The 266680-nt window shown below is 39.9% G+C and overlaps 5 protein-coding genes across 9 annotated transcripts; 2 read left to right on the forward strand and 3 right to left on the reverse strand.

Annotated features, from left to right (window-relative positions):
* The first annotated feature begins 48096 nt into the window (after positions 1 to 48096).
* grik4 (glutamate receptor, ionotropic, kainate 4) lies at positions 48097 to 172164 on the forward strand. The gene is made up of 19 exons (XM_026313269.1): positions 48097 to 48195; positions 77478 to 77642; positions 80451 to 80548; positions 98065 to 98230; positions 104438 to 104616; positions 107675 to 107728; positions 126994 to 127155; positions 130457 to 130609; positions 132110 to 132214; positions 147877 to 147984; positions 154811 to 155014; positions 157999 to 158112; positions 165671 to 165780; positions 167191 to 167364; positions 167850 to 168015; positions 168715 to 168940; positions 169807 to 169935; positions 170062 to 170180; positions 171775 to 172164. The coding sequence occupies exons 1-19, from the start codon at positions 48114 to 48116 to the stop codon at positions 172162 to 172164; spliced, it is 2904 nt and encodes a 967-aa protein (XP_026169054.1). The 5' UTR covers positions 48097 to 48113.
* A 7332-nt stretch (positions 172165 to 179496) lies between these two features.
* Positions 179497 to 184247, reverse strand: drc12 (dynein regulatory complex subunit 12 homolog). Its single transcript, XM_026313281.2, has 6 exons — positions 183354 to 184247; positions 183165 to 183233; positions 181981 to 182100; positions 181651 to 181743; positions 181418 to 181548; positions 179497 to 179858 (listed from the first exon to the last, which is right to left on the reverse strand). Exons 1-6 carry the CDS (start codon positions 183403 to 183405, stop codon positions 179730 to 179732), a joined length of 594 nt encoding a protein of 197 aa, XP_026169066.1. The 5' UTR covers positions 183406 to 184247; the 3' UTR covers positions 179497 to 179729.
* Positions 184248 to 184596: 349 nt separating this feature from the next.
* Positions 184597 to 218720, forward strand: cbl (Cbl proto-oncogene, E3 ubiquitin protein ligase). The gene is made up of 16 exons (XM_026313257.1): positions 184597 to 184743; positions 189025 to 189272; positions 203008 to 203154; positions 204247 to 204403; positions 206449 to 206570; positions 208269 to 208406; positions 209133 to 209220; positions 210046 to 210177; positions 210362 to 210580; positions 211559 to 211690; positions 211852 to 212271; positions 212866 to 212954; positions 213166 to 213372; positions 213487 to 213575; positions 214005 to 214247; positions 215440 to 218720. The coding sequence occupies exons 1-16, from the start codon at positions 184597 to 184599 to the stop codon at positions 215733 to 215735; spliced, it is 2874 nt and encodes a 957-aa protein (XP_026169042.1). The 3' UTR covers positions 215736 to 218720.
* A 6045-nt stretch (positions 218721 to 224765) lies between these two features.
* Positions 224766 to 227546, reverse strand: LOC113125250 (cell surface glycoprotein MUC18-like). The gene is made up of 7 exons (XM_026298594.1): positions 227232 to 227546; positions 226901 to 227025; positions 226539 to 226680; positions 226155 to 226229; positions 225447 to 225479; positions 225171 to 225261; positions 224766 to 224847 (listed from the first exon to the last, which is right to left on the reverse strand). The coding sequence occupies exons 1-7, from the start codon at positions 227266 to 227268 to the stop codon at positions 224781 to 224783; spliced, it is 570 nt and encodes a 189-aa protein (XP_026154379.1). The 5' UTR covers positions 227269 to 227546; the 3' UTR covers positions 224766 to 224780.
* An 8847-nt stretch (positions 227547 to 236393) lies between these two features.
* oafa (OAF homolog a (Drosophila)) lies at positions 236394 to 253862 on the reverse strand. 5 transcript variants are annotated; one of them, XR_003297245.2, is made up of 7 exons: positions 253226 to 253862; positions 243185 to 243319; positions 242908 to 243088; positions 240564 to 242127; positions 239092 to 239286; positions 238136 to 238430; positions 236394 to 237502 (listed from the first exon to the last, which is right to left on the reverse strand). XR_003297245.2 is itself a non-coding variant. In XM_026332171.2 (4 exons), the coding sequence occupies exons 1-4, from the start codon at positions 253454 to 253456 to the stop codon at positions 241853 to 241855; spliced, it is 822 nt and encodes a 273-aa protein (XP_026187956.1). In that variant the 5' UTR covers positions 253457 to 253862; the 3' UTR covers positions 240236 to 241852. The 5 variants fall into 5 exon arrangements, 1 of the variants encoding a protein (XP_026187956.1); XR_003297244.2 differs by having other exon boundaries at positions 238136 to 239230; XR_003297243.2 differs by having other exon boundaries at positions 238136 to 239233.
* Positions 253863 to 266680: the final 12818 nt, after the last annotated feature.

Genomic DNA, 266680 nt, shown 5'->3' on the forward strand with positions numbered 1-266680 from the left:
AACCTTTCCTTGGACATTTAAAGAATGGGTGGGTGGAAAGCATGTCCTATCACCTCAGCTTTAAGTGACAAAATCAATTTAAGTATTGTGCTGCCTTTGTAGAAGTTCAAATTCTTCATGTCATCATTCACAGCTTGCCTCTGCACATACTTATTACTGTGGTAACCTGATGTTACTCTCTGAGCTCAGATGTCTAAAATGGATTAAAAGAACTCTGTGAAAATGCAAGGAACAAATTTTAGATGTTCCAATAAAGATGTGTCACAAACTGCCAATAATGGTGTGTTTCTGCCGTAACATTTTTACGCTGATCAATCAATAACTAAGGTTAATTATGCTGTAAAGGATGATTGCTGAATGTCTCAATTGTTTACTGTTTGGCCAAAACCTTCTGGCTGTGATTGCTTCCAAGGAGCCTTAGAGACCCATTAATCAGGATGTGGTTGATTGCTGCTCAGGTCAGCAGTGATGTGACGGTGAAGCTCCTGGTGAATGCAGCAGCCATTTAATAGCTTGCAGTGGACACGCCATGAAGACGGCAGATTACCAGAGCAACAGCACTAGTTGTGCACAATTCTGGATTACTTATCAAAATGCAGTCAATGTGTTCAGACTGTGACATTTGTGATCTCGTTGTGTTTCAGTGCATCCATCCATTTCTAAACTGATTATTCTGGAACCCATCTTGCTTTTGTATCGGGTTTATGATCAAGAGAGGCCATTAAACAATGAAACAAAAATGTAGATTTACTTTTTTTTTTTGGTGTATCAATTTTATCAATGTATAATCAATTAGATTGATTATAGGAATGAGCCTGATTATTGTCAATAACATCGCCCATAAGACCCTTTCAGGAGCTGAAAGATGAGCACAACACAAGCAGGAAAGTCAATTGATATTAGGGGATTGTGGTTAGTGATTGAGAGAAGTGGTAGCTTTAGGGTGCAACTAGACCAAACATAGCAAGCAAGGCAAAGCTGCTGACTGCCTGTCATTTTCTGTTTCAAGTGAATCGCCTGTGTGGGATTGAACAGGCAGCCTGAAGGGTAAAGTTCTTGTGAGTGACCTGTGACAAAGTGTATTTAATGTATATAATTGAAACCCCCTGCTGTGGCTGCTGACCTGTCCATAGGTGGGACACAGGTGTAGTACATACAGTGGTGTGAAAACGTGTTGGCCCTCTTCCTGATTTCTTATTTTTTTTGCATGTTTATCACACTTTGTTTCACATTATCAAACAAATTTAAATATTAGTCAAAGATAACACAAGTAAACACATCATGCAGTTTTTAAAGGAAGGTTTTTATTGTTAAGGGAAAACAAAATCCAGAACTACATGGCCCTGTGTGAAAAAGTGTTTGCCCCCCCCCCGTTAAAACATAACTGTGGTTTATCACACCTGAGCTCAATTCCTCTAGCCCCACCCAGGCCTGATCACTGCCACACCTGTTCGCAATCAATAAATCACTTAAATAGGACCTGCCTGACAAAGTGAAGTGGACCAAAAGATCCTCGAAAGCTAGACATCATGACGAGATCCAAAGAAATTCAAAAACAAATGAGAAAGAAAGTAATTGAGCTCTATCAGTCTGGAAAAGGCTATAAAGCCATTTCTAAAGCTTTGGGACTGCAGCGAACCACAGTGAGAGTCATTATCTACAAATGGCAAAAACATGGAGCAGTGGAGAACCTTCCCAGGAGTGGCTGGATGACCAAAATTACCCCAAGAGCGCAGTGACGACTCATCCAAGAGGGTCACAAAAGAACCCACAACAACATCCAAAGAACTGCAGGCCTCACTTGCCTCAGTTAAGGTCACTGTTCATGACTCCACCATAAGAATGAGAATGGTCTGCATAGCGGAGTTCCAAGACGAAAACCGCTGCTGAGCAAAAAGAACATAAAGGCTCGTCTCAGTTTTACCTGAAAACATCTTGATGATCCCGAAGACTTTTGGGAAAATACTCTGTGGACTGACGAGACAAAAGTTGAACTTTTTGGAAGGTGTGTGTCCCATTACATCTGGTGTAAAAGTAACACTGCATTTCAGAAAAAGAATATCATATCAACAGTAAAATATGGTGGTGGTAGTGTGATGGTCTGGGGATGTTTTGCTGCTTCAGGACCTGGAAGACTTGCTGTGATAAATGGAACCATGAATTCTGCTGTCTACCAAAATATCCTGAAGGAGAATGTCCAGCCATCGGTTTGTGAAGCGAACTTGGGTTCTGCAGCAGGACAATGATCCAAAACACACCAGCAATTCCACCTCTGAATGGCTGAAGAAAAACAAAATGAAGACTTTGGAGTGGCCTAGTCAAAGTCCTGACCTGAATCCGATTGAGATGCTGTGGCATGACCTCAAAAAGGCGGTTCATGCTCGAAAACCCTCCAGTGTGGCTGAATTACAACAATTCTGCAAAGATGAGTGGGCCAAAATTCCTCCACAGCGCTGTAACAGACTCATTGCAAGTTATTGCAAATGCTTGATTGCAGTTGTTGCTGCTAAGGGTGGCCCAACCAGTTATTAGGTTTAGGGACCAAACACTTTTTCACACAGGTTGTTTGTTAATAATAAAAACCTTCATTTACCTTCAAACTGCATGATGTGTTTATTTGTGTTATGTTTGACTAATATTTAAATTTGTTTGATGATCTGAAACATTAAAGTGTGACAAACATTTAAAAAAAATAAGAAATCAGGAAGGGGGCCAACACCTTTTCACACCACTGTATCTGTCTTACCTGGTGCTTTGCAGTACTTTTAGGCTTAACTAGTGGTGTGAAGTGAAGCTGTATGGAGCTGCCTTTTAGATTTTAAAGTGATCAGATAGAGAGAAGCAGGGAAGTAGCGTTATACGAATGGATGAGAGCCAAGGGGTGCAACTGAGAGGAAGTAATGAATAAAGGTGCAGAGGAGAGTGAATGAAGTCAGCTTCCTGACTGAACTTTCTTCCATTTACTAGGTGTTATCAACAACGCCATACACATCTGTTACTGATGAGCAAAATGCCCCTGTCTTGGCAATTTATTAAGTAGATTGCTTCATGGTAATAAAATGGCTGTTGCATAGCTTTACAAACAATTTATACAGTGTATGCATTCATACATAGATAAACAACAAGGAAAGCCCTTAGATGTTTTCACGTCAAAAGCTATATGACTCGTTTTCATTAACAATGTACAGCATACCTCGTTTACATGGTCAAAAAAGTTTGACTGACCTAGATTGTTTGTCTATTGTCTGCCCCATTAGCGGCTGAGTGTACAGGCTCTCACTTAGCATGCTGATCCAGCTCTGGAGTGGATCCTTGGGGAGAGAGGAAGCAATACTGTGAGGCTAAGACTTAACTCTGGGATTTAATGCTTCACCTTCTCTCTTCCACTCTTTACTGATACTTCGTGCAGTACTGTATATGTTTTGAAATATTCTGCTTAAGGTGTTTATGCACTGACATCTTTATCAAAAAATATGTGCTAATGTATGAGCCACAATCTTCTTTCTGCATATCCAAATGAGATCAGTGGTGAACTAATCCTCCGAATGTGCCTTATCTTTTCAGGTTTCTACAGTATCTCATATTTGATAACAGTTTTACTTGCTGTGACTTTTTAAAAAGTAATTCTTTGACCTAGGTAGTGTGACATTTGTTTTGGGAATGTCAAAATCCAAATTCAAAGATCACCAGTCATACTGAAGCTTAACATGCACACTAGGTTAAAAACACAATTCAATTCAATTTAATTAAATTCAACTCAATGTATTTGTATAGTGCCAAATCACAATACAAATCATCTCAAGGCACTCTACAAAAAAAACAACAAAAAAAACCCAACAAATGCCAAACACTTGGTGATAGTGGGGAGAAAAAACCTCCAGCAGAACCAACTCTGCATTATACAGAATGTCTAATAAGGGTTTATCCATCCTTAGAACTGCAGTTTCCTCTCAATTTAGAATTATTCAGTATTGAGATAATAGATATAATGTATCTTTTAACCATGCTAGTGACATAGCTCAGTAGATGGTTACATCTGTCTGACCGATGGTTGGACTGTTGGTCATTTGGTTGGTTGGTCCATCCACCACTGATTCTGACTGAAGTGTCTCTATCAGTATAGTATCTTCCTTCATACCATGAGATTTTGTACAAACATTCATGACTTTGGGCTTCTGACCTTTCATCTAGTGTAATGATGAGGTTGGTATTTGTGATTTTAAATGAAAATTTGCAATAATTATTGGGTGGATTATCATTTGCTACAGACATTCCTTCAGGATCATTTTGGCGGTCACCTCTTTACAACTGTCTACTGCCATCATCTATTCAAAAAACAAGTAAGCAGTACTTTGTTGAAGTACAGTAAACGAGAAGCTGTAAAACCTGTTTGAATTCCTCAAGGTTTGCTAGCAATCCATATCCATGAAGCACCCATCAGCAGTATCATCTGCAGTATCATCGTTTTTACGGTGAAACCCTGTTGTTTCATAAAGTATGTTTAAAGGATCTCAGAAATAGCACAAGGTTGCATTTCACAAGCAAAACCCAAGGTATATCAAGACCAAAATTAAACCATATTAAAACCAAGTGGTGCATAGTGTGAATGGCATGAAGGTGACAAGTTGTGTTAAGTGTAGGAATAACACTTAATTAACTAATCCATGCCTGTGGTTTTTCAATTAAAAACCACAGAGGATTTTGTTTTTCTCCGTGACCCCACTGTAGGTTTGTTACTAAATATTTGCAAAACAAATATTATTTTCATCCATTTCAGCTGTGTGTTGTGTTTAGTGCCAATTGCTGATTGTTAGCATTTTCCTGATGTCCATGCTGCATTCCTGTGTGCTGTATTGAATGACCACAGCCTTACAGAGCAGCTAGCACAGTGGATGAAATAATTGATTTTCTGCATAGTATTTCTAAATATTCTGCTGCTTATCCAGGAATGAAGTGCACTAAATTTCTATGGCTTCCATCAGCTGCATGTTTTAAACATAACAGAGGACTGTAGCCATCACTTCTCAAATTAAATGAGTCAGAGATGCTGTGACAGTGACACAGGCAGTGATAGGCAGATTAGCATTGGAGCCCATTTGATGTTTTTCTGTTCAGATTTTACTGTTTTCTGAAGCAAGACAAGTCATCTCTCAAAAGTAGTTTTTCATCCCCTTCAGTGTGTTTCCTGCCAAACAACACCGACACAATGTCCTTGAGAGCCAAAGTTTCTCAGGTGAACAAAGGCAAGTGAGATCTCTCTGATACATTAGCCTTTATATCCGCTCTTCACTCTCTTTCTGAGTCTTGTTGCCTTTCTCTCTCTCTGACACTTTGGCTCTCTTTTTTTGTTTGGTTCTCCTACACAAACACATAGACTCTGCTTTCAAATTCCACTGCTATTTTTAGACAATATGTGTTCCCAAAAGGTTTCTCCAGTATGCTAAACAGTGTTTAGAGGTTTCAGTCACTTTGAAGATAATACAGAAAGCTAATTATAAACTATGTCTTTAGCTCCAATTTGTTGAATTTGTTTACTGAAGCCAAGGTCGTCTACATAGTCATCAATAAGATAACTGTAAATTTTCAGTCTACCTTCGGTGACAGGCAGTGGCTGACAAATAATCTGGCATTTCAGGCATTTTTTTGGCCGACAAGGGCAAACGTGCCGCAAGAGAGAAAACACAGGCTAGAGAGAAAACACACGCTAGAGTGAAAACACACACGAGAGAGAAAACACACGCAAGAGTGAAAACACACACCAGGAGAAAAAACACACGAAAGAGAGAAAACACACGAAACTTAGCCAAACTTTGTTCATAGAATCCCTCAGTTCAGTGTCCCCCTACAGGCCTAGCGCACTTCCGTTGCAGCGTTTCTCTCTTGTGTGTGTGCTTTCTCTCTTGCATATGTTTTCATTGTTGCAGCGTTTCTCTCTTGCATGTGTTTTCACTCTTGCGTGTGTTTTCTCTCTTGCATGTGTTTTGGCCGTTGCGGCGCGTTTGCCCTTGTTGGCCACGTAATTTTCCCAGTGGGCCGACAGTTTAATTTATTGTTTTTAATATAAAAATTGTTTTAGAACCACATAAAGCAAGAACAGCTGCCCATTGCTTCATTTTCTGTACTTTGAGTCAGTCAAGAGTACACTGGTCCACTTACACTGTTATATTTGTCCATAGCATTTATTACTCCAGCTTAGGAGGCATCTGACCGATTGGTGTGGGCTGTAGGGGACAAAAAAATGCCAGGGCCAATTTTTTTGTTCCACTCCAGTCCTGGTAACATGAGGTTATAAAGTGCCTTTTAGCACTATCTGCACTGTACTTTGTTTACAGTATTAAGCTGACAGAATGGATTAAGACCATAACATCTGACGCAGTGTTTCTTTAGTGTTGAGTATCTAAACATTACGAAATTGGCACTCTAACCACCACAATACATTGGCACAAAGACTTACCATTAATTCAGAGCATTAAGAGGATTTCTAATCCTTTATTGAGTATCTCCATTTATTTATACTTCATTTATTTTTTTAGTATCGTACTTTTACAACATGTGATAAGAATGTTGTCTAAACTACAGTTTTTCATAATAAAACACCAGAAATGCATGTTTATCTTACAACCTCACCACTAAATTAACATGCATAAGAATATATTAAGATACCTGCATTAATCTGGCTCTGTTTACTGTATAATCATGACAAAATGTGATTGCACTAACAGTTACACTGCAAAATGGCTTTTTCCAATTTTAGAGATACCTATAATATTAGTGATCTTTTTTGCCTAAATATAGTATCTTCCTTCATATATCAAACGAAATGAGGGCTCTGATCGTTAGCTACAACATCATGTTCCTCTGACCTTAGACGTCAAGAGAAAATGTTTGTACAACCTTGGTCTTTTTTCATTATTTTGTTTTTGGCAGTCATTTCTATTGGTTATGATAAAATGTCACCCATCAAATATTATTGCAGAGATCTGAGAATGTGGTGACACTAGACACAGCCACACGCTGAGCCAGACAACCAGACAGGTTTTAAACAGATTTCCTGTTCAACCTAATTATCACAATGGCTTAGCTGTAAATAGAAAAGTGTGACTAATCAGATTCAGCAATTACATTATAAAATTACATGCATGCATTACTACATCAACGACTTAAACTTTAAGACAGCAGCTAGATGTGCAAAGTAAATTGTTGCTTGGTCTTCTATAATTATATAATCTCATATGATCATATAAAGTGGTTAAAATATGGACTGCTTTCAGCTGCCTGCTTCTGGGCATCTTTCCCTAATGATGTGTGTAGTGAGACTGCAATGGAAATGTTACTTGTCTATACAAATAAACCGGAAGTTTAAATCATATGAAAAAAAACAAACTATAATAGTAAATAGACTTCACCAAATGTCATCGTGCTAAATCTGTAATAAAAGTGGTAGAGTGCCATATCTCAATAAAATCACCTCTGGCAGAGCTGGTCTCACGCCAACAGATACCCTCTGCCTGCACCAATTCATATGTCATGTGCTATTTAGCTCTAAATTTATTTGTGCTGTATATATTCATTCCCACATCCCTTTTGTGTATTTTTTGTTTGTTTGTTTGTTTAAAATTAAACCCTGTGCAACTTTTGTTGACTCAGAACTGATGAGATTTTCAAGAAAACCTCATCAAACTGCATGATGAGTTTTGCTTAGTGGGATAAATCCGAGCATCTAAAGGTTGGCATCCATAGTTAACATGGTACCATGATCAGTGTTCAGCTTCAGATCTGATGACATTGATTTGACCTGTACAATCTAAAGCCAATTTAAAAATTGATTTACTTTCTCTTCCTTTATATGTGAGTCAGCGTTTGTCATGCATTTCAGCCAGGTTATCTCTCCTCTGAGAGCGTGTCACGCTGCCACTGACCTTCAGACATGTAGAACTGTATGAAAGATTGGACAGCAGCATTGCCATTAATAGGAGAAAAGACATGTCCAAAAAAAAAAGAGGCCTTTACACTGGAGTGTTGAAACGTGGAGTGGGACAGCAAGAGGACACGATGAGAGACAAAAGGACAAAAAAGGGAGAACGGACACTTTTCTTTGTGCCAGCTAGACTCCACTCTTGCTCTCACAGAGCGGTAGTGTATTTGCTGTGCCAGACAAACTGGCATCTCTTTTTCCCTCTGTCTGTGTGTAATTGCACCCTTGCCTCTTTTTCGCCGAGGCTGAATTTATCCTGGCTGCAAGTCTCACCAATGCAGCACTATCCGTGAGCCTCACCTGGTTCCCTGGCATGACTCGTTCAGTGCCAGTCCACAGTGGGTGAACTACCTGAGTTCCTACACACGTAGAAATGAATGTTTACACACACACACACACACACACACACACACACACACACACACACACACACACACACACACACACACACACAGGTACTTCCTTTGGTACAGTAGGTGGGAGCTACATTAATTGTAAGTGCTGCTTAATGCCATCTTTGGCTCACATATGAATATGTGAATATGGAGGGGCATTCAGGACTATTATTGAGTTGCTGTTCTGTGCAGGATGTTAGGACTGTAGATTGGTCTGATGCTGACTGAGTAACGATGTGGTTCAGTTGCAAAGCAGTTCCCTGAGATTTACATAGGGTGGGATCAATGGCTGGAGGTGCAGATGGTATGAGCGTGTTGGGGCGAGGCTGTAGTGAGAAGATGTGTTGGGTCCCTGCACTGTGTTTGTTTACTTGGCTGTTCTGTTGAATAATTGAGGGAAATGATGGAGTGCTGGTTGACAGTCAGTCATGCCTCAGTTAGCACTTTGGGATCCCAGCAGCCTCTGCATTACAGTAGTGCATTGACAGGTGATGCACATGTTTTAAATTATCTTATTTAAATCTTGACTTTATGTAAAAGACTTTATTTAAACTGACCTAGTGTTTAGTTTTTGGCCATACTAGCAGCATGGCTGAATGTCTATATGTTGTTCAGTCCATCACTTTCCTGACTTAAATTTCTCAGGAACTATTAGGTGGATCGTCATGAGACAATCATGGGTCCCTTTATTGATCATCTTCTATAGCACCACCAGCAGATCAAAATTTACACTTATCCAGCAAAATGCTGCGACATCCACTCAATGTATTGCTGAGTCCCAGTGATTTTGACTTATAGTCTACCACTGCCCCCCAAGGTTGTGCCTAAGTACAGCCTCAGCGATTTACTACCATGCTTAAATTCTGGGCTCAACTCATAATACAAATCCTTACTTATTAATTATTTAATTAATTTAAACCGCCTCTTTTCCACTGTCAGTTGGTATTGGCTCCAGCCCTCCCACAATACACTACAGGATAAGTGGTATAGATAATGGATGGATGGTTTATTTAACAGGTTACCAAGAGGCTTTTTCCATGTGCAGTTCTTGGAAAGATGTTATAATGATTATCCTAAAGTATCTTCCAATAAGAATAAATGATTAGCATTGCAAACTTAGTGACATAATTTATAAGCATGCAAAGCAATAACAAAAAAAGAAATATGAATATAGTACAGGTACATACATGACACTATTCCACTATATTGTACAGCAATGTACAGCACAATTTAATATATATACACAAGGACATAATACAAAATGACAATGTAACAAAATGGGCAATATTTATGTTAAAATAGACATTAAAACACAACATTGTGATCCATTATTAGAAACTAATCAAAACACAAAGTAGGAACATAAAAGTATATTGATAATATAAAATACGTACATCACTTTTGGAAGATGCTGTATTTGCTTGTTTGTTGGCTTCTGTGAGTTATTTGTTAGCAAGACCAACTACTGTTGTCTAGCTTATAAAATGTATTTCATCAGTCTGAATGCTCTTGGGTAGAAACCAGCTTGGATTATGCCATTATTGTAGTCATTTCCCACATTTCTTTACCTTTTGGATTTATACTTCAGCTGCCTTTCTGACAGAACTACTTTAAAGCTCCAATGCATCTAATTTATATAGTTATTGGTGTGGCATTCATACATTTTCCATTCAAGTCTCTATCAGTATCCCAAACTGATTTCCATGCCACCCAGCATAACCTGTGCTACAGACAAAGCACTAGCAGCAAGACCAAGGCGGTTTAGAGAAAATTAGTGTTCCATTATTTATGCTTCCCTCACTAACTTTATGATGCCGTTAGGTGGTCATGCTGTTGTCCCCTGTCTCCTTTTATTAGCTGTGGTGCACTGCTGCATTTTAATGGATATGTCAAAGCATGAAGTTTCCTATTGGCAATGTAGCAAAAGTGTGTTTCTTATGCTGAGTGAAACAAAAGGATAGGTAGTGCACACTATAAGATGAGAGCACAGCTTTAATGAGTTGGTTTGTCCGCCTGTCAGAGTCCAACACTGAATGAGTGTTATTTTACCAGTCAAGCATTTTTTTTTTTTACTGGTATTGGTCTGAAAGCCATAGTGACTTGAAATTTAGTAGCACTGACTCTACTGTACTGTGTCTATAGTGATTTTACCATAGTGGCATTCTTTTATTCAATTTCAATACCCGATTTCCCCAAAAAAACGTTTTTCTTTTCATGGGTTTTCTGATTGCTTTGTGAAGTATTGATGTTTCTTCTCCCATATTATTTTGTAGTTTTAAACATATTTTCTGAATGAATACCCTTTTCTAACCAGCCAGAGGGTGTAGGTTACATCTGATAATAGTTTGGTTCAAGTGTGATTGCTGTTACTTTAATGGCCTTTCTGCTTTGCATGCCCGTTTGCTGTTCTGAGTTCTTGTCTGCAGGATCTCGACGTGCTGGCAGGCCAATCAGTGCAATGGGACACATCAAGGCCAAGTGCACCCCATGTATCAGGCCAAAGTAGCAGCTAGTCCACTGAGACCTCCTCTCCACTCTTTTCCAGATTTCAGTTTTATTTTTTAATGCAACACAAATGCAGCATATTTGAAACTTATCTTCTCTCTATACTATGTTAATATCTATACCCGTCAATGTATAATTTCTAGTATGTTAGTGTCAAATAGTACTTACCTTTTTAGGCTTTTCATTGTGTCGCATCAATTTTTTGTTTAGCTGGATGTTGTGAGACTGTATACATGCTGTGCACACACATCATCATTGTGTGGAGTCATAGTTAATGCAGATGTTTAATGTTAAAGCAGTGCAACTTTGAGTTATTTCTGTTTATGTGTCATTGTGTAAATTTTTAAAAAATCTCCATATATTTGTTTTAACAGCACAAACCTAAATATTAAAGGTGTAAATTAGAGATGTTAGCTTACTCACATTTGATGGCAGAATCTTCAACAGCTGCTTGAAAATAAGTAGTGACATTTATAATAACCCCTCATGGCAGCATCTCAGTGGTTCCTCTGCTCTTACCATACATATGCTGCAGCGACTCTGGACTGGAAATTCAGTTTCCTTTCTAATCCATCCTCTGTGTCACGTGGCATGACTGAATAAGCAACCATTTGAGTAGAAAGGCAGCACCATGTTGTTATACACAGCTTACAAGTCAGTGCTTGATATTTATGTGGGATTATATTGATATCATGCCCTGAACACTTCAGCTTATTTTGCTAATATGTTTCAGTGAACGTGTGAAAGAGTGTCAACCTTTGCAGCAGCAGTGACTTTACTCATCTCAGCTCCAATTCAAACATCAATATTGAATGTGTCTTAATCCTTGCTGTTTTGAGCATGCCTATGCGGGTGGATCTCATATTAATAATGTCTGTGGTTCGGAGCGGGTACTGAGCATTAGTCATTAAAAATAGATCAGCATCCAAAAGGTAAAAAAAGAAATACCTCTGTGCAACCAGTGTATTTTTACCTTATGCGAGGTAATAATGGTGCAGATGATGAGAAGGCCAGAATGGGTAAGAATGCTCTCCGGATGTCTAAATGCCACACTTGGGCAGTGTTGACTCAGGCAAAATGCCATGGCTCTCTGCTGACACTGTGAATGTAGTCTGTTTTTTCACAATCCCTGTTTTTTTATTGTACTACTACAAAAGGTCAAGGAGAGAGTAAAATATAGAAGGACAATCTAAAGTGTCATGAGACTGCCCTAGTAGGTTCATATTGGTGTTTTAATGAAATATCACACCTGCAAGCTATTTTAATGCTCTGTATGTTCATATGATGATGTTTTTGCCTCTTTTTTATTTACGATTTTTCAAGCATGGTCTATTGTGAAATATCCTGTACAACTTTCTCTAGGCCGCACCACCCCTGTCATTCACTTCTAGATAATGTCAGGACAGGGATTGTTTACTGCTTTCAGCTAACTTTCTCTTCCTCAACCAAATCCCACTTTGAAAGCAGTCATTGTTTGTCTTGCACTGGTATTGTATTCCTTTAGATGAAATAGAAAATGGAGCAAACAAATAGCTCTACATGCAGAGGAGTACATGTGCAAACACTCCCACATAATGTGGTAACATGGTGTTTGAAGTAGGACTTCAATTGGACACCCCAGAACAGCGTGCAACTCGGTATCCCACACACAGCACAATCCCTGCTCCCTCAGATCAGCTCTCAACCGTTCTCCCATGTGGCCAAAGCTTGGAAGGAATGCAGAACATTTCTGTATCCAAGTAGAGAGGGGCAAGGCTAACGTTTGGTTGTCACAACATAATGATTTCAGAGAGCAAAATGTGTTTAGTCCCTTGCTATTTGTAAATCCTTGGCATTTCCTTGGAATTTTAACACTACATTCTTAGTTTTTTCCTTGTATTGACTCCTTATTTCTATATACTATAAACCGTAGCTATGTTGAGTTATAGTTTGAAAAAAATAATTTTCCACTCACAATTCATCAACTCAGACTGAAACTTAATGGACTACAAATATGTAGTTTTTAAAGCCAACAGAAATACAAAAACCTCACAGTGACGTTTGTTTTCTGAACTATAATATCTCAAGATGAAAGGACGGGAACTAGGAAATTGATGAAATTGGCTTCAGTTTGATAAACTGAGAGGATTTGTAGGTCTTCAAAGGCTCTTTTCTTCTCAGCTGAAGAGAATGTCTGGGTGTTCAGTTAATATCAGACATATTTTAGATGGGAGGTGTTGTGGAGGAATGACGGGGCAGACATATAAACAACAGGAAGGTAAAAAGACATTTTGGAAGGGCCAGGTGCTGAAACTAAATTAAAGAAAACATACACAGTGCAGAAATGACATATTTGTACATTTCCTAGCAGACCCAGAGGAAATAGCCTAAGATGCCTTTAATAATAACCCATAGACTACCAGAAAAGATCTGGATCAAGCTGATCATTTCCTTGACATGTCAGAGGGTAGGCTGTCAGCCCATGGCCACAGCTCTATTAGTGCTCCCTGAGAAAGGGGTGACAGGAAGTCTACTAATATGACTTCAACTACTGACCATATAACCCATATTTTTTTTAATTAACTTGTCTGACAAAAGAGCTAACGGAACACGCTCATTTTCAGTGTCAAGACTATTTTTTGAAAGCTTTTTGCTAAGAGGCTACTTAGTGAGGTATTTTTTTACTTAGACTAATACTATTCAAAATGGATTTTTTACAAATCACTTTGTCCTCAGTCGTTAACGTGTGTGACCCAGTATTGTTACCAGTCTGTGACCAAACACAGCTGGCAGGATGACGTGCGGATGGTGTTCTGCACTTGGTTTGTGTGTGGTGGTTGTGGCTGAAGTTGAAAGGTGTGGGGTTTAGGGCTCTTGCAGAATTACAGCTGAATATACAAAACAGGACTGGGAAGACAAAACAGTGGATATGAGATATTTACAAAACAATAATGAGTGTACTGGTGGTATTACATGTGATTTGTGTGTTGTGTGGGTGTGTTCAGTTCAGTGCATGGCAGGGTAGTGAGTTATAAGTAGGCGTGGGGGATGGGGGAATAAAAAAGAAAAAAATTGGCAAAGAATCTGTATCTGCAGTTGGAGTGAAAATGAGATCAGGTCATTATTAGAGCCTGTATATTATACATCATTACAGAGTCATATAGAGATGTCATAATGATAGAGGTACAAGAATGTGTGTTTGTGCATGTCCCAGTGTGTGTCCCAGTGAGACAGACAGAAATAGAGTAGCAGGGAGTGATGCAGGTCATTGAAATGTAGACAAGCATTCAGCCAGATGCTGCAGAAATCAATCCCAGTGTAACAGATGGCAAGATCACTAGGAGGATGATTCTCTCACCTCTTTGTGGTGTGCTGCCCCATGGGATATTCTAGATGCCTGTCTTTTATAATGAGAGCCTATAGTATACACACACACATAATTTTGCAGATGCTTTCACACCTAGAAATGAGAGCTTTGTTTTGATGTGGAGGTTTTGGGCGAATACTCCAGTATTCAGTAAGAAGTTTGGCCTTAAGGGGGTAAACCACCACAAAAGAAGAATGAAATCAAGGTCCAAAATCAAACAGTACTGTGGTGTACCACAGTTCCTTCAACCTTTCTTTAGAGGGATTTCCTTGAAAAGATGCTGAAGCTTCCACTGTCACATTTTATGGATAGAGTTATAGTGAAATGGTGAGGTGTTGCTTTTCTTATGATCTTGATTAGATCACATTTGTCTTCATGCCACAAAGTTATACAAAGTTATTGTGACTGTGGTGAAGGCTTTGCCATCACCAGTCCCATCAATGGTTGACGTGTGCTATGAATGTGCTGGATCCTGGTGTAAAGAAGCTTTGGTTCAGAAAATGCCACAGCTGCATTTTTTTCAGTTGGATGAAAAGAATATTAACAGGGCAGCCTTTTCTCAGCAGCTCACTGATTTTCATATTGAGACAATTTGTAACCGAGCCATGATTGGGTCTGGTTTCCCCCCTCTGTGCAAAACTTGGCCATTTCTCTTTATAACACAGACAGCTGCACAGATGTATTCTCAGAAACTCACAACTCTGTTTTTCTATCACTATCTCTCTTGCACACACACTTTCTGAACATTTAGAGGCTGTTTCTGAAGCTGAGTGACAGCCAGGGCTGTTGGACAAGCCAGTTGGCCTAGACATTGAGGTCTCATTACCCAAGCTTTATCCCTTTTTGGGTACAAATTTGATTTTGTCAAAATAACTAACAAATGAAATACACACAGTGGATCCTGTTGCCAAAGATTTAGTTATGAATGAGCTTGCCTACTCATAATGATGAATTGGATTTTAATTACCAAAAGTTGGTATTTTTGATGACATACAGTATAGCACATGGAGCCCCAGCCCACACTCTCCGATGGAAATTTATTTTACTGCAGATGCTACAGCACAAATACTGTGGTCTGTGTGAACCCATATTTTCCTCCTATACTTGGTCTTTACAATGTGCCAAAATATCCAAAGTCCCAAAGAAATTATAATACCCTATATCCACCAATAGCATCACACTTGAAAAAATGACTTTTGTTCTTTGGAAGAAAGAAAGTCTCTTGCAGGAAACAGTTATGTCAAGTTACTCCTCATTTCTTATGCGGCTTAGTATCTAGTAAAGGGGCTGCAGCTGCTGTGAATTCCCCTGTTTCTTCCTACGATACAACATGATTGTATCTCTTAAGGAAGAGTTGCTGGTTGACAGTGCAAGCTCACCCCTGGAGACATGAACAGTATACACACACACATACACAGCGACACAAACCCTACAAAGACACAGAGTAACGGTAATGGTAACAGTATAGACTTTTTCCACATGGCTACCTCTCAGTGCAGATAGGGGACACAGATTAAATTAGTAGCTTAACTTTTTCTCAATTAAAATGTAGAGCACAGCAAGCTTCAACCTTCTGTCTCCTTTTGTGGCACCGTTGTGCTTTAGTATGTTATCTGTCTTTCACCCTACTTAGTTTTATCGACTACATGGACATACTGGAGGACCAGCACACTCCGACCGTTCATATGCCATACACTTTTCCACCAGCCTGTTTTTTAGCATCTGTGCCAATCAGGATTTCATTTCATCAAATGAGTTTTCAGTCCTGACTGACAAACTTCACCAAAGATTGCCTTTAACATTGTTCCACTGTGATGAAGTCATTAGATGCGATATATATTTGTTGTGTGTTGCCACTCACTGTGTGCTGTAGGCTGCAGAATAAAATCCGAAGGTTATCCAGCCATGGTGTGATCGCTCATTACAAAGTGACCGCTCGTGCTTGCCCGCAGCCTTGGAAAAATAACCCATGCCCGTAACTGCGGTTGATCTCGTGGGGACTGTCATGCCAAAAAACCTGGAGGAGACTTGTACTTCACACCAGAAAAAATGATCCACTGACTCAATGCGCAGTCATTTTAACCAACCCCTGGAGTCTACAGCCAACCACCTAAAAGATATCCTGAATCTGCTCAGATATTTAATGTCAGGGAACCTTTGGTCTGCTGTGAAACTGATTTAGTATCTAACATAAAAAAAACATTTAATTCCTTGGTGGCTTAATATGCAAGCAAGGTAGGAATAGTTGCATATTCTGAATTGAGGGTGAGCACTGTGAGGAGGTGTGGAAGCGAGGCTGAAAGAAGTAGAGACAGAAAGCTGCAGTGTGTAGGTGGCACCCACACAGCTTGGCTTGGCTTAGCGGGTCCTGTATCAGAAGGCTAGGGCCTGTTTGTCTGAAATCTCTAAGGAAGGGACAGATCAAAGGCAGGGTGAGGGGCCAGCAGACAGCTTACATACTTAGTGATGCAGCAGCACTCATGTACAATTATACTGTATGTGCAAACACAAGGAAACACAGAACACACTTGCTCCCTTGTTTGCTATTGATTGTGTTCTATGTCTCTCCCCTCTTCCTTCAGTTTCAGAGTCCCCACAATAAAGGCTACGCTGGCAAAGTATTTAGCAGTGGAAAAGTCAACTACAGCCTGCAGCCAAATGTTATGCACAATAAGCAACAAGACAGTGTAGAGGCTTTTATAACAAAGGCAAGTCTGTATAGAGAATATAGCATGGTTGAATGGCCACATTATGAGCTTAGATTTTTCTTAAAAAAAGATGACTACTGGGCTTACACTTACTTGTGACCAGCTATCAATGATTGAAGACACCAGTGCATGTTTATTTCTCCTACCTGTTATTCAGCACTGCTCCTTAAGTTTAAAGAAACATGCTCCTACTTCTGTTTCCATTTAACAAACCTGACAAGTGCGCTGTGCAATCTGCTTACTGAAACTTTGCTCTCGGTCATTCTCCGACAAGTACTAGATGGATTGGTGTGAAACTTAGTTCTGACATTCATGGTCCCCAGTGGATAAAGTCAAGTGACACTGGTGATTCCCTGACCTTTCATCCAGCTCCATCATCAGGTCACAATTTCAATATTCCCAATACTTTCTTTTATGTACTAACCATTGCACCCTCATGGAGCTGTCAGAGTTGCTGTAGACACTTAGAGCTGATTAAGGCTTTTGGGGAAACCATTGTATGCATAACATGTTATGTCACACTGTAACACATCTTCCACATCTTATTGTGTCATCTGCAGGATCACCCTTTGTTTCCATGTATGCATAAATGTTGACTGCTTGATTTGTTTATGGTATTATCAAAACAGTTTTTTGTCTCTATGGCTTTTTGTCTGTATTTTCATAAGCACTGCACTCTCGGTGTTGTACTTTGATGGCTGGGGTCAAGGACTATGCTATTGAGTCTGAGCAATGACTCAAAGAGACTCATTGTGCAATTTGAATGGGCTTTTATCTCAGGAGGATTTATTTTTATCACATGCACATACTATATTATCATTTAGTGTTTGTTTGTGCATAAGAGACTGGGGCATGTATTCATCTCTAATCATATTGCTGTATGAATGGCAGTTAACATGATGTTTCTATTTGTTTGTGTGTGCACGTGTCCACCCACCTACCTGTGTCACATGTAATGAGGCAGCATGCCTCCTCCGTGACCCTCCCTGCCTTGTCATCTCTTTCAAACCCTAACAAACACAAGGCTGACAGATGGTGGCAAAACATGTCAGGTCTTATGATTAATATTTTTCCTCTCCATCTTTCTCACTCTGTCCATCTTGTCACTAATCAGTCTCTGTCTTGTGTCTGGCTGGTGTATGTGTACACATCTGTGTTCATGTGTAGGGCGTGTGCGGGTTTGAGTCCTGTCATTTAAGTACTCTAAAATGTCCATCAGTCAAATACAATATGATTTTCTGGACACAGGATGAAAAGCAAATTGACCCAGAGAGAATGTGAGAAGGAATGTGTGTGCCTTTAGGAAAAAAGGGCACAGGGACCCATCACTCAAACCTCCTTCAGGGTCACATTCAGCACAGGATACACTGACATTTAAATGTATTAAAGGAAAACAACCATTCCTTACAGTCGATATTGTAATAGGTTTTTTTTACTGTACTAAAGGCAGAATGGCATAGATAGTGTTGCTGCTTTTGTACTGATAGGAGTGATTTTTTAATATGAATGAGTTTTTGTTACACTAGCATTAGCTGAGTTTAACTTTAAAAGCTTTTTTTGCAAGTGTAATGGTTACAGGTATGAGGTTCTAGCCTGGGCAGTTTGTAGTCTCATACTCTTTGTAACAACAATCGATGATGTTAATTACATTTTATAAGCTTGTATGCCTTTTAGTTTTGTTTTATTTGGTATCTTGCCATTTGTTTTGAAGGTGATTTTTGTATTAATCTCTTTCTTTTGGATATTTTATTCAAAACTCTTAAGCAGCTTTCAGAGCTTATAATGTAAAAAAAAAAGTGCCATTGCTTACACAGGCTTGATTAAAAACGTTTTCAAGATTTTTTTTTCAAATTTTCATTAACTTATTTGTTATGTAAATACTTTACCTTCACATTGTGGTCACACAATATAAGCCATGAGCAGTTGCCTAGCAACTGCTTTTGCTTTCCAACGTTGTCCCTGAGAAAATAGTGTAACCTCCAATTACTTTAATACTCACACTTTTACCACTGTAACAGCCCCTCTGTCATATGGTGGAGGATATAGCTAAGATAGATGTGGCCTTTTATTACTCTGAAAAAGAAATGAGGGGGCTTTAGAGTAGGCTGGCATTATATGCACAGTACAAATCTAGAAGCACAAGAAAAATCAATTATTTGTGCTGCAGTGCCACAAAAAGCATTTCTGATGCTCAGACATCATGTTTTGTCTGTTTTTAGACAAGGCAATCTACAGTCTGAATGCCATCTTGATATTTTCCAGCAGGTTTGTCTGTTGCTGTATATGCATATACTTTCACTCAATGATGCTAGTCACTTTCAATCAAATGCTCAGAGCAGCAGCCTGGTATCTTCTAAGCTGCAGGAGAATGGGAAGTTCACATATAAATATAAAAATATATATACATTTAAAATTCACACCTACTTTACACAGTTTGGACACTACTTAGTAAGAGTGGTAAACTGTTTTCTGCCTATTGTAAATAATGGAAGGTTTTTTTTTTTGGAAATCATAAATAAAAATGCTGTTTTTACTTCTAGTATCATTTTATCCTTAAATGAAATTTATTAATACTTAAAAAAGCGATGCAGTACCAGACGTGCAATACCAGGATCCACTGATGTAAGTCAAGAGGCTTAAATGAACCAAAATCCAGTCTAAGCTTTCATGTTCGCTTCTCCTTTTATAGTTGTTGGGGTTATCTTAACTCTTGTCTGGTTGACTGTTCAAATCCTGCTAGGGGCAGGGAAGGTTTCTGCAGGTTAAGTACACAAATGGTCCCTAACCTCCATTATGAACTGTTGAAATCTCCTTGCACACTGCACTCAAACCTAAACTGAAGCACTGAGAAATGTCCCTGTTATGATTGTGTTAAGAAGCTTATAAAGCCAATCAGTGCTGCACAATAACCTGCCTGCCCGGTAAACAGTAACATTCAAGTTGAGTCAAATATACATACATCAAACTCATCATACTCAAAATCTATTATAAAACTTAAAATCACAAATTTGCCATGGGGGAATTCTGCAGAGCACACATCAACCTTTGTCCTTAGACCCTTAATGCCCACAAAAAGGTCTGCAAGAAACCTCTGGAATAGTCACACAGAGGGGCTCCCTTTTCCAGGATGGACAGACATAAAGAGGAAAAATATTAAGTTTACAATATAGACCATACAGGGAAGAGAAGAGGTGCAGGAAAGCACTGTGTTAAGGTTTAGGCAAGATTGTGAAAAAAACTGTAAGAAAAAATATTGAACCATCACATCAGCTCAGTGTGGGGGCCATTGTTTTTTTTTTTTTGTTTTGTTTGTTTGTTTTTTCATGCTGTGTTTTCTCATTTATCAGCTTGTGTTCGACGGTCTCATGTTTACAAGCTGTGGTCAAGATCAGCTTCCAGACTGGCACATGGCCACTGACCAGTGTTATCCTAACGGCTTGGAAAATTCAGTTATTTGTGGGCTGTCGATATGAGAAACTCCAGACTGTAGGTGGACAGCAGTGCTCAGACAAGTCAGTGAATCTTCTTTACATTTATGGCGTCTGAAACAAAAGGGCTGAGAACATGAAATACATATTTCCCAGATATACTGCGTAACCCCTGACTGAAATGCTGTCGCTGGTTCATAAAGTGGTCGTGGGTCACAGGTCAGCTCAGTCGTGTTATTAATAATGTAGCATTTCAAATTAAATAACACACACAATTCATGCTGTCCTGTCTTGGCTAATGGAAATTATATATGCTGTATTTTGCAGTGGGGCATGATAGAGGTGAAACTATTCATTATTTTCATTCAGAACTACATGCCAGAAGTACTGTTGCTGAAGTGATTGGTTGTCAGGTCTAGCAGGATTAGTTACCAAAAATTTTTACAGCTGTACCATCTCCTAAGAGTTCAAAACATGCACCGAATTCCTTTAGTTTTAAGATTTACCTGAAGTCTGGGTGAGCTCATCTCACCTTCAGCAATCATTCCACTTATCTCAGACAGCGCAGTTTCATACACAGCCCACTCCAGACCTCTTTTTGTATTGCCAATGTGCCTCTTCTTAATGTTAGGTTACCAGACACATGTAGACCAAACCACATTTCTTCATGGTTGATGATGATGTTTCATTGTCCATCACTGTTCTTCACAAAACCAGTCACAGGATTCTCTGCAGCCCGCCAGCTGTCTTGTGTCTGTATCCCCAGTAGCTCATGTTAGTGAAGACCAGTTCTTTTGAAGCAAAGTGTCAGAAAACATTAAAAAATGTAGATCAGAATTTCACAGCCTAAGGTGACATTAACAAATTACTGAAATATTTCATTTACAGGGATAAAGGCTGCAAATCTGACAGTCAATTGATGAATATGTCAACTTTATGAATTTTTTTGTCAGATGTAATAGTAAACGCATTACCTGCAGGTTTTCAGGCTATTGGTCAGACAAAACATGCAATTTATTGATGTCACTGGGCTTAATGATATTGTGGTGGGCATCGTTCACTATTTCCTGATTAAAGGTTAAAGATTGTGAAGGTAGACAATTGAAGAAATCCTGGCCTTAGGTCCTGGCTTCACTCCAAAGCCAGTCCTCCAGAACATGTGAACTGCCTGAGCATTCTTTTTTTTTTTTTTAACCATGAGAGACTGAAACCTCTGTCCTGCAGAAATATGGCCACCATGGTGTCACTTTTTAGCTTTTTAGCTCTCTCAGCTGCCACTATTGTTGAAAAACCACAACCTATATTGATTCTGCTGTGGGTACTTTCTTTGCCACAGCTTGCTAGCTGTAGCTATAGAAACAGAGCAGTTCTGCCTGCATTGCCTTGTGGGAGACTTTTGGCTTGCACACTGAGTGCGAGAGCACAAGTATGAAGTAATTTGACAGAAAGGGTGGTCCTCCAATGGTTGTGTTCGGGTTAAGTAAAATGTTTAGTCAGGCTGCTGCCACAGATGAAATGTTTTTTCTTTATGTTTTCAATGCATTTAATTAATTCATTGCCATTGGAACGAAACAAAAAACGCGTATGAAGGCAATTCCTAATCTGACCTTTAACTGAAACAGAAAATAATTGTCTGATTAGTCCATAATCAAAATAGTTGCTAACTGCAGGCCAGTTTTTGGATTACTTCTATTTATTCATCAAAGAAATTAGATGAATTGCTGTATGTGCAGTCAAAGAAAGTGACTACAGGAATTTTCCAAGCAATTGTCTAATTCTCTGTGAAAACATACAGAGGCAGCATCTGTTAGACTGTTTTCAGTCAGTTGCAAAAGTGCTCTATAGCCCATAGGAGGCTATTGGTCAGTGAGGATGTGTCATTGTAGATTGTCGAGGATGTTGTAGCCTCCTCTCTGGGCTGTTCTTCTGTTAGGCCATGCAGTGTGTCTTACTTGACACTGTTATGCTGAACAAGAGGAGAGGGAGGGATTTGGGGGAATAAAAAGAGATATGGGGCGAGGTCAAGGGTGAGGACGGAGGTGCATGAAAGGGACAAAAGGAGAAAGCCCAGAAGTAAGACATGGAGGAGTAGAAATAAAAGAGGACGGGCAGCATGGTTTGATACTTCCCCGGTGTCTGGTGGAACTAAGCATCTACCAATGCCTCAGCTTCCCTGACAGTTATTGGGTGATGAAACTCTGGTTGCAGTAAATGAAATTTAATCAGAAAAAATTTCCACAGACGATCTGTGAAATTTCATAAGTCTTGCACATGGAAAAGCATGCATGTTGTGTGCGTGTGTGTGTGTGTGTGTGTGTGTGTGTGAGAGAGCATTTGCTTTTGTCTTTGCATGCACATGAATGCACATATGGAAAACTGATACAATCTTAGGTTCCAGTCACTGATAATATGCAAAGTAACTGTGGCTTTGCAGCTTCAGTGTTAAGCCATCACGGCTGAAACCATTTACAAGCCACTATTATGTGTGTTTAACCATTTTTTCAAATCTTATTGGATAATTAGAATTTCATTTTATAGCTGTACCTTTGACAGGCTTTAATTTCACACTCTTGTCACCTGCAGGGAAGGTTTATTTATTTATCTATTTTTGCGTGAGAGGTTTTGGACAGTTGACAGATTGTTGATAAAATGTTAAAATGTTCTGGAAAATGTTGAATTGGGATTTGACATCGTTGGAGAGTGGTGTTACTTAGCATTCAAGTAATATATCTGCAGTATTCAGTGATACAGCTTGCTGTTTAGGTAACAGTCTTAGATTATTGGTTGTGTTGAATAGCACAGTGTCAACAGGCCCAACGCGTGCATTTTCATTTATTTCCCTGGTTCAAAAGTCAAGAGCAGGACCAATTTATATTTGTGTTATAAATGTACGAAATCAAGCATTTCCAGTTATTTGTTGCTTAAATGGTTCTTCACAAATACCTTGTTCACATTTTGTAGTACTAACAGGTGGATATTATACCTCCCTATGATAGATTTAATGTTGGCAGGTACAGCATGTCTGCATTTGTCTGATTTATATCTCTGTGTAATTAAATGTAATCACTTCACATATATTTAGAGAAACTCATTACCATTAGAAAACCATGAGTTCTTTGAAAGTACTGTCTCTCTAGGGGTTCATGTGCTCAACAAATGGATATACCTGCACTCTGGAGTTTCTGTATCGAGTTCAGATGACTTAAATAATAATAATAATAATAATAATACATTTTATTTCATGGCGCCTTTCAAAGTCTCAAGGTCACCTTACAGATAGAAAAGGAAGCATACAGCATGATATACATAGAGTGCATTAAAACAACAGTAACAAGAATACATAAACGGCGGGAGAGAATGTAAAGGCAAAAGGGTGGATTATCTAGGAAGTGGGCGAAGTACAGTAAAAGTAAATTGAAATACAGAAACCCAGATGACAGAACAACAAATATGAAACAGTATGAGACAATATGAAATAGGCAGAGGGTGGTAGGACATCATGGGCTGCTTTGAGAAGTTAAGAGAGTTAGGTGGAAAACGCTATACGGAACAGATATGTTTTGAGTGATGATTTAAAAGTTGATAGGTCCGGAGACGACCGGATGCGATGAGGGAGAATGTTCCAAAGGCGGGGCGCAGTGTGGCTGAAGGATCTAGCGCCCATGGTGGCCAGGCACGCTGTAGGGGTGCAGAGGAGAGTGGAACTGGAGGAGCGGAGAGGACGAGGCGGAGAATAGATATGAAGTAGTTCAGTGATGTATGGTGGGGCAATAGAGTGGAGGGCTTTGTAGGTGAGAAGGAGGATTTTATAGTTTATACGGAAGGACACAGGGAGCCAGTGAAGTTGTTTAAGGACAGGGGTGATATGATGTGAGGATGGAGTTCTGGTGATGATTCGGGCAGCAGAGTTCTGGACAAGTTGAAGTTTGCGAAGTGATTTGAGAGGTAGACCAGTGAGGAGTGAGTTACAGTAATCCAAACGAGAGGTGACAAAGGCGTTAATGAGTATTGCCGTGCTATCGGTGGTGAGTGAGGAACGGATGCGGTTTATGTTACGGAGATGGGAGTAGGCCGACCGGGTAGTGGTATTGATATGCTGAGTGAAGGAGAGAGTACCGTCTAGGATGACACCCAGGCTTTTAACTTGGGGGGAGGGGAGGACAGTATTGTTGTCAATTTGAATGGAGAAGGTGCTGGTTTTAGAAAGGGTGGATCTGGTGCCCACGAGGAGAATTTCAGTTTTGTCAGGGTTGAGTTTCAAAAAGTTATGGGTGAACCAGGATTTGATATTATGTAAGCAGGTAAGGAGGGAGGGAGGGGGGAGGGTAGAAGATGGAGCAGCAGAGAGGTAGAGCTGGGTGTCGTCTGCATAACAGTGGAAATTGATGTTATGTTGCCTAAGGATATTTCCGAGAGGAAGGAGATAAATAATAAAGAGGAGGGGCCCCAGGACAGAGCCCTGAGGCACGCCACAACTGACAGTAGAGGGCTGGGAGTGGAAGTTCTGGAGATGGACGGACTGGGTGCGGTCAGATAGGTAGGAGGTGAACCATGAGAGGACCGAGCCGGCTATGCCGATGGAAGCAAGGCGATGGAGGAGAATATTGTGTGAGATGGTGTCAAAAGCTGCAGTTAGGTCAAGGAGGATGAGGATGGAGACAAGGCCAGAGTCTGCGGCTACTAGGAGGTCGTTGGTGATTTTGACCAGGGCAGTTTCAGTGCTGTGAAGTTGGCGGAAACCAGATTGAAAGTGTTCGTATAGGCTATTGGCGGAAAGGTGGGTATGGACCTGGTGGTGAACAACTTTTTCCAGGATTTTGGAGAGGAACGGGAGATTGGAGATAGGGCGGAAGTTGTTTAGGTCGGCAGGATCGAGACCAGGTTTTTTTAGAATTGGTGAGATGATGGCTGTCTTGAGTGATGGGGGTACGATGCCAGAACTGAGGGAAGTGTGAATAATGTGGGTAAGATGAGGAAGGAGAGAGGGGAGACAGAGCTTGACGAGGTTGGTTGGTAGGGGGTCAAGTTTGCAGGTTGAGGGTTTGGATTTGAGGATCAGGGAAGAGATAACCGTGGTGGGTGGAATGATAAAACTCGAAAGCAGGGAGGATACTGGTAGAGAGGGAAGGGTACAGTGGAGGCAGTTCGCAGTGTCACAGATGGGGGGAAATTGCTGGTGTATATTTTCGATTTTTGATGAGAAGAAATCCAGGAAGTTATTGCACAAGGTGGTGGAGAGTGAAGGGAAGAGAGGAGTATCGGGAGGGCCCAATAAATTTTTGACAGTGGAGAAGAGGGAACGCGTGGAGCCAGAGGCGGATACAATAAGCGAGGCATAGAAGTCAGATTTTGTTTGAGTAATGGTTTGCTTGTACTTCAGTATGTGGTTTAGGTATAAGTCCTTGTGGGTGGATGAACCGGTTTTTTTGAAGAGACGTTCAAGGCGACGGGCTTGGGTTTTGAGGAGGCGGAGTTCGGGTGTGTACCATGGAGCAGAGTGCGTAAAGGATACAGATCTAGTTTTGAGTGGGGCGAAGGTTTATTGTGCAACATATAGTGATTTATTAGCATAAATGGAATAAAGTATTCAAAAAAATATGTTGTCATTAGAATCTACTCATGTTTTGTTTTAAAGGTGATGGCCACCGTGTGTTGCTGTTGGATCTTTCACATTTTACACATTGCACCTTTAACTCTCCTTAAACATATCAACCTTGATGTCAATCAATCAGAATACTGTATAATCCTCAAGTTTGTGGTACAAACCCAGAAATACTTTTGATATATGATTGTTTTTTTGTCTTTTGATGAAAATGTATATTAGTTTTAGTAAATTTTTTGTCATTTGATTTAGTTTTATTCACCCAAAACTGAACCAATTTTTGTCTTGTATGTTTGATTATTGTATCTTCTAAGCATTTCAGGCTAGGACATGAAATATGCAAAATACCCTGAAAGAAGCTAAATCTTTAATTCATTAGTTAGGGGAGAATCTAGAGGAAGATTTAGATCGCTGACAGCCAGCATTAATCCTCAAACTCGCTAGGTCCTTTAAATAGCCACAATAAAGAGATCCACCTAAAAGTAACGTTACACAGCAATTTTTGTCATAGTTTTTTCCATAGGCAAAATTAACACTACTCAAAGGAATCTATCTTCAAAAAGGTGGTGTTTACTAATTTCAATGGAGAACTGTTCAGAAGATCAGGAACACTGTGGTCACAAGGACACACACATCAACTTGGCTTTCTTGGATTTGATATCCATGCTTCCCCTGTGGGCACTGGGAGGCCAAACTTACCACAATTTACTGCTGTGCTTAGGGGTTGAAGAGAATATGACCTGGCGTGTTAATGAAAACCATAGCATGGTTTGGGTGAATATGGTGTTACTCAGAAAAAGATAAATGCACAGGGCGAGAACTGCTGTAGAGCCAACTGCCTTATCGTCATTTTTTTTAATAAAGGGCCAGGATTGGTTAGGAAGTGTTTGTACTTTCCATGTTAATGGTCTTGTTTGCCTCAAATGCATGAGTAGTGTAACACTGTGGTGCATGTAGATGTTTCTCTTGCATCTATAAACAAGTGCTCCAGGCGTAGCAGTGCACATTTGTTTGAATCCTTCTGATTCTGACAGCAATGTGCTGTTTTTTTTTTTGGAGATTTACACTTACTACACGACATTACTGACAAGTTATACAAAATGTGATGTTTCACAAGCCCAACTTATGAAGAGTCACTAGTCAAACACATGTCAGGCCAGAGCAACTGATCTGTCTCTAGGCTGGCAACTGTACACTTGGATATTTATCTTTCAGTTTATATTCTAATAGACTTTAAACCTGCATGTAGACCTGAGCGGACGCCATACTGAGCCACTTACAGCAGATGGTTACTTCTATTTCCTCTCCCCAGTGTCAGTGTGTCAGATTGCCTGAGATGTAATAGCAAGTAACACAGTATTCACAGCTCCCATCACAATAAAATACCAGACTGCATCAGTGTCTTATTTTTAATAGGTGAGTAAATATCAGGTTTCTCTAGATAACATCAAAAACATTGTTCTTTGACTCACGCTAGGAAATCCAGAGGCTGTTTTTGGTTTTACACCCATTATTTTTCATTATAACTCAGAGCACCCAGACACCAAACGTGCTCGGTCGTTGCTCCCCCTTGTGTGGCTTTTGTGGATGCCATGGCACACTGGGGGCTTGGTTTACTAAGGATTTCCAGGCTTTCAAAGGGCTTACAGACACGTGAGAACAAAATGACTGTTTCAGATGTTACAGTTTGGCCCAATAATTTCACCCATTTATCAACATGGTCATCAGCAGCAATGATATGACACACAGCTCAGACAGGCAATTATGGTTCCTAAAACACTTTGACCTGATTTCCTCAAAAATAGCACTTCAACCTGCAACTTAGTCAACTCTGAACACAGACATGATGTATGTATTTTAGATTTGGTGTGACTTACATGTTCAGGTTTATTCAGTGCAAATAAATATCCAGAGAAAATGTATAACTTCAGAACTTCCCTGGGAATCATCACATTTTTAAGTTTCCTTTAGTATTAATCTGGTGATAGTTGCCTGTTATGTCACTGGTTACACGGCCAACAGGAGCTGCTAATTGTTAGTTCTTAATTGATAATGTCAGCTTGTTCAATCAGCTTTGCCAAATAGACTGTTAAAACATGGTGCTAACATCACATTTTGACTCTGTGGGTAATTTGAAAATTCTCCGTTCATGCAACAGTAACAAATACCCAATGTACTCACATGAGCTACCATCACTCCACTTGCCAATTTTTCACACTTCACTTTTTAAAAGCACCTTCACAGATTAACTTGTAATGGGTCACCTGTCACCTGAGCTAGACTGTGTAGTTTAGCTCACTTAGATGTGAGGATGTGACAATGATGAGTGTACAGCAGAGAAAGAGCTGGAAGAGAGCCGAGGAGGTGCCCATCACAGATTTTGTCTTTTGACAGGATCTGGGCAGGCCTTTTTGTGTGTGTGTGTGTGTGTGTGTGTGTGTGTGTGTGTGTGTGTGTGTGTGTGTGTGTGTGTGCGTGTGTGTGTGTGTGTGTGTGTGTGTGTGTGCGTGTGTGATATGGCAACATCTTCCTGTGGTCACCAAGACGTCATCTCATCCCTTTAGGCCATGTTAGAACCTCTCCCCCCTCTGACCCTCATCCTCTCCTTCTCCTGTATTTCCCTCAACATCTTCTCCACCTTTATCTTTGCCTCTCTTCTCCTTTCTTTGATCCATGTCTTCCTACCTCTTTCCTTCCTGTTCTGTCTTGCCACCCACACACACAGCTTTGGGCTGATCACCCTGATCTTTTCACGAGTCTCATTTACTCACACACTCCACAGTTTTCTCACCTCTCAATCACCTCTTTGCTCAGCTCTCTTTCTTTTCCTCTTTGAAACTTTTCAACTTGCCTGAACCCTGCTCAGCTCCACAGTATTTCCCCATGCTTACGCCCTAACACCCTCAGTGCTGATTTAAGATGCCTCTGCCCTGCAGTTACCTACCCAACAGCAACTGCACTTTATACGAAAAAGATTTGAACTTTCTTTTTCAAGCATGTTTTTTTCAAGCATAGTCCAGGCTTGTAAACATGAAGATCAACTGTGTCAGACATAGCACTAAAAGACATATTGGTTCCAGGGCAGTGCTTCCCATTTAATGCATATTTGTCCTCTGACAGGACTGTTTTCAGACATACGTACATAATACCAATTTTCAGGACAATTTTTTTTTTTACTTTTTTCCATAACTTATGTGTTTGTATGTATACACATGGGTTGAGTTGTTAAGTTGTGTCTATATTTGTTTTTACATGAATCCAGACAAATTCATTTTAAATTTGACTCCTTTTGATACCACTGGAGTTTTTCCAATTCATGGAACAGGCAGTGGATTCAAATGTGAAGGCAGCAAAAACACAGCTTGAGGGCACAGACCTGGAAAAACGCTGCTGTTAATTAGATTAAAGCACTTTTTGGTGTCACTGACTATAAAGGAAACACTTACTTTATATTACTTGACTAGGACTAAGCACTGAAATATTATTGATGGAGGGGCTGACAAAGACCAAAAGACCTCCAAAACAGTTCCAGTAAGTAAAAATAAGCCAGGAGCTGGATCAAGGTCTTATTTATGTCGTATATAATACAAAACAGATGTATGTGAGACAAGAATAATTTTTTTCAGAGACAGTGGTAATCTCATAAAAACAATGTTGTTATATTCCAAGGTCAAGGCATAAGACATTGAACAGTCATAAAACATGAACTGACAGTGGTTTCTGATTATTTTTATCTGCAGTCCTTCAGTATACCTTTGTGGCAAGACGCTTCTTATGTGTTTTAGTCTCTCAAACAGGACTGTATATCTTTTAAAATGTGTTAAACAGCAGCAACCTTAAAATTGTCTTTCGCTTTTGCTTTTTTTTTTCTTTTTTGGCACTGCACCAACACAGCATCATGGACTACACCACACAAAGAGCAGTAATTAAGCAGAGTAATCCTGTTGTAGTGACAATAAACTATAGCAACCATATATCACATATTCTCATGAAATGAATCACTGTGAAAATTATTGCACTATTGCTAGAGGCTTTGTAGAGGAGCAGTACACTGTAGCTACATAAAGATTACACAGTCCAGAATCTGTGGTTGATGTAAACTATGTAAATATTTAGAGAGGCAGACTTCATTAATCAAAAAAAAAAAATCTTTTTGATGACGAAAATAAACATGTTTCAGTTATCTAGTTAGAAATTCTCAAAAAGCAGTTCTCCTCCTTCACCCTCATTGAAAAATCCACAATTTCCAGGTATTTCCCCTCTTTTGTGTCTTTATCTCATCGTCACATTTTTGCTCTCTTTACAGATTTAGTCTTCCTGACACACTATGGCAGCATGCCTAAAAGTTGATACTGTGAGTAGTAATTTTGTTTTGGAAGGCACTCTGTTTTCATGTGAATGTCACCTGGCTTTAGTCGCAACTGCTAAACTGCCCCAAAAGGTGTATACCGGGGATTGAAGAAGTGGTAAAACAAGCAGCATTGGTTTCTTGTTCAAATACTTTACGTGCGTTTATGTTTCCTGAGAAACAACCTCTTGCTTTATTGCACAAAAATGTTCAGGGTGCAGGCCAGGGAATACAAAGACTGTAACTCCTGACAATTGCATGTTTCATTTTGTACCAGCAGTGAAAGTTGGTTTCTTTTAATCACAAAAAGCGTGACTCTCTAACCTTAGGCAAATATTTTAGTTGCTGTAGCATAACAGTACCTCAGTGGTATTTTCAGTAAAAAAAGTTTAATAACTGAAGGAAACTAGAAGTTTAACTGTTTTGGGCATATTGTTCGTTGAGATGCTAACATGATTGCGTGCTTGTTTTTGTATATTGAGCTATGTGCACATTACTATGTCCTTTTGTTTAATGGGTTTTCTACCTTAAGGCCATATTTGTTTAGACCTGTTACTATATAGAGCGATCTTTTAGCTGAGCAGCTCTTTCTATCAAACTCAGGCTGTTTTTAATATTCGAGTCATGTCTTACTGAGGTCTCAGCCCACTTTGAAAGGCACATAGAATAAGAGGATTTTCAGATTAATTTAAAGTAGAAACATTCACATCCACATTTTCTTGTTGACGTAAGCGATTACTCAAATTATTTTCTCAAAATCTCATGGTTAATTCAGTCCTCATTCAGGAAATGCATCCATCAGTTGAATTTAAGTGCTGTTTATGAGTACTGCAAGATGTTTATTTCATTATTAGAAACTACATTTGGAAATGCTCTTTTTCTGAAGTCTTTCGGTGATGCCATTTTTACCTTTTCTTGTCATCAGATCATGATGGCATGGCTGGTTTAGGAAGTTGGTATTCTGGCAGGCTGTGAAAATAATTAGTAGCCAGACCAGCCATTTATTTTCCACTTCACTCAATCATTTTGGGAGAGTGTCATGTGGATATTTAAAGAAATTTAAACGTGCTGATTAGACCTTATTGTTGTGCACACAACCTAGTGCTTATTGCCTGTCGTTGTAGAAATAGAGCACTTTTGTTTGAATGTAAAACAGCACCCTTAACCACTTGACCTCCCTTTGTATCTGAATCAAAAAGCTGGTGTGTTGGTTTGTACTGGGTTCCTGAATAATTTCAGAGTTGGTTGGGTTTAGGACATACACTAAGCTGCTGCTGAAGCACTGTTTGATGCTCACCCCCATTATCCACCACCCTGAAGGTACAAGCCATTTCTCTCACCGGCTGTGCTCTGCCACAGAAGCAGGTTAAATCTGTGATTGTTTTCCAGCCAGGCTTCAATGATGGATGACTAGCATGGTCGCTTAATATGATGCTTGCACCTATATACCATAGAAACCTCCAAGAACTCTGTGAATACCTTGTACTTACAGCTCAGGCCAGTTTCCATCTTCCATTAAGCTTGGTATTGGGTGGGCTCAGTTTATTGTTGGCCATTAAATTGACTGATATTGCAGGAGACATGTATGGTATATAGTCACAAAACATGTCTATGTCTGGAATCTGTCAGATAATGGCTCTTAAGGAACATTCAGCCAAACTGGCTGCATGAGCCTCTGTTGCTATCTCATATTCCTTTTTGGTGTTGTCCTTTCAGCCAACACGCACATCATTGTGCATTTCATCAGCTCCTCAGATCAAATCCAAATTGATTAATTGGGCTAAGTAAGGCATCATATGAGGGATTTTAAGTAAATAAGAATGCCGTGTTTTTCAACACTGCAGAAACCACAACTTAAAACATGAATTCACAGTAGGCAATACATTAGTGTACCAGTACATTATGTTACAGTGAAAGAAAAATCAGGCATTCTGCCACCGACTTATGTCGTTACAGTTTCGGCTGCAGCTAGAGAGTAATTATTTGTGGCTCCAAGTGCCAAGCAAACAGCCTGTAGGTAATTACAAATGATACTTGACCCACATCGACATCATGGTTTAAACCTGTTGAATTATTTAAAGGACAACCACAACTAGATTCACAACATTCTTGATCCCATAAGCTAACTGAATGTAGCAATGACCAACATCCTTCATTGTTTTCATGGAAGAGTTAGTAAATGGGATTCATGCATCTCTGTACATCATTTCAAGGTTGGTTGACTCTGTTGCGTATTACAAACATTAAACATCAACACTGAACGAGAGGAAATGTTGCTGAAGTTTATGTGGCTGTAATGATAATAGTATTTTATGGTGCTCTCCATCACATGCACTGTTCAGCAATATATACATGTTTGATGAGAGCTGGATTATTTTGTTCATAATGATAGGATAGATAAAAATATTGTGAGTCTTTAGGTCATTTTGTAATGCATAAGAATATCTGAGAGTCTATCAATGACCAACAGAAGCCCCACGTGTACTATAAATGAGCAGTGGTTTAGCCAGCCAGTGGCCTGTCAGCTGTCTGATATTTATGGGTGTAATTTTGATGTGCTATGGGAAAGTGACAGGGTACGAGTAGTGTGTCCTTTATGGCTGTGGCTTTACTCTGCAAAAGAAACAACCAAAGAGCCCATAGAAATGCCTGTAATTGTGGCATTAGAAGGAGGTCTGGGTTGCAGCTTATTAGGAGAAGATTATAGAAGGTCTGGGTCCTATCAGGATAGACACAGGTGAGACAGACACACAGACAGACAGACATACAGAAAGAGACAGACAATGAGAGATTGCTTAGGTGCACTGGGGTTGAACCCATATTTACACACAAACATACCAATGCACAGAAATGCAGGGGAAACATATGTGTCTGTTCTGTATGTGTGTGCTCTGATTGTATTTATGGTCAGTTGTGATGCTATTTAGTTAATGGACCTTCTATTTATCCAACAGTAGCTGTGTCCTGATTCATGCTGATAATGGCTGACTTTGTATGTGTGTTCACAGTGGAAATCTAAATTAAGTATAGTCACAACAGTCAGCGCTTGTTTTGCAGCATTAATGGACACTATTGTCTCATAGTATATGTAAGCAATGAAAACGCTGTTTGCAGATCTAAATCGTGTTTGGTCAAATATATAACTTTCTTAAACTCCACTATAGGTCTATGAAACATAATTAAGACATTGCTATTTGATTTTTAATTTCAGACATCACTACATCTAATGAAACTTGGTTTTTGAGGCTCATTAGTATAATAACTTCATGTACAGTAGATACTGTGATTGACTAGTGCTGGTGCCACTTACTCTTTTAATATATAGTGCCATTATTTAGAAATCACACTTGAGTGCATGCAAACCTAATTCATGCTCTGATTTTTAGATTGTGAAAAACATTGATTTAATCAGTTGTAATTACACACTTCAGGTGCTGTTCATTGTTTAAATTTCATAGATAGATAGATACTTTATTCATCCCCAATGGGGGAAATTCAGATTGTCCTGCAGCTCTTGTATGAACTTTTACATAGAAATTTCACTATAAAATATAAAATTTGAAATATAATTAACAGATAACATATAACATAAATAGCATAAATAACATATCAACATCAATTACTATTAAACAGTCTAATGGCTGTGGGGACAAAGGATCTCCTCATCCTCTCAGTTCTGCAGCGCAGTGAGATGAGCATCCTAATCAGTTTAGTCAGTATATTGTAGAGGGGGTGTTTATTATTGGCATTTTATATATGTATATATATATGTATATATATATATATATATATATATATATATATATATTACATTTTACTTTATATATATATACTTTTCTGTATTTAATCAAAATTCATGCAAGATCATACAATTCTTCTTTATCTTTAATGTTCATTTTTTAATAGAAACAAAAGAGCCTTTCAGAAGTTACTCTCTGTATCAGTACCTTTCATTATGCCTCGCTCCTGTCACTTCACTTTCTGCTGGGAAAGGGGACTAATATTAATATAGCCTCTTTTTAAATCTTTATTATTCTAGGGTGTGTTAATGAGCACGACTTACTCCCTCACTTATTTTGACCACAGAGTGTGTCCTTGAGCAAGGCATTTAACTTCATCTGTGGTACAAATGGGCCCCGTGATGGACTGGTGACCTGTCCAGGGTGTACCCCTGTCTTTCACCCAAAGAGAGCTGGGATGGGCTCCAGCAGATCCCCATGACCCAGGTTGAGGAATAAGCAGGTATAGATGATGGATGGATGTGGTACAAATGATGGTGCTGATTTGAAATATCATTTTCTTAAGGGCTAACTGAAACATGACTTGCTGAATGGCCACTGAGACTTGCGACGTCTGTAAAGCTACAGGTTGACTTGCTTTCCAAAGATGATTATGCTTGTGTGTGCTTATAATTTCTATGAGGAACACTGAACAAACTGCCTGTGTACCATTTATATCCTGAAGAAGGTCATCAGCCTAATGAGTGAAATGTACAACAATTAGAATGAGTAATGGATTACGAGAAGTCAAAATAGTCAAAACTGCCCATCATTTCACTTACTCGATCTTCTTATTTATTTATTTTACTTATCTTATTTACTTTAAAACAACAATGAATTCACCAGTCATCACAAGGCAAAGTATCCTGCATGTTTCTGTACACTACTGTTGTGTGCTACATCTGTGAATGCAAACTAATCACATACATAAAACACATATGTAACACCCATTACTTTGCATTTTGATCCTTACAGCTGTTTAACCACAGTGACAAGCTGTTACGATTTGGAGGGACATTGACTTTGAAATCAAGTTTGTTTCCCTCCAGTGCGTTTTGCCAACTGGGAGCTGTAGCTACTTGAGTCTGCCAAGGAACTGATTTTCAGGCTACACTGCCTGCCTGCTGACTTGTGCTGACTTCTCTTTCTGGTGCCCTTGCCTTACAGTATGATGGAGAGTGGTATATTCCCCTGGAGCATTCTGTAGATCTGAGTCATTTAGTATATTAGTATGAAGGGCATCATGCACACCAACAGACAATACACTCACAGGTTAAGGTCAAACACACACCAGTTCGGCCTGTGTACTCACCATATAAGCAATGGCTCTACCCACAAAGTCTCTTTGTGGGTAGAGCATTGTGAAAGTAGGAGCCACTTGAGAAGAGACAGATCAAATGAGCATTTGTTCCACATCTATTCATCTTTGATTCAGCCCTGCCCTTTTCCTCTCATTCACTATTTTCATTTCTCCTCTTCCGCTTCATGAAATAACACTGATTTCTGCCTCTTCACAGGCCACTTGTGAGGTTACCCTGCCTCAGTAATTTCACCGGGCACCTCCAGAAAATGCAAAACAGTGCAAACACTGCCCCAATCAGGCACAATTGTAGGTGTGATCGCAAGAATTCATTATAGCTGCTCTCTTAGTGTCTTCAAAGGCTTAAATGCATACTAATGATGCAGTTAAATCTGCATAGACTATAGAAGTGATATAAGTCATCGTCACTGTGTTATTTAAAGATCGATTCTGTCATTTGACCAATCTCACTTTCTTTTCGAGCGTTAGTAATACTGTTGATACTGTACCTAGTGTTGAAGTTAATGAAGACTTTGTAAAAACATACAGTACCTTTGTCAGAAATGTTTAGATTAAAGTATAAAGAAGGTGTCTAGCCTCTTTGACTTTATACTCAGTGGTTACAAAAAATAATCTGAGGTGTTATTTGTCAAAGTGACAACACAAAATTCATTACAAGCTGCTACTGTATGTGGAGAAATATGGACAGTATAGCATTTCTTGTATGCTTTGCATGGAAATGCAACTAAAAAGTCTGTGAACAATAAACATAAAAGTGCATTGATCTGTATCAACACGATCTAATTTAAATGTGTGTTCAAAAGTATGTGATATTTTCTCATCTCTTTCCTTAAGGCAGGCATGCCTTGTATAGACTTTAAATCATAGTGAATGGTACAGTAGGCAGCATTAACATTAGGATTTTAGCTTTTAGCCAGACTTTTTGACAGCATCCCTACTATACTGAATCTGTTTTGTACAGAATATTCCTGTTTTTTGTGCTGATAGAAGTAGAATGTTTGTGGATGCTGGTGAGTCTTTCGTCTTACATTTCCCCATGTTGTCATAGCTATCGATTAGCAATTTGTTACCTGCCCAAGTCATTCCCATCAGTTTTTTGGTGTGACTGCAATAAACTACTGTAGCAAGGGAAAGAGGGAGGAAACTCTTGATATCCTACTCCTGATCTTTGTCATATTTTGTCTCATCTCATTTTGTCTCCTGTCCTCTTGTAAATTTGTCATCTTACTGCATTACATGGAACATTTTTACAGAACGGATGGACAGGGCTGATGTGTTAATCATATAGTATGTTGCACGTACAGACACCATATACTTATAACTGAATAACACATGAGCTGAGCATGATAGCAATGAACTCAAAGAAAATGATGGCAAAGCTGAGTTTGCAGTAATTGGTCTGCACACAGTGGTAATGTTTAAATAGCCTGAAGCCAATGCTCATTTTGACACTTTATTTATTTATGAGAGGAGGATACTGTACTTTTTAGTCTGCACTTAACAGAAACGTGTCAGATAATCATTTAATTATAACGTTAAATTTCCATCCTTTTGGGGGTGATTTCACTTTATTCTTCTGTTATCATAAAGTTAACAGCTTTTTGCTACCACCTACCTTAACTTCCAAATTAGTCAGTAAAAAAAAAGTTTACTATCTGCTGTCAAAATGTTATTTATTGTTAGAAAGTTAGAAATTGTTTATTGTTATTTTATTGGATTGGGCTCATGTTAGATTGTCCTTGAACATGAGTTTCCTTGCTCCTTAATCTTTAAAGGGTAGTTGCATCAGTTTTGGTTATATTCTCAGCTTATCTATCTTTCATTGCAAGTTTGCTCCTCTATGTCACTGACTACGTGCTGCTTAGTTTTCCTTTTCAGGCTGATCTCGTTATTTTGTTACACACAGTTCTTTCTGCTTTTACTTTGTGTAATGACACACATGCTGAGGTTTAAACTTGGGTGAAAATAAGTTTAATGCCAGCTACTCTTTAACTTGTAATTGCTGCAGTAGTGCAACAATCATAATGTTTTGTTGAGGTATTGTGGCATTCAACGCTGTCGATGGAAGTTGTAGACAAGTTAATAATTGTACATTTGAATGTGTGTATGTCAATTACACATTAAAAGCCTGCCATGGTTTTGATCTGTTGAACAAAAGTCAGGGACTCCTCCTGTTTTCCTCCCACAGTTTAAAAGCATGGAAATGAGGTGATGATGGAGCTTATAAATTGTGGTAGCAGTGAATATGGCTGTGTTTGTGTTAATACTGTATTAGACTCTGTCAACCCTGCTTTAAACAGATGCATACTATGCTAGACTCCACTTCTTTCATGATGTTGAGTAGCTAGTGTGGAAAATGAATTAATCATGTTTATGGATTGGTCAGTCAGTTGCTTTGCTACTGTATTAGCATCTTTCTCTCCCTTGGTAAATTGAAAGTGCTGATGTGACTGCAGGAGGTTTGCAAGCCAGACCTGCAAAGATAGCAAGAATAGTGACAGGCAGAACAATGGGTCTCTGTGATTCAGATGGACACCCTGGGGACACTTGCACACTTATTATTGTACAACCCCCGGATATGGTATGCTTTCTTCTGGATGTATTTGTAGCTAAAGTGTCTGTTTCAGTAACATTAGCAGCATAGCATGGTTAGAATTTGAGTTTTTTTTTTTTTTTATTTCCCAGTAACCCTTGACTTTTTTGTAACATTGGCATTTTCAGTCATCAGTAACCAAAATGTTCTGTTTGATTGTGTAATTTATTTGTTAGCAAAGTAACATTAACTTTTGACTTGTCTCAACCAGGCATTCATGGATCACATCGTTGCTTAGTAGAGTACCTTTAAAACTGTGGAGAAAAAAAATCACACATTTCAAGTCACTAAATATTGCTAAATATGCAACTTCTGAAAAGTCTACAAATGCACTCGACTCTGAAGCAGCAGATTTGATGTAGCGTCTTAGACTGGTGTACAGAAAGCCTGGTTTTCTTAGACTTGTTTCTCCTAAATATCATGATTCTATTTTATGAGCTGCTGCAACAACAGACTAGTTTCCATCAAGCTTGTACTGCCCCTGACAGGGAGACTGCTGAGATTTGGTGTTAATGAAAAGCATCATGCTGGCTATGACAGGCCAGTCCGTTCCAAAGTAGAAACTCTTACGCACTTTCAGACAAGCGAACAGTGAAGCTGTAAGTGATACTTTCCATATACAAATACCTCTACCTTCTCCTTTGTTGAGTTCATTGTTTTTGTTCTCAACATTTCAAACAGGCACACAATTGCTTTGAACTCACTGCAAACATTCACCCAATGGAATATACATACCACTTGCATATTAATTTTTTGCAGCCTGTGACAGTCTCTCAAACCTCCTTGAACATCGGTCTCACATCACTTATTTCCATCTACAAGTTGCTTTTGTGCCTGGGCTGAGACTCCCAATGCAGCACAACATGAATATATGCAAATATCGGGGTCTCTTTATGCATCTAACTTGCCTTTGGCTCAAACTGTCAGTTTTAATGGGCCATTTGCAATTGAATTACACATGTTTGATGTATGATTGACAGTTTTGATATTTGGGCTGTGTAAACTGTTGCTCTGACAGGCACAGCAAACAGCTGTCAGATCATATTGTTCTGTCAGTCACTGATCTTCCTCATCTTGCCCCATTGACACAGCGCAGACAACTTCACAATCTTAATTGTCAAACCAAGTTGAGACCTTTTATTGTACTGTCTGGCTGGAGTTCTTCTTAGATGTGGAGTGCTTGATTTTGGGGTTTGTTGAGTGGGCTAAACAGGAGTTTGGGATAGGTTAACTACTACTGTATGCACCAACACAGAGTTAAAAAAAAAAACAACATATGGACATGTGTGCAAATAACCCTTTTATAATAACACTGTAGTTTGCAAGCTGAATAATGTCAGTCATTCAGCTAACTAACTTTAATATTTTACTTGCTGCCCTTTGTTGTTATACTGGATAACAAAAGAAGCAGAGATTATTGATTCTGTTGTTATATCAGATTGATCAGGTTTGCAATTTCAGTCCTTTTTTCCCGCCTGAATTCTGCCAGTAGTTTCCCAGAATTTAGTTTCTATAAATGTTTGAGAAGAGAATTGGCATTAATACTAGAGTGGTATCATGGGATGCACAACAAATTGGTACTGTTGCTGGACAGTCAACATGATTAATATCTGAGGTCAGCACTGGTGCCAGCTACTCACTCAGTAAGCCATTACCCCCAATCAGTATGTGTGAGGTGAAGGTCACAGTAGAAATGGCTGTATTTTTAGTGCTCTACACATCCTTTCCCTTTGGTTCCTTTCCCTCTGTTACTTTACTCCAGCCGCAGTATTTGCAGTGCATTCAGAAAGTATATAGAGCCCCTTCACTTTTTTCAGTTTTGATATATTGCAGCCTGATACTACAATTGTTTAAATTAATTTTCTTTCTCATCAATCTACACTCAGTACCACACAATGACAAAGTGAAAACAGAATTTTAGGAATGTTTGTAAATGTATGAAAAGGAAAAACTGAGCAATCATGGGAGAAGGGCCCTAGTAAGAGAGGTGACCAAGAACCTGATGGTCTCTCTGACTGAGAGGAGGTGGGACAAAGTTGCAGAAGGACAACCATCACTGCAGCCCTCCACTGATCTGGGCTTTATGGCAGAGTGGATAGACAGAAGCCTTTCCTCAGTGCAAAACACATGAAAGCTGCTTGGAGTTTGCAAAAAATCACCTGAAGGACTCTCAGACTGAAGAACAAGATTCTGTGCTCTGATGAAACCAAGATTGAACTGCTTGGCCTCAATTCTAAACATTATGTCTGGAAAAAACGAGGCACCTCTCATCAGCTGCTCGATACCATCTCAACAGTGAAGCACGGTGGTGTCAGCATCAAGCTGTGGGGGTGTTTTTCAGCAGCAGGGACTGGGAGACTGGTCAGGGTTTAGGCAAAGCTGAATGGAGCAAAGTGCAAAAATATCCTCAATGAAAACCTTCTAACATGACAACGACCCTAAGAACACAGCCAAGACAACACAGGAGTGGATAAGGAACAACTCTGTGAATGTTCTAAAGTGGCCCAGCCAGAGCCCTGATTTGAACCCTGTAGAACATCTCTGTGGAGACCTGAAAATGTCTGTCCACTGACAGTCCCCATCCAGCCTGACTGAGCTTGAAAGGATTTGCAAAGAAGAATGGCAGAAAATCCTCCAATCCAGGTGTGCAAAGCTTGTTGCATCATACTGGAGAAGACCTGAGGCTGTAGTTACTGCCAAAAGTGCTTCAACTATGTACTGAGTAAAGGATCTGACTACTGGGATATTTCAGTTTTTTTTTTCTTTTTAAGAAATTTACAAACATTCCTAAAATTCTCTTTTCACTTTGTCATGTGTGTCATCATTATGAAAACCATGTGCTTTCTAACAATGAGTTTGTAAGGTTTTAATGTGTGTGTTTTTTCTGTCTAGACATGCAAATATATACTGTACAGGAACACTTCTGATACAAATCCTTTGACACACGACACAGAGGGAAGCAGGTTAAGATTGAGGAGAATTGTTCTATTGCTTCAGTGTCTGTGTTCCTTTATATGCTGCGTAAATACAAAGGCCTATTTGTCAAGTATGACACTGATACTTAACAGCAGGGCTGTCGGTGTCACCCTGTGGTGTTTGTAAAAATGGGATTTTAAAAAAAATGATTCTGGAGGTCTGTGTGTATTCATGCACACAAAAGTTTCTCCATTTTTTTTTTTTTTTTTTTTTTTTTTTATTGGACAGCCATGGATTGGCTGGCTGAGAAAACCTGTTAACAATTTGTCAAAAGGAAGAATTACCATGCCATTCTTAAATACAGTTTAAATGTGTTGTTTTTTTCCAAATGGAAAACCATCTTTATCAGTCCCTTCAACATTTTCCTTTTCTTTCAGCTGAGAGAATTTATTCAAATAGGCCAATTCCCACTTCATTCCCACATAATTATTGCCATCTCCAACCTATTTATGAGTTTTGTGCATATTGTTACTGTTATTTATTTATGATGCTAGCTCCACTGAAACATTCATTTTGAACACACCTTTTGTCCGTCAGTACGACTAATTACATGTTGTCATTATTGCGAGTTCTTTAAGGATGTATAATCATTTATTTCTGGCTACCAGGACAAAGAAAAAAGAGAAAAAGAAGCAACGGCTTATGTGTTGGCAAACATTTTCTGATTTTTCAGTAAATACTGTCGTGGTTCTTTACCAGATTTGCAGAACACAGCTTCATTGATTTTTTTTTTTTTTTTCGGTTTCCATTCCTTCAGCTCTTAACGCCCTCCATCGTATTTGTCAAAGTCCAATAAAATCTTTAATGGGTTGACTTGCTTTCCTTCCTTTGAATAAAGAAATTACAGTATGCAGTCTTTATTATACTGTATAGTAAATCTGAAACCTTTTTTACTTCTTCAGAACAGCTTTGATTACACTGCAGTCCCTTTTTCACAGATTTTATCTCTCCGTCTCATCCTTTGTCGGCTTTTCTGTGACCAAAGAAACAAAAGGAGAGTTACAATAGCAGGTGTTTTATTTCACAATCCTCACCCTATTCAGTATTCAGGGAAGGCTTATACTGAAAGTGCAATGTGTACAAGTCTATACTGCATGATTACCTGTCTATCTACGTTTTCATCCCAACCCACAGTAAAATGAATCTGTGCTATTGTTCTCTTCGTTCCTCTTCAATCCAGTCTAAAGTTGTAGATTGTGACACTCAGGAAGAAGCATCACAGCTTTATATTGTCACAAAGCTTCTGTCCCATGTGTTAGTGTTGTAAGGACTAAACTTTCAAAATACTGCTTCAATTTCTACTTCACATTTAACAATTATCTTTAAGTTTGTGGAAGGACAGTGTGGAAAACAAAGCTTGACTTCAGGGGACATAAAATGGTTAAATAAATCAGTATACAGGATGTAAGGACTTCAAACTTTAAGGAGTAGTTTAAATAAGAAGATTGCTAATAAGAAATTCTGAAGAATACCAGTAGAAAGATCTGAAAACTCACAAAAGTTTTGTTTCTATACACTCATGGTAAATAGAACTTGAAGGTGAGCATTTTAAAGAAAAAATGAATTAAAAAAATAAATCTTACACACTCCTCGAGGCGGTAGTCTGCTGGTTGCAGCTGGTATATGTGCTATGGCAACACAGGTTTGAAATTTACAGAAGTGAAACATAAGCCTGGGGAGACTAAGGAACTAAATAATTTAATCATCTTTTTCTGAATGCCCTCACCTTTCACCCATTGCACCACTTATGTTTTTTTCCTTGTCATTCTTTCAGTTTTTACAAATTTGTCTCACAAAGTTGTTTTAAAGGGGCAATATGCAATTTAGGCCATACTGGTACAGTTTTGGAAAAATGTGTTATTCAAAGTATACTGTTGTTTGTGTTCCATATCAAAAGCTGAACCCAAATTAATCTTAGAGATTCAGGAGTGTTGAAGTACAAGGGAAATTAACTCCTTTTTCATCTTACCCCTGTATTGATTGTGTTTAAATTCGTGTTCAACTCTTAACATGAACAAGCTGACTTTAGAGCCGTTAATGTTACAAACTGCATTGACTACCAGCCTAAAGCCTGCCAAGAATTAAGGTGATTTAACCCGTGAAGGCTCCTGTTACATATCTGCTGTTGTCAGGTTGACATTGATTTGCCATATTTACTTTCAACGTTATCGAATAAGCTTTGTGTGCGTGCGTGTGTGTGTGTGTGTGTGTGTGTGTGTGTGTGTGTGTGTGTGTGTGCGTGTGTGTGTGTGCGTGTGTGTGTGTGTGTGTGGTTGTTTCACTTGCCATTGCATGAAAGCTAATATTGTCATATTTCTATCTCGGAGATCTGCGTCAAACACGATGCAGTTCTGTGTGTTGGCAGTCGGGCTAGAAATCATTCAAGAAATCTGTCTGCTCAAGCTCCCATGATGCTGCACTACAACATGTACTCTGGGTTATTATTTGATACTTCTATAACAAACATTTTACACTGTTTAAAACATGCTGCTGTAGGGTCAAGCTAATTGAAAAAATAAAGTGCAATAATCCCCCTGTGTGCATAACAATATAAGCTGCAGGGAATTTTCAGTACTTGGTTAATTTCAGGCTTCTCATATGATGCTATTTTTTCTGTTTTTAAGTTTTTCTCATCTTCTGTGAAGACTTTTGACAGCTGTTATTTGGATAGTTTTCCTCGGTGACGTCTGCAAAATAATCTTGATGTGTTGACAGTCCTATCCAACTGTTCCCCAGGGCTCTCCTGAGCAATAACACAGTAAGGTAGTCTGATCTATCTTATTGCCCATCACACCCAGTGAGCCACTGAATATTGCCTAAATACCAACAAAATTAACTGTAGGCAGATGAGAATGAAGTAAACCTGATGTCGACACTGATTTCACATTGCAGAGGTTTATTTCCTCCTACCAACATGCAATATTAATGCAGAAATAATTTCCATTGGAAGAAAAAAAATTGTCAGATGTTTTGTATGCGAGACTGTTTTGTTAGTGCTTTATTTTATTCCTTTGTTAAAGAAATGCTATAATAACCCATGCAGTAGCAGCCTGTGTGAGTCTGTTCAGGGTGGAAGGAGGGTTACAGACAACAACACACACCCACAGAGGTGCATAGCATAGTAATCATAGACTCAAACTGTTGCCAAAGGCTTATATGGTTTCACACTTTCTTGGGTGTTGCTGAAAAGGGTTGAGTGCACTTCTTCAAGTCCCAATCTAAATTAAATTGGTAGTTAAGAACCAAAAGGCATCATGGTGATGATGAGATGTTACAGTAAAAATGAACCACTTTTCATACACAGCTAGACTGCAAAGCAGACATCATCCAGACCTATCCATCACATGGTGTACTCCTGTAGCTATAGATCTATTCTCTGATAAAGCGTTTTGTCTCTGTATTACATGGATTGTATCTTCAGTGAACTTGACTGACATGGAACATATTTTGCCCTGATAGACAAGGGTTTCAAGAGGCACAGAGAGGTGCACGGTCACGCTGTTCATCAAAACATAAAAGGTTTTCTGCTGAGGATATCAACATCTGTTTTACTGATGTGCTGCTGAGATTCGCCTCAGTGTTATACTACACAGAGTTCAAGTCAGCAAAAGCACTGACTAAAATGTGAGAGGACTTATGAAATTAAATGAAACAAAAGCGAACAGTTCCCCACGGAATTCTTTCTACAGCCCATAACAAGCTGATTTCTTTCACTATGTTCACTGGCTTGTAATAAACTCTCCCCAACACTGCACTGACCTGCCACTAGTTTTCATAAGGCTTTCACAGGTTCTTGTTGATTTTTTTTTTTTTTTTTGTCCAGCTGGCCAGCTGAGGCTCTCCAGGAAAACACTCCCCCAAATACAGAAACCACATACCACCTCAAAAGACAAATGTGCCAAATTTTTCTGAAATAAACAAACAGGTGCATGCATTAAACAGAGGACTTCCTCCTGTGGCTAACACTGTGGCTACATCTGCACCTCTGCTGGCATTGTTACTGTACAAAAATAGAAGCCCTTCACTCTGTCTGTTCAGTCTGCCTGTGCTAATCTTGTTGTTTGCCATCTTCACAGGTGTACTGTCTGACATTTGGATGCTTTGTCCTCCACGTACCTCACAGACTATGCTGGCTCTCTGTAATCGGTAGAATGATTCTAAAGTGGCTCTTAGTTTGTTCTGTCTAAAGTAAAGTATACTTACTTAGTAGCACACGCTCACACTAGTTGCACTGACCTTGTTGCTGACCCATCTCAGCTTCTTTAAAGAAGTGTAGAGGCTCTGTAACACGATTAACAAACAAAAACAATGACAACACCGTGCTTTGGATTAACTTAACGTGACAACCTACTCCGTTGGTGTATTAAATAATGAGGCCTAACCTTGAGGAAAAGAAAACAGGTATTGCTTTTTCAAAATCACTTCAAGAATTTGTGATGAGCTAAAATAGAGCTAAAACTGCTGTACACCGCTGCACACTCAGCATCGGGTTGTGAAATGAATGTTGGTGTCACGTGGTTTATTTGATTTGAGTGCAGTCAGTGCATGAAGACAGCCAGTCTGAACAGCCCATAATGTGATACAGTAAAATGAACTAATAAACACACAGATGTGTTACATCTATGAGAATGAACTGTTACTGCACACAGAAAGAAGCTAAAAAAAGCTAATGTTACTAATAAAGTGACATGAAGTTTCATATTTTACCTATTGTAACAGATTTTTTTTTTTTTTTTGGCCACCTCGGGGCAGTGCAAATCAGGTTGTGAACATACCTGTTTCCTTTTAGCCTTCTTTTTGATCTCTCCTGAGACAAATATCTGCTAAATGTTCCAGCATGTTCACCTGTTAATCTCTACCTATGTCTGTCTGCTGGTGCTGAGTGAGTAGTGTAGAAAACAGCTGCCTACTATAGCTGAAAATTACGCTATAAAAGTAGTGAGAGTGAATCAAAACAGGAAAGTTGTGGTCATCCGAAAAATGAGTTGGAACTTACTATAAAGCTCTGTAAAGTTCATGGTATTTGCATATTTGGATGGTAATTCTCTGCACTTTTATTACTTTGAGTGATTACTTTGATAATAAACCCTGATAAACCTTAAATTTTCTTGGTTGCTGCATAAAAGTGAATATGTTATAGATACACTATTAATTAAGGTGAGTTGCTGACACTGCTGTTGATCTGCTCTAAGGGGGCAGCACGTCTCTGTGTCATGCTAATATTTGACCACAGTTTGGTGGATAATGTATGCAAAGCCACAATATATAGAGTGTGTCTTTTTATTCATTTTCTGTGGTTCTTAATCAGACTTATTTTAGTGGTGGAAAAATTAGGGAATATGTGTGTTAGAGGTTTTGAGGTGTAGGTGATAGTAAAAAATCAGTGATGTCTTAGCTCCATTTCCTTGTTTTCAGTAAAGCATGAAATGAAGGAAGTGTGGGCTCAGGTTTGCTGCAGTTGAAGCAATTATCCTGAACATGGACTAAATCAGTCAAAAGACATTTCAATCCAATCACTGTGTTTGAAGAAGCTTGTTCCTACAAATTAAACACTCTTCATATTTCACACCTGGTGTATGTGTTTAGGTTGTCCTATCACTGTACACCTGCTGAGCACTAATAATATGTGCTAACTAAAAATAATAGCTCTGCAGTTCCTCTGAATCCTTGAGGGGACTGGTGTCATCTCTTTGCTCTAGTAAGCTGAATGCTTTTTACTTTTAAACCTGAACCAAATATTTGTATCCGTCATGGTTGGAATTGGGGATCCATTAGGACTGATTTTCCACACTGAAATCTTTGATAAACACAGACCCAGCTTCTCCTGCACTTAAATTACTCCACTGACATAAACATAATATACCCCACTTCAAATGCCCCAGCGTACCTTGGTATACTCGCTGCTGCAGCTTTCTTTCAGCTCTTTTTGTTTCCCTCTCTTCTATTAATGTTTAAAAACCTTGTGCTTGTATGATGCACATAAACAGAACGAATCAGTGAGAAAAAGTAATGAACTGACAAACAGGACACACTAGCATTTTACTATACATTCTCTTCACCTACTCTTTTAAGCCTTGGATGTCTTTTAAAAGTGACATTTTATTTACCCCTTTTTGCTTAGAAGAGCATGAAGTACAAAGCAGCACGTTTCTTGGTACGTTTCTTACATTTAAAAACAGAGCTCATCGTGCTTACTAGCACAAATGCTATTAAGTGTATGTACAGTCTGTTGGTCATCCAGCTGTACAGTACTGCAGAAAAAAAGAGAAAAAGGTGTTCTCTGCACTCTGCATGTGTGAATGACAGCCTGCTGTCACGTTGATTCACTCAGATGGAAACAATGAAACAACTGAAATGGTGTGGAATAACAACAGCCAAACAATGACCTATTGACACTGCTGAATAACCCACATCAGTAAATCAGAAGCTGATGCTGCCAAACAGAGAAGTACTCGAGGGAGGGGGGACAGAGGGCAAAGAGGACGCCATGTTTCAGACTATGAATACAGTAAATAGAGCCAATGATATTAGTAATAATTTAAGAGAGACATTAAAGCTCAAAAGCTTGTGGAAAGCACACTCATGAAAGGATTTTATTTTCCTAACTTGATATATGCATTAGGTCAATGAAGCCATAAAGGTTGGAGAAGAAGCTTGCCATTAAAACTCCTGTACTAACAGTGTGCATCTGGGGAGAGGAAGTGAAAGAGCAATGTTCAGAAATAACGACTTCTGAGGTGTTGTTAAGATAAGAGAAAGCTCTGTACGCACAATTTCAACGCAAGAATTTAAGAAAAAAGTCAAATAAATGCTCTTAAGTTTTTGTTTTTTTTTTTCACAAAAAAATGCAGGAGGAAAAGTTGTCAAAACTCCCAGGGGGACTCAAATTCACTTAGCAACAAGTGCACACTCACATTAAGAGGTTCCCAGCATGCAACCAGGGCGATAGACAGCAAAAAAGAGGGAGGCAGGGAGCACTGCAGGTCTGCAGGTTTATCAGTATGCTGCACAGCTTTGGCTTATGTGTGTTCTCCTTGATGTTGGTTGATGCATAAATGGTGTGCTCTCCTTCGTATATTTTTCAGGTGGCTGTGACAGGGGCACCCCCGGGGCAGGACCCATGAGGAGTCATAGAAGATGCTCACAGCCTGGGCGCTTCTGCTCTTCTTAGCCATGTGGGTGAGAAGCACCTCTGGTGGCCCGCTCTCCTTCAGAATAGGTAAGTTGTAAGAGCAAATCACAAATCCGCATAGCAACATTGGAAAAACTTTTGTTTACACTTGCATAAAAGGATTTTCTTTTTCATATTTAATTGAAATAAGTAAATCCAAATTCATGCTCCTTCTCTTGCATGAAGTTAACTATTGAGTTTGAGCTTAAATGAATTTACTGTTGGAATAAATGTCAGCTCAAATTGTTAGTTCAGTCTAACTTATCTTTCGCCCTTATGGCAAAAATGGATCATGATGAGAAACACCCATGTTCCCCCAGTCACACATAGCTTGAGGTATCAACACGCTAAAAAGTCATGTGTGGCTTTGACGCAGTCCTAATTGGCTCTGAAATTACAAAAAACATGCTCTACAAAGAGTTGCAGAACAAAATCCATGGAGTATCTGTGTACAAAAGTTCAGTTTGTACCAAAATACACCCAGCCAGTTTTTTTTTTTTTTTGAATAATTAAGCTGGATGGTGAAGTTTTATATATTTTTTTTTTATTGTGTTTTCATTCATGCACAATGATTCAACTGTGACAGAAAATGATGCTGTAATTAGCCGCGAACATCCTGGTGTCTTACAGACCCACTGAACTTTAATCAATATATATATATATATATATATATATATATATATATATATATATATATATATATATATATATATATTTAAAAAAAATTACAAGTTTTAAATGGAAGACTGTGACTTGGATGTGTTCATTCAGCTGATAAGTGAAGTACTGTGTAAATCAGTTTTCCATTAATTATCTCTGTTTGTTTCATTCTCATTTAATTAAAGTTCCTCCCTTTGTTTTACCCAGACTGTACACCTATTAGAGCACTTATTATTTCTCAAAAAGTTTAATAGGGATTAATAGATTGTACTAGCAGTGCCATCAGTTTAATTAGTGTGTTTGTTAAAAAATCTCTTTAATACTTAATTATAACCACGACCTTAATCTAACACCACTGCGTGACCTCATCCTTTTTAAACCCTTAATATTACCCTAAACCCAGAAAACATTTTACCAACACATTACAGGACCATCAATTGTAACTAAGCGTTACCAGTGGACTTATTTACCTTTTACAGCTACAGTAGTGTAGTAGTAGTAGCTCCAGTAGTGTAATGTCTGACGAAATCGGTGGCTTTGTTATGGCAACAGCTTGAACATTTTATGACGGCCCAGACACGAGGTTGAGCAGAATCCATTATATTCTGTTTCTGGAAAATAGTGGCAGATTGGTGGACCAAGGCATCTGAGAGGGCATGGTTCAGATGTCCCATAACCTGCCAGAGTCTGTTGATAACCAATGGGAGTTGTTCCTTCTTATTATTCTCCCACAGTCAGCAGGTCTCTGACACCCTGTCACAAGCTCCCCATCTGCCAAAAGTCTGACTGACTGTCTCTTTATTTATGTATAGACCTCTTGTCTTAGGCGGGGAACCATCTGTGTGTGTGTGAGTGTGTGTGTGTGTATATATGTAGACTGTATATAGAAACAGATAGGAAGTAGAGGTAAAGATAGAGACTGAGAAGGAGATTCTACAGCTCAGAGACTGTGCTCTCATCGTGGTGGCTGGCCTTAAATTTACAGCACGGTTGTCAACTTTCAGGAACAGCTGAGAGTGAGATTTGCTGCCAGGGGAAAAGGGTGGAAGTTAATAACACAGAAGCTGTAAACAAATCATGCAGTTATTGTAAAGCTATTAAAACATCAAGCAAAGCCAAATGGTGCATTAAAATGTGAAAGTTCCTTGAGATAATGTAAATTTATTTGTAGAAAGTGGATGTTAAAACTATTAAAAAACAAATATTTTAGCTTTGTGAAAAGTGCTGTAGTCTCTTGCTGGCATTATGGATTCATTTCTTAACATGATAAAACTACATTGCTTTGCATATTTTCTGGAAAATGAATTTCAGTAATGATGAAAAAATAGTTTAGGTTAACTGAGGAAAAAGTCCCAGTTTTACTGGCTCATAAAACCATAATGAAACTTTAACACATCCTCCTTCTGATCTTTACCTCCTCCCTGTTTCTCCTTTTCTTTCTGCGAAACATCCCAATATTTTTTATCTTGATAAAACACAGTCAGTTCAAACTTTCATCTTTAAACACTATCAATATTTTTGAAACAAGGCATTTTTTGTATCATTCACTAGGTTGTCTCTGTCTCTCGGCTACACAGGACAGCTGCAGTTTGCAGAATTTCTTTGGTGGTTTGGCATATGATGCCCCAGATCAGCCTTCATATTTGGAAAACAACATGGTTTCCTATATAAAACACAACCATGAACAAATCATTCTTTCTTTGTGAATATTGTTGGATAAATGACAGCAGCCATGTCTCTCTGCATTCTCTACCTATTCAACGTGAATGGACCTAAGCACCTCTGCAGTGACGGTGGTTTATGTTTATTTCAGTCATGTTGCATTGTTGATGGGTAATTAGGCGATAGGCTTGTTTTTCCTTTTCCTCTAATGTCATCTCATCTGTGCAGAGCACCAGTCTCTTTGAGTGCACTGTCAATATGTGTTTATGTGTGCACGACCTCTGTGCGTGCATTTTTATGCATGAGGCAATGTAAGTATGAGCACAGGCACAGACAGACACAGACATTTCAAAGCACTAAGGCACACAAACAAACACATACCCCCAAACAACACCACAAACTCCCTGCCATTTGCGCTCCAGGAGATGGTATTTAACATGGCTGTCCCTCGAGTCCAGCCTGGCTGGCATAATGTCACTGTCTGGCCTTCTCTGAATGTATCAGGGCCGAAAACAAGCTCCTGCCCCTGCCACATTCCCCGCCAAGACCAGCCAGCAGCAAGCCCAGTGTAGGTGAACTAAGGAACTTCTCTGTCTCTCTGCGGTGTAGTTGGAAAAGCCAAGCAATGAAATGGACTTTCATAAGAAATTAGTTTGGTTAGATAATAGCATGTACAGATCCAAATAAAACGTGATTTTTATGGCCTTTTTTCACAACAGTATGTATCAATTTACAAAATACTATCATCATTATCAGCAGCAAACATAATATGCTGCATGCATTTACAGGAAAATCCCCATTCACAACCAAATGGTGTACATGTTGTTGTGTGTGATATTCCCACATTATTTAAGTGAAAGAGTCTGCTATTATGCATCCAATAATCCACTGTTTATCCTAAACACACACATACCCACACATACACATATATACACACACACACAAACACAATCCTTACTGCAAGCTGATTTTTGTTAATACATGGAGTGAACATTTTGAAAATATTCAGAACCACATGCTCCTTCATAAGACCTAAACATACCATCACAGCAAACTTTGGCTTTCACTGGAAGAGCCAGTGCATTTTTTGCATTTTAGTGTTGTTACGTTTCATTTCCTCCTCATTATTATCAATTGCTATTTCTTAAAAGAGTCCAAATAAGTGATTCCTAATATACTGTTCTGATCAGTGTTGCTTTTGAGAGACAGGTAGAAGATGTGCCCACTCTTTATTGAAAAACAGACATGTCTCCTATTGGGTTCTTTTATCTCTCTGAAGCCCACAGAATGTGTCTTGGCATTAGGCTTCACCATAGGGAAGGCCTTCCCCTGTGAGACCAACACTAAATTTAGCTGTTGGCAATCACTGGGTGTCGGCTCAGTCGAGTGCTCTGAAATTCCCTCCACAGATATCCTTTCATTCACCTTAAATGTGCTGACTGTGATACTGCAAGAGAGCAGGCTTTGGATTTAATTTTTTAGATCATGTGTGGTCCCTCTTTAACCAGAGTGGGGATTAATACTGATTGTTATGGAAATCTGTTGTAAGCTGTGCGCCGCATTTCCAGCATTTTTTCGTGTTCATAATGGATTTGAGAAGCCAAATTCTTCTATGGTCGTGTTTTGTATTTCATTACAATGCCCTTAAATAGACAAATCAAATGTGGTTTAATTGATTTGTGTTGCTTCCACATGAATGGCAAATGTTTCTGCTGTTTCACAGTAGCTCTGGAAAAACCATCTTAATAATGCAAATGACTTTACATTAGTTTTCATAGAGTGATAACATGCTCAAAGGCCCTGCTTCAATGAAGTACAGTGTTATGCATGCCTCATTGATATCAGAGACAGCTGTAGCTTATATAGTACACATGTACTATTCATATATAATGTCTATTTTAACTGCATCCACCATTGAGTTTATCAACATATAGTTTGCTGTATTATCACTAATCTAGCTTCAGTGTATTCACTGTCAATATACAACTGCTTATTTGGAGTGAGTTTTGGAATGAATATATTAAAAAAACTGATATTTTGGTGCCACTGACATTATTATTATTAGGTCTTCAGGGATAACTCAAAAGTCAGGCTGTCTCTGTTTGTTGGTTTCATTTATTTATTTTATTATTCTCGTGAAGGCCTCAGTGGCTAGAAAAATGTATGCATGAGTTGAACTTCCTCCAGCTCTCAGTGATCCTGAACAGTGAGGTGTAATCCATCCAGCACGTTGAGCACAATTCAGTTAAGAAAAACTGAATGGGGGATTTCTGGTTCAACTTCCCCCACTGCCAAGGTGCATGAGCAAGGGAAAAATCGGTCTTAAGAAGTAAAACAGGGCCATTCAGTTTCTTGTGTTGCCATCTTGAATTGTTAAATCTGTTTTGACGAAATGATATGATAATGTGACAGTGTGATGCTCTGGTAGACACATGGCCGTAGCGACCTGCAGCATCCTTGCTACATTTTTGTCTTTGTGTGATATCACACATATTGTTTGCCTCTATCATGTGGTCTTCTGTTTGTCTGCATGGAATAGAAATGTACTGTGCAATGCTGGCAATTGAATCTTTTTAAGTATAGATGAAAACCCATGATTTTTGAGTGATTTTTGAATTCTTTTTTGTCACTATTATCTAGCAGTACACTGCAGAGTGGAACAAATGGGAAAAACAGGCTCAACAGTTGTCAAAAAAACACAGAAGCTGGATAATGGCTTCTTTACCAGCAGGGAACACAATTATACAGGAAGACAGTCTTGATTAAACATGTAATAATATATTTTTTTAGGATGTTTTTAGATGTAAAAATAACAATCAAGTAATATTTTAGTGTGAGACACAAATGGGTACACTGGTTTCAATATAAGAACATAGTGTATTATTTCTGGTAAAATGGTTTATTAATACTTATTTATTCATTAGTATTTTCTATAACCAGATAATATGAAGTAGTTTTTACATTTGTTTTTAAATGTAATCTTTTTCAAAAGGTGCTGAAATCATTCTATTATAACTACATGCCATATGAAACCTGCTGCTGTACTCACAAACACACACAGAGTTACAGCCTGAGGCTTATTAAAAACACATTTTCAGATTTCTTTACATGACTCTAAAAAGACTTGCAGAGCCCCTACTAAGGGAGCAGCAGCCAGTCTAACTCCACAGGAAGAAGTCAGACAAATCTTTCCTTGCCTGTCTGCTCTCTTTTCCGCACCCAACAGGAGAACACGATAGAAGATTTGCACTGGGCTAAATTCAATTGGCTCCACTTTCTCAGCTGCACAAGCTGAGCCTGCACCATCTACAGAACACCCAGCCCCCCATGACCGGCATCACTGGAACTAGTAAACTGGGTGGCATGCAGAAGTAAGGAAGGCAAACCATACCAAGCATGTTGTTTTGCATGTTTTGCATGGTTGCCCCAAATTCCCCAAGTAGATGGAAAAAAAAAAAAAACTCCAGCAGATCCCTGTGACCCTAAATAGCAATAAGCGGGCATAGCTAATGGATGGATGGATGGATGAATATATCTGTTCAATGATTAAGATGATTACTCTTACTGTTAAGTGTGGGTGATGAGTCAGAGAGGAACAGGCGCAGGACCCAAATGCAGGATGAAGAAAAGGCTTTATTCTCTCCTGGGATTACCCGCAGCTCAGACACAAACACAAGATTCCCTGTCCGAGAACAAAATGCCACTCAGGCGAGGACAGGCAGGCAAAAACACATAAATAAACACCACGCATAATGTCACCAGTGTCACTAGTCTCACAGTCACATATCATACTAACAATGTAAGATGGCCCAGACACAAGGTCATCATACTAACAATGCTCCCACAACACACAAAAGAAACAGGGACGTATTTGTAGGGAGCAAACCAAAGGTAAATTGAACACAGGTGAAACTAATCAGGTAAATTAACGAAAAGCTACTGAGGAACACAAGAGGGAGAAAAGAGGAACTGGAAACAAAATAAAAGTCCTCAGCAGGAAGTCCAAAAAGAGAGTCATGACACTTACATCTGCTTCATTAATATATAAAATCAGTTTTCTGTGTTGTCTCCATCTCTTACTCTACATTTCAGCCTGTTTTCTTGATCATTTTGACATTTCCAACATCAGTTCAATCATATATTGTGGACATACACCGTGTGCTGCAGAATCATTCGATATGAACAATTTTCTGGGAACATTGTGTTGTTGTGTGTACACTTGTGTTGTTCATGTGCGCACACATGTACTGTACTGTGTTTCTGGGCCCTGAGGCCATGTAGGGTGGATTAGTGAAATTGAAGCCCACAGGTAGAGTCTAATAGCATAATTAACCCTGCTGAGCTAATACCCACAAGTCAGCAGCACCATACTGTCAATTCCCTTGGTTCAGTCGCATCTCCACTCAGTGACTTATTAAGGCTTGCTGCCAGAACCATGGCTGAGTCATTGTGCCCTTGCCTCCAGTCAGGTTCATTCTGCCCTCATACATACTGACTCCAGTTGGCATCTATGAACTCATTTAACTCACTGTTACTGGAGGAGCAGAGAAGATAACAATTTGGGAGAGAAGGAGGGTAAATAACTGCGAGGGAAGTATTCTGCATTGATTTAAAATATCCTCAGAGTTGTAGTCTTAGTTTCTCTGTAATGAAACTTTAGTATGTTTTTTAGGAACAGAGGCTAAAGAAAAAAACAATGTCCAGCTGAGGAGCATTGTGAGAAGACTTCATGATTAATCTAATTGATTTTAATTACTCAACCATGTGCAGTGCCATTAAGTTAATGACCCGCAGACATATGTACTCACAGACCTGAAGCCACAGGGCACATCTGAGCTAAACCCCTTTTTAGGTGGCCACCTGTTACAAGAGCCACTCAGATGCCAGCAAAGGTAATAAGGACGTATCAAACAGAAAGGCGAGTTTAATTACAGAACAGTGTGTGTGTGCCTGGAGGCAGCAGTGTTCTTTGTTAAAGAATATGTTTCCTTAAAAGTCAGTCACCTAATTCAAAGTATGTGTTCATGAATTAAGGAGAACTGAGCCTGTGTACATGCAGAGTTACATCTAAACCTCAGGCACTGACTGAAAGAGAGGGTGCATGATTAATCTCTAAGGTTTTAATTACCAGGGCAGGTGCTGGGACCAATCGTTTAGTTAATGGCAGCAATGGCAGATAGGAGTGATGTTACGCAATTATGCACACTACTTTGCTCCTGAGCTTGCCATATAAATTATTCAGTAAATCTGAAAAAGGCATGGCACACAGGCATGTAGATTGTGTGTGGACTCGGTTTCAATCACACACACACACTCACACACACACACACACACACACAACACACCTTCCTGAATTTATGGATCATCACTGGGATCCACAAGGACAGATTCAAATTAATGTTTGCTCATTGGCTTTTGTGAGTATGCAAATAGTCTATGCATTGAGAAAATGCTTCCGCCATTGTAAGCCACACAAAAACATGGAGGCATTGGTTCTTAAATTATTAACTAACCAATTATAGCTGTAGGGTGATGTTGCCACATGCTCACTCAGGGAAGGCATGAACTTTTGTTCATATAAAATATTGTGCGAACATGAACTTTATTACTATATGCACTATGGTTCCATGGTATTATAGGATGAAGGTCATAAGCAGGTCACTCTACTGCAGAACCATGAATGAGGTGAAGTAAGGTGAATGCTCATGTAGCGATATCATGTAGCCTGCTTTTTTTCTGATGAAAAATGTTTTTCCAGGATCAGTTTTCTGTGATATGATTTTTTGAAACAGCTGAAAAAATATTTCATTTCATGAACCTGAAGCCAGGCAGCATGGTGGCTGAGTGGTTAGCACTAAACCCCCTTGCCTCACAGCAAGAAGGTCATGGGTTCTTGGTGACTCTAAAAGTGTGAGTGTGTGCTTGTTTGTCTCTGTGTGTCTCTATGTGGCCCTGTGATGGACTGGTGACCTGTCCAGGGTGTACCCCTGCCTTTCACCCAAAGAGAGCGGGGGTAGGCTCCAGCAGATCCCTGTGACCCTGGTTATGGAATAAGCAGGTATCGAAAATCGAAAGTCTACTGCATAGCTGACTTTAATTTACTGTAGCTATAATCTCATAGCTACAGTAAATCTCATACTTTTTCCCACCTTTTAATAGATTCGTAGGCAATAAACAGGGGAGAAAAATAATTACATCAACTTAGAAAATGGATCGCCAAAACTTTGGTTGCTTTCCGTACCGTAATGAATCATCCATGAAACATCATGTTTATCTACAGCTGAATTCACGATGGTGAATGGTTGGAGTAATGTCATATAGAAAGTACATTGATCCTTATTGCACCCTTAAACACCCTCATCATATGTTACGATAATTACTACTTCATCACTTCATCATTGTGACACACTTTTAAGTGTGGACCAGTAAGGACCAGTTTATTATAATGTCAGTGTTACAAGCACAGTAGCTGTGTCATGTGATAAATACGTGCACAATATAACAGCATTATAAGACATAGTGTTTGTGAAGGTTACGATATAACAAACAGTGTTTTACATTTTATTTTTATAGTTATACATAGTTTTAGGCAAAAACAGTAATATCCATTTTAACAGGCATCACAAAACATTATATAAAGACTAAATTTAACCTCATCGACCTGAACCAAATCTTGCATGGTGCTCCTTACACTGGACAAAATCTTTATGTCAGCCTATAAAGCAAAACTAGCACATAATATTTTCCCTGCATCTTCTACAGGAAGAGGGAAATTTATCCTCTTTGTTTTTATTCATCCCATATTTGCACAATGCTGCATCTCCAAGACAAGGACATCAGTTTCCTCTTAGCAGTAGCTGTTTTTGTGCAGTGGGTCTTGACTCCTCATCCATTACAGTCGGTGCATTGTGGAGAGAGCCCTGCTTTTAAAGGGAATTAGAGGAGATGATTTGATTAGCCCTGATTGATGCCAACCAAACACTTAGTGTAATTTATCCCCCTTGTTCTAATCCATTTTACACCTGCAGCACGTGCGGACCACTGCCATGCTAACGCCTATGGTCTCAAAATGACTAAATATGTATTACCACAACTGTTCAAGCTCCATGAACTTAAGCTAATGCTTGTGCATATCCCTTGATTCACATGGCTATAAATACTGAAAATGCTTTCCTCCTGTGGAGAGCTATTACCTCCTAGCAGCTAGCAGTGAAACAGCTTTTGTTCACTGGGTTTTGATTAGAGCAAAACAACACACCATCAATGCCAGGTATACATGCATGCATATACTGGCCGATGCATATACAGTACATTAGGTATCAACAGGCATTTCCTGTCCCTCCCTCTGGCTCTTTCTATTTGGATATTTCTAACTGTGCTATAACTTCTAACTTTCTCAATGTCCTCTCATTTACTTTATCTGCGTGTTGCACTGTTAAGCTCTCAGTGCTGTGATGGCTAGAGCAGTGCTGGCTGTTAGAATATTTTCTGTTTAGATTTATTGGTAATCATTCCTGTGTTTTAACTGGGACTCACTGTTTGCAATGTGTCTTGAGTTTACACTATTGGAAAGCCTGTGAAGTTTTCTGGTAATATGAAATTGCAGGAGCTACAGCAACTGAACCAAAAGTCATTTTAAAATGCCCACATTACATTTACCATAAATTTCCTGGCCAGTGTTTCCTGGCCACCCAGGACATAATAAACAACCAGGTTTAAAATATTTTTGTTTTACTGTACTTTTACATCTTTTTAATGACAGCCATTAAATATGGAGTGACTATCGTAACATTAAGCTTCATTTAGATTGCACCTTTCACAACATAATTACAAAGTGCTTCACAACAGACACAAACTAATAATTCAGCACCATGTTGAAATGAAATACTGCAGTTGTTCTGTATAAGGAATACGAGGAATAAGATACTAGAATGGGACTAAAACCGAAACATTGAGCAAAGATTTCTAAGAGACTTGCTTGAAGAAATACATTTTAAGATGTGATTTAAAAGATGTTATTAATTGCGGATCCTGGGGAAGGAGTTTCAGAGCTTGTCGGCCTGGTCATCTTTAGTCTTGAGCCAGAAAATAGGAATGCTAAACCTACTGAAACTTGAAATTTGTTTTAAAAACATGGCACATCACTGTCTGAGGAGACTGAGATAGAAGATTTTAAATGTACATGCTTCCTATGGTTAGCCATGAGTTAAGGTTATTTCCTAGTGATAAGATCGACCTGTTATATGATACGAGATCATGTTTGGCAGCAGTTACTTTTGTTTGACAAAGTCAGTCTTGGTGTAAACTATCACGGTTATAAAAACATCACAGAGCCAGAAAAGTTCAAACTTCCTTGTATCTCCAGGCCAGTTAAAGATGAACAAGAGGTCATGGGTGAATATAAATCTTTCATGTTTGCTTATCACCCTTCACACTGGTAAGGGGCAAGACAAAAGAGTGAACTTTCCCTGTCCAATTCATTTCATATAAGATACCTCACTCACTCACTCTCACACACACACACACACACACACACACACACACACACACACACACACTCTGGCAGCCTATCATCCACATTGTCCGGGAAGTTTAAGAGAGGAGCAAGTCTGTAGAGGGTGTGGGTCTGTAGAGAAGCATGTATGGGCCAGTAGTTCAAACTAATGGCAGTGCTGCTGAAGCTAATGGGCGTGGGCTTGGATCATCTTAGACAGTTTGAATGGGATTTGCTTGATTACTTCAGAAAAACACTGGTAATAACTGAGATTACAAGACCAATGAGATATAGCCCAGTGCTAAAACCAGGCAGTTTCATTGACCTATCATAGTGTTGTTTATTCCTCTCTGGTTTTCTCTCTCTCCCTTTAGCCTCTGAGGCTTTGAAAAGGTTCAGCAGGGAATTGTATTCTTACTCTATGAAGTTTAAATGTTTACCATTTTTATACAGCATTTTTAAAAATGTTGTCCTTTTTTTCTCCCAATTTGGATTAGACAGTTCATCTTACACTGTAATGCTTGTCACTATACAGCTGTAAAGGGTAGAGACAGTTAAGGGTCTACTCCAGCACAATAGATTCTCCAGCTTCTGCTTTTCACCTGACAAGAGTTTTACAGAGGTTTGCTTTATCCCCTTGGGTCCAAGTCCCATCCATACTTCTGACCAATTAGTAGAAATCAGTAGTGCAACAACAAGGACATAATCCCTCTCTGGGTCTTGGAAAGATGGGAGAATGTTGTAATCCCCAGGCCACGTGGGTGTCCTGCATACTGTAGACCATTTGGGCCAATGTCCGGTATTTGTTGGTAGTGCTGTCACAAACATGCCATGATTTAAAGATGACCAGAAAATAACATGTGGTGAGTTTGCAAGCTGATTTGGTTCCTGTGCCACAGTGTCAAATGTCTTTCTTATCCCATCCATCCATTTTATACCTGCATGAATGAGCAAATTATCCACACACACACATGCACATATGGAAACCCCTTTCCCAAAGCAGATATACACTCCTCCATTGAAACTCCATTCTGCCAGTCCTACGCCATTATGCCACATCTTTGATCATGGCTCACAGTGAAGAGTTTGGCGAGTCCTCAGAGCCTCCCTCCCCAGCTGTTGCCAGGCCCTCTGCCATTACAATCGGTTGGCACAGCCATCAGCAGCTGCAACCCTTGCCTTTAGCACCACCTCTGGCTACACAGATGCCCGATTCTGTGTGTGTGTGCGTGTGTGCGTGTGTATGTGTGTGTGTGTGTGTTTGTGCACACTTCTGGACCGACCTGTGACTGTGTGTTAACACATATGAGTGCACTCACCTACACACATGCCCTCATCTATCTTCTTTGTGTGCACATCTGTGGCATTGCCTGCTGTTGCATTTGAAATTCACTGCCATGTGTTAATGGTTAATTTACCAGGTCCTTCTCCAGAAGACGAGGGACGGCTGCTTGCCTAATGGCTAACTAACCCTAGGAGGGACTTGTAGTTGGCTTGTTCCCAGCTCCATACCAGATATGTGCCTGGTTGCGAGGACACAAGCAACAGCAGAGTTTACCAGATATGCTGTGGCCGTCTCGAGTCTGTTTAGTGTTTACATTTTACATTTACATGAAAAAGGTCAACCTGAAACCAGACTAACTGAATAATAATGAAAGAAGTAATACTTTAAAACACAGAGGCTGAAATAAGAGCTGAAGCTTAAAGGAAAGGAAAGACGGAGATATGGATAATGAAAAGGAAGTAATAAAAAGGAGTAGGCTGGTTTTATGTAAAACAGACTTCATAAAATATAGCAAACAAAAATGTGAGTGGATATGTAAATGGTTTGAAAGCAGTCAGAGAAAAAAAAAAGAAAAATAACTAGAACTAGAAAGCAAGGAATACATGATGCAAAATACACTATGTTGACATTGTCTTGTGAAAGGTACGGTGGCTAAAGTACAAACAAAAAAAAAAAAAAAACAGATAAAGAGATTACAATGCAAACAGTCAGATGGTGACCACAGAACGCCATATTCAAACTGTGTGATTGTGTTTCCAGTATCAGTACTTTCATTTTTGATATATTCCACTGACAAACAGAAGTGCTTTCGTAGGCTTAGTCTTCCAAAACGCTAAAAACTATTTAGTGAGTCACATCTGTCTTAATTACATCTGATTATTTAGGCTCAGAGCAATAACTTAATCCTAATGCAACATCAAACCACACGTTGCTACCAAAGAATATGTGGTGGAAAACTTCACTGACAGTAAATCAAGTTAACATGATAGTGTAATTACATAAAAATTAAGTCAGAAAGAAAATCTTTTGTAGAATGATGTTAATTGTAATATTTTACGCTTTAGGCTGATGATTTTTATCATAAAACTATCTTTTTGCTGTGTCCAAGATTTTAAATGGGCTGTTGCATAAAACTTTTAGTCATTGTAAGTGTAACAAGAATAGAAGTGGAAGTAGGCAGCTATAGAATCAGATGGATTAACAAGTACAGGTAGTAAGAAATTAAAAAAAAAAAAAAAATCATTGCAGGACATCAAGGGCCCTGTTGATAAGATAAGCACCAGCACAATTAAGCACACAGGCGACTAGGTCTCTAGGGCAGTGCGGCGGTCTATTAACTGTGTACAGACAGGAAGGCTATTTTCACTGTGCAGCCAGCTGTATTATTAACTCGCTCTGCACTAAATCAATTGACAGGTCTCCAGGTTTCGCGTACGCGCGCGCGCGTGTGTGTGTGTGTGTGTGTGTGTGTGTGTGTGTGTGTGTGTTCGTGTGTGTGTGTGTGTTCGTGTGTGTGTGTGTGTGTGTGTTCGTGTGTGTGTGTGTGTTCGTGTTTGCGTGGCGTTTCTCCTTTCCTCCTTTGCCTCTCCAGTCTCCATCAGCAGCTCCCGGGCTGTTTGGGGTCAGTGATGATTGTACCTCTTGTATTCTCCTGTCTCTTTACCTGAGATTACAAAGACTGTAGTCCTGTAGGGAAGTGCCGTGGATTACTATCCACTTTGGCTCACCTGTGTCCCGCCTTGTGTTGTCCCTGGATGCCTCAACTTATCAGCTGCATACACGCTCCAGTAGAGACTCCCCTGTGGATATTCCATCCACTAGTCCTCTTTCAACTCCAGTGACAAGGCATATTGTCCTTTTTGTTTCTTCCTCAATGGTACATTTAGATACATACAGACACTCACAAACCTAAGTGTTCATCATACAGTGTTTACCCTGGCAATCCCTCGGGATCCACCAGTTACATTGTTAGCCCTCCTGCTTTGTTCACATGGGAAACCTCTGTAGTTGGTGCCTGCATGGTAACATTCCACATCTATTCAGCATTCAGGCCTCGTTTATGGATCAGCATGCCTGTATGTGTGAATAGTCTAGAGGTACTGTGGTGGCATTAGTTGGCCTCCAGGGCCCCAACCAGCCTTCTGGGTCCCACGTGTTGTTCAGGTGCAGGAATAATGAGGCAGAAGTGGCCCTCAGTAGAAACACCAGACAGGAGAAACATTGTCTAGGGTACAGTGGCTGCAGAAGCAGAGGGCATGAGTTCCCTAGAGGCACAGCCGTGGCTGTGAGAGGATGATGACGACACACATTTGCAGGCACAGAGTCCACGGTTGTTCTCTCTGGAGCTTTATTAGGCTCGGCTATGGGAACCTTGGATGCCCTCAGATACATTTTGCCTCTGTTCAAACCCCAACAAATGAATTGCCTTGCTTTTCCTCCCTCTGGAAATCTGTCCACACCTTTTCTCGGTTCATCTCTATGCTCCTTTCCTTTTTCTTATCTTTGTAGTCTTTTCCAAAGTGCTTTAATTCTGTTGGGAGCAGAGTTATGCTGAAGCCTAGTTTGAATCTCTCACACCATCCTGGTCAGTGCGGGCGCAAAGCCAGTGGTAGGCCTGAATAAGCTTAGCCATAGTTAGATTGACCACAGATCAACCAATAAATAAACAAGGACATTTTGTTTTGTTCTGATTTTGAATGATTGCATTACCACATTACATGGCCCATTAAAAGTCTGGAGTACGACTGTCCACAAGGTTGATGTTTGACAGTTGCTTGTTTGTATTAATTGTACGATCACTAAGTGCCTTTATCTGATTTTGCAGTGAAATAAAATAAAATGCAGATGGTTCTAACATGTCAAAACAAATCAAAGGATTTGGAAAGCTTAACAGAAGCTTTTCTGGTCATCAGTGACTGAAAGTGCCCTGGAGTTTTTAAGATTGTTGCGTTGTTTGTCACTGTGTTAATGAAACTAATTTGCTTACAAGTTGCTGACTTTGGAACTCAAGTGGTTTAACAAATAATGTCCTGCTCATATGAGGATGTGAAACTGATTAATGGTAGAGTTTTGGTAGAAGTCTGGTTGGTTTTCATTTGGCTTTGTTATGTAGGGTTTGTATCTTGGCTGACATTTTTTACTTGGGGGGGCTTTTCTCACTTATTCCTGCCAAGAGCCTGTTAGTTCAAGGCTAATGATCTTGTAGTTATATTGATAATTGAGAAATCTTTAAGCTTCTTGTTGATATGGGAGAGCAGGATCATGGAAAACTAAAACTTTAAAAAGCACAACAAACATAGGCATGTTTTTTTTTGGTTTTTTTTTTGTCTTTTACAGGTTTGCCCAGATTTTTATTTGATGCTTTCTAATGCCATGTATGGGTAGTTGAACCTTAGGCTATAATATTTTTTTCTACTCTTTGTAATTTTTATTCAGTTTTGGGTTTCCGTTGAATTGGGTTTCAGCTGATTAAATTACTTTATGCTGATCTATGTAAATGTATCTGTCTTATTTTATTCACGCTAGACAAAGACAGATGATCCTGTCAGTGAACCTGGTCTCTTCATTAAAATCTTTAAGTGCCATCAGTATTGTGACCTATATCTGTACCTTTTTGATCCAAGATCTTTTAACTTAATCACTTAATGCGTACTGGTCATGATTAGGAGCAAGCCATGCTCATGCAGTATTCTGTCTTGTCTTATTGTGTCTCCTTAAATTTGTAAAAGACAGAAGAGACAGGGGAAGAGGAAGAGAAATATCAGAGGATACCTGCACTGATACTGTTGAAGGACTTTGGTTTTTGTCTTTTTGGGTGATGGATACTGACAAAGACCATGACTTTAACTGCATTCTTGCCTAGTTTGAAATGGTGACGAACAGTCAATACGTCATGTGCAGAGGCCATCACTCAGAGTGTGAGCATATGACTAGATTTCTGTGTGCAGGAAAAAAAGAAATAAAGAGGAAGAGAACGAGGCATTGCAAAAGTGAGAGAGAGATGAGTGATTGAGAGCAATGAAAGTAATGTCCTTTTCATGTGGTGGATTACATACAGTGTACTGTAGCTCTGCTCTTAAGAGACAGGATGAGCACTGACTCCTTTGGGTGCTCTTAACCCATCGGAGTGGCTGAATGTCTGTCTATTTCCCCAGTCTATCACATCAAAGGCTGTCACAGATACAAGAAGCAGCTATGTGGTAATACTGGATAACAGGAGAAAAGTCCAGCATTGCTGCCATCTTTCCCTTTGAAACCTGAAGTTGTGTGTCTCTGCATTTGTCATGTCTTTCCATTCTATAGACACCTCTCTACTCTCAAACCACTCTTGGCAAGTCCTAAATGGAGTCAAACCTACAAACCACTTTTTTTAATTTTATTTTTTTATCGTTGTGTAATTGTTGCCCACTTTTACTGCAGTGTCCAGGTGTCAACATTGACATCATTTGCATGTGTATCTGTGTGCCACTGGGACCATTTCTGTGCTTTAGAGAAGGATTTAAAGAATAATTTGACTAGTAGTTAAAGATGAATATTCTTGGTCAGCAAATCGACCAAGCATTGCAGCTCTAAATGCATCAGTACTGTGCAAGACTGAAATCTGCGTTGACCTTTGCTTGAATGAGGTTTTTGTGGAGGTCTGTCCATCAGAAGGGTTATGAAAGATGTGCTTCTGTTAGCTACCATCAGGCATCTTCTTGAATAATAAAGGTCAGTTTACTGCAGGTTTAACTACCATGTCAAAATGCTAAAGGCTCCACTCAGCCTGTGCATGGTTGTTTATGGTCAGCAGTCTGTTTCAGTGTGTCTCTGAGGTTACATCAGCTATTAAATGCTATTACAGTACATACACAATAGGGTACTGTGGTACTTCGGGCTATTACTCTATGTACTGTGCAGTCTGTCAGTAGTTTCCTCGCCATTACTAGCTGATGTCTTTTATAAAAGCTTCCTTCTTTATTTCAGTCAGCATTGCACTGTTCGTTTTTTCCTCCCATTTAATCTTTCCCCATCTTTCCCCTCATCAAACTGTCCTCTGATATCCCTTGACCTTCCAGACTATTACATACCAGTGGATCTATCTGTAGGCCAGGCCTGTTGTAGTAGGTATCCTGGCTGGCAGGTAATGACACCCACTGAGAGCTGGAATTCCCACAGGACCCACTGTCTGCTTGCCTGTCAGCTGTCCTGCCTGCCTGTCTCCAATCCCCTGGGTCCAGAAGTCAAACTACAAGCAGCATATCAATGCTGTTTTCATCGTAATAGCAATCATCATCATCCTCCTCCTTTTCATCATTGTCATCGTTGAGATTATCGTGCCACAAACATCACATTCAAACAGCATGTCTGTCGTTTCACTGTCTTTCTATGTCGCAGTCTGTCAGTCTGTTGCTCATTGCAACAGGTCTGCCCGGGGTTTTCACTCTGTCACCATCTCTTCCAGTCACTTTCTTATTTTCTTTATATATATATATATATATATATATATATATATATTTTACTTTCCCTTTAAACCTCTTTTCACCTCCCTCATCTGTCACTCAAGTTTTTTTTCAGACTATGTCTAAGCTATCATTCATTTTCATCCATTTAGACCGAATGAAAATGAGTGTTTGGCATTTATTTCCAGCTTTCCTCCCCCCATCTCTTCCATTTTAGTAAAAATGGCCTGCTATTTTGACTTTAATTCCAACTGTGGCACCTCAACTGAGGAGGCGGCGGTGCTTGAAGAGAATAGAAAGTAAATGTCTGTGTGGCTGTAGTGTGTCAGAGATGGGAAAGGAAGCTGTGTCATAATCCATTGACCTGAGAACTGATGTGAAGTAGAACCACCGGCTGTGCACCAGGTGCTGCCATTTTCTCTCAGGTGATAGACTTTAAGTTTTCCTCTGCCCCCTTCAGAGATCCACACAGCCACTCAGCTACTCTGAGCAGGCTCTAATATGAGCTGGAGTACACAGGTTTACTGATGTACTGCACTGGAGATGAAGAAGCGAGTCATTAACACCCCCACCAACAAAGAAATATCCTCTTTTCACTTTTGAGACTTTGAGTCAGTGCTTTAGTTCTTTAACATTTATCAAATGTAACCAGCTCTGTCAAGGCTCAGTGTGAATATTTGTTTTTCCTTTAATTGGTCTGTGACTTACAGAACTACTGCCCTCTATACATTTTTTTATGGTGTCCATAAAAATGTAATCACCTGTAATGAAAAGAAAATAAGACATTCCTTAATTTCAGTCACATTTATTACTTTAATCTAGATATTCAAACGGTATAAAAACCTGTAGAGTGGCTACGGACAGATCTGTCTGTGTTGTCTGTCCATGTTGTCAGATTGTTGTCAGGGCCCTCCAGAGACTCTGCAACCATGATCTCCCCTGTCATGTCCAGCTTTGACAGGAGCTGGCAACCCACCATAATGCATATTTCTATTTCTGTCGTCATGTTTGACCCTAAGGGATTCATCCTTCCATGAATGTTCTTTTCCCTTTTTATCATAGCTTTCCTTTGCTCCCACCACTTCCATTTTCCTTAAACCCTAACTCCTGAAAAAAAAATTGAATGTCACAGTTGTGGCAGTGACAATGACAGCACTGTCAGCCAGCTTATGATCACTCTAAACAAACAAGATAGTGTGCATCATACCCATTGAATGATTGGCTATCATTAGTTAAAATTCTACCATGTCACATTTACAATTAGCAGCACAGGCACTGATTGTATTGGGATAAAGTATGTTTTGGGTGTTGTTAGTGCACTACACTGTAACACTATTTTCAGACCAAAGTCAGTGCTGTGCCACAGGCTGAGCTGCCTCATTCATTTCAGTGAGGCCACTGTTACACTGTACGGTGAGGAGGCAGACTCAGAAATAGGTAGGGTGGTCTATGCTATATCATCCAGCAAGGTGCTGTGTGGGCCAATCAATACGTGCAAGTGCACTTTTCCTGCGGGATTACTTTGTAAAAACATGTCTGATTCTTTTATATATCTGGCTGTTGTTGCAACAGAACATAAAACGAGTGTGACTGTGAGACTTTTCCTGAGAAATTTTCACATGATGTATTACAATATGGATTGTAGTGTTTTTGCATCTAGTCAATCCAAACACTTTATATTCTTAAGCATCTTTTTAACATAAGCATTTTCCCATGGCATTCAGTGAACATGTAAAGTGCTGTGCGGGTCAAGCAGAAAGACAAAGTCTATCTAAATGAAATAATGATTGTAAAGTCATTTTTGCTGAGTGGCTTCAAGTATCCAGTGTGTTTCAATTTCAATTAACACAAAAGAATGTGTTAAAGTTGCAAATTTCCTCTGCCTGTCTTACCACACGTTTACAAGTGCCAACAATATGGCTTTGTGGCAGCAGCTACCCTTCATGAACTTCACATTCTTGGTGCGAGGAATAGACACCCAGTGTGCCTGTGCTGCTGGAGGCAAGCCCACGCCAGTGTGGCCTGGGTACAATGAATCATAACTCCCTGCTGTCTTTCCATGACAACCATTGCTCATTCTCTATCACCACGCTGTCAAAAATAGCCCATTCTTTCTAAAGTTAAAATGCTTGCCAACAGCTCCTGAGAATGGATGGCCATTAGTCGGCATGAAGACATCAGGATTTGGAGCGTTGTTCTTGGCTCAGCTGATTCAAAAGAAAGAGAAGCAGGCATGCTCAGGCTGCTTTACACTGATGAATTGCTATCAGACTTTTCCAACCCAGTGGGAGTGAAACTGAGCAAATAGCAGCATCAGACTGTCACTGGATGAAATAAAAGATGAGACTGTTTGGTATACAAATGGGAAGATAAACTTATGGTCCAACATGTTAATGCAAAGCCAGCCATTGACACTACTTATACTGGTTATCCACCATGTTGTTGTTTTTTTTTTTTTTTTTTTGTTTTGGCACCTGCCACTTCCTAACCCACCATGTCTGTTTTCATCAATCTGAGTGTTTTGGTTACAGGTTCTCCACTGACTCGATTTTCAGCTTTGTGGATGTCCTGTAATCATGCTGACATTGGCAGGGTCCCGTAGGTGAAACTGTTCTGTAAACAACTTCTGTGCTTTCTGTCTGATGTCACTGTGCAGCCACTGGCAGCACTCTGTTGGTGCGAGCGTATTAGCAATAATGGGCAGGATCTTTAGTGCTTCATGTGAACAACGGCAGCATTTCAACCAACTACAATTGCTATGTTTTTGTGCCAAATATAACATTTGCCAAATATCAAATATCTGTTAGTGTATGAGCTCAGTCCTGTCACACCTTATAATTGCATCTTCTTCTATATTAGGTATTGCAGCTTTTCAACTTAGTTCTGCTTTTGCTGCTGTTTTTATTGCAGTCCAGAAAAATGAGAGACGGCCTCTTTAAACATAAAAACTTTTTGTTTAATATAAAGTATTTTGACTAACTGTTGTGTGATGTGGAGTTTAATTGGATTTTGTTTTTAATATTGTGTCGGTAAAAGAGGTAGTTAAAAGTTACAGCTGCTGCTGCTGACCAGTTTGTGCAGCTCCTAAAGCCTCTGTTGTACTGCATGTACTAGTTATGAATTTGTACTTTGCTAGCTGTTGTTTTAAAGCTGTGTGTCTCTGCAGTGGTGCCAGGTAATAAGCTGAAGTGGAGCAGAAATTAAATAGAGTGCTATTATATAAACAATTATTCCCTAGACACCATACAGTGTGCACACAACACACACACACACCTACAGCACACACACACACACACACACACACACACACACACACACACACACACACTCACACTCTTTTCCCATGAGTCCTGTCTCACAAACATACGAGATGACACAGCTCATTATTCCCCTGAGTGACATGAGCTTCCAGTAATTACACAGGTCATAAATATACTGCATATATCTTCACTTGACATACAGAGTAAACACATGAAAGACAATATATAGAGAAAACACAAGAGAATACATGATATGACTTGTATTTTCATTGTTCTGTATTGTATTTTTGTATTGCACATACAACCACAGATGATTATCTGAGACAGCTGTCATCACCCTGGCTCTCTCATCCACAAACACAGTGCAGTGTATTCTGGGGCACAGTCTTACAGTGTATTCTCTCTTCCGCACCCCTCCCTTATTCGCAGTAATATGGCCTTGTTTTCTGAGAAAAAGTAAATAGACCACTCTTCTACTGAAGTTAATAAGTTCTTCTATAGAACATATTCAGCCCTGCTTTATTTTGCGGTATGTTTTACACCAATATTGTGTGGTCACATTTCATACAGTGAAATTGGTGCATTAGTATTTTAAAAAAACATGTACTCTAATGTTATTATCAATCATTATTACCAATGGTATTGTTACAGTATGTGATATTTACTTGACCTGGCTTCTGTGAAAAAACATAAGAAGCTTTGTTCTCTGATGTCCCTCTAAGGGGGCTGTCTACAGAGAAATACTGTCAGAAACGATCGAGAACAACTGGAAGATTACAGCTTTCCAATCATCATCTCTTTATCTCAGTGTTGCCATTCACTCTTTGCCATCAGCCTTGCAGGGTCTTTGTACTAGGAAGTTAGGAAACAAAAGCAATGTTCTCTTGGTTGCATCGTCAATGGCTTTTATATGTGCAGCCCCAATGGGACTCTATTAAAGGCTTCCTTTTTAATCACAGAAAAGGGAATTTCAGCACCAATTATCATAATTATTGGCTGCTTCACATTGATAGCTATGTTTAATGTTCTAACTATTTTCCCACTGACCACCAGGGACAACAGAAGATGCAGAACCTGCAGACTAAATACACATTAACTAAAATGACTGCCAACTTTTCACAGGCCAGTAGAATCAGCCTTAGCATTCAGCCTCAGATTAATGAGACTTAACACATCAGTCCACTTGCACACATTCTGAAAGGTGTATGTGGGCTATAATTACATTATGTGACACAAGGAAATCAGTTTCTTGTCGCCAGGACTTCCGTGAGCGAGGTTTTCTAATTATGTAAGATAGCACCTCTGCTTCCTTCAGTAGTGCACACCATAGGGCTTGCGGATGAGATTGATTAAAGTGTGGAACTAGCAATTCCATCTGCCATGCAGTCAGACAAGCAGGCAGATTGGCTGTGCTATAGTTCGCAGTCATGCTGCTCCAAGTGAATAAAACAGCTATTAGATAAGCATGACGCGCAGTATTTTCATCTGCTGACATACACAAGTGCCTGGGTGTTGAAGCACACACAGGTACAGGCGCCCACATTCATGCACTCATGCACTCACAAATAAATGTCTGACACCGAAAAGGCTGATAGCTGTCTAGTGTCTCTAATTAATGTCAAGGCAACCATCAAATAAATGAGAGTTAGTTAGTACACATGTTTTAAAACAAGAAAGTTTTAGTGTCTGTGAAATGAAATGGATAGATGTAGTTTCATATTCTGTACATTTTTTACGGCATTGTAAGTGCTGTTTGATGAAAGTGAAGAGTGATCTATTAGTTAAAAATAAAATAGACAGTCCAAAGTATAGTCTGCACACGCATGATCTTCACATTACTTGCATGTCATAATTGAAACAAATTTAAAAAAAATAAAACTTTCTGCTGAATCACTCTGCTCAGTTCCTTTAGTCTGTCAAGGTGAATAGAGGGTACACGTATAAACCTGTTTAACTAAGTGGCAGCTGAATGGAGATGTCGAGAGAAGGCATTTTCCAGTTGTTGTGTATTTGACCTTCACATTTAGTGTTCTTTATGCCTTATATAAATTCAGGTCTATATTTGAATTGTACCCTTGGGTTTAGTGGTTGGGTTTTAGTTTTAAAATACACAGGGGATGCTTTTAATTTAAATTACATTGGTTTTTATTCATGAATTAATTTCATACAAAGTGCATTAAGGGGAATAAAACCTAAATCTACTCAGTATTTGCAGCATTTTGCCCTTATACCAGCAGCTTCTGTAGATTCAGGCTGTCCTAATGTCTCTGTGATCTGTGATCACAGGACTTCTGGTTCTTGCCTCCAAAAACAGTTCTTCATGAACTCTAGTGGGTTCTTTATTGGCTTGTTTTCCTGCACAATGAACTTGGGATCTATCTAGAGTATCTCTATGTATTAATGCAAAAGTAATAGGAAAGGATGGCAGTGACAACAATAAGAGGGCATCTAAAATTATGAGCCAATATTGAGGTGCTTTGTTATTTGTGTTTTTACAAGGCGTCCAAGTGCATGGCCTGGCTGTAGTGGCTTCTTAGTTAATGCTGTTATTAAGCCCTCTCCAAACCTGCATTAGCACACCGCTCTGTTGCTGTATGTTGGCACGCTTTCAGGAAAAACAAATCCGATCCCTCCTGAACACAGGATAGGGTGGACTAATCAGCCAGCTACAACAAAACAAGCAGACCAGTAATGAAGTTGCTAAAGTAGTAGTCGATGCCAGAATATGGGTAAAGGAATGTTTGAAATGAATAATCGTTTTTGTGCAAGTTGCTTTGTGTTTCAATGTGTAAAGCAAACAGTGTCAGTCCTCATTCACATCACTATATCCAAGCTCATATACATTTGCCTGCACCTTGTCCAGTTTGAGTTGCAGTCTTTATTGACCTAAAAATGTCACAGATACAGGTCACTTAAAATCATATTAGGACACACTGTAAATATTTCAGTCCATCATGGGACTCTGGAAAGAGATTTTCTAGTCTCTTGATTCCATTTTTTAAGGGTTGATCAGCTAAGAAAAAAAGAAAGGATGGTAGTGTAAGAATAGCACCAAGAGAGCTTAAACATATTTGACAGGCCACTTAGTGGATCCTGGGCTTATTTGTATATAGGACATTGGTAACAGAACAGTACTGTATTTTGAACAATGAGTAACTCGCGGGTTACTCACTTGGTCTAATTTAAAGTACGCATTGTTTGATATGAATTTACTAGATAGAAGCACTGGCCATTTTCCACTGCAAATTTGTTTTGCAAAATATTTGAGAGCAGTATCTGAACAAGAAGATGCAAAAAGTAGGAGTCTTGATTTTTCAAAAATATGAAAGAGAAGAACAAAGAGGCTAAAGTCTTGAATAATGTATGTGCTCAATCTTAGGCAGGGCCAAAACCCTCACTGCGTATTGCAAGTAGATACAGTATTGTAGATGGATGTGTTATTTTACAATAGAAAACCTAAAACCTGCCTGTTGAATAGAAACAATCATGCAGGTTCCTGTCTGTGACACACAATTATCATCATCTGAATTAAGCTGTAAAAGAGCAGTCTGATTCCCCTAAGTTCTTCACCCGCTCAGTAAATAATCATAACTTTATGCAAATACTCAAAGAATTCATCAGATTTGTTTCTGAACAACTTGGTATAATTTGTACCAGTCTTTTCATTCATCACTCTAAATTGTTTCATGCTTCTCATTTATCCAAAACGAGAGGTGCAGTCATCCAAAGTGACAGTAACTACTAGGAGCACATATATGTGCAGTGGTATCCCAGCAAAGTGCCTCCTTTCAAATGGGAACCATTATTTTCCATCTCAGTTGAAAGCCATGTTCATTCACCTTACAGTATCCATACTCTTTAAAAGCATTTATTTGATCAGAGGACACGTCCCTATGAACTCCTTCCCCTCCCTGTCAGGTAATAGCTTTTCACCCCAATCAAAGTCTGTGCGTTGGAGAGCACATTGCCATTAATTGCTTCATACAATAGGTGAAGATCTAGTTCATTTGATCTGCATTTAGCACTTGCTGCAAAGGAAAGAGTGTTGCAGTCATTTAGTTAATAGAGAAGCCAGCAGATCCTTCAAAAGGATAATGAGTTTTTTACCCTTGACTGGCACTTTGCACAGACACTTCAAGCTGCTGTATGCCTACAGTACATCACAAAAGCATTACAGCCAAGGCAATGCAAGCCTTTGGACTGCAATGGTAGTTCCAGTTACTATTTTTACATAACAGGACCCCAGACACAGGGTGAGGTCCACTTTAGATTTAGCTGCAGTTCTTCAGTTCTTTACCAAACACATAGAGTTCACATACCTCCCACTTTCATGTGGTTTGTCTTTTCAGAAGGAATAAGCAGAGAGAAGGGCATGAATCTAAATTATTTTAGCCCAAAGTATTTTTAAATTATGTGCATGATGGATTATTCATAGCTGTACTCATATCTTGTACAAAACACTTCTCTAAATGTCAAACAACATAATTTGTTATTTTTATTATCCAGTTAAATATCCATTAATGAAGTCTTGTAATTATTATTATTTACATGATGCTTCTGGTCCTCTGTACATAGCAGCAACACAATTATATTATTACTAAGAGTACTGTACCAAGTTTTATTACTAAGTACTGAAAGTACTAACAAAAAGAAATAAGATGAGGAAACAAGAGAGAATATACCTGAAAATGTGCCTGATTAATGAAACATAATGGATGAAGATGATGTTAAGATTGGATAGGAGAATAAGAATAAATGTCTGCATTAGCTTTGAAAAAACAAGGTTTTGATTGATTTGTTTTGAAATAAAATATTTCTAATAACACCAAGAGGCCTCATTGTTTCCTCAGTAACAATAGCAATGTGATGCCTCTGTTTACAGTTTGTCATCAATACTCCTAAGGACTTTGTAAAATTACATTTCTTGATTGCCTGCTGATCATTTATTGCTATTAGGAGTAATCAGTTCAAATTTCACTTTGAATAACACAAACTTAGATTTTTATATATAGGTGTTTTTTAAGAAATATTCTAAGAGTACTGTATTTTTCACTAAGGACAGTTGAGGCGTCATTAGTAAGTTGTAATATTGCTGCGAAAGTTGAATGATTTTTATGATTTAACAATCATAGACATGTTATCCTTATTTAGAAATCTCTTATAAACAAGGTTCTTAAAGATTTTATCAAAACCAAGGACGAGATTGGGCTGTAGTCAGAAAGGTTACTGGGATCCTCCAAAAACAAAAACATTGGTGGTTAGATTCTTGTATACCTTACTGTATGTCATTCACTAAGTTAGCTGTAATTTCATCATGTGCTAAATTTTTATTTAGCATTTCACAATAAGAGAATGCATTTATTTTCTATGCTTTGTATATTTGTAATGCTCTGATTAAAGCTGACCAGAGGTTTACATGTTTATAAAAGGATCAGGATCTGAGACATGCTAAAAAACCTCATGGGGCCACTTTCCTGTGGTGTGTTCCTTTATCTCAAAAGAATTCCCACTTCAATACCTACTTTTCACCAAGCCTGTCTCCCACAGTCTTAGCATATACCTCAGCATACCTCCGGGCTGCTCATTGATTGGTTTTGATGGATCAAGGCCCAGCTCATGTTTTCCCTGTGTGAAAACAGCATTGCTTGTTTGCCAGCTGTCATGTATTGACCACTCCCAAATGTCAACTCCCAGGAGACTAAGACATGTCAGAATTATTCATTCACTTACTCATGTGGACAGATTGTAATGAGTAATAAGGTATTTAATTCATACTAAAAGGATTCACAGAATTGTACTTAGATGTCTGAGCTGATGATTTTTTTGTGCAGCATTGGAAAAGTACATATTACATAATGTTTAAAGTCAAGGAAATTTGTTGCAAATGAAATGAACTTCATTTACAATGTTTTCAGAAATATGGAAGTAGATTTGTTGAATTAATTAAATTGCCACAAAGCGCCCTTTGCATTTTCATACCATATATCTGTAAATATCTGACTCTTCAGCTGCTAAATGCTCCACTGTGCTTACCATCATTTGATGGCGACAGGTAGTGGGCCACGTTTTTTTGTCTTTTCACTGAAAAGAAGCTGTCTTTTAAGTCTGAGTGTCTGACGTCTCGGAAAATAATGCTGATAATAGGAGCAAGAACCAGAACAGTAAGGTTGTGGGTTAGAAAGCCAAACCAGAGACAAAATAAAGAGCTCCACAGAGCTAAACGGAACTGCAGTCTTGGTTGATAATTCTCTGTGGGTTTATCACTACAAGCAACACTTTTCATAGACTATATATGTTCTCATTTGATCTGATGTGAATGTAAAGATACTGATTATAGCAGCTTTAAAGTCCAAGGCAGCAGCTCTTTATGGTCTAGGATGTTTGGCTAGAGTCAACAATTAAGACATTTTTTTCTGCACAGTAAAGCCATGAGCAAAGCTGTACTCTTAAACTGTCAGACCATGAGAGCTTACATCAGGTATGTCTTCTTGTCCTCAGGAAATTGTTTTTCAGCCTTAACACACATTCTTTACACATTAACAGCAACTCAAGTTTACTGCTGTGAGCAGATAGTCCTTGCCCCTACACATAAAAGTTTAAATCAATGTGTGTCTTGGATTTTATAAAATTATCCAAATAATATACCATATTATCATATTAAGCTGTCAGCTGTATGTGATCAAGAGGGAGTTCATTAAGTGCACAAAGAAATAAATATATATCCTTTGTCCACAGCTTTTTGAACAGATAGAGAAGAGTACAACCTTGGATGACATTATACTGCTACTCTGTGCTTCCTAGCAAATTATTTTAATTGCTTGTATAATGGCTTGCTGTGACCGGATGATACCAGATTAGTGGATATGTGTCATCTTTGCAAGTCAGGGCTAGTTGTTGTTTATTGAACTGTGTGATCAGCATGAGAAAAGGTCACTTCAAACATGTTCCAGCTCTGTATGTGGCTGTAAACATCTAAATTCTGTTCTGATTAGACTTGAAGTTACAACATTCAACCTGCCATTTTTCTCTTTAATGGATAGTCTCCAGTACATTTACCTTTCAGCCAAGTTGTACTTAATTGTATTTTTTCTGCCTTATTAATTTCACACTTTACTGGCTAGGTTACTTTTATCTCCTGCCTGTGCTTCAGCAGTAAATGTAATCTGCTTAACCTGAGAACCTTTGTACTAACCCAGTATAATTGTATTAATAACAAAGGCTGCTTTTAGACATCTGCTGCTCATTTTATTACACACCCTCAGCATAGACCTATTGAGGGTATGTTCCTCTTTATGTTAATATAGTTTTTTCCTGCAGCTCATCAATGCAGTTGAAAAATGATTAGGTAGTTGATGGGAAAATATTAATTAAATTGGAATTCAGTAATGGCCAGGCTCTCCTGTGAGCTTAGAAATATTATTGACTTCTTGTTGTTGAGTTAATCCATGGTTAGACTGATGATCAGAAATGCATAAATAATGTGTCATTTCAGTTCTGCCCTATTTGATAGCACAGCAAACATATTGTATTTGTTTTGTCTGATTAAACAGACAGATAAATGAGCTCTGGATTAAAGGTTAAAAATCCTTCAGAATAAAATACACTTGCAAACCTTTAAAAAACGAATGTATCTTAAAGTGAATGTTAAATAGTAAAACCTGCTATCACATTGTCTTACTGTGTTAATGTTGCAGGTATATTTGTTGAATGCATAAAAAAATACCATATTTTAATCATCATGAGATATGGAATGATTCAAATCTATTTCAATAACCACATATTTTTCTCAATAAAAAAAAGTGGATTTTCTACATCCAGTCCCTTTATATTTGGCTTAGCTAAGCCATATAAATCATTTCTGAGTATTACATGTTGTCTCATAATTTTTTAAGGCTTAATTATTAATTAATTAATTTCATTTTGGAGCAGACTTAACTGGGTAGACTTGCTGCAGTTCCTGACAAGTCCCTACTATGCCTTTCCTAAAGCTGTTTTAACTCTCTGTCTGCCTCTTTGACAAAATACTGTGTTATGATTTTGTATTTTTGCAGTGTTCTTGAAAATTGTCTTAGAGCAGGTGCATCTTTGAAAGCTTCTAAGCTTTTATCATCTGGAAAAGATATTTACATTAAATACTACTCACCCTTTTAGGACGCACGTATATTCCACACACTAAAAGCTGCAGTGCAGCTGTATGTATTCATTAGGAACAATACTGTGCCACTCTTGGCACTCTAGATTAATGGGGAGCAGTGTGCACAAAATGTCAAGTATGGTTTCTAATAAATGTATACACATTGGGAGCAGCTTTTGGTGAAGTGAACATTTGTTGTGTATTTTTCAGTAAAAGAGGGGAAAATGGCTTTAAATACATGAACTGTGTTTACACGTTGTCAGATTAAATGATCGTTGGCCTGATGGGCTGCCATGGTTAATGTTCATTTGGAAAATGAGCCATTACCACTGTATATTGTCTCATTTTTCTTTTCTCTCACCCTCCTTGCGCTTTTGTGTTTCCTTCTCCTCAGCTGCCATCCTTGATGACCCAATGGAGTGCAGCAGAGGAGAGCGTTTGGCCATCACGCTGGCCAAAGACAGCATCAACAGGAACAGTAACCGCTCCACCACTGGCAAGCTGGAGGTGGACATCTTTGAACTGCTGAGAGACAGTGAATATGAAATGGGGGAAACAAGTAAGTAACACAGGGGATAAATGTTAATTTGATGAGGAAAAGATCAGCTTTATGTGTGCATTTCGTCATGTGAGGGTGAATCTTTCGTGATGTCAGAGGAAAAAGACGGGGGAACGTAATATAGGTGACGCACCGCTGGGTTAAGTCAGCAACTGTACCACCAAAAAATGACTCATTTCCGTAAGCCTGTCACTTCAGTTCAGGTCTACTGTTTATGTCTGCTTAGTGTGTTGTATTTCGCTCTCTTATATAATGGCAAATTTGGTTCTGCTGTGACAGAGCAGAGCAAAATAACTTTTTTCTGTAAAAAGGAATCAGCACTCCAATGTGAAAATGACTTATTCTGTCTCAAAGTAGAGATGACCTCCAACAGAAAGGTCAGAGAGATTTCAAGTCATTTTTCACACACGTGACAAATACATTGAGGATGACTCCATTAACACAAGCTGGAGTGATTGCTCCTTTTATCAGATGCTTTTACTTCTTAGCGAGCCAGAACACCATTGTACAATTTGGTGACTCATAGCTTCACTGCCCAGTGTTTACTGGTTAGATTTCTTTTCTTAACTTTTAGTGAAAACTATCCACATTCAATAATACAGAAAACAACCACTATAAAGAGCTATGACAAGAAGTGTGAGGATTGATTTTCAATACAACTCACAAATCCAGCTGCTCCAGTGGTGCCGATTAATCTATGGAAACATTGCTTCACTTACCACAACAACAGAAGGCTGTATTACTTTCTCTGCCTGGTTTACTACAAACCCTTCCTAAATGTGGTTCCTCCTGTGTGTATTTGTGTGTCTGCGCACATGTTTTTCTCGGTGTGTGCATGGTGAATTGTGTATATATTGTGCAAATGTTTTGTGTGTGAAAGTGCAAGCGTGTGTGCAATTAGAGGCAGGAATTGGATTAGGGACGGATCAGTAGCCGTAGTTGGATGGAAACATCACAGAGGGAGCACTGCCTGCTCAGAAGAGTCCAACCCCCACCTTTCCTACACCTACTCCTGCCTGTATACAGTTCCTAAGTGGATGCCTCCTAGGATTTTTGTGAACTTGTTTAGAAATAGCAATTCTTTCACAATTATATGTTCCGTTTAAAGCCAAATAACGCATATAAATGGTTTGCTTTAGTGCTACTATGTGCACACTCAAGGAGACTGACTCGAACCTGAGAATGTTTAATTCGAGGAAATGATAGTGCATAAGATCTGAAGGGAAACTGTGTAGAAGCACCATGACCTGCAGTCATGTTATTAGCATGTTTGTATGTACATACCTTATTCCCATAATGTTGTTTTTTTTTCCTCCTGTATGTCTATCCATTTGTCCTTCACCTTTTAACCAGCAAACTTGTCAAGTATTTCCCAGGTCCAACTCATTACAGCTATAATTATTCCAAGGTTCCAAAAACTTGTAGTGATCAGTGAAAATCAATATTAAGCAGAGGAAATGTACTTCAGCTGCCCTTGTGATCATTCTCTGACTGCCGTAAGCAGCACAATAGTATTCTGACAATTTCTGCCTCAAATGGACAATGTGCCTCATTGTCAGTGTTCAGGGGGCCCAGAACAAACTGTGCTGAGGAGGTAGAGCTTTGATACGGACTGTGCATGAATATTCTGTGACTCACACACTTACACACACATAACATTAGCTGTGCAGCAAGGGAACCAAAAGTATCACTAGGAGCATGTTGGTCTAGCAGTCAGATCATTCAGCTTTATAATTTGGTGAAACCAGTGTGTGTGTGTGTGTGTGTGTGTGTGTGTGCGCGTGCGTGCGTGTGTGCGTGCATTTATGGTAAATGCGTGCATATTGTACATGTGTTTGTGTAAGATGTCTGTGTTCATGTGTTACCGCTCTCCACGGGTGACTAAAGGATTACTTATTAATAATTCATTTTACTGCCTCTGGATTCTATGCATGAGACCAAAAATGGTTCCCTTTTGCCTCCTTCACACACATAGCTGGTTAATGCTCTGCATTTGCCAATAACCACCCCAAAATTACTATCACACACACATTTTGTGCACACATGCACACACATGAACAGTACATAGGGTCTGTACTTGTGTCTGCCTCATTGATTATAGAAGCTTAATTAGAAGCCAGGGATTATATACTCACAAAAAATGGAATTCAGTTTTCCCAGTATGAATAAAGAGCAGGGCGTATGTACATTAGAGTAGTTAAACACACATTCAATAAAATGTTTCCAACTAAAGATAAGATTTTCATCCCCAAAGATAATGTATTTAAAACAGTGTTTGTATAGCAGAATGTGGAAAACAAGATGAGTATATGTCACTTGTGAGGATAACATGGCATTCATGTGCAAATGTTCAAATATAGGATTTTATGTTTTAAGCCTCCAGATATCGCTGGCTGACACTATTTCTGTCTCTCGCCCTCTCCTACTGTCTGGCACCCTGTTAATCTGTCTTCCTACTTCTATATCTTTCTGTCTCTGTATGTGAAATTCTGTTTCTCTACCCAGCTGTCATGGGTAGACTCTTTAGGATGTGCATGTTTGGCATATTAACAGTGGACACAGAGACGTGAGCTCCGATTCCCTTGGGACAACAGAAGGCTGCTATGTGTTTAGAGGCCAAGATACTGTAGTACCTCCTGTACCACGTAGCTGAAGAGAGCCTTTTTTTAAATGTCTTGCCTCAGACTCTTTAAGAGAGCCTTTGCTTAAATTTTGTGGGAAGCATCAACTGTCGCTCACTGTCTCTGTTCCCTTGTCTCACCCCTGAATTCTTATTTTCCCCTCTAACTCCTCTCTCTTTTCTCCTAGTGTGCCAGATCATGTCAAAAGGAGTGGTGGCTGTCCTTGGTCCCTCTGCCAGTCCGGCCTCCAACTCTATCATCAGCAATATCTGTGGAGAGAAGGAGGTGAGTTTATACACCCAGCTGGCCTGTATCCACGGCCTATGTTAGACACAGTGCCACCAGAAATACAGAGTTTGGAACAATTATGCTCATTAGAGGCTGTGTGGTTGCTGTAAGAAATTGTGGGGAATGAAATCCAACTTGTTAGTGAAAATGATGAAATACCTCAACAGTGTCATAACTCTTCATTCCAGTCCCTCTCAAATTAAAGCACTGCTGGACATTTATTTCCTCCATTCCCCTCATTAGCTTGGAGCAGTTTGGCCCACTGATGCTGACTAGCCACTGTTTTGAGATATTTATAGAAACTAATACAAAACAAGTTCTGTTGTTTTGCCATGAATTACGTGGGTTGACAACAGCCAACTCCTCCTATCCCTAGAGTACATCTGGTGTTTGAATTCATGACACTTTCCAAGTAGATGACATGACAGATGATCGCCTTATTGATTTTATTTATAAAACAAGCCAACAGCTTTATATTCATGTTTGAACAGTGTAGAAAAACATGTTTTTCACAATTTAAACGTGACTGAGTGGATTTGGCTTTGGAGATTGACTGTATGCAAACACATCTCAGTTGGATGCTAATTGGCTTGTGTGAACTCTGCCATGGTGTGTTATGCTGTCGGATGTCAAGAGACGGGTCCTTTTGAAATATACAAAACCATAAATTAGATCAAAATTAATTAGAAATATGAAAAGATCTATATGGATATTCACAGATTTATCTGTAATGCTTTACCGACGCACTTTTTGCATCTAATTTGCTTTACATGATCTGTAGAATACTGTTTAGATTGTGGAAGTGAATACATTAAAATATTAATTGCATATTTATTATATGCTATACTGTATACTAACAACTGATTTGAAAAGCTACATGTCATCAATCATTTGGTTTTCACTGACGTAGTCTGGTATGCTCCCTGCCATAATTGGATTTGGTCCACAGAGAAGCTGCCTTTCTAACTGTATGAATTTGATCAGCATGACTATTAAAAGACATCCCATTACCATCCCAGTCTCTGTAATGTCCTCTGGTAGAGTTCTAATGAGACATCAGTCTGTTATAGTGGTAGACAGACCAGGACTCCCTGCTGTTAAAAGTCTCTGGTGGCAGTGACTGGTAGGCCTGACTGCTTTAAAACACTGGCTGTGCTAATGCCACTGTATAAATATTAAAGACCAACATAAAGAAAAAGTGTCATTTTATGTGTTATTAATTGATACATACAACATAGTCATGACATACAGTACTTTAAGGACCTGATTTTTCTTCTTTATATATAACTTGATGTCTGGGTAAGACAGTTATTTAGATGACCAGAATACTTTGAAGCCAGTTCATTTTTGCCACAGAAAGTAATATTTTATAATCTTCTGTAGTCATATTGAAATAATCTTTGACCTTTCCTCCTTTAACACTTCTCCTTAAGCAGTAATTTCTATCAGGATTATCCAGTAACAGTACTTATAGTCCGACTTCCATTCAGTATTTAGGTTAATACCTAATTTAGCAGATAATTCAGTACTACCACAGTGCCAGTACAAAAAATATACATGTTGCTACATTAAAGGGCTTTAGAAAGGCCAGTGCCCAATAAAACACAACATTCACATATTTGCTCTTTTCTACATTTTCTCTAGGTCAATTATTTTCTACAATATTTTATGGGCTTTTTTTTGTGTATGACACTTGTGTTTTATGCTGAGCAAGTGCAGCTCATCAACTCTCTTCCTGTACTTCTTCTGCTCTAATCCACTGAATTCAGTGTTTTTTTTCAGTAGCATTTTAATCTTAACAATAACAGTTCTGTTCTAACAGTAGCATTTTACTGTAGTGATGTACCACTCCAGCTCATGTTATCTTATTATTCCAGTTTATCAGAGCAATTATCCAGAATTTAGCTTTTGATCGAATGCAACTCAATAAACAAAATGGTGCTCAAAGGTGTTTCAAGTGTTGCAATTGAAGAAAACTGACAGAGAATCAGTTTTATTAAAAAAAAAAAAAAAAAGCAATACTGCATAAAAACTTGGTAATTTGTAGATACTGCTCCCTCTGTCAATAGAAGAATACTAGACAAATCTGTATTTGAAGGTAAAGTTGCTGTAACTGGAAGTAGAAATAACACACGGTGATTGAGAAAGTGTTAATAAAAATCTGGCAACCAAATCCAGTCCGACATATAGTAATGCTCCTAATGTTTGTTTAGTAGATCTGAAGCCTATATAAAAAGAGAGTTGGTGCTGTTGTCAGTTTTCTTGGGAGATGTTATTTGATGTAATTGTGTGTCCATCCACAGTGCAGGATGAGTTATCAAAAACATTAGTTTACAGGAAGAGTTTAGGGATTTGGATATAGAAATACACATGAAACATCAATCATGTCACAATCAATTTTGTGTTGAACCCACTGGAATTATCTGGATCTTCTTTGTTTGAAGTCGATATGTAGTAATGTAGGTTTACTTCATCTTCCTGCTGCATCATCCAACTCCTAGTGAGCTTCAGCCATTCAGTTTCCCCCATGCACCATGGAGAGGGATTTTGACCAGCTCCAGTGATTTGTTAAAGCCTGTAGCTGTAAGTCTGGGTTTCTTGTTTACTTCACTGAGACTTCTGTGTTGTTTATCTGTAGTCATCTTAGCCGATTCCATTTCTGTGGAGAGTAACCACAGCACTAAATCATCTCCGTTTGAACACAGCTTGTCTAACTGTGGACTGATGAATGTCTAAGTTTACTCTGTGACCCTTTCCAGCTTTATGCAAATCAACACTTCTTGACCATAATTCTTCTGAGATCTGTTTTTTGTTGAAGCATGGTTTGCATCTGCATGTGCTTCTTGTGAATAACAAACACAAAATTCAGTATTTTTGAGCTGGTTTCTTTGATGGGACTCCAGGTTTGCCGAGACCTTTTGTTGATGTCATAAGCCTCGGGGTTCACCAACCTACACTGTGAATGTTTGAATGATGTAGTCAGCATGAAAAAAGCACTGTAATGAATGCTATGGTATTAGTTGAAATAGGTTGTGTTTTCTCATAACCATTACTTAGAAGATCTCTCCATATTTATACACATTTTTATATAAATGCAGGTAATTCCAAAAGGTTCACATACTTAGAAAATAGACAATAGACAATAATATAGTTCTAGTTCATCCTATTTTCTTTAGATGATTCCTCATCATATTTGTCAGACACATTCTCTCATATATCCTACCGTATTTTCTGGACAATAAGTCGAACTTTTTTTTTTTTTACTTCTCTGGCTTGTAGTGCGACTTATATAGCAAAGTGACTTATATGTGTATATTTACGGTCATTTTGTCGAGTAGTCACTATTAGATGGCACTCTTGGCACATTTGAAGATAATATTGTTCCACCGAAAAAGTAAAAACACTTATGTTCACACTAAACTCTTAACCCCTAGTGTAACACAAGTCAAAATGCCACTCAAAAGTAAGAACTATATTGCAAACTTCTAAGTGCAGGTAATTACATATGCACTCCCTCCCCCTCCACCCCATCATGCAGCAAAACATGAGATATTTATTGAACTGATACTGACTGAATGCTACACGAATAAATTGTGCGTTTTTTGTTTTGGTTTTTTTTTTGTTTTTTTTCACTTGCCCAACTGCAGCACTCTCTCAAAGCGAGGAGCAAAATGAGTGAGGACAGGGTTAATGAAAGTCACAGAGCAGTGAGAAAATCTGTGCTGAAATCCCTACAACCTTTCAGCTCATCACAAAGTCCATGGTTTAGGTTTGAGAGTTAATTACTGGAGTTTCTTTTAGTGTCAGTGTCATGCTAGCTTGGTAATTGGTCTTTGAATCATAATTAAAATGACCAATTATGTGGTTAAAAAAGGATTTGTAATGATGAAATTAGAATTTAAATTGCTGTACCAAGTGATGTAAATGCAAACAAACGGATCAGATACGAGATTCAAAAGGATTCAGATTCAATGAGCAGATTTGGAACTGGATTCAGATTCAGTAAAGATTAGCTGCTGCATATACAGAATGCATAACTGGGAAACCAGAGAAGTTGAGAGGCAGTTGGAGGGTTTTGGTTCCTGACAATCACAATTAAAAACAGGCCCAAGAGTGTGTGGATTTTTATTCCAACCAAACACTGTGGCAGCTGATTTCACTGATTAGGTCCCTCATCTCTAGCTTGAGGTGTGCAATTCAGTGAAGTCAGCTGCTGGTGTGTGTGTGGTGTGTGTGTGTGTGTGAGTGTGTGTTTGTGTTTGTGTTTGTATTTGTGTGTGTGTGTGTTTGGTGTCTAGCAAAGAAGGTCACATTGTCCTTGTCATGATTACTCTGAAGGGGATGCCTGGCTAATGGCCTTCGTCAGCATGGCCTTATATTAGTGATAGGGTGCTGTACCTAAAACTACTGTCACGACACATTAACCATACTAACTGTGGTATTAAGATAGAGGTAATGCTGTAATATAAACACAACTATCATATAATAACTTATTGCATTATAAAGTTAGTTTAAAAAGTTTGACTTTTATTATGACTTACCGGAGACTGATATGGTGGCAACAAAGGCGTTTCATTAAGTAACTGTGGTTATGATGAAAATACAAAAACCCCCAAACCAGCAATTGACAACTCAGCATAGAAAACTGGTGCCCAAATCACAAATTCATGGTATTAATGGAAGCTACAATGAGTACCATCAACTGATCAGTATTAATCAGTAATGATCTTTGTCTGTGACCTTTCTATAAAAGGTGACAGCAGACTAGCATAGCATGTGCACTCTAACCACCTAATCCCTCATTGGGAGCGTAAGAACACAGATGCTGGCGCTCCGGTCGCTGGTTTCCTGGGACACTGGCAGCAATATTGCAGCTGACAAACCATACTAGGTGATCAGCACATCATCTACCTTTCGCTATCAATCACTCCCCAGATTCCACTGCTTCTGCTGTGGCTACTTGTGACTGGGCCCATGCGGGTTTCACACTAATAGTGACTAATAGAAAAACAGCTGCTGCAGAGAACGGGATGTCTGTGTGCATCATGTCGGTACTTTGTTTCCATCTTTGGTGTGAGAAGCAAACCTTGGGGTCTGGGTTTGGGGAAGGGTAGATTAACTAATGAGAAGCATTAGCTGCTGCTTTGGATGAGAAGCTCCTGCTGCTTTACTGGTGCTTATCTGCTCGCTGCTGCAGCCAGCTAGAACAGCTAAGTGTGCAGTGTGGTTTTAGTGTTGTTCCTGCCTTTCCTGTAAAACTCAGGGATAGGAAATGTGATTTTTATTTATAAGTGGATATGAGAAAATAGATTCAAGGAGTGCTCACTCTCCACTCAGATTTTAACATTACTCCATTTACAATCCCCATCTTACAATGTTATTTTCATACAAAGCCTTTGACTAAGGTCAGTTTTCCATTAACCATCAGAAGCTTTCAAACTAAACTGGGTAAATGTCAGTGATTAAATTTTCATATGGCAAATATTCCATGAATTCAGTTTTTATCCCACAGCTCTCAGCCTCTTTCAACTCAGTTTAAATGCTGTTACACCCTGTTTTTACCCCTCACGTTCTCTCCTGTACCACAAAGGATGAAATGAGTAATATACCTGTGACTGCAAAAGGGGGGAAACATATTCCTGTGTGATTCAAACATGTGGCAGAAGTAGTCATGAATACTAATGTCTGGTCTGATGTCCAGGGGTTGTTTTGGCCTCACAAAACCATCTGGTTTCAGAAGTATAGAGAGATTTTACTACTGCATTTCTTTAGGGTGGTGTTTGGGTTGGATTTGAAGGTGAACCTGAGGTCTGCTGGGCAAATAAATAGCACTGACTGGATTGAGTTTGGAAGCTGTATAGCTGAAGCCCTGAAGACAGGCAATAATGAGAACAGTTTTGTGCTTTTTCAAACACACACAGATGCATACACACAAAAACTCACAAACACAATTCTGACTCACTTTTAATGCAGCCACCCAGAAAATGCTTTAAATAATCTGAAAATTGCTTGCAAGTTGAGTGTCATTTATGTGCTGGTGTCAAAGTACAAGGTCCTCTGTGTCTTTCTCTCCCCCTCACTGTTCTGCAGACGCTCTCCCCATTTTCTGCTTCTTTCTCTTCTTCTTGTGCTACAATGTTTTACTACATCTCGCTGGTGTTGAGGTAATGCTGAAAATCCCATTTAGTCCCAGTAAAAATGAATGTGTTCCTTTCTTTTCTCAATCCAAGATTGTTTGGATCGCGATTACTTTATTAATAGTTAAATAAAAAATAGAAATTTGAAAACCTTCATCAATGCATTCAGAGAGAAAGATTTTTTCAGGTCCAGTGCTCTATTTTTGTGGAGCTTTTGTAAGAAATGCACTGAATAGCTGACATAGATCTGAGTGTGTTAATTCACTTGTTCACTCACATGTTCAGATACTCATCCTCATGTGTTTGCATTCAGTGTGTGTAGAGCTGTCCAAACAGATTTAAATAGGAGAGCTGTCCAGCTGCTCAGTGCTACACATGGTGTGGAATTGCTTTTTGTGGCTTGATAAGCCAGCTAGCCAACCCACCAAATCCTTTCTGGCCAGAGACCATTTATACGGTAGCTGTTCTCACTTTAGACCATCTCCCTGCCAGGTGATGCGCCACAGTTGATCCTAGCAAAGCCAGCACACCTCATCCCCTGTTCGTGTACAGCCAGCTTCTGCTCGGCTCTGCTCTCACACACGCGGACACCGCATCCAGAGATTGAACCTGCTCTGCTTTTAGCCTTCCGACCATCTTACTGTGTTACACTTACTTCGTACTGTTATACCAGTCTTAGTATAATAAGATTTTTTTTTTTTTTTTAAATAGTTGTGGTCCCGGTTTTAAAAATGAAACTCGTATTATATAATTAGTAATGCTTTAACTTCTAAATCTTTCAGCATAGTATGAACTGCTGTTGTACAACAAAACATTGCATCTTTAAATTGTGACAAAAATAAAGGACTTTCATCACAAAAACCCTTTGATTTTAGATTAGTTAACATTATTAGCTACAAAATTCATGCACTGTTACACATTATTGCATAATATAGATTTTTTTTCTTTAATCACAGCACTGATTCGGTTTAAAGTTTTATCATCTTTTGAGCATTGAACCAACTTTATTTAGTTAGAGGCAATGTAATCTTCATTTAGATATAAACTATGAACAAAACAACCAGAATTATCCCTCAGCACTGTTACTGTCTACATGCATGACATAAACAGATTAGAATCGAACAGATAGACCCGATGTTAACAGGTTGTATTAGTGGTAATGACAAGAGAGTGAGCAACCATCATTAACAAATATTCTGCAGTGTTTTCATATGACATCATGTAAAGACGTTTCCTATAACCCCAGCTAGCCTGTGATATCAGATCCTGCAACATAACCTCACTAGTTGTGACAAAGCAAATTGGTACAGTATGTCCTGACATCAAATACTTTTCCATCTCATTAGATTGTCACACTGTTGTGGTGATTAGATTTGGTTAGTTGGGTCTTGATGGAGTGTGTTTAGAATTCTTCCTGCAGTTCAACAAGATCAGTCAGGCACCAGCAAAATGGGTCTGCCGCCTGATTGCTCCTATTTTCCATGCTGAAACTGCTGCCCAGCCCATTTTTACTTTGTAAACCAACAGAAGATAATCTTGATGCCTTTGCTAGTTTCATTTACACTTATCTCTTTTTAATAATTGTCCTATTTCTCATTTATTTTTCTTCGTTGCTTTTCACCTTACCGTATTTTTTCTTCTCTCTGCCTTTGTCCCATCTCTAATAACTGCTATTACTGCCCTTACAAAAACCTCAGCTCTTGTAACTCTTGTCCTTATTCTCACCTTTTTCTCTCTTTTTCTTTCCTGTCTCCTCTTGTTCCTTATTGTATCATTTCGCCTCCTTTACCTGTCTTTTCCCCATCTACCTAGTGAGGCTGGTGCCCCTCTCAGACACCAGATACAGGTGAATATCAGGCCAAGATTCACCATGCTCAAGATAACAAATAGAAAGATGGGGGAAACACTATTCAAAAAGCCATCTCTCTCTCACTTGCGCTCTCTCTGTCTCTCTCTCTCTCTCCCCCTCTCCCTCCCGCTCCCTTGCTCTCTCTCGCTCGCTCGCTGGCTAACCCTAATCACCATCCATCACTCACAAACTAAATCTGTGTCTGCATGCGTGGTGTTATTAGTTCTGCTGTGTCGGCCTTGTTCTGCTTGGGGGGTCAGCTTATGTTTGAGCTTTTCACTGTAATTGGGCTTTAAAACCACTATATGTAAAATCAAGCACTCTCCCACTAAAAGCAATATTATTGTTTTGGCAGGAAGTAATGCATTTTGGTCAGAACCAATAATCGGATCTGATCAGCATGTTCCTCAGTGACCAGCTGGGGGAGGAACTGCATCACTGTGACATAGATAATATCAATTTGAAAATTTATGCTGGAGCTTGTTTGCAATGTGGTGCCTGTTGAATCTCAACAGGATTTCTGCATTTCCTAGACACTTACAGCTTAGTATTCTTTTAGATTCCTCACTCAGACGGACTAAATGTAAATTGTTTCTTCATTATATGCAATACTACTTCACATGTTAGCCCACAGCTCTCAAGTTTTCATCTGTTCATCTCTCCACTTGACATTCGTTATCATCATTATGATTCATTAGGATATAAAGAAAGAAGCTATCACACTTGTCCTACATTGTTTTTCTGAAGGTTGTTTGAATAAATCACATAAGAGAAATCTTCGAAAAGGCTTCCTTTGTGTTGGAAAGTCTTATGAATTAAATCTTTGACTCGAGAGGGAAAGTAAAAACGGTTTTAATGGCAGGTGCTCAGCTGAAGAAGTCTCAGAAGTGGAGCTGCATCATCCATCACGCATTTATTTCCCTTTTTGGACTTCTAAATACTTTACTGTTTGCCTCAAACTGGAGATTATAAACTTCTAGTGCTGTTCGATGACAGGTCACTAGACAGTCTATACCAGCAACTGTTCCCTTTAGTGTCATTTCAACAGTTTTATGGATACAGTGTCAGTGTTTTGGATCATTTTATCATATCACTTCTTCTAGAGCACCATGTGTGAGTCATATGTAAATAGTGTGTCACGCTGGCCTGGGTGTGAGTGAATGAGGAGACTTAGGAGAGATGTGAATAGGCCCTTTGCTGACATGTAAGCACCACATGCACAGTGACAAAGCATCTGAAACAACCACCATATTTATTAACACAAACCTAATCTCCCATTTACTGATTAATATGAACCAAACCATTAGTGGTTGAGTTCACTTGTACACAAACAAAATAACCTTCCCACTTAGTCACATATTGTTATTGCTTATTTGTATTCACGTTTACAGTGACTAATTAAGGCGCTGCACAGCCACAATCATCCTGCTTATTTTCTTCATAGCATGCTGTGTATATGTGGACTTAAATTGCATATGTTTAGGGACACATTGTCCATAAGCACATTGTACTGTACATTTATCCAATATTATAACACATAGTATTTTGTCTGTTAATGCCTTGTCTCTATACGTGTAGCTACAGTAAGCATATGAGTAATGGTTTAATGAACATTTATAAATAATGCATATAAATGCACAAATCTGCAAGTAGGTTTGTTTTAAAAAGTGTACGTAAAGAAAGGTTTACCAGATAAATCTGTTGAGTCTGCTTTCAAACAAAACGCAGGTGCTTCTTCTGTCTCTGTCTGATCATAATTAGACGAGCACACCTGTCACCTGCACCTCTTTGACCCTTCTCTCACAACACTGTTGATCTGTCTCGTATAAGATTCACCAGCAAAACTGGAAGCCATGTGTGTTAATTTGATCACTGAAATTGAAGCAAGGAAAGACAGGTTGTCTCACAGGTGAGTAACTAGCTGAATTTCTAGATTGTGATTTATCTGATTGTTGTCATCAAGGCTGTGAAAAACGATTCTGCTCCATATCACAGTATTGCAACTGTTTCGTCTTAATCTACTGTGTCAAGTACCTGAGTTTTTGTCTTGTGTGGAATGAGACAACTACCCAGCCCAGCTGATCTTGCTCTGCTTTTTGCCAACTGTTCACTGAGTTAATACACTGCTGTTTTCACTGTGAACTGAAACTCACTAGGACATTTAAGTCTTTTGTTTCATCTTCAACATGTTTGTGTTCTAACCAGAGACCAGGTTCTCAAAGATTTGTTGGCCAGTTGTTTGCCAATGTTGTGTTGAGATGTGCTTTGTTTGGGTGGTGTAAGTCAGACATTTGGCTTGATTCCCAGAATTGGATTAAGCTCAGTGTTAGAAAAAACACTTTCCCAGTCAAATATCTCTATAGATTGTTTTTATTCATAATACAGACATGTTTTGCAATGTGTGATAAATGCTAATACAGTAGATGTGCATTGGGCATTTAAGAGCATATTTACTGGCATGTTCTTGTATAATTAGGTAGTAGAATGAGACAGCTCACCACATCAACTTATTAGTTTCTTTTTTTTATCCTCACTGCTGACAATAATACCAAGAGACCTGGTAGCCAAACAGAGGAGCTTAAAAGCATTTTTCTTTTTTCACAAAGACATTTGCTCTGAAATAGGGTAATGGAGTGAGTAGCAGGCCTCTCTGGAGACATGGAACTTTTTTTGCTCTGAACTGGCTGATCAATGAGATAGAGATCTCGTGGTCAATGTTCCACTCTCCTAAAAAGCACCATGGGATCACCAGCCCACTTCATCTTTATCACTGCTCTGCTTCTTGTCTGACCACTGGGATCTGAAGTGGGTTCATTACAACCACAAATAGAGTTCTGGCCGCATGGGTCGAGACTGAGATGAGCTGGGGGTTGGGGATGGAGACTGTTGGGTGGCATCCACACAGTCTGCTCTGCCTCTCCTATATCTGCTGTCTCATCCCCCTATTCTCTCCCATGAGAGGTTTATTTGACTTTTCTGAATGCCAACAGCTGGTCTCCCAAATTCCCTTATAAACCTTTTGGTTCAAAAGGGGATTAGGTAGCCATAATAGACTACCACCTGCCCTCCTCCATCTCCTGCCACCCAGCAATACCTTCCTTGCCAACTCCACTCTGGCGTTACAGCCTTGGCATCACACATGCTGACTGATGGACAATGTCTCCAACAGCATCTGTTCACTAATGCTCAGTGGCCAACATAATTCTCTGGATTGCAATAGGCTACATCCAGCCAGACTTTTTATTGTGTGTTCTGCTGTTGGTTGATATTCTGCAACTGACCATCTCCAAACTGATCAGCTATGTCCACTTTCTGACAGTGAACGAACTGTTCTCCGTGTGGCTTCAGTGAACCTTGTATTCACTTTACTGGGACTGAGTGGTGCTGTCCACTTGGCTTAACTGCTAAGTGTTTTTGAGGGCAGTTTTTTTTTTTTTTTTTTTTTTGTTCCACCAAGCATGTGTTGTATATGAAGTGATAGCCAGGTTGGGCTGTGGTAATGTAAATGAGCCTGTTAAAACATCACTGATGGACAGTGTTAACGCTGCTCTTCCTACAGCCATGCCTCACAAGAACCATAAAAGTGCAGTGGTACAGAATTTCGTTTTGCTGCCCCTCCGAGTCCAAGCCAACAGATGTAGTTGTTCATTATGTCTCTGCTCTCCATATGGCGTGACTGCATACAGCTCCTCTTTATCCCCCCACCACCCCTTGTCTCGGCAGGCTCCTGTTAGGTTCACAGAGGACAGGTAGCAGAATAACTTGGGCGCTTGTCAGCTCAACAACCGAAGCAACCCAGAGCTTGTTGGACTGGACGGATGGGAAATTAGCTTTTACCTTCACTCCAGTTCGGAGCACCGGTCTCCTCACTAATGCCTGGTCAGATTTGAAACTACCTTTGTCAAATGTAACCTTGAATTACCCATTGAAGTGGGGTTATCAGAGGTTATTGGTAAGCTTTATACAAAGCAATGAAAAACTCCTGGCTGTTTCCAACAAACATCCAAATGTGCATCACTGGCTCAGTAGGTTGAAAATGCGCCAGTTCAGTTTATTCCTTATTTTAATAGCTTATCCGAGCAGATCAGAGTGCAGCCTCAGTGTAATTAAACATCTATATTGAGAGCACATTGTAATTGAGTTGAGGTGTTTTTGCAGCCAAACAAAGGTGCCTCCTTTTCCCCACTGCTCACTGTGTGTGCAAGAGTGTACAACTGTGTGTTACTTGTGCAAAGCCTGTGTCCTGTGAGAGCTTCTCATTAAACGCCTGTCAAACCTCTGTCTGCAGACCTGCCAGCCTTTCTGTCACAGTGCAGGAAACACACATACATACACATACATATGGACTAGAGCACACATCTAAGCTAGAGTGAGCAGACTCAGTTTCTGTGTCATACACACACACACACTGGGGGGAAAAACGAGCAAAGTTGTGGGTTTTGTGGTTTGCATATACAATAGGGTACAACTCTGCAGCTTGTTCTCAGTGTGAGGGCATCTTTTGACTGATTATTACTAGTGGAGTAAGAATTTTCACACAAAGCGACTGTGTATTTCCCTAAAAATAATACAGTTCAAAGTGTTATAAGATTTTGAAATAATGCAGGATATGTCAAACCATAGTGAGAAAATATCTAGTTGGAAAACAAGTAAAATACTGGGACATCTGGATAAAGACTTAGTCTTGACTCCTCTGTTTACCTCGAGATCTCATGAGGCCAAAAAATAGATGGTTACTGGCAACTTTGCAACTGTGCAGCATTTGACTTCTAATAAGCTTTTAAAACTAAATCAGGTACTTAAACTGGACATCCTGGATTATGTGTTTTTGTCTTAAGCATACTACCAGTGCAGCCGCTTGCATTTTTTTGATTGCAGAGAGGAGAGGATGCGTTTAAAAGTAATGCCATCAATACTTTTAGTAATCAGTTAACTTAAATACATGTAAAGTACAGTTAACAGAAAAATAAGGTACTTGACTGGTAGGTGTGCTGTCTCAGTCTTCTGTCTGTTTGTATAATCCCAGACTGATGCTGTGGTGCTGAGATCAGGGGGGCCATACCATCTGTTGCAGGACTCCTTGTTCTTTTGTTTTGTTCTTTCTGAAGATGGTTCTTCAGGGAACGTCAGATGTTTCCCTGATGGTATTGTGTGATGGATACGAATCTAAACATCTGAAGTGCCTAAAATGTTTGCACAGTATCTTATTTGAGCTGACATCAAAAAAGTTCTGAAGTCTTATACATATATAATGAATACAGCATAAACAACTTTTATGACTTCCTTTTTCTTCTAGCAAGTAAGTACTGCATCTTGTAAATAATAAATGAGGGCCAAAAGACTTTGGTTTAACTCGGAATGTGGCCCATTGAGACCAAACAATAACAAAGCTAAATGCTGATCTTGTTATTATCTGCAGAAACTGTATGTCCAGAGAAATGAACCACCAATAAAGGGGAGAACATGAGATAGATTGCCTTTGACAGCAGAATCAAATTTCACACAGTTAAATTCAATGACACCATTAAATGAGTGTTGATTGCAACCCCTTTGCCATTTCTCACTCTGTGTTTATGTCGTATACTCCTGTTGCCGTCTTAGCCTCTATGTTGCTCAATTCATCGCTCTCCTCTTCCGTCAGACTGTCAGTTTCTTTCTGTCCCTGTCTTCATTCACCCTTTTTTTTTTTGTCCCCCCCTCCCGCCCACCCATCATTCCCCAGACACACACATCTGTCTGTCTAAACAGCAGTCTTTGTGGTATTTAGTTGTATTTACAGTGAAGCTACCACATTATTAAAAGCAGAGTGATTACCTGGGGCTTCACTGTTTGCCTGATAATTTTTTTTCTCTTTATAATTTTCAGATGTAATTAAGTTTCTCACCCACACCAATAGTGCTACAGCTCTAAGCAGATGCGTTTGAAAGACATTTCCATTTAAATTTGAGGTACAGCTTGTTTAATGGAACCTACAAGTCATTCACATTGCTTCTAATAGTTCTGTGCCTTAGCCAAATAGATAAACTCTGCAAAAACCTCTTTGAATGTGACGGCTGTTTCTACCTAATAATATTGCAATAATATAAACTATAATTAGTCAAACATATGTTGTTTTTTTTTTATTTTTCAAAGTATTTTAGGTCATTTTTGCTTTAAAAATTGGGTTTGTCATGGACAGGAGGCAAAGACAGGAGGAACTCTACAACAGATGTTGGCAGCTGGAGTTGAACCACCAACATCGAGCATGTTCTGTGCATATGTACACAGTGTGCCGCCAAAGCCGCTTGGATCAGGATCCCCCAGTCAGTTAAAGGTGCAATGTGTAAAATGTGAAAGATTTAGTGATATCTAGTGGTGAGATTGCAGAATGCAAAGCAAAACACAATAAAAGGATGTTTAGATCGTAAAATGGATGGTATATTTTTACATCATCTTTCTGTTTTACTTTTTGAAAGTAAAATGTTTAAAGATTGATCATTGTTTCGCCACCACATACGTAAATCTGATCTGTAGCGACTAAAGTGCTTTACTATTTTAATGTCTGCCTGACATTTGGGGCTCAGAAAGTAGTGTCAGAACTTTATCACTTAAAATAGCCACTGGTTCTGGCTGGAAATAAAGTTGAGAATCATAAGATGAAGTTGGTGGCTTTAAAAACAAAACAATGACAAGTGAAAATCCTAAAATGCTTCATTGTGTTAAGGATGTGATTAGAGCCTTTGTTAAAATGCAAACATTAGTAAAAGCAGTTGTATTGATTACTATAAACCTGAACAGAGTAACAATGGCCATTACCATAAAGGCATAATTTGTAATAAGTTGTGTCACTTTGGCCCTAGATTGACTCACTGCAGATTTGCACTGCAGGGTTGCTGGCTTGACAAATTTATGAGTTTCCTGCAGAGCTAAACTGAAAGGGATGCAGTATTAGGTTTATGGGGTCTTTGAAACTGTGCCTTGCAAAGACACATGTAAAAAAATGATTTCTCCTGCTTTTATTTCGGGGATTAATTGAGCAGCAGAGTGACTGATGCTAGCTGTTGGTCACAGATAAGAAGTCTTGGAAGTGACTTTGATGTGGGTGACAACTTGCTGTATGTGGAGATTGATTATCTTTGCTTGGTGTGCCCCTGTTTTAACTCTAGCCTTGATGGAAAACACTTTGTCACTCCACCACACATGGAGGACACTGACTTCTACTGTTAACAACCAATTAATCATGTCGCTCTAACCAGGAGGGAATGTATTTAGGTATGATGTATAGATGAGGTTCTCCTTTGCCTTGCTGTAAGCTGCATTAAGTCTGCTGCACCCCTTTGAAAACTGAATGCAAAAGGAAATATTTAAATGCACTGAAAAAAATACTGCAGATTGTCTTTTCACCTAAAATGCATGTTAATGAAGTATTTCCAGTAAACCTAATAAAGGAAAGTGATAAGGAACTTAGTAACTGTATACTGTGAGCCAACATTTTGTGCCATGGAATTTGATGATAAATCAAGACTCAGAGCCAAGTTATTCTCCCAAGATGCCAGCGTTTCAAACAGTAGGGTCCGCTGGGACAAATTGATGGAAAAGAACAATGTATGTATCTGAGTGCGTGCGCGTGTGTGTGTGTGTGTGTAAGCAGCTTTCTAACCCCCACCCACCCATTACTTCAAATACAGCCTATTGAAGCATGTCAGGTTTCTAAGTGAAAGAGGTTGGGTATCAGTGGTCTGCAATGCTGAAAGAAAGAACACAGTGGAAAGTGGACAAGAGAAAGGAATAAACAGCCTGGGGTACACTAAGTAAAAAGGGATAGAAAAGGACAAAATGGGAAAAAGCTTTTGAGAAATTGTACAAATGCAACAGGGAAGATGAAGAGCACATTTTAAAAGGGTCACATTACCACAATGTGGTGTACAGCTATGGCGTTCCCCAGGTTTTCTAGCTCCTTGAGAGGAATGAATATGTTCCAGCAGGCTGTCGGTAGTGGTCGCTCCTCCATCCATCCAGGCACCCAGGGACTCCATTATACCCTGATGGGAAAGGATTGAAAACCAATCGGGGGGGCATGGGGATAAGGAGGAAAGCAATGTATGGGTGCTGGGAAACACACAGACAGGCAATCTGGCATGATGAAGAGTCCCCGTTCCCCGTTTCTCCTCTCGGACCCAGCATATCCTCCTACATCCCCTTCAAGCCTCACTGCGCTCTACAGCAATGCCTTGCCAGCTGACCGAACCGACACCTGTCACACTGATTTGCAGTCTCCTCCTCCTTTGGGTCCTACCAGTCCTCAATGTAAACCCTGGCAGCCTGGGTCTTTCCTAATCATCACATGGAGACCATAGAAGAATGTCACTGGAGGGGAAACAGTCTGAATTGGGATGCATTGTAAATTATGATTTTTATGAATTTTAGTAAATTTGTAGGTGGCTCCAGTCCTGATTTGATCCTGTGGTTAGAGAATGCTGCAGTGTGCTTAGCCTCTCCACTGACAGCGGAGATGAGCCTGTGTGAGACATACCTGTTTATAAAGTGCGGTGACATGACAAATTCATTAGAGTTGACTTAGGAATACAGTTACTTATATAGCTACATCACATCAACACTGTGAAAGCACGGCAATCAATCTCACTGAAGATTGTATGCCTCACAATGAGGCTGGGATGAAAGAGTTGTGTGTTTATTGATTCTTACTGAAAGCTTGACTGGCTCTGTTTTACTTACTCGTTGTATCTGATCTTTTCTCTGACTGCTGACGAAACATATACGGTACACACCTCAGTCCGTATGTTTTTCCTCCTTAATGATTAATGCGCATGTGAAGATATGTGCGATTCCAGCAGCACGTTATTATGCAGTGATGATGGTCTGAACTGCAATTCTGCCAGGAATGTTGTTTAAAAGGTTGTGTCAACAGTATTACATGGTTTCAGCATTTCTAGCCGAGTTTAATAATTGTAAATGTTTCGGCCCGTTACATTGTATATGGACAAATTAACACAACATCGTTTTTTTTAATGATGTCTTTTTCTGACGTTCTGTGTGTATACACTAGTGCGTGCGTGTGTGTTATAGAAGTGTCACCTGAAAACACACAGTTGAGCCGTTCCATTGTGAGCTGTGTAAACAAGTGTTTTGTAACAGTGGGTGAGGAGGTGTTGAACTGAAGATTTCTCTAACAAGGGTATGTTTGTGTGGGTGGAACAGAAATAAGTTTTTGGATCCATGCTTGTACTTTACATTAGCTTCAGCGCCTCACTCACTGAAAAATCTGTGTATTCTGAATACACACATTACCACAGACCCCTGGGTCATCCTTGATTGCAATTTATCACGAGAGATTCAACTGATTTCCTCAAAGCTTTTTTTGGCTCTTTGCTGGGATTGTCCAGTTTATTTTGCAGTTTATATTCACGTGTTCTCTTGGTTAGTCTTTTTTACTGCTGCCGTGTCTGCAAACCTTTGCAACATTTTAAAACATGAATGTGAAAATTGCCAAAATCACTAGCAGATGATGAAAATGTATTTCTGTGCAGGTTCCCTATGTCAAGGTGGCTCCAGAGGACATTCTCAAGGTTCAGTTCCCACGATTCACCACTCTGGACCTGAGGCCAACCAACACAGACATCAGCCTGGCTGTGGCCGGACTTCTCACCTTCTTTAACAGCACCACCGCCTGCCTCATCTGTGCCCAGGCTGACTGTGAGTACAGCACTCACACCCTCGCGGCAAAATATACAATAACACCCAGAGAGAATGCTCACACGCCACCTTCCCTACATCTGCCAACAAAGTGAAAACATTTGTGCTTGGTGTCTGCTATCCTTTAATACATGTTAGCACACATAAGCTTCTCGCACGCACTCTGACTGGGTTCCGACAACAGATGCAGTAACATCTCACCCTGTGACATGCTCCCTTCTGAAGCAGCTGCTGCACTCACAGCTAAAACGCCCTCCCTCACAGCAGCAGATAGCATGGTAAAATACATTTATTACGTTCCATTTCCTGCACAGTCATTTTTCTTACACAATGTCATCGTGAAATAATGAAATTGCATGTTAACTGTGTCAGGCCTGGTCTGCAAGACTCTGTACACTGTTAAAGCACCACTTGCTGAAGATCAAGACACATCATTAAGACTAACAAACGAGAATGAGGATGGCAGCAGTATCCACCAGTGTTCGCACTGCCCCTTTGTTAAAGGCACTCGTTAGATTGGAAAGATACTAAACTGAATGACCTTAAAAAAACTTGAAAATCTCCTCAAGGGAAGTTATTTTCGTAAATAGAGTGGAAGATTAAATCATGGCTGGTTCCCACCCTCTTGTAGTCTAGCACGCAGTAATTACAACTCCCTAGACAAAGGCACCTTGACCCTGAATGACACCCGCTAACCTTTTTCCTAATCAGCACAAGGCTTTGAAGAAAGGAAATAGGCTTGAGACATCAACCATGTGTCAGACAGGCCAGAGATGGCAAGGAGCCACTGTGAAGCGCTCACCTCATCTATCTCAATTCTCCGTTCTTCTGCCTTTTAACTTCCTCTTTGACTGTCCTCTGGTCTTTACTTTGGCATCTCTTTTCATTCACAACCTTTAAGATGACAACTGTCTCTTGACGCGCCAAGTTTTGTGTATTGAAACAAAATATGGGAATTTGTTATATTAATTCCGTTACAGTAATGTTCAAATGTAAAGATGTTTTTTCCTTCTTTTAGACATTTTCTTAAAAATTCACAATGCAGAAATTAGAAGATGTTGAATTAAACTTACTGAAAGACAGTGCTGTTTTATAATAGTTTTACCAACCCTGCTCACCCATTATAACTTCAGGGGTCAAAAAGACACCATTAGTTGTTTTTTTTTTTATTATTATTCTAAGTATTCATGTACCTGTCAGTGATTCTTCTAATTCCAGGCTCAGATTCTGTTTCTGTGACATTTTTTCCACAGAGAGTTGATTAATACAGCTCTGGCAAGAACAGTGATAACAAGTGAACCTTTTAGGCTCCCTCTCATTTTAATATTGGCGAGTTTGGAGAAAAGAAACTCCTTTTAACGTTACTTTTTTGCTTCCTGCTGGAAATGTGTGGGAAGATTCTTATTCTGTGTCAGTGGGTTAAGAGAGGGATGGAAAGGAAATGAAAAGAAATGAAACGAGGGAAATATGAGAGGCGGGAAATCAAGGAGAGTCCGAGAGAAAAGGATGCTGTTTGGCAGATGCATGAGAAGTGAAATGGAACTATTGGGGTAAGGGAAGGCAACAATGCAGAAATTATACATTAATAGCAAGAACGAGGCAGTTCAGGAAATGACCTGGCTGTATTGATCACACCCTCTCATTCAATTAATAGAATATCGAGTGTGTGTTTTTACATTTATGCATGTGGGTGTGTGTAAAGGTCTATCACCTCACACCTATTTGATTTTGACTCCACCTCCACCAGCTTCGGCCCTCGTCAGCTCGTGCAGTGAGTTGGTTGGTTGGCAGCCTGCTGTTGGTGGCTAGGCCACATGTGCCACCCTCATTAATCACACAAACCAGTGACAGCCTAATAGAGCGTGGCCAGTTCATGAATATTTTCCAGCCATGGATGAGTGGGCAGGAGTGCAAATTGAGCTGTGCCCAAAGACATGGGTTCCACCAGGATGGACACCACTATCAATAGCAGTGTGCAGTAACAAATACAGTACTGTAACTCTTGCCCAGACTATTGTCCATGTGGTTGACGTTTCCGGCCTGATGGGGGGCCCCACCTGTTGCGTGGCTGTGGCCTTTGGTAAATTAAAAGAGACACAGTAAAAAATTAGCCTGCTGCACACGAGTACACTGTGTGAACCAAGCACATTAACACGCATGCTGTTGCTGTAGTCACAGGCCCTGTGCTACAGCAGTGCACTTTCATTAGTGAGGTGATTGGTGCAGCTGTCAGTGAGCTGAAAGAGAACATCCAATAAGCTCTGAAATTTAACTGGGGCTGCGGTGCTTGTACAGAATAAGTTCAACAAAACAGTAGGTATCCAGTGCTTGCAGAGCATTTTTCTGCCTTTGATCGGCACAGTTGTAGAGCAAGGTTTGCCATTTTAGCACACTGCATTGCTGCACTGCACTCCAGTAAGAAGAAAACACTTCTGCTACTTGTTGTATCAGGGCTCCAATGTAATCTGCTCATTTATACAATGAGCCATATGCTTATTCTGCCATGTCACATAATAATTTGCTGTTCTCCATTATTGCAGTTTGTAGAACTCACCTACTGCCTGTCTGTGTTTCACACTCAATATGGCATTGCCATCAGTAACCTGTAATCAAAGTTAGTCACATGGAAGAAATGCCTCAATGACTAGTGGGCAGGAATGTACACAAAAGGTGCAAGAATGATAGGAACATAGTAATTTGGACTTTATGAATTTGATGATAGTAATTAGTGTATGGCTACTAAAGATCATGATGTAGAAGGCAGCAGTACCAGTAGTCAGGATGGTGATGGAAACAGTACTAATAGTTCACAGCACCTTGGAGTTTTCGAAACTTCTCACTGGATAGGGAAACACAGTATGTGTTGATTCAGGGTAATGAAATATTGGATGTGTGGAGAGTAGCCAGCGAAGTAGTTTCCATCCAAATGTGGCACAAATTTAAAATGTAATTCCAGTATATTGACGAATGATGACACAAAGTAATGTGTGTGTGTCTTATGTGTTTGTCTGTTTTTTTTTTTAATGCACCTCTATTATGTGAATATTGGGAGCTGGTTCATTGAGATAAACAGCTGATGGCGGTAGTTGGGTGCTGCTAAACAATTACAGGAGTGAAATATGATGACGTTAAGGCACATAACCTTTGCGAAATGCACATACATGGATAAAACAGATGGATGAAATTTACCCTTTTGACAATGGTTTAAATCCACCATGGATGTTCTGTGCACTTCATCCCTTCCTTTCTCCCCCTACAATTTATTTTACTGTTTATTCTTTCAAGACCAAATAAGCAACAGACCTTTCAAATAGAAGTGTAACTTGTAATATAATATATAGAGAGTGTTTTTCTACCATAACAGATTCACCTGAATCCTGCTGTCTTTGCCTTTTTTTCATTTTTCCAAAGTGTCTCTTTTGGTCCTTTTTTTTTTTTTTTTTTACAATTTTGCACTACCTCTCCTCATAAAGTAATATCACACTCAAACTGAGAAACCATAAAGTCTTTTGCAGTTTCCAGTGTGCTGTATGAATATGAATGCATTTTGCAGAGAAAACATGATCAGCAGGTGCAGAGCAGATCTGTACGAATACACAGTGACTGGTGAATCGCAGTCAGTATTGATGGTTCCTCTTTTATGGTTATTTGGGGTAATGGCACAGGGAATGTGCTCAGGCATACTTCAAATGTTTTGACACATCTACATTCTGAAGTAATGGTCCCACTGGTGGCACAGTCATAAAACTAGGTCTTACTCCTCGCTGAAGGCTAAATGATGACTCATCATAATGCACGGCTGTCAATTGGGGCTTTTGGGTCTGTGTTAAAAGCTTTGTCTGGGACCAAAGGTTTGCTTATACATTACTCAGCTACACCTGTCAGGACTTCATATTTAGCTGCTGCATTCACGTGTTAATGTTTTGGGTACTTTGTGTCTGTGAAAAGGGATTGTGTGTGTGTGTGTGTGTGTGTGTGTGTGTGTGTGTGTGTGTGTGTGTGTGTGTGTGTGTGTGTGTGTGTGTACGTGCGTGCGTGTGTGCGTGCGTGCGTGTGTGTGTGTAGGTGTGTTTCATAACTTACAGGCACCCTGTGGAAGGTAAATGATGGGTTGTCTAAGTTGAATGTCAGCTATTTTTATCTGGGAGGGTGAGACAGAGTCGGAACCATTTGTCGTCCTAGCCAACAAGGTACTTTGTTTTAACTAAAACACACACACACATTTCTATACTTGTGAGGATGCGCTCTATTGTAATTCAAACCCTAACTTTATCATCTTAGCTATATGCCTCAACTCTTAAAGGGTAACTTAAACCCTTTCCTGAGGGGTGTGATTGGATGTGATAGAAGTCAGCTAGATCCATCTGTGCCACACAATGTCTTCACATGGTCCTGAATCCATGTCCTTAGATGCAGCAAGGGGGTGAGTTAAACTGCTGGAATTCAAAAAGATTTTCAGTGGGTGTTCCAGTCTGATTTCATTCCTGGTTAATTCTGCAGTGTTTGACATCAAGCCAACCTGTTTTTGTAGGAGACTGTTGCCACTTGGTCCTCATAAAGATAAATACAGGCCATCTCAAATCCTTTGAGGCAGAAGAGACACACCGAATCCAACAGAACTTGTTTTCCCTGTACAGGGAGCCATAGAAGTTTAACTAAAGGAGAGCAAATTTTTCATTCAACTACATTTCATTTGATTGAAACGGGTTCACCAGAGCAAATAGTGAGGGAACAACATACCTGCTGCAAAGCACCCTAGTGAAAAAATATTCAAACTCCCCTTTGAGTACTGTGCAGCCAGAACAATCAAGAGAATACAAGCTTTTCTTGTGTGTGTTCGTCAGTTTGTGTGTATCCAGTTTACCCAGCCACATCTACTACAGTGCACCATCTAATGTCATGAACCCGACGTGAAATTGTGTTTGATGCCCTGCAAGAAGCTGTAGAGAGTGGATGGAGGAGGCAGACAAGGAAGGTGTTTTAGCAGAAGCTATTTCAAGCTCATCAAAGTTGTTTTGCGTTAGACTACAGAGGAAGCTGATCTGACAGGCTGGAGACACAGGCAGGCAAGCAAGCAGCAGCCAGGAATGATGTCTCATAAGTGCGCAGACACAGGTAGTCAGGTACAGGAAGACAAACACCCGGTGATATTCTGCCATGCAGACAGGCTGAAAGACAGACAGACACTGAGACATAATTACAGAAGCTATTAGACATGATGCTGGTGACTGGGACAGTGCTGTAGCTGGTGTTAATGTGCTGTGGAGAAGCTGAAGGAGTCAGCTTGATACCATGGCTAAACCAAAATTGGTCCTTATGTGTGACACATTCACTGATCTGAGGTCGCCATGGTATCACATAAAATATCTGCTGATGGCAAAGTCTACAGTGTCATTTTATTATTATTTTAAAATGGAAAGAGCAGCTAGGGGCCTTGCTAATGCAAGTCCTCCACAAAGTTACATCCTCTACATGTGACTCTCCAAGCAAAACTGTGTTGTTATACTGTTAGGAACTGCCAAGGTCAGGCCACTGTCACACCCATATACTGTGGTTTACTACTCTTGAATTTATTCCAATTCTATTATTTCCCACTGTAATGCATCTTACAATAATACATAGTTTAAACTCCCATATGGAAATTTAGCCTAATAATCACTCAGTGTCTGCTAATGTATGAGGCCATAGTGACTGGCAAAATGCAGCAGGGAGTATTTTGACTAAGTCAACTATGCTTTAATTAGGGCAGATCCCATTTAGCTCCTTGGAGTCAAACGGAGTGTTGCCATGGGATAGGACACAAGACAGTAGCTGAAAATCTCTTTGAGTTTGTTGGCTTCACAGTTATTACATTTAAAGGTAATCAGTCCAGTTCTGTGTGGAAAGGTTTTTATGGATTCATTGTTGTCAAATGTGGCAGAACAAACAAACAATAAGAACATTAGTTTGTATCTGAGGAGATCGGTTTAATTCATACTCCATTACAATATCAACATTCACTTCCCAAATGTGCTCGACTGTTCTTAACTTTTTGGTTATGTTCTTAACTTTTAATAAAGGCTATTACTTTAAAACCCCATCTCCCTGGGAGAGAGTCTTGCCTTCATTACAAGTAACTCTCTTATGTGTTTTCTGTGTGTGTGTGTGTGTGTGTGTGTGCGTGTGTGTGTGTGTGTGTGTGTGTGTGTGTGTGTGTGTGATCGGCAGGCTTATTAAACCTGGAGCAGCTCCTGAGGCAGTTCCTCATCTCCAAGGAGACTTTGTCAGTGCGCATGCTTGATGACAGCCAGGACCCAACCCCGCTCCTGAAGGAGATCCGTGATGACAAGACTGCCACTATTATAGTTGATGCCAACGCCACCATGTCACATATCATTTTAGAACGGGTTAGTATGGTTCACATGATATCTGTGTTATTTGTGGACTCATTTCTACAGTCTTAGGTTTAGAGCAAATCCCAAGATGCACATTTATCTAATTCTCTTACTTCTCGCAAAGGAAAAGGAACTGAAATTTGCCAGTGGCAAGGACTGTTCAAGACTAGAAGTAATTGTGTATTTGAAGAAATATTTTTTTATTAATGGAAGAAGAAGAAGTTGGTTACTGTTTAGTTTAAACCTGTAGAGAAAGAGGGAGAGGTTGTATTCCCCACACGTCATAGTGAATAGTGTGAGGAACATATTCAATGGGAAATATCTCTTTTACCCCCCACAATGTTTTCGCTGTCTTGAATCACAGGATGGGTGCACTTTTGGTAGGGGCTGCAGATAATGCATTGCTGAGCCTATAGTCAAAGAAGAGGACACAATAAAAGCCAAACTCATTCAAGCAATCTAGTCAGACAAACCTGTTCCATCAAATTATATGGATGAAAGCAATAAATCAAGTTGTATACCAATGATTCATCATCCATAAGTGAGAATTCTCTGCAGTTAAGTGGATTAGTGTAAGAACAGACTCATAAAATGAAAGCGCCCTTTTGTTTACTTTGTAATTCTGTGCATGTTATAGATTAAAGCAAGCTGTTCTATAAATCAGCAAAGCAGATTCTTTCATGACCTTATCTATTATTCATTTTCTCAACATATACTATATATGTAATATGCAAAGCTATAAAGTTCTTCTCCTGATGGGAGGCTTCTGTTTGTAAAGAACCATGATGGCATCAATAAAGGTGATTGGGAGCTGAGGAAGTGTCTTGGCAGTAGCATATGGCCTGTTAGTAATTAATATACCTAATTATTTCAAGAAGACAATGGATGGATGGCTAGAGTGGAGGTGACAAATAAATGGAGATAAACGGGGGTTGGGAGGAGAGGAAAGGAGAAGGGGAGACGTTTGTCTCGATTTCCACACTTTTGTGTCATTCTCTCTCATTGGTCTTCACTCTGTCTCACCCCTCAATCAAGTGTTCAGGCTGCCATCAGTGGTCATCCAGTCACTATGGAAACCCTGGGACACAGCGCAGCGGGAGGCCACAGTGGGATGTCTGTCTCTCTCTCTCTCTCTCTCTCTCTCTCTTTCTGTTCTTCTTCTCCCTCCGTCTGTCTCTTCAGGTTCAATATGGAGCTCTCTCACTCTCTTCTTTGCCCAAAATGCAGAGAAAACAGTTTCACTTTGTTTCTTCACACCTCCCTTCCCATGTGGTCTTGTATATCCAGGTTTCTCTCTCTTGCTCATTCTGTCTCCTTACTGTGTCATGCTGTCTGTCCCTCTGTCCGTCAAGAAACGATCCTGAAGCAGGTTGGTGAGAAAGTTGGCAGTCCCTCTTCTCATGTAGAGTGCTTAGTTGCCAAACACATCAAAGCCGTGCGATGGCATATTTGTCAGTTTCAGATGCTAATAAGAGTGCCCAGCTAGTCTAAAGGAACAAGGCTCTGCAAGACATTCCCCCTTATTTGTCTGTTTACATCTTACATCAAACCCTCGTCAGACAAAGGTCTCGCTCTCTGAGGTTTTACCATTCAGAGGGGTTTGGGTCAGCAGTGTTAGCCTTCTGAATGTAATCTCATTCAGTCAGGCCTCTGCTGTAGTGCACAGCTGTACACAACTAGATAGTGAGCTGAGCATATGGGGGTAATGCACACCATGTGCACTCTGACCAGCAGGAGAACAACCAGATCGAAAAGCAGAAAAAGGCCATTGAAGCGTTTTCAAACCCAATGAAAAGGAGACCGAAAGGATATTTTTGATCAGCCGCTTGTTTTGGTTCTATTATATCTTCATTGGCAGCAACCAAAGGTGATTTGGGTTACGGTGTTAGTTCTGTTTGATAGTTTAAAAGATACTCCAGGAAAAGGCCGGTGTTAAAAATCTTACTTTCTGCATTCTGTGTGAGGAAGAAAACATTTTTTGCAATTAGCTACAGTCATTTTACTTTCTCTGTGACAGATGCACACAAACAACTTCCCTGAAGTATAATAAATACCGTATCTAGCTGTCATGCTTACTGTAGGTTCAGAATACTGGAGTGCTAAATATGTTTGAAGGAGTAACTTTTATAAAGACATCATAAGAGGTCATTCAGAGTTTAATAATGAAAGATGTATTTGGATGTTTTTACCACCCTAATTTTTACTCTAGTGTTGTATTATTAATGCTCATGAAGAACATTTATTTGAATATTTAGCAGTTGAGTGACGTGCACTTCTAATGGCACACCAACGCCCACACACGGGTTAAGCTTTTTTCAAATATGACAGGAAAATGTCTGTTATTAAACTTCCTGATGATGCAGAACTTTAGCGTAATGTCAGTGTGGAAGCTATTTATTATGGAAATATGTAAATTTCAGTACAGCCAGGTGTGGGAAACGTATTCTCTGAGTAGATTCTTAAAAGTTGAAAGTAATTCATGCTCATGAAGAATTTCACTTAGGGTTAAATGATGGTTTGTGAAAAAATGTACTTGGAAAAAGAGTATGTTAATTGAAACTATATATATATATATATATATATATACATATATATACTGTGTAACAACATTGTATTTAATGAATGTGTATTAGAGCACGATCAATATGAAGTATATAGCTCAGTGATTTTCTGTTCATTCTTAATAATGACTTTAATGAAATGAAACTCTAAAAAAAGTTCACCCTGCCCTTCACAACTGCTCCTCACTGTGACTTTGATTTAATGAAGCTTAAGAGTGTCAAGCAGCATACTAAACGCCCCTCAGAAATTACTTGCTCCGATGAGAGCCATCTTCAGATAAGGTCTTATCAAGATGTGGAGTTGATCTGTCTTCTGCAAAATGAATCACTGACCTCTCAACTTCCCTCCCCACAGCTTTCTTCCCAATTCTGTTTGGTTCTTCCTCCTCTGTTTTGCTGACCTCCATTTTAACATCTTTATGATCAAACTCCAAATCTTGAATTTCTGTTTTGTGCCTTTTGTACTCTCTTACACTTTTCTTTATCCCCCCCTTTCTTTTGCATTGCAGGCATCAGAGCTGGGAATGCTGTCTGTCTACTACACTTACATCTTCACCTCTCTGGTAAGGAAATGGGTGACGGCTTGGGCATTTAGAGGCAATATCGATTTTACACCAGCAGCAGCACATCAGTACTCTAATGCTGAGCTCCTGCAGTGTATAAAAATAGTACACTTTAATTGGTACCCACTTAAATGAATGATTGAATGGATAGAGTTAAGCCGACGTGAGCTAAGACACAGGAATTATTGCATAGCTGCATTATTGCATAGTCAATTTTCTCCCTCACTGCATGTGTCTGCAAATTACAGGCATGCTGACTATAGTGGCTATAATGGCTCCAATTGCAGCTCGTTTGTCCTCGTTGGTTGAAGTGCACTTCTGGACCAAGCAAATAAATAATAATGATTATTACAATTACTACCAACACTGCTGCTGCTGTTGCTTCTACTGCCGTTGTTCTTCTGATTGTGAAAAGCCTGTCAAGATCTTGTTTCATGAATGATAAGTCATCACTTTCAGCTTAGCTTGCATTTCTGTCACAACGAAGAAGAGGGTAAGCTCCACACTTTTCCTCCTGTAGACCAGAGGTGGTGAACTCTGGTCCTCAAACGCTGCTGTCCTGCAAGATGTTGCGTGTTTTTTACATAAACAGTGTCCTCAAAGTAGGTGACAGTGGCAGATAAACAGCTGACAAAGGCAGCTGAAGGAAGTGCTTCTTTGCAGAGTTGCTTTTAGAGCAGCATCAGGCCAACAGCTGAATCATTATGACTCACAGCTACTTCTTAAATGCTTTATCTCCAGTTGGTATACATAAACCCTTCCCTGGAAACTTTTGCTAAAGTTTTGATTCTTTTAATGGAAAACTATAATTTAGTTTATTACTATCATAGTTTTTTTTTTTATTATGAGTGTTTTACATATTATTTTATATGATCCTGCAGTGCCAACATTAAGGGATTGAGGATTGGGAACAAAGCAGTCAGAGAGTGGCTGTTCGCTCAGAACGTCTGTGCACGTCCCAGCTGGAAATTAAGGGGTTTTAGCCCAGATTTGAGAGTAATATTGTTTAGGCGCATAGAAGATAAGGGATATGTGAGAGTTATTCTAAGATCATAAAGATAGCTGCTTGGAGAAAATTTGATGGTACAGTAAACTTTCCTGATAGCTGCTCCCTAATGGAAATTAATGAGGTTCGAAACACTTTGCTCTAATAGCGCTGTAGAGATGATTCATATCAACCTGATTTATGACTCATTAAGAGTGGGCTGCTGCCATCTTCATGTTTTCCTCCACAGTCCTTGACATAGGCACTTTTCTTATTGTAGCTCTCTTCTCATCTCCTCTTTTTATAACCTGCTTGTCCTTGTGTCTACACCTAAATAAGTTCCCTCATCACTCTCTTCTGGTATTGCTGTGCAAATCTGCTGCAGGGCACAGTATAGTGCACCGATTCATGGTAGATACTAGATTATTATGACCCCACACACACCCCCTGTCCGGCTGCCATCACCACCATCCAGCCATCGTTCACTGAAGGCATCATTAATAGCTTCGGCTAACACCATTAAAATGCTCAGCAATGTGCCCCTGGCAGCCTGGGACATTATGTAGAAGCTGTGAGTGGAAAAACAGAAGTGCAGTTGTCTCCTTAGTTGTCATAATAAGTCATTCATCCTATGTATTGTGTTTTTAAATGGCCCTGCTGCTTGTGCATCATGTTTAAAGCAGACACGTATACATAAATACAACAGACAAAAAATAAGTGTAGGAAAGTGTTTAATTATGTCCTATCACAGTATCTGGTTTGTCAGTTTTCTAAGCTAACTGTGGTAGCACATCTCATGCCAATAACATACTGAATGCTTGGCTCACTTTTTCCTTACTTTAGGTAATTTGTAGAAACCCTCTCTGACAGAATTTACATCTGTTGCACACCTGGATTTGGGCAGATTATCCCATTCTTTCTCTCAGACTGGATGGGAAGCATCTGTGAACTGCCATTTTCAGGTCTCTCCACAGATGTTCTATGGGGTTTAAATCTGGGCTTTTGCTCAGCCACTTAAAGACAGTTGGAGATTTGTCCTGAAGCCACTCCAGTGCTCTCTTGGCTGTTCACTTCGGGTCATTGTCGCATTGTCGTGCTGAAAGGAGTCTCAGGTTATATGCACTCTGAAACGGATTTTCTTCGAGGACCCTCATTTCTGACCAGTCTCTCTATTGCTGTTACAAAAAACCCCCCGCATAGTTTGATGCTGCCACCACCATGCTTCACCATAGGGAATTCACTGGATGTGAGCTGGATGATGAACCTGGAGTTGAGCTTTTATTTCATAAGACTAGAGAATATTTTCCTCCTAAGCAGGACATAACACTAACATTAGCCTGTTATAACTGTGGCATAGTAACAACCAGTACTGACTTTCAGACGGTGAGAAAATACTAAACAGTGACCCAACAAAATAATGTCATATAAAAAAGTTCTGTTACTACATTAATTAACTCCACTAAACCAAATTATGATGACACACTGCCTCAGTCTATATTTAGTTGTTTATCTGTAACCTCAGCACAGCAGATCAGGGAACAGTTTATTTATTTTTTTTTTTTTACTTAAGGTCTTTTTGAATTTGCATAGGTGAGAGTAATATCACTAATCTTTCTCACCGTATGTGTCACTTCATGCATGTGTGCATATGTGTGTGATCTTAATGGTAGTGGGTTTTCCAGGCACGCTCCACTTCCATTATCTCAATGAGCAAACAGCATTTCTCATCTATTTAGAGGTTCTGCTTATCACTTGCTCCCTCACCTTTCCCCTGAAAACGCTTTTACAATTACAAAACCTGTGACCTTATACATTAACTTATTCCTGGCAGTCCTTTTAGTAAGTAGGATTTATTTAACTACATAAGAGAAATGCTTTGGGGCAAAAAAGAATCGTGCAGTGCTTTTTAAAAATATGCATTTAAATACTTCTCTCAAGTTCAGAGGAATGCAGGTCTATGTGAAACGCACTAAACTAACTGCATGTGTTTGTCTTGCTCTTAAAATATGACAAGCCCCTATTACAAAAAGACAGCAGTAATTTGATGTAATTGCTTCATGTGTTTTCTCAGTGTGGTGTCTTTAGGAGCCATTGCTGATGGTTTGCCGTAAGATGACTGTTCAATTTGACCTTATTTAGCTTCACAATTTGCATATTTGAAAGTGTTTTTCAGGTTGCAATCAGATTTTCAAGACTAATCATTACGTTTCCCCCAAATAACTTTTTTTCATCTGAAGCAGTTTAGTGTTGAACTAGATCTTACTTTTTTGTACTTTGAAAAGACAGTAGGCTGCATTTATAATTTCCCTGTTAGTCTGCCTTGTATATAGACATTGGGGTAAAAAAGTGGGGAAGAGCACATAAAGCTCAGAGATGTGAGGCTTTGCTTTTCTGCTTTCTTTGAGAGATTTATTTGCCAGTGATGCAAAGTTCATAGCTTATGTTGTTTTGTTATTAATAAAAAAACATAAATCCCTCTGTGTATGCAATTAAACACGTACAGAAATGGTACAAACATGCAGACAATATACTTCCAGATCACCTTATACATACTGTCGACTAGAAGAAGGTTTGATGTTCTGATAGCACCAAATTACATTTATGCAATTAATAAAAGCAACATTTTGAAAACTGTATCCATTAGGTGTTATCCTTCAATGTGTATTTTGATCATAAGAGCATTTAATCCATCCAAATTGCTGCCAAGCATCAATAGTTACGTGACAGAACAAGTGAGATTTATTACTTAGGGTTGGAAAATGGGGTTGTGGTTATGGTGGATTTGGGATTAGCACAATATTGTGGCTATGTTGATCTCATAGCATTGCTCTTTTTTTTTTTTTAATTTAAAATTTTGGTTTTAAGTCACTATTGTTTACCACTATGTATAAACATTGTATGTGAGCTGGGTTAAACCATCATGAGACAGGTTATTTTTACCCTACTGATCGTGTGTTTTTGCTCTGCATGTTTAAACAGGCGCCTTTAAACCTTAAATAATTCAGATGGTTAAATACTGTAATATTACCAGGCCAATACAGTTTAACTGATTATTGGGTTGGCCCTTTTGTTAATAGTGTGGCTTTCAGCTTCACTTCTGCTTTTTTCAATTATTACTTTGTTTGTTTGCTTAAAATCACAGTATAGAGAGTATAAATACAGTGGCATGCAAGCACAATTAGCGCACGTACTCACTTCCAAAAAAGCTTGAATGTGGCATTATAGCTATATTTTCATTCTCTTTCATGCTTTTACCCAGGCCTCCTACCAAATGAATGAAACCATAAATAAGAGTTCAAATCAGTCCAAATTTGTTTAGGTCCCAATTATAGCAGATTAAAAACACTTCAGCCAAGGGAAAACATGTCAGAAACCCATCTGCTTCACAGATAATGACACATTTTTGTCCAATTTGTACAATTTCTGTTAATGCCAGAGGCTGTTAAAGAGTTTCAGATCAAACACAAATACTGTTATATTCATAATATATGAGAATTGCATACTGTGTAGCTTTATAAATAATTTCTAAAGAATTTAAGCTGCAGCTGGTAATAATCAATCATGTAGCATTATTAAAAGTGATGATAAATACATGGGTTTCTTATGAGAGGCATGTAAGATCAATTATTCATGTATTAACAGAAGATAATGTAATTGTGATTTACTTATGAATCAAAAAGAAACTTTTAGCTAACATAATTGCTCGTGATGTATAACTCCATTGCAAATCGCAATCTGTGTAACTTACTGCTCTGAAATTCCACAATTACCTTACAAATTGTGAAGGCCTATAAGCATTAATTACTATTTTCCATGCTTTCTCTTCCTTGTTTCCCCCTATTTTCTCCAACCATTTCCTCCTTGTGTCCTCTGCTGACACTTCATTTATCTCTGGTCCTGACATCCCTGACTAATGATCTGCCAGACTGCTCCCCTGCCTAATCTGTTTCCCCTGAATCATCTCAAGACGCTCATCAGCGTCCTCACGCAGCTACCCATCTCCAGGCAGGGGTTTATCATGCACACTTATAGATGGGACTGCTTTCAGGCTTCATTTGGGTTGTGTTTTGTTTGTTCTGTTATGTGTTGATGTTATTCATCTGGTGTGGGAAATTTGGGAGGGAAGAAGTGGTAGATGTTCTTTTTTTGCTATCATCATCAAGCAGAATTATTGCACTGCTTTCTAGTGAATGCACTCTGATGTGTCACGCTGTGTATTTTACAATTTGAGGATATCACACTGTAGATATGAATTGTTTGCATCCTCTCTCTCATGGTCCCCATGATTTATACATGTTATATGTTTTTGTGTGTGTGTGTAGGTGTGTGGGTGTTTATTTGTTTGCTTTTGTTACTGGCAGTCCATTTGTTACTAAGATCTCTATGGAGAAGATGGATGTGAAGGAATGACCATTCATTGGCCATCATTAGAGCTAATGATCTTCAGTAGACGCTGCCTGGAGTGAAGAGAGATTCTTTTTTTTTTTCTTGCCTTTCCCTTCATTTAAAGCTGTATGATTCAGATGAGAGTCTCTGAAACATGCTATGTGTGCCTTGCTGGAATGTAATGCATATGTAATGCTCAGAATTAGGCATCAGAGGAGCAAAAGCAGTGCACAGGCATCACTCAGATTGCTTCACACATTGTTTCTTTTCTTTTATGTGATACAGCTCTCGGCATCAGTTTATTTTTCTCTCTCCTCATTAAGCCCACTCAATCCTAGCTGTTAATATCCTGGGTTTTAATTGTACGATCTAATACAAATCTTTGCCCTTGGGTCACAATGAGCAGAGATTAAAACAAAAACATGCTTCATGGAAAAGCAGCGAAGCTAAAGAGCTCCACAAGGTTTTTAGAGCTTCTGTCTGTAAAAAAGAGCTTTGTCTCTGAGAATCTGAGTGGCTGACACCACTGCAGGTCCCTCCCTTATCTTTAACATAATGCAACACATACACAAGAACACACACAAGCTTATCAAATAGATGCATGCACACAAACAATCAAAACAAACAGGGAACACATAGAAACTCACATAGGCGCAGCCAGGCGCTCAGTCTCCGCTGTATGGCTCCCATCTAAGTGATTTGTGGCCCACAATCCAAGCTACTCGGCTGGATTGAATAAATCACATCAGGTTGGCAGTGACTCATCATATGTTGACAGGGCGCCTAATATCATTTGAAGGTTAGGTGAGCACGGGATTGGGCCAAGCAGCATCTCGCATGGCACACTTTCACTTTGTGATGTTATTTTGACTTTTTATGAAAGTGTGCAGGCTTACTTTCTCTCCCTCTCTCCCACAAACACACACACACACACACACACACACACACATACATGCTAGCATCCACACAAAACAATCAAAAGCACGCTCTGACACACACTGCTGGCTGACATATTATCCCTCAGCAAAGCAGGGGCCATCAGTGTTCAACCCCCCACCACCCCGCCACACACACACAGTACAGACAACACACATATACATTTGTTTTGTTCTTCATGTTCCATTTCCCCTCCATACACCCGTGATCCCTCTTGTCACTGCAGTCGTTGTCACGCACCCGTGCTTGAGGAGCTGCAAGCAGTTCCTGACTGTCTCACACACACACACACACACACACAAGTGATAAAACTCAAATAAATAAATTCATGTACGTGCTCATCCACACAACATCACATCCCTCTCCCTCACAAACACATACATATAGTTATAACATCTTGGCCAACATATCTGCCTGCCTGTCCCTGCTTCTCAGAAATAAGCTGTGTGTTTCGGTCTTTCGGTGCTGGCTCTTATAAACTAGCATTGGTGATATACAAAAAAGGCTCTGTATTTGCATTTAAACACAGTGGAGTCTTCATGCAGACACACACACACACACACACATTCATTTTTAACTCAGCTTTCTTTCTCTTCTCTCTTTCTCCACTCATGTAACAGCTGATTGGCAGGTTTGTATAAAAGGCTAATGAGGGAAGTTTGGTTTGACTGGTTGATGCTGTTATTATTCACTCATTAATCCCTATTCTTTCCCAGATGCCGCCATGTTCAATGCCTTCTTGGCCAGTTGGTGTTCTGGGCTCGACATGCTCCATGCTTCTAATTATTTCTCCCAACACTGTTGAATGATAAAGTGCTTTCTGATTGAATGTGCCCCTGAAGAACAGATGAAATGCACGTCTGCCTCCCCTGACCTGCACAAATATAATTTTCTCTAATTCTGTAAAACTTGATCCTCCCTGTGCCACTCAGGGCTAGTTAAGCATAGCTATAAGTCAGTGCCTGCCTATGTCCTGCCCAGGTAATTTCACCACTTTTCTTACTGTTACCTCTTTCCTTTTTGTCAAAATCTGAATCCTGCATACCTCCAGCTCTCTGCCCCCTCCCAGTCCCCCTCTCCCTCTCTCCTCTCTGGGTGTCTGCTCTTGATAACAATATTTTCTAGGTGATACAAAATTCAATTTCACAAGTTTATTGTTCTGGTAAAATTTCTGTCCCATATCTGTGAATGAATGGAAGAAACATCCACAATAATAGACGAAGAAATACAAACACTTCACATCAACCTCACCCTCCATCTCCGGTGTGTACTGTGGTACAGATTATTTATAAATTAAAAAAAAAAAAAAAAGTCTTGTCAGTCAAACTGCTTTAGAGGGTAGCCACTGTGACTGTGAAAATGATTGGGATTTAATTAATTCCCCTCTACGGCTTATGTAAAGTTCATATTTGCCTGTTTAGACACAGAGTTTGAGAATCAATCAACTGAGTAATAGAAAAGGTAATAGGCTACTTGGGCGGTGACAACAGAGAGCTGCATCCACCCAGAATATAAACTATGTCATTATTATGTTACAACAAGTGTGTTTTGCCGAATAATGTCTGCTTGCTACACATTTGTAATGCCAACTTACCTCAGTAACATTTATTGTGTTGGTGCTCCAAAGAGCATTAAAAATGCAAGCACAGCTAGGCTCCAGATAGAGGAACAAATTCTTTTGATTCTGTAATTTACACACTCTCTCTATACACATTTGCCACAATGTTAGTTTCTGATTCGGCCATTTCATAATATTTTCAAAATCATGCTGAGCTACAGCGAGCCGTGGGAACTTGTGGCAATGTCATTATCTCAGTTGTGATATTTTGATTAATGCTTGACACATAATGATCATATTTAGCTTGTTACAGTTGATAGTGACCAACTTCTCAATCAGCGGTCTGCACCAACCTGAACAACCTCGCTGGGGGAAAACAGTTCACAGCCATCATAGCTCTGGCGTGTAGTTCTGTTTTTGAGGAGGCAGTTGAGCTACAGCTACATACATGTGTTTTGCATCTTTATCCTTCAGCCTTCGTGCAGATCTTTAAATCCAGCTTGACAGTGGGAAAAGGTCTAGTCTTTCCTACCTGGATTATGTGTCTTTCACTTCCTCTGCCATTCTGATTTTGATTTAAATGATATTTGATTAAGACCACCTTTCATCCAGTCCATCCTTTTTCTCTACCCTTTTACTGTCAAATCTAATCATCAATAAAGGCATCGACTAGCTATGGTTGCTAAGAATAGCATTTAGTGGACAGCTGTAGGACTCATTCTGGTTTTCAGAACATGGCTTTGCTACCCACCCTACTCACCTGACTTAGTTTGTCCATTTACTATAGATCGACACTGGATTTGAATGAAAAAAGTGCGTCTACTCAGTTCATATCCTTTAAGTCAACGCCCACTGGTGGACCAACAGATGTTAACACAGCTGGTCACCAAAGAATTTCTAACCTATTTACTCTACTGTACATACAGCACACTGACATATGCAGCCTAAATTGGAATACTGTGTGGAGTTGAGTTTCTGTGTGATGATCTGGTAATACTGATTTCATGTGTGGAAAGCACAGAAGGTGAGTGTGCGGGTGATTTATAATCTAAGTCTCATTCATTAATTTATTGCCTTATTTTGAAGACTGCCTTCTCATCAGCTGCCTTTTGTGGGCTCACATCTCCTTTTATTGCTGCAGATAAGGATCTACTGAAGGTTGTGTAAGAGCTTGCAGTTATGATACATTAGTTTTGTGCAGTATTTTCCCGTGGGGCCACGTTTTCATCACTGATTGAACTTACTGTCTGATATTCCAGGTCAGAAAGATTAAAATCTGGACAAGTCTATGATAAGCCCATAGGTCCCTGCCTGTTTTCACTCCAAGCATAGACTGTAAAATATGAAATGTCGAAAAAGTTGTTGCCTCAACTTTGGCACATGCAGAACATTTCATCCACCCTAAGAAAGCAGCTTTTTGCCATTTTATCACATAAAGAGAGAAGACAAATGTACTGACATTTATATCAGTATTCATGAAGGGCATTCGTTAATTATTTATGGCTAATTTTGAGGTCAACAGGTTGGGACGTGAGGTCTGTTCATGTTAAAGAAAATTCTGAATCAGTTGGGATTCATTAAGGGATCTTGTGTAATTCGAAAGAAATTTGACTTTTAAAGAGCACTGACATCAATGGAAAGCAAATTCTGCAGACAATGCAGGAAAACACATATAAAATGACATAATGAGAAATGCTGAGCAGTTTTTGACTACCTCATTATAATGGAGACAGTGGAGTCTGAGACGACCAATGACCTGACATGTTTAATATGTGAGGCAAGCCTTCTTGCCTTATCACCATAAACAAAACTTTCCAACCCTATTAAAAGACACTGAGAAGTCTTGTTTGGCATAAAATTTTAAGACTTGAAGTTCCCCGGTCTCTTTTTATTTTTATGGGTTACCCAGACGGCAGTTGGATGTTTGTGTAAATTAAAGTAAACAGTTTAGTGTAGTGTTCCTCCTCTCAGGTTCAGACCATTGTACCTGTAAGGAGTTCTGACGTATTGATTACCCGCTGTCGGCCCTGTAACCACCAGCCCTCCCTCTGAACCCCTTTTCTGGGCGACTCAGTGTTGACAGTTATTTTACAGCCTTTTCTCTTCTAAATCCAAAGGGCTGAGTCGCAACTTACTTAGGGTCTTCTTTGGAAAAGTTCAAATTGCTTGCTGACACCATTCCTAGCTTCCTTTCTTACGTTTTTCCCATCATACCACAATCCCGTGGCCATCTGAGGACTGCTACTGCCCTTCGTTTACTTTCTCTCCTGTTTAGTTCCTTTTCCTGTTCCTTTCTTTGTTTCTTTATCATTTACTGACTTCTTTCTGCTTCTTTCTTCTCCCACTCTCTCTGTTGATGCCATTTCTCTCCGTATTCACCTATCTCAAGCCTGCCATGTACTGGAAAAGAAGCTGGAAAGCTGCCAACACAAAGTGCCCATGGATCAAAATTCATTTTACTTTTCATACTATTGTACATGAAATGTATCAAACACCTTACGTGCTCGCTTTGTCAAGAGTCCTTCTATTAGGTGTGGTGTATTTCTCTGAAATACCAGGTGCCTGTGCCACAGTTGATCCTGCATGTGCAGGCGCAGTGTTTTACACTATCAAGCTATCAAACTGCTAATTAACTAAAAGCAAGTCACATTTTTTGAAACTGTGAACACTTTTCTTCATTTGTTAATTATTTTTCAGCTGTAAATCTGTAGAAATCTGATGTTGTCATGCCATTCAGTGGCCCATTATCACCTTTCGTCAGGATCGCGCTGGTCGCTATGACGACCGGCTATAGTGAGAGGGTATTAAAATCTGCAGTGGAAAACAAAGCACCTGGTACCAAAAGGGAGTACCACTGAGCAGAGTCAGACCGGTACCCTGCAGTGGAAGAGAGCCAGAATTGACAGATACAACACTGAGGTTTGAGCCCAGTGTGAAATGTTTTTTAACCGTGATTGTTTTAACAGTGATGATCAAGGCCCTGTAAGTAGTTTATTTACACAATCCACATTTTTTAAACCTAACCAAGTAGTGTTTGTGTGTACAGCTATTGTAACCATGACAACAACTGTCTAATGAGCCTACTAATCAATAGAATCAGGCTCATCTGACACGTAACTATGATCAGATAAGTGGTGATAACACTGTGTGATAATATCCAAATTGCCTTTGGTTGGTCAATCCCTTTACTCTGATGTCTGTTTCTCTCGCCATCAAAGTCTGTGTCTTCATGTGCCTTTAAATCTACATGTGGCTTTGTTAGGAGCAGTGCTTTTGTATCTAATACATTTAGCGTTAGGTCAGTAGTTTCATGCGGAGCAAATATCATGTGCGGCTGTTTTAATCATCCTGATGTAATTTTCATTCATGATGAAACACATAACTGTCATTGGATTCTAATTATCACTCAGCCCAGACAAAGAAATGCTGGCAGCAAGTCCGGTACACGATCAAACTGGGCTGATTGCTGAACTGATCGTGTCCAGTCAGAATTAGTGAGGGACTATGGAAAAATTTGTTTGTCTCTCTGATAGTTTTTATTCTATTTTCTGTTGTACAGGCAGGTGTGATTTTATCATAAAACAGTTTCTTTAGATCATCAAAGATCCTTTGACCTCAGTTAACATGAACACATTATGTTAATGAAGATGCACCTAAAAGCAACATTTTTCTGTGAAGTTCTTCTTAATGTTCCGCGGTGCAGATGATTTGGGAATTTAACTTCATTTATCTGTTTTGCTGTAATGTTGAGTGTGTTTTTCAAACCAGATGGCTTTATTTTCAGTTTTTTGTGCTGTTTATGATGGCTGTGTATACTGTATGCTTAACAGCTTTTATTCCCATCACAATGCAGAACACCCTGCTGATCTAATTAAATTGGTTGTAGAATTGGCTGCATTTTTGACTGGGCTGAGAGTAGCACAAAGAATTTATGGGAAAACACTCACACTTACATTCCCCCCCAAAAGAAAATGAGGCAAATGAATATAAAGAGGAAACCAAAGAAAAGCTCAGTAACGCAATAAACCAAGTAAACCGAAAGCATTTTAAAACAGCACTAAAAGGCCTTCACATTGATGGCCACTGAGGACAGAAAGCAGCTACACTGGATTACAAATATATCCTGCATTAAAGCTGGGGAACGCTGTGTAATGTGACAAAGCAGAAAATCAAGTAGAAAATGCAAACAAAATGCGTAGTTAAAACAAAATGTGAAAGTAGCAGCAAGATCTCCCTATTTTTGGTACAAAAGACCAGTGTGAGCCCTTGTCACCTCAAATTTACCAACTCCACAGTTGAATCAACATGGCTCACCATCGCTAGTCAGTACAGATTAAATGTGGTTTGAGTTTGTTTTGATCAGAGAGCCTGAAATCCTGTGAGCTGCTTTCCCTTTGCATGTCTCTCAGAATTATTTTCTATTACCCCAAAAATAAAAGCATAGGAGAGGTGTGATATTAAATTATACTGTAGCAAATAATATGAAACAGACTTGAACATGACCATTACAAGCCATATGGTGCATGACCGTGAAGCCACAGTGTTTTGGACCTGTACATAGTGTATTCTTTTCTTGTCGTGACCCTTTTTTTACTCCAAAAGCTGCAGGTTTACTTGGTTTTGATGAGAAATACTGAGGTGATTGATGTGAAACACTCAGGGCTTTACTAGGAGCAGAGTTTAGATGGGGTCTCATCTTTATTATATATTGCTTCTCCCTTTGCATGTTTTTCTGTCAGCCACTCACTCCACCCCACTCGGCAGCCTTACAGGTCCAGGACCCATTTTCTGTTTCCCAGCAAAATAATCTGCTCTTTAGGTGCAGAGCTTTTCAATTAAAAGAAACATTCATAAGTAGTTTGACATTAGACAATGTTTGACTTTGAAGGTTTTTGCTCTTTTGAAATTTCATTTGCTTTTTGTGCTTTCAGCTGTTAAGTTCCTGCTGGGATTTCAACGAATAGCTTACTAGAGAAGATAGACTGTTTCGGATTCCAAACATATGCTAGTGTCTGCAATATTCATGCTGTTTTTGGCATCTACCAGCCTAGGAATTACTCTGGGCATAAGGTCTTTGCCTCAGAAATAGACTGTTGCAGGTCCGACATAATTCAATGAATAATGGAATAAAATTGGTCATTTGCAACACTTTGGAGGAATACTGCCAGATTGTTTTGATATATGTGGCAATTAAGTGCTTTGGAACAAAGCTAATATATCAGCCCTGGTAATTAATTTCATGGTCGTCTTGCAATGAATCAAACAAGCTGGCCACTGGGAATGATGTACAGTAAGAGGCAGATTAGTGATCAGCGCTAGAAGGCTGACTTGGTTTTGATCCATACACATACAGTACAGTACAACAAAGTAACCACACGGCGACTAATGAGAAATTGGATGAGCTGCAAATTCGCATGTCCAGCTGCACTACTGTGTGTGGAAGTTTATGAACAATAAATTCAGTAAATCATTTATCCTATTTTTACTACATCACTGCATCCCAGCACAAGTCTGTAGGCATGACATTTGTACATGTTCCTTCTCTCCTCCTCCTCTCCTCCCATCCCACACTCACTGAGAACATTATAATTAAGAGGCTGCAGGAGGCTTTAGAGCTCAGCCTGAATTTACGTGGCAATTGACACAAGCAGGAATTGACTTATTGCCAAAAACACTGCACGAACATTTCAGCTATTAGAGAATAATGAGTGTGCCACTAGAAATGGATTTCATTAGAGTGAAGACCGGATTCAGGCCTGAAGGTTTTAGTCTGTTGTATCCTTCCCCCAGTATAAAAGGATGGATGTCATTAATTAGTATTTTATCATTAGGAAAATCAAAAGGCAATTTTCAGAAATGTTCATCAATCATGGGCTATTGAAGTCTGTGTTCTTTCAGAGTGCTGCCACGCCAGATAAGGAGTGGAGATGATTTTTCTTTGTTTTTTTCCCCCCACATTGTTAGTGATGACTATCACTCCTGACGGCTCTGTCTTGTTCTAGGGAACATCTTACGGAGCGAAAAATGTCTTTTCCATTTGAGGACACAGTAACCTAAGGAAATACCATATGTCTCCTTCAAGCTGCACTAATCAACGCTTTTAACGTTGATCAAATGGCCACATAATGACTATAATGTGAAAGAGGTCATTCGTAGAGAGGACCCCCCCCCCCCAAAAAAAAATTATCACCCGCTTCAGATCTACAGAACTCTAGTGTTTTTCAGTTCATTATTTCAGCCATATGACCAGCAGCTTTAGCGTTTGGTTCAGTCTCTTTCTCGTCGGCCTAATTTCCAGCAGCAAGAAATCCTCTGACAGATCCAATGTATGCTACTGGCCTGGAACCAAACGGCAGACTGGCAAATTTAGAAACGAGCTGGTGAACATAGTGGAGCATCAGCAGCTAAAGATATTTAGCTATATTTAGCAGCCAGATATTTTTGTCAGAAGCTAGTGGAGATAAAAACAGAGCTAGAAGAGGGTGTGAAATTGACTCACACCATCTTCATCAGGCAGACCAAATGAATTCTAATTTTTACTCTTATCAGCTCAGTGTTTAAAAAGCAATTGTTTGCCAACACGTGGCAGAATAACTTTCTAAGGTTGCATGTCAGCGCTGTATTTACAGCATGTTCCACTCCCAGAAATGGCCAAAAAATCTTTTATTGCTGCTTAAACTATGCCTTTACTTATACCTATTAGCAGAAAACACATAACATCACATTTCCCCGTGCAGCAGCCATAAATGCTTATTTAATTTATTTAACAAATTATGCCCATTAGTCACTGACTGTTCATTATTCTGACTCATTTGCCATTATTGCAGTATTCCTTAACACCAACATTGACCAACTTCAGCAAATGCTATTAAAGTTTTAAACAGATGAAATGTTTAGATGATTCAAACACATTGAAATACTGAGACTACTCATATTCACTATATAAAAATGTGACAGTATGAAAGCAGCAGTCAAATAATATTCCCTGCTCAGCATGCATGCATATTACAAAACTGCCAGGTCCAGTCTAACTGGAGTTTGAAAGGCTTATCTGTCAGCAGAAAGTTTCTGATTTGTGTTTAGGGTACAGGCTGTTGTAGTACACATGCAGCAGAGATGCAGCCTGATTCAGTGGATGCCCTTGGAGCTGAGTGAATTACTATAATCTCAGCATTTCTCTCCTATTTAGTGAGATGAGAGAAGTAAGGAGCCGGAAGAGGCTGGCTGATCTGAAGAGGTTTTTGCTTCTTTTCAGGTATCCTGTTTAGGGTTGTGGGTTTATTGAGGCTTGCATCAGTGCAATGGAATATGAATGCGTGTGGATGGGTAAGGGGTGTGAAGTGGGTGACGGGGTAGGGTTTATGACAAGGAATCCCACTATCAACAGCATCAGCCCTCCTGGGATCTCATTATTCACTGCTCAAACTGACTGCATCATAACAAACACCACATGCTCCCACATTTGAGCATTTTGGGTGTACATGTGTACATGTGTACATGTGTGAATGGTTCATTATGTCAAAAGAAAGACAATGAAAGGTAAGACTGTGAAAATCTATACACAGTAATAAGAGAGACCATGAAAAATTAAAAAAATCAAAGTTAAAGAATAGATGGGAGAGAGCCTTCAAGATTCTGGGGTTTTCACATGGCAAAAAGTAGGATTTGAGGAGGTGAAGCAACAGTTTTTGGGTGGTTGGCTCAGCTCCCGGGTGCTGATTGATCTCCAGGTGACAACCGGTGTCAGGGGCCCTCGGCCAGGCTGTCATTCCCTCGCTCTCTCCCACCCTCCCGTCCCCTCTCATCTTCGCTCTGTCGCTCTCTCTTTCTCCCCCACTGCTTTTTAAGCTCTCAGTTGTGCCACCTAATCCTGCACCTTCTTCTTCCCCCATTGATTTAACTTCTACTTTTCTCATTCTTTCTCTCGCTGTCTTTCTCATCATCATTCTGCTCCTTCACCCATTTCACCCCCTCAGTCGTGACAGTTGGTTTCTCCACTACCTTCTTCTACCCTGTAACTCTGTTCGTTCCCCAACTGCTGGGACCCAACTGTCCTCTACTGAACACTGTCCATCTCACACTGCCTATTTAGCATGCAAGAGAGCATAATTGCTCATGCGGAGGGCTGCATTTGTATCTGACTGTGTGTGTGTGTGTGTATGTGTGTGTGTGTGTGTGCGCACTTGTGTATTTGAATTTGAATGTGTACTGGTGTCTGTGCCCTGAAAGCCCTCGAACGCAGCACATTAGTTTTCTTCAGACATAGCCGGGGGGTATTTTGGTGACCTTGGTCTTCAGTGAGTATGTGCATGTGTTGCTCAATTACAGACATTTCATTTTCCTGTGTGTGGGTTTGCCCATGCAGCATCCGAGTCTGTGTTTGTGTATATGTGTTCACATGCATACATACAAGCACCCTTGAGGGGCATGCTTAATGATGGGCTCGTTTGCACAGCTCTGCTTCTAATGATCTATTAAAGTACACTTAACCAGTAATTATATGGCCAGTCCCAAAAGGCTTACGAGGCCCCACGAGGGATATGTAATAGTGCAAGAAAAGTAAAGAAAAGCCAATGTGTTTGAAGTAATGCAGAGGAATCAATAACATTAAAATAATATTTTTCTCTAATTAATTTTCTCTGAATAAAAAATAAACAGAAAACGTATCGTAAATATTTATTTTTACCTACTGCTGACACATAGGAGGTTAAAATTAAATTTAATACAGAGGGGTCAGTTCAGCAACAAAATAAGAGTCCACATAACAGGAAATGGATGTGTTATGACACACCTAGACTTAACTGTACTGCATCTTTATTTCCATGGCTGCAATTAAACACAGTCATTATTTGCCTTCTTTCTTTTTAAGCTGTCTATAGTCAAAAAATAAAATACAAAATCAGGAGAGCCAGGTTGCTCGTTGTACTGAATTGTGTGCTTCAAATTCAGTACAATAGTTAACAGAGCCTCGTCTCTAACAAGACCATTATCCTACTCATTAACAGAATTGTTTTAAAAAGTTCAAGAGCATCAAGCAGCTCCTTAGATTTTAGTGCTTCATTTTGTAATCAGACAATATAGTAAATGTGTTTTGACAGTTCTTTTTCTTTTTAAAACCAGAAGCTTTGCTTTAGAAATGTGCTCTTTGCAGTCGGTTAAAGTCTTAAAAATTGTTTTCTCACACATCTTTAAGACAAAACTTTTGCTTCTGTTTGTTTTCTGTTTTAAACCAATTGTTTGGGATGTAATTATGTGACATAGAGTGCTAGCTCAAACCCAGCTGCAGATTGAGGCACAAATACAGTCATAATGCAGCACAATCCAATTTAAACGCAGAACTAGAGCAAGATGAATAACAATACAGTCCAGACTGGATTTTTAACCTGGTGAAATTGACTTGCACAGTGTGTCGGAAAGCAGGCATAACATAAAAATGTGAAATAATGGGGTTTTGTAAGATGAAACTGCTGGAGCTAGAATGGCGAGTATGATTGAATGTTATGATTTTGCATGTCAAAAGTTGAGTCTGCTTGAAATGAAAGCAGGAACAGTTCTCGACTGGATGTAAATGTGTCTCACCCTTTTCTTAATAGAAATTAATAGATGGTGAAAGCTGTTGTAAATGGAGCTTTAGTTGGAAGAAAATGTTGTTAGCAGGTGGAGTTGGTGCAGGAACAGTCACCAAATCAGATGTTCTCAACCTGTCCTCATCACACACCTCTCAAGCCAGTTACTGAGAGATATAGATACATCACACCTGAAGAGTCTGTACTTCTGTCAATGATAGCTGATGTTCATATATCACATATACTCTGTCTTCACATTTTCTTTACAACAACCTTTTCCTTACTCACTTTGAATATATCTGTTAGCAGATTTCAGCAGAGGGGATCGTTTTTAACATGCAATAGAAGCACCTCATTGCACACCAGCATAACTAAACATTCGGGATTTCCAGGTTTCTGAGAGGTTGGCACTGGGGATAATGGGCCTCCCACTCAAAGTCAATATCCACTGCTCCCTCCTGCCTGCTCTGCGCCAAGTCTGTATCAGTGCAGTCACTCACTGGTGTCTTCACAGTGCAGTGACTCATGCTCCGTCTCCTCTTGGTCTAAGAGCTTTTTCCATCTACCTGCTTATCAGTTATTTAATTCACTGACCTATTCACTCTTTTTGTCTGAACGTCCATTATCTGATTTGCCTAATCCCCTCTCATCCATTTTCCTCTTACAGATGAAAAAGGCCATTTTCCTGTTTTTCATTTTTCTGTTGCAGCATAGCTGTGCCTTTGTAAGCTTTGATATCTCCAGGAGCCGGTCACGATTTCTCTTCAGTTGGCTAAAATGTGGCCTTAAAATAAGACATTGATCTAATTTTTGGGGCCAATACAGGACATGAGGTGGGTTTCAAAATGGCAGGAAAGGCTAATGGACGTGTAGCAGTATCAGCTTTTGATCATTGTTTTTGATTAAAAGATAAGTGTTTTTCCATCAGTTTTAGTTACTGTCCATGCTAACCCACACCATACACATGGTTTTCGTTATGTTCTCTGCCCTTAATGCGCTTTATGGCCTCCAGGTTTCACTTGCAGGTTCTTTCCTCCCACACCCCACCTTTTTATTTTCTACCTCATTGTCCCCTCTACCAGTCCCCATCCCCTCCAACCCCTCTTATCTTCAATCCCTGACCTGGCTGACAGACAAACAGGTAGACTGGGCTTGGTCTGGCTGTCATAAGCTAGATGGCACAACGGCCTGCCAGGCGAAGGCTGCCACCTGAGGGGGAATGGGTTCTGACACTTCTATTAACCTTCAGGAGACGTCCATCCCCAGTCCACACCCCACCTCCTCTCTTTCCTGCTTTCCTCATCTCTGTTTCTGCCTGTCCCTTGTCTACTGTTCCCCAGGCAGAGGAAAATCGGCTTGTCCCTAGAGCAAAAGAGTCAAATAACAAATATCTGTATTTTCCTCTCCTCCCAACCTGGAGCATTTCAATATGGCATGGATTTTTATCAGTCTCAGTGTCCTTGTTTATATTTTTCCCCATTTCCTGGCTCCAGTCTGTCTCAGCCTCTTTCAGTCTGCCTCTCTCTTAATTTGAACCCCTTTGCCTGACCTCACTGTGCACATGGCCGGTACAAAAGGCATAGTGTTGTGTAGTAATGGGTGGGTAGAATACATTTCTCATGTTAATCAATCAGAATAAAGGAACTGAGACAGATTAAATAAGATAAAAACATTTTGCTTGACCGTTTTACCTTGATAATGCAATATATCACATAGCGTTAAAGTAGTTTATTGTACATCATGTCAAGAATTGACATCTCTCATCTAGTTCAGCTGCATTCACCCAATAAACTGTTTGTCTTTCTGTCTGTCTCTCTCTCATTTTGTCCTACAGGAATTCTCTTTACTACGACTAGACGATGTGGTTGACCAACGGGTGAACATAGTCGGTTTTTCAGTTTTCAACAAAACTCATCCCTTCTTCCAGGATTTTGTGCTGAGCCTCAACCGCTCCTGGCAAGAGAACTGTGACCATGCTCCCTTTGCTGGCACCCCGGTTAGTTCAAACAACACACACATGAGCTCACATGATCTCACAAATACAGGGACGACCAGTGAAGCCCATTTAAGAATTACTTTCCTAGACACTACTGTTGGAGCCCACAATCGCCAACTACAAAGCTGAAGTAGCATAGACACAAAAATGCCAGAGAAACATACAAGGATGACATTTATCCAGTTAAGTCCTGTAATTGCAGGTGCTGCTGTAGGCAGTTGTTGTTTTCCAGACATCTCATTAGCAGCGTTTGGCACCCTCCTTATTACGTTTATAATGGTATCCTCCTTGTTAAATTTGCTTCAGAGGAAATGCAAAGTAAACGAGTGGTTTAGCTTCACAGCATCCTCCACTTAAATCACCCACTGTTCTCATCTCACTTGTGACTGTAGCTGAACATTTATCACACTGTGCTCTGCATATCTGAATGAGTGACTTCAAAATGGCAAGCTGCTGTTTACACATGGATGATTAAAGACTACCATCGAAATTGAATACCTTAAGTAGATAGCAGTGTTTTTGTTTTGTTTTTTTTTGTTTTTTCATTTGAACCAACCATACTAGCCCTCATGGGACTCCAGAACATTTAGTGTTTTTATTACACTTATACCCATTTTATGAGATCGGCTTATCGGAATTTTCTACATCTGATTCAGCACATAAAATGTCATAAATTACCTGCATAAATGTGATGGATGCCACCTATTTGAAAATGGCCGTTTGTTTATGAGACCAAAATTTACGGTGGTTATCTGACACTCCAATAATCACTCTCAAGGCTAAGCACTCTCACCCATTTGTCCACAAGTGTCACTCGTAAAAATGGCATCTCAGGGTAACGAGGAACTCCATAAGCTATTGGACTGAGTTCCTGCTCAAACACCAATAAAGACAACCTGACTGTATCATATCTCAGACGTTAGTAGTGTAATCAACTTTCTCTAAAGACATTGCATATAAAATGCTGTTTTCTGTCATATATTCATTTTGAATATAACCTCACTGCTAAAGCTTATATAAAATACAATTTTTATGTGATATGTATAATACATATAAAAGATGATATAGATTACCAGTACTAACACAAACAAACATGTAAAGACAGTTTTATTGTACCATTAAGTCTAACCTGCATGTTTTTCAGCAATGGGAGGAAGCTTGATTTAGAGATGTTTTATGTTATCCACCACACTTAGAAAGGACAAATATTCGAATTATTAAAATATTTCTTAGCATGCAGCATCTAGGATTTTTAGTAATTCAATAATAAAGAGAGAGAGTAAAAGGGTGATGACAACAGAGCAAGGGACTAATTTAGACATGCACATAGATAATATTCTGTCTTTTCATTAACAGTAATTAGGCCTGGAGGAAATGTTACTCTGGGTCCCAGACATAAAATCAGTTCATTGAAGTGACCTCTTCAAATGTCTGGAGATAAGGCATTTAATGCATTCAAAGATAAAGATCTCCACTATGCCAATTAATTATAAAAGTTCATCTGAGAAAATGCACGCTGTGACATTTTATGTGGGTAGGTTCACAGGAGTTTACAGGGCACAAATCTGAGACTAAAATATCAGCCGGCACAGTATTCTGGTAGAAGACATAAAACAAAAGCGTAGGCGATGCTATATTATTTTTTGTGCAAGCCAGTTTGGCACATAGAGTACACCTGTAACAAAGGAGCTGCTGTGTTGATTAAAGAGGGCCACAGGTGTGTATGAAAAACAAGGGTGACTTTAAAACCACAAAACCTCCCTTGAAAAGTTACAGATTTACATTGTGCCATCTACAACAGTAGCCTCCTCAGCTGCCGTACATCTCCTATAATATTGGTTGGTGGTACTAGCTACTCATCCTACAGAGACAGTGAGAAAAGAAAACAGTGAAATGAAGATGATTAAATGCCACGTCATTATTCACATCACACTGCAAATATGAAGCGATACAAGTGGAATATAATCAGAAATACTGCTGTAACATGTTGCCCTTCACTTGGTAATACTCAATTTAACTATTTGTCTTTTCCCACCAGACATTATTTCCATGTGTCAAACCTAAAATGCACAGACTTGTGGTTTTAATGTCTTCATGGGTCGTGTTTATACACCATGTTGCTCTTGATGTGCAATCCACTAATTATGCTAGCCAATTTAGGGTTATAACACATCACAGTTTGGTAATTTAATGCCCTTACTGTAGTTCTCTTTGGTCTGCAGGATTTACTGTGCGCCACAATCCCTCTCAGCCCTCTATCAATATCCACCGAGCATCAGGGCCATTTCATCTCTAGTTCCATTACACAGATGTACAGCAGTGAAGCTCAGACTCTCCCCTACCTTCTAATGCAGGGGACCATGCGTTTTAAACAAATGTACATAGCAGGATGCAGTGGTAGTGACGATGAGGTTGTTTGTACAGGGAAGATGAGAGAAAAATCTGCCTCTCCCACTGTTTTCTGGCCCTCACTGAGAGAAGCAGGCAGTAATTGGAATGGTCAGGGTGTGCCAGCTTCAACGAGGATAAGAGCAGGAAGGACAGAGTCTCTCCGAGAGAGAGAGAGAGAGAGAGAGAGAGAGAGAGAGAGAGAAAGAGAGAGATGGCTTCTGTCAGCAGATCAGAGTCTTTCTAATGATCTAATGGAATAATCTCACTGTCACTCCAGGGATAGGTTAACCCCTCACTGACTGCTAACCAATGACATATTATACTTCTTGTTTCTGTGTATCTGTGTGTGTGTGTGTATGTGTGTGTGTGTGTGTGTGTGTGTGGGTGGGTGTGTGGGTGGGTGGGATGGTGGGTGGGTGCGAGGGGCTGGGAGGACATAAATCTGTTTAGGCAGTAACATTGTGGGGACTCAACGTCCTTAGTTCACAAAACATAAATCATTTCATTTTAGTGCAGCGACTTAGTTTAAGGTTTGGGCCACATTAGCTTTTAGTTAAGACTATGGTAGGTCTCCTGAATGTAAGTCAGTGTAACGTCCCCTGAAGTGAAACAATGGTGTGTGTGTGTGTGTGTGTGTGTGTGTGTGTGTGCGTGCATACGTGCGTGCGTGCATGTGTGTGTGCATGTGAGCCGTGTGGGGCCAAAAATATAATGACTTGTTTATGTTTTATGTTATACAAGTGAGGTTTTAGATTAAGGTTCAGGTTAGGCATTTGGCTGTGATGGTTAAGGTGGTTAAGGGGCTAAGGAATACATACACAATACATCAACGGACATCCTCACAGAGATAGCTGTGTGTGTGTGTGAATGCATGATGTCTTCACCTTCCTCCCTCCGTCTCCCTCTGCAGCTCTCCTCAGCTCTGCTCTTTGACGCAGTATACGCGGTGGTGGCGGCAGTCCAGGAGTTGAACCGCAGCCAGAACGTTGGCGCCACTCAGCTTTCCTGCAAGTCCTCCAAGATCTGGGAGCACGGCACCAGCCTCATGAATTACCTGAGGATGGTAAGATTGCTGGATATGATGGTAATAGATGTCTGTACAGGCCTCTACATAATTTAAAGAGATAACTTGACATTTTGGAAAATACGGTCATTTAATTTATTGAGTTAGACGAGCGCATCAATACCATTCTCATGTCTGCACAGTGAACATGAAGCTGCACCCCCCAGCTGGTTAGCTTAGATAAGCATAAAGACTGGAAGCAGCTAGCCAGCTAGTACTTCTGAAGCTGGAATGGGCAGAAATTAACATTTTAAATCTTATTTGTTAAATCCATGATGTATTGAAGAAAGAACTGGATATCAGATTACAAGATGGTGCCCGATTCATTCTGATGAAAGCTGCTCAGAGGTGCATACTCCAAAAAAATTACCATAAAAATTACCCAGATGTACATTTTAGGCCCACAGAACATGTGCACCTACATCCTTCTTTAACCGAGTCAAGACTCCTGCCAGCTGAGCAAAGCATCGCTTGCTGTTTCCAGTAATTGACAGTGGAAAAAATGCTTTTTAGGCCAGTGTTCACATGATAAATGCAGTAGTAATGCAGTTTGGCCGCTACACCAAAATTATTTCACAGCCCAGCACTGTTCCTGGGGCTTGGATTAAACTGTGCAAAAAACTAGTTCTTGTCCAGGTGCAGCAGCATCCTGGTTTTATTACTTGTGAGTTTGCCAGGAAAGCAGCCTGGCTGTTCGGCACATAACCCCCAGGAAAATCATAAATTGTTTTTTTTTTTTTACACTTTGTTTTTTATATGCATTTAAAAAAAAAAAAAAAAAACATGTTATAATGTGTTAATTGGCAAGCTTTGGAGGAAATGGTACCTTTGAACAGAGCAAAGCTAGCTTCATGAATGAGCGTATTTTCCAAAACAGTTTTTCTAATTCTTAGATTTTTCGTGTTTCATGTTTTTTTTTTTTTTTTTATTGTTTTCTGACTCTCACTCACTTGCAACAGTGAGAACGGCAGGAAGGAGATCTTTGGTACTGCAGTCCTTTCTACATGTTAATTAGTTATTCTAGAGATTAGATATTCTCAGTTACAGTGAATGAGAATGTGTAGTCTGTGCTCTCCTGAAAGATATACTCCCTATCCACTAGGTGAGTTTATCTTATGTTATATTCTGAGACAGTGGGCAAGGAGAGATAAAGATGAGCTGTCAGTGAATACGATGTGTTTTCCTGTTAGAAAGAAATGGTTGTAAGTGATTGGGCTATTTAAAATACTTAAATGTGACAAGTGTCTGATAGCAGACTGTTTGCCTTTCTCAGACAAAGAAGATGTGACTAATGGCTCTTCTGTTTTGCTGTAAATTGAAAATATTAAAGCCACCTCTCCATATTACTGTTCTAAATTTGACAAATTTCAAAAGGCTGATACTGAGCCAGTACTGCTAATGTAGCGCCAAATCATATTCATAACAGTTGCTGCTTAGAGTGACAGAGATGTGAATTTTTAGTGAGGTCTTTTAACATGTTTATGTCTGTGTGTTGGATAGGTAGAATTGGAAGGTCTAACAGGCCACATTGAATTCAACAGCAAAGGCCAGCGGTCGAACTATGCCCTGAGGATCATGCAGAACAGCAAGGATGGCCTAAGGCAGGTAAAGTAACTCCCAGTCTTACGAATCAGATGTTGAAATCATATACCTTCAAACTAGTCACAGTGGGTCGAAAGAATTTACATATAAATAGTGTGGTATTTCTGAAATGACCCACACAGATTCCACCGTTTTCTCTTTAGATAGACACTAGCCAAGATATCACTTACTACTAAAGGGAAAGCCACTCCAGCTCAGTCCTGATCCCAGTGGAACAGTACGTCTGGCAAATGTTACAGTTCTCTTTATGGCAGTGATGTAAGTCGAGCTGGATCGTTCAGCAGGGAGCTGTGATAACACTCAGCTGACATTTTTTGGTGCACACAATCCCTGTTGTCCAACTAGCAGAAGCCTCAATGTGCCATGGATGACTTTTTTTCTAGGTTGCACAGATATGTTGTATTTATGGAGAAATATTAGGTCCAGACTTGGCTTGAGTCTAAATATGATTTAAAAAAACAAAAACAATTAGTAATATTTTACTGTCTTGATGATTGATGAGGTAAAGAATACTACGTTCAATCAAACTCAAAATCCAGGGCACAACAACAGAGGTTCACACATCAGTGACAGGCCTCCCTCCAACCAGCTCAACTGGCTGCACATCAGCACAAGACAAAAGAAAGATGCCTCGACTATGCCCTCTTCAGTGAGCAATTTTCTGGTTCACAAAATGACTAGAATATATCAGCAGGGATTTGTGGGTGGTGTTGATCAATACCAGTCACTCCAGTGATGCCTCAGTGGATGCAAGGATTTCAAGCTTCCCACACAGGCTGTCTTGTTGTGCACTTTCATTTAGTGAAAATACTCTACATGCACTACCAGGCCTTTCAGCGTATGCCCTGAACCACCCTGCACGATCTCCTGTGGTCTCTTTGCCACGGTTTTAGATCTGGGAACGCGGTTTCAAATTACTTCACAGTTTTTTTTATAGATTAAAGACATTTACATTTTAGGGTTACAAAGTACTCAGTAATGAAATGTAATTGATGTGTGGCTTCGAGCTGCTTAGGGTACTGTCTGTTAATGAATAGATAGCAGAACAACTGCTGCTTGTGTACACGGCTTGGTGATATTTCAGCCCCCCACCACCCACCTCCATCCCAGCTAATTACTGAACTACCTGTAGAATTCAAACACAATGAATGTATGGGAACCGTCTGATGGAGAACCAGCATTCTGGTTTAGCGAGGCCAATGGAGACAAATATGACTTGGCTTGGGGAAACCTGTTTTGGCAAAGCATTTACCCAGTGCTCTCCCATCCATCAGCAGCATCTCCAAATGCTCCGGTGGAGCTGAGCCATCACCAACAGTAAAAATCTGTGGTTGATCTCCTAAAAAGAAATTATCTACTGTAATTTGTATCTGGGTTATGGATGGAAGGTGAGAAGCAGGTAAACATCAGCACAAAGGTAGCAGAAGCTTTGAATAGCTGAATAATACAGGTTTAGATCAAGACGAATAATCTAGCAATGGTCGTGTTTACTTTTATGGTAATAGCTGGGTAACCCTGAGTTTTAGAATATTTATAAAGATAGCATCTTTCATATGAGTCACAAAAAAGGTAAACTTTCCATTTTTACACTGATGTGCTGTGACAGATATCAGTGTGTGTAATACTTCTGTATTGAGGAAGTGGGGCATGAATAAGACTATCTTGGTGAACCAAGTGATGAGAAAAATTCACAAAATAAAGGAGGAAATGAATATATGGAGGAGTTATATAAGTAAAAATATTCAATTGACTCTGCCAGCCCTGTTCATAATGCCAGTAAGTATGCAGTCACACTGTGCGACAGTCCTTGATATACTTGTATATGTAACAGTAGCAGATGTGCCTCGCAACATGGTCTTCAAATGAATATTGGCCATTTTGCCAGAAGACAACTGTTGAGAGTCTTAAGTAAACAAGACTAAATTAAAATATAGTGTGGCCTTGAAATAGGAAGTTTATAGCCTCAGTACAGTGAGGTGCAAAGACTGACACACAGACATATTATACGCATTTGTTTCAGATACAGACCACAAATGGACAGCATGCATCTTATGCTGCTCTTCATAAATGTTTCATTTTGTGAAGTGTTACCTGTGAAGGACCCAGTTTAATGATGAGTCTTTCATTTTAGAAAAAAGAAATGACTATACCATTTTATTCTGACACCAGTCCATGTAAGGAATGCAACTATAAATCCACTGGTGGGCTTACAATTACATATATACATATGATTCTTTAGTGACACAATTGATCTTCATGGTGTATTTCTCACGAAAGCTGTGATACCTGCATGTGGTGTGGCTGTGCTGTGCAGAGCATATGTCTAATCTGGTTTCTTCACCACAGTTATGGATGGTAAAGTAAAGGGGCACACATTAAGCAAGGTCTCTAAATCTTTGGTTTTGTGGCTGCTAGATGCTCGTCTATAAACGCACATACACACACAATCAAGCAAACATCTGCGCCTTTGCTTTTGTTCAACTAAGAGTACGATAGTTATGTGTCTTTTTCTCAGTACCTCACTTTGTCCCTGCCGGTTCCACACTCCATTCAGTCCGTACAATGAAAGGATTATACCTGACTATCTCCTGGCATCTTTACTTGTTTTGTGTGTTCCATTGTGAGCAAACGGCACAGACTATTCTGAATGCCATCATTTTTCATTCATTCAGTAGCTCTTAAATCTCTTTTTGTACTAATGCCAAGGCTCAATCTATCACATTTGATCTTAAGGCCTGATGTTTGATGTAAAAGCAATGATTGCAATGTCTTGCAATGTAAATTTATGCATTTTACAGTATTGTACCAAACTGGGTCTAGTGTTTCTGACGATTGTTAACTTGTCACCAGAGAGCAGAATGCTGTGCTTTTTATCTGCAACATTTTAAATATGTGTTGCTACTGTACTATGACACAGACAGACGTTAAAGGCAGTACAGTACAGAGAGGAATAACATTTGATTCTTTAAGCTGGGATGATCACCATGAAAGAGGGGATCAAGTTCCTGCCTGAGTGTGAGAAAAATCTTAACTCAGTAACCCACAGGAGTCAGACAGCAGCCCATCTGCCTTTATTAACCTTGTCTGTCTCCCCATGTCCCCTCTTTATACTGGCACTGGGCCAGTCAAGCAGAGGGATAATGCTATCAGGCTTAATGTGATGATTTCAACCAGAAGTATTATAAAGCAGCCCTGCCAGTTATGTTAATGGGGAGAGGCAAGGTGTTAGACAGGAGACAAGATAGGGGTGTTGTTTGTTTTGTTGACTAACACCTCCCACATGCTGTTGGGTTGGGGCTGCTTTAGCCAGGCAGACACCAGAGGTGCCAGGGCCTTGGCAGAGATAAGGAAGGTGGCTCACTGCCCAAACTCACACCTACACACACATACCCACTGTTTAAGCCGAACACTTGCAAATGGATACTTGACAAGTCAATGTATACTTAAGTCTTTTATTTGGTTAAAATAGAGTAGTAGCATCATAGTTGTTAAAGCCTTTACTCTCTTACCAGTAAAGGCACTTTAAAGAAAACAAATGTCTTTCATTCAAAATGCAACCTGTAAAGAGAATCGTCCATCAACTACAGTCCAAAACTTTCTGGAGAGCAATGAGCCATGCTGTACACCGCCACCAACCTCCTCTTCTTTACCTCACCTCCTCTCTTTTCTTATTCAGTTGCACCCACTGTCCCCTCATCTCGAGCCCTGTGGCTGTGCTATAGATCGTCTCATATGTGTGACCATTAGCTCCTCAGGGGTTCAGCACTCTGCAGCCAATCACCGTCACAAATTGAATTTCTCTGGGAGGCATTTCCACACATTAGAACGCGGTCCTGCTGTTCTGTCTGCTTTGTCTTTCCCTGTTCAGTTTTATCTATCTGTCTATCTATCTATCTATCTATCTATCTATCTATCTATCTATCTATCTATCTATCTATCTATCTATCTATCTATCTATCTATCTATGTCTATCTGTCTATCTGTCTGTCTATCTGTCTATCAGTCCATCTACATCTATTTAAGCAACATCTAAGGTTGTTTCAGCTTTTCTTTATAACCTGATCAGGAATAAGTACCAGTCATTGGATGTGCTTTTCCTTTTGCATGCATCTTTAATGCAACTATCAGCTCTGAGTAGAATATTAATAGCGCTTGTGTTTGATTCAGGGAAAGCCATTAGTACATTATTTTTACATCAAACCTCCACAGTGTTAGTCTAAGTCTTGACTGGCTCTGTTCCTGCTACGTTCAAGACAGCATGGATCTTGTTAGAACAAAATAAAGGACCCTGTGCTGGATGAACTTTGACATAGTTTTTAGCTAGAAGGTGTCAATCTTGTCAAGCTCCCAGATGTTATAAATCTATTCATTCAGAATTTGATTTTTTGATTGAATTATTCATTATTCAATCATAAAGTATATTTCCACTATGTTCATTTTGATGCAAATATCATACACTATAAATATAAAGGCAAAGTAGCAGCCATTGCTTTAAGTTTTAAAACCACCATTTCAGATGACATTTTGGTTAGCCTACCTTACTTCCAGAATATGATGTGGCTGCATTAAGCAGTCATTTTTATTTGTTCAGTTTTGGCAGGCAAAGTAAATTTCCCAACTGCTCCTGTGCTGGCAGCCAGGTAGGCCAATGATTACGGGGTAAGAAGTTGGCATGGCATTGTTCGTGATCTGGCCACGGCACCAATGGCACCTGTAACCAACAACAATTCACAGACGCAGGTGGTGGAAGACAGGCAAAAAAAAAAAAAAGAAGAGGGATGAGGACAAGTGGATGACAGGCAGACAGTAAAGTAAATGAGACAGAAATTAGACAGAAAGGGCGTATGAGAAACAGAACGAAACCTATGAATCTATGAGATGAATCTATGCAAGAAGCACTAAAATGTTTCTGCATATCAAATAACTGAAGCTTTTTCCTTGTACATGTACAGTTTTAGTTGTCACCACCCCTAATACTAAAGTCAGCATCGCTGGCTTTCACCTCTGTTTCTTAATGCAGTGGCTGTGACTGAGTGTATTATTTCATGAGAACTGACTGTTATCCTCTGTACAATTTAGCTATGTCCTTACACACAATGGTGTTATGAGCCAGACGAATGACTCTAATCCATTGTACCATCTTGGCTTGTGTGTGAATGTGAACATGTTTCTTTAGCATATATTCTCCAGATGGTGTAAACACCAGAGGTGCAGTGTAAATTAGTTCAATTCTGGATATGTATAAATGACTAATATAACTCAACCTGTTCCTCTGAATGCACAGGCTGCTTCCTCCCAGGAACATCAAAAAATGAAGCACTTTCCTAACTCACACCCTTGTTGCTGAAATGGATTACATCGTTTTCTGTTTGGGGAATCAAGAATATGAGAGCTTTTCTCACTTGTGATACTGGAAGCTGTAGAACCACTGACTTATCTGTGTGACTTATCTGCTGCCCTGAGCCTGCTGTGTGTTTATATGCATGATGCTTTGTGTGTGTGAGGACCTGCACCTGTGTATGAGCACGGATAGAAATGGTTTCAGCTTCTGCTGCCTGCTTCTTGGCTCTGCACCCAATCATACATAAAAAACCCACAGCTGTCTATGAATGTTTAGCAGAGGCTCAAGTCTTTTCCAAAACAAACACACTGCAGCCTGCCAGCCAGCCACGCCACAACACACACCATAGCGACAGAGCAATCCAGCCCCTTGGCCTTCACAGACTGGACCTCATTTGCTGCTCACTGACAGCAGCATGGATGTTATTTGAAGGAAGGTGTAAAATGAATAATTACTGCAGTTTAAGCTAAGAAAGCTCCATGTGTGTATTTGTGTGAACATGCTATATGCACATGTGCATTGCAAGTGATTGCAGCAAATACTCCTGGCCAGTTCCTAGAGACAAGTGAGGCACTAATTAAGTCCTCTAATGGAAGCACTTAATCACAGCTTTGGTATAGAAGCCACCTGAGAGAGAAGAGAGAGAATTAACAGAGAACGAGAGAGATTCAAGTTGTGGAGTCACCTGGAGAGCCTGGAAGAGGCTACGGAGCAGGGAGCAGGTTATGAGCAGGTTACAGCAGGACATGCCGGCCAAAAGTGGAAAAGGCTAAGGGCAGACTTCAGCGTGATTCAAAGCAAATTGTTCTCATTACACAGGTCCACAGGTGCTTTGCAAAATTTGATGTGCAAGAATAGATTTAGCTCTAACATTCTAGCACATTCGTAATGTGTTTTTCTGAAGCCTGCAAGGTTGAACTGAGCTGAACTGCCAAAGCTGCAAAATAAATGTCAAAGAATCTTGAAGGAACTTGAGACATTCCTTAGTAACTAGAACTTATCATAGCTTGTATCCATTGTCCCTAAAGCTGTACAGTCTTTCTCACTTTGTTTCATGCCAGCTTCAGATTCTTCTTCCCTAGTTCCATCAGCATAACTTCAAAATGTGTGTTTTTTTTCCTCTATTCAGCTCCATCTCTCCCTCGGCGACTGTGCGAGCTGCCCCTGGCAGATTCACTAAAATAGAAAGCAAGTGTCCCAACTCATTCCTTTTTATCAGGGTAGATTTGCTGCAGCATTAAGAGTGAATTTCTTAAATACAAAGAACTGATTAGATTCTTATATCAGGTATAGTTTATATCAGATAGAGTACTGTAGTCATGATTTACAATCAAATTCATTTGGATTTTTTTGCCTAATTTCCCATATTATGTGTGATCAGTGGCATCAACTGTGGCTTAAACAATTTGTTCATCTGATGTACTTTCTTTAACCTTGGATTTGTTTTACTTCCACTTTCATCCTTCTGTGAATTTTTATGCCCCTATGTTGAATCTTTGCAAAGATTTCCAATTTCCTGAATTATCATTTAGACATTTCGAGCCAGATTGCTTTACTAAAATAAAGTTAGTCTGCTGGTGTCCTTGCAAAGGGTCTGCAGAGGTGGAGCCAATGAACAGAGGTGGTAAAGTAAGAGCTTCTGAGGGAACATGGGCTTGCATGGATTATCACAGATACACACAGATATTGCCTCACATGCATACACTCACCGCATAGGGCCCACTTAAATTTGCATGAAATGCTTTGAGCTGTGTTATTTACACAGGACTTCCTCCAGTTAAAGTGTGTACTTGTTCAGGTTCATTCTCTTTTCTGTTGGATTTATTTATTTCCTGTCATCGCTGCTCCTGTTTTTATTATGGCAATCTGCTTTTTTCTTCCCCTCCCCTTTTCTTTGCTCCCATCCTGTCGGTGAGAACGTTATTACTCTATCTGCACCACTGCTGTGGATGCAGATGCACTCAATTCAATTTCTCTCCACTGCTGGAAAGTGAGGCAGAGGGTGAGGGGATAGGGAGAGGTTCAGCAAGGTATTGGGTGGCATGTAAGAAGATGAGAGGTTTGGGGTGGTGCACAGCAGGTCATCAGATTCAACACTATCACCACACTTTGTTTTTTTCCTTTGAAAGACATTAATATTGGAGCCTTGTGTAGCTCAGCCCACGTGACCTGACCCTCTGTCTCTGCCTCGGGCTCCAGCAGAGATGAGTATGTCTTAACCAGGTCTGATAGGTATACAGGGTCTAATGTGCAAGAGCTGATTCTTGATCTACTGCCACTAAGGTTGGAATAGGTTTAGAGACTGAGGTGGTTTTTGAATTTCTTCCACCTGTGCAGTTTAGACGTGTTTCAATGTTTTGACTTTCTGTGTCTGTGTGAGCGAGAGAGCCAGGTGAGGAGAGCGAGAGTCTGTTTTAGTGACTGAGTAGGCTGGTGTGCGTGTGTGTGTGTGTGTGTGTATGTGTGTGTATGTGTGTGTGTGTCTGTGCTACAGCTGTGTAATTGCAAACAATAATTACAACAAGTTTTACATCACAAGAGGTGGCAGCTTTAATCAGAACTAAAGGTGATCCAGATGGCCTCCTTATACAAGGTGTTCTGGTGTTATACCTAAAGCCCTGGCCTGCAAATTGAGTTTAGCCATGGTCATTTTATATGTGCCTTTATCAGGGTCAGAATTTAATAGGGGCTTGGGGTGAAATTGTCTTGCAAAATTCATTAAATGCCTGTGAAATTTAAAATCTGTGAGGAAAATGCCCCTGGTGGTACCCAATATGGTGGCTAACAAAAGAAGTGTACAAGTGACTATTTGGGGACAAAACAATAGGAGGGAAAATTGCTAATTGCCAGGAGGGAATAAACAGTGGTGGACTAAAGCCACTGTTTATTTCTCATGTATGTCATGCAGCCCTATTGTTTTACTATTAAATATATCTGTCCCTGAAAGGTTGCAGAGCATCTTTGACGATCAAGCAACTATAAACCCTGCTGGGTTTCAAGACTTGAATTTTATTTTGTACAATATTTTATCAGTTGAAATCCATATCCCAATAACAGTTACTGTTACACTGCAGTACATATGTGTTTGGGTGTATATGTTCATGCTTGCAACCAGTGGAACTGCAGCAGGTTTCTGCAGCGTGTCAGACCAAATCAACATCTGAAGATCATTTGTTAAACACGGTTTCTGTTTCACCTGTTTACCTGATACTCTCTGCTCATTTCACTGTGAGGACTGAAAGTGCTTGATGCTGTTCCAGCAGGGAATTAAGTCTTTGGAATAATCTGCCTGGAAGCTCAAATTAAAGGTGTGAATTTGATAGCATCTTTTCTATCTTTTCCACAAACAACCTTTTCCATGCTCACTTCGTCTTTTATGTTCAGTCCCCCCTGGGGTAGCTCCTTTTTTCTGATGTTTTAATCTCTGTGGTGTTAGTGATGCTCTCTGTTCAGTGTACATTGATTGTATTTGTTATTATATCACCATGTAAATCTTGTTTAGAAAGTGCTCTGATTTAGAAAACTGATATATAAAGTTTAGGTGCAACATAGAAGTCATGTCCACTAACTAATATCAGTAACTCTCAGTCACAAACTCATTGGCCTGTTTATGAGCCTTCAGTGTCTGTGTTATGAGTTAAATGTCCTGAGTGCTGCACACAGTCCTGGAGGTCAAAGAAGCTATGAATTTTGAGTAGAAACAACTTGTCTGCCGGCAAAAGTCTAATATCACATTTATTAGATTACTTCTCATTTCATTTTAATTTCATTTTTTCAAATGTTGATGAATACTAATCACAAGTGGTAAGTGTAATTTAATGTATTGCTTTTGAAGTGTAATTAGAATGTCTGGCCCAAAATGAATGGGTTTGAGTCAGATTATAAGGCTTTGTACAACATGTGCATGCACACATAAGCTAATGCCATCTGACGTAGACTTTCTTTTCTCTGTGGCAAACACGCACAAAGACACACAGTCATTTTAAGCAGGGGTGTAACAGTGGAGGAGACTGTCGGCTGCACGATATCTCTGTTGATTTAAACATATCGGACTATGAGAAAACTGGGGAGCACTGTTTACACATCATATTAGTCTTCTCCTGACATAATCTCCCTCAAGTCCTTTCTGCGTTTCACCTTTTTCCTTAATCTGTACTGAGATTCATTCAGCTTAGAGGAAATCTTAAGCTGCTTTAAGGCAAGGTTTGATGCGGTTTCGTTCTATAGAGTGTAAAGAACCCATCAGTGTTACATGTGTAGTGTTTGGCAGTATGGGTGCTGGTGCCACGTTTGTGTGCCAAGTATATTGAATTGTAACTAATCACACTGTGTGTTACAGAATAAGTAATGGAAATTTATGAAATCATTAACCCCATTGGGGTCAGCACTGTGCTCAATATGGGGCTACATATTGAAATTCATACTGAATTTGTTAAAGCAGAGATTCACATCACTAGAATATACACACCAGCATCTTCTGTGTGTCTGTAGTTCCCTCCTTTGTTTGGTCTCTCAGAGACGTACAGCAGTCCCCTTTCCTCTTTTGTTTTTCTCAGTTTGCATTTGCAGGCTGGAGATGGGGAATAGATCAAAAGCAGAATGGATGAGCTGTTTTGCAAGATCCCCCAGTCTTAACGGATTTCAAGGCTGGATGAGACTGGGTGTGTTGCTTGACTGGGTGTGTGCAAGTGTATGTGTGTAATGTGCATGTATATGCAAATTTATGTGTATGTGCCTGAGTGCATCTGTGCTTGTGAGAATGCAAGTTTGCCTTTCTGACTCTGTTTTTATCAGTCTGCAAAGTGCACCTTTGAACTGCTACAAAGACTGCTGATATAAAGTAGCTACATAAATATAGATGCATTATAGACATATAGCTGTTGTCTTCTGGGAACAGGTTACACTGATGCTCTGTTCTCCAACTACTCTTGAAGGATTCCCACTTGATATCACATTCACTGTGATGATTGATTTTGTGTTATTTAAGGGTCAACAAAACATGTAAAAACAACATATAGGCCTTAATATACACAAATTTAAAAATGTGAAGAAGAATAAAGTGAAATGTTTAACAAATAAATATTAATGGCACACATGGTCAAGCAAAAACTAACTGCATTAGTCACTTGTCACGTGTCATTACTCACTAGTATGTAATGTGAACATACAGTAGCATATATTCGTGTGGGCCTGTCAAGATATAGCCAGAAAGGAAAGCAGGCGTTCATGACATTGTGGTAGTGTCCATCTACAGTGTCATTTTTAGAATCTCTAAATAATGTGACATCATTAAGTCAGACAGTCATGACCCCTATTGTGCTGTGATTTATTTCACTCCTCTTCATGCTACACTTTCATAAGTTGCAATTGAATAGGAACGATGGAAATAATGATGGAGTTGGGTTTGAAACAGTCCTAAAGGGCATCTCAAGCAACCACATTAGTGGTGAAGACATTTGGACAATCAGTAGTGTCAGTGAGCAGGGATTGTGGCTGCGAGGACATCTATTGTCTGCTTTACAGGGAATGCAGTAGTTGGATAATTTACAGCACTGCTCTAATAATCTGCTCTGACAGCTAAAAGACCCCTCCAACCTAGTGCTTGTGTGTCATTATAGTGATTGAACAAGCATTGTCATTGTTTCGTCTTAAATGATATGTGTGTTAACCAACTTTGAAATGAATTACCAAATCTATATAAGTATAATGTTGCATTTATGTTTGTTCAGAAGTAACAGACACCACAGACATCACAGTGAAAACCGTTATAAAACGGCTTTTAAAAGTGCGACCAGGTCAACTTTTTCCATTCTTGCTTTTCTTTGCCGCTGGGAATCAGAGACTTTCTTGATCAGCAGGAAATAATAGCAAGAATATTATAAGAAGTCTGTCGCTCATTTTCTTCAATCAGCATAGAGTCACGACTGTGTGCTTTCTCTAGTCATCTCTTCACTGTGCGGCAGTGCCAATCACCTGCGCCACCACCTGTGTCTGTCTAGCCCTGAAGTTTGCCTACGGCCCCACGCTGATTAGTCTTTATTTCTGCTGATGATGAGTCATACAAGAGAGAGCGTCTGCAAACAGCCCATTTTATGCCACTATTCCATAGAGAAAACATGCACAACAGTTACACCAAACACACACTAACACAACGCCTTTGTCACTTGAACAATGTGAGCATTGTGTGCCAGAGTGGTTGCACTCTAAATATGACTGTCATCAATTTAGTTTTAACTGGGCAGTAGCTGCTGATTGCACCGGTGGTAATGTCCGCTGATGGGTAGAAACTACATCTACTTCAGGATATTCTTGGTAAGCTGAGATTGCTATAAGAGCAATAAAAGTCCCACCTCAGAGGCCCATGAGGATATTTTGCTGCTGTGATACAGATAGCCACAAACAAGCATGCAATCATACAGCCGGAAACACACACACACACACACTTCGACTGAGACTCATCGGCACCGCCGTGACACCTGAATGCTTTCGCCCCAGTGAAGGTGGGCTGTAAGACATTATGCTTGATAATGGTAGCTATGGCTTCTCTCATTTATGATGGATGCGTCTGTCACGGCACAGCCTCGCCACACACTACTGGATACACCATGTTTCTGACAGAAAAGTCAGCCAATCCCGACGCTTCAGTGAGCAGCCACCCTAATCCTTTCCCCCTGTTGTAATTTCAGGTTGCAGAATGAACCCTGGGTAATCCCTCACAGGGCACATTGTAACACTTGTTGTCACTCTCTCTCTCTCTCTCTTTATTTCGTACTTGCATAAACGCTCTCTGTCTGTCTTTTCCGTCTCTCAGTTGCTGTCTTTGGCTCTTGTTCTCTCCGCCTTATGTTCAGGCTCCCAAGCCGGCTGCTCCTCATACTTTCTCATTGATTTTCTTTCCATTTGCCAGCCTCACTGCACCTACTCAGTAAGTGATTGACATTCCCCTGTATCTTTCTATTTCTCTGTGTCTTTTTCTTATGCGCATCTCCTATTCCCATCTCTCTTATTAAACCCTACTCTTCCTCCTGCCTCCCTGTTTCTCAGGAAAATAAATAGTGCACAGTTCTCATCAACAGTGTAGACTTTTTCTGAATTTGGTTCCTAGATTCACTAGTTTTATTGCACAGTTGTCATTCATTGTAATTGGAATGTAAATACCAAATTAATAACAAAACAAATGAGGAGCATCAAGTTGAAGCTATTTATATTGTATATAAACATCTGCTTTGAAAATAGCTCTCGAGTCTTAATAGATTCTCAGGTTGTTGTCGTCAGATGGCTGAATGTTGTTTCACAAGGATTGATGAATTGCTTAGGCTTCCCTTCACTTTAGAGTTTGCACAACATACGGACTTATTACAAAATGCGTTTCAGGAGAGATGACATTTAAGATTACTCTCTTTCTCTCTAAGATTAATGGCAGGATTTGTTGTGCTCTGATTAATATTTCATATATGTAATTAGTTGTTTATTGGCTTCTCACCAACTTTTAAAATGTCATTTGACACCTTTTCATCTTGTTTGTGTTATATAATGAGTAGCCTCCCATCTTATTGCACAAATCAATAATAAAAATTGCAATTTATTGCACAAACCTTTGAAAAATAATTACAAATTTAAAAAGGTCTCAGTCTGTTTGATAAATGTCATGGCTTGTTTGAGTGTACATTCCTGATGTATTTATTCAGTGACTTGCAATTTTGTTTTATTCACCTCCCACCTCAAAGAGCTGACAGCCCAGTCTCTTGCTCTCCAGCATATGCCTTTTCCTCCCTCATCTCCCTCCACCTCCTGTCCCCAGGCAGGAATCACGGTGACACCCCATCCCATTGCTCTCTCAGTCACCCCCCATGCTCAGACCTCTGGTGGTACCTGCTGAGCCCAGGCTGATTGCTGAATACCACATTTCAAAAGTCTCTTTTGGATCATGCTACAATATGTTCACATTTTCTCCCTCTGTGTTTCTGGAGGCCTTTAGCTGCAGAGTGTGTTGTGCAGAGGGTTTGGGTAGCTGTAGTCTGTTTGTGTGAGCAAGGTGCTGTTTCTCCCAACACGTACATCAGAGGAAATGGAAGGCAAGATCTTTTTGATAATACACTCTCAAAGGAAATCTTTGATTCCCAGAGCTCTTTCTTCCTATTTTTTTATATCTTGCCTCAGAATTCATCATCAGTGTTAGGAGAGTGGCTAAATGGCTTCCAAATGTAGGCAGTGATCAGCATGAATGGGCTGAATTCTCCTGAGAATTTTAGCAATTTAGCTTCGAAACCATCTATGACTAAGCTTGGAGGGCTTTGTTTACTGTAGCTTTTTGTTTATCATCCTTTAATCACTGATTATCTAATAGTTCATCCTCTGCAGTCTGACTCCACCCTTCAAGAATATTCCCAAAGCATGTAATCAGAGAGAAGTCATTCTAATGACATGGATTGAATTACATCAACAATGTATTGAGGCTAAATTAAATGCTTGATTTTCTCATTTATTTCTCCTATATAATACTCATAATGGAGAGTGGCTGATTATTATGATAAGGAATATTATTTCCTCAAGATAGGGTTGGCAATGTTTACATAATGAAGAGGATTACAGAGTTTGAATGTAAATGACTAAGAGTGTTTTGAATCATTTTATTTCTCAATGAGTTTTCACAAGGTGTTGCGAATATTTAATGAAATGCTGAAAGCTCTGCCGTTTTCTGTCTAGTTTCCATAACCGTGAGACAGTATAATCTTAAAAAGGCAGCACAGTGGCAGGGAGGTTGCATTAAGTTCTTAAAATACTGCACATTTATTAAATCTAAGCAGGAGATAAGTTCCAAGTTACACAAACTAATAAAAATACACATTTTGCATATCTTGGTCTTGATTTATCTGGAGGTTATCATCAGTGCCAACACATACACTCATCTGCGCCATTTATATTTGACTTGGAAATTATGTTGCTGCGTCAGCTGCATAAATAACATGATATCATAATTAAACAACTGTGATGAGGAAAAGAAAACTCTTGCTGTTAGTTGTGCCACCAGCCTCACATAACTCATCAGACATCGTGAGAATAGCAGTCAGAAATACGTTTATTGCCAAACGGGTTTCCCCATACAAGGAATGTGTCTTGATGCAGTAAGAGCTAGAATATTCAAAGTGAGAAAGCAAATAAGTGCAACAGTCATAAATATAAACTATGAAGATATACATAAACAGCCTAATGTGCTAAATAGGTCTATAAATATAAAGAAGATGGAGTGTGCAGCTGGTTGAAGTCCTTCCTCTGCTGTGCCCTTGTATTTGGGAGTTAAGTTTCCGATAGAGTTTGAAGTCATGAGTGATTATGGTTCCCAAGAAGCAGAAGGACTACATGATGTTGACTGGGGAGTAACATAGGCAGCAGGTGGTGGTGGGCACTTTGTTATCAAATATATAATTACAGAATCACCATATCATCACAAGCAAATACTGTAATAAAGTGTACAGAATGCCAATGATAAAGAAGAGTACATCACACCACAGCACAGGTAGAGAGTAAATTGGTAGGCAGTGGCAACATGGAAGTTCCCATCATGTCATAACTAAGAAAAACACTGTTTTATTCAACCACTTTACATTTTTCACTTTATCCAGTACTCGGACAGATTTTAATAAGCTCCAGGGTTGCCGGGTTTTCTCAACCATCAGAGGAGCCATGTAAATCCATCAAGGTTGGAGCATACATCACCATAATTTTTTTTGCTCTGATTGCCATTCTGTTAGAGGAAATGTGAGTAAAAATGTGTACCTGAAAGTATACCTGCAAAGAGGAAAAGTAGATTTCTAAAAGCTTCCATTTTACAGCGTCTGCCGTCATACAGCTGAGGTTTAACAAACGTGGGTGAAGCAAATAGAGTAAATGAATGATACAGGAGATGGCAAAGACAGATTGAAAGAGGACAGGAGGCAAGACACCATGTGAGGTGGAGGTGTGAATCCCCACTTGAGCTGTAATGAGAATGAGAATGTGGCTCTGCGCCACAGGATTTGCCGGTAATTGGTTTAATGAATGCATTCTGTTGCCTCTGATTGAACACATGCCCTGTGTTCGCTCCTCAAGGAGCCACACACATGTTGTCTTTGTTACCTCCACTCAGTGTCACTAACTTCTACTGTAACCTTGTCTCGCACCGTGCTGATCTGTCCACTGTTTTCATTCCGTCCCACACTATCTTCTCTGAAGGTCATACTGATTTTTGCTTAGAGAAGAGGGAGGCAATTAGGCATGTATTGTTTCTACTGGGGTATTTTCAGCTGGTGATGACTTTGTGTTGGTGTGTCTGCTCTTTCTGCAGATTGGCCTGTGGCACTCAGAAGATGGACTGTCCATGGAGAGAAAGCTTCCATCCATCAATGTGACAGACACCCTCTTCAATACCACCCTTACCATCACGACGATACTGGTAAGTAGAACTGCACACACACTGATACGCACATCAACAGTAGTCTATGTCATTTTATTAGCTCAACTCCTGGGCTGATTTACATGTGGCTGACATTCTTTGCCTGACAGACCATTACCATATCAAAAACCCATTTTGTATTTTCAGATCCAAACTCAGTCCTCTTGGGATCAGAGGAATTGATGCTGCACGATTGTTTTGCCCTGAGTACTTCAGATGAGGCTACATCACAGTGTAGCAGCAGGAGCTAATAATTCACCATGTCAGCTATTCTCAGCCTCTGTTGTAAATACAGATCCTGTGAGCATCAGTTCCCCCTACCTGCACTGTGCTACCTGTTATAAGGGATGCAGTTTTTTAAGCACTATCCTTAATTGCCTGCCATGTTAATGATTAAAGCTTAAGGCTTTATTTAAACAATTGATATGAACTGTGTTTACAGCACAAGTAAATTATGGATTTCATTGCTTAAATAATACAAAAAAAAAAGCAACCAGTACTTCAACTCAGCCTTTCTGCTCCTGCTGTGATTGTATTATTTAACAAATGGCAAAACAAAATTCAAAAGGACTAATAATAAAAAGGTCAACATTACTAGACAATACTAAACATGCAGCACACCCAAATCATAGCGACTCTCACTGATCTACCTCAAAGGTTTGCATGACGACCATGCTGTAAAGCAGGAATGCTGGCCACAAAGAATTGTCTATCAGTTAAACATCTCACTGTTTTAATAATTAGAGCAGACATGTTTCCTTGGCCTTGTGAGAGGAACATAATTGTGTTGATAAGCTCGTTGTTTCTTGTTTTGCTATAGCTTTGATATTGCTTCTGCATGTTGATGTGCTACTGTAAAGCATCACAGGTGATAAATACATTGATGTTGGAACTGTGTGAAGCGATTCACATTTTCAGTCAGCTCTGTGCATTTCATGCCTTTCTTCATTTCTTGATACACACAAACACAGTCACATACACACACAAACCTGTCACTCGTCCAGCTCCTCCCCCTGATGAATCAGATGATAAGACGCAAAGTAGCTTGTAAGCAGTGGCAATTGGCCCAGTGTGTTATTCCAAGTGGCTGGCTTATCAGCTGTGAGCCGTGGGAATGAGGGAAAGAAATAGTGCCATATTTCGCCACTGAACAACTCGCTGGTCTCATTGAGAGTGATTGGGATTCAGATGGAACAGTTCGTTTCACACAGAAGCGGAAGTGTGCATGGGGAAGGATGGAGATGTGTGTGTTTGGGTGGACTGAGGGGGAGTACAAATGAGACAATGTTTTTACAACAGAGAGAGGCTGTGAAAGAATTGGCTGAGCAGAGAGCTTTGATTTCACTTTTGAGATACAGAGTCCCTGGGCCGAGCTTCGGAAGCCACCAAGGAGCAACTTTCAGTGCCTATCAGAGCTCATTCATCACGGTGTGATTGCTGTGTCGCCGTTATCTCGCTTGTGGGCGGCAGACGAGCCACAACTGAAAGCCCTCCTTACCTGTAGCAATGGCCTTGGGAGACTGTGTGTGTTTGCACTAGCACTTAATAGTATTTATGGACGCTCTCTTCCAAGTGCTGCTGTGTGAATGTTCAGAGTGTATGTGTGCAGTTTCTACAGATTCACCTGGATTTTACAGAGCAGTTCCATTAAACTCTACCTACACACAGCTATCCCCTTCTCACTTCATTTTCACAAACAGCTCACGAACAATAGAAAGTGATTATCGCTTTACCGCAGGGCCACAAACCACGTGTTTGTGATCATTGATCACGTTTGTTATAAGCTCTGTTTAGTACATATGGAAATATTGTAATAGTAATAATATAATAATCGACCCCTCAATTGTCACAGTGGTGTAATATAAATGCTTCTTTGAGAGACAATTCTTTTGCTTGTTCCTCCAAATAGTCTGTGTGGTATTTTAGTTTCTCTCTTCTAAAATATCTTGTGAAGCAGTAGAAAGAGTAATCTGTTTTGGTTTCTGCATTTCCAGTTCTATCTGATTTCAGGGGATTTGCATTGTGATTGTAACAGGGTTTTCAGAGCTAGAAGTTATCTTCTTTTTGAGCAGAACTAGTGTATTTTTTTTTTAACTAAAAGATAAAGGGACATACATTACTTTCTGCAGAGACCTCTCACCCAGTTTACGATTCTAAGGTTAAACTGGAATCAAGGAGCATCAATAATAATAACTAGATTTATACTAGTCCAAGCAATCGATGCAACACAGAAGTATTGGCTGTGAATCAGACGAGCAGTGTAACCTTTGTTTGTTTTTGTGTGCTGGCTCAGACACCCTCCTACACTGCACAGTTGTTCCCAAATGAATCATACACACCTTGAATCATTTCATTCAGTTTTTAGTTTCATTCTGTTTCTCACCCTGCTCATGTTTGCCCCTGCCTCCAAAAGATGAATACGACCACCACAAAGAACCCCCTAACCCACCCCCTCTGTCCCTCCGTGCACACTTAGTGCACACAGTCCAATCAGCATATATGGGGTAGCTTTCAGTGTTTTTCACTGACTCTGTTTTTTATGCCAGTGGCAAATCATTAAACCACCTTGATTTTTATTACACTGGAGCTTTTAATTGAATTAGGCTTTTGAATGCTGCTTGTACTCAGTTATCACAGAATCCAAGTCTGTGTGTTATTCCTTGTTTCGGAAAGAATTTAAACAGAGCAGATTTTTACCTGTAGGGACAGCTCTCTTTGGCACCAGCTTGCTGCCATTGTTAGGGAATCATGCCGTTTCACCAGTTAAATCCCAGCTCAAAACCTTTTTTTTTTCGTTAGTGCCTGAAACCTGAAAAGTCCCTACTGTAAGAACCATTTTCTGTCTTTGTCAACAGTTGCGCTCTGGTCATTCTCAGTTTTCCTGCACACTGCTCTTGTGTTGCTGACTGCTCCCATACCCACTCATACAAATTCGACAGTGCGTTCAGCGTCGACTGATAAAAGCAGACACAGCTGCAGATTAGATGGCACATGGGCTCAGAGGCACCAAGGCATGTGCACATGACACCCATACACACACATGCACACACACCAGATCTGTCCCCATTTATCAAAGTGTGTGTGTACTTTTCCTCCCTGAGTTTTCAACTTATTTGTGTTTTCTACCATTTTCTACTGTCAAGCACAAAACAGTTTGGTAAAATCGTTTAATAAAACATTAACATGACCTGGCCCTTTTTGTAATGACCAAGTATTTTATGCATGTTGTCAGAGCTCCTTTTCAAACAGGACTTCAGAGCCCTGTAAGAGAATCGTATCTCAGCAGCCAGTTTGCCAGGCCCTGGAGAGCCACTTTTAAGGAAAAGGAAATAGTTGAGGAGCGTGAGGAGGTTTGTGTGAAGACATCTCGAATACCCTGAGGTTTTAAAAGGGGAAACTCCACTATCGTGCGTGAATTTGAATGTGAACTACACCCACTGGTGCACCTGCTGCTCTGTGTGCCAGACACAAAGTCAGCTTGTGTGTGTGTGTGTGTGTGTGTGTGTGTGTGTGTGTGTGTGCGCACGCTTGCTTGTGCATATATAAGAGGATGCTTCTTCATCCAAAGTTATCAGTCCACAACCAGACTCCTCATGGCCTGGGAATAAGAGGTTGCTTTAAAAGTCTGCATTTCTTTATAGCTTCAAATCCATATGGCTTTATTGCTGGTTTGCTGCAATGTGCAAAAGACGGCAGATGAAATTTTCTTCTGATTTTTACTTTCATGGAAGACAGCACTTTTCTACCCCTGCATAGACGTTTCATACCTTTATACAGATATTTTTTATGTGATTTTGTTTTCAACTTCACAGGGGCTGTGAGAGGAAATGGTTCTTTTACAGTTTTTTTTTGTCAGTTTTTGGAAGTTTTAGGATGAGTATATACTGCAGCAGATATATCAGCTTTTAAAAGCACCTCTGTTTCCATTTCTGTAGCCCAGTACAAGTCTAATAGGCCGTTTTTGACTGGACATTTAGATCAACTGAGAGGAGAGAGGCAAATTGAAATTATCGAAGTGACAATGAAAAACATGATAAAAGGATGAAAAACATTTTGGCTTGATGACATTCAGACACTCCTTGTGTTATTGATTGGGCTTACACTGGACTTTTACTGCTTTGATTGATGTTTGCCAGGTTTGATTTTATGAGTCTGTTCTTAACCGGGTCAACACAGACGGACGGAGGGTCGACATGATTCAAGGCAATATTTTCTAGCCTTGGAGATTGAGCTTCGTAATGACGGAGGACATTTGTTGTAAATACAGAATGCTTTTGCTGTTTTTCACAGACATAAATCAAGCAGGCGATGAAAAGTGATTTACTGGTTTTGCTTAATTAATTGTTGTAACAGGACCCAAATGCACCCAGGTACATTACTAGTCTTCTGCTTTGTATATGTGAAGAGCTGTTAAGTGGCTGATGCAGGTTTGTGATTTACTTTGTTTCTTCCCTGCCTGCAAATCCTGTTTGTGTTATGTACAAAATGTCCATGAATCCAACCTCTGCAATAATTTTGCAGAACCTGGAAGAAAATTGAGAACGTCTGACTCAATGCTTGAAAAACTTCAGCAGCGTGTGAGCTGTGAAATTAGCATTTATATTGTGCCTCAAGCAAACTGGAACATGAGCATGCATAGATGTTACCTTAGCCCAGTGAAATAGCATGTGTGGCTGTTTTAAGGAGTTAATGAACAGATGGGCAGACTTACTTTTATAAAGTGGGACATATGGTCACTAACTGGATAAAAGCTTACGTGACTCAATATTTTGTTTTCTTTTCTACTTTTAAAAGATGGTTATTATTTTATCATTATTATTATTATTATTATTTTATTTTTTAATAAATCTCAGGAAAACACCTAAACTACAATATTTTAGACTTTCAGAATTTTTTCTGATTTCCGCAGTGTGTGTGTGACTCTCATTCCAAAATCTGGTCATTCCTACAGAAGATGTAAATCTTAAAAACTTAAAAACCTCATATGTAAGGCTACATTTTTCTTTATTTATTTGCTTCTGGGTCAGCAAAGTATGGGAGGCCATTATGTGTCCAGTTTCCTACCAGTCAGTCTTCATGACGATCATGGCTACTCTCTAAGCTTGACCGTCATCTATTTACGATAGGATCAGATCACTGTTGGTTTTGGTCTTTACCCAGGGTTCATTGACAAAAGGAAAAAACTGATAGTCACTTACCTGTTAACATACTCATGCAGCTCACAAGTGCATCTGTATTACCCTGGAGTCTGTTGTCACTACAATCCATTTAATCAATCTATGAGCCTGGTTAGATAAACGCATCCATATGTAGATTCTAGGTGGAGAGTTACACAGTCGGCCAGTAGCAATTTTATTTTCATTCCTATCACAGCAGAGCAGGAAGCTGTTGGTTCGACTGTCCAGTGATGCAGCGAGAGAGAAGCAAATCCATTCAATCCACTGTCGAAGTGATCTGAGCCCCCCTCTGTGAATAGTTACAGGTGGAACCAAACTGTTGCTATGACGACAGGGCAATTTGCAGCAACCAGATGTGCATCAAGTTTTCAGATGTTTCCAATTTCAGTGGAACTGCTATTTTTGTGGCTTTCATGGTGAGGCAAATCAATCACCAGTGAACCAGCTATCACGCAAACAAGTATTTCCAACTGTGGCAATAACAAAACAATTTCACATCTATTCCAGTTCACAAAATACAGCAACAAAACATTACTGGTTATGCTCCTCAAAACTGCCACAATAGGCTTGAATGGCTTATGCACATGACTTACATGCACACCTGCTGTTAGGCAGTCTCTTTAACAAACTAATGTTTAAACAAACACTTGTGATCTAGTATATTTTTTGCATAGGCACATAAAACACATAAACCCCTGTTGTTAAAAAAACACTCAATAAAACTTTTATCTGCATCAATAAAAAAAACAGAACTTTATTTTTAAAAATGGAGAGCATCAGCAGGAGGAAAGACTTTGACTTGTTAATCATGGTTATCTGATGTCATGTTGCCAGACTAAGTTAGTTTTATCTAGATTCACAAGCAGAGTGCAGAGGTAGTGCAACAGCAAAGTGGTGCATAACAGTGTCTTTTTTTATGATGTAGTGAGGCCTGGGCACACCAGTTTGACAGTTGCATTATTTGAAAAATAGCACAATAAGTTTGGCTCCAAAATACATCACTGCGGGGCTCTTTAAATCTTCCTGCAACATCAACTAAATGACAAAACAAGACATAAATAAAGAGAGAGCCGACCAGAGAGTTGGTTCTCTAAAAGACAGGTTGTAAATAGGTGTTTGTTTAAGTGCCCGAGTGTGTGTTTGTTTCTTATCCACTTTTTGCTGGATATAACAGATTGGCACATCCCTGCGCCTACCTCTGCTTCAGTTATCATTGTAGGCAGTAAACCTGATGTGAACTATGACCTCTAAATAACTTCTTGGATGCGTCCATTGTTTTTCCTGTAAAACTTTAGCCAGGTTCTGTAAAGCAATCATATTACCCATCAAAAGAGTATGCAGCAATTCAGTATCAGACTTGCATAATGAAGTAGTGGAGATCTCAACGTGTGGCCGAAACAACCGATGTCCTCATTAGATCATCAGACTTTGAAAGCTCCACAAACACAGTAGACTTTTTTATTTTCAGAGGCTTTAGAGAACTGTCTGTGGAGAACTGAATCTGAGTAAATGGAAAATAAGTATAGAGCCCCTTTAAAATGCAGTACAAAGTATGGTATTGATCCACTTGTTTGTGCTCCATCTTGCTTTGTCAAACTGCCATTTAAGCTGGAGATGTACTTCCCTGTACTGATGTGGTGTTTTTTCAGGAGAATCCATATGTGATGCTGCGGCAGAACCACCAGGAACTGGAGGGAAATGACCGCTATGAAGGCTTCTGTGTGGACATGCTGAAGGAGCTGGCAGATATCCTTAAGTTCAAGTACCGCATTCGGCTGGTTGGGGATGGACTGTATGGGGTTCCTGGAGCCAATGGAACCTGGACCGGCATGGTCGGAGAGCTCATCTCAAGGGTATGTAAACATATTCAATTCAATTCATTTGTATAGCACTAAATCAAAGCATTTAAAAAAAAAAAAAATCCCTTACGAGGAGAGTAGAGGGGAGGAGAGAAGAGAAGAGAAGAGAAGAGAAGAGAAGAGAAGAGAAGAGAAGAGAAGAGAAGAGAAGAGAAGAGAAGAGAAAAGAGAGGAGGGGAGGGGAAGCTCAGGCAGTGTAGGCCTATAGCAGCATAACTAAGGGATGGTTCTGGGTCATGTGAGCCAGCCCTAACTATAAGCTCTGTCAAAAAGGAAGGTTTTAAGTCCAACCTTAAAAGTAAAGAGAGTATCTGCCTCCTGAACCCAGACCAGGAGCTGGTTCCACAGGAGAGGAGCTTGACAGCTAAAGGCTCTGCCTGCCATTCTACTTTTGGAAACTCTGGGAACCACAAGTAGACCTGCACTCTGAGAGCGAAGTGCTCTATTGGGATAATGTGATACTATGAGGTCTTTAAGGTATGAAGGAGGTTGACCATGAAGGGATTTGTATGTGAGAAGAAGGATTTTAAAATCTGTTCTGGATTTTACAGGGAGCTAATGGAGAGTCATATACACGTGTAAACCATAGTCTAGAACCCTAATTTAGCATAGTTATCACTTTATGTATACCTGTAAACACACCAATATTGACAGTTCTTTTTAAAGGCTCACCCATACACGTGTATAGCTAAGATCTCTTATAGCTCATAGCTTGCAGCTGTCCCTCATGTCATACACTTTTTCATTCAGCAGTTGGCCTTTTCAGCTTAAGCATTTTATTTTCCAAAACAATCATGACTTCTTGTTTCTTTGTCAGTTCCTTTCCTTAAGCCTTCTTTACTGACTGTTACAGACTTTCCCTCTGAATCAGTCTGTCGTTGCTGTTAAATCTCTGAGTGAGGGCTTACACTCTTCCAGCTACGCTGTATGTGGCAGTTAACAAGCAGATAAGATTATATAAGGGAGCTGAGGGGAGAAGAGGGAGGGAAAGAAGTAAAACAGACGTTTAAAAAAAAAAAGTAAGGAAAATGGCTGGGGTGAGGAACAGCAAAAGCGCAGTGAAGTGGAGAGGGACTGAGTCAATCTTAAGAGGTGATCTGTCTTAATTCTGTGAGCTAATGAAGGGCAAAGCCATTAAGTGTGTAATGCAAGGAGTGCCTGCTTTTGTTATTGTCACAGCCTGCTATCAGCCCCCTGTAAGTTGCCTCTGGAAGGGCCATGGTTGATGTTGACATTTGTCTCTGACAGAGTGGAGTGGCATCTCGAGGTGGGGTTGCAAAAAAATGGAGATGTGTTTGAGAGCGATTTGTCACAGGATGGGGGGACATATGGAGGGGTGCTCCGCAGTGTACAGAAAGGCTTGCACTTGTTTGATTAAAGGCTTAGGAAGGGATAGGAAAGAATGCAGAGCAAAAAGATTGTGAAAGAAAACCAAGGACCAGCCATGGTTGCAAGTTTAACGGGTGAGTTGAAAAGATTTTAAATACACACTTGACAACAGCGAAGGAGGACAGCCCGAGGTTATTCCAAACAACAGATACCTGTGTCCCTGCCAGTACCATTCTGCCTGAACAGTATCGCACTGTATGAGGTTGATTAGTTTGATGCACATCAGACAGCCTGAGCACACAATGAGTCAGGCCAGGAGGAATCTAGACCAAAGTACAGTATGTCCTGATTCCTTAATCCACAGTGCTGCACTTAGAGAACAGAGCCATACTACGTCCTCCAAGACTAAACGCTTGAAGTCTAATGCGATATCCTAGAGGGTAATGTTTAATTCATCCCCTACACTCACAAGTTTTGTCTGGTTTTACTGGGTTAGAATGATATGACTAAATGCAAGCAGAAACAGGTATGATGCAATATTGATCAGGCAGCATTGCATAGTGGGGTTTTTTTTTCAGTTGTACTAGAAGGCAGAACTGCAGGCAGGCAGAGGAATCCAGTAATCAATATTAATAATCTACTGTCACATAAATATTTCAGTGGCTGAAATTTTCATTTTTCAAGGGATCAGCGACAGTTTTTGTTGAAATTGCCGGGATGGTCATTCCCTGTGTGTGGTTTCCTTCCGGCTCTGGGACCTGGTGATCAGACTTTCAAACGACAGAGAGAAAAAAGATGAGGCGGAGGCTGGGGACAGCTGATGATGGAGGGTCAAAGCCTGCAGGCCGAGGACAGTGCAGCAGGAGACATCAGGCTTCGCTGAGTCTAGGCGGGTGTGCTTGAAATTTGAAGTGTACTGTAAATGCTCTAATTGTAGCACACACAGAGCAGGAACGAAGCTTTTATGTGAAGCTCGAAATCTCTTCAGTTAGCATTTTGGAACCGTTCTAAAGGTTAGAGTAATTATGGAAAAACTGATCCATTTTCACAACACGTCAAAAATGAACGTCGGAGACATCTTTGTCTCTCTTCCTTTGACATACAGTGTGTTGTGGATTTTGAGTGGCAGCTGCAGCACTGCAGCAGAGCTCCCCTCTCCCCACTCTCACCCCACCCCCCACCCCCCATTCTCCTCCATTGCCCCAATCCTCTTAGTTCTCCTGCAGCAGACAAAAAGCAATGCGTTGCTGCTTTCACTCCTCAGGGACATGAAAAATCCCTTGCAGCTGCACTTTACTGGCCTGTACAAGTAGTAGGCAGCTATCCAGTATTCAGTGTACACTGACCATTTCTGCATGTGTGTGTCTGTGTGATTTATGTGTTACTAGTCTTAATAGTGCTCACTTACTACCCTGAGCTCTTGGCCTACACACACATGGAGATAACCATACTGGGGGACAAATAGGCTATGGGATCCAAAAATGGGCATTATTAGAGGATTAGTAACTATGTCACCCTCGTCTTCTTTTCAAGTGATGAGACTATTTGTTATGTCATATGTCACCTCCTCACAGCTGTGTTCAGTAAACCTTTGCATGTATATTTATCGCTGTGGGTTCACATGAACTGATAACTCCTCTATGTTTCAGAAAGCTGACCTGGCGGTTGCAGGCCTCACCATCACAGCAGAGCGTGAAAAGGTCATTGACTTCTCCAAGCCTTTCATGACCCTTGGCATCAGCATCATGTACCGCGTCCACCTGGTGAGTTACTCCCCCCAAGACATTCCCACTCTCAATTGAACTGCCTCTCAGCTTGTGGACATAGCACAGCAGGCTGTCAGTCAGATCTATTGGCTGTGGAAGAATCACTCTCCCTTTTGCTCTGTAGAGCCTATTTCTCTCAGTCTATTTAAATCCCTCCACAAATTCTTCTCTTTTGGGCTTTTATCAGCTCTTTTACCTCCCAGCTACTCAATTTCACCATTACCTGTGTGTTTTCATAGTTATACCATCCTTTTTCTGCTTTCCTCCTCTCCCATAATCTTTAGTCTCACTTTCTCGCTTCTATTTTATCTTCTCAGTGTCCTTCCCATTTTTCTCTCTTCATTCTCAAATTCTCCTGGTCTTTTAACTTCTCCTGTGTGTGTCCTCCTTCTGTTGCTGTGGCCACCCATCCCGCCAGCACCAGATGGCATGTTTTATAGTGTGATCTTCCTGCAGAAGGTAGCAGTTTCACAGTGATTTTGTGTTTGCCCTCTTATTGGGTTTGGCCAATTTATTCACGGAAACAAAGCCTTCTATGCTCCGCAGAGAGAAAGCCCAAGAAAGGAACAGTGAAACAACAGCAGTGCAGGTGGAAATAAGCCAGTGTTTGAAGAGTCAGTGGCCCATTAATCATCACTCCTCCCCCAAAACCCAAGGTGACACAACAGGGCACAGCTACAGTATGCGCTGAGCTGTTGCACATGCGTTGAGCTAACATTAATGTAGTATTCCCAGATGGGTGTTTATGCACATTCTCTCTTGTCCCTGTCCCCCTTTCTTGTAAACCTCCCTTCTTTTCACCTTCCCACAGTCTGCGCACAGTGCTAATAGTTGTAGCACTGAGAGACTCGATTGAGTGCCAACAGTTGGGGAGAATCAATCGATGCCTGCAGCAGGTGCAGTGTTAAATGGGCCGCTGGGTCACGTATCACCTCTGAAGTGGGAGAAAGGCTGGCGGGTGGCAGGAAGACGAGGTGATATGGGACTGTTGTCCCTAAGGGTTGACACACAGAGTTGAATTAGCACGGTTGATGCCAAACTCTGTGTAGGTAGTCAAAAAGAAGAATGAAGAAAGCTGTTATTATTAAGATAAGGTGTATAGAGATTATGAAATGTGAAAGAGAAAAGAGAAAGATACAAGAAAAGGAAGGAAGTAAAGACAGGTGTCTCCTCTGTCACCTTCCCTTTATTTCTCATGCTGTCTTTACTCTAACTTTGCAACTTGGCATTTTCCCAGATCTGACTCAGAACGTTGCCTCAGCATGGCTCTAAAATTCAATATTTGAATTTCTGTGACGCACTTGTTTAGTTCTACTCCACTGATTATTGATCTGAGCCACACTGATTTCTACAAGTGGGTTTGCTGCTTATTTCAAACTTTAAATGAAAAATTCAGTCTGATCAATAAGAATGGCAAAAGCAATAAAATAAAGGCAACTTTTGGGTATTAATTACCTTCACTCTATCGGCTATTTAATCTCCATTTCTCCTCTCTGTCAGTATGTATGTATTTCAAGCCTGCATGTCACACGCACACAAACGCACACACTATTTTTCCTCTTTTATTGGGCACCTACTTTGTCTTGTTATTAGTTTCTACTTATTGAGGCTGTGACACTCATTCACATTCTGCACCAAACAAAATCAGCAATGTTTCTTCAATAACAACAGTGTAGCAAAAAGCATAATCCTGTTATGGCAAAATTCCTAATGCTTATTACAAAGCTATCCCAAGCTATTTCCCAAATATTACAGCCTTTAAATCCTCTTCAGTCCAAAGGCAGCAAAACTAAATACATTTATTTCCTGTATGTAACAACAAAAAGAAGCAGCAAACCTGAACTGGTTCCTCCACTCTAAAACTAAAAAGGTGGCACACAGTCATTCAGTAGTGGTGGCAAATCATAATACTTAATTACCTGTCACGTAATTTTCTGTCAGTGTTTACATTACACACTGTTAATGATTCTCTGCAGGGACCACTGATGCCTTGTCTACTCACTCTGCTGTATGATTCCCAGCACCATGCTGAAATAAAAGATACAGGAACAAATCTCACACAGCTTGTACTTGTCTGTGGAAGACAATCTCTACTTGTCTGGGTTCTCCAACGTTCTTACCTGACTGTTTGGCAGCTGGTTGGCGATTTGCAGTTACATACAAGTCACGCAACGCAGTACTGTATGTTATACTGTGTGTCTTTCAAGACATGCATGTGACTTTCTTTTTCACACAAATGAAAGGGTGCGCCTTCATCTCAGCAGCCAGTACAATCTGTTTCACTCCTGGCCTGGATTGGCATCAGACTTATGAACCTAGACATAACCTTAAGCTACTGTCAAGCTCTTCCCATAAAAAAACCACCCTCCCACTGCACTCATCATCTGTACAACAAAAAGTCATATGCTGCAACCCAAGATCCCAGCACTCTGAGGCACTTTGTATCTGTGCCAATTCCATCATCTGCACATTTCCTTCATTTTAGGGACTGTGCAACAAAGTCAGCTTGTGCGTGTGTGTGTGTGTGTGTGTGTGTGTGTGTGTGTGTGTGTGTGTGTGTGAGTGAATGAGAGAAAATAAAAGTGGTGTTTAATTAGACATAGGAGTTAATTAGTGGTGTGTGTAAGCCATGTCAGATTCAGCAGCTGTCTTGGGAGCACAGCCTGGCATCAGAAGCTTTATTGACTTTTTGGTGACACACAACCTCAGACAGAATTACACTCTCACAAACACATGCAGCCTTGCACATGTAGTTTCCCGATGCACACACTGTAACACACAGTTGACTGCATGTTCAAAACACACAGACAGAAAGCCAGGCAACCTTGCAAGTTCAAGAGGCAGCAGCATGTTGTTGTGAATATGACCCGGTGACCGCCACTAAATCAAACTGCTATCTGTAGATTGCCCTCGCACACATCTCAACAACCATAACAGCTGACAGTCTGCTCTGACACAATTAGAAATGCACACACTATCAAAGAGCCCAGAAAAAAAGACAGAAAGTCTTTCGTCCTCTCCCATTCCAGAGCTGGCAGAGAAAGAAAGACATAAAAGAGAATGGGCGAGAAATAGGTAGAAAGAAAGCAGAAGGGGTGGAGGGAAGCTGGAGAAATGGGTGAGTTAAAATGACAATGGGAAGTCTCCTTCAGTGAGTCAGTATTCAGGCAGGCTGCCTCAGGGGGAAACAGTGTGGTATGAATAACAAGAGGCAGGATGACTAGGTGAAATCCCTGACTGGATAACCTCACCAGCTCCTTCAGCCACCCTCCTGGCATACAGGCAATCCCCAGAGAGAGCCAGAGGGAGAGAGGAGAGAGAATGAAGAAGGACAGTGAAAAGAGAACAAGGGCAGTGCAAGGTAAAATGAATGAGCTCTTCATCTGCATGCTAAGATGAAGAAAGAACTATTGTAGGCAGCAGTTCCTCACTATTGTTGTTGCTGTTTGTTGAGATGCATTCATAAAAAGGGTCATAAAGGATGTTTCATCCTCTCTGTACCACATCTGCATTTTCTTCCATCCTTTCATTTGCCTTGTGCCTTCTTATCATCTTAACGTGACAATAAACCTCTATAAAGTAATTCCCCTGCTGCTAATAAAAATAATTTAAACATGACAGCAAATGTTTATGTGCGAGGAGCCAGAGCAACCTGTGGCTATAATGCAGTCTCATACTCACATTTGTTGCTTGTACTGTTCTCAAATCTGTTAATGGGAGCATGTTTACTTTTAATATCTCATATGCCAAGGTAACTATTGTTAGGTCACTCTGCCATAGATTTGGGGGCTTCTGTCTCTTCCAAGTGTACAGTATATTTACCACAAAGAGTACTACCAGATTAGCTGTGAAGTCAGCTACCTGCCGCCTTTGCTTTCAACACTGGCTCTTCCTGTGCAATAGATTGCTGAAGCACGTACTGTGTCTACCCTGCTGCAGATGACTGACAGCACAGACAGCTGCTGACAAGCTTTGAAACACAAGCACCCACACAAACACACAACTACTGACAGACTGTCTTGCATACAGAGACTCACCTTCTAAAATCAAGAGAGAGCAGACCCCCTGTGTGTTATCACGGTTTAAACAATAATCCTAGGCAAAGTGGATGAACTCAGAGGTACTGACTGTTTTTTTTTTTTTTTTAATTGCTATCTTAAGTCATTCCGTCACTGATAATTTATGAATTGCTAAATAAAATTCATGCTGTTTATAAATGTGTCCTCTGTTGAGAGATGAATCAGAGATGAGCAGTGAAGGACAGATGCACCGTTTCATAATTTCCTTACATCAAAGGAACCAGAAGTCAGTCAGCTTGTCCTATGGGCCACCTCTGCTAAAATAAGCTTTAGTTATGCTAGGAATCTGTAACAAAGCACAACAAGCTTTAAGCTGAACACTTGCGCTTCATCACTGTTATAAAGTTGTTGTCGCTAAGATGTTAGCAAATAGTTTTCTCTTTACTCATCGAGCAGATACAGAGCAATGTCTCCTGTTTGGTGCCGGACAGGCGGTGTACAGAGCAGGAGTGGAAATGAGGCTGGTAAGGGCAATGAGAGTGAATCAGCACAGTAATAAGCTGAAAGGGACTAAAACGCTGTCTAGAGCTGAGATCAACTGCAGAGTCAGATGATAATTATCAGTTGTGTCATCTCTACAAGTGATCCTTCTCACCTTGCACATTCACACTCACACAATCATTTGATCTCTTCTTAATTTAAAACATTGCAGGTTTTAAACACATTACACTATGGCAGATGTCATTGTAAGCACAACAATGTTCTCTATTCTCACAGGATGATCATTCAAAGGAGATTAATTAGGCCTGTTCTTTTTGGAGCTCATACATGCATACTAAACGCTTCTAGAGAAAATGTCCTGTCGTTTTGGAAACATGCACAGATTTTTAATACATTTTATGTAGTTCCCATTTAGCCTATCTGAATCTCCATGTGCTCATTAGTGTGTCTGCAGCAGCCTCAACATGGATAATTTCTCCTTCAACTCTTGAAAACAAAAAGTTGTCTCTGAGTCCTAAAGCACACATATTACAGCGCCAGAGTCGAGATTTCTCAGCAGCACAACTCCTACTGTTTTTCTGTTGTCTGTGTGATCTTTGTCTCTCCTACCTTTTTCTTTTCCTGATCTGCTGTCCTGCACCATCACTTCTCCACCATCTGTTAGCATGGGATTCATCCATCTCAGCAGCTTTCTTTGTCTTAATAATAGCACCTTGGTGGGAGCTTAAGATGTGGACAAGCGGGCCAAGCACTTAACAAAACGCTTGTTCAGCATGCACCAATTACAATAGGACTGTCTTTCTCTGACATGGTGTAGAGGATAAATGCTATGCCATTTTGGACCCGGAAAACTCATTACGCTGTTAGTGTAATGTTCATATCTGTGGATTTATAAACCATATATGTAACCAATAATGTAACATAACTAAAAAAAGCCCCCTGGCAGTGATACGTCCTGCACAAGGAAGTTAGATCACAGGGTTGAGCTGACCTTGTATATACAAGCCTACGATGGATGTGAGGTTGCAGTGCAGACTCTACACCCAGGAGAATTTGGTCTGTGAGAGATGGACCATGAGACTAAATTAAACATAGATTCAGACAGTCTCTTTGTCCTAGGAAGGAAAGTGGGTGAGAGGTTGGAGTGTGATATGATGATACGCCTTATTTGGAGTGGGAATAAATTGACAGACACTAGTGCCACAGTGAGATCATCTCCCACTGCCCAAGCTGGAGACAGGTTTTCAGTTAGCCAGTTTGCAGCCGAGACAACTCAGATTTGATGTGGCCTATGACTTTCCATGAAATGGTAGGTGAAATTACCCTACAGGTAGACTGACAGACATTAAGACTGGCAGGCTAAAATGCTAAAAATGATACTGAATCTCACTCTCCTCTTTTTGAATCACTCCTACTTTACTCAGTCATGCTAATATGCAAATAATTACAAATACATTAATGAATTTTCATCTCTGCACAAGTCTAAATGGGGGTTCATTTATCATCACAAATGCCCGCCAAAATAATTTCATCTTCTTTTTGCAAATGTAATTTTTGAGGGCCTCAGAAATGTAATACTGCCATGTTTTGGCATGTGTGATCTCCTCTAGGAGTACCTAATTGAGCATTTTGGCACATAAACACATTTGGGCTTGTTCAGGTAGGCTCCATGGCGCTGCCTGTTGATGCAGAAATGGAAGATAAGGAATTTTTACGATTGAGTGCATCCGTCTCATGACAACACTTGCACAGTTGGTTGTTTGATCACCTCTGTTATGTAACTGTCCTGCAGGCCCTCACAACCACCTCCATTTCATAGCCATTAACAGATGGTGGAAGTGCATCTGTCTGTAAATAGCTAATATTTTCTAGTTGATGTTTGGTCAGCCAGGCTATATGCTAAACATACAAAATATGAGCACGTACAAACACACATAAATAAGCACACACAATCACTCTGACACTTGGCGCTGGTTCACCAGTAATCGGTGTCATTTAGAGGACAATAGCTGTTGGTGCTAGATAATGAAACATTAGGACTTAGCCCCTGTATTCCCGCTGGTCTACTAGCTGCCAACCTTATTTCAGCTACATTATCTCCTGTACCAATGCTGACTGATACAAACCTATACATACAACAGCCCATAGCTGCTTCAGCAAGCTAGCCTTTCTGTTCAGACCAAAACCGTAAATCTTTCTATTTTTTTTCCACCAAGCGGGGACGCTGTGCTCCCAGCTATACTATAGTGTCAAGCATAGGTCACAGGAATGAATTTCTGTTTAATTTAACTGTGATGGTAAAGTGTTTACTGGACCTTCTCTCTTATACATACAATCTTTTTAGTGCCAATAGTGGCTGTTTTCTTTTATCTCTTTTAAATTGCTCTTTTTGATTGGGCCAAGTATTATAGATTATCTGACACAATTTCATAATAAAAGCATGCTAGATTGCAGGAAATGGTTGATTGGGTTATTAATTCAGTTTTTTTTTTTTTAGTGCCAGAATCTGGGAAATAACATCTCTTATCTGTGATGTTGTATCAATATACAGCTCTGTGCCACTCTGTTGACAATTCATGGGAGACTGAGTTTGTGCTTTCATACAATGTTGATCTGATTGTTTACATGCAAATGAGATTTATATAATCATAATGCTATCAGTTTAGGACAGGACAATCTATGCTTATCACATCAAAATCCCTTTGTTTACAGTCCCTGTCACCTTTTTCCACCTTTTCCAAATCACACAGACCAAACTGGGCCTCAGGCAAATGTATCAACATTGAAATTCAGCAACATTGATTTTTAATTACACTTGGCATTTACTTATAGAGGTGATATTAAAAACTTAGACGTTTTTCACAGACTAATTAGATGGTCTTTCCCACTGCAAGTAAATGTTTAACCTCTCACCTTCTTGCTTAGCGTAAGCCCTTGTTTTGTTGGCTCATGTGATTTGAACATTGGATCAAATGGTTACTTAGCCTGAGCAGACTTTAATGATTTTAACTCTGTACTGTGTTTGTGTGTTTCAGGGACGGAGGCCGGGCTACTTCTCTTTCCTAGATCCCTTCTCCCCTGGAGTCTGGCTCTTCATGCTTCTGGCCTACTTGGCTGTTAGCTGTGTCCTCTTTCTGGTAGCCAGGTAAAAGAGCTCACCAGTAAAATATGCTCTGTAAAGATGAGAGTGAAAGGCAGAAAAGAAAGTGAGATGAACAAAGGGATAGAGTACAGAGAGTAAAACCATAAAAGAGGTTTGTTTGGGGGTTATAGTAACAGGAAACAGGTGTCTGTTCTCTTGCTTTTCTTCAGTTTCTCTGGTTGTTCTTCCACATCACAGTAAAAAAGATGTTCTCCTCCCAGCGGTGGGTCTCCAGTATCACACTGACACCTGCTGGACAGGCCTGGCACAGCACAACTGCTGTTCCAGCACAACAAAATTTAATTGTTTACATTTCTGAAACATTTTAAATGGCATACTATCTTACAACGCACTTTACCAAAACTGAAAATAATAGATCTAATATAACCATCTGAAATCAATTTGTCAGCCTTCTGTGTGTGATATAAACTATTTGCCATATGAACCGCATCTCTAAAAGTTGAGTCAATGATAATTATATGAATGATATGCACTTTCCATTTTTGCTGAAGTTCGCTAAGAATATTTCCCCTACAATCATACTGGCTCATAAATTTAAGGATTGCATTTATTCATTTTATGTCCAAAAACATTACTCAGATGCTGAAATTGGCAAAGTTACAGTATGAGTTATTGCAATGGTTTTTCCTTTCAAAGAGTACCTGGCCACAGAGACCGATTCTTAATGTGGCAAAGTCAAGTAATAACATCTAAAGCCATCTTTTTGTGCCAAAATGCCCTTCAAAGATCAGCTGGAGAAGCAGCAGAGGCTTCAGTAATCTGAATGAGGCAGATGGTCATTTAGCACTGAAACTTTGGAAGCTATCCACTTGACTTAGGGCTGTATATTTTTACATCCAGTGTAAACAGGAGGGATGATTACAGTATTTCAGTTTACACATACAGTAAGCACCTGTTGTATTGTATCAAGATGTAAAGTTGTGTTTTTTGGTTGTTTTTTTTTTTTCATTGCAACTTTTAAAGAAAACTTTTTTTTTGTTGTTAATTTCAGCAGATCTGATGGAAATTATACCCAATTTTTAAGACTGAGATAAAACTTTTTTCCCCACAATCTAACAGAGTTGTCACTTGTCACATAACTTTAACTTTGCACATCGCCAACTGAACATACCAGTTACAAAGCTTTCAGTCTCACTATTTAAGCAGGCATGGGGAATAAAAAGCACATTGGTTCTTTCTCTAGAGAGCCAAGGTGACTTTGTGCACCATTGACAGTCAAAGTTGTTTTTCCTTGTCTTTCACTCCATTTTCTTTCTCCATTTCGCTCAATCCCTGTCTCTTGAGTTTTGCTCTTGAGTGAAAAGTTAATCCATCTTTTATTCCCACTATTGTTGCCTGTATAGCTCCTGTGTCTCTTTTTGTGCTCTAAACCCTTTGTGTCTTTCCCTCTAGACTGACACCTTATGAGTGGTACAATCCTCACCCCTGTCTAAAGGGTCGCTGTAACCTGCTGATCAACCAGTACTCACTTGGCAACAGCTTCTGGTTCCCAGTTGGAGGCTTCATGCAGCAAGGGTCCACCATTGCTCCCAGAGCCCTGTCCACACGTTGTGTCAGTGGAGTGTGGTTAGTATCGGCGACAGAGACACACAAACATGAATGCACTTGCATGTTTTCAGCTGTGAAGCTCACCCATTCAGTTCTGTTGTGTTTTGAATTTGTGCCTGTGGCTCCATCACAGAATGTATTTCACCTCTGATGGGATCTTGAAGCTACATTCCAGATACCTGGGACATCAGAGTTCAAGATGAGCTTATAATGACATTAGTACTTATGGAAAACATTCTGTCCGTGTACGTCTGCCTCTGCAACTATGACCTCACTTCCTTTCATTCAAACTGAGCATTGTCACCTTTACCCATGCACACCCACCCATTCATCCATCTACCCTGCCATCTACTGAAAATCCAGCAGTGCTTTCTCACAGGTGCGCAGTTATTTTAATCCTCCTTTACTTTCATCCAGGCAGTCTGTCTTTGTACACTAACTTGTCAATTTGCATATTTTATAGGCGAATACATATGTTCTTGTCCTCTGTCGCTCCTCCGCAGGTGGGCCTTCACATTAATCATCATCTCATCCTACACAGCCAACCTGGCTGCCTTCCTAACAGTTCAGAGGATGGAGGTGCCTATAGAGTCAGTAGACGACCTCGCAGATCAGACAGCGATAGAGTACGGCACCATGCATGGAGGATCCACAATGACATTCTTCCAGGTGAGAGGGTACACATATAATGCATGATACACTGTTTATACTCACTACCACACACATTAACGAACCTAAGAGGCTGCAGTGATCTATGGGCTATCAATTGTCCTCCTCATCACCTTTCTGTCCTTCCTGTCTTCCGCCTCTAACTACAGGTTTTATCTGTTTTCTGTCCATTTCTCACCACAACCCTTCAATATCCCTCTCCCCTGGGAGATGGGGCACTGCCCGAGTCCCTGCAAGAGACACAAACACACACACACTCACTGTCCCATTTTATCCTCTCAAGATTTGACCTTGGAAAGCGAGAGATAGAGAGAGAGAGAAAGTGAGAAACAGGGAAAGAATGTTACAGGGTGGCAGTGAAGGATAATTCTGTTGAGAGGAAGAAGAGCTTTTATATATGCTTGGTCTTGAATAACTCAGTAAGACAGGTCAAGAGAAAGTGGAGGACAGGTGGGGATGTTAAGTGAAGTTTCAGTACCAGACTTGGAAGCTACTCAAATAGGAAAAAAGGGTGTGCTGAAGAAAAAGGGAAAAAACACATTCACATTTAACAGCAGCACTGCTCTCAGAGAATTTATCTATCAGTTAGAGAAAATGAAAAAGAAAAATGAAAACCAATCTCTACCTGTGCTGATAGGCTTTTGTTTACTGTCTACCACATCTGACTGTTTCTCCTGATTGTATCTCACCTGTTTGCAGAACTCTCGCTACCAAACCTACCAGCGTATGTGGAACTTCATGCACTCTAAGCAGCCCAGTGTGTTTGTGAAGAGCACGGAGGAGGGGATCGCCCGTGTCCTCAACTCCAACTATGCCTACTTGCTAGAGAGCACCATGAATGAGTACTACCGCCAGAGGAATTGCAACCTGACTCAGATTGGAGGACTGCTGGACACCAAGGGCTACGGCATCGGCATGCCACTGGGTAAGTGAAGGAGGATGTGATGAAGAATTAGAAGATTTAAAAGTTTACTCGCACAGGTTGGAGACTTGATGAATAACAGCAGCATTGATGGTGAAAGGAAGTTCAGTGTAAAATAAAGTCATCAGAGGACAAAAGCTGATGCGTTTGCTTAAATACACTGTATCTTCATGTTGAAGTTAAGAGGAGGGAATGAGGAGCAGGGGCGTTAGTTGGAGGACACACCGTAATCATCACAATGGAGAGTTAAATTGAAAAGTAAAGCCTCAGCAAAGACAAACCATTAGTTATTATCACAAGAAGAAATGATGCAAAAAGTGTGAAACTAAAAGATTTATAGCTAGACTTTAACGGTGCTTGTTTCCGTGCTGTGATGTGCGAAGTTAGGACGAGAGAACGGGAATTTGAAATATTGTTGTGTACAACTTACTTGCTGCTCTAAGAGTATAAACACAGGGTTTACTTACGCTTTGATCTCAGGCTGAGTCAAACTGCAGACTGTGAGAAAAACACACCTTAAAGTAAACAAGATTAATTTCGATGCCTTTGATGCCTAAAGGATAGTAAACTCCACTTTTTGGTGGATGATATGCCACACTGCATGCTGTGATGTGACCTGTAGAACATGGGAAAATCAAAGTAAGCCCTTTAATCTTTTTGAAATCTTATTTTGTTAAAACAAAGTCTCCCAATGGAGTGGCATAGTTTCACTTTCACCACATTAAATAAGAAGAAAAACTCATAAAAACGTCACTTGGCTTGCGTTTGGCATTTGAAACAAGCAGATTTCTTCCGGAGGTAAAGTATGATGGTTGAATCCAGCTTGACACACCTTCATGGGACAGTTTTTGCTGCTGTCTTCCCTCTAGGGTCTGTGTACCGTGATGAGTTTGACCTGGCCATCCTCAAACTACAGGAGGACAATCGTTTGGAGATCCTCAAGAGGAAGTGGTGGGATGGAGGCAAGTGTCCAAAAGAGGAGGACCATCGTGCCAAAGGTTTGTCTCTGGTTAATCCTCATCTGACTTGTTCTTCAAGCTCTACTGTAGTTTTAGAGATTAATGTTTGCAACTGTATTTTGGCTAATTTTTTTTTCTTCCTATCATTTCTGCCTTCTACTCCAGGTTTAGGTATGGAGAATATCGGCGGCATCTTCGTGGTGCTGGTGTGTGGCCTGCTGGTGGCCATCTTCATGGCAGTGCTGGAGTTTGTCTGGATGTTAAGGCAGACACCCGGAAATGAGGTGAGAGAGGGTTATCTAACCTGCATCTGCTTTGTCTCCCTCTCCCCTCCCTGGCTCCCTCACCCTCACAGAGCTGCTAGGCTTACCCAGTGAACACAGCTTTGACAGGAGGTGTAGCAAGAGTCTTCCACTTCCTCTGGGTTCCACTTGACATTCGACCTTCCTCTGTGCAGCTTATGAGACATAATCAGCACAAAACCAAAGATATACCTCAGTTATACCTCAGTCAGAGTACATGCATATATGGATGATGTTCTTTTTGTATGTAAGCAGTAGAAGATTCAGACATATCTATATGAAACAAAAAATAATGCGCATATATAGAATACTGAATGTAGTTCAGTCTTATTGGTGGTGAATACATACTTACAGCCTGTTGCCACTGAGATTTTCTTAGTAAAAATAATTGTGGTTGTTTAATTTTAGCCTTAATCCAATAATCTTTTTAGTTAAAAAGATAACTGGCAGTGTGTGCACATCTTCACTCAAAACCCAGCTGTCAGATACCAGAAGTCATTCGTTAGATTCGGATATAAATGCTGGACGTTAATAGACTAGTTGTGGCCATCAATCAGAAGTTTGCATAAATAAGTGACCATCAAGGGAAGTAGAATAGTTTTTAAATGAAATATTTCTATTAGAAAGAAAAACAGCTATAAATAAAAGTTTTATTTACACTGATATTAGATGTTTATTATACTCCTAAAGCTGTGCTATAAATGAATAAATATATTATCAGATACATATATATTTCAACTTCATCTGGAGTGAGGTCACTGGACTCCTGCTGTTTGTAGAGGACAAAGTCCGAAAAAAAAAAAAAAAAAAAATCCTGAAAATTTTTACTTTTGTTAGTGAAGTAGCTCTGCTGCGCTACTCTTCAAGCAGCATTAACAAAAAATGGTCGAGTAATAGAGTAGAGAAAGATGTGCATGCAGTGTTGTTGATTATTTCTGTTCTCATTCCTTGAAAAGACATTTGATATTTGTCTTCTCACATGGACTCCACACTGTGACTTTAATTCAATAAACATTCAGAATGTGAAAGTCAAAACCCTACTCATGTGATTCCTTATTTTGAGCAGAAAAGATTGTTTCATTCTAACTTGTAAAACCCTGTGTTTGTGTGTGTGTGTATCTCTACGCCTGTGTGTCTATGTGTGTAGTTGTTACTGTGTTCATGTGCAGCATGTGTGGATTGATAAATAGCCTCTCCTGCCTCGCACTTGAGCTACAGTATCGTGTCTGTTATTGTAGTTTTTTGAGTTAACGTACCCAGTGGAGCACTTGATCAACAGCCAAGGAGATAAAATGTGTGTGTTACATGTCTGTGTGTGTCTGAATAGTGTATATAGTTTCACGTGTAATATATGTGTTTATTTTTACTGCGGGTTTTTCAGTTTACACCAGCCATCTCTCTGTTGCTCCCACTGTTCACGGATTACAAATATAACCATGAAACCATGAAATGCACATGTATGTGTCTGTGATGTTCATCAGTCATTCAGTCAGTGAGTTGTCTGGCCTCTCTCCCTCTCTCTTCCTCTCTTATCCCCCTCTCCCCTGTCTTCATCTCCCTGTGTGTGTGTTTGCAGCAGTCAGTTTGTGAGGAGATGTTGCGGGAGCTCCAGGGGATCGTCCTGTGTCGTGACAGTCTGCAGGTGAGACGCCGGCGGGCGGCCTCAATGGTGCGGCCACGACCTTTGCCACTGGAGGAGCGCCGGGCACGAGCAGCCGCAGTCAGCCTCAGCAACGGCAAGCTGTGCGGGGGCACTGGGCTGCCTGAACCCCTCTCCCACAGACTGGCACAGGAGGCTGCGATGGTTGCGAGAGGATGCAGCCACATCCGTATATGCCCTGAGTGCCGACGTTTCCAGGGACTAAGGATGCGTCCTGCAGGGGCCACTGGGGCCCTCCCATCACCCACACACAGTGAGGAGAGCATAGAATGGGACAAGACCACAAATAGCAGTGAACCTGAATAATGGCCAGTGGCTGCAACAGGGCTGGCTTTCCCAGCTGCCACCTCTACTTCCCAGGGATCAAAGATCTCATAGGATTTTGATACAGCCATTCGGAGCTTGGTCTTAAAGGGCAGGACAATGCTGTGAACTTTGTTTTGTCCTTGAGGCAACAGCCAGCAGTCAGTTTTTGGAATTTCTTTGGGTGATTTTTTTTTTTTGGTCATAGGAAAAACTGATGAGTCTTTCTTGTTGTGGTCTGTCCCTGTTGGCCCTCTGTACTGTGTAAAACAGGATGGGGAAAAAACTGCTATGGGGCATTTGTACTATGCAGTATTTTCAGTCATTTATCATTGTGCTGTTTCTTTTTTTCTTTTTAAATTATTTCTGTCCTCTGTTGGATTATCAGTACTGAATATTGTTATTCTATTGTTCTTAAAAAAAAAAACTTCAAACAAGTTTCTTTTTTATCTGCCAATTTACTGTATGAACATATATTGCCTCTGGAGAGCTGCAAAGATGAACAGACAAATGCAAGGTCATCCTTCAAATCTTTTTATTTTGAAAGTGCCAAAAACCATGAGTATTATCTTGTGGCTAAAGAAAGCACCACAGCCTTGAGGAGATCAGAAAGTCATCTGAACCCACAAACCATAGAGAGGCATACAGACACATGGACTTCTTTTATAGTAGTGATACTCTATTAAAAAATGTTTTAACTGTTGGTATCTCTGAAAGACAGCGACTGCATGTCAAGAGTTATTGTCAGGTGATTAATTGCAAAAGTGGTGACTGAGTAGCTGAGAGAATGATTTCCGGTTTTAAATACCTGTTTGAAACATGATGGCTACACACATACAAACACACATTCATGAAAACATCTGTTTATTTCCTTCGTCCTCTGAGTGTTGATGTTACTTTCTCCTCCATCTGTCCCACATCCGTGACACATTTATCATCAACACCTGCCCTCTTTAGGATTGCTCACTTAAAATATATAGTTTCCTGCACACTATGTGCTCTCTGTAAGACATGAGAAGTCACACATATTTAAGAATGATGCATGACTCATGAAGGAGGTGTAAGAATGAAACCCAGCATATATCAGAACCAACCAAAAACACGAAGTCCCTGGTAAAGTACAAGGGTTTTTTTTTTTTTAAATATCAGCAGTTGACTTGAGTTATTTTAAATGTCAAGGCACTTAAACCTTTATTGAAAGTGATGTTTTACACTGTGCTTCAAGGAGGATTTCAGTTCACACCAGCCTAGATGCTCTCTTGACATTTTCATTCTTCTTTCCCAAAATCCAACCCAAACCTGAAATACATGAATCGGGTCCCTAGGAGATTGATTTTTAATGCACTGAATATTGATTCAGGCAGTTCATCAGGTCAATTTGGGTGATTACTCAAATTAGTAGAATCAAATTAATTGAAGTTAAAATGATATGGTTTAGTGATTCTGATTTTTCAGTCAGTATTTGAAATGCATCGATTCGGTTTGGTTGTATTTCTGAAAAGAAATTTTGTCTTCATTTGCATTATATCAACCATACCTTCAAAAGTGAAACAATGAGAACAAACCACCACCAACAAGAGTCTTAAGATCCACTTAGTTTCTGACTGTGACACGGGACTTAGTGTTTCCTCAGTGCTGCGACTCATTTGAAGGTGTTACTGTGTGGTAGCCTGACTGTTGCACAGTGGGGATCAGCAGTCTTCCACCTGTCTTTACTTCTTCCTGCTTATCTCTGATGTGTCCATCATTTTAAACCTGCCCATCAGGTTCTGTCAGTCACCATCTCTCATAACTAGGCCACCAACTCAACTCAGCTTGAAGGTATCTCTGACTCTCTTGTACTTTTATTAGCCATATTCACTTTTTATCGCTGACATTTTCATCTGCTGCTTGTCATTTCTGTGCATATGCTCTTTTAAAGAGTGATTGTTTAAAGGACGTGTCCATTTGTCCTGTGTCTAAAGTTAGAAATAACAATAATTTTGACCCTCTCGTGTGTGGTCACACTGGCATTCACCTTGGTGTCGAACCATTCTGTCCTTTCTTTTAATACTTCATATGTGCACTAACAAGCATATGAAAAGACATGGTTTCACCCAGACTGCCTCCACAATTATTAGGCTCCTGTGCTTGTGATATTGTGGTGCATCCACCACTGACAGACCTTGGGTGAACAGGAGTATTAGCACAACCACACAATCACAAATGAGCGGGAATTTCTATTTCTTTTTTCTACCTCTTGAATGTCAGTTTAATCAGTTGTGGAAAAGTGTTTTAGAAATTCAGATGGTATTGTAACTCAGTTCTGTAGTGCATCCGAACTTCAACAGGAACACGTCTGTATCTGAAACAGCATTGAATCTGCTTGATTTGACACCATACATAAAAGAATAGGAATCACAGATGTATTATGTTATCATCTGCTGATGAGCCAATGGTGCCAGTGCATCTAATCTACAAGTGATGAACTATTATTGTCCGCCAGAAGGCATGTAAATATAGGCTGACCAACAGGGACCCCAGTAATGGTCCAAAGTGTTTTGTTTTGGGGGGGTTTTTTTGTTGTTTTTTTTTTTTGCAGGAGTAACTGTCACTTGAAGTTGGTTATATTTGTAGAACAGAGATACATGTGTATAATTGTTTATATGGACACAATATGGCATTTAGATATACTCACACTATGGACACATTCACAGGCTGTGAACATAATTGATAGAAAACTGTTCACAAACCATTAATGTAACCTTTCTATATTTCTTTATATAATAATGTAAATGACAAATTGCAATGCAAATAGCAAAGAAAAAAAAACAGACTCACATTTCATTACCAGTTTTATAAAAGAAGTTTCTATCCATTTGCTGAATGTCACTTAGAATCTCATGAGAGTAAGAAGGCACTTGCTGCACTCTAACTTTTTAAACGCTAAAAACATTTACAGCGGTGCTAAATCAAGCGTAGTTGGAATGAGATTGCCAATTACCTTGAAGGCATGAAGAGCAGTAGAGTAAGAATTAAAACAAATCCCACTGAAACACCAGGCAACCTTTGCTGGGAGACCACTGAGAAAAATGGCAGGGTTTGGCTGCAATATTTTATATGCTTTATTTTCCTATGTTGACATTTTTATTCCATTATAAATACATTTCTTAAGACAACCACCATTCTGTGGGGTTCTGGGTTTGCTTCTTCTTTACTTGGATGTTTTTGACCTTCAGGTCTGTTTAAATCAGTCATCTTAAACAGCCTCTGCACTTTGTTTTTCTAGATTTATTATTCAGCATACAGATATATTCAGGCACTGCACCTGTTTGGTTGTGACACACATGCAGAGAAGCAGTATCAGGATATATGGGTTTCTAGCAGAGTGAACATGACAATTGTTGAGTGAACCGGAAAGAACTGATGCGTCTATCTCGTTTCTCTTCCATAACTGAGTTAACATCTGCACACTTGTGAATCTTTTGAACAGCTGAGGCTCTTGTGTGAGTGGGAAGTCTAATGAAGGCAAATTGGCTTAACAACTTACTTGCATTATATGCACCTGCTCACCTGTAGTCCATCTCTCACTGTGATTTTCAGTGGATATTTCTCTTTCCTCAGGATAGTGAGTAAACACCGTGTATCTGATTTCTGGTTTAATTCAGACTGTCCCTCTCTCTCCTGTCGAGTACCTGTCACTCACTCTTTTCCATTCCCCCCCATAGAGATGGCATGTTTTTCAGTGCTTTACCAACCTGCATCCACACTCCCATACAGTACAGTAGCTCTTGGAAAAGTCACACACACGCACGTAAGCAGCCACTGCCACCTGTATGTTACTGCTGTGTCAAAGTTTTATTTCATTGTGCTCAGGCTTCTCCTTCTGCCTCTGGTGGTCCAGCTCCATAAATTAAGTGCATCTCTAACCACCATGGCCTAGCTGCTGTTGGATTTATGGAGCCCGTGATGTGCACTGAGTGCCTGCAGAGGTGTGTGAAAATCCACTTCACTCCTCAAGCTTACCCAGTTGTAGCACATAGCAATACCAATGTCCCTGTAGTTGATTGTTACTCAGCAAGGATTTAGGATTTATAGCGTAATGAATCTAATGCAGTTTGCCACGCTAACAGCTCACATCCCATACACTTTTTTTATTAGGCCATTCCATGTCAGTAAATTTTGTTTTTGACTGTTTCTTTTTTTTTCTTTTTTCTATTTTGTGATTTAAATTTTGCTCAGATAAAACTTCCTATTTTGAAGCATCGCAAGTTCCATGTCCTGTATCTAGTAAACCAAAACTCGGACCCTGGGATATTTAGACATTTTTTTTAGAGAACTGTGGGTCAGTAACTCTGGAATGAGTCTGATTTTATTGCTTTGTAAGAGCAATTGTTAAATCTATTTATCCTATTTGTACTGCCAATACTGCAACCCTCTATCAAACAACTGCATAAAAGTGTTTATGTCCACATACACCCCATAACTGCCACTAACAAGCACCACATCCAAGAAAACCAATTGACATGACATGACATCTGTGGAAACCTATTTCATAGTGAGACTTGTGCACATTTTTAAGTCAGAGCTTTCATATTGATTTGCTGGCAATTAATTGCAAAACGCTTGTTGTTGTTGTTGTTGATGTGTGGTCAAAGAAAGGGTGTTTAGAGTGCAAGAATTCTCTCCAAGGTGAGATACTGTCAACGCTGTTATACAGCCTTTTGTTCACTGACAGTTGTTGCTGAACATATTGACCAAAACATCTTGACATTGTTTGTCTTTCAGAGAAATAAAATGGAGCTTCATTTACTTTGAGTTTCATTCCCTGACTATTCAGTCCAGCCTTGATCGATGGCCAACAGATGGGAAAGGACTGATTACCTAGTCGAGTGCGCATGAGTGTGTACGTGTGGGTGGGAGTAGAGTGAGCGTGTGTATGCGTGGGTGTAGCTGTTTGGGATTGCTCTCCTGTGCTTGCCTCCATGGGAAATCATACAGTGAGCATCTTGATTCATCAGCTGGAGGCCATCTCTTTGGATCATTAGCCAAAAGCCCAATGAACACAGAACACAGCCAAGTCAAATTCCAGTGGAAGCCAGCAACAGACAGCACTCATTGTGAGGGATTCACCAGAAAAATGAAAACAGCCAGTTTGTCATTGTGTAAATTTGTCAGTTGGGTAATGAAAAACAAAGCCAGGTATTGATTTTTTTTTTTTAGAGTTTTAGACCAGTCACCATACATGGTTATGTTAAATATTGGCACTGACTGCACTTCTCAGCAGAATATTATTATTGTCTCTGACTACATGCTTTGATAAGAAAAACATTTAACAGGCTTTTCAAATTAAAGCTCATTAATTATGTGTACCATGAATTAAACAGTATTTCTTTTTCCACTAGTTAAAAGTTATAGAAAAAATGGATATAAACATATGTACTCATATATATTCACTGCCAGAAGTGGCAGTTCAAGTTACTTTATACTTCTACTTGATAGTATTTCAGATGGAACTATTGTGCTTTTTTAATTCATCATGACATTTACTTCACAGCTAGTTCATTTTCAGATTAATATCTTTTCATGAACAAATATGTATATAAATTTCATTGTTGAAGCTTAAGAGTGGTTCCGTTTTGCTTGTTACTCCTTACATAAAAGCAATGTTTAATTTGGGCCTTGTAACGTGTCACATGTCTTTGATGCCATTTCTTCTCTAGGCTGCACTGGTTAGAAGGTTCTGGCTTTCAGCCTTGGGCGACCTGGGGCCTTTCTATGTGGAATTTGCATGTTCTCCACAGGTCTGTGTGGGGATTTTCCAGATACTCCATATTCCTGTCACAGTCCAAACACATGAAGGTTAGGTTAATTGGTAACTCTAAATTACCTATAGGAGTGAATGTGCGTGTGACTGGTTGTCTGCCTCCATGTGTCAAAACTTTATTTGCAGTCTGTGCCTCTCGTCCAATGTCAGCTGGGATTGGCTCCAGACCACCCTGTGACCCTGGATAGGAAAAGTTCAGGTACAGATAATGAATGGATGTAACAGTACTTTGTTTTATCGTTCCTCTACCATTAATCATCTCGCACACACTTGGTTAGGCAGCACTGGAATGAAATACCTTCATAACCGTATATAAAGTAGTTAAAATTAGCTCCAGCTTGACAAGGTACAACAAGTGAATTATGCATACTGATGCATCACTATAGATTTTATAACATCATATATAAAAATAAATCAGTGTCAGGGACATTTTTACAGAACAAGTATGTAAGCTATCTTTTTGTACATTTGGCCGATAATAATTAGATACTGAATGCAAGACGTTTACTAATGGAGTAATGGAGTCTTGTATTGCTATCCTGGTCATTTTTATTTAATTCTAATTATTTTATTCTAATTATTTAGTTTTGTTAATAAAAAATAAAGTATGTATTCCTGCACTAACAGGTAAACTATTCTTAATTCCTTCTGAGTACAGAGATGACTGCAGTCAGCCATATTAAACCCTTCACAAATAGAAAACACATACCCCCTGAAGGCAACAACTCTTTGTGTTTTAGGAGAAAATATTGGTTTTCTGATAAAGGCCTCTTGAGTTCCTCTGTTAATTGGTCGTTAGAGCACAGAATTATCTTAATCCCTGGATAAATGATTCATTACCTCACAGATGAGAGGCTAAAATAAACCACACTGGGCCATGAAAAAGACACAGAAATGACAGCCTTGGAAGTAAAATCTGTTCATCTGGCTTCCCTCGGGGAACTATGGGTTTATTGATGTTGGGCAGCTACTGTAAATCATATTTCCTGCACCATTAACTGTTATTTCGCCTTTCGCTTGTCATTTTTTATTGTTAGTCTACCTCATATTGAACATTACTTTTTGTGGACTTTTTATATTTTCCTTTCTGGTGAGTTTTTTGTGCTGTTGTGTGTTAAATAAAAGCACAGCTGCCTAGTAATATTACAGTTAAATAGTGGTCTTATGTCTCTGTGGTTTAGTGGCCAGTTTCACCTTTTGCTTGTTTGGCTGTTACCATATTCATATCCACTGACACAGCATGAAACACAGCCAAGACATTGTATTCACCATTTTTGCTACTATACCTATGTTGTAAGATCACGAGTCTTTACTATTGTTTATAAAAAGTACTGCACTCAGTCCAGACCATGTTTCATCAATTTCATTAGTTTGTGTGTGTAATTGCCACAGATTTTTATTCAGCTTTAAAAATATAAATTATTTATACACACAGCATAAAATGCTAAATACACAATATAACACTCTGAAGACACATGGGCCACCATCTCCTTGACCGCAAACAGTAATTTGCTACATCTAGTGGGCATTAGACAACATTACAGACACTACATAGTGAACTCGTCAATACATCCATGATAACTTACATGCGTTTATGTGTTAGACGTACTAAATTGTTAGTTGTAAATTGGTGCTGTCACGGATGTCACATTCATTTGAGCCAAAAGAGTCCGATCAAACAGAACCAAGCTCTAGATACAGCGTTAAACAAATGTCTCTGACTGAGAAGAGCAGCTGGTTGCATTTGTAAGGATCTTGTCTTTTAGATGTCCAGTGCATTCAGGCCAAATTCAGAGAGCAGTTCCTTATATGTTTGGTGAAGGGCTGTGCTCTTGTCCTCCCATCCCTCTCTTGCCACAGACAGCTGGGAGGTCAGGCTGTCTAGAGTCTCCTGCACAAAACATGAGTACAAATGAGATGCAAGCTTTTCTCTTTAAATCACCCGTTTGTCTAACCTGATAATCCACCCACCCTTAACCACCTTTCAGGAGTGAGCTGATGGAGAAGAAGCATAATTAGATGTGTGTAGATGCATGTGTCTTACAGGGGCAAAGAAAAAAAAGAATATATTACATATTCAATTCCTATTTCTAACTGGGCTCTAGGTTTGATCACATAACTCTGAAGATCTCCACAATGTTTGAATGTTGCATGTACTGTCTATGGTCTGGCAATTTGGCACTACCTATAGAATGTATTCATATAAAATTCTGCTGTTCTATAATCAGAGTCATATTGTCATGGTTTAAAGTAATATAATGTACAAACAGGGAAGAATAACATTTAGTATGTGTTTATTGTGGGCATTGAAAACTTGAGTTCACCATTTAAAACAGCTCCTGAGCACAGTCCAATAATAAATCTCATCTCATTTTGCACAAACAGTGGTGTGCATCCAGACTGACTGGCAGATTAATCCTCTGTGGCACTTTAATGTCAGAACGTCCAAACAAATTATTGGAGTACTAACTTTATGTCTAAATACCTGCTTCTGACACTGACACTTGAGTATTTTTTGCAAACCTGTTTCAGGCAAAGTGGGGACAGAATCTACTGAATCTACTGAAACCTACTGTGCAGATTTAGTTGGACAAAACCTTGACACTAAAATCCAGGTTTAAAAAATATATTCTCCTTCACATGAGTATGGGAGCAGCAGGAACTGACCTGTCTTCTTATGTCAGTTTGTAGTTATCTCTCTGTTTGACACCAGTTTTCTTAAGAACAAAACCTGATTACCCCCTGCTGCATCCACAAAAAGCCCACGTCGTAGGATATGTGAATTGATGATTTTGACAATTGTTAGAGGTAGTATCAAAAAAGACCCAGACAGCAGTTGTTATCAGGATTGTCTTGTTATTCTAAAAACAAAAATCTTTCAAAGAGAAAAATTCTACATCCAGTGGCCCAAACTTTGAATGGTCTGAAAAAAGGTCCAGCATTATGGGCCAAGTTGTCTTCTTACCATAATGCAGTTGAACAGACATGGCTAAATGTGACTGTACAGTAATTAAATCTAAATAAATCTGACCTGTCACCTGTCGTTCAGAGTGCAGTGCATGGATGAGCTGGACCTACTGCTCTGTAAGACCCAAACACCGGTCCTTCACACTCTTATGTTTACGCAGTGGCACACATGCAAGCACACATGCAACTACTCTTCCCTCACCATCATTTATGCTGAACAAAAACAAAGTTAGTTCACACACAGCTGATCTCAATTCACAGACAGTAGTAAATACCAAACTGCATAAAGAAAACTAGATGACACATGGTGGCTGAGGGAATTAAGTGTATCCAAATTGGTTTGTATGCTTATACATGTTGATTTACAGTGCATACAGTTTCAAAGATACTTGTTCAAAACTATAGATGTCTGTGGGTTCTTAGATGTTTCTTAAAATCAGTTTGTATTCATTTTCATTTGAACTGGCTTGTATTGCAACTCACATGTAAGACTTTCACATAGTCTGTTTCCATGTTCTCAAGCTTGTGTTGGAGGTTAGATATGGTAGCGTCCTTATCATGTTCCATCTGTTCACGCTCTAGTTTCTCTTTGCTCAGTTCTTCCTGACACAGGGCTAGGCAGACAAATGCATACAAGCATGCTATCAATGAACTTGCAGAATACTTGGGACATCTGTGTTTTTATTTCTTTAGTCATAAACTTTGTGTTTTCATACCAAGTTCTCCCTTCAGCTGGCTTACTTCCTCTTCCAACCTCTTCACCTTCTTGGTCAGCTCTGTTTGCATGGTTTTGTACTGGCGACTCAGGTCTACAATAACATTTGTGTCAACAAGGTTAAACTTAGCCCTCATTGCTGATTCACTTTGTAAGGTTAATGCAGCAATCAGCTTAGGCACCAGCTAATTAGAGTTTTTGTTCCTTAAAAATTAGCCTACCTGAACCTTGGCAAACATGTCCTTCATCCTCATTCCCAAAAGGATCTACGCTTATCTCAGGATATTAAAAGAGAGACTAATTGTTGATTCATGCCCTGTCTGTACAGTACCAGAGTTGATGTCCCGGTGGTCTTGTCTCTCGTGCTGCAGCTTCTGCTCCATGTCTCTCATGCGTCTCCTCAGGTCAGATCTATCAGACTGGACCTTTATTATAGACTCACACTGTAGGGCTGTGGTAACCACACAAACACATGCATGTGTGAATGTCCATACAAGTGGTCTTTTTTTTCTTATGTTTGACTGACAGTTACACTTTGTAAAAATACTTAAATTACATTTCTATTGAAAGCACAACAATGTAGAAATACTTCATCACAAGTAAAAGCCCTGCATTCAAAACCTTATCTAAATGAAAGTACAGAAATTTATTCAGACTTTCTCTTTTTCTACATTTTGATATATTGTAGATTTTTTTTTTAGTTTGTTATTTTTATTTCAATCAAATACTTTCAATTATAAGTTTTCTCATGCTCTCAAAAACCTTTAAATGCTTCCAAATTGTAGCCTGTCATCTGTATTTTACAAAATGTGGTTTCTGTCTAATCATTCTAGGCCTGATTGATGATTTGCTGAGATGGTCATCATTCCATTAGGTTCTGTCATACTGTATCTGCAGAGGACTTCTAAAATTCTGTTACAGTGACCAGTGGGTCCTTGGTCACCTAGTTGTATTCATTTATATTAAGTCCCTTTCAAAACTATGTTCAATCAAAGAAGATGGACAAGCTGGAGCTAATTGAAATGTGCTATGATCTATCACAGTGTATTTATTTTTTAAACTAAGCATTCAAGGTTATGCTCAGTTTGACAGTGTAAGTAATATAAAATACAGTACAGTAATTGTACATTTACATTTACTCAAGCACTGTACTTAAGTACAACCACTGTACTAAACAACCTAAACAGTATATAAAGTAATTAGGATTAGCTCCAACTCAAGAAGCTCAGTAAAGTGCTGCTTACATACTGAAGCATCTGTATTTATTTATAACTAATTACAACACATTAGTCACAAAGGTTGACTTTCTGCAAAAGCAGCACTTTTGACATTTAATAATTTAAGCACAGTTTATTGATACTTTTTTAATTACCTAAGGCTTTATAGTGCAGGCCTTTTATTAATAAAGTGTTTTAATTGTTTCTTTTTGAACTGCAGTAGAGTAGGTTTGCCTAGTTCTAAATAAAAGCATATTCTACCTTATTTAGAAACACTCAATTTGAAATTGCTGCTCACCGATGTGATCCTGTAGGATGGCTATATCCAGAATACTGCGCTTATATTTGGCTTCCAAGTCATTTTCACCTGCAACCAACCAAACAACAAACACTTGATAACAAAACAATAATATTTCTAATAAAAATAAAATAAAATTTAAAATCACAAAAGCTAAAAAAAAAAGAATAACATCATGAGCACAATTACTTTTTTCTGGATTCTTCTTTGTGGTCTTTTTTGTCTTTTTCTTTGGAGGCATGTTTGCTTGCTGTGAGGGTGCCTGCTCAGTCCTTTGAACACACAAGCTATAGGCTTGTCTATAGGGATGAGTCTTTGTTGCTGGGCGCTGGTTGCTGAGTGAGTTTTCATGGCACCAACAGTGCAGCTTGATTGATAGTTGATTGACTTTAATAACAGCCAATCACAACTTGACTGAGGCACGGTTGCCTTTTTAGCTGATGCACATGGGCCATGTAATTGGATCCTTTACTTTAGGGAGACGTGCCAAGGCGTCTTTTGTTGTCGGGGTGATCCCGGCCCTCACAGGGGGAATTCAGGGCTGCATTCAGCATCTCTTGGACGTTTTATGAATGCTGCACAGGCAGAGGCGCGCACCGAAACACATTCATGACTCGTGGACGCGCACGGGGAAGGCGTGGAGTTTGGGTTTTGAGTCGGGAGGGGAGGGGGGGAACGGAAGGAGGCATACAGGAAAGGAAAGGGCCACACATACACGTCACGGGGGAAGCAGAAAAATGCTGGGCAATGTTTAATTTCCGCAATTATTTATTCACCCCCGTTCCCGTGGATGTCTGTAAAGCCTTTGCAGTTTAAAGTGCAACTTCCTCTCGTAAGTCATTCGGGAGCGCTCCCTGTCGCAGCCTCGCAGCCCGCAGAGGACGGCCGACACTGTCACACGGGCACTGAACTTCCCGTCAAGACGCAGCACAGGCGAAAAGAGCTGCTGCCGACAAAAGAGGAACGACATCGGGGGTTGTCACAAGGCGAGGACACGCTCCAGTCGTCAGGGCGTCTGGGCAGAGAAACGGTGCCATTGTCCTCCAGCTGAGGGCGAGTAGAGACAGGTCTGCGCTCTGCTAATTAGCCTGCGTGGGTCCCTGCAGAGACAGAGCAGCTAGCTGCAGCACACAGCGGCTTGCACTGGGCGTGAGGGACCGAGGGACTTGTTTTAGCCACAACCGGGACATTTACCCAGCAAGCTGATGTTAGCTTCCCTGATGGGAGCCTTTGTGCGATAGTCATCCCTCCCTCCCTCCCTCTACCCCCCGTCGGACCCTGGCTTGGATTCGCCACTCGGGCGCTGTCCTCGCCGGGGGGTGCCGGATCACCATCGCCCGGTCCACCTAACTCCAGGCGACGGTTCGGTCCCCCTGACCCCTGCCCTGCTTCGCCTGTCTGTCGCTCTGGCCGACCCTAGTCGAACCCGAATATGGCAGGGAACCTGAAGAAAGGCGGGGGGCTAATCGGAATGATGAAGGATGCCTTCCAACCACACCATCACCACCTCCACTCCCATCACCAGCCCGGGGCCGTGGACAAAAAGACGGTAGAGAAATGCTGGAAGCTGATGGACAAGGTTAGTGACGGTCACCGTGAACCAGCCGTTAACTAGCCGTTAACGGTAGCCCCGGCGACTGCTAGTTAGCTAACTATCGCTAAGCTAGCTAATCTTTGCCTGCTGCAGGTCTGACGATGCTAACGTGAGTTAGCCAACCTAGTCAGCTGGCTGAAGACATAATTCACAAAACCCGTGTTTTGTTCTGCATTATACCTCATGGGCTACCTGGCACTACTTTAAAACATACACACTGCTTGACATTAATGTTACAGAACAAGGGTATCGTCAACACATCTGTTTGCTAGTGCTGTTACCACCCTGTGCTAATTAACCCGTGAAACTTATAGCTTGTTAGACAACGTTTAAATAAATAGTTTGGGAACATTGGCATGAAGGAAGACGATAGGCTTTGTGTCAAAACACGCCAATCAGCTGCTAGCACAGGAACTGTGTCTCATACATTGTTGTTGAAATGTCTACAGTCAACTATGTGTCAGCCCTTTGGGAGCTACAACAAAGCTCAGAGAAAAATAAAAGACAGCTATGTAACTAGGCCAATTATGCTGTTTCACACAGGAGACTCATTTCACAGCTTCACTTCTCGGAAAAAATCTAGCTGTTTGACCCCCAGTTTCCTGTGAGATACACACACCAATATTAGATTGAAAAGGAAGACAAGACACTTTTGTGTCGTCTCTTCCTCTTTCAGGCCTCAGTTTAGAGCTCTGATGATTAGAGACCATGTCAGTTTACAAAGCTTTTATTAAGAAACCCCATCCAACTTTATTTTGTTCCTTTAGCATCTGTTGTAGATTCTCCTACTACACACTCTCCACCCCTCACTCTTTCTACCGAACAGAACAGAACAGAAATGACATGAGTTTTCTTCTATTTTTGTCATCCGTTAGTGTTCTGCAGTCTACTAGAAGATTTACTATCAAGGTTTGTGTCTGTACATACTAAAGTGCCATCAAAAATGACTGGGCAGCTAACTTTAAGCTACTTCAATGATCTGCAGAGCCAAGTTAAAATTTACAGCATACAGTACAGGAATAATTTACCATGTGTTCACTGCTTAACCCCATAAAGCAGTTGAGGGATCGTGCCACCAGAATGGTGGGAAAAAAGTCTTACCTTTTTGAAAAGGGGTATAAGAGCAAAGGTATTTTTTTCTCCACTGCATTGTTTAAAATAGCTGAGGAAATATTGTTGAGCACTATAAAACCGCAGCCCAACATATAATGTTGCCCAATATCTGTAGGAGAATAATGTGGTTTCTTTTTGAAAAACCTCTCACAGAGGACTAAGTTAAATTTGATCAGAATCATGAGATAATTTTTTTTTTCTTACAACTTGTCTGTTGTGTTCATAATGTGATCAGTATTAAACCTGTTAATACCCAAATCTTGTGTGAACCCTTTACGAAAGAGGTGTTCTTCATTTAGCTAATTGCATCACGTCCAAACTTGAAATTAACATTTAAAGCATTAAAACCTAACCATTAGCTGTTGCATGACTGTCTCCGCTCTTGAATTTGCCACATGCCTCAAGCAAGTTGTACATTGAAAATTGTCATTACCAGCCTTCTCAAGGCTTCTTTGAGTGTAGACCCAAAACAGACCTTTGATAGTACTAGAAACTGGTTTCATGCAGTTACAAAATTTGTCAAAGATAAATAGATAAGTTGTTCATCATAGTTTGTCATCAGACTTACTTGAAAAATATTACCCATATTGTGAATTAAAAAACTTTCAGGAAATGAACAAAAAGTCAATTCTTTTCAGTTTGCTGGACATCGGGCCAAATGTGTTTTCTAGGAATAGTTTCTGAGTTCTGCAGAAATTTGCTGTTCCAAGACATTTTTAAGCACTTTGTCATTCGGTTGCATTTAGTTTGATAAGGAATTGATTAAATTCACTGTTTGTAAAGACTATTGTGCAAGTTGCATTTCCAGATGTATAAAACATGATTGTGATCTTATAGTGGCCAACTAAGCAGTCCTTGATACACCCTCATGATCTTGTGACCAGTGACTTTGTAATATTTATCTGCAAATGAGGAGTTGTATTGATTATAGAATTAAGTGATACAAACATGTTTCACCTATGATCTACTTACACGTAATGTCAGTTTGAAGTTGGACTTTCTGTGTGGAGGCCCTAGTGAAGGCCCACATGGTAAAAACATTTCACATGTGAAATCAGTAATGCTTGAAATATCCTGCGGATCAAATGTGGCTTCATACTTTTTTAGAGGTGTTTGATAGTGGTGAAGAACCGACTGGTCTCAACACATTGGCCATTTACAAACTGGGCTCAAATATTCCTAATATGTTACACTCAGTAGATGAAAATGATATCCTCTGGATTCATGACATAGATCACAGATCAGCTAATTTTTTGTATTTTTTGGTTAACTGTTTGTAAAATGTGAGAAACAGTCAAAATGCCTAGGTGATGTTTGACATTTTATTTGAAAAATGACAATTGTTCACTCAATCAAGCAACTAATGTAACACTAATTGCAGCTATTTTCAAGTTTAGAACTGATAAATTGTATGAGGCAAATATTGAATATTCATATAGCAGTATTTGGTCCTGTATTTGGACCAATATTTAGACATGTCTACATTTAACCTGGGATTTTCTAAATAATGTTAAATGCGTTACATTTACTACCATGTAAGGATTAAATGAACAGCCCTGTTTTTGTCCAGGGGCTTTTGACAAGGAACCCCATATGTTAACCCCATAGCACAGATTCATAATTTTGCAGAATATATGCAAATTGTAATTGATGACTGATAGATCTGTGTGTTTCTAGCCTACTTCAATTATAAGCTGATTGAAGTCATTCCAATTTCTCATTTTCCCATCATGATCAATAGCATCCAAAAAGAAGAGGCAAGGAAATTCAAACAGGCATTCTTGTAATGCAATTCCCCCCATATTTCTTTCTAACACTCAGACATAATTAGTAGACAATAAGTTGGCTTGATCTACAAAAGAATGAGCCATGTCCTGTTGTTGGTATGCAATTGTTCAGTCACTGCTGAAGTTGCTCTTACAACCTGAGACTCTGAATTTTCAATGAAAATGTAGTTTTGTGCAGTCACAGGAACAAGTTTGACTTGAATCCAGTGGTAAATATGACAGCAACTCCATCAATCTCCATATGGTGGTTAATGACAGAGTGTTCTAGGCTCCTGGCCAGTGTCCTTTGTAATGGTCAACGAAGTGACTCACACACAGTGCAGCACAGTTAGTTGGGTGAGGAGCAGTTGAACATTGTTGAGCATAAAACATATATTTGAACAGTTTGGTGAACACATTTGACGCAAACATGTAGATGATTCCCATGGTCTGACTATCAACAGATAAGGTCTGAATTGTATGTTTTTAAAAAAGTTTTTAAAAATTCTTCTGTACTTGAAAAGTTCATTTCATGACATATCCCTGTAGTTAACTCTTATGTCCACATTTTTGTTTTGAGAGTTGGGTCTTCAGCTGTTCAAATTTGCAAGGCAATCCTAGGCAAATGTTGAGTAAAGAGATTTTATGTTTTTAAGGAAGAAGTGGTATAGAATGTGCAGATTTAAAATGAGGAAGTGCAAACTTAACAGCTTCTCTAAACATGCTGAAGAAGCAAACAATCAGACTGGGGTACCCTATCGTTATTGACTGTAAAGTCACATAATGAGATACCATCATCCCTGTGAATGTTCACAAAAAGACATCTGTATAGTGAATGAATAAGAAATTGAAATAATTTGTTTCACAGTGCAAATGAGCTGTACATTGTTGAATGTACTGTAGGCATGCCTTTGTTCTGTTCCACCGTCATCGTTTTTGTGTAGGAAGAAGTGTGACAGTGTGAAATAAGCCATGATGCCACAAGGTATTAATACTCAGTGTATTCCATTATATGATGTGTAGCCCAAACTGTGAAAGCTGTGCATGACAGGGCTTTTAAGGGTCTTTCGTTTAGTCCTCAGGTTTGTTAGCATTTTCCATTCTGCTTGTCTCATTGCAGTATTCTGCACTACAGAAAAGTGCTTTAATACAGAAAAGAGCTGTAGCGTGCAAAACTTTGTCTGACTGATGTACAAAAGATAAATGCATAGTGACAGTTGATATGGTTCTCAGTTTTCGTTCTCAGTCACTCTCCTGTAACCATTCTCTTACCACGCTTTCTAACATCTCTGCTGCCTTGCTTTTCTCTCATTTACTTTCCCTCTAGCATCTACCTCTCATCTCTAACTGTATCTTGTCTTCCCCCTCACATCCTCTCTTTCTGCAGGTGGTGCGTCTGTGCCAAAACCCCAAATTGGCTCTGAAGAACAGCCCCCCATATATCCTGGATCTGCTGCCAGACACTTACCAGCACCTGCGCACCATCTTGTCTCGCTATGAGGGTAAAATGGAAACTCTGGGAGACAACGAGTACTTCCGGGTCTTCATGGAGAACCTAACCAAAAAGACCAAGCAGACCATCAGCTTGTTCAAGGAGGGCAAGGAACGCATGTACGAGGAGAACTCACAACCCAGGTGAGTAAAGGGGATAAAAATATGACTTATTTAAGGGTTAATGATGTGAAAATGACTGCATTTAGTTTCTCTTCTCTCGGTCCACTTTGCTGAATGAGTCTGAAATGAATGACTGAGTTGTGAATCTTCACAATACAGCTGTTCATAATGAACAATTATAATTGCACAGGTAGAGTGTGAACATTTCCATCCATACCCAAACCCCAGGGCTGTTGTAGCTCAAGATGTAGCAAAACAAAAGGAGAGAGGTGTTGTGGTTTGAGCATGTGAACATCTGTGGTCAGAATGGTGCCTAATCTACAGCTGCCTGCCTGCCACTCACTTTGTTTTTGTGCCTTCTTATCTGTTATCATCTACTTAAACTTTTTCTCTTCATGAAGCTGTTTTACTGTAAGTGTAATTGTTCTTTTATTGAAGTCGCACGTTCTCATTTTCTGTCTTCCTTTCCCTTTTATATTCAGTCTTGTTTTCTCTATCCTCCTGAAGACACAAGTGTACAGTTTGTATTAAACAATAATCCTCTGTCCTGCTTTTATGCAGGTGCATGTAGTAGACAAATTAATCACATAGTTACTAATTGTCTTTTAAAAAACAAAACACACACAGACCAAATGAGAAAGAGCATCATCTTGAAGACCAAAGATACCACAGAAGGATTGAGGATATAGTACAGCTTCTTACATTATCATTGTATTACTGTTTATGTTCTCAAAGGTGGAGACTAGTTCCTGGATGGAATTGTTCTTACCTCTGTATTATTAAAAATGCCTTCTGGTTCACTGAATGTGCTTTGGCAAAGGCTGTCAGACATAGTTATAACAGACACCATATATAGTATATAATGAAATAGTGTTATGACCTTCATTAAGTTTCCTTTAGGGAGTGTTTCATCTTGTATGACATCATATTTGATACAAGCTAGTATCAAATATTCCCAGTAAGGACTTTCTCCAGAGCTGCCTCTGGCTAGGTTGCTTCCCGTGCTAGGAGTATACAGGATGACTTGTAGATTTTTTAAAAACCATTTTGTGTTGCCAAGGTAGATTTGTATATCTGGCTATTTGTAGGAGTTGTTGACATTTGCTGTTTTAAGTTGACTTTTCAGCAGCATCCCTAACAAATATGATCAAAAGCAATGTAGTCAGCTTTGTTTTTTGGGGGGGGGGTTCTTTGCTGTGCTTTTCTGTATTGTCAGTTTACTGCATCAGAATGCTGATTGATATAGGCTGATCAAACCATCATGGAACTATTTTCTCTCATCTGCTCTTCAATAAAAAAACTTTCAAAATAATCCTGATGTATAATATTTAGTGGATACCTTACATTTGTACTTGAAACAGGTAGACATCACAAATCAACTGGTCAGAGAGTTAAAATAAAATAAGAACAAACCCAAGCAAAAGTGGCCTGGGAGACGATCTTTGAGAGTCAATAATTAAAGGAGACAGCAGTGAAACCCTGGGTTAGTCTGGAAAGCTCTAGAGCTTCAGTTTTGTTGCACAGTGAATCTCCTCTACAATTCATTTTGACAGTCTGTGGATCAGTGGTGTCTTCTTAAAGGCTTATGTCATAACCTAGAGATCTGTCTTAACACAAAAAACACCCATATTCTTTCATAAATAGAAAAGGATGATTGTGTTATTTTACCTGCATGAAATTGGAGAACAAGTGAATCGACTGCTGTCGAAGAAGGGAACTTTTGATCATATTGACAGTCATGCAGTAGGGACTTACTACATAAAATACTTTTCTTAGTTTTCAGTAAATATTGCAATGAAATTGAATTATTTTTAAAATAGCAACTAAAACTACTGTATTTCTGAAATGCAGACTTCTTTACAGGCTTGAATCAAAAATACTTGGTTCAAGTGCGGTTTCTTTGCCCAGTAACCTATTGTAACCTTCAGTTTCTTGTTTTGCGCAGATTAGCTAATAGTTTTATCTAACCAGTATTAAGCGGCACATCCTCATCTTGTTGCGCGGTTCCTCAATGATTGTTTTTTCTCAGCTGCCAGTAATCTAGCAGACAGAAAACCCCCAATAAGGCAACAGAACAGGAGAGGAAGCTTGTAACTTGAGCACCCCTGTATTTACCACCAACTTATAAAGTTGTTGGTGATTCTAATTATATCCTTACAAAATTTATTTTAATCATTGCTTCATTGCACCAAGAGGTTCTGGAGAAAGAAGTTTCTGTTTAAAGCAGAGGAAATACACACATACAGTAACCAGGCATTACACACAAAGACTGCTATTGTCTGTGTGGAGAAGGCAGTGGCAGTGACACTAACCAATGGATAAGCCCACTTAAGAATGTTATAGAATCAACCAATGATGTTGAGTCCCAAGAGAGCATAGTATGTGATTAGGCTGTAGCTGAGCTCAGCACATGGTTTGGTCTAGAAAATCAAACTGTAAGAAGATATTTGGAGATGATCTCACTGTCTGGATGCAGGAAAAAAAAATAACACACTGTTGAGCCTTAATTAAAGTGAGAACACTAACACTTATGGTTTCCAGCACTGTGACTTCAATCAGCATCATTACTTGATACTTAAATGTCAACGGCTGGAACTATACTGTCTTAATAGCTACTTTCAAGTCAGAGTGAAGGATCTGAGTGTTTTATGCGAGCCCTGAATGCAGTGTGGGTGGATATGCTATGTTACGATGCTGTACAGACGTCTTCACCATGTCTTCTCCAGAGATTTAGTTTCTCTATTTATTTAGCCCCCTTCTTGCTGTGTTGGAACTGTTTAAGTTTAGAGATGAAGTGGCATTGAAGTAGGGCATTGTAAGCCTGAGTTGTTTCTGTTGAGCACCAGTTTAATGTCTAATAAGTTTGATTTTCACTTTATTGTCAGTTGGGTAGTGTGGGTAGGAGGTGTGAAGAGTTTTCCAGTGTTCTTATATACTGACAGAGGAGAGAAAAATAAAGGGTTCCAGGAGAATACAGTGAAGATGAAAGTGAGTTTTCTGTGAGTGAAACTTAATTATTAACACTGACAACCCATATTCAGTCAGAATCAACACAGCCCAGTCAGCACTTCCTCGTTTGCTTCACTTACTTCCTCTTCTGGCTTCACACAGCACAAGCAAGACATTTTCTTGCATCAGATTTGACCCACACAAAATGAGTTGGTTGTAATTTTTTTAAAAACTTCTCACAGAGTTGAAAAAAGGTTTTTCTTTTGACTATTCTGAAAAGAGTATTACTAGAAAAATTATGTTATAATCCCAGTCAGTGGTTGATTTTTATTTATTTTTTGTTAGGCCAGAACTGAAACTGAACCTTATCTTACTCTGGAAATTCATGATAGGTGTTATTCTTTTTTTTTTTTTTTTCTGGTATTTAACAGTTTGCTGCATCCCTAGTCAGAACTATTTTAGATCGCTGGATTTGTATAGCGGTTCATTGCAACACAGTATGTCACTTCTGCATCAACGGAAGAGACTAGTTGTTACAGACTTGTGACTGTGGTCTCTTCAGGAAAAGGTTTGCTAAAGTGTTCTATGCTGAGAATTTGGAGCTTCTTTTTTTCTCCTTCCTTTTCAACACTGCTGCTTTGTCTGTAGTCTGTGTTTTAAAGCATTTTCAAGCCAGACAGTTCTAGTGGAGATCCCTGGTGAACTACGTACCCTAAGGGCTTTTTTTCTGTCCACATTTACACCTCCAGGAGGAATGCTGAAATATACATAAATAGGCCAACAGCTGGTATAGCAATGGAAAAGCTTTTATTTGGCTTAAACCTATTAAAATCTCTGCAAATTTCCTTCATCATATAGAGGCTAAATAAAGTCTAGACTGGAGTTGTCAGATTATATAAAATATTTTCTTACATGGCTAACAGCAGCTAGTATCTAACAGTTTTTTTTGTTGTTTTTAATTGCTGGTTGCTGGCGCTGCATTGGCTCAGTGTTTCACCAATCACTGTACACTGGGTTATATGTCTTAAAACTGTGTTCTAAGAAATGTAATCATTCACTACATACAAAGAAAAAGGAGCTTTGTTCAACAGTTCTAAAATTTAGGAAACACTTCCTTATTTTTGAGAGAGGAAACCAGTATGTTAAATGTTACATTTTCTTGAGTCCCTGGGCTGAGTGACACAGTATAAGGGTTAATCAGTGTAGCCACAAAAGAGCCCTTTAACCCCCCTTCTCCATGGGTCCAACCGGATAGTGCTTTGACCTCCCTGTGAGAGTCTGATCATCTTCCTGAGCTAAGTTGCCATTGCATCCTGACCACCATCGATAGGTCCAGCTGGTCACAGGAAGTGGTGGGCTTATAGGCTGCAGGGTGATGCAGCTGCACCTTGGGCCAGTCTGGACTGCAAAGACTAATAATATGTTGTAAATAGTATTTGTGGTATGGGTGCATATCTGTCTTGTTTGTGTCTACACTACAGGAAATAACTGACTGTTCTTACAACACCTTTTGGGCTCTTTTTTAGCTCCTGCTTCAGTGTAGGTACTTCTCAGTACAATAGAAACCAGCAGCAACTGTCATTTTTAAAAATTAATTTTATTAGTGCAAACAACAGCTTTTGGCAGACTACAGAGAATATTGAGATCTTGACTGATCAAAGAGCGATTTGAAAATTTTTGCTAGTGTTGTTGAATGTCATGCAGAAGTGACATCGCTATACCAACCATCAGCTGTCTGACATTACTTCAGTGCTTCTGTAAATGCAAACAGAAATAAATCCCTTAAGGTCTGTAGTTCTCTGGTTCATTACTCACTGGGGTAGTCCCTAGAACTCTTTGGTCAGAAAGCGCCTTATGACTGCTGGCTTTGTTCTAATGCCCTGAAACACTGGCTCATAACTACTTAACAAAAAGGTCATCTGATAAAAATCCCAATCTATAACTGTTTTTAGATGTCTTTAACATTTAATATTGTGGTTACGATGATATGATATAAAACCTGAGAGAATTTATATTGTGCTACTGTTTCTGTTTCTAGCCATTGGTGTAATGAGCACACCTAGAACTCTGGTGAATTGTGATAGATTTTAAAATACAACTAAACAATTAAATGATCAGTCTCCTGAATAACCAATAATGATAATAATCATTAATTGCAGTTGGTTAACAGTTTAATCTTCTCACCCTTTCCAACCATGTACTCCACTGCCACCCCTCCTCCTTTACTTGCTTCCATCACCCATGTCATTTACTGACAGCAATTTGCTCCAATGCTTTGCACAATAGAAAAATGCATTCCACACATGCTTCAGTGAAATTATTACAATGGTCGGCAGGAACAACTTCCTACTCATTCAGCCTTCCTTGTAGCTGAACTAATGTTCAGGCTTCAGTTGCAGGTGCCATCAGTGGCCTTTGACTCAAAGGTGATTTTTGGATTCATTTCCCCTTGCTTCCCCATACTTACTTAAGTTACCACACTCCTGTTAAAATGTGCAAAAACCAATAAAACAGACAAAGATTTTAGTGTTGTTTTGCCACTGTTTATTTCACTTTCAGCACAAATGATCAAACATTCCAAAAGGGTTACCATCCACATGTATTTTTCATAGTTTTTCTTATATTACACTCATTTTTATTCCCGGTTTAGAAAAGGCCAAAACTTTTTTTGTATGTTTATTGGAAGCATAATGGTGGTGAAACATGCACACTTTGCATGAGACCTTCCTTTTAGGGTGGGTTGGAACAGGTGCTTGGAACTGTTGTCTAATGCCTCTACATTGTTACATGCCTCTGTTGCAGACACATGGCTGTCTGTACATTTGCATATTTAACACAGTTCCCAGTTTTAAATTTCCTTTTTTGTTGCTTCGGTGACATCTTGCCAATGCTATCAAACCTGCATTAAAAAAGATCACTTTGTGAAATTAATTCTGCAGGTGTTTACAGTTAAGCTCTTATGTGTTGACAGTGATTGAAGTTCTGTCTTTGTGGACAGAAAAAAAAAACCAAGTCATTGTACGGTACAATACTTCTGGCATTTCCAAATGCCATTTGCACCCATTCCTCTTTTGGTTGTCCTACAATGACTTTTTGTAATGTACCTGACATCCATTGTTGAAGCAAAGGGTTAAGTCTGAGAGCACTGCGCTTGACTTTGGCTGTGTGCAGCTATAATACTATAGGAAAGGTGATGTTTATAGTATTGGATGAAACCGTGGTGAAACATAGTAGTGCATTACAGACCAAATTAACTACAGGAGAAAAATGAGAGTATCAGTAGCTGCTTAGACAAGTTTGTCTTGTTTAACTTTTTTTTAAAAAATTGTTGAAGGTGTTTGTGTTGAACCAAACCCTGTAATCCTGAAATGTATTAAACTGTACAAGATATCACTCTAAAATCTCCAGGTGTGGCTGAGGTTGATTTGAATGAAGTATTAATCTCATGCATATTCATCTGTTTTAACTGACTTTCAGATATGTTGTTTTATTCTTTTGACGAAATACTGTTGTATGCCCCCTCGTGTTACTGGCAGTCACACTGCTGCTTTCATGCCGCTGCTACAGTCGATCTTAAATGTGAATCAAACTGTATGTGTTGTGGCTAGTTGGTTTTGATGGATTTTGGGTAAAAAAAAAAAGTAAAGGAAGCTTTTAAGAATTGCTATGTTTTCTGTGAATGGACACAGTTCACATTTCAGAGGCTGTATGTGTTTTCAGGTTCAATTACATCTACCTGTAATTGTAGAACAGTCCAACACATTATTAAAATCTGGAAGGATAGCAATTAACTGCCATCTTCAAGAAAGAAATTTGGTGGGAAAATTGTTGATTAGGTAAAATCACAAAGTAAAAAAAATCAACAGTAGAACTTACAGCTATGTTTAATAGAGAAAGTCAGACACGCACAGTGTGAACATAGCTCAAGGGATTGAGAATAAACAGCTGTGTAGTCTTAAGAAAATCACTTGTCAGTAAGGCTAATAACAATAAAAGGTTTCAGTTTTCTAGGAGACAAAGATTGGACTCGGGAGCAATGAATAAAGGTCATGAAGTCTGGTTTACCCTCTTACAGAGTAATGTGTGCTTCAGGGTAAGATGACAGGTGAAAGAAGTGATGCACATATCATGGCTAGTGCATACTGAACAAACTTGTGGGGGCAGGTCTCATTTCAGCAACGTTATGTGTCCAAACAGTGAAGTCAGCTGACTACCTGAATATACTGAATGACCAGGTTTTCCCATCAGTGGATTTTTTTTCTTCCCTGATGGCACCAGGCATATTTCAGTGCCAGGATTTGCGGTTCAGGGAGCATGAGACATCATTTTCACACATGTATGCATTTGTCACCACAGAATCCAGACCTTAACCCCACTGACAGTCTTTGAGCTGTCCTGGAGACTTATGCAGTGGTCCGACTCTCCCATCATCAATACAAGATCTTGGCAAGAAATTATCAAATCTGGACGGAAATAAATATGGTGCATAAACTGTATAAACTTACTGAAACGATGCCACACTAAATGTTTGCTATAATGATGGCAAAATGTGGTCCAATGAAATATTAGTGTGCGACTTCAGTTAACCGACTCATGTCGTCATTATACTATTTGATTATGGTGATTAGCCTGGTATAACAAGAAATGAGCACAGATATGCTCTAAGAAATGTCTGTTTTAACAATATTGTGGATTGACATCAAACTAACCTTTTTTGGAATATGAGATAAAAATGAAAATGTACATTTGAAGAACTCGGTCTGGGTTTTGCACAGTTGCACAGCTGTTTTTATACTTTGGGATTTGTTAAATTCATGGGTAAGAAAGCAGTTAAGTGTGTTTAAATCATTGCCTAAGTGCGGTGTGTACATGTATGTATGTATACTTTTATCTTTGTGAGGACCATTTCAAGCACAATTCTATCAATTTGAGGACATTTTGACAAAGTAAGGACATGCTGTCCAGTCCTCACTTTTTTGGACTCTTGAGGGTTCACACTTGGTTTTAAGATTAGGTTAGCATTAGGGTTTAGAGTAGGGTTAGGGTAAGAGTCTAGGGAATGCATTATGTCAATGTGTGTCTTCACAAAGATAGAAGTCCAAGTGTGTTTGTGTGTGTGCATGTCTGTTGTCTGCTGTCATGGCTGTTTCCTGGTGGTGCTCTGGAATGAAGCCAGTTCAGCAGAGTTAAATTTATGAAGTAATGGTTACACCACAATGGTAATCCAGAATCTGAAATGAATAATCCACTTTCCCAGTACACTAACTTCTTTTATTTTTATTTGTGTGTGGGCTATTTGCCTAAACAGTTACCACATTAACATCATTAAACTTAGTGTACCAAGCAGTACTAACTCTGGCTGTCAGTCACTTATTTTTAGAGTTAATATCGTCAGAAAACAAGGAAATTTTTACGTTTGAAATGCAGTGTAAATGCCAAAGGTTCTTGAGCATTAATTCTTTAAAATTAATAATGTGATGAATACTGGGTGTCAGGAATAACATCACCAATTAGTTCTTACAGTATTTTTTCTCTCAGCATAGAAATAACGACAGTACGTCAGGGTTAACCACCATTTTCGAATCATTTATAAAGTGAGCGAGTGCTTCAGAAGTGAATTTACTTTGTGGTGAAGTACCAGCAATTTATCTTGATATGTTCATCCTTTATATGCCATACTTCTATCCAATTGAAATAACTGGGCTGTAGTGTGCCTTGAGCAACTGTGACCACCTCCTGTAAAGGCAGAAATGCTGTAAGTGCTTTGTGTATGAATGGATCAGCACAATATACAGTGACTCTTATGTGTAGTAAACACATGCATCTGTCGGCCTACTGCATTCGTACTGTAATAACTTTCTTACTCTTCCTTTGCAATTTTAAAAATCAATCTATTGACAAAACCGATGAAACGAATACATATAGTGACATGCCAAAGATAGGGCTGGGTGTGGTGTAAATATGTGAGATGGCCAGAGTTCATGGTTCCTCAAACGATTCCTGATCTGGCTTAATTCGTCATATAAATTGTTACAAACATCATCTGGTAGCTTTGTTGCAGGGCTAGGGTTGTGTCTGACCTGCATTTTCCTTTTAGCCTCAAGCAGAAAAGATAATACAGCTGCATGATGATATTACAGCTACTTTTGACTCTGCCAACCCAGACATACTCTCATTCTGTAAGGCTGACCCTTGCCGACTGTGCTGCGGTGTATTAGCGCAGTGCGGTGCTGGCTGGCTAGCTGCGCTACTTTATCACAGCCAGCAGGAAACAGGAAGGGAGCAGCCAGCTGCAAGGTCAGAGGTCAATCTATAGCATGAGGGGGATGGTGGACAAAAACTTAGTGTTCAGATAAAGGTTGGTCTTTTTGCTGTTGTTCTTGTAGACTAACAGCGAGAAACCAAAAGAAAAAAAAAAAACTTTTTACACATATAGAGGAGGTCAGCAAACCACATCTATAGCCCACTGACTCTGCATTGCCAGTATTGGCACAGCAGCTTAAATAGCAGTAGCATTTGTAGGGGTAGACTGTTGGAGCATTGGCTGCTGCCCAGTACGTACACACACACACGGTACAGAGCTGCCTTTGTAGGATGGAAAGGGACAAGGAAGGCTAGAGTGAGACGAAGAGACGGTGAAACAGATCAGCTGGTTCTGCTACATATGAGATTTGATTTAAACCTGTATATTACTGGGTGTGTCATAACGTTATTCAGGCTGCCATTGGTTATGCTGCATCTGTACAGAGAAAAAGACACACAAGGTCTCTTTCACTCAGCAAATCTTGTGCAGGAGACAGCTGTGCCACCCTGTGAGCTTGATGCCAGTCAGGCCAGTGTTTGCTTTCTCATTCACTCCCTCTTTCTCTGTCACATGTACAATATGTTTACCATTACAGCACACACCAAGTCTGTGGGGTTTGTTTTGTGGAGAAGCCTATACATACAGTTGAGTCGTATTTAACAGTTTGGATATGTCACCTGAAAAATGTCATCATAACAGAAGGAGCAAACACAGTCATGTTTGGGGGATTTTTGCACTAAGCAATCGCTTATGTCACTTTATATGACATATCCCCTGTTTTTGCTTTTGCAGTTATGGTAGCACGACTATTTTTATTTTTGCTAAAAAGCTCTTCCTGTACGTCAAGCAGGTTCATCGCTGTGGTTTTTATTTATTTTTTCCTATTTCAATTTTGAGAATGAGCAATGAGGTCCAACGTCAGTGCAATATTATTTCCTGTCAAGGTGAGAGCAGTTTTGGTTATTTCTTAACAGTGGCAGTAACAGTGGCATTTTTTTGAATTATTCCTTCTTTTTATCTGATTTTAATTGGACAGAACTCATTTCAAAAAGGCTACTATTGCACAGTTCTGTGCACTGGTGTTCATCAACATTCAAGTCAAAATGTGATGACAGTCATGGGTTTGTTTGCTGATGTTATCTGTCAGGTCATTTTTCACCAAACCACAGCACATGATTCTGAAGAAGTCCAGTAACTTTGCTTTTGCATGTTTTTTTCAACTCTTACTAAATAATACACACTGTTTATTTGTTTTTATTTCTTACTTTAATAGTAGAAATCAGCCTCAGATATTTATTGCTATAAAGAAGTACAACTTGAAACTCAGTTTTTAGGGGCTTTAAAACTGCATTAATCAAAAGTTTTCAGACAATCAAATGTGGGAATAGTTTGTAGTGATGGAAACATTTCTGCTGCTCTGTGATGTTTTTGACTATTTCAGGTCATTGTTTTATGTAATGACTATTGAACTCATGGGTGCCCATTTTGCTGTGTCTTAAATATGGTCAACATGGTCAAATCTTAGCTAAAACTTTAGCAAAACAAAATCTGCGTCATATGTTAGCTTGTTGTTTTTCTGCCCCCTAGTGTGCCAAGTGATTGTTGTAGTAACAATCGGTTAGTTCATGAGTCATAAATAACATCACATAAATTTAATCAGACTATCTTGATACTTTAATTATATAGATTTTTTTTTTAAGGACATCCACTTGTTTCTGGTGATGGTTTACTCCCATTCTGTTTTTATTTGTTTCAAACTGGAAAATTTTGGGTGTTAATTGGACAGTATCAGCAATGTGAAGAAATCATGTTAGACTTTTGTTCGTGCAGACCTAATTGTGGCTTTGTTTTGCTTTCCAAAACCCTCTTGTTGGAATTTTGAGCAGAACAGTTATTAAGACACTGGTTCCATCTCGCAAAGATTTTATACCTAACCTTTGTTTTACCCTAGTTTATCCTGCCTCTAGAAAGGATGCCTGCCTGTTTGCCTCTTTTAAAAGATTTTCTTTTGCCTTTGGTCTGAACCCGAGTTTATATCACAGTGGCATTAGCTGAACTGGGTGGAGCTGGTTATATGTGGCCTCCTGCAGAGCAACAGAATACTGAAGGTTGTCTATTAAAAAGAGAGTGACATGATATATGTAAAATCCAGCAAAGCATAAACCTCCTCAGGTTGCCCATAGTAATTGTGGCGCCAAGTGTGAATCTTCAAACATATGATTAGCATTTGCTGATGAATTAGACATGAAATTAAATGGTGGATTTGAAGTGAGGGATTTATAAGCTTGAAGTCTTAAGTAGTCTGCATGAATGTTTCAAGTTCAGAGATGAGGGGAGGGAAAAGTGGATTCATAAGATTGTAAAGTAACCCTAGATGTCAAAATCAAAGCTTTGCGTGAGGAGAGATTAATTCCACATATAAATGTGCGAGAGAGGATAGCTGTCTTCATGTGATTACATTCTACATGAAAGTAGAGCAGGAGGGGGCCTGTTGTAATTTGGATAAAAGCATGGGAGTAGAGAGGTTGACAGGAGAATGGATGAAGACTGCGGCTTTAAGGCTCAGTGGGTCAGTAGGGCCAGGAAGCAGAAGAAACGGAGGAGGACCTCCTGCTGAGTCGATCGCTGCTGGAGAAAACACACCGAAAAGTAGTGTCACAAATGGCTGCTTTTTCTGAGATGACACTGGAAAGGGTTCACGGCTGCATGAGCTCCTCAGGGAACTGCTGAGATTAGTTGAAGGCCTCATTTTCCACACTGCATCACTGATGAGGTTAGCCCCGACTTCAAAGACATACGCCACCGCATCTGGCTTCAAGTCTTTGCTGTAGATTTTAAGTGGGCAGAGCAGTTCAAAAGATTAGATTTCTAGCTACATGAGTAGTCATTGTTTGAGGTTCATTTGACGCTGAGAGTGTATAAATATAACATTAGATCACAGCTAACAAACTTTGCATTTTCTGCTCCCTCTGAGGTAAACTATCATCCTAACACGTACAAGTCCCTTATGGCCGGGTCTCAATGTACACTAGTCTTATTCATCCATCTTCAGTCACTGTCCCTCCTCATTCAGTCTATCCAGCCCTCTTCCCCCCAACTCATAGGGTGCGTAGTGTAGTGTGGGGCAGCTGCAGTGCAGTAATGCTTTCATTGCTGTCTCTCTCGTGCATCTCAATTCACCCTGCCTGACAGCCAAGCACAATCTCCCTCTGTGCTGCCTTTTAAATCATGGCTTTCTCAGCATATTACTTCTAAAGCTGTGATGGGTTCCAGGGCTCTTGTGACATTGTGTGGCTTCCTTCTCTAATTTCCTAGTCTCTTGTATTTTTTTTTCCTGCCTTCCTCTCTCATGTTTGTCTTCCTGAATTACACTCTTCTCCTCATCTTCGTTATTCTGACATCTTTATTTTCTGCTGTAATTTCCTCTCTTTTGTGCTTGTTGACCAATCTTTTGCAACTAGAAAAAAGGCCTGTATACTAAGATGTTCCTGCCTTTTACATCTCGATCACTCTGTTATCATATATGTGTGTCTGTGGACACTGCAGTGTTGTCTTCCTGGGCCTATGGCTGTATCAGAATTGTAGAAGCAGCAACAATTTTCTCATGTCATTTCTCATGATTTTCTGAAGTAAAAGCTAGTGAGCGGTAACGGTTAGGCTTTCGGTTGCTGTTCTGGTAACAGTATGAACACACATTTCTATGCACAGACACAGCTTTGAGCATTTTGCCAAAGCTATCAGTGGATCTGTCTCAGGGAACAATGTCATCAGTTGTAACAGTTTGGTGACCGTTGGGTCAGGACTAATTTCCTATAAAACAAAACAAAAAGAAACTAAGAAACAAATAACAGAAGATGCATGTAGTCAGAAAGCATGCACCTGGAGAGATCTGTGAGAGTTCTACATCGTTTTCATTTGCTGATGTGTTCCTCCTACATATTCAGCTTCATCATCCACTTTTGATACTAGGGTAAAATGTGGGTGTGTTTATTTGGCAGTGAACTGCTCTTACTCACCTCTGAAAAAAATGTAAAAGGGAAATGTAAATACATATGAGAAATGATACACATTTATGTCCAAGCAATATTAGGAAGTTCAGCCGTGTCGCATCAGTGTATTTTTTGCATTGCTACAGATGGCCAAGCCCACAAGAATGCTAAAATGGTTACAGTTTGTAGTAGTGTGAGAAAGTTGCGCGTTTGTTGCACATTTGAATATTGAATTTTTTTTTTACAAGAGAAAAGGTTTTCTTATTCCTAATCAAGGTGTAAACTGACCAATCTTAGCAGAACTCATGTTGTCACTTTCTCCTTAATTTCCAAGCTAAACTCAGTTTTTTTTTTTTAATTTATATATATATATATATATATATATATATATAAAGTTTTTTTTGTTTTAGTTTTTTTGGGGTACCAAGTAAAATGTAGTAAGCAAAAAACGTACATATTAACAACAGTGAAATGACAAAGTCTAAATACCACCACTCTCTCTTGACTTGCACAGGCGGAACCTCACCAAGCTGTCGTTAATCTTCAGCCACATGCTGGCTGAGCTGAAGGCCATCTTTCCCAATGGTCTGTTTCAGGGTGACAACTTCCGCATCACCAAGGCAGATGCTGCTGAGTTCTGGAGGCGAGCCTTTGGGGACAAGTGAGTCCATCATGTATTACTGTACACAAGGAATATTATATTTCTCCAGCAGTTCCAAAGTGGTTTCCTGGCTTTCAGTAAGAAGTAAATATCTCACTGGCTTGGTGAGTTACTAAAAGAGGATAAGTGACATCTGAGAGCAATAGAGCACTCTGAGAGTATTTTTCTTTGGTATTTTTTTTCACAGAAGTAAGAAAATGAATAACTTCTGAGACATTGTTATTGAAGAAAGATGTCTGTAGAATAAATTCTTTTTTGGTTCTTTGACATGTAAATGTGGGACTCCAGCTTCAATCAATCCCCATGTGTACAAGGAAAGTTAGATCGTAAGCGAATGTTGTCATACAAAAAAAAAATGTCAATGGTCTTTTACTTGTGTAGCGCATTTCAACACTCAAGTATACCCAAAGTGCTTTTACACTATTTGTCAATTCACACAAACACTCATGCACTCATACACTGGTGGAACTTGGAGTTCAGTGTGTGTAGACCAGCGAAGCCACGTTTTGATAGCTGAGTTTCCTCAATGCTACATCATGTAGTAATTCCCACATTTATCAAATAAGTGTCTTTTGTTTATTTTACATCTTTAGAAGGAACTGAATAACAATAGAGGTACGATCTGACAAAGTTCTGAGTTCTGTATTTGATAAATTTTAGTGCATTGAAATTGTTCTTTGTTTATCTGCGGATTTTTTTTCTTTAAAAGATCACATTAGCATTTGTGACCAGCAAAGCTCTTTTTTGGAGTACTAGAACAGCTCACAAAATATCATTTCCTTTTTATCACAAATGGATCATTTAACTTCATTTCATGGGAAATGCAGTTCATAACTGTATTTGGATATTTTGGCGGTGTGTTAGATAAAGGTACCTATGACCATACTACTCATGATTTATGGAGGAAGCACAAAACAGACCAAGTAACCCACAGTTAAAATCAACACAGTCACCACACCTCTATGAACCTGCAGACTGCCACAAGGCATCATGCAGGTAGTCCACATTCAGCACTCATCTATTATGTTTTGATGTTTGATGTCAGTTTTTGCAGAGGGGTATCCTCATCAGTTTTATTTTTCTTTGTTACAGGACGATCGTGCCTTGGAAGGTGTTCCGTCAGTCTCTTCATGAATTTCATCCTATCAGCTCCGGACTGGAGGCCATGGCCCTGAAGTCCACCATAGACCTCACCTGCAACGACTACATCTCTGTGTTTGAGTTTGACATCTTCACTAGACTCTTCCAGGTAGTGAACACAAACACAAACAGACACACACACACACTGCAACTTTCTCCTTGTGTTATCATTTCCTTTGTGAGTTAATTCGCAAAGAAAGAGCAGTGTGCAACAGAGGGAGGCACAGACAGAGGCTAATTCACCATTGTCCGTTAGCACTGGTGTACTGTCAGAAACAAGTTTCATTTGAGCAGCACATAATGAACTGAAACTCATATGCAATGTCTTTTTTTTTTTTTAAGTGCAAATAGAAATGTTTGGCAATTATTTTGTCCTCTTCATGTTATTTTTTAATAAAGGCCAGAAAAGCCTGTTTTTTTTTTTTTTATTCCAGCTGGTATCACTCTGAGATTCTTCTGTGTGCACCTCCTAAGGTTGTACAGTATTTTCTTATTAGTAGATAAGTAATAAATAGCTGCGATGAAAACTTGTGGAACAGATCTGTAGATGGGACTTTAACTAAGCTATCACTTTAGGTTTATTGAGTGTTGGTATGTTGAGTTGTTTTTCTTTGCCAAACTCTGACTCAGCTTTGAAGTATTGACACACTGCACATGCGCTGGGAGTTGTGGTGAGAGCTATAAGCAGCCACCCATCTATATTTTGCAATCATATACACAGGACTTCAGGAATCAGGTCACTGGTTTCTGTAGAATTATAGTTCGCGTTTATGGTGGTGCAGGTGCTGCACCACACTTGAGTAGGTCCTTGTCCTTATCAGCATAAATGAAGCAGCAGGAAAAAGGAAGGTTGATAAATAAAAAAATAGAAAAGATAGAGGAAGGTGAGAGTAGAAAACAGGTTTACCAGGCATCATTTTCAGAGCTTATCTACATTATATAGTGCAAGCAGCTTGTATCTACATTTTACACGGTACCAAGTGAAAACCATTTTATATTTTTATACCATCTCATATGTAAAACTCTCTATATTCTAATTAACACAATCTGAAACCTCTTGCATCATAGCTGGTATGCAGTAGCTGATGTTGTGTATTCCCTCGCTGACATTATCCCTGGCTACTTGTGTGCAGAGCTCTGACAGGCATAAGGAAGACTAAACAGATTATAGACGTTTCCTCTTACAATCCCTCATGCAGAAAAAGATCCTCCTCTTAATGTCCACAAACTCAGAAGAGGAAGTGAGTCTGTGGCCATTTTAAGCTCTGTCCTTGTCATGCAGTAGGCTGGGGTGGTATGGTATTTTATTTTATTTTTTTTGCACCAAAAAATAAATGTACCCTTCCTGGATATCACCTTACTCAGTGCACTTTTGTTCAGTAAACCAGCTGGACTGTGATCACATTGCATTGAAGGGTGAAGGAGAGAGACCATACATCTAGCATTGAATCCAGCCAAGCAGACGGTTCACTTCCTCTGTGCAAGAAAGTATAAGTAACGATCATAAGATCCTAATTTAACTGTGGTTGCTACTTCTGCAGCTCATTTTCACTGTTTTATGTGTTGATTCTACTTCCTTTAACACACCAGACACTGGCGAGATCAACTGCGGAACCTCCTACTCACTGCCGCACTTAGCCCGCTGCGGACTAACACAAATTAGTGTTAGTGTTAAAAGTTATAATTTGACTCCTAAAGTCTTCACCCTTCACTGTTAGGTTGTCTTGGCTTGATTTAGGTAAAGCAATCGTGAAGAAGGAAAGAAAGAAAATTTTAAAAAAAACTATTAACTGTTAAGTTGATTTCTGCCTGTTTCTATATAAAGTATGGGAGGCAGTCTGCTGGTGTCCATTTAATCCTCATCATTGTGAGGCTCCAGATGGTAACAGATGAGCTGCATGCTGTTATAAGTGTTGCAAATTCTGCTTAAAGGACCTTTTTACATCACTTGACCCAGCCTGAAATGGCCATTGTAAATTGCCCTGATGTTCACTAAACAGTTGTTTCAGTGCCATATTTCAGCATTACTCTGCTCATGTGGTTTTTGTTGATGGGATTTTTGTTGTTTGTTCACTCACACATCAGATAAGTAACTCACTCTGTCTCTCTCTACCTATCTGTATCTCTGTCTCTCTCTTGTGTGCGTGTGTGTAGCCTTGGTCATCCCTGCTGCGGAACTGGAACAGCTTGGCAGTAACTCACCCCGGGTACATGGCCTTCCTCACCTATGATGAGGTCAAAGCCCGTCTGCAGAAGTTCATTCACAAGCCCGGCAGGTGAGACAAAAACACATGCATGTACACAGGAACACGCCCTGTAATGCAACCTAAGTCAACTGGCTGTCTAAACACAAGGTGTTCTCTCATTTGGTAACGTTCATGTGAGCAACACACCTTTATTTCCCTTATTGGAACTTAACAAGTTGCATCCTATCTTATTATAACAACATGGTTACAGGTTTATTGTAGTTCACATGACTTTTTTGTCTCTTAGTGCTGCTATGGTTCAGTTTCAGATACCATTTCTGCTATAGTGTGTGTGTTCTTGTAATTCTGTCTTTGTGAGGACCATTTTAAACATAATCCAATCAGAGTGTGGACATTTTATTCAGTCCTCACTTGCTATACTACTGTTTAAGAGTTTACACTTGGTTTCAGGGTCAGGGTTGGGTCTAGGTTAGTGTGTAGGTTGAGGTTAGGCATTTAGTTATCATGGTTAAGGTTGGAGTAGGGGACTAGAGAATGCATTTTGTAAATGAGTGTCCTCATAAAGATGGGAGTACAAGTGTGTGTTTGTGTGTGCGAGCATATGTGTTGGCTCGTGTGTGAAAGGCCCAGGGCAGCGTGGCACTGGTACCTAGCATCAATAGCCTGATTGTATGCTGAAAGCTGATGTCACTGTTTAGGCCTTGTGCACCACCATCCTAGCAGTTACTGGTCGATGTGAGTGTAGCCTTTTCACACTTTAAATGACAGCTTATTGTCAGCCTTAATCTTTGTAATAGGGCTGCAGCAGTCATCCAACTTCTAAACTAAACATTGAGCCTATCACTGAGACGTCTTTCTCAGCAGTCGTGCAATATTGGCAAATTCAATCCTGTTCTGTCGATTGCTGATCTCTATGATGAATGTGATGCTCAAACTTTTATCTGTCATACTTCGGTCACGTAAGCAGTGGTTTGCAGCATGTGTCTGCATGCTGCTAGGTTACTAATAATGATGAACATCTTTGTATGGGTAGTCAATACCCTCTAGAGCTCAATTTTAATTCAGTAATTTCCTGATGAAACTTTGTCAATTTCTACACAGGAACAAGCTGGCAGGAAATGTTAGATACTGCGAATATCCTGTGTCTTGCCAGACTCATGTGGCCTTTTTTAGTTACCTTTGTGTTCCACACATTGCCTCGTTTCATGGGCACAGGAAGCTGTGCTTCAACATTTTCCAATCCATTTTACCTGACTGGACAAGTGCTCTGAGGCGGCATTGTAGAGAGCAACCAGGTTACCTCCAGTATGTTCATACTTAAACAGTGTTATCCAAACACTTGCTTGATACTGGATAATTATTCTACATTTATCTTCTGATGCCGTAAGTGATATGTTTTATGCCATTATTGTGTTTTTATGTTCTGTGTATAGCAGGTATGTAGAATGCTTTTTTTTTTAATGTTTAAATGAGATACATTATCTTTTTAACATTTCATGTGGAGTGTGTTCAGACCTTTTTTGGTGATCATGTACATTAGATTCAATCTGGATTCATGATGCGTTGCCAAGTGGCTATTTCTCTCCATACATATTTGCATTTAGACCTACTTTATGCACTAAAACATATTTGCATGCTGGAAGAAAGTGGTTCTTTGCTTGCAGAGTAAGCAGAAGCAATTTGCAGTCTCCGAGTAGCAAAGTCTGACTCTTTGACAAACTTCATAATGTTATTAATACTTATTACTCATGACTCCTTCCCTTATAGCTACATCTTCCGACTGAGCTGTACACGGCTGGGCCAGTGGGCCATCGGTTACGTGACGGCAGATGGAAACATACTCCAGACCATTCCCCACAATAAACCCCTCTTCCAGGCCCTCATTGATGGCTTTAGGGAAGGATTGTAAGTCCACTGGCATTTTGCTTGGCACACGTATCATTTTGAGGTTTTTATCTGGACTTCCGATCTGCCATTCTGTGCTTCAATGACTGGTTTGGTCTTTTGATGCAGTTTTAATAAATGAGCTCTAAGTCAAATGTCCTGCCATCTGCAGAGATTCTCTTTTTCATCTATAATTTCTTTCTTCTTCTACTCCCACAAATCATACATCTTTGCATGCTGTACAGATCTGTTTAGCATCCGACAATTGAATATGCCATATATTAAACCAGTCCAGTCATATCATATTGCTTGTTTTTACTATTCCAGTGTTGTCATAACCAGAACTGAGCTGTTAGTTTCTAATGCGGAGGTTGGTTTTGCTGACTGGCTTGAAACTCATGTTTTTATGCCAGCATTGGTCCTTTTGTTTAATGAAAGCTATGATTGGCCTGTCCCAACCTGTAATCAAATCCTGTTTTAAACTGGAAAAGCCTATGCAGTTAACTGTCTGCATCTACAAAACATTTAGCAAATACATGCATAAGCTGTTATTAAAACACATGGCCAGACTGAATTAATGGATAGAACCAATGCTTTCCTTACCTCAGCCTATGATGTTTTCATGCAATATAGTCATGCAACTAATGATGATGATAACTTTTATATGAAAATGCCAGTCAGAATAACCATGGATGTTTTAATAAAACTATGCATACCTTGTAATTGTATGGGTCTCTGCTTATTCAGCTATTTATTTCCTGACGGGCGGACCCAAAATCCAGACCTGACAGGGCTGTGTGAGCCTTCACCACAAGACCATATCAAAGTTACACAGGTCAGAGCAGTGTGCTTCTCAGACTGACACCTCAGTCTTTGTCTTAAACATTTGTGTGTGTGTTTTTTTTTTTTTTTGTTGTTTTTTTTGTTTGTTTGTTTTTTCAGACTGGGTTTTTTGGTGGTTGTAGAATACAAGAAAGATCTGTTAGCAAAAAAAAAAAAAAAAAAAAAGATGCAACAGTCCATGACCAAAAGGAAGCAGAAGTAGAAGACATGATAAGGCACCCTATAGGAGCCAAGTTAGTGAAGGTTAAGCAGCTGAAAAATGAAAAAAAAAAAAGAAACAAATAGCATTTAATGTTTTCTGACATATCCATTTAAATGAGCATGGTTCTAATAAACAGCATTAATCATTTTGGCAGTGCAGCCGTGATTAATAAGTTAATAAGGTTTACCAGCACATTTTATACAGAGAATGTGGCAGTGAAACAAAAATGTGCAGTGGTAGAAACATTTCATGCATGAAATCAGTAATCTATTATAGGAAACCACATCTGCCCTATGTGTTTCATCACATAGATTAACATGTTAAATGATCAAGATGCATAACAGTGAATTATGACCAGCCTGGTGCTTCCTGAAGTCTCCATCTTGTCAGGCTTAGATATATGTAGCTTCTCAGTTTTGTGAAGGTGTATCAGAACAGATATTGCTTAAGCATAGGACTGAAAGTAAAAATACGCCCCCACATTTGAACTTTTTCAAGACCCTAAAAGTGAGTAGAGTGATCTCAGGTGGTGTTAGTAGTGTATCATGTTTCTCTTTGCTTAGGCACTGAAAGCTTATAGTTCCCGCTTTTCTTTTTTTTTTTTTGTCACCTCAGGAGCAATATGAGCTGTACTGTGAGATGGGCTCCACTTTCCAGCTGTGTAAGATCTGTGCTGAGAATGACAAGGATGTGAAGATTGAGCCCTGCGGTCATCTCATGTGCACCTCCTGCCTCACTGCCTGGCAGGTACGAGAGTGGGTGGATCGAAGGGGTTTGTGTGGGTTGGTTGCTCGAAGTAAAGTGTCATAACTCATACCTGTTGAGAGGAGAACTCACTTGAACCACTCTTCTCTGCAGACATAACAGACATACAAAGGCACAGAGTCTCATTTCCCTGTGCTTTACATCTGCCTTTCTGCTTGTGTTACAGGAGTCTGAGGGTCAGGGAACGGGGTGTCCTTTCTGTCGCTGTGAGATTAAGGGTACAGAGCCCATCGTTGTGGATCCTTTTGACCCCAAGGACAACAGCGGGGGCTCCTGCAAAGGCACATTTGGGGCTGAGGGTGCTCCATCACCCAGCTATGATGATGATGATGATGACAGACTTGAAGACCCCCACCTCATGATGAGCAAACTTGCCTGTGCAAAGGTAAGATTGTAGAAAGGTCTTGAATTAACTGAGACAAATGATAGCTAGGTTTTCTGTCATGGCACTAGGATAATTGTTCTGGTATGTTCCTATTTATAATACAGTAAGGCATTTGGCTTAGTTATTTTAATGACCTGTGTCCACCTCATGGATTCCTACTATGCTCCTCTCTTTTTCTGAGACCCATCTCTGTACAGATGAAACACTCCCTGCCTTGCAAGTTCACGTCTCATATCATCTCAAGTCTTTCATGTTCATCTTTCACAGCACCAAGGCTCAGTAGCTTTTTGTGTGCCCCTCGTTATTTGATATGTGGGGTATTCTCTTTGCCTGCATCTTTCATGTGCCTCTGAGAACTCGGTGTGCATTAGTCTGCTTATAGAGTAGGTGAATTCCTGAGATCACACACACACTTTGATGTGGTCCCTGAAACTGCTTTGCCCTTGATTGCTTTACCCTGCCTCCTTCTCATCTACAGATTTTTTTTTTTTATATACTTGTACTGTAAAGGACTTTACTGTACATCATAAATATTTTGTTGCATTAGTTTCAAGTGCTAAAACAAATTTTTGTAGTTGTAAGTGTTGAACTTTACTGCATCATAATTATGGATGTTTCTAATTTTTTGCCCACACAGTTTAGCCACAATCCATATTACAAATATGTTTTGCACTATGGGAAACATTTTGTCACCAAATTTCAGTCTTTAAAGAAAACTTTGAAAACTTTGCACTAACTCCAAACAACATGCAGTATTCGTCCAGCTCTGGTGGTGATAAACTTAGACTTGACTTAGACGTTGAGCGATGACAACACCTGTGTTTTATATTCTTCTCAGTTCCTCTTAGAAGCAGTCTGGGTGGCATTCGTCATGTGCATCCAGTATATCATGTACAGAGCAAAAGCTGATTGTGTAAAAACATTTCTCATATAGCAGCATTTGATCACATGCTCTCTGCTTTTGTGAATGTGATCCAGGTGGAGCGCCCCCCATCACCCATGTCAATGGCTCCTCAATCCTCTCTTCCCCCTGTGCCGCCCAGGCTAGACCTGCTACCACACAGATCTTCCAACTCCTCTGGTGCCTCCAGCCCGGGAGTCACCACCAAGGTAAATGAACATCCATAACCAGGTTAACATCTTGTTTTTGTGCAAGAGATGATATTTAAATAAAGGTTTGTTATTTTTAATTTAAAAGTGTTATTATAATTTTACATGAATATTGTATGTGGTCTAAATGAGCTCCCTTAATCTCTCTTCCTACACTCCAGGCAGCATCTCATCACAAAGACAAGCCTCTTCCTCTTCCTCCAGCACTGAGGGATCTCCCCCCTCCTCCTCCTCCAGACCGCCCCCATGCAACCGGGACAGCCAGTGATGGACGGATGCAGAGGCGGCCCTTACCCTGCACTCCTGGGGAGCCCCCTCGAGATAAGCTCCCTCCTACACCTCCCAATCGGCCCCTGGCTGACTGGAACGCCCGGCCTGTTCCCAAAGCCCCCACCTCCTCCTCATCCTCCTCCTCCTCATCTTCCTCATCCACCCAAGTGTCCAATCTAGGAGGGGACATACGAGCAGGTGTCCGGGAACTCTCCAACCGACACTCCCTGCCCTTGGCATTGCCCTCTGCTCTCGACACCCGCTCAGATTCACAGAAGAACAACAGCTCCCTCAGTCTGGATCACCAGCTGGTCAGAGTAACCACAGAACATCACACACTGAACTTCCATTTTGTTTGATGTCTGTTCACAGCTACAATTACAAGCACATAGCATTTTAATAGGTGCTGTCCACATAAGACGCTGAAAGGATAAAAGTGGCACCACCCGCTAATAATCCAGTATTCTCTACAAACTGTGAATGAGAGCAGCTGTGAGTCTGTAGCTTTGTTACTCACTGCACAACCAGTGTTTGATGCACCTTCGAAATGAATTTAGAGGTCCATTCATCCATTACATCTCTTTGTAAAATCTACATTATTCACATGAGTTTGGCTTCTGTCTCAGTGGCATTTTGGGATTTTAAAGAAGTCTTGGGAACTAAATGTAGAATTAGATAAAATAATTATGGAAGCGGCTCTTAGCTTAGCATTAATCTGAGAATGAAAGTAGAATGAGGGACGTATTTTAATCTAACTCTCAGCAAGAAATCCAATAAGCATCTTTCTCAAAATGTAGAACAATTCCTTCAACGTGAGTGGTATTTGGTTTCTAGATTCTAGATAAATTGAGAAAATATTCTAAACTTAAAAGGTTCTGAGATTTCAGCTCCTGCTTCCTTTCCAGAATTTTGCCACGGTAGCCGGACAAGATTACGACAACCCCAAAGTTAAGCCGTCAGTCTCAGCCAACGCCATTTATTCCATGGCAAGCAGGTACGTTGCACTGGCATTGTAATGACAGAACATCTGAAAAGGCCGTTGACATTTTAGCTCACTTCCAAATCCAGTTCCACTTCCAGAAAACATTCTTACATAACACAGGCAGCATATACATATTTAATTTAAGAAGCTTTTCCCTGTCAGTGATTTTGCAAATCCAGCTTTACTGTTCTACCATAAATATGTTTGGGTTGCTTGTTTCCAGACCGCCTCCAGCCCTGAAGCCAGTGACAGGAGAGGAGCCATGTGACAGTGAGGAGGAGTCAGAATACATGGTCCCCTCATCTCGACCCATCCTTCCCCCCATCACAGCACCGTCTGTTGGGGAGACCCCGCCAGTCCTGAGACCCCCACAGCCTCAGCCTCTGTCAGCACTCCAGACACAAACCCAAGCTTCCACACTCAACTCACGGTATTCAAAACACTCAGTGCATCCACTTCCAGCAAGCACATCAAGATGAAATTACTCTGTATCACAATATTGTGTCTGTTACTGTTCTCCTCTTATTGTTGTTTGTTGTTATAGGCTGATACTGACTGAACTAGACGATGGAGCTCAAATGTATGAAGCCATGTACAACATCCAGGCAGGGTCACAACAAGCCCGAGATTCAGGTATTTGATTATTAAATGGTTTTGTGTAGATGGACTAGGACAGCTTAGATGAGCAGCATTGTGGGTTTTGATATAAACCATTTTTAATTCTTATGCTACCTTCATGTAGACCTTCCTGTCCACCACCTGCAAAGATTTATATGTGTTATCTCTTCTTTAATTAACAGCATGTGGAACAATACTGACTCTAAACAATCTCTCAGCATTTTGGAAGATTAGTTTCCATCCAGGATCCCAAACATCTGGAAAACATACAGTTACTCTGTGTTGATGCAAATGTGAATTATATTTCTGGTTACTGTTGGAATTCATCTGAATATGCTTATGAGGAAAAGATTTGTGTATGTAAATGAAACTAGGCATATGCTGAATCCCCTTGTAATCATATGCTTCCTCTGCTGTGCCAACACTTTTTGTATCTCATTCCAGACTATTCAGAGTTGCCCCCTCTGGCAATGACCAACGGTCCCAGAGACCACACAGCCGAGGACAAGGAAGAAGAGGAAAACGGCTATGACTATCCAAAACCCCGGCTGCCACAGCCCCCCGCTCGACGGACCCTTTCAGAAATAGGGGGCTCTTCTTCCTCATCTTCATCCTCATCATGCTCATCCTCCACAGCTGCTTTCAGCCGCCTCTCTTTAGATTCAGACGCTGGAGCTGCATCTATATGTAAGTAGACCTGCCCCTGTTGGACCAGAAGACATAATGTCATTTAACAGAATACACATCCTGTCTTATTTTTGAACATCATGTAACTATTTAAGTGTAAAAATAACATGGGCTTCATGTTAATTATGGGAGTAATTAACAGGACATGTTATGAGTTCTCACAGTTTTTGTAGTATCACTACTGTAGTGATAGTAGATAGTTTTTTGTTTTTTTTTTTTGCTTCAACTTGCACATGTACTAATTAATGAATCTCTGCCTTCAGCTGTCAGAAAGAATGAGATGAAAGTGAAATTCCTAAATAGCTCAAACCATTAGGGTATCAAGAGGGTCAACATACCCTCTAAAACATGAGCTTTTATTAAGATGCTTGACATTTAAAAATTGAACTTTTACATTAGTAGGGACATATAAAGGTTAGCAGTCGCCAAGAATGGAGAATGGTCTATTTAATAAAATGACTTGGATGTAAAAATTTATAACAGTTCCAGGTCTTTCCTGGCCAGAAGGAATTAAAATGATGGATGAATCAACATCTCACAGTAGCACAGAAAGCTCTGTGACCAAGTGTTTTGCTGCACTGAAAAGCTGAGTGAAAGACTAATAACAAGATATCTGCCTGTTGATGGTGCTAGTATTGAAGCCATATGGAAACAAGAACTGCAGTGCTTTAGGTTTTTTTTTTTTTTTTTTCCCCAGCTGTTTCTTCATGCCTGTTATTTCTCAGAGTAATCACCTTGTCTCTGCACTGAGCTGACATTTACTGCCAGTGATGAATGCCAGGTGTCTGATTATTCCACTAAAGACCTGAATCTTGTATCTGATGACCAGTTAAGTGGCTCTGAGATACGCTGACAAGTTGCCAAATCTTTGAGTTTATTAAAGGTCACTGCATTAGAAAGGTCAACCCATTCACCATAAATACAGTAGGATTAAAAACACGTATATTACCTCAGACAAATAGTCAGTGTGCTGTCTGCTACCAGTACCTACTTGAAGTTATTTGGATCATTTTCAGTAAAGTTAATGGTCATTGATCTATGATCTATAATGACCCTTAGGTCATTGAGCGGTTGTTTTTCATACTTAAACTTGTTTTCTGTTTTTTGAGACTTAACTGTAACTTAAAACTAAGGCGTGTTCCACACCTTTTGGTTTTAAAGGCATATACACTCACTCTCACCATTTCTTCAGCCTTCTCAGAGCCAATGGAAGCACCAGAGAGACCTCCAAAGCCTCTTCCCAGGCGAATCAATTCAGAGCGTAGACCCAGCCCCGTCCCACCTGTCCCTGTTCCACCCAGTAGTGGGGCAACAGGAGGAGACGCCAACCCCCAAATCAGTAGCGAGATTGAGCACCTCATGAGTCAGGGATACTCTTACCAGGACATCCAGAAAGCACTGATGATTGCACAGAACAATATCGAAATGGCCAAGAATATCCTCCGCGAGTTTGTCTCCATTCCCTCTACTGCTCATATTCTTACATAGCACACTCCTTGTGCCGCTCTGTCGTGTTTGCTCGCCCTAGCTTGGCCCAGCCTGTTTGGGTTTAGGTTGGCACAGGCCGGCCAACGGCCCAAAGCTCATTGCCTGCAGCACTTACCTCTGGTGCTGGCTGAAGCCCGACGCCCCTGTGGATTTTTAAATGGCTGTTACTCCAGCGAGCTCACAGCATCTCTGGGACTCTGCCCCCTGCACTTCATGCGCTTTCAACAGTGTCCGGCCTTTTTTAAACTGCTCCAGCAGGCCTCTTCGTTTCCAAGAGCATCTTCACAGGACTGACTGAGCACGTGTGGGAAAATGATGGGATGCCACATGATGCAAGACTTTTATAGGAATCCTGGAAAGACATTATCTTTCATGTCGAAGCCTCTTGCTGAAAATGTAACCAACACCTCACAAATAAAACTAAAAATGTATGTCTATACGAGAATTTAATATATGAGTAAATATATATATTAAATGTGTGTAATATATACAGTACGTGCATATACAGTATGTGAAAATGATTTTGGCTTTGAGGGGCACTGTTGTTATAAGTGATGGGTAGACAGGGACCAGAGTAAAGAAGGGTTTGGCCCTTTCTGCTGGCCTGAGTGTTCAGAGTTATATGTGAGGGGGAGGAAGAGTCAGGTGTCTTCCTCAGTGGGGATGTGTTGGTCAGCAGCAGCTTAGAAGACATGCAGCAGTGCTTTTTCATTATGAATTCAGTCTCTTATGGCCTTTGCTTTGGTACTTTTTTTTTTTTTTTTTTTTTTTTATTATATAAACATTCTTGCTTTGTCGTGTTGTATTTTTCAAAGTAGCATGACGACAGTTTCAGGTCTGAACAGTTGGTATGGCTGTGTGTGTCTGTGTGGTTTGTGTAGACCTGTTTTTCATGACCTGCTCTTAATTGAACCCCTGTTCCTGTACAACATGAATGTGGATTTACAGTCAGTATACTCAGACCCGTGCTCTCTAAACAAACTACTGCTCTAACTGGTATGGCAGGGCCTAGTGTAGCTGTAGAGTGAGGTTAGTAGAGGACGTGCTAATGTTGACGACCCAGCAGTGCTAAACAGGCTGGTGCTGCGTGATGTGTGGAGGCTGAGAAGATTTTGTTCTGTTGATGTCAGACTTTATTTGCTGGATGGTTTAGGTCTCTGTCTCCAGCTCAGTCCGGTGTTATGAAACAAAAAACAAACAAACAAACAAACAAAAAAAAAACTGTTACTTTCGTAATATGTTATTGTGAGATGATCATAAATGTTATTAATTCAGAAGTGCTTCACTGCTGCTACTATTGTTAGTGCTAAACAATTAAGCCTTAAATGTAAATTTGTGAATATTGTTTAACCGTCATCCTGTTTCTTTGAAGTGACAGTATCATCTGTGTTTCTCCAGTTCCATAATGTAGCATACTTGAAAGTACAAACAGCTTGTGAGCCTGCAGCCCTCCCAAGCTGTCGACTCCTCAGTGTTTGAAAATTTTTTTTTTTTTCTTTCTTTTTTTTTTTTTTTTCTTTTTACGTATTATCCGCAGTTCTTTACAGGTAAATTCTGTAATAAAGCAGACAATGTGCTTTGGGTATGGAAACCAGCTATTTTGTCATGGATTCCTACTTCTCTTTCACATTGCTTTCTCCACGGGCATTCGCCTTCACAGACAGGGAGGGATTGCTGAGGCTTTTTAAAAACGTAGGCTCCTGGGTTTCCTGGCCCACCCCCAAGTCTACAAATAAAATCAGTATTTGGGCCAACTTATAAGAACTAACTCAGGAATATTGTTTAAACAAGTGGTGTTCACCCTGGCTGTCAAAACCCAGGGGAGACTCATTGGCATCGACAGCAGCTCACCTGTCCAGCTCTGTTTGTTCAGGTGACGTGTAGCCAAAAGCATCCGTGTAATGAAGTCACACAAGTAGCCTATTACTTTTGTTTGTCACATTATAACTTGCACATTTTTTATAGTATTTCCAATGTTTGCAGGACTACAGACAGCAGCTTCATTTCCAGGTACTATGAATGAAACACATACATAAATTAATGCAAGAAGCTTTTAGGTACATTGACTTGAACCTCTCCCAGCATATGAAGAATGTTATTTTTTTTTTCTTTGTTTGTTTTTTAATAAGCTGGTCATCCCTGGCTTATGCTGGGTAATGCTATATGTTGACTGGAAGCCATGTCTGTGCTGTCTGGCCATCCTCTAGTTCTTAATTTTCTGTTCCTAGTTGCCTTGAGAAACTTCTTGAATGATGGGTAATGGACGAAGAGGTCCACAACCCCCAATACTGTACCAATGTTTTGTTGATTTTTGCGAGGACAGTGTGTCATTCTCGTGTGTTATTTACTTTTTATTTCCTTTTTTTGTTGTTTGTGCATTTTAGCGCAGCATGTACCGATTTGTGCTTTGATACTGTCACTCTAAAGAAAAGCAAATTGTATAAAAGTTTGTGATTTGAAAAGGAAAAAAATGCTGTTTTATTTCCTTTCGCATTCCTGTCCATGTATTTTGTTCCAAAGGTTTTGTTTACTTATGTGAATAATTCTGTGAGCAGTGCCATATGTTTAGAATAAGGACTTGTTTTTGAAGTGTTTGTAGGTATTGATCTTGTACCTCTTGATCTCTTAAGGCAAGATTGTGCAGTATTGCTTGTATTAATCTGTCCTCTCTGCCCCATCAGGCCTGATCTATGAGTACAAGGTGCGGCTCTGTGCAAAGCCTCCGCTTTCTTCTTACCTGAAAGATAAATCAGGTCCCAGATCAGTGCTCAGCCTCAGAGACGCTCGATGCGTTCTAGCCTCCGTTCCCCTCAGCTACACTGTTGGGTACTTTGACAACTTCATGCCAGAAGAGGGAGCTGTTGTTCCATGTAGTCGTGTCGCTTCTCATCGGTAAAAAGGCATTCATTAACTTTTCGATGGTTTTTAAAGCTCGTATCACTTTGGAAGTATGCACAGTGCTGTTAATAAAATAAGCAAAAGCCAGTACATGTCTCACTTCTCTACATGCAGACTCAAAGATGTTATTTTTGCAGATGCCATTACTCTGTGAACGATCAAACGTACACATTTACAAACTGCAGTTATAGTCTCAGTGAAGAGCACAATTACTTCATCGTGGCTACAGCTGAACTGTCTCCTTCAGTTTTGTGATTAGTCAGTAATTCACCTGTTACTGAAATGTGTTCAGTGATTTATTCTAGTCCTGTCAGGTGCAAAATAACATCACAATTTTTTTTAAATACTTGCAACACTGGTTAAACACCAGCTGTTATCATTTTTATAACTTATCTAAAATACATTTAGTAATGTAACACTAACACTACTTTTTATTAGATTTATGCTAAAGTGTAGTTTAAATTGCATAAGTTGAAATGAACTTTTTTACTTTTGAACACAGGTGAATTGTCAGAACAGAGTGGAAAGTTAGAGGACAAGCCGTAACATTAATGACGGTTGAATTCAGATGAAGTGCTCCAGTTCCAGGACACTGATGCTGTACATCCTCCCTCCCTGACATGGTTTCCTGAAACTGAAGCATGTTACTATTTGTACCTGTGCTATTCCTACTTTGACCATTCAATGTTTCAGAGACGAGAAACTGCACAGGACTAGACGACGCTGGAAGCAGTGTGAAGGTACAGATGCTGTGTTATGGCAATGCTGCAACAAAGTCTGTGTAATAGTAGCCTTCTGTAAAATGCATGAACAGTACAGGGGGACGGACCTACAGTTTCAGTATTTTTATTTGTGATCTCAGAAGTATTTTGGTTGTAGGAACATATTGGGAAATGATCTAGAAATCCTCATAAAATACCTGTAAATCTACCAGGAAAAAAAAAAAGGAGCCAAGTTATTTTATTAGATAGAGCTCATTTAAAGTTCTTTCCAATCAAGTCACTTTATTCTGTATAATATTTTAAAAACTACAAATAATACATTTGTTGGTAAATGGTTTGAATGCCATCAGTGACAAGGCCAAGGCTTTGAAAAACATTTTACAGATCTCGAACCTTTAAAACCTTTTAACCACAACAGTAGAAAATGTGGATGTTCGGCATGAGTTTGAATGTAATTTCTACGGCATCCAGTGACTTTTTGACCTTATTGTTGGCAATGCTTGATCTCAAATACAAATTTCAAAAGTAAACTACTAAGGAAAGAAACAGTAAAGCTTAAAAGAACTACAAATAATGTTAACCTTTCTAAGTCAAATCCTGAACAAATTATTCACTTGTCTTGTAAAGATATATTTAGTAAACCAAACTGGAGAGTGTAAAGACGAGCGTTAGCTGTAGAGAGAAAAAATAAACAACAAATGTGATTAGCTGCAGTGACATGTACCCTAATATTCCACTAATAATTTGAATCACAGCTCAATCTGAATAAAAATTCACCATGTAACCACCTCACTCAGGCCAGACATCACAGTTGGATTTGGAATGAGAGGGCTGGTGAAAAGTGTTAATTAAAAGGTCAGTGGGAAAATATTAGCCATGTACTATTGTTTCTGTCTAGTTGGAATTCCATATATTTTTTCTATGCATGTTTGCCCCATACGGAGGTGAGACTAGGTGACGTGCCGAGACACATGGTGGCAGCAAACAAAACTGATCTGTGGCTGCTACAAGGTTTTTGTTGGAGCCTTTAAAAGATTTAAGGATTGTTGAATAACGATTTCCTGTTGATCTAATCGGGCCAGTCTGTTCCAGTCGAGGTGGCAACATAAGCACATTTATTCAGACTGAGCTGCTGTTCTGATAATTAGTGGAATATTATTAGCCATGTATATGTAGTTTATGATGTGTGACTAAATGACCAACAAGCTTGTTTTCAGAGCAATATTTGGGGCAAGGCTGGAAGTGGCTGTGGAGGTAAGCACTGTTGCAACCCCAAAACTTTCAGTGTACAGACTTAAGCAAAACAGATAACATAAAAAGAAGATGCCTAAAACCACCTACAGTCTCCTTGCTCTCCAAGGAGAGCGCCAGACCAAAGTAAAAGTGTATCTGGTCTTTTATTTTTGATATTTTTTTTTTCTATGACATTATTTTAAAGAAATATATACATAGATTATAATATGTACACTCGATAAACAGCTGTTTCAGGCTCTGCAGTGATTGTTTTGTCTGAGGTGATGCTCAGGCGAGTATAAAAAAGTCCCTAGTCAATCTTGTGCTCTAATCAGCGATATACTAGGCTCATTGTAGTGAGAACTAAAGATTAGTCATTGGTTTAAATACCACAAATTTATTAGCAGAGTAATGACATGGAGTGCTCGAATCACTTCTCATGTAAAGGGCAGTAAGTAAAAGCTGCAGCCAAAAATAATTTGAGTCTCAGTCCTCAGTCAGGGTATTAGCTGACAGAAAACTGAGCTTTTCCATGATATGACTGTTAGAAGAAAGAGACCTGGTAAACATCGACCGCATTGCTGCTGCCAATGCACAGATCCATCTATCCATGTTTGTATGGTGTTTTTGGGGTGATGGGCAGTGCCATTTCTCCTCCAAACATGGTGTGTATTATGACATCCAAAGAGTTGAATTGTGGCCTCGACTGGTTAGACAGTTTTAGTTAGTCTTGGTCTTAGTTTTTGTTAGCCTTGGTTTTAGTCTTATTTTTGGTTAGTCTTAGTCTTGGTTTTAGTTAGTCTTGTTTTAGGTAGTTTCAGTCTTAATTAAGTTTAGTCTTTGATTTAGTCAGTCTCAGTTTTGGTTTTAGTCTTGATTATAAAACTTAGTCTTGGTTTTGGTTACTCTGTCTTTTTTGTTAATCTTGTTAGCCTTAGTTTTTGGTATTCTTACTCTACTGAGTCATAGCTTTAGTTTTAGTTAGTCCTAGCATTGGTTTTTGCTGGTCTTAGTCCTAATTTTAAATAGTTTTGGTTTTAGTTAGTCTGTCTTTGTTTTAGTTGTAGTTTTAGTCTTGGTTTTAGTTAAACTTAGTCAATTCTTTTTAGTCTTAGTTTTGGTTGTAGTTTGTTAGCCTTGGTTTTAGTCTAAAACCAAGACTCAAATTTACTCAGCTTAAAGTTAAGCTTAACCTAAATTTAAACTCAACTTAGTTTAAAATTTAAAAAAAAATCTTAAATTTAATGTCATCTTAAAGCTAGCTGAAATTTAAGCTCAATATTTTGCTTTTTAAATTCTGTAACATACTTTAATTTTGTCCTTAAAATTATTTAGACTCAGCTTAAAGTGAGACTGAGTTTAAGGTTAAGCTTAGCCTAAATTTAAGCTAAGCAACTTATGTTTAGACATCTTAAATTTTAAAAATAGAATCTTAAATTTAAGCTCAGGATAACCCTCATGGGTCGACGACTCGGTTTTCCCAAAAATACAATCATGTATAAACTTGCTGCTCACATATTATTATAGCCCAGTCATGTTGATTACAATTGTTAACAGACTTTAGCTATTAATATGTTTAAAAGCAACTGAAAAAAACACAAATGTCAGGGCATCTCAAAACTTGTCCAGGGCCCCAAAACACCCTTAGACCCCAGAGGGTTAAAGTCAGACTCGGCTGAAATTTAAACTCAGCAGACTCTTCTCTCTTTAAAATAACTTTGCTTTACATTTTGCCCTTAAAATCATTTATACTCAGCTTAAAGTTAGACCCATTGTAAACCTAAGCCCAGCTTGAAGTTAGACTTAAATTTAAGATTAACTTAAAATAGGATATATTAGTTAGACGGCATTAGTAAATTTAAGTTCAGCTTCAAGTTCAACTTATTTCTGCTTTAAATTTTGTCTTACAGCTTTTTGACTTTAAAGGCAAAATCAAGGTATATTTAAGACAAAACTTAAGGCAAAAATAATGATTCAACTCTAAGCTAGGCTTAAAAGTCTAACTTTAAATTGGCTTAATAGTTTTGTCATAATTACACCTTGATTCTGCCTTAATTTTTGCCTTTGAACTCAGACATACATTTAATCTTAGATTCAACTTAAAGCTTCGTTACTCAGCTTTACTGCCTTTAAACTCTGAAACACACAAGTTCACCTTAAATTTTGTTTAAACTAATTTAGACATTTTAAAATTAGACATCTTAAAATTAGACTGATCTTAAATTTAAGATGGGCTTAAAGTTAGACTCAGTTTAAACTTTTACTTAAACTTGACAAACTCATTTCTTTCTGAAATTTTCCCTTAAACTCATCTTATTTCTGCCTTTTCACTTGAACTTGCCCTAAACTCAGATGTCAGCCTTAAATTTTCCTTACACTTTCCTTAAACACATCTTAACTTAGCCTGAAATTTTGCCGTTAAACTCAGATTTAAGTAAAACCAAAGCCAGACCAAAAGTACTGAGACTAATGTAAACCAAGACTAAAACTAAACTAAAACTAAAAGCAACAGTAAGAGTAATTAAAGCTAAAATTAACTAAAACTAAGGCTAATGCTAATTAAAACCAAAACAAATTAACTATAAACAAAAGACTAAAACACAAAAAACATATTACCTAAAACCAAGACTAAGATTAACTTAAACTAAGACTAATAAAAATCAAAACTAAAAGACTAAACCAGACTAAAACCTAAATTAGTTAAAAAAGACTGAGTAAATAAAACTCAGACAAAAACTGATACTGAAACTAAGAAAAAACTAAATCCAAGAGTAACTCAAATTAAGACACAAAAATTCAATTCAATTTTATTTGTATAGTACTAAATCACTACAAATCATCTCAAGGCACTTTCCAAAAACTAAAACTAAAAACCCAACAATTCCCTTATGAGCAAGCACTTGGCAACAGTGGAGAGGAAAAACTTCCTTTAGCGGAAGAAAAAAAACCTCCAGCAGAACCGGGCTCAGTTTGGGTGGCCATCTGCCTTGACCGGTTGGGGTGAGGGGATAGAGGAGAGAGAAAAGAACAGCAATAACAAATAAGACACTGCAGGTTGGTGGCGCCAGTAACTGCACATCAGCGATATACAGCTCCAGGACAGGGGACACCTACAGAAGGTACAGAGAGAAAGAGAGCACCAAAGTTAGTGACATTCAATGGTGGAATATACATGTGAAGGGGGAGGAGAGGAAGGGAGCTCAGTGCTAATACTCACTAAAATCAAGATTAAACAAAATTAAAACAAGGACCAACACTAAAAATAACTCAGACTAAAACTGAGACTAAAATTAAGACAAAGACCAAATCCAAGACTAAAATAAATACTAACTAAAACCAAGGGTAAAACTAAAACCAAATCTAATTAAAACTAAGACTAACTAAAACCAAGACTAAGAAAAACTAAGAAAGACTAAGGTTAAATCAAGACTAAAACTAAAACCAACTAAAACTTTTAAACATAAAAACCGACTAATTAAAACAAATTTAATACTAAAATCCATACTAAGACTAAACTCAACATTAACGAAAATGAAGACAGTCTTGATTTTAGTCTTGGGTTTAGTCTAACTAAAACTAAGATGAAGACTAAAACTAAAACCAAGACCAAGGAAAACCAAGGCAAGCTAAAAACTAAGAGTAACACTGAATCAGACTAAAAGACTAAAACTAGGAGAAAAACTAGAAAGCAAGACTAAAAACTAATACTAAAACCAAGACTAAGACTAAAACCAACACTAAGATTAAACCCAAGATTAACTAAAACCAAGATAGACTAAACCCGACTAAAACCAAGACAAAGATTATATCCAAGACTAAAAATAAGGCTAACTAAAACTAAGATGAAGACTAAATCCAAGACTAACTAAAACCAAGACCAAGACTAACGAAAACCAGGAGCGTCTAGCCAGACGAGACCACAATTGAACTCTTTGGATGTCATAATACATCACCATCACATCACCCCAAAATCACCAGACCAACAGTAAAGTTTGGAGGTGGGAACATAATGTTTTTCAGCATACGGTACTGGCAAACTTCACATAATTGAAGGAAGAATGAATGGAAAAAAGTACCAAGATGTTCTTGATAAAAATCTGCTGTCACCTACCAGGATGATGAAGATGAAACGAGGGTGGACATTTCAGCAAGACAATGGATCCCAATCACAGCCAAGGAAACTCAATTGGTTTTAAAGAAATAAAATAAAACTCCTAGAATGGCCCAGCCAATCATCTGACTTGAATCCAGTTGAAAATCTATGGAAAGAACTGAAAATCAGAGTTCATAGAAGAGGCCCCCGGAACTTTCAAGACTTTTTGCGGAAGAATGGGCCAAAATTACACCTGAATAATGCATGTGACTAGTTTCTCCATACAGGAGGCATCTTGAAGCTGTCATTAATAACAAAATTGCATGGGTTGTTACCAACATCTGGTGAAAATTATATCAATAGTATCTTTACAAATATATTTACTGAGAAAAATGGTGATGTGTTCAAAACTTATTTTCTGAACACAACTTTTTTTTTAAAAAAAAAAAAACATACGTTTATGCATCAAGCTGTTGTCATCGCACTTACATGTCTTGCTTGCTGGAGCAGCCACAGATCTTGCCCTTTTTGTAGAAGTAGAGCACACTCCCCAGGATGGTCAGAGGAAGGTGCAGAAGTCCTTTAGGCATGTAGGAGGTGGGTGTGCTTACATACATAACAGCATGACATCATGCATAGGAAGAGGTGACAATAAACAATTCAATGCTGTGATGTTTTGATAAAGGAAAATCTGATGGACACTGGGAGGCGAGAGAAAGAGGAGTGGCAGGAAGAGAAGGAGGATCTGCAAAGCAACATACAAACCTTTCTTCAGGTTCTTTGGTGTTTCTGCTTTGACTGAGAAAACACAAACACAATTATTAGTAGGTGGTTGTTGTAGTGAATAACTGATATCAGTAGGCCTGCTACACACGCACACACACACGCAGTGTAGTCTGTAGTCAGACAGTAGTCAGTAGCACAGCAATCAGCCCCAAGCAGCCTGGTTAATCTCATCATCAAAAAAACTGATCATTTTTTCACGCCACAAAGTTTTCATTTTCACAAAGCAAGTGTGATTATTTACTGTAACTTGACAAGCAAAAAGTATTTGAGGGCTGTGCCAACAAAGTAGTCAGTAACACCCCTTGCAGCAGCAACAAGTCTCAGATATATTAAAACTTTAAATAGAAACCAGTTCATATTCAGAGTGATCACTAACCACCACTGCTGTAATGGCCTTTCTGGCTGCATTCATTGCTCCAGCTTTCAGAGGTTTTTTTAAGTCTGACTCTCAGAAAAGTGGCACAGCCAGACCATGAGTGAAAGGCAAAATGTAAACTACCTGAAACTGAACATGAAGGTAATAACCTTCTCTGAAGTAGTATTACTAGATACAACACCTCTCCTAATGAGGTTTTGATTAACAGTGATTCTCTATGATCAAATAAACTTCAATAATCCTCAATGGGACATTATCTGACTCTGGACTGAATTTAGAATGCAGGCAGTGCAGAGTGACTCTTGTCTTACCTGAGGAAACGGTAGTTGTAGTTGTATTGGTAGTTGTAGTTGTAATACTGGTGGTGGATGGCGTGGTGTGTATAGCTGAAAACAGGTAAAGGTACAAAAGGGAGGACACACCCTGTTAACACACTGGGAGGAGGGGGGAACATTTGACAGCCACACAGCTTCACAGCATCTTGTCCAAAACAACGACAACACTGATTAAAATGTCCAGGCTCAGACCGTACAGACATGGCAGAGCTCAAAGCCTTCACATGGAGTAAAAACTTACAAAGAAGTGACAAAGACAAGAAGAGGAAGAACAGAACGGGTGTGGGCGAGGGGGACAAGGATAGAGATGAACACAAACACCAAGAGTAGAGACAGGAAACACAAGCAGCAGGGACTCACTGGCTTTTATGTTGAAGGTCACCGAGTCAGTGCCGTACTTGTTGGAGGCTCTGCAGAGCGCAGTGATGTCAGAGATGACCTTCACACTGAGCACACTCTCAACACCCTCCTCGGTCTCTTTCTGGGATGCCGTCTTGAAAACCTGCCAAAAAACATCAGTCCATCCAACAGTTGTCTAGACATTTCACTCCAAAGCATTATACCAATCTCATGCTGCAGCTAAAACAAAGTCAGCAAATCACCAAAGACAGTAAGACTAATCATCTTAAATGTTAGTTTAAAAAAAAACAAAAAAAAAAACAACAGTATTTCTGTTGCAGCTGATGCTAATCCAACAATGTGACGTTTCCCCCCTGCTGTACCTCTCCATCAGGGCTGTTCCAGGTAACGCTGGGAGGAGGGAAACCTCTGACATGGCAGCTCAGCTCGACCATCGTATCAAAAGCCGCTGTGATCTCTGTGTCCTGCTCCATGATCTTTGGGGGGCCTGCAGAGAGACAAGCAAGCAGTTCTGCTATGACCACAACTAGTCTAACTCCTAACAGTTCCTGTTGCAAACACAAATACAGTAAACTTTTCTTTCATTAACATTACATGACACAATATATTATGATATTTTGTAGAAGACTTTAAACTGACTGACCAGAAAAACAGTTGTAATATTCAGTTTACAGTGTCCAGGATCTGACTCACCCGCGACGCGAACATGAAGTGTGCCACTGGTTTCCATTCCTTCAGTCTCAGGAACAGTCACCACACATGTGTACGTCCCTGCGTTGTCGAACGTCGCGTCCTTCAGGGTCACAGTGTGACCCGTAAAAACCTCCTCTCCATTCTATGCGTGCCGAGGCAGGGAAGAAAAAGCAGATTTAACAGACACACCACAAGACATTCTTAACTTAAAGGTAAAGCTGGGCTTTGACTATTGTTGACTATCATGACAAAAACATTTGGTTTTGGGAGCTTAAAACTTAGAGCAAGCTGCTGCCCACACTATCTGAAATGTTATGTGTTACACTGACGTTTGCATTATAAACTCCTACACGTATGGATGAAACCATAGACTGTATATAATGATAGATGATGTGACATCTCCAGAAGTGAAGCCAAAGCAGGCCCATCAGCCCCTGGTGTCAGCTGCATTACATGATATTGTTCCTCCTCTGGCCTCTACTGTGCAGTTTCTGCTTGCAAAAAGTGCATTTCTAATATTTTGGCTTTGGTTTTGCATAGTGGGAAGAACCGATGCATCATCTATCTTTATATACAATCTGCAGACTAGTCTGTGCCCCCTGACATGTGCCACTGTCCAAATAAACAAGACTAGTTTCTGACTCAAGAGACGATGGAATAAAATCAGCTTAATATTGTCCAGAGAAAGAAGAAACAGGAAATCAGAAAATGAGCAATGGGTATAACCATGTATCCTGGGTAATGTGTTATAGTGGAAGTCATCTATTGGTGGAAAAAGTACTTAAAACTTAAGTAAAACCAGAAATACCACATGTAAAAATACTTTGTGGAGTAAAAATCCTCTGTAATAAATTTAGTACAAGTACAAAAGTATTAGTAACAGGATATACTGGAGTAAATTTACTGATTACATATGTAAACAACCATAGTGCTGTCACCAGTTATGAAAGGCCAAAAGCAATGAATGGTCAGGGTCTAAAGTGACTTAATGACCATGTTAAAGGACTAAAACAGTGCAGTCAGATTATTATTATTATTATTAATAATAATAAAGTGGGCCTGGGCTGGGCCTCTGTCTGAGTGCAAAAGTGTTGATTTTCTTACTTTGTTGTGTGAGAGTGTCAGGACTGATGGAGTATTCCCATTGCCACGACAGTGAAACACAATAGAGTCCCCTTCCTTGATTTTGCCCTTTGGTGAGTCCACCCACACATCTACAGCTGTTGAGGGGTCTGAAAAAGAGACAGCAATTCAAGGTACAGACACAAACCTTACGTTCTGTAGAAAAAATTTGCACCAGGTTTATGTCATTGCCACAATTATAGCTACAATGAACTAAACTACATCTGCCTCTCGTTGGACTGGCTCTTTCAACAAACATAATCTGCAGACCGGGGGGGGGGGTGCATCAAGCCATCCTCATGAAACTTTGCTTAAAAGGTGAAATGAGGCAACTGTCAGAGGTCACAACAGGGTTTGAGTGAGGACTGGCATTTGTTTCAGTTTGCAGAAACAAATCAATAGAGGTCACCTCACAGCAAGAAGGGTCCCCAGGAGCAAACCCCAGTAACCCAAGGTCTTTCTGTGTGGAGTTTACATGTTCTCCCCATGTCTGTGTGGGTTTTCTCCAGGTACTCCAGATTTTTTCCACAGTCCAAAGACATGTAGGTTGGAGTTAGGTTAATTGGTGACTTCACTGTAGATGTGAATGTGAGTGTTTGTCTTTCTCTATGTGCGTCAGCCCTGTGATAAACTGGTGATCTGTCCAGGGTGTGCCCCACTTCTCAGCAAATGTCAGCTGAGTTTGACTGCAACCCTCTCGCGACCCTGGATAACAGTGTTACATAATGCATGGATGGAAATAGACAGTGACTTATCGTCATCATACAAGTTCCAGTAGCAGTTAATGTTTTTTACCTGTCAAAATATGTTGATTTTAAAGTTGTTTCTGTAAGCTCACTTAGAAAAACCTGTACATTTTTTAGCTCTGCACAAGAAGGCAATGGACCTGATGTTTTATTCCTAAATCCCTCCTATGGTTTTCTTAGAGGTCATGATGATGACTGTGATCAGTTCTTCCTTTTCTTTATCTTACATACTTGTTTTTATTTTAGGTAGAGTCTGTCAACAAAGCCAGGTCTACATAAAAATAATTCTTTCCAAGTGGAGCTGCACAGATCGTTGAACTAAACCCCATCAAATACCACTGGGATGAGCTGGTAGATCAACTATGAACCACATGTGTTGTCCAGCATCAGCAGCAACATCTTACATACGGGCATAATATTCTGCTGTCCACGCACTAACATGGTCTAGTTTATCATATTGACACCAATATTAAACTTTCGTTTAGGACTTAAATATACAGTGTAAAGTATTCAGAGTGATATTTCATCATATGAAACTCACAGTATACAGTGATATTAATTCGGTTGGTCTGTCATCCTGGTTGCCCCAGGAACAAAGTAGCTGACCTCGCAGTAGAACCTCGCATTTTTGTCCTCCTTCGTTACCTTCATGCTCAGCTCACTTCTAACAGACAACTGGATTCAACAGTGATGCTGGACATCACACTCACCTCTGGAAGGCACAAGAAAGGCAGAGGATAGATTGAGAGAAGGAAATCAAGGAAAGTACAGGAATTCACATTAAGCCCAAACTAAAACAGCTTAGAAATGCATCACAAGTGTTTGTAAAGATGGATGGTTCTGTGTAAAACATGACAGTGAGCCAGGGTGAACAATATCAAGGCTAAGAGAGACACATGTTTAACAGAACCTCATGGTTAAGGTTATCAGCCTTACAAATACTTAAATTATTCTGATGAAACAAACCACGTGTGACACCACATCCACACCCTGTTGACACAAACTCAGAGGAGGCACAGCAGTAGCGAAAGAGAAGAAAGTCATGGTGGGCCAAAGGGAAGAGAGAGATGCTATGACAGGAATGAGAAGCCCACCCATGCCCACTGCATTCCACCATGTCACCCTCTCACAGCAAGAAAGGCAGCATAGTAGCCCCACTGCACCTCAAAGGTGCGGAGCCACGCTTCCAAATCAGTGAACCTTGCCTCCAAAGCTGCCAGAACCTTGCACTTATTACAAGTATCATTATCACACTAAAGGAGGCAGAGGAATAACTAAACATGTGGCACACCGAACAGGAAAGAGAGAGAGAGGGTGAAGCCATGTTACTAGCTAGCTAAGCTAACTGGTAGGCTAACAAACTCTAAGTCTGGAAATAGCAATAAATACCGGTCAAAACAGAAAGGTACTTGACTAGTACCGGAATGTGTAGCGGTTAATGAATTGTTTAAATACTTTAGTTAGTTTTTAGGTGTGTTAGATGCTAGTCTGTTGCTAATCTGTAGACGAACTATACAGCACACACAGCATGACACGCTTGCAATAGGAAGTGATTCACTTACCAGGAAACAGTTCACATTCATTTAACCTGGTGTGTCAGCCAGAACACCACTTAAGATGGTTCGGAGATGCTACCGAACCATAATCTTCTTCAGAAGCATCACAAAATATGTGCACCTCTTGATGACAACCAGCAATGTCCACCTCCTTTGATACATATGGTTGGGGCAAGATAACCTTGGGTAGAACTTGTAGCTCATCTTCCCAAGTTGTCCACTGCTGCTTAAGCTCTTGAGGTAGTAGTGGATCATCCTACTCCTGGTGGCTTGTCCCACAGATGTCTGACGATTACCTTTACTCTAGTGGTGTAGGGCAAGATAAATCCCAAAAGGTCATACTGGCTTGCCAGGACTTTATAGATGTTGCGTAATGTGGAGACATCATACTCTATATATTGATGCTTGTAGCCAAGGTCATCTTTACCAAAGAGTCACTGTAGACCTAGTGTAGACTCTGGGGTTATGGCCAACCATATCTACACATTAGTGGAATGGCTTTCTTCTGGCAAATGACTGATGACTTCCAGGTCATTGCTAGCCCACTGACGCAGCTCAAATCCTCCCAATCCTAACAAGATTCGTAACTTGTCGACAATGCACTTTGCCTCTGCTAAAGTGGGAACACTCTGAAACCAGTTATCCACATAGAAACACTGCTCGACTAAGAACCTCACATCTTCTCCTGGCTTGGTATTATCCATGAAGTGACGCTGCAGGGCGAATGTGACACAGCAGGGGCTGCATGTCGTTCCAAATGGCAGAACCTGCCACTCACACAGTTGGAGCTCCTGCCTGCCTGGCATCCCACCAAATGAATCAGAGAAGGGAACAATCTTCTGGGAGGAGGTGAACCTGGTGGAACACACCTCTGACATTGCTACTGAATGCTATTGCACGTTCTCTAAATCTTAGAAAGACTCCCAGAAGTGTCGCACCTAATGGAGGCCCAGGCAGCAAATACTCATTCAAGCTTTGACCTCGGTATTGATAAGAATTAAATACTAGTCTGTTCTTGCCAATGTGACTCACCATGTGATGAGGGATATACCATGCCTCACATCCTTCTTTTTTAGTTATTTCAGAGTCACAAAGATTAATGGAGCCAGCTTTTATCAGCTTCTCCATTTCTTCACTGTAGGCTTCAGCTAGTGCAGGATCCCTTGCCAGTCGCCTTTCCATAAACTTGGCGTGACAGCATCTTTAGTAGCCTGAAGTAATGGCATCTCCGTCGGGCCGAGTAAGGGGTGTGACATAACGTAGCACACCCTCAACTTCAACTCTAACAGTCTTAGTCTCTAGTCTCATCCTGTCTTGAACAGATAGCAACCTTCTCGTTCTTTAAGGGAACAGTGTCAACCTGCCATAATCTCTCTACATGTTTCATTAGTTCACTCACTTGGGGGGGGCACAGTGGTAGTGGTGAAGCAAAGGCTTCATGTTTAATAGAGTTTGTATGGGAAGTCCAACAAGGTGCTTATGCTTCTTCCGGAGCTGCTCCATGGGGTAGGTGTGATCCGCCAGCCCAATGCGAGATGTTGTAAACATCCCTATGATTTTGAATAAGCATTGGGACCTTCCGTGAGAAGAAACATAAAATGACACTGAAGCACGGGAGCGTAACAAGGAGGTCTTCGGTTGTCCCTTTGCCATTTTAGTAGGCGGAGTGGGAGTGGCGGTGGGGGTTGCTGTCAACAGTGAAACAGTATTGGTGCTGTGTGTAATGACTGAAATGGAGTCTGACCAATGTTGGTATGAAGAGTGACTGAATTGCGTCCAAGAAGGCAGAAGGTGGCGATAAATATCAGTTGCCTGACAACAGCATATAACAAATGCTGTCTGACTGTGGTAGAATTAAAATCCCAAACATTTTGGGTGATTTAGAAATTCCGGCCGGATGCTTTTTTATGGCCCCAAAAAGAGGACATGTCCAGGAACTGGACAAATGTGCTTGGCGTGCCGTGGGTTGCCAACCTCTGGTCTAGACACTGCTGTACAGTGACTAAGAAAATGTTCTTCGTTACTGCAGAATGGGCAGTATGGTTTGCTCTTGCTCCTCTTTGATGAGATACTTGACATTGGACCCACCTCACTCTTAAGCACATCCTTCATGCCATGAAGGACTGTGGTTAATTGCTTAATCTGCCGGAACCCTGGCTCCTCTCTTGTCCTTTTCACTGCCAACTGTCCTTCAGAGTCCTGATATGAAGACTCAAATTTCAGCCACTCTGCTAAGGTGTGTGATTGTGTTCCACAATGAAATATACGACAAAACTTCGCTCTTTGTTCAAGTGGCAGTTTACTCAAAAGCCAAGCGACATGTGATTCACACTGTAACTCTACTTCTCCTTCTTGGCCTAGTGTTCTCAACATGCTCACCAGTGACTGTATTTGGAGTGAGAACCTCTCAAATGCAGGAACATCTCCATGCTTCACATCTGGGGCGTTCATTACCACAGCAATGCACATGAGCGCTATCTGGTGTAGTTGACCAAACTTATCATACAGGGCTGACACTGCGTCTGAAACAATGTTGAGTTGAGAGTTGAGGTAAGCCTCTGCTTATAATCTAGCTTCTTCTAGTTGCAGGTGGTCCAACAACACTTGATACTTAAACAGTTCGGTTGCCTCTGCTGGGAGGAGGTTCTGTAGTGATATCCTGAGCCTTGCAAACTTGGTGGGGTCTCGGCTTGAGAAATTGCGAATTGCTGGGCGTGGACCATGGTAAGCCATCTCTGACATGATGGTATTCCTACCTTCCTAATACTTGAAGGCTCTTGTACACCTTTATGAAGGCAGTGTTGGCCTGGTGAATCAGTAATCAACAGCGCTTCCTCTTCCAGATCTGGCCAAGGGGGTGGCTCTCGCCAGTCGTCCTCATCATATTTACTGACTTCTGGTAACTGACTTGAGTGTATGAAGAGATAGCCTGGGTAGTCCATCTCATAGTCCACATAGCAAACCGGAGGCCTAATCTGCCGTTTGGGGCATGCACCACAAGCTTCATACTCTGGGGAAGGTTCTATCTTGGAGGTCAAACCAGTGATCTGGCTCAAAGGACCATTTAATGTAGTAAAGCAATGTGTTAACTGCTCTGATGTGTCACTGGCTTGTATGACGTCACTTCATTGAACCTGGTGTGTCGACCAGAACCACTTAAGGCCAAATCCCCAGAATAAAGTGTCAGATGGTGCCTTCAGTAGCTTTGTTTACATCAACTATAACCGTCTGAAATGGCCAATTAGGATACATACATAACATTATAGACCAGACTTGAGAAACAATTACGGAATGCGCATATGACCAATATGACAATTGAGAAGCATTCAAAGTAACCAAATGTGGCGTTTCTAAATAATGTGGTGCTTCTAAATAATGTGGTGCAAACCGGCGATACATGACCAGTACGTGAACATAAACCTTCGTCCTCATAATAGGAATACACTCATTACCAAGCTCGAAGTCCGATAGAACGGATAGCTTCACTAGCTGTTTAACACAGTTTAAATTGCGTTACATTTGCGAACGAATGGGGGTAATACCGAACAACAACGAAGACAACTACGAAGGCAACTACGAAGGCAAAACGTATACAAAATTCACCCGTAATCATTTACGCACTGGAAAATCATAAAGCAGTTACCCAGTCCGGCCGGCCTGATATGTAACCTGCTGCTGTTGAGACAACATGTCCGCTCTCAAACTAGCTGCGCACTCTACGTGCCACACGCTACGTACCGCGCGGGGCGAGAACAGGCTTTTTCACATATTGGGTTATGGGTTGTAGATATAGGTTCGTATTGTTTACTGGGTGACATTATCGATGACGTTTGAAGCCTCGCTCCGTGTCGCGGTTCAGGAAGTAGTTCAAATTTTGGCGCGATGTTTTGATTGACAGATACCAACCCCCTGGACTCTCCACATAGCTGGAGAACTCGTTTGGAAAAAGAGGAATGACTTAAATCCTAACACAGTTGAACAAATATTGTTTTTAAATAAAAATGAATAAAGTTTCCCCCTTTAGTTGCACAGGCATCTTCACTGCCAAGGATAAAATCTCCTGACTACACAGTGAATGATATAAGGTTTGGTTTTTGAAAATGACGACAAAACACTACAGTTCTTGGGCTGACCAGTCATGGTGGCTGATCGACAGGGGGGAAATACGTGGAGGAGGCACGAAAGACAATTGTAATCGAAATAAATGAGTTTAAAAGCCATGCTTGCTGTCACGAAAAAGTGGGGGAATCGTGTCTGTGTGTACGAAGCAACAGACGAAATGATATGAGACTGGGTTGTTACACAGGCAGTATTCCTGTGTAAAGTTATTAGCCACATCTTTGAAAATTGAATAACTAAAAAGGATGTCCTGTGATCATCTCTTTTCCCTCTTTTAAAATAAAATGACAAAACTATTGAATACAGTTCGCAAAACAAACGTCAAAGATATTGTAATGACTATGGGTTATCCCTGGAGCTACGCTAGGCTAACGGGTCACTGACCCTGAGCTACACGGCTAGCAGGGGGCTAGCAGGGAGCTAGCAGCTACCGCCGTACTAGTTTAGATACCGAAAAAGAGAAAGAGAGCACTCGTGCCCCATACACCGCACGACCCCAAGTGTCTCTGTGAGAGGGAGCAATTGCTTTGACAAACCAGCAAGAGGCAGTGTTGTCTTCTCACTGCTCAATTATTAGATAGTGAACGAGCAGAATGCTCTCCCCAACAATCATGCGCTGTCACCGACACCCTTCCCCCACACGTCACTCTAAGTTACGGTGACAGCTACATTTTCAATAAACCCAGCACGAACACAAACCCAGTTCTCACAACATAACCCAGCCTAACACAGTAACACTGAACATAACGGAACATAAACACTGTGTCAACCAACAACCAACAAGAATTAACAACTCCTATAATGCACCTGGCCGTCAACTTCGACTGCCAGATCATTACAATATGTTAAATGTGAACGTATTCAATACGTCCCTAACAAACATAATCAGAGACAAATTACGTTTCGTGGCAAAACGTAAATGAGAATGTACGTCGTTTTTAGGAGACAGGGTTGGTTGACTTGAAGCCATGTCTGTGCTGTCTGGCCATCCTCTTCATTTTCTGTTCCTAGTTGCTTTGAGAAACTTCTTGAATGATGGGTAATGGACGAAGAGGTCCACAACCCCCAATACTGTACCAATGTTTTGTTGATTTTTGCGAGGACAGTGTGTCATTCTCGTGTGTTATTTACTTTTTATTTCCTTTTTTTGTTGTTTGTGCATTTTAGCGCAGCATGTACCGATTTGTGCTTTGATACTGTCACTCTAAAGAAAAGCGAATTGTATAAAAGTTTGTGATTCGAAAAGGAAAAAAACGCCGTTTTATTTCCTTTCGCATTCCTGTCCATGTATTTTGTTCCAAAGGTTTTGTTTACTTATGTGAATTCTGTGAGCAGTGCCATATGTTTAGAATAAGGCCTTGTTTTTGAAGTGTTTATAGGTATTGATCTTGTACCTCTTGATCTCTTAAGGCACTAGTCAAACACCAGCTGTTTTTTTTATTAACTTCTTATACTTATAACACTCATTATTATTATATTTATATTAAAGTGGAGTTTAAATTGTTTGAGTTGAAATGAACAGGTGACTTGTCAAAAAGCCCATGCAATCCACACATGCAAAGAAATCCAACCATAGATGTCCTTAAATGATGTGTAATAATGTGAAATGACACAGGGAAAAGTATTGAACGTGTTTACTGAAATTTATTTAATACTCTGTACAAAAGTACTTTGTTAGGTATGACAGCTTCAAGACGCCTCCTGTATGGAGAAACTAGTCACAGGCATTGTTCAGGTGTAATTTTGGCCCATTCTTCCGCACAAACAGTCTTTAAATCTTGAAAGTTCTGTGGGCCTCTTCTATGAACTCTGATTTTCAGTTCTTTCCATAGATTTTCAACTGAATTCAAGTCAGGTGACTAGCTGGGCTATTTTAGGAGTTTTATTTTCTTTCTCTCAAGCCAACTGAGTTTCCTTGGCTGTGATTGGGACCATTGTCTTGCTGAAATGTCCACCCTTGTTTCGTCTTCATCACCCTGGTAGGTGACAGCAGATTTTTATCAAGAATGTCTCAGTACATTTTTCCATTCATCCTTCCTTCAATTATATGATGTTTGCCAGTAACGTATGCTGAAAAACAGCCCTGCACCATGATGTTCCTACCTCCAAATGTCACTGCTTGTATGGTATTTTTGGGGTGATGTGCAGTGCCATTTCTCCTCCAAACATGGTGTGTATTATGACATCAAAAGAGTTGAATTGTCTGGTTAGACAGTTAGTCTTAGTTTTAGTTAGGCTTATTTTTCATTAGTCTCAGTCTTGGTTTTCATTAGTCTTAGTCTTGATTTAAGTGAGTCTTGTTCTTGGTTTTAGTCTTGGTTTTAGTTAGTCTTTGTTCTAGTTACTCTTGGATTTAGTCTGTCTTGGTTTTAGTTATTTTTAGTCTTTGGACTAAAAGTGAAATTTCTGATCCCATTTTGGGATTTATGGTACTTTCCCACTCAACACTTAGTGAGCCCAATTTGGGGAATATGGTCCAGAAAAATATGTCTAGTCTCTGAAAAATATGTCCAACCCTGAAAAATACATCTGATCATTAAAAAATACAGCTGGTCCTGAAAATACGTCTGGTGCTGAAAAATACATCTGATCTCTGGAAAATACTCGTCTCTGATAAATACATATGGCGTCTGAAAAATACGTCAAGTCAAGAAAAATACAGCTGGTCCTGAAAAAAACGTCAGATCGTTGAAAAATATGTCTGGTCTCTGAAAAACACGCCTGGTCCCTAAAAAAAATTACACACATGAAGAGAGGATGCTACAATTAAGCTTGAGGAGGCATGCTAAAAAATTAAATAAAGCATTAATTTAGACACTGGACACAGAATAATCGCTAGCATTTAAGATTTAGTTGCAAGCAAAAACATGTTAGTCTTCACAGAGGACACCAGTGATCATGCAATGATGCCTTTTGCAGCAGTACACTACAGTTACCAGCAGAGAGAATATTTACAACCTCAGAAACATCAACTGTGTACATTTATTTAATTACAGTAACTTACTGTGACTTATCTGTGCCTAATATTTAGCAACAAAGAAACAATAATATTAAACCTTAAACGTCTGAATAATATATAAGCAGAAACTGTGATTCATCCTTAAAATGCATAGCTGTTAAGGATTCTATACTGAGATACAGCCTAAGCTGTAACACTAACATGAAAATAAATATATATAGACAAATCTGAAACTGAGCATAGACATTCAGCACTATTTATTGTTTGAATGGTCAATGACACACTAGGGCAACAAAACACACCTGTCAGTCACATGTTCCAAGAATTTGGCTCACATGAAAAATGGGTGAGTTCAATCAAAAGGTGCAATCTTCAAAGTTGTGTATGTCCAGATATAAATACCTGGAAATACAAGCTGAAATGCTGATTTCTTGTCTCTTATTCATCATCCATCCATCTTCTTCCGCTTATCTGGGGCCGGGTTGCGGGGGCAGCAGCCTAAACAGAGATGCCCAGACTTCCTTTTCCCTGGACACCTCCTCCAGCTCTTCTGAGGAAGGCGTTCCCACGCCAGCCAAGAGACATAGTCCCTCCAGGCTGTCCTGGGTCTTCCCCGGGGTCTCCTCCCTGGTGGGACAAGCCCGGAACACCTCCCCAGGGAAATGTCCTCACTTTTCCAATACTTTTAGAGGGGAATCTATATAAGCATACAAACAACATTCAGTGAGTGCATTTCTTTCTCAAGAAAGTGGTCATGTACAAAATAATGAATACTGCTTTAGATTGGCAATACTAGTAAATTTAGAGGGCAAGATAATCACTGAAATTTACCTTTTATTAGAAGATCTGATATATCTGACATATTAATAAAACTATACACATCTCTATAGAATATAGAATAATGCAATCATTTGGCAGAACCCTGTGAATCACTGCCCCCAACTGGCCGCCTGTTCTCACTGAGGTCCTCTTTGGTTTTCTGAATTCAGGTGAATTCAGGTGAAGATCTCCTTGAAGAGGGCTTTGTACACAGGCTGCTGGCCATCTTCCAGATTGGATAGAGCAGGTGAGCTGGACAAACATCAACGGGTCTGGATACTCGCAAAGAGACTGGTGGATGTCTGAACAAGTTTATGGCCGAGTTCATCTGTTGCTTGCTGGCATCACTGCAGCAGTTCATCATCTTTCACTTACAAAACACACCCGTAGCTTATTGAAATGCATTCATTTTCTTCTAACTGCAGTGCACTTCTTAATATTCTACACTGGATAGCAAATCATGAGATTGAAAAGGATAATTCTTTGACAAATTTTTCTTTTTAGAATTTTTCATGCATAAATTACTATAAATACACCACCTGCAGTGCACTGTACAGTGCATCCACCTCGTTGTGACTCTCAAAGTTCTGTCACTGGTACACCTTTGCTGGCTGTATCTTCTTTGCTCCTCAGCATTTTCCACTGGCTCCTCTGTCTCCCTCTGTTTGCTTTGATTTTCTTCTGAGGCAAAAAATACTTGGTCAGGCAACAGCAGCTGGTCTGGTCTTTTGACACTGGGGGTAGTGGAGGGGACATAGGATGTAGGAAAATTATACATGATATGGGTCTATGCTTGTGCTGTGTATTAAAAGTTGTATCACAAAGTGTCAGCTATAACAATGCCAAAATAATTCATCATTTTGAATGTAGTCCATATAAAAGTCAGTCCTAACCTGTGGGCACAGTCAGCATGACACAAAGCTGTTCCACTTCAGCCTCCAGCCACCCACATACGCCCTAGGTATGGGAGTGACTTGACTGGGTGATAGAGCAATTTTGATTATAATTTTAAATGTTAATTAATGCTTTAGGTAAATTTAGCAATTACATCCCTTATATATATATATATATATATATAGTAATTATATATATATATAGTAATTTTTTCTAATTTACAAAATTGTGGTTTTAATTTGCTTTAAAATGAAATAATAGGGATTACATGGATCCCTCTGCTGATTTTATGCAAATAAATTTCATATAAAATGATTTTTCAAAGTGCACAAACTAATAATTTTCATTAAAATTTTCTCATGTGGACACTTTTACACTTTGTCAGAAAAATGGTTCCCACCAGTGCAAATTCACACACCTGCAATACCATCCACGACCACTAAGGGCACTGTGCGAAACACAAATCTACCCTCTGGGGTCCAATTTTCTTAAAAAAAAACAAAAAAAAACGGCACTAGGCATATCAAGAGGCTGTTTTCTATTGATTGCAATGCTTGTGCTCGTGAGGACTAAGATTTGATCCCCATGGGAAAAACCGGTCCCCACGGTGTGGGTCATATGTCAGGTGTTGGCCCCCACTGGAATAGAAAAACGAGAGCGAGCGAGCGCGCGCGCGTGCACGCACACACACACACACACACGGTTGTGCCTAACCTGTGTGAGACTGGGTCAGATCACTAAACAGATGTGTTTTACAATCTAGCACCAAGGGGTTTTGTGATGTAAACATGCAGTGCAAAGAAAGACTTTATTGAAACAAGTCATGTAAAACATCTCGATACGTTACCTAATTGCTCTTTTTTTCTCGTTATGGCAACTTTTTACAGCATATTTAAACTCTTCCATAGAAAAAATATGTTTAACAACTTACTCTACATTTACTTACAAAGCTATCAGTGGAAATGTTAAGGCACTTAATCACCAAAAAAGGCAACAAATTAAAAATGCTTCACTCATTTGGTTCTTTAGTTAGCAGGACATAAGTCACAAAACAAAGTTTTGATATGGTGGTGAAGGCTAAAATGAAATGGAGGTACTGTGATAGAAATCAACCTACCTCTCTAAGGAACAGACAATAATTGATCCCATAGCTTCAAGAAAGGCTCCTTGAGTTATGCCTGGAGGTGATCAGATATTTGAGATACATAAATTATATACTTTTAACTCTTCAAATTAACAAAAATCAAAAAACAGACTTCTGATACTGGGAAAAAACAAGGAACACAAACTGTGTATAACCAGAAGATGGCAGTATAGATCATTAGAAGAGACAGTGCAGCTTTAGTGAATCTGGAAAAACATTATACTAAAGAGCCTGTTACTTGAATCTAAAACTTTACCCTTTTTTTTTTGATGATATTTCTTTTGACTTTGGTTTATTTGACATTTTTAAATGGACTGAGCATGTGAGTGGCAGGCATGAGGTGTCCCCCACAGATAATTATAGAGCAAAGCTGAACCAAAACTGTCATATTAACAAAGACAAATCTGTTTACCCATACAATCTTTTCCGCGATGAAAATCTGGAAACACAGAAAGACATATTGAGGAGTCTAAAAACAACTTTCAAAATCCAACAGGGAAAAATGTTGTGGAACGTGGTTGAATAGTTCTTGTTACTGTAGAACTCTAGTTTTAGATGTATGAATTTAAGGGCTTGTTTAATGCAAAAAGTAAACGAATGGTTATTATTTTAAAAAAAAAAAAGTATACAAAAATAGTCCTCCATAATTTCAATTTGCAATCAAAATAAATAAAACCAGCATCAGAAACACATTTTCTTTGTTAGCTGGCCTAAATTGTTATGCACAGACATTGTTCACAGAGCTTTAGAAGGAAGATAAATCTACCATCCAAACTTTCCTTCAACAGGGTGGAAGATTATGTTTATACGAGTCTTTCTACTGTTCCTCCGCTGGTGTGTAACTGATCAGAAATGCACTGTCCAGCTTCACGCATACCATAGCTAATTTAAGAGGTTGTCACAGCTGGTATCTGCTCCAATCAGTTGTTCACAAAAAAGGCACAAAAAGGACATCATCTTGGCATAGTCACATTATAGCTTACAATGATATGTCATTTTCCCAGAAAAGGGTTAGTTATTGAATCCTCTTAGAATGATGTGTCACATCTCTCCTTCCTTAAAGGATTTGGTCTGATTTGAAACCTGAATTCATTTCTATTTCAGCTCAAACATCTGGATCTCACCACTCCCCACCTGAGACAGCTCACTTAGCGTCATATAAACCGAAGTCCAGTGTTACTGTTTGCTTTGAATAGCATGGGTGGAGAACCATTGGCTTGGCTGGGAAAAAAATGTATTTCTGAAATATCCAGAACAAAATGCTAGGTCTCCTCATCCCATAGACAGAGCTGTTTTTGGGGAACATAATATGTGAAATGGTAGCCCTTGCTACAGCTTTTTATGCCACACTTGTAGGTAGAGCCTTTGCCCGAGGAGTCCCGGCTGCGGCAGTACTTCAGCAGACATGGGTACCACTCCAGACGCAGGCTATATGTGCAGAGGCAGGGCTGCCACAAGTCTTTAGTAGTGTGACAGGCCTGGAAGGTGGGCATCTCCGTTACTTGGGGGAGGACCTCAAATATTGAGCCATCTACTCCTGCAACGAAGACAGCAGAAGAAGAATATTATTAGAGCTTGTGGTGTTAAAAACAAAAACATGCTCTCATACTGGAGTGAGTTCTCTTTCTAATTTCACTCAGTCAAATACAGTATTGCACGGGAGGGTGAACAAAGTGGGTAAAAAAAAAAAAAAAAAAAAAAAGGGATGATGTTGCAGTAAAAGGGGAGCTTTGTTATGCAAAGAAGATGGTATTGCAATTCCCTCTGCAGATAGTGCAGGTGCTTGGTGAACCATGACCATCAACATTGTTTCCTCAATAACAGTACTGTCAGTGGACAATAGTGCTGACATATGGATTCTCCTCACCCAGGATAATTTGGGCTTCATTGCTATCAAGATACTGAACCCAATTGCAAAAGGTCTTTTAAAAACAAATGGCTTAATAAGGCCCTAATAAGGGAAGTGTAAGGATAGCAAAATAATGTCACTGTTTAGAGAAAGATACAAAAACACCTATTCACTGGACTGCATTATTTCTGTTTCAAAGATTTTTTTTAAAGCTGGAAATTTTAAAAGGAAAAGACAAATGGAGCATAGTAAACACAGTTAGTATGGACAGTAATAGAGCCCAATAGAGAAGACATAAGTCAGACATAAGTCCTTTCAGTGCAAACAGGGGAGATGGACAGTGCTGGGGAGGATGGTAGTACAGAAATATTTACCACAGACACACTCAGGCACAATGGCAGAACTGAAAGACTTAAGAGAACAGTGCATTAACAGAATTTTCAATGATAAACAAAGATGACCCCTGACCTTTGTCCAGCCACTGCTTGACATCTGCCTCTCTAGTATAGATGGCTTCTTGCGCCTCGCTGCACATGTTGTGGACGTGAGAGCTGAGTTGCCAGGCCCGAGTTAAATTGACTGCCACACTCATCGTCAGCTGCTCCAGTCCTCTCCGCTCCTCTGCCACGCGAATGGCCTGAGGATTTTTCTGAGCAAACATTAATGATCAGTATTCACACTCAGAAATATAAATACATTTCTCTGAACAGGAAATGTCCATCATGCAACAATGGCTGTGTCATACCTGTCTGAGACGGGCCATGGACTCACTGGGGATGATCTCATTGCGGTTCAGGCGAGAGATGAAACACAGGGCCTGGTACTGGTTTTGTCCTCTTTCCAGCTCACCCAGGATCAGTGCTCGAAATATCTTCACATCCTGAAAAACACAAGGCATGAGAGATGACACACTGGCTGAACGGGTAAACAGACGACTCCCAGAAGACATTGAAGTGGTGCATGAGGCGAGGTCATAACTTACTGTTTATATGTGCTGGCTCATACAGATCAGGACAAATATTCGTTCCATTTTGGTACTTAAGGCAACACTTTCCACACTCAAAGTAAGCGAATAGGAGGAGTTCAAAGATGATCTGTCTGTCTTCCAGAATTAAAGAGGAGTCTATGCTCACTAAACCCACAAAGCCTCATCTGACAGTTTGTTGATACTTTCTCATTGTCTGTAGCCAGTGGAGTTGCTCCAGTCATGCGCTGGTTATTTGTACTGTCAAATTAAGGTTTTGGACCTCTTACAGGACAAACTTGTCAGTTTTTCACATCCCATAAATGTCAGAAACATTTTACCAAGCTGTTTTATGTGAAACTGTAGAAGTAGGAAAACGGTGATAATGTAGAATTCACAAAAAAACAAAACAAAACACAAAAACAAACAAACAAACAAAAAAACTTGTTGCTGTTGGCAAGTATGTGAGATATCTGGCACAAAACCCAAGGCCATAAAGAGAGAACATGCAAAGCATGATGGGAAGCTCTAGCAGTGTGGAAAGAGCAGAGCAGCAGACCTGTCTTCCTATTCAGACACCAACCCCCCTCCTTGGATTCAGCTTCAAGACAAATGCGCACAGTCCCAAACACCCCTCCTCCGCTTTTCACACACCCGTCTGAAGCAAACAGGCTGCAGAGGAGTAGTAATTTCAAGGCTTTCACTCCCTGAGCAGGAGGAACTCTGGGACAGATAAACAGCCCTGAGATAATGCCATGAGTTCTCCTGGAGTTCTTTGGTCCCACGTATGCAAAAGTGGACACATTGGCAAGAAAATTAATAGAAGTATTTACACTCTGTAGTTCTTTACAGACTAATTTGCATGATCACTTTTGTCTCACATAAAAAATTTTTAGCTTTTAGTTTTTGGCAGCCGTGCAATACAAGAATGTGTATTACACAAGACAATCATGTGATGCGTTTTGACCTTTGGCAAATTACTGACCAAATATTGATTCACAGGCTTAATGTGATATTAACCTCAGAACTTTCCCTCACACGTCTCTGTGAGCTGCTCAGTAATGTATGAAAACACAGACTTAAGAACTACAGAAACACAAAAAGTCTAAATTAAACACTTCACGTTTCCATAATGTGAGAATAACCAGGTACTATAGTTTTTCTTTTTATTTACAGTAAGAACAAAGCGTGAAAGAGGAAAGGGAATGTCAAGACTAGAGGAGGCATCACCATGTCAAAGTGAACAGAGTAACATGCAAGGAAGGAGCACAATGATGACAGACAAATGGGCAACAGTGCCATTTCCCCTTAAGTGTAGAGAGACAGGGGCCACGACTTCAAGACCTCCCATATTGCAGACACATGGCGCTACACTGGGACACTGCGCGTACATGTGTGTGTAGGCAGAGAGAGAGAAAGAAGGGGGGAGGCATTTGTTTGAGCCACATGGGTTTGCCCCAGGGCTCACTGGTTAATTACAGAGAAGCAGGGTACAGCTCCACCAACTCTTTGGAACGTACTCAGTGCTGAAGTGCAGATACAGAGATCTCCTCCTGCTCTTGTGTCATTGGCTTTCCAGATGAAAAATTGCCCACTTCTCCTGCTCTGCATTTTGGATTCGGGTCAAAAGGGCAAACGGAGGACACCAGTGCTTACTGTAGTAAATTTGCTTCAAACTGACATGATTTACACACAGCAAAAAATCTAGTCTGGGATAGTTTGACACTTTGAGAAATGCACTCATTTAGAGTTAGATAGGAAATACAGTATTGGTCTATCTGTATGTTAAATGTGAAGCCACAACCAGCAGTCAACTTAGCTTTCGTACAGATTAAACAAATGGGATATAATGTGTAAATTAGGGTTTCAGAGGCAATAGTTGGTGAAGATTATTCCCAGGAGGCCTGTTACCCCTTGTTTCTAACCTTGCTGCTAAGGTAAGCTAAATGTCTACTAGCTGTGGAGTCAGAGTGCCATCAAACATTTCATGTTGAACTATCCCTTCAACCATACAGGTAGTTCTGAATAAAAGATACAATAAAAATATTTCTGGCTGCTGCCGGTGTATCTCCAACCATCTATCAAGAGAATTTAAATTTCATCATGGCCTTTAAACAGCAATAAGCAACCAGTGTTGATATCTTTGGTTCAGGTGCTGCTGTGATAATAATCAGCATTGGTTCTAAAAGCAAACAGAGTAAAAACAGTTACATCATCTCCAAATCTCCATCCAGGCAGACAATGTTGGTATTCGACTGTTTGTTTGGACAAGACTAGACTGACTTCTGCCTGCCTGAAAACAAGCACCGGCACATGCACTGACTCTGACTCGTTTGTGCAGACACACTCAAGGTGCGATAAAAAGTAAACAACTAAAGAGTGAAATGTGCAGCGCTATGGTTAAGGGAGGTTTTACACCTGCTGTTATGATGACAGACGGTATCCAAACACCACAAGGGAACAACAGCTACCTCTTCTGAAATGTGCTAAGTGGTGCTGTTTCTCTTCAGAGTTGCAGCTTTATGGCAGCTGGTCATGCGGGATGTCACTGGTACAGTTTGACTCTGACAGAAGATCAGACAATTACAGCGGCAGGTGTCAAGCTCCCATGGGACTGCAGTGGTTTCCTGTTGTGGCCAAATCTGCTTGTTCTGTGCAGCGAGTAACAACCAACTCAACATCTAGAGTTAAAATAAAGAATAAAGCCACTTGCTTAATGAAGTGAAACCTGTATGAGGATAATGAGCCACCTTCTAAAATTGCTTTCCCACAAACTCACATAAAATTAAAGGTTTGCAGAAGAATATTTAGAGAAAATCATCAGGTACGAACATTAAGAATTTAAAGAGTGACATTTTCCCGTCTAGAAAAAGATGGGTAACACCATAATCAAAGGACACTGTAGCCTTGAGTTTTTTTCCTCTCACCAGAGCAGCGTAAATGTCAGCATGGCTATAAATAATCCACACAAGCACAGATTCCTAAGCATTGCTCCCTGACACCCAGGACTTGTAGTCCACTTGCAGAAAAACTACCACTGGCCAACAGCCAAACACAAGTCTGTATTCATGCAACTGGACTAGTGGGGTCATACTAAGCCCTGTTAAACAGGAGAGGGCTGGGGGCCCATTTCATTGGAAGTTACCTTTGGTTTTTATTTAAGGGGTGCACAAAAGCCTATTCAGACACTCAAAGGTGCCATTTACAGTGAACATGCTCTGTCACTGCAGCTGGAACCCAGCTCACCCAGTGTACTCTTTTCACAGAATATATACCTGGCTTACTCACTGTGAAAATGAGAGCTGTGTGAAGGTATATACCTTCTATACCAACAGGACGTGTACATTTCACTTTGAATGCCATATTAACGGTGCCAACTCACATATGCATGCATGGATGGACAGTTAGTCACAAACACACACCACACACACCACACACACACACACCCCACACATACACCGGGTCAGTAGCGATCCCCTGTGCATGGGGTTCTTCCTGTTTTTCAATCCCCTCTAAGACCCTGTCTGTTGATAAGGCCGATGGCTGGCTGGTCAGCCACGCTCTGATGAGTCACTGGGGATCACTGTGGGTCTGTGTGGGCATCTGAGTTGGTCTGAAATCAACTTGCTGGAGCTTTTTTTTTTTAGGGACCTTTCCAGGTCAGTGGCTACTAAAGTTGCACAGTAACACAAAAGTAAAATTCAAATACAAAAACTCTAAATCAGCATCATACAGTTAAATTTAGCTTCTAATCTTATTTTAAAGAATTATAAGTAATAATATATTTAGCTTTTACTCTGACTCCCCTTTAAAAACAAGAAAAGGTTTTACTGTGTTTGTAATGGAGGTGTGTGTGTGTGTGTGTGTGTGTGAGTGTGTGTGTGTGTGTGTGTGTTGGGGGGAGGTGTGTGTGTGTGGGGGGGGGGGGGGGGGGGGGGTGATTTGCCTTGGTGTGTGAGGGGAGCCCCATCAAAAGCACAGGTAGAGGCAGGGATTACACACCATGTTGGGAGACACAGGGAGAGAGGGAGAGACAGACTCACACAGACAAAGGGAGTGGGAGAAAAGCTGCTGTGCTAAGAAATGCTTGAGTTGAAGCTAATTACAGAGGCTCCAAAGCCAGGAATGTGGAGTCACATTTGGGGCTGGTCACACCTGGCTGTCTAAAGAGCGAACCAATTAGCAAACAGTGGCAGTGAATGGACAATGCAAACACCAGAGAGAGGAAGGTGTCTCCTTGGCTATACTCCTGACAACAATGAAAGGTTACAGAAATACAGCTGTAAAAACTTCAACAGGTTCCAATTTATATTTTAAAAGGTTTCGGTGCAGGCCAGAGTGGGAGAACTTTTCATTCACACAGGATCTGGATACAATTATTCAGGCATAAATTGTTTATGAAGACTTTGCATACAGGAAATGAGGGGGAGACAAACAGTGTGTGCTAACAGGGTAGGAAATGAGGCAGATAGATAAGGCACAAACAATAGGGAAGGCTACAGAGCTATTCAGCTTCTAACTGTTGTCCCACAGTCCTCATATCCGGCTGCAGGACACACAACCAGCCATTTCATGGGAAGGCATTGAAAAATGATGGCATAATTCAAACTATATATTCTTTTTTATGAAAGCAGACATTTGTTATATTTAAACAACCTACTGTACATTTTAAACACCTATTATATATACATTTACATTAAAATGCATATATAATCATGGTGTTTTTCATATAAAATGTCTCTTGCACTTTAAAGTGCAAACTAACCAGGCTGAGCTGTCCAAGAGGACACTTCAGGACACTATGTGGAGAATTGAACAGATGCTTTGGCAGAGTGAACCCTTTAACTTTTGTTACCAGCTGCAATCTTAAAACCTCTGAGAAGTGACGTTAACTATGCACAGTGCAAACCACAACTACTGTCTCCTTGTCCATCAAAGGCAGTTACTGCAGCACCATGACTCACTTGTCCCAGATCATTGGAAAAATATCTAAAAAGGTGGATGATAGCTGTCTATCTCTGCTATGTCCGCTCTGCCTTCATGACTGTGGGAATGAGAAGCCTTTTCTTTATCAGCAGCGTTACAGACGAACATCTGGTCGGCTGGCAGGAGGAGGATAAAAAATAAAGACATCAACAGGGGCCAAGAGGCCACAAGAGGCCAATGTGGGGCCTTCAAGAGTCATAATAAGACCACGGCAGAAGCTATTTTCCTGGGATTCAGAGTCAACAGGGAACAAAGGGCTGCCAGGAGAAAAGACTTAAGCGGGTTCATCTTTGGAAAGGACTGCTGCCTACACACACTGTCATGAAAGATGCATGGGACAGAAAAAGTAACAATATAATATAAAAAAGGAACCAAATCAAAAGTGCTTTCAGGCATAAAAGTACTCTGGAATTAGTTTTACCACTGAAATTCCAAATAAGATAAAAAAAAAAAAGAAGAAAAAAAAAAAAATACCTAACACAGATTACAAGCAACCGCGATACAATTCCTCTGAGCCACATATCATGTTTTACTATGGAGTAACTTATCTGTGGAGTTTCTCACTCCCGCCTGGAAAGAAGCCATTGAATGACAGGGGGAACCAACAGGGGGAACCAACGGGGGGAACCAACGGGGGGAACCAACGGGGGGAACCAACGGGGGGAACCAGCTATTACTGAAAGAACTTTATTAAGAGTTCTTTCAAAGCACTACTCCACGTAAACAAAACCTGAATATCTTGGTGTTTGTTGAGGTTCAGGAAGACAAGCTGAAGTCTCTCCATTTGTTTAACCTTTACTCAGTTACAGGACAGTTGATCACTGACTGCTGGAGACTCACTTTATTACTGAGACTCATTACTCATGTGCCCCCATAACGTGTCCTGAACAGCGTCTGAAGCAACAGTATTTCCTGGAACAGGTGACACTTACCCTGCACATAGACAAGTTTGTGCAAGTGACAAAGTGGGATGGTGTTTCAGGGTTGAGTGCGAGGCAAGGTGTGGCAGCCAAAAAAAAAAAAAAAAAAAAAAAAAAAGTGGTGACTGTACTGACTTGTAACTGATACACAGTGAAAACAACTAGGTGGTTGCTTAATTTCGAAAACACTGGCATTTCCCACAAACAAAAGAATGAAAGTCATTGCCAGGAGAGCTTGCCTAATAGCTAATAAAGGCTACAGCCCAAATCCATTACAACAGTTTTAATAGCTGGTACATTATGTGAAGGCTCTGACAGGACTAGCAATGGGCACCTGCCAAAATGGGTGAAACATACTGCGTATCCCAACGGGCTGAGGACGCAGGAAGGCTAACCAACCTGGCTCCCCCACTCCCAGCTCTTTTTCTGTTTTGTAACATAGCACATGAGGGTGTGTGAAGATTCTTCACTTCATTCATTCAGTGAGCCTATTGTTGGGCTTATCCATAAAGCCTCATAGCTTTGAAGACATTCAGAACTGTACAGTGAACTGACCTGAGGGCAACACAGCCCCTGGCTGAAACACAATATGCTTTATAAGGCTGAAATGAAATGAGAATTAATAAAATGGCTGATGGTGCCATTGTTCAGGTTTATTTACCATGAGAGTGACAATGTCCCCAACGTCTGTTTGTTCCTGGACCCGTCAGCACAGCAACAGGTCACTAATGACACACCACTACAGAAAAACATACTCCAAAGTGGAAAAAACTTTTAAAGTAGTATTAGATATGAAGAGAATTCAACTTTTCTAATGAGTGATTGCTGTGATCAGTCGTAAAGCTATTGACCTAAAGTGGCTTTCAACTTCCTGAAAGATAATATTTAAAACATTCATCCAAGAATTTTGCTACAACATGATCTAAAAACACTAATGTGGGAGGAAAGCTTTTTTTTTTCAAATCATGCAGCCTGTTCAAATTATTCTGCACTAGTGTGGCCAAAGGTTTATTTGTATTTTTAAATATAAAACTAAATACATTCAAAACTGTCCTTTCAGGTGTTTTATTATAGAGCCAAGGTGTATGTAACTTTAGATGGGCGAGGATGTGAATCATTGCAACCCAGAAATCAAACCTTCTTCAAAAGTAAATTCAGCCAAGAGGCCTGAGAAGTCATCCACATTCCTGCATTGATCAAACCCACCAGCTGAACATGAAAGTGAGACCCGCGGTGTACAACCTAATTAGCTTCTCTAACAAAGTTTCTACATCTGGAAAGACCCAAAAACAGTCTCTCAAATATGCAAGACATTTCCCTTAGATTAATCTCCAAGACATGGTTTATGTTCAGCTCAAGGTCTTAGACTTTGTTGGTCTATAAATTGTCGCAGTGGTTGCTGAGAAAAAAAAAAACAAAACGCAGATCTGCAATGAATCGGCAACTGACACACGACTTTAGAGGAATTGTCAATTCAAGGCTACAACAGCACATCTGTGTTCGGATTTGTCTCGTGTGGCAAAATTATACACCGACATCAAGCGTGTCATCAAGATATTACTGTACTGCAGACAGATGGATGCAATTTTACATAATTTAGGGTAGATTCAGCTGTAAATATGTCACTGTGATACCAGATAGGAATGAAATAGTGAAACTGCTAACATAAAGTCCCCTGACTACAATTTAAAAAAAAAAGAAAAAAAGAAAAAAACTTTGAGCAAAGTTAAGCAAACTACAAACACAACTGCAGAATAAACACAGGATGATTAAATAAATGACAATAACAGAGTTCTTCAGTTCCCACAGAGGTTCAGGTTTACTCAGAGGTGTCATGAGTAAGCTAAACCACATTATCTTTTCCATATGTCTACATGCTGTTGGAGAAAACATGAACCTCCTGAAATCACAGTACGGCTGATCCTCACACAGTGATTCATCGCTTGGATAAGGTTGACTAAACTCTCTTCTCACATCCAGCAGGCTACTCCGCCGCCAGCATCTAATGGCTATAACATCTACCACCACATCTCTGCCACGTACTCACAAAGAACTGAAGAGCAAGACTGAATAAGCTGTCTGCTTATTATTTATAAAGAGTTCATTTGGAAATGATCCTGGTGAAGGTTCATAGAGAGTAGAAAAAAAAAAAACCCTTAGACTGAAGTGAAATACTTGTTTGACAGCATTCACAGATCAGTGATGAGGAACATGAACAAGGCTTCCAGAGAAGAACAGCGTACCTGTCCAGCCCTGACTGTGTGGCTCATTGTAACTCTCCGGTGTTTAACACGCCTGTTAAAATGATCTTCTTCCCACACGTTCATCTGGACTGTATATTCGTGGCAGCTGGAAGTGACAACTCATCCAAGTTTCCATAAATCTTGGAGATACTGCACAAGAGCGGAATGAAAACCACATGCAGGATAAATGAGGAGAGAGGAGGACGGAGTGAACGAGCGACAGAGAGGGGGACAGAAGGTGAAAGAGAGAGAGAAAGGGGTGGGGGCAAGGAGGCTGACCTACAACTGGAACAGTTAAATCAGGCAGCAGAAAGCATAAGTGTCCTCAGGGGTTCTGTCGCCTCTATTCCAATGAACTCAAGCACATGTGCACATTTATGTGGGCACACATGAAGGGACGCAGCAAAACGGGGCGTCTGCTCCACCGAGCAAAGACTCCCCGCTCACGGATCAGTGTATGTCTCTTTTATATTAGTGTGTCACCAATGATCGGGGGTGACGGCCTCTTCTCTTTCAACTCTAAATTAGCTGTTTCGGTTAGTGAAGCAGACGTGCAGATCAAAAAGGTCAGACATGCCCACTTAATCCTGGTAAATCTCCCCGTTCACATCTCGCCAGCCTGTCAGCTTCTGTGTGACAGCAACCATCACAGACACATGCCTTTGCTCTGTGCGCCTCTTTGAGTCCCCCCCACCCTTTTTTTTTTTTTTTTTTTTCCACAGTCTGCAGTTGTAGTTTTCCCTCCATGACTGACACTTATGTGTCCCTAAGTAATGACTGTCAGACATGAAACAGTGTCATCATGAAAGCAGCTCTGGTCAGGGAGGTCACCTGATCTGCTCTCTACATTTAGAAGAATGCTAAATATGGCCGCTGATGATCAGCCCTGAACCCAGGGGCAGCAGGGGGTCTCGAGTCCACTGGGCATTCACAGCTACGGAGCAGCAGCTGTCTTGACCTCAGGGGAGGCTCACTGAGATGGAAGAAGATGAAACTATGAGCTCTTCTGGAGTTTATGTGCAAGTTCCATTATAACATCCAGGGAGCTTTAAGCTTTTGGGATGATCTCCTTCAGATCTGTGGCCCTGACATCCCTGCACACAGGCAAACACATTTCACTTGAACGAGATCACTGTGGTTGCTTGATTTCAGCCTCCACACGGGCAAAAAAGAAAAAATGTGGTGAAAGGTATGAAGATAAAGAGAAATAAGCATCTGTCATAACTCATATTTAGGTGCATGACTAGAAAGCAGAGGTTTCTTTCCACAGCCTTTTCCTCAGTCAGATCTGGTCTTAGATGAACCAGGTGGGTGAAAGTGAAATATGATCTAAATTAAAAGAGTGTTGCCCAAGTTGGAGGTTGTGGCCCATCAGTAGTCCCTAAAGGTCCCCAGGAGGTCCAGAGGAAAAGGATCATTTAAACTGTGGCTTTTATTTCTAATGAGCTATTTAAGACCCACTTCTCAACCTCCTGGAAACTTCAAGGTGCACCAGCGGGTCCCAGACTATTTTTAGAAACATGAAGCGGTTTCAGTTGTTGTTTCTGGCACAATTTGAAGTTATATAGTAATGTAAGACTTTCACAGCACCGTCCTAATCTCATTTCGTCCACAGCGAGGGGGGGAAACGCCCCCTCGTTTAGTCGAAGTGGTTTAGAGAAAGCACCTCTCACCTGTTTGAAGTCCGCCACAAAGGTGATGAGTGTCCCATCTCCCTGTTTAAATTCCAGCGATATCGAGTCTCTATCGCTGTCTGCCTCCAAAACCTCCTCAGTCACCAGCCCGTCAGAGAGCCGGACCCGGACCCGCAGCTCTGAACCGAGTCCCACAGCGATGACCAGTACCAGGACGCAGAGACGGGTCAGGATCCGAACTGAAGCCCCAGAGATGCAACTCGCAAACATTCCCAAGACGCAAAACTGAAGCCGACAGAGGGAAAAAATCGAGGTGGACGCCAAAGATCTGCGCTCATATCCCCAAACTCTGTTGGTTGATTTTTCATAAAGTCTTTCTCTTCATGTTCAGAGAGACGCTGTAGTTTTTCAGTCGCGCTTCCATATGGTCGCCAGCGCCTTCCAGAGACACAAGGGCGATCATGGAAACCAGACGACAGTCCTCTTACTAAGATCTCTGCTTTTCACTGGTCGGAGTCCAGCTCACTTCCATTGAAAGTCTCGCTCCGGCGTTGTTGATCAGATCATGCGCAATTCACTTTCCCACACCCCCACCGCTCCGCGCTCCAGCCAATAGTCCGCTGATCGCACGTTGCTTCTTACTCCGCTTTGTGTTGATATTACCCTCTTCCCCTTCCCTCCTTCTCTAATTCATGCAGTCCCGTCACTTCCTATCCGTCGCTATCCCACCACTCGCCTGGCCTCCAAACTTTCTGCAGTGTGCTTGTGTGTGTGCGTGTGTATGTGTGTTAGAAAGAGCGCAAGGATGGTAGTAAACTCTTAAAGCCATACCAGCCTCTAAAAAACCCTGCCCATCCCCCTTAAGGGCCTCATGTGATCCTACAGCAACTCCAGCAAGCAGCCCGAACTAATAATACCTCCAACAATTACTACAAAGGTGTTGTTAAGATTAGTTAAATCATAGCTGTGTGGATGTTGTTCTTGCTGTGTGGGGATAAATAAAAGGCATGAGCAAACTATAACCTGCAGCTGGTGGGGATCAAAAAGCAAACAGTGACCAGCTGCCAAACAAAAATGATTGTTTTGATGTTTTTATTTATCTTAGAGGATGTTTTCCAAAGTTCATCATATCATCATATATTGTTTTATGAAGATAACACCAAGTAGATTCATCTTCAAACATTATGGTGGCTTATTTGTATATGTGACAAATGTGTGAAATTGAAAATATTGCTGTGAAAATCCGCACAGCGATCTACCACCTACAGCCTAATGTGTGTGTGTGTGTGTGTGTGTGTGTGTGTGTGGAGGGGGGGGGTATGTGGTATGTTCTATTAATCTGCAGTTTCCTTTAACCTCTCTGATAAATGCATACACATCAAAATAAGGCTGAAATCTATTTCATGATCTCACCTTTTGTTTTTCAGTTGTGAGTCTGCCCTCCAGAAATAAATCTATCACATAATTATTACCCTTGGAGACCATATATATATATATAGTTGATTCCAGGGAAGGAAAAACTACAGTCGCTTTTTTACTCTCCGGATGCATGTTATTTAATTTTATGATGACCCCAGGGGAAAGCCTGAGCAACCTGAGGGGAGAGCTGCCACACAGAGAAAAGCTGCCTATCTGGAGTAAGATCTCAGAGCCTCATTTAATGGAAGATTGCTGCTGTGTGTGTCACATCCCTGCTGCACTAAACCACCTGAGCGGTTGTTATCTGTCTAACCTGACGCACTGCGTTCTGGGTGGGCCGACCTCTAAGCTGGTGACCCCAAGTGTGGCAGCACTCGAGTGCTGCTGAGACCCAGAGGTGGTCGCTCCAGTGAAGGGGAAAGCAAATAGAGAGGCCATAAAGCAGAGCAAACATTGTTAGCTGGCCCTGGCAAGGCAAACTGGGCCCCGACAGACTGGAGGAGTGGAGTTCAGGCAAACACACATATTTGTGCTGGAGTTTAGGAAGTATTCTCCAGCTACATCTTAGTTATGGCATTTAAACAGCTGCAGGCTGAGCTAAGGATTGGTGATTGGAAGCATTTCACCATCACATATTTTTTACTAACCTCTGTGAATATCAGAGGTAAGCGATTTAATACCTCTTACAGCAAATGTGCTGTAAATCTAACTCCTGCATTCATTCCTATAATCAGAAGCAAGTCAGGTAATTGCTTGTTGCACTTGCTTCACTGTGAACCGTCGTCCAAAGTGCAGCAGCCCCATGAGGCCTTTGGCAGATAGCGTGACGCATGCTCTGGTGTACAGAGGGTGTTTATGATTAACCAGAGGTCGTGTTGTCCTGCCAGCATTGAGGGGCACAATAAGCCACGTACTGTTAACCATATCTGTTCCTTACCTCACTGTCCTGTCATGAAACAATGGAGCAGAGAAGAGAAAAACCTGTTTGGACATAGGATTGTTAAGAGGAAGCGAAAGTGAAAACCCCATGAACATCCTGAAGGCAATATTTACACATTATCTGATTGTACAGTGACAGAGCAGAATGTAAATTTCATTATATTCTTTCACCTGTTTATGTGTTTCCCATATCTCCTGCTTTAATCGCAGTTTTGCAATGCATACAGTTACTGGAATATTCCTGGGCTGTAATAGTCAGAAGCTGTTTTCATTCCTAAAGGCAGGACGTGTGAAACAGACACCACAGTGTTGTCTGCTCAAGCTCCTGTGTTTTCAGAGGTTTCCTTATCTAAACAAATGTGATGTTGAGCAATTCTATGACAAAGAATTAAAGGCTTCATATTATATCTTTACCATCCAGTATCTGTTTAGATTTTCTGACAGTGCTTCTTGTGTCATCACTATTAATCACTATTAATACAGTAAAAGTGCCATCACTGTGTATAATTATCAAGGAGCAAAATGATGTAAAATTAGAAAGCAGCACCAAACCAACAAAAAAAACAAAACATTGTGAAACAATTGCACCTTCACTGTTAAAAATGTAAAGTAATTCCACCACTAGATGAGGGACAATTGTGCTTATTTTAGAGGTATTTGGCTTTGCTAACTGCATTCCAACAGTGTGTGTTTATGTGTGACTTAAACTGGCCGCATTTGACAGGGGATTTGTGCCACCCAGATAGAGCGTTTCACCAAAACAGCAATTTTTGGCAGCGAGTTCTACAAAAGAAAGACTGGGCCAACTCTTCTGCATCTCCTGAGGTTAAATACAGTAGCACTGATTTATATTCTCTAACTGGAACACTTTGCTTTTGTAGTAAGAATTGAAAATCTCCAAATATTTTCACTGCGGATTGATCGCCATCACATGCAGCCACGCTGTAATACCCCTAATACTCTCTGTGTGGCTGTGATATTTTCCTCCATAATGGTTTGCTTGAACAAAGTATTCAGAGTTTCTCAGAAAACCTCCAAAACCAACAAAGTGGTGATGTTTCACTTTTGCAGCACTGCAGAATGAGGACAGTCAGTGGGAAGAGCTGAGCTCTGTGGTTGATCTGTAGCTCATCTCTTCTCCACAGAGATGCCAGAAGTGTTTGTGTGCATAGATATATGTGCGCGCGTGTGTGTGTGTGCGCGCGTGTGTGTGTGTGTTTTGAGAATGTGTACAATATTTACATTAAGATTGCAGAGGCTGAAATCAAGCTGTTTTCCAGTCCTCTGATGATATTTTCATATCTTTGCCCCCTTCTTTTCTTTCCTCTGCTTAACTGCTTTGCCTACAGTGTGTTGGGGCAGCAGCCAGCTGCTCAGTGAGCGCCCTGCTCTAGGCTGAAGATATCCCCTTACACATGTGGGGCTCTGGGGCCACACTAACTCTTTTGGAGTGCAGGCTTACATGGAAGAAAACAGAGCAGCGAGTCCATTTTAGCTCACACTCTCCAGCCACTTTATTAGGTACACCTGTTCAGTTGCTTGTTAACACAAATAGCTAATCGGCCAATCGCATGGCAGCAGCTCAACGTGTTTAGGCTTGTGGCTGCGGTTAAGATGACTTGCTGAAGTTCAAACCGAGCATCAGAATGAGGAAAAAAGGTGGAGTCATTGTCATATGTATATCTATGTAAAAAACTATTAATTTTATTATTTTTATTATTTATTATTACTCCTAATTATACTTAAGTTACAAAGTTTAAGTATCTTAATATTTCCTCCACCAGTGGAGAATGACCAGGTGCCAGGTCCATCCATCCTTTATCTACTGCTTATTCCTGCTATCCAGGGTCACAGTGAGCTGAGGCCAATCCTAGATGACATTAGATGAGAGGTAGGATCCAGCTTGGACAGATCCTCCGTCTATCACAGGACTGACACAGAGACTGACACACTTAAACTCACATTCAGACCTACAGGCATTTTGTATTAGCTTAACCCCAAACTGCATGTGTTTGGGCTGTGGGAGGAAACCGGAGTACCCAGAGAAAACCCACAGACACAGGGAGAACATGCAAACTCCACACAGAAGGGCAAGTGGGATTTGAACCCAGAATCAGAATCCTGCTGTGAGGCGACAGTGCTAACCACTGCACCAGCCATCGGTCATCATGCCATGGTATTCCAGGTTCTAGGAATAATTAGGAATAGTTTTCCAGCAAGTTAATTTGTACAGATATCAGATCATTTTAGTTTGGTGATCTTTTATGCTCCCTAATTATAAGAACACAAATGTTTGGATAATATTTAATGGCTGAACAGTATTTAGTATTACTCACTGAAAGACTGACATCCAGATGTTCCAGTGTCATTAACAGCAGGGCCATAGTTCAAAGGAAAAATGTAGTAATATAACAGAGGAGGGATCATTTAACCCCTGCCTTTCTGAGAAAATCATCACACCCCCACGAGTTCCCCATATAACACAATCACATTATGAAATAATTCCATGGAAATTCCCACAAAGTTAATGACAGAGGGACTGAGGAAAAGAAAGAGTGGGAGGAATACCAAAGGAAAAAAAGGCTTCTTTTGAATTGTTAAAAATAAATAAACATGTTTGGGCCTATAGCACAGAGCATTAAACCCCACAGTGAGAATCTTTCCTGGCAGTGTCCCAGTAGGAGATGAAAGACAATCCTACTTTAAACACAAGCGTAGGAATGTATCATTTATCTTTCTCCATTGTGACAGGTCAGAGCCGTTTTTCTCTAATAGCTGAGGTGGAGCTGCTTTTGTCTTCATCACTACAAAATACACACACAAATACTTTGAGCATCTATATGTTATATGATAATTATAGAACAGCGGAAGCCCATCCCATACGACTCGTGTGTGCACATCTGGTAAACTGTTATTAACCTTTTGCAAGCAGGAATACCCCCAGCTTACAGAGCATCTTGACAGAAATGAAAGCTATAGCCAGTGAACATATTGTTGGAAAATGTGAAGTTCCAAGGTAAATAATGCTTGGCCAAAAAATCTCCAGCAACCCTCCCTTCATCAGATGGTGTCGATTAAAGTCCTGGTTCTGAGGAAGCACATCAGTCATAAAACATCTGTTCAGGATATAAGGAAGATCTCCTTAGTATTTAATTAATCAAACTCTTGGGCTGCTGGGCTTAAAGTAGAAATGACTGCTAATTCACAGTGGGGGGCATTTAATAAGGTTGCTGGGAGTTACTCAGGGGTGAATGACTAAACACAGTCTCCTTACCAATTAAACCTCCTTTGATATGTCCAATACTTCAACATATGGGAAATATTTTGCTCTGCTCATATATTGTTTTAATAAATATTTGCAAAGCGAGTAATGCTGATGTAGCAGAATAGTTATGTCAACTGGAATTTAGTTCACATGCCTATGTATTTTTACATAAGTGTACAATTGTATATACGGTGTGTTTGTCCCTGCAACAGGACCTAATGTTACGTTGTATAGAGTAATTGGTGTCATATATAATATGTGAAGTAATAACTGACTTAAAAGTTAAGAGAAGTGCTGCTATTGTGCCAACATACACGTCAAGATCCGAGCCATCATTACTTATTTGCTTCTTCAACAAAACAACACAACAAAACATTTCATATCATCGATTTGTATTTTCAAGATTAGTTAATAGTTTGAACCTTGATGGTGATAAGAGTGAAAATAAAGCGAGGGCAATAGCGTGCTAATATGAGCCAACACTGCTAACCAGTAGAAACAAAATAAGTTACACAGTGGCGGTGAGTGGCTCTGAGCACAGAGGGAATTATGACTTGCCAGCATGACACAACTCGGGTTTGGAACTGTCTTCAGAAATGAACTGGGAGAAAACTAATGCCAACAAAAACATGAGCATTTGACTACTGAGTAAGTGCTTAGGCAGACAGCTGTTTCCACCAAAAAGCATTAAAAACCAGCTGGACACTATCTGCCTTGCACCAAAGAGCAGCCTAGCAACTAGGTGGTGAACACCGGGATGAATTTCAGCCATCAGACAGCCAGATAATCTCTACAGTGGTGGGTGGAGACCAAAGCAGACCTAAATGGAAAACAAATATTTGCACTTACATTTGTCAAGCGGCCAGAAACATGACTCAAAATCAACACTATTGTTGGTTGGTATCAGCTTTTCAACCATATCAGTCAATATCAGAGGTGATAATGTGTCAGTGGGTTATTGCATGTTTAAATAAAGTTAAGCTTTGGTTGTTGCGCCTATGTAAGAAGGAACAACCACCAATACAGTCAATCTGACAGAGTTTACACCACTCTTCTAAAAATAGCCAGCTCAGAAAATCATCACATTAATTGTGATTAGCATAAACATTATTGACTTCACTTCACCCCAATACCCTTTTTCACTTCAGCCCTGTGCTAATACCCTCAGACTGTGATCACTGAGGGAAGACTTTAAGCCACTTCCCTTGTTTTTGTGACCATACTCCATATGTCCATCTGTCATTAGGCCTGCTTTGCTGCAGCAGAAAGCCTGATAGAGATAGACAGATAAGAGGCCAGTGTAATTGCTGTGTGGCCTGGCAGTCACGGCACGACTGCTGATGTTCTGCCAACGCACAATCAAGATGCATGCTTGAGATTATCACGCTGTAAACAAACTAGTAAGGAGGCCCTCAGCGAACTGTCAGGCGTCTTTCATGCGCTAGGATTAGCATTTCCAACCATCAGCTGCCAGACTGGGCTCACTGCTTCTCTCTTCACATACTGGAACAAAAGAATCAGATAAACAAAAAAACACAAGCCCTCGTCGATCAGCACCTCCATGAGAATATTAACATAGTTATGTAATTATTTAGAATTTAATTTATAGTGTATTCATCTGATGGAGTTTTTGAACCACAATTCATTTCTGGCTCTGGTCCTGTGTCACTGGGGGAACTATGAATCTGACTATACAAAGCAACAGCAAACCAGTGAAGTGTCTGATTTTGGAAAACTAGAAATGAGGGGAAACATTAAAGCTGCCTTTATGTGTATAGAGTTTAACTGAACTAAATAAACGCAACACTGTAAATACAATATAACTGGCTGTTTCTGCACATACAAAATGTCCAAGTATGAAGAAATAACCACAGGGACTTTGAGTGCAGTGTTTTTGACTTTCACTTCCAATGTTTCTCAACAGCATTGACAGCTTGTGGAAAACAAATCTCTTTCCCTGCCTCAGTTTTTGTTGTTTCCCTGCTTCTAATATTTGATTTAAACCACTGAGCTCCAATCTATTCAGATTTCTCTTCAAAAAACATACAGTATATACGACTCTGTTCATAACAGAAAGTGAACTATATAGTCTGATAAGGGGATATTTAATTAGCCAACTATCTGTTTTGTTGAATGGCCTTTGATACCATGTAGTACAAAGTTCACCTTCTTACATAACGCTGACCAAGAAAAATTACAGAAAAGCAGCAAAGACAAACAGAACATGCAGGCTTAGCTAAAACAAGTCTCTGACAAACATACATCACCAAAAGCAGAGGTAACTAATGTTGCTTTTTAGCCTGCACGAGGCAGCACAGAAAGCAACAATGCTAAGTGAAAGATGCAGGTATGCAGGAAATGGATACCTGAGCTGACGTAGCCTCTATGTGCACAACTCTTTGGAAATCAGATCTTTCAATATTTACTTAAAGCCAGTGTTGCCTTTGATAGTTAAACCCCTCTGACCTAAAGCAGAACAAAAATGCGTGGAGTGACGCTGATATGTGATATTGTCATGGATGATGCTGCAGAGAATGTTTTGATGAGCGTGTCTCTATATAGTTGTGTTTTACCCGCATGTAACAGGGCAGACAATGAGCATGCGGGTTATGTAATACTGAATAAAGAGGGTGCTGTAAGCAATCGGCCAATGAAATGAGACGCATCTTTTCATGAGGTATATGATATGAAAACCCATATTTTTACATCAGAGGGATTTACACCAGTTCTTCAGATGCTAGATGCTGATGGTAACAAATCCTTATTATATAAAGAGATCACCCAAATAATTTCAAAATACTCCAAAATGCATTGCAGTTGCAGTTTCCTGAAACCTTTTATTTTTGACTTAAGTGTCATTTCTCATTTTCTGCTGACAGCACTTGATGGAAACGTTATGTTTGAGATCTGTTTCATTAGGATGAAGCACAGATGCTTTTAAGCCCTGTGGCTGAATGTGTGAGATCCTCCCATCTTGTAAAACTGTGTAGCTGTTAAACAAACTGAGTTTTTTCTTTATGACATTCTTCTTTTAAGTGAACCTAACACAAGAGAGAACAAGAATCTAAATTAAGGAGACACTGATTTGCAGAATCCCTGCCACTGTGGATGTTAATTTTCAGAGAGGAAGAAAAGAAAAACTATTTTGTTTTGGTGCCCAGATTTACACCATCTGACACTGCTCTTTGTTTCCTCGGCCTTAGAGTCTTTAGTCGCTGACACAAAAATCCAGGACCAGCATTTAAGGTTAACTCTCTCTTCTGACCTCTGACCTTTTGCCATTCTCGTCAGGGATGTAACAGTCTTCAGTAAATCTAGCTTGTGTCCTTGCAGTCCAGTGGCCAAACAAGGAACAGGACATTCTTGTCAATGAGGGAGTCAGGGGAACGGGACAGCCACAATGATTTAACTGCCTCTCACATAAGCATGGCTTTGTCTGTGCGATGTGTTTTCTCACATGAAACAGTTTTATGTTGTGTAGTTGTCTGGTCAGCAGAGAAAAGCCTGTGTGGCTGACTCATCCAGTGACCGTTGGCACAGTCCAATCTATGGTCTGACAAAAGATAAATGGAGAATTTCATACGTCTACACTGACTCGAATGGAGAATCTTATGCTCATGCAGTCGCGTTGTTGAGATTGCTGTAAAACTGCTGGATATGCTGGAAGTACATAATGAAAAACAGATTCATGGACAGTACAGTAATAAATAAAGAGCTAGGTAGTACCACAGAGAATTTATTCCGAGCCATGTGTTTTGCATTTTAGCCAATTTTCTATGAAACTAGGCCATAGATCATCTATGGCTTCCTGCTGCAAGTCTTCAGTTTTAGAAAGCCTATTAACAGTGTGCACACACACACACACGCACGCACACGCGTGCACACACACGCACACACATACGCACACACACACACACGCACGCACACACACACACACACACACACACACACACACACACACACACGCTGCCCTTTTGCTTTAACCCCTGGAAGCACACATGCTGGGAGGAATTCTCCACAGTGCATTTTGACCTGGGAAAGTTGTGAGAAAGAGAAGGAGATGGAAAAAAAAAAGGAAAAATGACATTTTTTAACTTATGGACAGAAGTTTTATCTCCACTTGTAAAAATATCTCTTTTAGAGAGTCTTGGAGAACACACATGAGGCTGAAAGAGCTTTTCAGAGATGGCTCCAAGAAAGATAGAACAAATGGGACAAAGGGATTGAATTTAGCACTATCCATTTCTATTCCCATTATGTAACTATGACAGCCTACACTGTCAGCAGGCTTATGGCACTGCACACACACTTATAGAGCAACAACACTGCAGACACAAAAGACAATGGATGCTGCCCTGTACACTGAATATTTTATCAACCATTCCTGCATATGTCTTTCTCAGTTTATACCCGATAAGCTGCAATAAAACTAGATAGAAAGACTTGGAAAAGAGAAAGAGATGGTGACTTCTCATCATGAGGAGTCCCACCCACTGTGAAAATGACTGAATATTATTTTCTGTGGCTTTGGATGGAGCTTTCCAAAGTCTGAAAAAACACTGAGTTAAAGGTCACTCAGTTACAAATGCTGACAAAAATAATCAGGATGTCACAGCTTCTGCTCCAATGTGGAAATTTGTTAAAATCTCCTTCTTGTGACCCAAGTGATGTTGCAGAATAATAAATCACCAGAGTACTCCTTTAACCAGCAACTTTCAAAAAACATCAAAGAACACATTTTTCCTTCCCAGCCATTATTTCTCCTATATGCCAGAGGAAACTACAGTACAATGTCAGTGGTCTGTCCAAACACAATGCAGGGATGATGTCCTCTGAAATTACAGAAGGCTTATTTGTTTAGCGGTTCAGCATTTCCGACTATTATAGCTAGTGGTAAAACAAACTCGACACAAGTGATTTTGTCATAAATACACAATCATTTCTACTCCTAAAAATCTAGTCAAATTTTTTTTTTTTTTTTGGTGGTCAAAATTTTGCTTTGATGGGTCTTAAAAATGTCCATGCAATAAAGCAGGTATTCATTTTCTTTGCTTTTGCACTCATTCTAGGCCTAATAAATAAATAAAACTAATATGTTTGTAAATCTGCATGAGTTATATCTTCAGACACAGATCATACATCTCTGCAAAAGTACCACACCTACCCTTGCATGCAAAGGCCCTATATTGTGCAAACTGTGTGAAAGAAAAATTAACACTTGCTCATTTAACCACCATTGATGTGCCTTTGTAATAGATACAATATTCACTCACATTAACAAACCACTCCAGTCACAGTTTAACATGACACCCAGCCTCCAGGCAAAGAAGATGGCTAAAGGATTTTAGATATCAGTTACTTTAATTAGCTTTGCACTAAACATCTAACAGCCTACTGAATGACAGCAGGCTGTGTGGGGATGCTCAGTCTCAGCCGCTCATCTTTTGTGAAAAAAACGGGGCATGCAAAAAAGGAAATCTTCATGATGTTGTCACTTGATAAAATACAACCTTTGGATTTAGTTCTCTTACGTGCGAAAGGCAATAAGAGATACTAAAATATAATCAAAGTAGTGCACACTGTCCTAACATGCCACACAGAAACTCTTTTTATTTATGGGTAGCAGTGCTTTAATCACAGGCCATGCAACAGAGTGCTGTGCTGCATCACTGTATGATAAGACATGTTGTTTAACCAGAGCATTCCTTCAAGTTACTGTCAATACAGTCTGTCACGCTATGTAGAGAAGGTGATGGGTAATTACATTCGTTCAAACAGCACACACACACCAATATGTGTAGGCTACCTACTTCCTCTCATCTCAGCTGCAACACCAACATGTGGTCTATGGTTTTCTTTTCTTCTTCTGCTGTTACAATGATTTCAGTAGCAATCACACAAAAGATAAGAACAAAGAAAAGAGCCCATTAAAACGAAAATAAATAGTGAGATTTACCAAATGAAGCTACAGACTGCAGGAGTGAATCTCAAGTTTATTAATTCTACTTGATTTTTAGATGCACAATCAAACCTAAACCAGATAAAAAGTAGATATAATGTCTTTGGTGATTCATACTGTGCATTACTTTGTAGCATTAATATGATGTTAGCAGCACTATGTAGGTGGTATTCACTGTATGAGCTCAGGCCAACAGGTGAGGCAATGATCGTGCTGGAGTAAATGGCAACAGGCTGCCAAAAAAACACATTAAAAATGTGGAGTACCTGGAGGAAAACCACCCAGATCTGATATGGCTCAAAGGGATAATGTGGGAAAAGAAGAGTGTAGTTCGGGCTGAGATAAGTGGCACCTTTGGGTGCTACATAACTGGATAAGTAGATATATTTCAACACATGCCAGGTGTATTCTAGCCCTCAAGTCTCAATCAGGACCATGAACTGAGAGATCGCATACAAATGTCTGCACAGCAATTCATGATGTAAAGATGATGCAGTCTTGCACATGGAGTCAAAGGCACATCGAGCATATCTTGATTGTCAGCAGGGAGAAGTTTGACAAATAAAACAGCAAATAAAAATAGAAACAAAAAATTTATATTATACAGATATAAAGTTTGAGGTATGATGAGCTGACGATATTACATGAGATTCACTTTTACTTAAACACATTTTCTCTGACATGAAGCATTAACTCATTTAAAAGGATGTATTATATGTTTGTTAACATTCAAACGTTTCAACAGCAGGTGGGCAGATCATTCTGCACTAAAAAAAATATGTTCGGAAAGCAGTCAAGTTATTCAATAGTGTTAACACATGACTGTGTTAACATGCTTGACTTCATGATAGCTGAAAGAAAATAATGAACCAAATCCAATAATTGCAAATTACATTTTACCATAAGTAAGTACTTGCTGTACAATCACAACACAAGGTTTCACTTCCTTTTCTGGATATTTTTTACTGTATTACATGGTCGTCTGGTGACAAGCAAACTCATCAGATGTTATGAGCATTTAAAAATTAATGAATTGATGTCATATCCTCTGAGCCGGAATGGCAGCAGATCCATCTCCATGGCAACTGAGCAAACTCGATCTGTTGATCAAAACTCCTGAAAGCTCCAGGAAAAGGTAGTAGGATGTTGTTTAGCCAAACTACTTCCAAGATCCTGGAAAAACGTTCCTGCTCATCTACAGCACTGAGTAATAAGTTATGTGTGGAGACATCCAAAGTACAAATGAGGGGTTCAATTATGTTTACTACTTGTACTACAGCATTTAAATAGATATTTTTACTTTTTGATGAGTGAATACCAACAAAGAAAACTTTGTTGTGTTAAAACTTCACTGTATGATCCTGTATGGTTCTTCTTCTTCTTAAATCTGTGCTATTACACGAACTAACTCAACGTACTGTGGACACAGTTGCTCATTTTAAGACAGAAAAAACTATTAAATGTGTACAGTCTAACCTTTATATGTAAAATTCACAGGGTGTAACAGACAAATTACAGTTTTACAAGTGTTGTGAGTTATTAAAGCATTTTAACAGGACAAGCTGTGTAACTTCTACCAGGGGCAATATATGGCCCTGTGTGGCTTTGTTTTATTAACACAAGCTGAAAGTGAGAGAGCACATCTAGAATCTCGATGGTTTAATGAACTTCTTATTATGGGTGAACAAAAATATTAAGGCGCAAAATGGCATGATTCTTTGGAAAACGAATCAATCCAACATTTATTGTCGGAATGAGGTGAAAACATCTCACCTTGGTGAATTTAATTTCTCTACTTTAGAAACTAACTGGGAAAAAAACAAATCATTATGGTTTGTAGTAAACACTTTCCTGATCATTAAGTCCACGAGGTCTATTGTGTATTTTTAAAATGCCTGGTAATCAATCTTAA

The sequence above is a fragment of the Mastacembelus armatus genome, chromosome 13 (genome assembly GCF_900324485.2).
Source record: "Mastacembelus armatus chromosome 13, fMasArm1.2, whole genome shotgun sequence".
Lineage (NCBI taxonomy): Eukaryota > Metazoa > Chordata > Actinopteri > Synbranchiformes > Mastacembelidae > Mastacembelus > Mastacembelus armatus.

Excerpts from the sequence above, each read along its gene's own strand:
- oafa (XM_026332171.2), bottom strand. The coding sequence starts at position 253,456 with ATGTTTGCGAGTTGCATCTCTGGGGCTTCAGTTCGGATCCTGACCCGT. Across the intron at positions 243,089-243,184 it reads CCATGGCCCGTCTCAGACAG|AAAAATCCTCAGGCCATTCG; the intron begins GTATGACACAGC and ends ATGTTTGCTCAG. Across the intron at positions 242,128-242,907 it reads CAAGCAGTGGCTGGACAAAG|GAGTAGATGGCTCAATATTT; the intron begins GTCAGGGGTCAT and ends TCTTCGTTGCAG.
- cbl (XM_026313257.1), top strand. The coding sequence starts at position 184,597 with ATGGCAGGGAACCTGAAGAAAGGCGGGGGGCTAATCGGAATGATGAAG. Across the intron at positions 184,744-189,024 it reads GCTGGAAGCTGATGGACAAG|GTGGTGCGTCTGTGCCAAAA; the intron begins GTTAGTGACGGT and ends CTCTTTCTGCAG. Across the intron at positions 214,248-215,439 it reads CGCTGGAGCTGCATCTATAT|CCTTCTCAGAGCCAATGGAA; the intron begins GTAAGTAGACCT and ends CCATTTCTTCAG.
- grik4 (XM_026313269.1), top strand. The coding sequence starts at position 48,114 with ATGCTCACAGCCTGGGCGCTTCTGCTCTTCTTAGCCATGTGGGTGAGA. Across the intron at positions 107,729-126,993 it reads CTTACATCTTCACCTCTCTG|GAATTCTCTTTACTACGACT; the intron begins GTAAGGAAATGG and ends TTTGTCCTACAG. Across the intron at positions 155,015-157,998 it reads TCGGAGAGCTCATCTCAAGG|AAAGCTGACCTGGCGGTTGC; the intron begins GTATGTAAACAT and ends TCTATGTTTCAG.
- LOC113125250 (XM_026298594.1), bottom strand. The coding sequence starts at position 227,268 with ATGGAAACCAGTGGCACACTTCATGTTCGCGTCGCGG. Across the intron at positions 225,480-226,154 it reads TACAACTACCGTTTCCTCAG|TCAAAGCAGAAACACCAAAG; the intron begins GTAAGACAAGAG and ends GTGTTTTCTCAG. Across the intron at positions 225,262-225,446 it reads ACCAAAGAACCTGAAGAAAG|GACTTCTGCACCTTCCTCTG; the intron begins GTTTGTATGTTG and ends ACATGCCTAAAG.
- drc12 (XM_026313281.2), bottom strand. The coding sequence starts at position 183,405 with ATGCCTCCAAAGAAAAAGACAAAAAAGACCACAAAGAAGAATCCAGAA. Across the intron at positions 182,101-183,164 it reads CATCCTACAGGATCACATCG|CCCTACAGTGTGAGTCTATA; the intron begins GTGAGCAGCAAT and ends TGGTTACCACAG. Across the intron at positions 179,859-181,417 it reads ACTATGTGAAAGTCTTACAT|GAGACTCTAGACAGCCTGAC; the intron begins GTGAGTTGCAAT and ends TGTTTTGTGCAG.